The following is a 243,793-nucleotide window of genomic DNA, read 5'->3' as shown; positions in this document are numbered from 1 at the left end:
TGAGACAAGGTTAGGCCTTGGGGAACAGGATGAATGGGGGCATCTGACATCCAAGGAATGCATTGCCCGCTGCTGCTGCTGCTGTGGTCTCATTGGAGGCCAGATCTGACGCTTCTTCAGCAGCCACCCCAGTGCCTCCTCTGAAGCAGGATCTTGACAGATAGGAGGTGCTGGTGGTTTCTTTCCACCCCTAGGAAGGAAATGGCTGGGGCTGCTCTCGGTGGTCTCCTGGGTTGTACGCACGATTCAGAGCAAACCCCTTCCCCCTCCATGGTGGCCTCTAGTTCCCACTTCAATCACCAGGGAAGCTTGATTTGACTCTCCGCTTTGTTCACATTGCAGATCTTCACTCACACCTTTTTCCCTGGCAGGGGCGAACCATTTTGTGGTACACCTCAAGTGCCAACATGTATTGGGCAAACCCAACCTTAAAAAGGTAATGGGACCCCTGACCGTTATGTGGTGAGCATGGCTAAGCTGCTTCTGGTGAAACCAGAGCAGCGCACAGAAATGCCATTTACCTTCCCGCCAGAGCGGTACCTATTTATCTACTTGCACTGGCATGCTTTCAAACTGCTGGGTTGGCAGGAGCTGGGACCGAGCAATGGGAGCTCACCCCGTCGCGGGGATTCGAACCGCAGACCTTCTGATCAGCAACCCCTAGGCTCAGTGGTTTAGACCACAGCGCCACCCGCATCCCATTAAACCCAACCTTACTGCTATGTAAAACACCATTTTTAGAGTGAGTCCTGCACAACTGCTCACAGAGAACAAACTAAATCGTAGGGAGAGGAATGGACAAGCCCAGTGATGCTCTTGGGCCTTGTCAGAATGAAGCCATGCATCTTCGTAACAGGTCTAAGTTTTGGAGAAACTTCTTAACTCTCCCATCAGCTCGTCACAAGCTGAGAAGCTCCATTCAGAGCAACCACCACGTCCCTGGAGTTTCTGCACGTTCACAAGTCATGCAACGAAGACCTCGATCTGCAGAGAAACAACTGAGATTCTTCACCATGACCCTAGTTCCTTAAGAGGAACTGAAGTCCCTATGATGGCTTCCCCAAACAAATCAAGGGTTGATTTACACATGCTCAGGAAGAGAAGTTAAACCTTGAATTATCCGACGTTCCAGCCCTCCAGCCTCTTTCACTAGGAATTTACAGCTGAACAGATGTGTTTTTATATTGGATACTGGTGCGATAGAATGGCTCTGTGCTTGTATTATAACATCTCTTTTTCCTTGACTACAGTTGATCATGTTACAACACCAGCAGGAATCCATCTGTTCTGATGTGATCGTTTTGCCTTTTGGAGAACCAGTCCTGGGTGTACGTTTCCCTTTTTCTGACACTCTGCTCTGCCCATAGCTGCATGCATCCTGTGTGCAAATCTAATTGTACTTCAATAGTATTTACCTCTGCTTCCCATCTTCTCAGTCTGCGACTATTGTAGTAAAATAGCCTCTTTATGGAGTTGCTTTCAGGAGTGTCTAATGCATTTCTTCACCTCCTTGGTATTAGATATTTTCTTCCCCCTGCCTATTTTTAGCTGACAGAATTTTCAAGATTCGCAATGATGAAGAACACTTTAAAGCCAGAATGTGAGTGGGTTGTCTTTCCAAGGAGGTGCGGACACTTCCTTCAGTTCTGCAGTAATAAAAGCTGACTTTGGTGATCAGCCTACCTTGGCCACATATATACACCATATGTTTACAGCGTATTTAAAGAGTGTTCCCCTCCAAAAGAATATTGGGAACTGTAGTTTGATAAGGGTGCTGAGAATAGTAGCTCTGTGAAGAGTAAACTACAATTCCTAGGATTCTTTTTTTTGGGGGGGGGAGTGATTTAAATGTGCACACGCAGCCCAAATACAAAACGGGTAAGTTTGCTAATGTTATCTCATGTTGTTTGATTTATTCTATATTATTACTATTTTGCATAATTTATTCTGGTGTTGCTAGGCACAGAAAATGGCAAGAAGCTATGCAGACAATGGAACCCCAGCTAATAATAGTAACAACAACAACAACAAATTTATTTATACCCTGCCCATCTGGCTGGGTTTCCCCAGCCACTCTGGGCAGCTTCCAACAGAATATTAAAAACACGATAAAACATCATACATTAAAAACTTCCCTAAACAATTGCAACTCTTATCTGGCTAGCCCTAGCTTCTGAGATTGCAGAAGGCATTGCCCACCCATTGTCAATTTTCATTTTACAGAAAAAACGGCTAGGCAGCAGCTTTTAACAAGCAAACAAAACCAAAGGTGACATTCTCAGTAAGTTAAATCGTACATCTAGCGGCATACTCTGTGCTTCTATTCTTTAAAAGTTTTATTTAACTACCCCTCCCCTCCTCTCCCTTCTAATCCAAACCAACTTATTATTGTACAAATAAAACTTCTACAGCGAAACAGATTTTTCTTACCACAGAATGTACGGTATAATGGGGGTGCACACCTATTGCAAACCTGTGAGCTAGAATCTAAGATTTCCTAGCAGATATGTGTATAAATGGAAGAAGGGAGAGAAATACCCAGAGAAAGCTTACTTGGTTATCAAAAAAAGAAAAGAAAAAAAGAATCACGCACATATTTACTTCAAACTTTGCTGATAGTCCGTCTCTATTAATAACACTTATCTGATGCTAGCCAATACACCCTACTCATTGTTTCCCTATGTGATTATCACAATGGAGAGGCCTTAATGAGGCTCTTATATGACAACAAATGCATAGAATCTCCCCTGGGGATCATTCTACAACCTGATTAGGTTTTCAAACTGCTCCCATTTCTTAGCCTCCTTTCTGTGTGAATTCAAATGGGTGCCAAGATTTCCAGCTTTTAAAATGTTTGTGACGAGAAGCTATATGTCCCCATCTGTTGCTGAAGTGGGGAAGGGAGGTATTTAAATTTTCTAAACCCTTCACTTCTGAAGCATTCCGACTATGGAAGCCTGGGTTTTATTCTCAAAACCTTACAGTGTTGCCCTTACAGAAAGGAATATAGTAATAGCCTTAGAGAGAAATAAACACCAGGCAGGGCTAGTTCCTGAGGAAAAGCAAGTCTGGCAAAGGGCCCTGAGAGCGTTGGCATTCTCTGAAGACCATGTTGTTGTTGTTGTTGTCGTTTAGTTGAGTCCGACTCTTCGTGACCCCATGGACCAGAGCACGCCAGGCACTTCTGTTTTCCACTGCCTCCCGCAGTTTGGTCAGACTCATGCTGCTAGCTTCGGGAACACTGTCCAACCATCTTGTCCTCTGTCATCCCCTTCTCCTTGTGCCCTCAATCTTTCCCAGCATCAGGGTCTTTTCCAGGGAGTCTTCTCTTCTCATGAGGTGGCCAAAGTATTGGAGTCTCAGCTTCAGGATCTGTCCTTCCAGTGAGCACTCAGGGCTGATTTCCTTAAGAATGGATAGGTTTGAAGACCATAGAATGGATAGGTTTGAAGACCATAGACAACACTAAAGGATTCACTTTGCACGACCTTCCTCTTCCATATTAAGAGGAGGTAAAGGTAAAGGGACCCCTGACCGTTAAGTCCAGTCGCAGATGACTCTGGGGTTGCGACACTCATCTCGCTTTACTGGCCGAGGGAGCCGGCGTTTGTCTGCAGACAGCTTCCAGGTCATGTGGCCAGCATGACTAAGCCACTTCTGGCGAAACCAGAGCAGCGCACAGAAATTCCATTTACCTTCCCACCAGAGCGGTACCTATTTAACTACTTGCACTTTGACATGCTTTTGAACTGCTAGGTTGGCAGGAGCTAGGACAGAGCAACACGAGCTCACTCTGTTGTGCAAGCCCTAGGCCCTGTGGTTTAGACCACAGTGCCACCCGTGTCCCACATTAAGAGGAAAGGGCTACAATTTGATGGGGGAAGACATGCATATATCAAACCCTCCAAGTGTCCCTATTTTCCAGGGAAAGTCCCAGATTTACAGAAGTCATCTCTGTTTCTGATTCGATCCCGAAATGCCCCACTTTTCCTATTTTATTGGAGAAATGTTGGAGGGGATGGAGCTATCTGACCCCTGGGGCCAAGGAAATAACTATACACCCTTTAGAAGACATCTGTGTAAGGGAGTTTTAAAATGTTTAATGTTTTATTATGTTTTTATATGTGGTTAGAGCTGCTGCTGCAGCAGCCCAGTCAAATGAGCAGAGCAGAGTATAAATAGCAAGCTTGTGGCGCTGTGGGTTATACCACAGAACCTAGGACTTGCCAATCAGAAGGTCGGTGGTTTGAATCCCCACAACGGGGTGAGCTTCCATTGCTCGGTCCCTGCTCCTGCCAACCTAGTAGTTCAAAAGCACGTCAAAGTGCAAGTAGATAAATAGGAACTGCTCCGGCGGGAAGGTAAACGGTGTTTCCGTGCGCTGCTCTGGTTCACCAGAAGCGGCTTAGTGACCCGGAAGCTGTATGCCGGCTCCCTTGGCCAATAAAGCGAGATGAGCGCCGCAACCCCAGAGTCAGTCACGACTGGACTTAACTGTCAGGGGTCCTTCACCTTTATCTTTAAGGAATAGGATGTCTCTATTTTCTGTGGAAAAATATATGTTGCATGCAAGTTCCCCCCCCCTGGGGCAACTTCAGTTAAGTATCAGGTGGTAGAAGTTGCTGGGAAAGATCCTGAGACTGTTGCCAATAGATACGATCGCTCTGGGTAGATGACTTTAGGCTGTGTACCCACTATACAATGGTACCTTGGTACTCAAACGGCTTGGCTTCCGAACAAATCAGCTCCAGAATGCCGCAAACCCGGAAGGAAGTGTTCTGGTTTTTGAATGTTTTTTGGAAGCCGAATGTCTGACGCGGCTTCCGCTTGAGTGCAGGAAGCTCCTGCAGCCAATCAGAAGCCGTGCCTTGGTTTTTGAACCGTTTTGGAAGTTGAATGGACTCCCAGAACGGATTAAGTTCAAGAACCAAGGTACCACTGTATCTTCTGAAGCACATTCCTCCCCCCCCCCAAAGAATTCTGGGCACTGTAGTTCATTAAGGGAAGTGTAACTCTGTGAGGCATAAAAACTATACTGCCCAGAATTCTTTGAGGGAAAAGAATGTGTTTTAAAGGCAGGTTCCAAATGTGTGTGTATGTATTTATGTGTTGTTGTTGTTAAGATTTGTTACCTGTCCTTCACCATGTGGTCCCAGAGCAGGTTACAACAATGGAAAAATACCATATTAAAATCGGCTTGAAAGGAATTGCCATTAAGAGAGTGGCTGGGCAAAGAGGTGTGTCTTCGGCATCCGAGGAAAGCTACAACTGTGGAGAGGGCATTCCGCTGTTTCCACAGCTTATTGCAGGTATGTATGGACGTATGATATATGTGTTTGTATGTGTGTGTGTGTGTAAACTATATGAACATATATATATATATGGGTGGGGAGGTTTCCTATTAGCTTTCTGAGTATAGTTCTCCATGTGGCAATACCTGGACTTGACAAAAGAGTGTTAATAGCCCTGTGATGTGTTGCCATGGGAACAAGAAGGCTAGGTGATGGCTGGAGATGACTCATCCAGATCTCCCAGTCCGTTCCCTCTGGGCCAGAGGGAGGGACAATGTTCCTGCGTGCAAAGCTTGCAGCTTGAGGCAGACTATGGACAGGTGCAGGGAGCAAAGCTGTGGGATCTGTGGACATCTTATGTCACTAGAGATCCGAAGTGGGAGCAGAGGACTGGCTTTTCAGTTGGGAGTGTTTAAGGTGTGTCTCCAGCTCTGTTCATGCTGCATGTGTGTGTCACGGTGGGAATTTACTCCCTGCTGATTCATATTAGGCAAGCACCCTCATTGTACTGTTTCAGATGCTCCTTAAAAAGCTGCTGCTTCTTTTTGCAAGCCTATCAAGACACATAATCCAGCTAGGTGCACTTTTATTATTTGATAATGGATGGTATTATTTCTTACGGATACTGCTTGTAAAGGGACCCCTGACCATTAGATCCAGTCGTGACTGAGGTTGCGGCGCTCATCTCGCTTTATTGGCTGAGGGAGCTGGCATACAGCTTCCGGGTCATGTGGCCAGCATGACTAAGCCGCTTCTGGTGAACCAGAGCAGCGCACGGAAACGCCGTTTACCTTCCCGCTGGAGCGGTACCTATTTATCTACTTGCACTTTGATGTGCTTTCGAATTGCTAGGTTGGCAGGAGCTGGGACCGAGCAACGGGAGCTCAACCCGTCGACCTTCTGATCGGCAAGTCCTAGGCTCTGTGGTTTAACCCACAGCGCCACCTTACAAATGTATAAATTTTAAAATAACATTGAATAATAGAGGTGGAAGATACCACAAGTAGGGTTGCCATCTTGTTTTTGGGGGGCCAAAGTGGTTCAGCTATTTTTAAGGAAATTCAACCCCCCCCTCAAAAAACCCACCACCCACTTCCAACATGGGTTGCCATATGATCAGGTTCCAGGACATTTATACCGATTTTCAGAAATTCCGCCTGGACACTGTTTCCGATGGATTAACCCTGGATATGTCCAGGAAATCCCAGACATATGGCTGCCCCAACCACAAGTGCCATCTAGTCCAACCACCTGCAATGCAGGAATCTCAGGGTTAGGCTAAATAACCCTTGGAACCCCTTCCAACCTGACAAATTCTATGAGCATAAAGGCAGTGGTTCTTACACTTTCTTTTTTGCTGGGCCTCACTTTTAGAATAAAAATTTGCTCGCCCCATACCATTTTTTTATTAATAAGAAGTACATTGGAAACAAAAAATAAAAACTTAGCAGGGCTGGATTTATAACGTAGAACACAACTACTTTATAATATGCTCACGGGACACCCAGAAGGTATAAAACAAAGCAGTTTTCCTAAAAATCTCCCCCAAAATATAATTACAAATGAGCCTCTTACATATGCATGTACCGTAATCACTTGGTGCCCTTGCTCTCTTATTGAAAAGACACCTAGCCACATTCTGCAAATAATAATAAAAAATTTCATGCTACACTACAGTGAAATATTTAAATGCTCCTTTGATTGTCCTTCAATCTTCCCGCCACACTTGCCACCCTCTCCTGCCGCACCACGGCGTTAAAGGAAAGGGCCCCGATCCTGCGTGGCTCCCGGAGCGTATCCTAAAGCGACCCAGAGAGAGAGAGAGAGAGAGAGAGAGAGAGGTGGTGGGTGGAGCCCGACGCGGCTTCTTGGGCAAGGAAGTGGCCGCGGCTCCTGCCCAAGGGGGGAACCGGGGCTGGATCCGTCCCGCTCATGGCGGCCACGTCGCTTGCGCGCTGCTGCACCAGCAGCAGCAGGACGATCCCCTGCAAGCCCCCGGGGCAGCGGGGCAGAAGGCCGCTGAGCCACGGCCAGGCGGACGGGGAAGGAGGTCTCCCCGACGGCGGCGGTTGCTCCGCGGCCCAGCGCTCCGGGGAAGCTGGCACCTGCGAGGGCAGGGAAGGGTTAACTGAAGCGGAGAAGAGGGTGGTGGCTCTCCACGAGGAGGCATGCGCGGTGAGTCCGCTTCGCTTTTGCCTCGCCTTGGCGCAGCCGCCTTGGGGCTCCGGGTTTTTGCGGCGGCTGCTGCTCTGCAAACCGGGGCAAGTGCCAGACTTGAGAGTTGTCTTTTTCTGTTAGCAAAGGTGTGGTCTTTTTCGGTGCTAGGGACGCTTCGGAACTGGCAAGGGCATCCGTTTAGCAAGCCCAGATTGCCACGCCTTGCTCTTGCTGCGTGTTTTGTCACTTTAGCTATTGTTTGGCCAGTACTGTATTTGTAAGCACTTTTGTTGTTTAGTCGTGTCCGACTCTTCGTGACCCCATGGATCAGAGCACGCCAGGCACTCCTGTCTTCCACTGCCTCCCACAGTTTGATCAAACTCATGCTGGTAGCTTCGAGAACACTGTCCAACCATCTCGTCTCTGTCGTCCCCTTCTCCTTGTGCCCTCCATCTTTACCAACACCAGGGTCTTTTCCAGGGAGTCTTCTCTTCTCATGAGGTGGCCAAAGTATTGGAGCCTCAGCTTCACGATCTGTCCTTCCAGTGAGCACTCAGGGCTGATTTCCTTAGGAATGGAGAGGTTTGATCTTCTTGCAGTCCATGGGACTCTCAAGAGTCTCCTCCAGCACCATAATTCAAAAGCATCAATTCTTCCGCGATCAGCCTTCTCTATGGTCCAGCTCTCACTTCTGTACATCACTACTGGGAAAACCATGGCTTTGACTATATGGACCTTTGTTGGCAAGCTGATGTCTCTGCTTTTTAAGATGCTGTCTAGGTTTGTCATTGCTTTTCTCCCAAGAAGCAGGCGTCTTTTAATTTCGTGGCTGCTGTCACCATCTGCAGTGATCATGGAGCCCAATAAAGTAAAATCACTCACTGCCTCCATTTCTTCCCCTTCTATTTGCCAGGAGGTGATGGGACCAGTGGCCATGATCTTCGTTTTTTTTATGTTGAGCTTCAAACCATATTTTGCACTCTCCTCTTTCACCCTCATTTAAAGGTTCTTTAATTCCTCCTCACTTTCTGCCATCAATGTTGTGTCATCTGCATATCTGAGGTATATAATTGTAAGCATCACACCCTCTTATTTTCACCCACGAACACTGTTGTTATTAGCTATTATAGATAAATAGAACCTGCATGGAGAGAGGCAGTATACCAGGCCTGTTGCTTTTTGCACCCTGCTTGCAAGTGCTGAGACACCTGGCTAAAACAGAATGCTAGGCTGGTTAGCCCTGGGTCTGATTCACCAAGGAAACCTGTATGTTTTTAACTGGGGTGGGGAGTGGGTGGCAGGGATGTGTAATGGTTGCAGAATTTGGCTTTTTGAAAAGGAACTCTGCTTTATTTATTTCTTTAATACAAGATTCTAGAACTTACAGTTATGACGGAAGATACTTTAGCATGTGTGTAGTTGCAGAAGCCAGAAATGTGACTAAGGTTTTGAGGGCCATGGATGGGTGAGCCTGTAATCATTCCATACCTCTTTTCACAATGAGCAGAGGCAGAATAAATCATACAAAATAAACAGCCATGCACAAATATACTTGATCTGCATAATTTATGCAGGTCACACCATTCAGCTTCGTGTGCAAAATTTGGGTTACATAGCAAATGTCTATAGTCTCAGTTATGAACAGAGGAATAATTTTAGGACAAGGATGCTCTCCTTGGAATATGTGCAGGCACCATGAGCTGGGGAAATTCACATCCTGAGCTCATTCTTCGCCATCACTACCTGAAATACACCCAGCACTTCCCTGTGTTTGCATATTGCAGAGTAAAAATAAAATAAAAATGGTGCACAAACTGCACCAGGTTTGTCTGCCACCACAGGCCTTCTCACTGGGGTACCCCAGAGTTCCCCACAACTGGAAAACAACTCATCTGCAGAACATTCCTATTCTCTGAGCCCAGAGAGCTGTGACTTTGCTTTACACCTCTCTTCCGAGGCACAAATCCCTTCACATCCATTTACAATTGGCAATGCTGCGTCCAAGCTAGAAAGGCGTCTGTCACTTGGACAAAAATTAGCTGGCTTTCCTTTTACCAATCTGAAATGCTTTGAAAAGCAGGCAAATGCGCTGGGCTGGCTCAAGACGGTTAGCTGCTCCAAGAGAGATTCCTTTTTGCTATCCCATCTTACACTAAGACACTGCTGTCTGCAAATCATAGTGAAACGAAGGGATTTCTGCGGAGGGCAGATGAATGTTGCCAACCGTCTGACACACATGTGCGAAGCCATCTTCCAAAAGTGAAGCGGGATGCCCTGGCTCTACACAAACTCGCTCACACACACCCTGCAATGTTCCCTTGCCTCTTCCGCTCCTCACATCCCTCCTCCTCTCCATCACTATACTGGGAGTCTCTGGAGTGATGCCATGGGCTGTACCTGCTATTGTTTTTTAGGGCTCTCCCAGACAACCTGCCTATTGAGCACTCATCCTGATTTGTTTGCAGGGAGAATAGAGGCCAGTGCGTTTCACCATCGCTCTCGTTATCACAAAAAAATCTGAACTTTTGGCAGAAGCAAGTTTGTTAACACGAGACCTCCCAATTCAGCTATAATTGCACAACCTGCATTTGCCTGTATGTGACTGGAACCCCACTGCAAAATGGTGACAGTCCGGAAGCGCCCTAAAAGTTGGCTGTCGGGCTGGCCATGCAGACTCAGAAAAAGAATAAAGCTGGAAGAATGGGTAGGGTGAAGTGCGTCATAAATAAACAAAGAAACATCTGACTGCACTAAAGACGGCATCCCATTGTTCTGCTGGCTTGCTTGGCTTCCCCCACGACCCCTACTCCAATAACAATGGGTGTTCCGTGTGCATTTGTCAAGTGGTAATCACGGGAACAAGGGATGCGGGTGGCGCTGTGGGTTAAACCACAAAACCTAGGACTTGCTGATTAGAAGGTTGGCGGTTTGAATCCCCGCGATGGGGTGAGCTCCCGTTGCTTGGTTCCTGCTCCTGCCAACCTAGCAGTTCGAAAGCACGTCAAAGTGCAAGTAGATAAATAGGTACCGCTCCAGCGGGAAGGTAAATGGCGTTTCCGTGCACTGCTCTGGTTTGCCAGAAGCGGCTTAGTCATGCTGGCCACATGACCCGGAAGCTGTACTCCGGCTCCCTCGGCCAGTAAAGCGAGATGAGCGCCCCAACCCCAGAGTTGGCCACGACTGGACCTAATGGTCAGGAGTCCCTTTATCCTTTGCCTTTAATCACGGGAACAAGAAGTAAGGTCTGCTGTTCTCTCTTTGTGTTTTAAATAGGCTGGGAAGCATAACTACATAGATCCAGTCACTGGCTACCTAGTGTTCACCAAAGTGGCCCATTTGCAGAGAGGACACTGCTGTGGTACTTCCTGCAGACACGTGAGTATTAAACCTTGTTGACTCCCATGAGGAAGGCGCTCCATCAACAAATCAGTCAGTTTTAAAATGAATTTAAGTGGTAAATGACACACCTGTTCCCTTAAAAGGATACATATGAAGGCCTCTCTGGGGAAGGCAGTTGAATTGCCAGGGACAGAAGGAAGTTGCAGTTGTTTTTGTCCCCTCAAAAAATGTACACATTGTTTGTATATATGATCCTGCACATGTTCACTCTGTTAATTCGGTGGATTTAACTTCCTCATAAACCAGTGTGGCTAAGAAGGGTGTTTTATCTGTTTCTGCTGGTGTCAAGAAACAAACCTGAACACGTTCTAGGCAGCCAGTGATTAGGTTTGCAAACACAGCTAACCTTGAAGACGACCTCCAAATTCCTACAGATGCTTCTGGAGAGATGTGCTTGGGTGAACAGAAATAGCTATGGTGAACCGATCGGGCATACTGTAGATTTAAGATGTAGCCGTGCTCTTTGTATAGCCTCTGATCTTTATGACCTTGGTTTTTGAGTTGCTGTTAAAAAATGTTTTTTTTACAGAAGAGAAATAAAATAGGAGATCTAATCAGTTTAAGTGCCAGCAACTGCCTTGAATACCTTACTAAGTAGCGTCAATGCCCCTTTTCGGCTTCTTTAAAAAAATAAAAATCCTTAACACACTAGCAAGTTTATTGCTTCCACATTTGACAGTAACAGATCATAATAACTTGGTCTGAATCCGCCCCCCCCACCTTGAACCCACCACTTGGGTGTAATGCCCACTAAAATCAATAGGTCCCACCCCAAGTAAAACATTCAGCACTAGGATATGTAAAACATTTTCAGAGGGGGCATTTATCATCCCGACGGTCCTTCTCAAACTGTTTATTACTGCTTTAACTTTTCCATGTGAATTTCATTATAGCAAATGTCAGAGCTGCTTCCAGACACTTACCCAGAAATGTTGTTCTGGAAAGGAGGGGTAACAACGGAGTAGCTTATGGGATGTCATAAGTCAATGGCTCCACTTTCCCTGCACCCAAATTTCAGTCCTCAGCACACCAGTTTTTTATAAATTATTTTTTTGTTGCCTGCACAGTCAACACAAGTCCTCTTGAACAGAGTTCAAACAATAAAATATATCATTAAAAATATTAAAACATTTAAATCCATTCATTTATCCACACTGGCCTGTCATCTCGTTAAGGAAATCTTAATTACCTCCATATGAGTTATTTATTTTAAAATAAATTATTTGATATACATTTATTTTCTTCATATTAAAAAAATCATATTGAAAAAGACCATATTGAGTGAAAAGGAGGGGGGAATCGCATCTTACAGCTTCAATGTCAGCTAATCAATTTTAGCACATTGTCAAAATGTCCATTGACGCTCGCTTCTCAGTTCTATATCTGTTCCAATATTGGATAAATAGTGTCCAATTCCTTTGAAATGTGTCTTCTGAGTTACTTCTTCCCTCCCATTTTATTCATCACCATCTTATTCCAAATTTTCCCCTTCCATAATTTGAGAGACGGCAGATGGGCTGTTCTATAGGTTACTGCTAATAATTAATCAGTTCAGCTTACATATTAATAAATCAATATTTCTGCAGAAAAAGGCCTGCCTTCCAGCAGAGTATACATGGAAGAGTTGTGATAGGCCCCATTGTGGAAGAGGCATTCTCTTCTGTGTGAGGAAAGGAGAAAGCTATGTTATAAAATGATGCAGACCACCTGAGGTTTGTTTAAGTCAGGGATGGCCAACTTGTATCCTGACAATTGGCTAGATAAAGGTTGGGGTCCAACATCTGCAGAGTCACAGGTTTCCCACCCCAGGTTTAAGCACTTGTCTACAAAATATTTTAACTTTCACCATTCAGGCTCCTGCATAATTCACCAGAAGCATCTTTTTAATCCCCGAAAAGGGTTGCAATGAATTAATGCGACTGATGAACCCTCTAAGCATTGCAACTCTACACCTGGTGGGTTGCAGAGAAATAAAAAGCAACTGGCATCCTGTCCAACCATAGATCAGTACTGCAGAGTAACCAACATTGGCCTGAGCAATTATAGTACACAGTTCATTGACACAAAAAAAAAAACAGTTCAGTGCATCTACCATAATTTAACATTGATTGTTTATATATTTTGTATTGCGGTTTTAATTTTGTTTTAGTGCTGTAATTTTATTGTTAGCAACCCTGGACTCTCAACAAAGGGGGGTGAGGTATAACAATATTATTATTATTATTATTATTAACTGTTCAGAAGAAAGTAAACACCTCCAGCCTCCAGCCTTTTTCCAGTCTTATTCAGTCATCTGAAAGTGATTAAATACCTCGCTGCATCTATAGTGTATGGGACCTGTGTCACTCTCTTCACATTGCTCTCCAAAACACTCTTGAATTGTGAGTTTTAATGCTGCAGTCCTGTGCACGCTTCCCTGGGAGTAAGCCTCATTGAACACAGTTGGATTTATTTCCAAATTCCAAGTAGGATCTGGCTACAAAAGATTCTGGCTTTCACTTTGTGTTTTGTGACTAGAGAAATCTAGTCTCCCCATCTTATGTGAGGTTTCAGGAAGTGAGATCTCTTGACTTCAATGAGATCTCTTTTCCTCCACTTTGGTAAGCATACAGGATTGCATGCAGAGTCGGGAGAGGAGCGGTTGACTCAGATACTGTATAATGAGTAGGGACATATCTAGCAAGGAGGTTTCTTGGACAATAATTAGGACCATTTGTTTGGGGAGAGGGCAAGGAAAAGGGGGATGCATGGCTCAATTCCTCCTCCTCCTTTCCTCTTGCTCGCTCTCTTTTCAAGTCCCGAGGCCACAAATGATTTATAGGACATCATTAATTTTGTCTTTAAGCACGGGCAATGTTGAGGCCTCATCAAGAATGACTTATTCCATCTCTCTCTCTCTTTCTCCAGTGTCCATATGGTCAGATGAATGTTAAAGATCCTTCCAAAAAGAAGCGGTTCAATTCCTTTTTCTACGCTTGACGATCGAAGCCTTTTGCATCATACCATGAAGGGGAGGGGGAGTCAGCCATCACTCCCATTTCTTCCTTCTTTTCTGCCCCCTACAGCTTCCATATTTTGCATAATGCCGTTCCTTTGACCTCTGCTGTTCTGCATCCTGAATATTTTCCAGTTGCAATAAAATAAAAACCCCATGTGTGCTCCAGTGGCGCTGAGCCATTGACAAGGCTTTCCCTCTCTCTGGTGTTATAAGGGGCTGGCTGGGAAGAGATGGTTGCTTTGCCTTCCAGAGTTATCAGGCTGGAGAAGAGAAACCAGCCACTCTCAGGCTAGCTTTGTTTCGCTTGGTGGTGCTGAGCTACTCTTTGAGAAACATTTAAAGGCGACTTTAAAAGACAGGTTCTCTTCTAGCACAAGGCCGAAAGAAAGTCTCCAAACTGATCCATAACACTATCATTGGATTAGCATCTTTGTCCTGAATGATCTAGCTATATTTGCTCTGCAAATGTGTGTTTGTTTGGCTGCAAGCTCAACAAGATATTCTTAAGCAACTGCAGGCTTGTTTGGACGTGTAAGCGGTGGAAGCTGGTGCCCATTAGGACTCGTAGGGCAGAAGCAGGGGGGAGGTCAACAGCAGGGGGAGCCAGAGCCAATGATAGGCAGAGTCATTCTGATTTTGTTCTCATTCTTCTCCCTGCTGTGTTAAGAGGAGGAGACTGAGACTAAGAAGGAGGGGTTGACAGTCAGTGTCACCCCATAGACTGGTTGTAAGTAAAATAGGAAGCAGGTGGAGGCAGAGCTTGGTGAGACACTGCGCTTGCACTAATAGACCAGCTCCCCTGCATGTATATATCACCTGATTTTGTTACACCAGATTATTCTACACTTGATGAACGGCAACTGGATATGACACAGTTGGGAAAAATTGGCATCAAGGTGAGAAAGAGGTGGTGCCTACTCCCATATGAAAGTCATCAGCAGATCTTGCATCTTCCAAGAGAGAAAGAGAGAGCATGTCTAGGTGACCCACCCATTCCTGCCTAGCTGCTGAATGTATGAATTCTACTGAAAAGCATCTTGTCTGAAGTGATAGGAAAGTTCTGCCTGTCAAGTTGGATCACTGCCTGCTCATTTGCACATGCATGGGCAGGGAACTATTTTGCTCCTTGAGGGGCAAATTCCCTGGGTCCTGGGGCCACCTACCACCTGCAGGCAGAGGCTAAACCTACTGACACATCCTGGACACGACATTCACACATGTTAAAGGTAAAGGTAAAGGACCCCTGACAGTTAAGTCCAGTCATGAACGACTCTGAGGTTGTGGCGCTCATCTCGCTATACTGGCCGAGGGAGCCAATGTTTGTCCGCAGACAGTTTTTCCGGGTCATGTGGGCAGCATGACTAAGCCACTTCTGGCGAACCAGAGCAGCGCACGGAAATGCCGTTTACCTTCCCGCCAGAGCGGTACCTATTTATCTACTTGCACTTTGAGGTGCTTTCGAACTGCTAGGTTGGCAGGAGCAGGGACCGAGCGACAGGAGCTCACCCCGTCGCGGGGATTCGAACCGCCGACCTTCAGATCAGCAAGTCCTAGGCTCTGTGATTTAACCCACAGCGCCACCCGTGTCCCTTAACTCACACATGTTAGGGTCAACGAATTTGTGCACCAAGGGAAAGACAGAAGGCTTAATGTGCAAAACGGACAGGAAGACTGTAAAGGAGTGTGTTTGGCATTTACCTCCACTTGCAAGCTTTGCTAAGAAAAAGACCCCCCTCCCCGCTTCCTCAGCTATGTTGAAAGGAACCACAGCAAGCTTGCAAAACAGGAAGACTCCGCAGGTTTCCTCTCTGCATGTTGAGAAAAGGGTTCCCCTTTCTCAGTGCACAGGCAGGATGCCAGGTGAACTGGTACTGCAGGAAGAGAGTGACTTTTGCCTACATAGCCAGCTTGGTCCTGCCCTCTCAGCAGTGGCACTTCCTCTCACCTGCAAGTGGCAGAGACTGCCACAATTACCACAAAAGCCATGTAACAGTTGGTGAGGGCAAGTGGAATCGATGCAGAGGAAGAAAGTGTGTGGCCCGTGCAGGGTGGGGGCAGAGTGAGAGACACGGCTGGCCAGATTTAGGCCACAGACTCCCCATCCCTGCTCTTTTGATGCTGCACTGATGAACACACACACACACACAAGCCAGTCTTCAGCTGACGTTCTTGGATTTAAGCCCAAGCCATTCCACTGTTGAGACCTGTCTTAATGCTTCAGTCAATCAGCTCAACTGCCTCAGGATTGGGATGCCTGGCTGGAAATGTTCAACACACACTTGTGTGGCTTGGACGCTTCGTGGAAGTCAGTAAGGCTGGCTTCCAAATCACTCTTTTCATGAGCAGGATGTATGTTGCAACATGGGTGGTGTCAGAGTAGGAGCAGGGTGCAAGTGCCTCCCCCACAAACTAGGAGTTCATTCCCACCCACCTATTATTATTATTAGTTTGCTAGACTTTAAAGGTAAAGGTAAATGTACCCCTGCCCGTACGGGCCAGTCTTGACAGACTCTAGGGTTGTGCGCTCATCTCACTCTAGAGGCCGGGAGCCAGCGCTGTCCGCAGACACTTCTGGGTCACGTGGCCAGCGTGACGAAGCTGCTCTGGCGAACCAGCACCAGAACAGCACATGGAACGCCGTTTACCTTCCCGCTATAAAGCAGTACCTATTTATCTGCTTGCACTTAAGGGTGCTTTCGAACTGCTAGGTGGGCAGGAGCTGGGACTGAACGACGGGAGCTCACCCCGCCGCGGGGATTCGAACCGCCGACCATACGATCGGCAAGAAAATGGAAAAGGGGGGAACCACCAAAGAGGAATTCAAACAAATAGCCAGCACGTGTAGACACAAAGTCAGAAAAGCTAAAGCACAGAATGAACTCAGGCTTGCTAGAGAGGTTAAAAGCAACAAAAAAGGCTTTTATGGGTATGTTCGTAGCAAAAGGAAGAACAAAGAAACAGTGGGGTCACTCAGAGGAGAAGATGGTGAAATGCAAACAGGGGACACAGAAAGGGCTGAACTCCTCAATGCCTTCTTTGCCTCAGTCTTCTCCGATAAAGAAAATAATGCCCGATCTGAAGAATTTGGAGCAAATGATTCAGCAGAGGAAACACAGCCCAGAATAACTAAGGAGATAGTACAAGAATACTTGGCTAGTTTAGATGTATTCAAGTCTCCAGGGCCAGATGAACTGCATCCAAGAGTATTAAAAGAACTGGCAGATGTGATCTCAGAACCACTGGCAGTCATCTTTGAGAATTCCTGGAGAACAGGCGAAGTCCCGGCAGACTGGAGGAGGGCAAATGTTGTCCCTATTTTCAAAAAGGGGGAAAGAGAGGACCCAAATAATTACCGCCCAGTCAGTCTGACATCAATACCAGGGAAGATTCTGGAGCAGATCATTAAGCAAACAGTCTGTGAGCACCTAGAAAGGAATGCTGTGATCACCAATAGTCAGCATGGATTTCTGAAAAATAAGTCATGCCAGACTAACCTGATCTCGTTTTTTGACAGAATTACAAGCCTGGTAGATGAAGGGAACGCAGTGGATGTAGCCTACCTTGATTTCAGCAAGGCATTTGACAAGGTGCCCCATGATATTCTTGTAAAGAAGCTGGTAAAATGCGGTCTTGACTATGCTACCACTCAGTGGATTTGTAACTGGCTGACTGACTGAACCCAAAGGGTGCTCATCAAGGGTTCCTCTTCATCCTGGAGAAGAGTGACTAGTGGGGTGCCACAGGGTTCTGTCTTGGGCCCGGTCTTATTCAACATCTTTATCAACGACTTGGATGATGGACTCAAGGGCATCCTGATCAAATTTGCAGATGACACCAAACTGGGAGGGGTGGCTAACACCCCAGAGGACAGGATCACACTTCAAAACGACCTTGACAGATTAGAGAACTGGGCAAAAACAAACAAGATGAATTTTAACAGGGAGAAATGTAAAGTATTGCACTTGGGCAAAAAAAAATGAGAGGCACAAATACAAGATGGGTGACACCTGGCTTGAGAGCAGTACATGTGAAAAGGATCTAGGAGTCTTGGTTGACCACAAACTTGACATGAGCCAACAGTGTGACGCGGCAGCTAAAAAAGCCAATGCAATTCTGGGCTGCATCAATAGGAGTATAGCATCTAGATCAAGGGAAGTAATAGTGCCACTGTATTCTGCTCTGGTCAGACCTCACCTGGAGTACTGTGTCCAGTTCTGGGCATCACATTTCAAGAAGGACACTGACAAACTGGAACGTGTCCAGAGGAGGGCAACCAAAATGGTCAAAGGCCTGGAAACGATGCCTTATGAGGAACGGCTAAGGGAGCTGGGCATGTTTATCCTGGAGAAGAGGAGGTTAAGGGGTGATATGATAGCCATGTTCAAATATATAAAAGGATGTCACATAGAGGAGGGAGAAAGGTTGTTTTCTGATGCTCCAGAGAAGCGGACACGGAGCAATGGATCCAAACTACAAGAAAGAAGATTCCACCTAAACATTAGGAAGAACTTCCTGACAGTAAGAGCTGTTCGACAGTGGAATTTGCTGCCAAGGAGTGTGGTGGAGTCTCCTTCTTTGGAGGTCTTTAAGCAGAGGCTTGACAACCATATGTCAGGAGTGCTCTGATAGTGTTTCCTGCTTGGCAGGGGGTTGGACTCGATGGCCCTTGTGGTCTCTTCCAACTCTATGATTCTATGAAGTCCTAGGCGCTGAGGTTTTACCCACAGCGCCACCCGCGTCCCTAAGGCTAGACTTTGGTCATTAACAAATACTTTTTTTTTTGTTTCAGAGAGCTTAACATCATCATCATCATCATCATCATCATCATTATATCCCACCCATCTATCTGAGTTGCCCCAGCCACTCTGGGCAGAATACAACACACATCACTTTTTGCCCTTTCTGTGTACCCCCAGATTTTTCCCCTTAGTGCTGCCACTGTGAAATGTGGCTTCAATAAATTATGGATCCAATTGCCGGTATCTCTTATAGACCTTGGAAAAGACAGTGGTTGATGAATATACAAACCGGGATTCATTAATTTTTTTAAAAAAAGTTGAGATCTATAATTTCTAACACACACACATAAAAATAGAAATAAACTCCATGGTTGTACACACCTTCCCTCCTTATTCAAAGAAAAGTGAGACAATAGTTCATTGTGAGCTGCTGTTGCACCCAAAATGGAAGGGGTGGTTACTGCTTCCACCTTCCTGTAAAATGTCTTATCTTCCTGAATTATTTTTGAATTGATTATGGCTGCAATCAAACTCACACATGCCATACAAAGCAGGGCACATTTTGCAATATCAGACTTCTTGCCTCCACAGCTCAAGAGGGAAGAGGCTGGGAGGGGGGAGATGTGTGACCTTTGATGCATTTCAGCTTTTGTTGTGCTTATTCGTTTGAACCTGATTAACAAACATAGCACAATCAGGTGAAATCCTGCAGTGGTAGAATGGACTGTGCCACTTCAGGATAGGGGGGCAGCGGTGTCCCTCTTGCATGCTCCCCCCCCCTTACACAACAACCTCCCTACAGCTTACATGCCCTTCCCAATTACAGAGTATATCTACTTCCCTTCCTGCAAGTAGGAACTAGTTAACTTGCTGCAACATTAAAAAACGTGATGTTCCCATTACAGTCATACCTCGGGTTACAGACGCTTCAAGTTGTGTTTTTTCGGGTTACAGACCGCCGAAACCCGGAAGTACCGTAACGGGTTACTTCTGGGTTTTGGCGGTCGTGCATGCGCAGAAGCGCTAAATCGCAACCTGTGTGTGCGCAGACGCGCCGCTGCGAGTTGCGGACACTGCGGGTTGCGAACGTGCATCCCGCACGGATCATGTTCGCAACCCGAGCGTCCACTGTATTAAGTCTATTCTGCCATCTCTGAATTCTACCATCTCTCTGCATATGTATCCCGTTGAAAATGCAAAGGGAGGCTTTGGGGAAAATAAATCCGCCTCTTCGGAGGCCCAAGGCCGCCCAGTGAGCTTCACTGGCTAGAGGGGATGTGATCCCTGATTTCCCAGGTCCTAGTCCAGCACTCTTCCCACAGCAGCACACTGGGTCTCTGATGAACTACAACTCCCAGCTGCCCCCACCAGCTTGGCTAATGGTCAGAGATTGTCAGGGATGATGGGAACAACTGGCGGGCCACAGATTCTCCACCTCTGGTTTAGAATCTCCAATAATAATAATAATAATAATAATAATAATAATAATTTATACCCCGCCCATCTGGCTGAGTTTCCCCAGCCACTCTGGGTGGCTTCCAATCAAGTGTTAAAAACAATACAGCATTAAATATTAAAAACTTCCCTAAACAGGGCTGCCTTCAGATGTCTTTTAAAAAGAAGATAGCTGTTTATTTCCTTCACATCTGAAGGGAGAGCATTCCACAGGGCGGGCACCACTACCGAGAAGGCCCTCTGTCTAGTTCCCTGTAACCTCACTTCTCGCAATGAGGGAACCGCCAGAAGGCCCTCGACGCTGGATCTCAGTGTCCGGGCTGAACGATGGGGGTGGAGAAGCTCCTTCAGGTATACTGGACCGAGGCCGTTTAGGGCTTTAAAGGTCAGCACCAACACTTTGAATTGTGCTCGGAAACGTACTGGGAGCCAATGCAGATCTCTCAGAACCGGTGCTATGTGGTCCCGGCGGCCAATCCCAGTCACCAGTCTAGCTGCCGCATTCTGGATTAATTGCAGTTTCCGAGTCACCTTCAAAGGTAGCCCCACGTAGAGTGCATTGCAGTAGTCCAAGCGGGAGATAACCAGAGCATGCACCACTCTGGCAAGACAGTCCATGGGCAGTTAGGGTCTCAGCCTGCGTACCAGGTGGAGCTGGTAGACAGCCGCCCTGGGCACAGAATTAACCTGCGCCTCCATGGACAGCTGTGAGTCCAAAATGACTCCCAGGCTGCACACCTGGTCCTTCAGGGGCACAGTCACCCCATTCAGGACCAGAGAGTCCCCCACAGCATGGGACTCTTAATCTCAAGGTTGTGGGTTCAAGCCTCATGTTGAGCAAAAGATTCCTGCATTGCAGGGGACTGGGCCCTTCCAGCTCTATGATTCTATGAATACCAGTCGCTGGGAATCACAGGTGGCCTGGGGGGAAGAGTGCTGTTGGGCTCAGGTCCTGCTTGCAAGTTTCCCACCGACCTTTGGCTGGCCACTGGGAGAACAAGATGGTGGACTACATGGGGCCTGTAACACACCTTGCCCGGTTCCCCTTGGAACTGAACGCCAGGGGGCGCACTTCCGAGGTTTTCAAATTTATTTTTTTAGTCGCGTTTAGTTAATTCTTCGGCGATCAGCCTTCTTTATGAGAGCTGGGCCATAAAGAAGGCTGATATCGGAAGAATTGATGCTTTTGAATTATGGTGCTGGAGGAGACTCTTGAGAGTCCCATGGACTGCAAGAAGACCAAACCTACCCATTCTGAAGGAAATCAGCCCTGAGTGCTCACTGGAAGGACAGATCGTGAAGCTGAGGCTCCAATACTTTGGCCACCTCATGAGAAGAGAAGACTCCCTGGAAAAGACCCTGATGTTGAGAAAGATTGAGGGCACAAGGAGAAGGAGACGACAGAGGACGAGATGGTTGGACAGTGTTCTCGAAGCTACCAGCATGAGTTTGACCAAACTGCGGGAGGCAGTGGAAGACAGGAGTGCCTGGCGTGCTCTGGTCCATGGGGTCACGAAGAGTCAGACAGGACTAAACGACTAAACAACAACAACAGGTTGGAGGTGCATCCGAGAAGCGCGCGCCATTGCAGCCTGCGGGAGTTATCTCTTCGGTAAGGAGGCGTCATCCTCAGTCAGCACTTTTCTCTCCAGAGAAAACTTTACTTCTTATTGCATCCCGCCCCGCCCCTTTCCTCCAGGGAGCTCAAGGTGGTTACATAGCTCCCGCTCCTCTTCCGCATGACCCTCGCCATCACTCGGTTAGGTAGGTCAGGCTAAGAGCTGGTGGCTGGCTCAAGATCATCCCCTGAACTTCACGGCCACTTGCGGATTTGAACTCCGCGCTCTAGTCCAGCGCTCTAACCACTGGGCAACACTGGCTCTCTTTGAGCAACCCCACCAGAAGCAAGTCACTGCATTCAGTGAAGATTTTCGACGGGTTAATAGATACTTAAAATGCACTGCTTACTCACGATCCAGCTTAGTATAACAGCAGCAACGTCTCCCCCTCCCGGATTCCAGCCCAGGAAATCTCCCGTCCTTGGATGGATCCCCTGCACGAGTCTTACTGAGGTCACTTCCTCAGCTTCCAGGGACAAACAAGGAGGAGCAGTCCATTACTGAGGCCGGCCGCCGCAGGTGGCATTGGCGGCAGGCCGCGTTTCCTTTCTCCCTTCTGAGCAATTAATTAAACCGAGGAAAAGAAGAAGAAATACATAGCGAAAGCCTTTTACGCGTGTCTACTCTGAAGTAAGGGAAGTGCTATATAGGATTGCAGCAGGCTTCAGTTGCCTTTAATAGGAAATCCCAGCCCTTGCTAAATTCTTCCTACGTTGATGATGATGCCGTCCATCTGACTGGGTTGCCCCAGCCATTCTGGGCGGCTCCCAACAAAAAACAGTAAAAGCACAATACAACACCACGCACTAAATACTTCCCTGAACTGGGTTGCCTTCAGATGAAGGGGAAAGATGAGCTTCGGATCGGAGCCTTGCTCGCTGCATCTGTTCCCACGGAGAGCAACTTATCTTGCTCGGCCTCTCCGCAATCCCAGGGCGCTATGAGCGGCGTCTGACATCTAGGAAATGGAGAATTCAATAAAAAAGTGGCTTGCCCAAGGCTGCCTTGGAAATCGGTGTCATTTTGAAAGAAGGAAATGCAGCGCGGGTTCATTGCAAGAAGCAACTCCGAAGTGTTAAAGTGACCTGACTGTGTTAATGGGTGGTTCGATAAAAACGAGCATTTCGCCATACCTAATGGTTTTAGCCATTCTTCCTACTGTCTGGCAGGACGTTAAAGAGCCCCGATCCACACATACAGGTCTCAACGTTTGGTGACTGTTCGCTAAACAAGCGTGTAAACGCTCTCTGTGGGAAAGGACGCATTTTAGATTGTGCGTAATAATCAGGAAGCTTTTCTGTAGTTTTCCGGACTGGTGCTGCAAGCATCCCGTGCATGTGTGAATGCACCTTTCCTGATCTTGCCACATGGTTGTGTGGGCACTGCGGTAAGTTTGATGATAGTTCTATCCACCTTTAGGTCAAAGGAAAGACGTTTCTGTGGGGAGGGAGGGTTCAGAATTGCTTTGCGCAAGCAAAGGATCCAGCAAGTTCAGCTCCTCCAGATCACCGCAAAGGGTTCCGTTTCCTGCCAGACCTGGACTGCCATCTTCACATAGGAATTGATACCGTGAGACTGACTTCGGAGCAAACCCCGCTTCAATTTGGCTATGTGGTTTAGACGGTTTGCTTAGAAAGCAGGGAGGGGGCGTTTTTCTTAGCCCAGGGGGCCGCATTGCTTTCGGGAGGCCACATGCCAATCAATGGTGGGTGGGGCCAGAAGCAACAAGTGGGCGGAGCAAGGAAGGGGTCATTCCCCATTGCAAGCGGCCAGAAGTCGGAGTTAGCTCCGTCCACACGGAAAAACGTTTCTCCATCACCTGCAAAATGCATGATGACAGTTCAAGGAGACTTTAGAGCCAGGCAGAAGCGCCCCAGGAGGATCAAGAGCAGGGTCCGTGGCATAAGAAGGGCGCTTAGCCTGGGAAGCAGGTTGAGGGCCACATCTAGTGCATTGAAGGGCCGCGTTCTCTCTGGCTCCGAGGTTCCTTTTCTGTAAGCCCCGCAGGAGGCAGACGCTCCCATGGACCTGCACATCGCACGGATGCAGCGTAGTCCTGTTGCTGTTTACTCAAAAGTAAGACCCACTTCCCTAGTAAAGCGAGCACAGAAGGAGCTGTCTTGTAGCTGGGTGGCTGCTACACACACCTTTCCCCTTCATGTCAAAATGAGTTCAAAGGGAACTTTTAGGGAAGGAACGCAAGGTTGCCCAGTCCCGCGCAAGCAAGCTCCACCGATGCCCGTGTGGGACTCGATGCTAGGAAACGGTGTGCATGGCGTTTCCAGAAACGGAGCCCCTCCAACCTGCCGCAGCAGTGAGTCTCGAGACACCCTAAACATCAGCAGATTTAGCATGGCGTCAGGTTTGCAGCCCGTGGCACCCAATTTCTGACGCCGTCCACAGTCGGGAGAGCAACTCTCTTCGTTTCCCATTATATTCTCCTTGCGCAAAACCATCTGCCAGCCTTTCCTCAAAGAGCTGCTTGAAGCTAGACGCAGCGCTTCGATCAGCGCCTGCTGCCCTGGTCACCTGCTCGCCTCCTTGCCTTGCAGGTGGGCAGCTGCGGCCTCTGTCGTAGCTTTGCATAGACTGCGCCCCCGGGCGAGTGAAATGAACGAAACAATTTGCAAGGGTTTGGAACAGTGAGAGAGCCGGCGTACGGAAGTCCTTCTCCCTCCCTCCCTAACCCTCACATTGCCTGGAGAATGCAAACGGGGAAGGGCTCTAACTCAGTGGCAGAGCGTCTGCTTTGCATTAAGAGGGTCCCATGATCAATTCCCGGCATCTCCAAGTAGCAGGGGCGCCATCTTGCCCTCAGGATTGTGGGTGCCCGCTGCCGCACATGGAAGTGCAACATCACACGGACACATCTGCGCCTAGTGCGTGTGATGTCATGCAGCCAACAGCCAGCGAGGCACCCTTCTATGCGGTGAGGGACTCGGACTTGGAGGCACAGAGACTCTGCTTCCCCTCCCCAGCCCCACCACCCAGAAAAAAATGCCTCCCTCGCTGGCTGCGAAGGACAGAGCTGAACTGCTTCTCTCCCTGCTGGCTTTTGTCATTGACTTTGTGGGTGCCTGGCCCCCACAATTATATTATTGTGGCTGCCCAAGCACCCACAGCTCCCTGAAATTGGCTCCTATGCTAAGTAGGACTGAGAAAAAGAGGCCCCAACACAAAACTGGGCCTCTTTGGTGGTGGCGCCGCGGCCGCTCAAGCTTTGGAACGGCCCTTCCTGCAGAGACTCCGCACGTTTCCTTTTTTAGACGGCTGTTGAAGCCTCTTTGAAAGCAAGATTTGAATGTTGGCTATTCCGCAGCTTGTAGAGACTGTCCCGCTTTTCACTGAGACAGGACATCTCGTGATGGTGCCGCTGTCCCGCCCCCCCCCTTCTAAATAGCTTGTTTTACTGTTCTTCCCAATGCTTCAATTATTGGGGGCGCGTAGCGGGAAGGGCGAGTGGGAAAGGTCGAGGAGCCCCTAATGAAATCCACAAGCCCCGCTCCTCCGTGGCTGTCTTCAATTTTAGCCAAATCATTGCCTTTCCCCAAACAGTAGCGAAGGGTGGGGTGGGGTGAAAGGGGGCACTACAAGAAGTAAGAACGAGTAATCCGAGAACTGGTCTTATCTTGTTAACCTTTAGATTGTGTAGGATTTGTTTTAACGTCAGGCGCTTTGGAGAAGGATGTAGATGTAGATGCCTTTTGTATTTTTCTGCATGCTGAAAAGCCTCCCTGCTCTCTTCGAAAACAAAACAGAGCAATGAGGATTCGGCCCATAAGGTTCTGCCCTCTTTCTCTCCCGGTTCTTCTTATTCTCTACCTCCGCGCCCCGCTTTAACTTTAAGGAACCTCTGACGCCAGAAGAAAACCCGGAGCATCTGGTTATCCCACAAACAGAAGGCAGGGTGGGGTGGGGGGGGATAGAGAGAGAGAGAGAGACTCCAAGCGCTATAACCTCCGGCAGGTCCACTGCAAGGCTTCTCCCCACTACTAAAAAAACCTCAGAAGATTATTATTATTATTATTTAAAAGACCACGTGAGTAACACACTGCATCCACCACGCTATTAGGCAAGATGAAGTGGCAGACTTAAGGTGGTTCCGTTTGGGGAAGGACCACTTCAGATTGCTGGTGAGGGGGGCGGAATCGGATTTGAGAAGAAATCCACCCCCCCCCTACAAAGGACTCTGCGCGGAGCACATTAGTACACAATGGAGAAGAGGTTAAGGAAGTTGGTTTTTTAGGGGGGTTGTGTAAACATCGGAGGCTATGTCCACAATACCGCGCCCGATGCACACACCTGAAGTGGTACAGTCCACAATCCAAGCACCTCGTTCTGCCTAATGCGTCGAATTTATCGTGCGTAAAGAGATGGAGCCGAGGGGGGTACCGTACTCTTTAGCTGCTCTGAGGCGTATAGGACGGCGCTTAGTAGGGCGGGGGAGACCCCTGCTCGGAGGTTTGCTACTTGTCTTTGGAGCGTAAATGGAGACCTCGGGGGCTACTCGAAGCTCTTATTCCAGCAGTAGGGAAAACACTTTGTGAGGTGCTTTTAAAGCCAAACCAACTTAGTTCCTCCAACTAAAGTGGGACCACGCTTGTCTCGCCACATCCCACCCCCCATTCCCTTTGGAAAGGTGGCCATATGCCACTCTCTTCTGTGCCTCGGCACAAAGACTTTCCCCTCTCTCACAAACACATATACACGCCACTCGCTGAAATCGATGAGTCTTAGAAGGGCGAGATCTTGCCCAGTATTTTTGACAACTGGAAAGTGACGGTGGTTCGGTGGCTCGGTGGCACGATTTATTTAGTGTCTAAAATACAGGATGTTTTATTTTTTTATTTTTGGAGAAAGAGAAAAATAAACAAGAAGTTTACGTGCTGTGAAGAAGTTTATGCGCTGTCTCGCCCACTCGCGTGAGACAGATTTCTTTCCCACTCAACTCTGATTAAATATATTCACGTTCTGTGTTGTTGTTGTTGTTGTTTAAAAGCCATTCCTCCCAGATATGAACAAAGTTGATCATCCCATCATCATCAGTCGATGAAGGAGCTGATCACAGAGAATTATGAGGTGGAACTGAACTGAGAAAGGTTGCACAAGAGATAAAAGCAGACGAGAGAAGAGCGACCGCGGTTTCTCATTATTGATCAGCGATCAGTTCCCGCCTCCCTCCTGTTGTGGATAGAAACCGCGATTTTTATGGTGGTTGATCGTAAACATGTAACTTTGGGAATTAATTTTTATTCCACTCCTAGTTCCTGTTTTTAACTGAATGGCATCGAAATTCCAAGTATAAGGCGTTCTTAGAGTTGGGCTGCAAATACCCAGCTGCAGGAGCAAAGGAGCTCATTCCTAAGGGCCAAGGTCCCTTCGCCCCCCCCCGCCCTAAAATATTTGATCCCCCCCCCAAGTTGATGGGCATTGCCATTCAAATATTTTACTCAAGTTGACATTCCTGTGCAAGAGGAAGATGTGCTTAGCTAGACAATCGACTAGGAACTTCACCTGCGGAGGCAGCTCGGTTGAAATGGGCGCCATCAGCCGAGCAAAACCACTAACCTCATTCCTTTCTGGGCGAAGGGGCGGGGGCTTGCGCAGGAGACTTTCCCCCGCGTCGATTGCGTCCTTGCCCTTTTCAACTCTGGGAATAAAGTCTGTGCAGTGATTCTCCCCAAGTCTTTACAAGGTGATTTCCAACCCTCGCCTTGTCTCCCCTGTTTCTTTGGCCTCGGTGGATCGCAATTTCAGGAGCATTGCTGTCATACTAAGGAAGGAAGGAAGGAAAGAGCAGCAAGAGTGAATCCCGTCCCTACAAGCACCTGATTCTTTATTTAATTGAGTTAAGATGGGGCCCGTGCTTCTGCAATCCTCCCTGCTTTCCTTAGAATAATCCTGTGTGTTTCAAGTTCCTTTTTAGCTGGCCAAGCCAGGTCTTCTCTCCGCATCCGCGGATCAGATCAGATCACATCAAGTTGACGATTGAGAGAGAGAGAGAGAGATAGAGAAGAGAGAGGAGTTATCTTTAATGGGAAGGCATCAGACATCCCGTAGGCTAGCAACAGTGGTCTTTCCCCCCCTTTAAATATATATATATATATATATATATATATATATATATGTATATGTATATGTATTTCGATATACACAAACACACAGAGCGCGCACTTTCAGACCAGAAGAGGAGCGCGCAGGAATCGAGGCTGAGGCGCTCTTGTAAATCTATCCACCTAGACCTCAATCCTGGCAAAGCGAAGGAAGGTTGCATTGTGCGCCAAACAGCGTCTCCCCCCCTCCTTCATGCGTCTATTGGGGAGCGGGGGGGTGGGGGTGGGGTGGGGAGGAGACGTTTGGCAGCTCCCTTCATCCCTCGTTTCCAATCACGCTCTTGGCTCCCTCGTTTTTCTTTACCGCAAGGTCTCCCTCACCTGATCACTGATGGAGTGCTAAGCAGGCAGACCTCGCAGCTTTGCGAATACTGGCAGGTAGGGTCCGAGTTCATTATTATTATTATTAATTTATTTATTATTATTGCTTTTCATTTGCTGGGAAGGGGAATTTCTATCTATTAGTATTACTACTAGCCGCATTTCTACATGGGGTTATAGAACCCCTCAAAAGCAAGGCGCTGTGGTAAGATGCCAGAGGTTAGACATTTGCGCCGGTTCTCCATAGAGGTGCGGTGGAGATTGGGATTGGGGGCAGGGGACGGGAAGAGAGAGAAAGGAAAGAGAAAGAGCGGAACTCTCATTCCCCACCCCCACCCCCCAATTAGCTTGTTTATTTTAATTAACGCAGGAATCCTTTGCGAGAAGACCAACCTCCTCCTCTTGGTTACATCACCGCGTCTCTCCCTTCCGTTCCTCCATCCCCAAACCCATCCCCCTTTCTTACCCCTTAAGGAGGAACCACTTTGGGGGCCCCCAAATAAACACCCCTTTCTAGAGCTCTTCAGGTAAGACGCTGCCTTGAACGTTTGCTACGGATCTCAGGGTTGTTGCTGCTAATAACGATGATGATGGCGATAAAAATAAGAACAATAACTTTTATAACAGCAACCTGCATTTCCTCAGGTGTGTTCCCATTGGAGGCTTGGAGACGTGTTTTGAGTGGGTGTGTGGGTGCCTTATCTGGACAGGAACCGGTCGGTTGTGGAGCTTAGAAGTCAAGCTGGCAGGTTCGAGGGCTGCTTCAAGGGAAGAAGGGGTTTCTTTGAGTCGGGGGGTTTTGCATCTGGGCTCGCCAGAAATAAAACCAGCCCTCCTTTGGCAATGTGAATTTTTACGCGCTCTCCGTGCGCCTTTTCCCTACCTCGGTTCGCCTCGCCTCGCCGGCAAACTGGCTTAAGTCGCAGGCGGGCGAGGTATACAAGGCGAGCTTCCATTATTAGCTCCAGAAGCCCTTCTCTTGAAACCCCCTTCGCGTTAGAGACCCGGCCGCCGCCTCCCCCCCTTTTACGCTTCTCTTTCTCTAGCTGGGGGCTGGAGACCTGCAATCCGGCGCCAGGGGCTTTTCTGTCCGCTTCTTTAAAAGCTCCTCGTTTCTTTGCTCCAAATCATCCTTTTTTCCCTTTCAGTTTAATCGGGTAGGAGAAAACTTTTATTTCTCTTTCTCATCTGAATATGGGCATCCTTGGAAGGTTTCTTTTGCTTCTTGCCCGTTGGTCCCGGCACAAATGAGTAATAGTTAAAAAAAAAAAAAAGATGAGGGAACCTCATTAACAGCAAAAAAGTGGTTCTTGAGACAGCCGGAGGAAACAGACAGGGGAAGGCAGGCGAGCTGACGCTTGGTACCTCTGGAACCTGAAATTGAAAAAACAACATCCCTGAAACGGAGTCCCCAATAAAGACTAATAAAAAGGGGAGACTTATCTTGGAGGGACTTTTGCCTCGTTTGACATTTTGATTCCGGTCCTGCGCTTGATGTGCGTGTGAGATTTAGGAGGCGATTACCAAAACAATTCTGCTCCTTCTGGGCGCTTCCTTTGTTTTTCCAAAATATAGAAAAACGCGCTCTTCAATACAATGGGCTTTGAACGAGGCTCGCTTAAGCAAGTCCCACTGATGTCAAGGAAAGGATCTGAGCACGTGCTTCGTTGAATCCAAGGAAGCCCTGAAATTTTGGCAGCCTTGTGCTCACTAGGTGCCTGTAAGATGCATCTTCAGTGGAGCTCACTCCCATGGAAGTGTGCCTAGGCTTGCACCCTTAACCATAATATTATTGGTCCCTTCAGCCTATACATCTATGATTAAGAGTGCAATCCTTTGCCAACTCAGATGAGAGTAAGCCCCACTGAAGACACCTTGGGACCTTTTGCTTTCTCAATGCCCTCATCACACTCTGGAGCCAACCTGGAGACAGTTATGTTTCATCGCCAGCCAGCTCTGGAGGCCCCGAACAGGGATTATAACGTTCCAAGCATAGCTAGATCTATCGTTAGCTCCCTCTGGCAGAGGAGAAGATCAGGAAGCGGTGTCTTTTGAAAGGCTGGGGGACGTCTGAGATCCAAGATTCCCCTGAAAGGAGGAATCTGTTGGTGACTTTTGGTCCACAGTCACTCACACGATGAAGAGTGACTCGCCTTGTCCCTTTACGCAATGATGTGGATAGAATCAGTCACCCTTCTGAGTCTCTCTCTCTCTCTCTCTCTCTCTCTCTCTCTCTCACACACACACACACACACACACACTTTCAGGTCCCCACTGCTCTATTAAAACGAAGCCAGGCCACTTTCTGTTCAGAGGGAGCCAGTGCGTAGAGCAAAATGATTAGCCGCCTCCGCTTTCGGGTTTCCTTATCCTTCCTCTGTCTAATTATTTGTTGGTCAGTTATTAATCCGCACGTGGATACTTTGTCCTAGAGCGAAAGACAAGCCCCCTTCACGCTGTAATAGGCTTTAGACCCTCGCCTGTGGCAGAACAGGGGCCGGACGGAGGGTTCCAGTGGCTCCCCTCCCCATCTCCTCTCTTCTCTTGATAATCGCTTGGATTTCTATTTTATTTCTTTAAACCCTCTCGCCGGAGCGTGTTCCTCGCCTGTGCCAAAGCCCGGCTGCTTCGCAGGCTCGCCGCCAACGGTTTTGTTGCAGAGGCTGGGGGAGCCGTTTACCGGGGGATTAGCCCGAGCCGAACAAATCGCCCCCATCCATCCTCCACGCGCCTTGAAGCGCGGAGTGCAAAATCTGGAGCTTTGTGTTTCACTACACCCCCGTATTCCGCTCCCTCCCCCCCAAAAAACCCTTCTCCTCCTACGATAATGGACAAGCATGGTGGCCGTGTGAAAACGACGCTTGTCACTATCTACCATTTAACGCTCCGACAAGGAGCGCCGATTATCTGTTATATTCAGATTCCGTTGTAAGAACAGGCTTGGTTCCCTCCCCTTTGGCGCTTCATCTATACGAAACGATAATTATGATAACAAATGCAACAACGATAGGAATCCACTCTATTTGTTATTAATTATGATGGTGGCAATAATTATGATAATAAATAAATCCGCGTTTATACAGAGCGTCCGGGAGCTTCTGCGCCCAGTGGCTCCACAATGCTTGACACCCCCCAAAAAATGTTTTTCCTAATTTGGGGCGTCTACAAGCTCTGTTTCCCTGCAGGCCCAAACAGGGAAGGGCCTTCTCTTCCGAACCCAAAGTATATGCCAACAAACAGGCAACCCTCCTTTAGCCGCTGGCTTTCACCTTGCGCGTCCTCTAGGATTTCCCGAGCGCGGTTGTATCTCTCCGTCTCTCCCACCAGCAACTTGTCTCCTCCTGCCCCCAATTGCTCACATACCCGGGGGGTATTTTGCCAGCTCTTCCTCCGAGACGCCTCCTTCGCCCCCTCCAGCCTTCCTGCAAGCGGCAGCCCTTTCCAGCTTCTCGAGGAAAAAAAGGGAGATCTGGTAAAAAGAAATTGAAGGAGATTCACCTTGACTGCTGAAAGAAAGGCCTTCGGAAACTCGCCGGCTCTTCGCAGGAAACTCCTCAACATCCTTTCTCCGGGGGAAGACCCGGGAGGTGCTGCTGTCCAACACAACACGCCTTATGGCGAGAATCCTTTTTGCCTTTGACCTGTGAGGAAATTCCCATTAAAGTCGGTGTGGGGTTCGTTTTTGGGCAGAGAAGCATAGGATCGGGTTGCGCCCTTGCGCAAGAGCAGCAGCAGTGTTTGGGGGTGCTTCCGAGGACGGTGGGTTTTGGATGAGTGTGTTTAGATAAGGTGGGGACACTCAGGTCTCCTTGGCTGAGTTCTTGCAGAAAAGGAAACACGTTGTTGTCATTTCTGTAGGTGTTTATTCGCCCCACCCCCTTGCAACAACACCGCGAGGTAGTTTTTGTGTGAAGGATCAGGCACCGAAGGGAGTCGTCTCAAAACTATCAAAACTTGACCCAGAGCAACTTTAGGGTTGCTTTTCATGAATGAAGTGTGCGTGCCCAACTCTAGAGAAAAGGAGGCGGGGTTTTGGTTACGTTATTATTTCGCTTCCCCTCCCGTCTAAATTCAGGACACGATCCAGCCAAAGTGAAGCTCTGTCAAGATCCTCATTGGTTTCAAGGGGAGAACTCTCCCTGGGCTTTTCAATTTTCAGTTTTGCGCCTTAAGATTGGAAGCACCTAGCGGCTGCAGCGTCTCGGAAGGACCCAGCGTTTTTCGTTCTGCTCCTGCCGCCGTTCCGGCTTTACCTTCAAGAACAAGCAAAGGAGTCTGGAGGGGGAAGGGAAGGGAAGCAAGCAACTTCCCAAGTGCTCTCGCTTTTGATTCCAGACCCAGGAAGCAAAAGAGCTTCAGCCCGGAAATGGTTTTTTCTGGGGTTCTTCTGACCCGCTTCCAGAAGAGAAGAGGGAGCCTTCAAATCCTTTCCAGAGCGCTCACCTGGAGAAATCACCTTTCTAGAGATCACTTTTTCCATCGGAACCTCCAGTTCCAAGACAGAAAGATGAAAAGGCGAAAGCAAAGATAGGCAGACAGGCAGTATAGTTAGACCGTCATCATTTGGGAACCAGGAAATCAACTGCGCGTTTATGGTTTAAACTGTAGGTACCCGTCCCGGTCTGCAACCTTAGTGTTGCACCCTAAACATGTTCACTTAAAGGCAACCCTGTAAGTGTGCTTGGAGACCTAAGAAGAGTCCTGCTCGACATCGCGCCAGCGACCACCCAAAGCCAGCAGCCTGCTCTCACAATGGCAATCTAGATGCCTCTGGGAAGCCCGCAAGCTGGACCTGGTTGAGCCCTCGGCGCCCTGACTTCGAGCGCAGCAGAACTTCGAGTCGCCGACCCTTATGCGCAGAAGCAGCCTAGGAGTCTCTCTCTCTCTGGAGAGAATGCAAAGTATGGTTCGTGTCACTAGAGGAGGGTCGCTGAAGAAGGCGGCGAGGACGAGGCCTAGCCCAGCTCCCCAGTGAGGAACATGGCTTTAGGTCCCGGCCCGTTATTGGAGCCCAGCATCCTGTCTCCAACTGCGCTCGGCCAAGTGTCTCTTCGCGTTCAAGAAGCGCGAGAGAGACGGCGGCCTGTTCCACTTTGCTGTTGCCCCTAGCTGCCTTTAATTTTAGCAAATAATAACAAATAAATAAATAAATAAATAAATAAGGGTGAAGATAATATATACAGTATATGTAAAAACCATTTATCCCACCAATGGGCATCATGTGATTGAATCATTCGGTATCCTGTCCTGACTCTGTGAAAGTGGCTCTCCTAGTGAGAGTCAAACTTGCCTTCTTGCTTGTCAGTTGCCAGTATTAACCCGCCCTTCCATTACATCAAATGGAAATGAATTTCACGGTTGCTGTTGTTTTTAGTGCATATCGCCTTTCAGCTGGAGTGCCAAAGGCGCTTGACAGTAAAACCTTACGGAGCTTTAGAACGAAGCTCCTTTTGACTCCACAGCTCCGACCTCTTAAATATCCACATACCCTCTTTTGACCCTGGATCTGTAAAGGTGTTTAAAACAACGAGAACAAGTGTGGTTTTTATCACCTACTAAACGGTTTTAGACCTGGCGGTTCAGGTAACATCCAAACGACAGAGCGATCCGCACTTTTCCTGCCAACAAAATCTGATCCGTCCAGTCAACGAGCAAATCCTAAACTGCCCCTCTTTTTCACTCCTAGCCTCACATTCCTGGAGATCAGCTTAACCCTATCCGTGTCTGCTCAGAACGCAGCTCCAGGCTCCAGCTCCAGGCTGCAATCCTGTACGCGCTTCCCGGGGAGCCAGCCCCATCTAATGCAGTGGGGCTTTTTCAGAAAACGCGCTTGAGGTTGCGCGCTTAGGCTGCAATCCTACGCCCACGGAAGAGCCTGTTCATGGCGTTCAAGTGGACATGTTTCTCAAGAGACGTGCCTGACTACCACTGAGAGCGGAGGCCGCAGCCACACTTATACTTGGGTCCGGAGAGGCTTGACCCACAGTGGGACTTCCGAGGGATTCACCGGAACGAGCTCATAGGGCTGCAGGTTCTGCTCCATTCAAAGCCATCGCAGTTCTCCTCTAGGATTCCAGAGGGGCGGCATTGCGCCCAAGGAAAGGCTTTCCACTGCAACCTTTTCCGGCCATCCAATCTCATTCTCCCCCCCCCCCCTCTCTGTGTAGGTCCTGCCACAAACAAGCTTGATCCGTGAAAAGTCCTAGGTCTGTCCTTTCTCTCTCTCTTTCTCTCTCTCTCTGTTCCTCCACCGGTTTCTGCGTCTTAGATTCCCCTTTCAATGGGAGATTTCTCTCCTAATTGCATTACTTACAGTAAATAGACAGCCCTGCTGTTCTGGGCTGTGGCGTGCCAACAGAAAGAGAGGAATTCTTTGTGTGTGTTTCAAAAAATTATAATCCAAGCTTATTTCACTTGATTGGCTTTCTCTTCTCGGTTCGAATGTGTTTTCTGAGTTGCTTTATGCCTTTCGACCGGCTGATGCAGAGGGAGAGACCTATCCAGACGCAAAGGGCGCCCTTTTCCATCCCACCCTCGCGCCCCACGACTAAAGAACCACTAACAAACAGTACGGGGAAGGAAGGTTATCTCTTCCAGCCGTGTAAGGTCCGTGGCTTGGAAGGGAAGTGTTTGGGGGGAAGGCAGTGGAGGCTAGTGATGCCATTTCAGGAGTCACACTAGACTCTGCGGCGGGTATTTCTGAAGGGAGACTTGCTTCAGGGGAGGTCAGGAAACAGCCGGTCGGGGCAGCGGTGTGAAAAGTCAACAGGGAGGCGAAAAAGGGAAACCAAAGAGAGGAGAGAGAGGAAAGAGGAGATGAGGATTCCTGTGTTGGCCCCAAACCTATAGGATTCTCTCAAGGTGGAAAGGTCCAGCACCTGCCATGGACCAAGCTGTGTCCGGAGGGCGGAAACAGCTGGCTTCCCAGGTGCGCTTTCCTTTCTGCCTGGAGAAGAGCGCTGTGGGACTGGAAGCTTGCGCCCCACAGCTGAGCAACTCCGCTGATCCAACGAAGGGGGTTTTCTCGATCACATGATAATGGCTGAAAGCCATTAAAGAGTTGAATCCTCAACTACTAAACCCCACCCCATTAGGGAGTTCCCTAAACCTGCTATTCCTTACTTCAAATATGTTCTCAAATTGAGGTTAATGTCTTTCTAGGTTCAGTTGTTCCCTTACTCTAACATTATACCACGGTCCCCTGCCTTTTTTATCTTAGGAGGTCTGGAATTAGATCAAACCCATACTTTTAAACACTAAAACGGTAAGAAACAGAGAAGTTTCTTCTTTCGGGTCTGCCTACGAGAGATGAAAAGGGCTCCTCCAGAAAAGGCATCTCCCAGTACGCGCAAAGTCCCGCTTCCCGATCCCCAACCTGCGAGATTTCTTAAATCTGCTCCCTCGGTTCTTTCGCGTGGAATTGGGGGCCATGGAAGCGATCACGGGCTCCCTCCGGAGTAACCGGCTTGCCACTCTTGGGGGCGCGATCCCGCTCAACGGAAGCATCTGGGAGATTGCTAACCGCGTCAAAATGTGCGCAGTGCGATCCTGTGGACCTTGGCCAGGAAGTCGGTCAGTGAATTGATCTTAAAATCCTCCCTCCCTCCCAAGAAGGCGCGCGCAGGATGGCAGCCACGTGCTTCCCCGGCTTGCTCAGCTCAAGGTGGGACTTGGGGATTTGCTTAAGGTGGACAAGATGGTGCCTCTTTCTTTCTTTCCGGCGAAGTCCCTCCAAAGCCCAGATTCATTCAAAGAAATCCGCCTTATTTCTCTCTCACTTACACACACACACACTTTCCCATTGTTAAAATGCGTTTTGAACTTGAGTACTGAACGCCGGATGGGGATTTGAGGAAGGGAGATGGACTGGGGGAGGAGGGGGTGGGGGTGAGGGTGGGAGGATCAGGAATACAATCTGGGCCCACACAAGCCAGCCCCCTAAAAAAAAAAGGCCCCCTCCCTCCTCGTGGTTGCAGGGGGGGTCTGGCTCTCCCCCTCCCTAGGAATATTTGTCACCGCTCTTGCCCATCTCTGTGGGGGCTGAGAGGAGTTTGACAGCTCTTTGTTGTCTGTATAAGAAGGGAGTTTGCGGGGAGGGAGGGAGAGTTGGGGGGGGGAGCTGGTGGCAGCTCGCGGGCGAGAACTCCTCCTCCTGAATTATCCAAAATGGGTTGGCTTTCGCCTCCAACAAATTGGACGGAGCCGCAGAGAGCAGCAGTCCCAAATCCGACCTAGAGGCAAGTGGGAACTTTTCAAGCAACCAGGGATCGCTGCTTGGAGAAATAACCGACCCCCCCTTCCCCTGCACCCCCCTTACAAACCCTTCTTTGGTTTTAATTTGTGTATTTATTTGATTTTTATAAGTATATTAATCTCCCCTTTTGGGGCCCATAATAGCTTTTGCTCACGTCCCCCTCCTACAAAAAAACAAAAAACTCCCGTTTTTCTAGTTCAGGAAGCTGCAAGACAAGTCTCCGCTTCGTGGGTTTTTGCTTCGTCTCTGCTCTGCCCAATCCCTCCTTTCCCCCTTTTATTTCTTCTTCTTCACACTTTTTTCTCTCCTTCCTCCCTTTTTTGGGGGTCCGGCGTCGTTTCCCTCCTTGCCCGCCCAGGAAGGCGCCTTCTCCTTGCGCCACGAGGCGGGGGGCAGCCCCGCAAGAGACCCTCCTCCTCCTCCTCCTCCTCCTGCTGCTGCTCGCCGTCCGTCCGTCCGTCCCGCCTCGCCTGCCTTCCGGGCCCGGAGCCGCGACGCTGCTTCTCCGCGGGCTGTCTCGCCTCTTCTGCCGCCGCCGCCGCCTCCGCCTCCCGGCGCTTCGGATGCTCTAGCCCAAGACTCTGGGGCCTGTATATGGAAATAGTGGGGTGTCGAGCCGAAGGAACCGCTTGCCCCTTCCGCTCCCCAGCCATGCTTTTCCACGGCATCTCCGGAGGCCACATCCAAGGCATCATGGAGGAGATGGAGAGGAGGTCCAAGACCGAGTCGCGCCTGGCCAAAGGCGCGCAGATGAACGGCCGGGAAGCGGTAAGGAGTCATAGGCGCGGGGCATAGGGGGTGTCGGGGGAAGACGCGGGTCGCCAGCCTGAGGGACGGGAAGAGAATGGAAGAGGCAGAGCGGGAGGAAAAATTAAAGTGTAGCTAGAAGAATCAATCAACCCAAATATTGCAGGGGCATCGGAGCCTCATGTTCCCATTCCCGACAGTTTCTCCTCTCAAAGTCAGCTTTCTGCTTGTTTACATCCAAGCCGAGCTTGCCCAGATCGCGGGCTTCCCTGAACTCTGAGAAAGTTGCCGTTTTAAAAAGAGCATTTCTCCACTTTGAAATTCGGGAGGATTTTTATTCGGCGGTTTGAATAGCCACATTTCACCATCTATATATTGCAGCAAAAGCCTACGAATATTGTGAAATCAGCTTGAGTTTTCATTCCAAGTAAGGTCAAGGAAGAGTTCAGTCCTGTTCGTCGTGGTTTTGTTTGTTTGTTTTTGTTTCGTTTTTTTTTTAAAAAAAATGTGATGCAAATAAAAACGAAAGCGGGATCCAATCAAAAAGTCTAGCCCGTCTGAATTAAGTAAAAATATAGAAATTTACTGGAGAAGACGCTCCCCTAGAGTTGAGTGGGACTTACTTCCAAGTAAAGAATCTCGGGGGTCGAACAAATTTGTTATGGATCATTGCAGGTTGCGGTTAAAACCATATATTTATCACACGCATGCATGCATGCACTTATATATACAGTCCAGTATACGCTTAGCAGCCGGGTCCTAATAAAACGCATTTATTCCGAAGCAAGTCCAGGGGCATTTGCCTTTTGTTATGTTATGGATTAAATCTGATTGCAACAGGGCTGGAAGTAATGTTTAATATCGCCGTGTCTAGCAAGAAGCGGAGGCAGTAATTTGCGCGCTGCCGTAATTTCTACACCTTGGCGGAGTTTAACTCCCATCCGCATAACCAACATCTTAGTACTAGTATAAACGAATTTCCTTTGACTTTTTTTCCCCAAAAAAGATTCGGACAAGATTTCCTCCCAAACAAACTGCAAAGGCCCATTTAAAGTCCAACATAACTATCAACACACAGTGTTTGTGGAGAGGGTGAAGAGACCCGACTTAAAACGAAATATTCTCTTTCTAAACTCTTCGAATGCTGGGAAGGAATTCTATTCGGCTAATATATAGATTCCCTTCGCTTTTCATCCCTAACGGCGCAGCTCGGGCGGGGAGGTGGGGAGTACAGCACCCAAACAGAACAGAAATTGGTAGTGATATTAAGTTTAGAGAAAGGGCTGGTTCTCTCCGCCGCCGCCCACCCCCCCCCCAGCTTCCGGAAATGGTAGTAAAAATGTCTCATAATTTTCACCGGAATTGCATTGAGGAGCATGAAGTAAATCCAGAGCTGCACGCAGGCTAAGCCGCTTCCTTTCAGATGGTTTAATTCCCCGAGAACTCTCTGTGTGCGAGAGAGATGAAGGAAGTTTCCTTTTGCTCCTAAATCTCAGAGCTTCCGTTGAGCACCCACAATGAACCGAAGGAAAGGCCTGCAGAAAACTCAGCCTCGCCTCTTTGAACTGGCTTCTGGGTCCTCTCCCCATCCCCCACCAAGTTCATTAAGGAATTGGAGCAGGCTGGGGTGGGGGGGAGGCTCTGCTTGGCATTTCAAGCGCTTCCCTCCTCCCAGGGCTTTTTGGGGGGTGGGGTAGGCAGATGATTTCCCCTTCTTCTCTTTTTGGGATTCAACGGTATTCGTATTTTTAATCAGCCGGAGGCTTAGTGGCGTCTCCCAAAGAATCCTTTCTCTGCACTCCTCTGATTTTCTTTTTCTCTTTCTTTCAAAAGATAAACTTTTGGAGAAAACAAAAGCAACACACAAACCCCCTGCATCCATTCAGATTTTCGTAAGATGTCGTCGGCTTGGGAGAGCTTCTCCCGCCTTCCTGACTGATCGCATTTTGGATGCAAAAATCCAGGCGATTATATATTTATATATTATATATTTTTATATATATTATATAGAAGTGGGAGATGGGTGGGAAACGACCTTTTAGCAGGGCATTTCGTCTTTATTTGGCATTTCCACCACTCTGAAGAATTTGATCTTTCTTTCCAAACTTCTGCAATCCGGTCCAACTCAGAGATGTTAGGCCCGGTGTGATAAAAGGGATTTTCTTTCCAGTAAACATGGTTTGGATGGAGCTTTTAAAATCCTACTTTTAAACTGGAGCCAGACTTCCTCCGGGAAGCCGCCCTTCAGCTCCCCCCCCTTTTTTTTGGTAATGAAGTCTTACAGACCAAGTATTTTTTAAGGCTTCGCTTCTGATTATTTGCAAGAGAACGGAGCTGCTTTCGGTTTGCCGCCTTCAGGTCTTGCTTGGGAAGAAGCTTCTTTGTAGGAGGCAAAAAAATAAAAATAAAATAAAATAAAAACAAAAATGAGGGAAATAAAAAGATCCTGGCGGTGGGCACTACAACGGGGGGGGGGGGGAGTTAAACTCGGTATCTTTGGAGCACAGAAAATCTCAGAAGTAAAACCTTGCATTGCAATCCGCTCCCTAAGTCCAGATCTTCCGCGGTAAAAGAGCGGCTTCTTCGCATTTCTAAGGCCGTCCGGCTGAAAGTCCCAAGTCTGGGTCCTTGGAAAGCGCAGAAAGTCTGGGAAAACGCGACGCAAAACCCACCCAAACCGCCTTGTAGTCGGAAATGAGGCCATGGCTAAGCTATAGGAAGGCTTTGGGTGCTGGAGACGGCGAAACCCCTGCAGATTCTCCTGGCAAAAGTTATTTAGGGGTTGCCCCCCTTGAGACCCACTGCGTATGGCCTTAATGGGGGTTTGTGGAGATCCTGGGTGGGTCTGATCCCGCAGCCCCGCTTTGTTCCCATCCCTCCCGGAGTTGTTGTTGAGTGTGGCTCTCCTTCCGCAGAATATGCCCCCGCTGAGCCCGGAGAAGCCTGCCTTGTGCGCCGGCTGCGGAGGGAAGATCTCCGACAGATACTACCTGCTGGCGGTGGACAAGCAGTGGCACCTGCGGTGTCTTAAGTGCTGTGAATGTAAACTGGCGCTGGAGTCCGAGCTCACCTGCTTCGCCAAGGACGGCAGCATTTACTGCAAGGAGGATTATTACAGGTAAAGCACCCCAGGGAGGGGGGAAGAAGGGACCCCGTTTGGGGAGCCACGTGGCCCTCTGGGACTGCAAAAGGCCGCCCCCCACTCCTCCCGACCAGAAAAGGTGCCTCCACAATCCTGGCTCAATTGGATTTTCCTGGGAGAAATCAACCAGGAGCCGAGGAGCACTTCACACGTGCATGATTTCCACTTGGGTCGCCTTCGCAAAGATACGGGTTTATCAGTCTGCGCTGGCTCAACTGCTTACACACTGGGGTTCAACTGCTCCGCTGAAAATGACTTTCACGTGTGAATGGTGGAAACCCCCCCCCCCCCAATGTGGGAAGCTCAGCAAGAGCTTTCATGTCCTCCCCGATTGTTGTGGTTTTCGAGGGCGTCGCTTCAGGCGTTTAGCTGCTGGGGTGGAGAAATCAAAGTGACGCACGTGATGCCCGCGTGTAGCACTGAGCGTGTGTGTGCGAAATGTTGCGGCGCGAAACGAACAAACATCGGGTCATATAAAAGTCCTGCTCTAGATTTCAGAACGTGCATCAATTGGGTGGGTGTGAAAGAAAGCGCGGGTGGCAGCGCTTGGTCTGCTAGGGGACCATTCACACGTGCAAAATAATCGCCCCTCGAGTTGCGCACGTGTAAATACGCCCTCAAAGGCCTCGGCTTGAGTGCAAAGGAGAGCCTAGAAGAGGGCTGGGAGAGTGCAAATTCAGCTATCACCCCCCTCGCCCCAATAACTCCTTGCTAGTAGAGGAAGGGCAGCCTTAGCTCTCTCACTTCCGCATGGGACGCTGGCAGAGAAAGTGCCTCCTCTTCCAGAGCAATGGGATACAATTCAAAGCAGCGGGAGGGACGCTTGAAAAACGGTCCTAGGCCTAGGTGGGCTATATCCTTCCCAAAACATTCCTGCCAAAAACACCCCTCCAACACACACACACTAAGCTGTGTGTTCATCCGAGTTTGCTTCCAAACCTGAATCGGGTCGCCGTTTTGCAGCTCAAGAAGCCAAGTCTCCTTGCGTTGAATTTCAGTGAGATTTGCTGGGCTGCAAACCCTAACCCTGCTTGCTTGGAAGGAAGCCCCATCGCACGATTCAACCGTTAGGATCGCGCTGCTAGTCCCTGTTGAGCAGCAAGGCTACTGCCCTCATTAAACCGGCTGTGTCATATACTGCGGGCCTTGAAACCAGCGGCGCGGGCCACACTGCTGGTCCGGAGGAGACGCTCTCCTGAGCCCGCAGCAGGCGGGCGGCAGCTTGGCCTGGCCTGGCTTGGCTCTCCATCCTGCAGCTCCGCCAGCCCCTCGCTGTTGAACCGGATCCGGCCCTCCCGCTGGGCTGCCTGGCCGCGCGCTCTTGTTAGCGCTGAGCTGCCCTCAGACAAGCCTTGTTTGTGTGTGACCCCCCCCCCTTGCTTAAAGAGACGCATCCGGATTTCGCCAGGTCCCTCCCAGCCTTTCCGAGTGAATTATAACACTCCTGTTTACACCCCGGCCCGAAGCTAGAACAATTGCCCATTGATTTCCAACCAAGAGAAACGGACTCCAAGAGACGTGCGCCTGGAAGCAGAGGTGCAATCCGGAGTCAGTGCCACTGACCGACTTCGAAGGGATGGGGCATAGGGTTGCAGTTAATGAAATCTTCCAAAAATTATGGGAAAGGGTATTGTTTACTTGCCCCCTCCCCCCTTCTCCCTTTCCTTTCCTTTGGACAGCTTTTGAGAAACCTAGGAAACCTAAACTTAAAGACGATGTCCCACTGTATTCTCAGCTTTATTTCGCAGCCTTTCCGCAAAAGGAATCTGCTAAAAGGCTCAGATGATCCTGATAGAGCCAAAATAAATATCCGTGCCTAGAGTCACACCAGCTTCCCGGCTCCACAGAGCTCTTCCCCGGAGAGCATGATCAGTGTATACCGGTGCAATGTGTGAAACTCTTCCTCTCTCGGGATGGAATGAGCAAAGTTAGCCTATTTCGGAGCAGGGCAGGAGGAAGCGTGTTCCTCCGCCCTTGGGGACAGAAAGCCTTCGTTTGGAGGTCCTGCGGTTGTCAACTCGGAGCCGGCTCCCTGCTCTCTACCTCCCTCTTCCAGTCGAAAAGGGACGAAACGGATCCAGGGGGGTTGATAGCGAAATGTCCCGGAGCATCAGATTTGGGTTTCGAGAGCTATGGAGATTTGTCAGGAGGAACTTCCAGTATATCTAGATTCAGAGCTTTTTTAGGTTTCCCACTTAGAAGTCTCATCTTAATTGAACCTGTCAGCTTAAACCGTCGTAAAGAGAACGTCTGAATGCGTGCAAAGTGCTGTTGCCACTAAAAAGGCAAGCATGGAACTATCAAATCTGAGGTTTGAATCCCAGAGACTCCTCGACCCCCTCCCAGCAACGTGTATGAGTTGACTCCTTGCCTGATGGGGGGCGTCATAATATTTGGTTCTGTGGGCTGTCTCCCTCTTTTATTAAGAAAACGGAGATATGGGCTGACGTGCTAAGTAAACCTCAAAAGTTTAGTCGATCAACTGGTTAGATGAATCGTTGAAACGCTTGAAAGATGCATGCCTATATACATTGGTGTAAGGGTTTCCAATAACAAAAATATTCATATATAGTACTGTATTATATATTTTTTCATTCTCGGGTGATGCCTGCAGCACCCACACTGGCACACTTCGTTCCCTCCCCTTCAGTTTATTCCTTTCCAATGCATGCCGATTTGAAAGTGTGATCAATCGAGGGACGGTCCTTTTAATCGGGTGACAACCGTAGGAACCAGCACGTGTGCCAAGGGCATAAAGCATATTTGCTCCTTAAAAATGCGGGGGCGGGGGAGGATCCCGCCATTTTTGCCATCTGGATAGTCTCGCTACAATCGCTCGGAGGAATGGGGAACTCAGGCAGGCACATGAGATAACGGGGGAGACAGGTGGGGACCCCGGAGCATGTTAAGAGAGCTTGCTGTGACGGTTTGGGGGCAGGATCCGGCCCAAAGGAATGGCTTAGAAGTCCGGTTAATTCCAAAGGAGAGATTTAACCTCTCCAGGCCCCTGTGGAACTGAACTGTGGCCTTATTCTGCACCCCTCTCCCTCCTCTACCTGTGGACGAAGAAGGAAAGACTGTTGGGTTCAATGGGGCGTAATCGCAGGTAACGGGGCGCCCCGGGAGGAGCAGGAGAACCGGAAAAATCACCCTCCCCTTGAGCTAGATCATAACCACTCTACTGTGTGTGTTTTTTCAATTTAACTTTCCTTCTGTCTTCAAAAACAAAAAACACTGATTTATCGTCTCTCTCTCCTTCCATATTTGAAATGGGGCAGCTGAAGTCTCGTTTCTCTGTCTGATTTTTTTTTAAAGTCCTTGCTACTCCGGATTTAGAAGAGGGCCAGGCCACTCTTGCAAAAGCTTAAAAAAATAAATAAAAAATAAACGAAAAACGAAACCCTTGCCATCCGTTGCCCAACCAAGACCCCCGTTTCTCCTTCGCCACGACTTCGCCAGCCCTTGACGCGTGTAGCCCATGCAGACGACCACGTCGGTTGGTTTCTTGTGAAAACTACGCGCATCTTCCCCTCTCGGCCTCCTGAGCGTTCGCAGGCCGCTTGACGCGACACCAGGTCCGCAAGCGTGGTCGGGTGGATGGGCTCGGCGTGCCCGCTGGCCCCTCCTGCCGCCCGCTGGCTCTAACGCTGTGCGCTCTTCCCTTCAGAAGGTTCTCCGTGCAGCGCTGTGCCCGCTGCCACCTGGGCATCTCGGCCTCGGAGATGGTGATGCGCGCCCGGGACTCGGTGTACCACCTGAGCTGCTTCACCTGCACCACGTGCAACAAGACGCTGACGACGGGCGACCACTTCGGCATGAAGGACAACGTGGTCTACTGCCGGGCGCACTTCGAGAGCCTGCTGCAGGGCACCGATCCTGCCTCCTACCCGCCTCCGCAGCTGAGCTACACCGAGCTGGCGGCCAAGGGAGGAGGCCTGGCGCTGCCTTACTTTAACGGCACCGGCACGGTCCAGAAAGGCCGGCCCAGGAAGAGGAAGAGCCCGGCCTTGGGCGTGGACCTCGTCAGTTACAATTCAGGTGGGTGGCGACCCCGCAACTAGCCTCCGGGGCTACCGGGGGGGAAGGGAGGGGTCAGCCTTCTTCGAGGAACCAGTCGCCTCACTGGGTTGGGCGTGGGCCTCAAACTCGCCCTACACGCCTATAAAGGCCGATTCACACGTGACACGCCGCCGACACGGGGAGGCTGGCAAACTCGCTCGATTTCCCACGGGTTTCTGCCTCTCTGAAACCCTCCTGGGAAGTGCTTAGTTCCAGAGAAGAAAGGCGGGGAAGGGGTGGCATCTTAAAGGTTAGCAAACTGGCTTGCATGAGCTTTTTGTGGGCTAGAGAGAATCAGATGCAGTGTAGGTACTGTAAAATATTCGATGTAAAGAGGGTACGTCCCATTCAACTCCATGGGACTTAGTTCTTCTGACGCAACGTGTGCTCCATTGAATTCCCTCCCGCCCTTGGCATTTATTTTCAGATTTAGGTTAAGGATTCCGCACAGAGAAAAAAAAATCCCATGAAGCTCACTGACCTAAGGAGGGGAAACTACCGGGATCTTTCTTATTTTCTCTAGAACGCTCTTTTTTTGCTCCTAGAGGACCGAGTTATGACCTACCGTACTTTGACTTTAAAGATAGGACACAAATACCTTTTGATTTAATTTAACTCGACTTCACTGAGACACGAGAGTTTAGTTTGAATCAGAACAGAAGCAGCTTGCTTTCCATAGAGGAAAGCTGGGGGGCTAATTTTTAGTGGTTCCGAATGTCCAAAGTACTCCGCATATTACTTCGTTGTAATCCTTGAACCAGCCCTGTAAGGTAGGCCACTATTATGATCCCCAGGTGACAGATAAAAGCGAAGGAGAGGGGGATTTCCTTGAAGCCCCTTAAAGTTTGTGTGGCAGAGGAGAGATCGGGGCTGGGGAATCGGATATGTTTCTTACGACGGGATCCTCTGAATCTCTGTTCAGAAGCAGGTTCACCAGTGTTAAACGGGCTTTACTCTGGGCTAAATGCGCATGGCGCGCCTCGCTGAACTCAACGGGACCGACCCAGGAGAAGACGCGCGTAAATTTACGCACTAGGCTACAGCAACGAAAAGTCCATTTCTCAGCCATTTCCCTTCTCATGGCTGGCTGAGAATTAGGCGGCCCGATCAATTATACTTGCTGAAATATCAGCCATATCATATTACTGGGTGTTGTTTGGGAGGGAAACAACCCTCGCAATCCGCCTGAAACGCAAGTGAGAATTATTTTCTGGTGATAGTGTGACCATCATCAGGACGCACAGCCCAACCCCATTTTCTGCCGGGTCTAGTCCCGTTTCTAAGAGCCTAGAGTCCTTCCAGGTTTCAGGATATATTGGCCTCAATTCGAAACCTAGACGGCTGCCCGTGGGATGCGTAAAAGGGAGCGCAAGCCCCCGCAGACTGTGCCGCGACCTCCAATTTAGCCGTGAAATCGCCCCCTCGGAGGAGGTCCCTGAGCATGAAATTTGTGGTTTGCTCGAATAGAGGCGCTCCGCGTTGCTTTGTCCCTGGCTGGATGGTGAATGCGCGCAACTAAAGCTAAACACAAAGCTGGATGTATGTTTGAGAGAATCTGAGCTCACAGAAAAAAAATTGAAATTGGGTGGGTGGGGGAGAGTTGACCCTGTTGAATCTGGACCATTCTCAGGGAAAAGAAAGTCAGGGCCCGGGGTTTCTGTTTTGCAATACGGATTAACCTGAAATGATGCGCTCCGCTCTCCTAACGAACATGGGAATCTGCCTCATTCTGCCATCTATTGTCCACTAAGACTGGCAGCTGCTCCCCCAGGGCTTCAGATGGAGGGCATTCCCAGCCCTGCCTGGAGATGCCGAGGCCTGAACCCGGGACCTCCTGCCTGCAAAGCAGACAGATGCTGTGCCAGTGCGCTCCTGCTCCAATCCGCGCTAAGCGAGTTTTGCTTGCTTGTCTACTGGAAAGCGCCTTGCTCCGGATTTCACTCTCCCGCGCTAGCTGGAGGCACGAAGCCTCTCCTTCTTTCCTCGCCCCCCCCCCACCTTTGGCAAGGAAGAGCGAGGCAATTTCGTGTCCTCTGATGCGGAGGGAGGGGGGGAGCTAGAAGAGGAGGAAGCCGAGTTTTAATTGTTGGCTGTTAATTGGAGATGACACTGGAATCTCTGGCAGCGGAGCCGCTTCTAGGCTAGGCGAGATGTAGGAAGGCGAAGCGAGAGCGCGCGCTGAGGCGCCTCTCCTCTCCAAGGGGGCTGGGCAGAAGGAGTGGGGGGGGGGAGAGACTGAAGGAAGGGCTGGGGGGCTGGGCAAGGCACTGGGAAAGGCACTGGGATTGCTTTCAGTGCGTTATGCGTATTCATCCCACCCCAAACTAACAGAACTCCAGCCAATATATGGAATATAGATTTCAAACAATGCATGCACACAATCTTGGAACGGGCAGAAATCGTGGGGTTGGGCTGCAATCCTGTTGCCCCTCACCTTAAACCATATCCCTCAACCCTCCATTTTCTAGCTTTTACTCTGAAAAATTATTAAGTTTCTTGCATTTGTAGAACCGGAGACAGGAGGCAAACGGTACGGGTCTTCCCACTGAAAACGTAGACTGCTCCTTAATTTCAAGGTTTTACTTTGCCCGCTCGGGGAAAAAAAATAAATCCTGCAACTGCCCAGCTCCGAACGACCCCAAAACATATTTGCCAGACAGAGAATCCTAGCTATCTTTTGAACAGGAGTGGGCCACGATCCAGCAGAAATGGAAACATTTTTTTAAAGCCCCAGTACGGAGGAGCTTTCCGTTGCAATCTTGTGCCTGGGTCTACTTTCCAGTAGAACACAGTGACATTTTCCTTTCGAGTAAATCCGCTGCCGAACAGCGCAATCCTATGCGCGTCTATTCAGAAAAAAGAATCATACATTACTCTCAGGTAAAAAAGTACGTAGGACTTCAGAAGCCATCAAAGTGATTCGACCAGGTTGGATTGTACCATTTTCCTCCCACACCAGAATCACGACCCCCTGTTGTTTGAAAATAGTTGATTTCAGTGAAGGCTTAAGTTCCTGCCTTGGGCAACTTTCGTTAAAGGCTTGGGAGCATCGGATTCGTTGCGATCATTCCTTTTCGCTTCAGAGCGTCTCTCTCTCTCTCTCTCTCTCTCTCTCTCTCTCTCTCCCTCCCTCCTTTTTCAAGGAACAAAGCAACCCTCCCTAGAAAATCGCTCTTAAAACAGAGCACTTTTTTTCCAGAAGGAGACAAAAGAAAAAGTGTTCAGTGTTTTCTGGAAAGTCATGTTAGTTTGGAGATAGAGAGCGAGAGGCAGAGCAGACAGATGGAAAAGACTATACCAAGACGGCGTGCGCTAGTTTAAGGGCTTCCAACTTCTCCCCAAATGAAAATCGGCCCGCATTCGTTTGGATGTCGTGTGTAGGAGAATTTCCCTGTGGATCATGTCCACAACCGGTTAAATATAATAAACTGGATAGGGAGAGGGTGGAGGAAAGAGGAGTCAAGTTGGCGTTGTTCATCTTTTGATGCTTACTCTAATTTGGCTGGAAAAGTGAAAGGCAAAACCCCAAACCACTGGAGTGGGTTGTCCTCAAATTAGACAACCTGCCTCTTTGTGCTATTTATTGCAGAGCAGATCTGTGTCTCCAAAGGGAGGCAGAAGGGACTAGCCTAGAATGTTACTGAGTTAATTTCAGAGAATTAAACTTTAATCGTGAACACACATGATATCTGCAGAAATAAGGGCCGTTTACATTAATTACAGACAGGATTGTGGTCTGAAGGTCCCATGGTTTTCAACAGGAGAATGAAGCACCTGCTTACATCTTTGCCCAAATATATGAATGTTTTCTCTTTTTTTAAGTGCTTAACGTTGGTTAGATCGCGTGCAAAATGAATACAGAGCACTTTCTTATTTCAGGATGTATAAATAAGCAAGTGCTCCAATCATACAGAAATGATAAGCTAAATCTCAGCTTTCTACTCTGTTTCTGATCAGAGTTACTAGGAAGTAAGAATCGCAAGAGTGCATTCAGAGAGTCAAGGCTGTCATCCTTCTCCCTTAGTTTTGTTGTTGTCTTCACTAGGCCTGTAATAATAGAGGAACTGGTTTATTTAGCATAGGTGTGGAGAAGCTTTGTGTCCCCCCCCCCCATGTTAATGAACTACAATTCCCATCAGCCCTAGCAAGCATGCCTAATGGCCAGGAATGATAGGAGGTGTAGTCCAGTAATATTTGGAGAGCTAAAGATTCCCCATACCTGATTTAGCTGGAGGAAAGCACCTGGCAACAGCCTACTTCATTAGATGTGAAGGTACTGCCTATGAAATCGCAAGTCAGATAAGCCACTTAGCAGCACAATCCTATGCATGCCTACCCAGAAGTAAGTCTCATTGAGTTCGGTAGAGCCTACTCCCAGGTAAATGGGTACAGGATTGGCACCTAGGTCATCTTTGCACAATGCCACCTCTCATTTTCCCCACACCTATAATGCAAAGGTAAATCTGACCAAAGTAGGTACCATGTTTAGAAACAGCTACCTTCTGCTTTCTGTTCCCCATTAACAAGATTCTAAAGGACACACAAATAGGGGAAATGAGGTTCCAATGTGCTGTTAGGGGAGTGTGTGTGTGTGTGTGTGTGTGAGAGAGAGAGAGAGAGAGAGAGAGAGAGAGAACCATCTACTTGCCTGTAATGGGCCACTTTGGATTTCCACCCATCCCAAATGCATCCCTGATCTCTAATTCCTAGTGATGTAAGCTCCCAGGTAAAATTGCAAGATCCAGGTGGAATTCTGTGTATGCATCTTTGGGTGTAATGGCGAAACCCTGGAAGGAAGTTCCACCGAGCTCTATAAAACTTGTTCCCAGTTGTGTGTATGACTGCAGCTGAAGTCACACTGAATAAAACAGGACATGCTTTTTGGAAAATGTGCATAGGTTTGCATTGTTACTTAGAACTACAAGCTGACTGCAATGCACATGTGGTCCAGTTTCCCATATTATGTTATCATTTGGCTAATTACTGGGATGAGGGGCCTCTCCTAGTTTGAAGGTTCCCTCCTGCAGTGGGAAGATCTCCTGTTCATGGGCAAAGCCCAGCTGTCGGGCAGCAATGTTAGGGTGCTTTGTTATCCTGGACCACTTTCAAAACATACGGCACATTTTATTAATCACCTGTGCTGCCTTTGCAGTTTTCAAGCAAAACCACAACAGTGACCACTGGCTATGATGTACATTTGATTTTCCAAATGGCTTTCTCTTCTGCTTTCTCTCCTCTTGAATTAATAATGTTGATAAGTGGCACAATGTAAGCCAAGAGGCATTCTTGCAGCCTAATCTTTGACCTGTTTACTCGGAAAAGCCTACTGAGTTCAGCAGGACTTCTTCCCAATTGAAGAAGCACATATCAGGCCACAGCCTGATGCTATGGATGTTGAGTTAGACTTAGTTCTAGGTCTGTGTCCAGCCTTTCCATTACTTTGAATGTGCCCTTTGGCACTTCAGGTCAAGGAGCTGATTCCTTCACATGGTCCAGATGGGCTCTTGTCATGCTTGTTTTCAGATTCCTGTCCTCCCCAATTCACCTTTGCATTTTGGGTTGTTATATATGCAGCGTGTGAAAATGGCATGACAGTTACAGTGGTACCTCGGGTTACATACGCTTCAGGTTACATATGCTTCAGGTTACAGACTCCGCTAACCCAGAAATATTACCTTGGGTTAAGAACTTTGCTTCAGGATGAGAACAGGAATCGTGCAGCAGTGGCGCAGTGGCAGCAGGAGGCCCCATTAGCTAAAGTGGTGCTTCAGGTTAAGAACAGTTTCAGGTTAAGAACGGACCTCCGGAACGAATTAAGTACTTAACCCGAGGTACCACTGTAATGTTATGATATTGTATAATTGAACCAGTGCCTTTATGGCTACGTCCCAACGGACGGTTGTGGATCAGCCCTCACTGAACACGTTCCTTTTGAGTGAAACTTGTGCAGGATAGGTTCAGAAATATTCAGATCTAGGGCACCAAATCCTTTCACATGGCAATAACAGCCTAAACCCTCTTCTTCCCGTGATCAGTGGCTCCCTGCATGATGGATTAAGGGGTTTAACAGAACAGAACAGAAAGGAGACAACTGAAAGGCAGACTGGGATTGGCTTATTTCTTTATTATTATTATTATTATTTTTAAAAGGCCTTGCTGAGCAGAATTTATGTGGCCGTTGACCTCGACTCTCCCACCCCTTTCGGGTGTTGTAGCTAAAACAGAAGTAGTAACATTTTCCACCAATAAAAAGATTGCTGTCTCCTCCGAAATTCTAACTCCCAACATACTGGGATTTGTCAAAAGAATGTAGCAGTGACCTCTGGTGGCTTCTGCAGGGAGAAGCCTTTCTCAGAGAGAGGAGGCAGAATATTTATTTTTAAAAATGTAGGGGTTTTTTTTTGTGTGTGTGTGTGTGTGTGTGTAGGAGCTGTCTGTTGCTGCTGCATTGGCCTTAAATGTGAGAGACAGCGAAGAAAAGATGGCATATTTTAATAGGCCAACTTTCTCTTGTTTGCCAAGCTGCCTTATATTCAGAGCAACATTCAGAAACTGACTGGATTTGAGGCTGTTGTGTGTGTTCAGACTTTGAGGGGTTTGCGTGCTTTTCATGTGTTGTGTAGAAGGAGGATTTTTGCCAGGTATGCTGCCCACCCTCCACTCTCAACTATAGTGGTGAGGCAAAGTGACCTACCCAGGTCAATTATAAAATAATCGGAGAAAGTTCTGTTTCCCTTAATGAGCTAGATGCCAACTGTTCCTTTCCTAGGAAATGTGGCTTGATTCAGATCCAGCTTTAAAATGTACATTTGTAAAAGTTCTCTCCAGATCAGACCAATAACTCTGGCCCACTAGTTCATTTTATCCAATTCTCAGTGGCAGCTGTGTTACCTCCAGTGGCGTAGCGTGGGGGGTGCAGGGGGGGCCGGCCGCACCGGCCGCAACGTCTGGGGGGGCGCGCTCGCACTTGCAGCTCTCTGCCCCTACCGGGTTAGGGGGCGCAAATTACTTGCCTTGCCCCGGGTGCTGACAACCCACGCTACGCCACTGGTTACCTCTGGTTCTAGGATGTGAATTTTTTTTTTTTAAAGAACATTTTTATGATATAACAAGGACAACAACCAATGTCCTTCCTGAGGCACTCCTTTAGGATGTGAATATTTGAATTATTTATTTTTAAAGAAGAGAAGTGTGAGTTGAGGAGGCAGAGGGAAAAGCTAGCAAAAGGCTCTGTCCCATTTGAGACGGTACACTTTCCTACAATCTTTGGGAACGGTGCCTATAATTCCCTGACAACACTTCTGCCATGTTTTGTTAGTTCCCCATCTAGATGTCATGATTTACCACCTGGCTGCTTTGTGAATAAGAGATCTCCCTGGCCTAGAGCCTGTGAGCTGGAGTGCTGTTTTTATACAGCATCAACTTGCATGATGGTTCAGGTTCCAAGAGCATTTCCACCCATGACGTGAGGTTTGTCAAGTGCAGTGGTCTGTTCATGTGTCTTTTAAACCGCGGATTGATGTGAAACTGCTTAAGGTGTGGAGAAAAAATATTTTTACTTGCCACATATCAAATTTTTGTTGTAAAGGGGCAGCCGGATTTAAAAGCTGCCAATCCTACATGATGTGACTATAATCCGTACATAAATATGAAGTCACAGGGATAAAGCCTAACCTACAGCTAGAATATCCATTGGGGTTTTAAGAAGGGTCCTTTTTCTGCTTTTAATCCCACACAAACAGCCTTCGTATGCAAACTATGAATAACAAGCACAAGAATAGCTCTAGGGTGCTTCCTTGTATGAAAGCATCACATGTGAAAACATGGTTGGGGTATTACAGTCCTGTGTAAGCATGCCTACTTGGCTGGGAGTAAATCCCATTGAACTCAGACAAGCTCTCATCTAACATATCGGGCTGCATAGCTGCAGCCCTGTGATCACTTATTCATCATGCTAACAAAACTATTAGCCTGCACATCTGCTTACCTGGAAGTAAGCCCCATTGAAGCCAATATGATTTAATTTCTGGGTAGGTATGGCTTAGGTTCGCGTAGCTGATCTCTTTTCTCATGAAAATAAGTTTTCAAAGTAGGGTGGCTAGATGAAAAAGGAAACTGGGCTCCTACCCCTTTGATGGTTGTGGGGCAGAAGTAATTCCCATTGGTGCATCTTGATTGACAGGCTGCACCTACTGAAATTCCTTCTGCTACAAAGACAGAAAAAAAGGTTTCTATTTCATCTAGTCATCTTAGTTAAATATATATATATTGGTGTGCGCGCACACCATATAATATGTAAGTTAAAACAATTAACATGCCAGCTAAAAAATGAACAGCAAAGCTGATTGTTTATGAATGTTTTCACCTGGTTTTGGGAGGAATCAAGTAAGGAAGTAGCAGCTTGGTTGATTTTTCCTAGGTAGGGAATTGCAGGAGGCTGAAAAGGCTTTAAGTAAGGCGGCGTGATGCCAAAGATGCCAGGATTCCTGAACCTTTAATAGTTGTATGGAAGAGGGGATTCCAGTGGGATAGCTTGTCATGCAAAAGCCACACCTGCTGATGTCACCTCTGCAGGACAATAACAGGTCTGTCTCACCTGGCCTTTGTTCACCAATGGCTTTCACATCTGGGGGGAAAACAGAGAATAACAGAGCAAACTTTAGCCCACCCCATTTTATTGTCCTGATCTGAGCAGCTTTGGAGGTCATATTCACTGGGCTCAACCCTCCATGTTAATACTGAGCTCATTCTCTAAGTGCAGGCTATTTCGTAGTCAAAAACAGCCACAGCCACACATGAGAGGGAAGTTATCAGCATGCTTGAGAGAATCCTAATGTTTGTAAAAGTAGAACAAAGGTTTTTTGGTGGGGGGAACCCTAAGTGTGCAAGCGTAGACCAGCACATTATGATAATGCTGAGCTACCGGGGGGGGGGGGGGGGAGGGAACAAAATGGAGTGTCCCGAAATAAAGCCAGATTGGAAGCCTGAATAGTAACACTCTGCACTGCAATAATTTGTTGCAGGTCTCACTTGTGGGCCTTAATTCTGAGTAAACACACACGCAATCAGGTGGCAAACATTGTAGATGGAGTTATTTTTAAATTAGGGTTTTCTCCATTTTCTGCTTTAGTTCTATGTTTTTTAAAAAGAGGACCTTTTTAAAAAGGTATGTGAAAAGAGGACCTGCAGTCCAGTTTGCAGGCATGCCTGCATGAATGTACGGAAATGTGTATAGGATTGTAGACTCCTGAATATAATTTTTTAGGACCGCAGTCCAAGTGAGCTGGTTTGTTCTAAAAAGGGATACCAAGTGGTTTAAAATAGATTTAATATAGGGAGGGGGAAGTTGAAAGCCATTCAACAAAACTGGAAAAGATTCTACTCATCATGATACCTGGATTTAATAAACTCATACTGCTGTCATCCCAACCTTTTCTTTTTAAAAAAGGAATGCAACACGTTGATCCGAGGAGCAAAATATTATAATTATGAGGGGGAGGGAAGTGTGTGCACGCACACGTGTGAAGGCAGGACTATGGGCTCGTCCATACTTCCTCTTGTGCCATGCCTGGAAAGCATGGGTCAGAGTGGTTTTCCTCTTGACCAGCTCCCTTCCGAAGGGAAAATCTGCTTCTTAGCGATAGGTCAGAACAAATGGCAATGGGAGGGGACACGATTGAGGGGCTCTGATTAAGTGCTAAAGAGTGGTTTCCCCAGGGTGGGGGGAAGCAGCAGGACAAGAGGAAGTGTGGGTAAGTCCTATATAGTTTCATGAAGTTTGATCCTAAATGCTTTGCTCAGAGAATGTGTCTGCTTAGGACAGCAGCCTCAGATTATGTCCACCTTGTGCTTCCAAGGAAGGGTTGGGATGAATGAAAAACATATTACACGGAGGTGACTTTAAATTGCTCCCTGCAGTGCCAGTCTCTGTTGTGCAAGGCAGAGTTCAAATTCTATAGCAAGGAAGGATTGCCAACTTTTCTGCCAGCCCCTTTGCTTTTGACATCAACCATAGCTTCAACGGCAAACATAGCAAATGATGATGCTGATCTCCGTTCTACAAAAAGGCTCCAGCTGCTGATTTTTGCAGCTTATAACAGCTGTTAAAGGCACAAGAGCAGGTCTGGCCAACCCCCCACTCCTCTAGTGTGCGTGGTCAGTAGGAAAATTAAATTGAATAGTGAACGTCTTCAGGGGCAAGGAGAAAGTCACTCTGCCTTCTTTGTCACACTCTGCCTGCAAAAATCAATGCATTCAGCTAGGCTTAACTATGCAATAGATTGTGATCTTGCACTATAGTAATATTTTATTGTACACTTGTGCAGTCAATGTTAGTTATTTCTGTGACATAGCAAGTGGGGGGCATGTTGTGGGAACCTTAAGCATAAATGTAAGGCCTTTGCCATATTATGTGATGTGTATTATATGTAGTGTTTTTACTTGGAGACTATTTGTGACAATATATTGTCCAGAGCTGACAAATATCACAAAGGCAAGTGCCTATCAGAATTTCTCCAAAGTCCAGGCAATTTCCTTTTCCTGACAAGGTGTTACAAAGGCATTGCTTTAGAAGTCTCCTTTTAATTGAGAGTGCAGTAACTTCGTAGCTGAAACCTGAGAAGATTGTGCAAATGCCAAAAAAAAAAGGTAAAGGGACCCCTGACCATTAGGTCCAGTCGTGGCCGACTCTGGGGTTGCGGCGCTCATCTCGCTTTATTGGCCGAGGGAGCTGGTGTACAGCTTTCAGGTCATGTGGCCAGCATGACTAAGCCGCTTCTGGTGAACCGGAGCAGCGCACGGAAACGCCGTTTACCTTCCCGCCAGAGCGGTACCTATTTATCTACTTGCACTTTGATGTGCCTTTGAACTGCTAGGTTGGCAGGAGCAGGGACTGAGCAACGGGAGCTCACCCCGTCGCGGGGATTCGAACTGCCGACCTTCTGATCGGCAAGTCCTAGGCTCTGTGGTTTAACCCACAACGCTACCCACGTCCCTTTGCCAAAAGAATATATGGCACCAAAAGCTGCAGAAGAACTTGAGAGAGAGACTATAGTTAAGTGACCTGCAGAAGGTCTCAGGTGGAACCACTACATCTTCATTAGGCGGGACAAAAGTTGCAGGGATCTGCCTGAGACTATAGAGCCAATGTCCGTAAGAGTAGACATTAGTGGTCTAGATATACAAACAGTCTGAGCTGGTATCAAGCATCTAATCCTGATGCAAAGTAGCAAAAGATGGCAGTGGAATATGTGGTGTGGCAGAGAGACCTCCCTAACGCATGATCAACAGGCTGTTTGTTACAAATGTTACAGGCCAAAGAACCTGTGGTCCTCCAGATGTTGTTGGACTTCAGATCTCATCATCCATGACTGGCAGACTTCCTGGCTCTGGATGGTGGGAGATGGAGTCTAGAAGGATCTGGAACAGGTCCCTCATCCCTGCCTACAGGGCTTCAAGAAAGCAAATGCATGACATTTCTGTTTGTAGAATTACAGAATGTTTTGTAGATGGGGAAGCGGGAGAACGGCACCTTGTTTTCTCATATTCTAGGGGAGGCTGGCTCAATATGTGGCCCTCCTCAATCAAATGCAGCACACCAGCTGCATCATGTGGTTCGACATCTCCTCTGTCCTTGCAGTCCTTCGCAGGAGGAAAAAGAGCAGGTTGTTTGAGCCTGCAGGGGACACATGGCTGGATATTGATGGATTGGCGCTAGAACTTGGGGTGCCAGATTTAAATCTAGAGAACATCCGTAGCTCAGTGGCAGAGCCTCTGCTTTGGAGCCAGAAGGTTCCAGGTTCAACCCCCAATAGCAATTCCAGGTAGGACTGGGAATGTGCCCATTGGAAACCCAGGAGAGCTGCGGCCAGTCAGTGTAGGCAATACTGAGCTAGATGGCTCAGTGCTTTGACACGGTAGAAGGCAGCTTCCCAATGTTCCTATTGGTCAACTCTTCTGGTTGGCCACAGCTTCTTTTCTTGCCCATTCCCTACCCAGCCTTGTTTTCTTCCCCCTTCACAGACTTCCAGGTGTGCCACACAGCAAGCAGGAGGGGGAGATGCATGTCAGAGCCTCCTTGCCTGCCACATTGGGATTTCAAAAGATATGTGAATGTCTCTAGCTCTGAATTTGAACCCGGGATCCCTTTACCAAATGCTCTGCTCTTCTAGGCTGAAAAGGAAATATACGGAGGACAAGGTGTTGTTCTTAAAATAGTTTTGGAAGGGAACCGATAGGGTGAAGGCCAACTTTCCTCAACCTGGTGCCCTCCAGATGTTTGGGACTCCAACTTCCTTTAGCCCCAGTGAGGGATGCTGGTGACGATGATGAAAATGTGAGTTTGAGTCCAACAACAGAAGGCCGCAGGCATCCCTAGCCCAATTGCAGAACATGCAACCTGGTGCTGTGTCTTCTCATCACAGTTCTGCTATTGCTGCTTCTCTGGAGAGGAGAAAGCTCCTGGGTTAGAATAAGGGAACTCTAGAGTTCGAAGGGACCCAAAGGGTCGTCGAATCCAACCCCCTGCAAGTCCTTCTCTGGTACATTTCTTCTCCTGGCCAGGGCATCTCTATTTAAAGTAGTGTTGCCTCCAAAGAAAGGGGTAGGTAGGGGAGACCACTGCCTCTGCCTGTCTTGGGAAGAGAACAGATGCCATCTTCTAAGCGGTGGGATTTGGATAGGAACAATCTGGAAACAGGATTCCCGGAAGGGAACTTGCTCCCAAATAATACAAAAGGCTTCTCCGTTCCAGACAGTGCCATTGCGGATGCTTAATCTGGCCCATTCAGTGCCAATCAGAGATGCTTTCGAATGAAAGGCATCCACCAAGCAGCCAACTCAGGGTGTGTCTGTGCAAGAGGGAGCTCTAACCTGGCATCAGCCACAGTCCTGTCTTGGAAACACGGCAGGCAAGAGAACCAAGCAGGATAAGAGCCCTTGTAGCCAGCTAGGTTCTTTTTAATTTTTTGTGAAGACTTAAACAATTCTTGCCTGCCCACCGCCCCTGGAAACCAACATGGAAATGCAGAAAACTGAGTGGAAGTATAAGAAATGGAGAGGAGCTGAAATGGGCAGATTTTCCCCATCCCTGCCAATACTCCTGGTTTTCTATTCTCCCCTCCAACATTCAAGCAGCAATCCATGGGCAATGAGCAGGCTGAGTCTGCACTGGGCTGTTCCCCCCACCTACTCCCCCAAGTGTCTTTTAAAAAACAATGTTGTACTTCTGAAACCTGGGGTTTTTTCTTGAGTCTGCTGATAACCACCCTCTTGTCTTGAGAATGGAGGGTGCCCTTTTGGCTATCCAATGAGTTTGCTATTAGTCCATAGTAAAGGTAAAGGGACCCCTGACCATTAGGTCCAGTCGCGAACGACTCTGGGGTTGCAGCGCTCATCTCGCTTTATTGGCCGAGGGAGCCGGCGTACAGCTTCCGGGTCATGTGGCCAGCATGACTAAGCCGCTTCTGGCGAACCAGAGCAGTGCACGGAAACACCGTTTACCTTCCCGCCGACGCGGTACCTATTTATCTACTTGCATTTTGACGTGCTTTCGAACTGTTAGGTTGGCAGGAGATTAGTCCATAGTATTTGCAATATTTTTACGCTGCCATTTGACCATATGATTCCCAAGGTGTCTTACAGCTCATCAAATTAAAATGAAATATTTTCAGCAACCTACACTTGAAACATCTGAACTGAAAATAGTGTTTTTTTAAAATGTATTCCTCATCCCTTGGTGAATCTGTAGAGAGAAATGCTCTAGTTTCATCTCTAGGATGTGCAACATAGAGGAAGGGACAGACAGGTAGTGGAAATGGGTTGAGATTATACTCCTTTTCATAGAATCATAGAATTGTAGAGTTAGAAGGGACCACAGGGGTCATCTAGTCCAACCCCCTGCAACACAGGATTCTTCTGCGCAATGTGGGGCTTGGTCACACAATCCTGAGATTAAGAGTCTCATGCTCTACTGACTGAGCATGACTGGAACTCTACAAACAAATTAAGTGGGGCGATAGTGTCACATTAGCTCTGACCTCAACTATTTTGTCTATGGAAAGCCCCAAACATGCTAAGAATAAGTCACACAACCATCTGGTGAAATGAGAGGAACTGGTTTAGAACGGATAGTCGATTTTCATTCTGCACAAAACCAGCCACTGCATCATGAAACCTAAAACAATATTCTCAAAAGGGTTAGGTCTTTGGGAAAAACAGTCTATCGCAGTCCATTGTTTCATGGGTCTTTAGTTGCTACAGACATTGTAGCTTATCTTGCACCGCTAAAAAATGAATAAAATGAGCTGGTAACCTACAAAATTAGCCATCTTCTAACACCCTGATCCTATTATGTGGAAAGATTCCCTGTAGAGATCAACAGGACTTGATATCATGCAATGCATTTAGGAAGGAGTGGGGGAAGCAGATTTGTTTTAACTATTTAGCATGAAAAATTAGATCACTTTTCAGGATCTGTTCAATGTGGGAACAGCAAGAGAGACTTCAATGGTCCTGCTTATGTCACAGAGCAAACAATGCGAATTAAGTTTAATTGAAATGATTGGCTCTAAAGGAATTTAATTAGTCCATGTTTAAAGCATGTGTGAGTGTGTGTGTATCATCTGATTTGCACACAGAGAGACACCTTGGACTGCTTCCCAACAGTTGGCTGGATTTATTCACAAAGCTTAAGCCAACCCCCAACCCCTGAGAAAAAGCTGGAAAAGCATACATTATACTCTGCACATTACATCAGTCCATGGAGACTTAGATTTTACAGTTTATATATTAAAAAGAGGCAAAAGCATCTCACATCTGCATTTACCCTCTCCTTCCAAAAGGAAAAAAAAAATAACCTGCAGCATTTTAAAGCTGCTTTTCTCAGCGCCACTGTGAAAGGCTGGCTCAAGTGCCCCATGCATTCAAATAATCCCTGAGACCAGGAAAAAATTGTTAAAGAAAATACAGAAGAGCCAGAGCTTTTAAAGCAGCTTTCACTACATGAAGAGGCAAGGCATTTTTTTAATTGTAAAAATCTAAACTTGAAACTGTTTGCTTCTTCAGCAGTACAGTGGGAAAGTTTATATATATATATATATATATATATATATATATATATATATCTGAAGGATGTTTAAGAAAAGGAACCAAGTGGGCAGAATCAGGTTTGGTATCTGTAAGCAACTGAGGAAAGCTGACCTTTGTTGCACCTTCACACAGAAGGTGGTTCACAGAGAGAAAGCAAGCTGGAATATAGTGATCCCCAGTACAAAGTTTAAGAACCATTATGTTACATTAAAGTTGACAATGCTATCTCTTTGCAGTCAGTTTTTCCATGGTTTCTAATTAATATATGTATCAGTTTGGGGCTGCAGTTCATGCACACTTACCCAGGAGTTAAGTCTCACCGAACTCAGTTGAGCCTACGTCTGGGCGTGCATGCACAGATTTGTGCTGTTAGTGCACAACCAAATTTCTCAGACGCCCTGAGTTCATCCACTTTGCTTGTCCCATGCCTAGAAAGCTGAACGGTTTTCTGTTCCCCCTGCTGCTATTCCTGGGGAAGCCTGCTCTTTGCCGCTGAATCAGAGCCAACGTCAACCTGTGGGAAACCCTATTGGCGTTTGCTCCAATTCATCAGTAAGGAGTGGGCTTCCCGGGGAAAGCAGCAGAACAAGAGGAAGTGTGAAGGAGCTTCCTGTGACACTGGTTATTCTTCTTCCTGTTTTATCAGTGCTGGAAACTGAAGCAGGAGCTTCCACACTGGACTTTTTCTCTAGTACTACCACCTATTCATTTGTGAATCCAAACTGTAGGTGCTTTGAGATGGGGACTTAATACTGTAAATGGATTGATGATATTGCAAGTTTCCCTTGGGAAGTGTAAATCTGGATTAAAATGAGAAGAAGAAAAAACAGGCTGGTAATTTTTAATGACAATAATTTTCCGTGGACCTTGCAAAAAAGGAAATAAAGGTGCATGCATGAGGAGCACCCATTCCCCATTCCAGCCCTGGAGATGTTTCTTACGCAAATCACATACGCTGCCATGGAGTTCCGCCCCTTCCTCAAAGAGTGAGTCATAGCTGCGAAAGTGCCTAATCCTAGGCAATAGACAGAGCTGTACAAACTTTTCATGTTGGTGACACACTTTTTAGACATGCATCATTTCGCGACACGGGAATTCAGTTTTGCTAGCAAACCGGAGGTTAAACTAACCCCTTTCCAGCCCCGGGAGGAGCATGGGGAATGTTCGCGCGACACACTTACACACTGCAGCCGACACACTAACGTGTCGCGACACACAGTTTGGAAAGCTCTGCACTAGACTATCAGGGATGGGTGCATGAGAGCATACAGTGAGAGAGAATCCATGCATGTGTGTGTGTAGGATTGACCCATCAGGCCAATTGCTGTCGGGAAAAGGACGGGCAAGGGATGGGCAAGGGTGAATGAGGCTTGTGGGTATATGTGGACCTTGTGGCAGACATTTGTGTTCCATATGTGGCAGGGAGGAGCCACCAATCAGAAGGTTACTTCTGTGCAGGTGCTACATACTGTGGCTGCGTATGAACCAGACTTGGGAAAGACTCTTATGCCTGAAACCCTGAATAACCTTTCCTCCGTTGGTGTAGGTAATACTGTGCTAATGATCTGACTTGGTGTGATCTAGTTTCCTAAGTGTTGTGGTGGCAGGCATGAGGCAACAACTCATGTCTGTTTCTTACCCCACACAGGACTTTCAATGCCACAGCTGTGTGTGAATTGCTTACAGGGTTAATTCCACCCTAGAATCCTATACTATACAAAACAACTCTTCATCACTTCATAATCTGACCTGGTTTAGTATGCATGTAGGCCAGGCTTACAGAACTGGGATCTGTCAAACTGAGTATGATTACTGGTCTCTCCCCAAAAAAAATCTCTGGAAGGCAGTGAAACAAAAAGATGTGCCCAGCTCCTGATAGGCTGCCCTTAATGGCAGCCAGTCTGCACTTGATATCCAGGCTTGTAATTTGCACAGGCCTGGTATACAGCATCATTACACAGTGCAGAATTCCTATTGCCACCATGTCAGTATAGGTTTAGGATGCAACTTGCGTGGTAATCTGAGATGCAGGCTGTTTTACTTAGAATGCACACATGCCGGGAGTCACAGCTCATCGCGTGTACACGAAACCGACCAACCACATTTTTAATCCTAAAGACATAGAATTGTAGAGTTGGCCACAAGGGTCATCTAGTCCAAGCCCATGCAATGCAGGAATCTTTTGAACCCACAATGCTGAGATTAAGAGTCTCACGTTGTACCAACTAACTATCCCAGGATGTGGGAGTCTATATGCCAGTTTCTTGAAGCTGCTGCTCAAACTTGCTGGTAATGTTTGTGTGTGTGAGGGATGGGGAACCCTTCCTGAAGGTCACATTCCCTCATCTGCCACATTTGAGAGGAGGCACATGCCAGCGGGCGTGCAGCCAAAGGCAAACGTGGGCCGAGCAATGGGGGCAACACTGGCAGGGCTACATTCCAGCCGCACGCAAATCACAGGTTTCTGTGCACGCTCCCCTCATGTGCAGCTCCTCTGTCCTCCACTCAGACAAGCAAGATGCATTATCAGAGTTGCAGTGCAAAAGCTCTTGTGTAAGCATCCATCCAGGGAATGCTTGTCAGATTGCAATGCTTGTAGTCCTACGTATGGCAGGTGCAGGTGGGAGGAAGATCCAGTCCAGGCTTTTGCTCTAGTTCTGGGAGGCAAGGAATCATAGAATCATAGTTGGAAGGGACCACGAGGATCATCTAGTCTAAACCCCTGCAATGTGGGAATCCTTTGCCCAACGTGGAGCTCAAACTCACAGCCATGAGATTAAGAGTCTCATGCATGGAAGAGGAGAAACTGGGTGCTTGTTGACACCTCCTTCATTTCCGAGGCCAAGGGGAGGAGAATTTAAGAGAACTAAAGGGAGAGACAGGGCAGAGGTCATGTTTAAGCCTCTGTGCTGGTGCTGGAGTAACCCTATTATTATTATTATTATTATTATGTATTTACTATTATTATTTGAATAGGACATCCCTATTTTAATCAGAGAAATGTTGGGCAAACTTCTGGGGAGCGGTGGTGGTTGTGGGGAGGTTAACTGCTCCCGTCACTTTTGGCCTCCTCCTTCTCTGGTGCAAATTGCCCCCTCCTGTGCCAGGTAGAGAAGTGGGTCTCAGGATGTCAGCAGCACATGAGAGGGCTGTGCAGCGTTCAGTTCTTGCCACAGTTGGCCGATTTCTGTGAGTGAATTTTTCCTCCCTTTTGCTGTTCAAAATGTTGAGCGAGATTTTAAACAATTCCTTGGGAACACGCTGCAAAGCTCTTCCTTGCCCCCGGGGAAGAGGCTTCCCTTAAATAATAATGCAAAAGGAGTGAAACCTGGCAGGCTTGTTCTCAAAACACCGGCTCCCTTAACAGATGTGGAAGCAGTGAACATAATAAATGTTTAAAACAGGAAAAGGCCAAGGTGGACCCTTTGGCACTTCCGCCTAAACAGCACTTCTCCCCCTGCACCCACAAGTGATTTCGCTTACTATTCTGGGGTTTAATGTGAAATGAAATGGGAGAATTGTGGACTGTACCACTTCTGTCTCAGCATTTTGCTGGTGGAGCCTCTCTCTCTCCCTGGCCACTATCACACCACACATTTAAAGCACCATGATGCCACTTTAAACAGCCATGGCTTCGCTCAAGGAATTCTGGGAGATGTAGTTTGTTAAGGGTGCTGAGAGTTGTTAGGAGACCCGTTTCCTCAGAGTTGCAATTCCCAGAATTCCCTGAGAACAGATACTGTCTGATAAATCACTCTGTGAATTGCAGTTCTGTGTGGGGAATAGGGGTCTATAGCTCCCAGAATTCTTCGGGGGAAGCCATGACTGTTTAAAGTGGTATCGTGGTGATTTAAATGCAAGGTACGAAACATGGGCGTAGCCAGGATTTATTTTAGGGGGACAGGCTTTATGTTGGGGGGGGGGCAGAACTGAGTTATCTGTGATGCAGTTGGTCAGTTTTGTTAAGTATTTTTATATGTTTACTTGATTTGGGAGAGGCAGCTGCCCCCCTGCACTCCCCTAGCTATGTCCATGGAATGAAAATGGCCGTGTCATATTTCTTAACGCTTCCCCATGTTAAGAATAAAACAAAACGCTTCCCTGCATATTGTAAGCTAATGCATCAGGGAGAGGTCTATGTCAGACCATCCACATGTCCCTATTTTCTAGAGACAGTCACAGATTTACAGAAGCTGTCCTGGTTTCTGATTTGATCCTGGAGTGTCCCACTTTTCCTTAGGAAGTTCCTATTTTCACCAGAGAAATCTTGGAGGGTATGGATGTAGGCGACCCCTGAGCCAAGGAGATGAATAACTATACAACCTTTAGAAGACATCTGAAAGCAGCCCTGTATAGGGAAGTTTTTTTAATGTTTAACATTTCATTTTGTTTTTATATATGTTGGAAGCCGCCCAGAGTGGCTGGGGCAACACAGTCAGATGGGTGGGGTATTAATAATAATAATAATAATAATAATAATAATAAAAAATAGGATGTCCCTATTTTCATTGGAGAAATGTTGCAGGGTATGCTATATTAAATCTTTCTCTCGAATACATTAGTATATTACATTCAGGCACCACCTTTATTCCTATTTTAATCCTGCAAGAGCATTCAAAAATGCACTTCCCCTTACCTGTTGTCTGAAGTGTGGTAGTCCAATACTGTACCACCTTATCTGGTGTGACATATAGGTGTGCTCTTTGCAGAGGGTAGTAATATGACTGCATTCAGGCAATGTAACACACCACAGTATTATATGGGCCTGGTAAACATCTAATCCCATACTTAGGGGAAATATATTTGCCGTCTCTTCTCCCTTATTTTCTAAAAAAGGTTTAGGAACATAGGAAGCTGCCTTATATTGAGTCTGACAATTGGCCCATGTACGTCATTATTGTCTACACTGACTGACAGCAGCTGTCCAGAGTTTCAGGCAAGGGTCTTTTCCCAGCCCTACCTGCAAGTGCCAGAGCTTGAACCTGGGACCTTCTGCATGCAAAACAGAGGCTCTCCCAGTGAGCTATGGCCCTTCCCCTCCATGACACCTGCTTGCTTGAGATGTTCATGTAGGATCTCCACCCAACTCTTTGGGCGTTTTCTGTGGCTTCTCCAAACAGGTTGCAATGAGAACGAGGCAGACCACCTGGACAGAGACCAGCAGCCTTATCCCCCATCTCAGAAGACCAAGCGCATGCGCACTTCTTTCAAGCACCACCAGCTCCGCACCATGAAGTCCTACTTTGCTATTAACCACAACCCAGATGCCAAGGACCTCAAGCAGCTTGCCCAGAAGACGGGCCTAACTAAGAGAGTTCTGCAGGTAAGAGCCTTTCATTACAAAACGTCCCCCCTCCACTTCAAAATAGCACATCCCTTACTTCCAATGCCTTCCATCGCCCTTGTGCTAGGCTTCATTGAGTTGTGTCCCTCCAAAGATACAGAGGGTTCAGGGCTAAACATGTATAACTTCAGATCCAAATGCACTGAGGGAATGCTCAAGGGAAGCATGATGCTACCCTGCAGGGCCAACACCTCCCAGCGCAGAAGGAGCACCCAGCCCTCAGAAGAGCAGATCTTCTGCTCTCATCAGGGTAGGACCTTCATGTAGCGTCCTTCTTAACCGAAACAAGAACTAGTAGGCTTGTTGAAGGCAAATGAAAGTTACAATCCTTGGGCATCCAGTCAAGCCATTGAGTGCAAACTTTTGTTTCCCCCTGTAGTAATTTTTCATTATGGAAGTTCCCCATTTTTTTTGGTCCGTTAGGGGGCCTCCCTATTAAACAGAATGGAGGGCTGCTATGCATGATCAGCAGCCCCATGTGACACATCTGTTGCTGGATTGTACCATTTTAGAATGTGGGCAGGGGATAGATTTCCGCAGTGTCCTTCCAGAAAAAAATAACTTGTCTCCACATATAGAGCTAGCATGTCAGGGAGGAGGTGCTAGCTTGGTCTTCTCCCTTACATGCCAATTTTCACTCTGCTTGGGGCGCATTCAAACATTTGACTCTGCTACTCCTGAAGCCCATAGTAGTGTAATCCAGCAAGAGATAAATCTCACAGGTTTGCTGATTATGTAGGGGGGGGGAAATCCACCTTTAACCTGACTTTTCCCACAAACTGAGCATTTCTTAGGAATGTTTCCCATTAATCAACTTTGGGTTATTCTTGGGAATATGATAGATCTGAGGTCTGTCTACTGAGTTACTCAGTGAAAATAAATGATCACCATGCAAGAATGATAATTAGACTCATGGCGGCTTTCCCCCATTTGTATAAAATAAATTAATCATACCTTTAAATTGCCCATAGTTTATCGTATGTTGTAAGCCAGCTTCGTAGAAACCATCAACCACCACCACCACCACCACCAATGAATGGAAGATATTTAAATAAAATTAAGCAAAGTATATGCAAAGTAGTGTCTGAGCAAAAGCAGTAACTCACCTGATAGTGAAACAGAATACAAAGAGTGTAAGAAAAGTAGTTCATTATTGGGAGATAGTTTCTTTCTCTTTGCATTTCTTCTTCATGTTTTAAAATGTCTGTGTAAGTTAACCACCCCAAATGCAACTTTTAGGGCTGTGTCCAAAAAAGTTAACCAGTTAGCACAAGGACTTCCGCTTGCACAAAATAAATTCCCTTCCCTGTACCCCACTCCTCTGTTCTGAGGGTTCTTCAGACCCCCCAGAAATAATTTGGGAGAGTTGGGGGGGGGGTAGGAGAGGAGGCAAAGCACCATTGTGCAGGTGGAAGTCCTTGCACTGATGGGACCACTTTGGTGGATAAAACACTGAGGGCTGGATTCAACTAAATAGTTGCATGAATGTGAACCCGCGCAATGAGTTCTAGAGAACCCCCAGAACAGTTTGTGGGGGGTTTGGGGTGGGAGGAGAGGGGAGTTCCATCTGGCAAGTAGGAATGCTTGGGATGACAGGAGAATCACCATAATGTGACACTGAATTCCACCCTAAGAATTGTGTTTGGGGTAGCAAACCCAGATACTGTAGCAGAGATGAGAAAAGAGCTAAGTTACATACCCATCAAAGCAATGATCTTCTAGCATGAATAGTTGAGCAGAACTTCTCAGGTCAGTTTCCAGAAGTGCTTCACTGTATCCTGGAGAAAGACATGGATTAGTAGCTATAGATTTTGGCTTAGCATTCTAAACAGAACAAATCTAAGCCAAAAAATAATGACTCCAATTATGATGTGGATCGGTGGTTTTCCAGCTGTGTCCCAGGGAAGCTGGGACTTCGTAGGAACATATCAGAGGTTCCTTAGGGAGAAGGTCAGTAATGGCAAGCAAGCTTTTCTGAAAGATTGCTTGCCTGCCTCTATCAAACTCTCTCTGCAATGCACAGTTGCAGGAAAGTATTGTGTGTTGGTGTGTTTTGAGGGACATTTTTACGATGTAAAAATGATACAGGCGGCCTGAGCTTTTAGCTAAGCTTAAAAGTGGGTGGATGAGTGGGTGTGGATTATAGATTTCATCAAGGCCCTCCCCCCATGTAGTCTGAGCACTGCCCTCTCAGTTCAGACGAAGCAACGAAGGCGCCACAGCCGCCTCGGTAGTGCTGTGCCTGAAGTGATCATGCCCTAGGATCACCCACAACATACAGGGCCTGAAGGCATTTCCCATAAGACAAGTTGGTATCAAAAGAGTTAACTGATGGGTGGAAAGCCTGGAAGAGAGGATTTGCCAATAATAATTATAAAAGGGCCACCGAAACACCCCTTAAAATGCATTAAGCTGCTACGAAAGAGAGAGAAACGGAGAGATTCCTGCAATGCAGGGGGTTGGACTTAGATGACCCTCGGGGTCCCTTCCAACCCTACAATTCTATGATTTCTATGAAAACCATCAAAATCAAAAGGCAAACATTGGTAAAGAAATCAACTGGGATTGGTTTGCAGGTTTGGTTCCAAAACGCACGAGCCAAATTCAGAAGGAACCTTTTGCGGCAGGAGAATGGGGGTGTTGATAAAGCTGATGGCACGTCGCTTCCGGCCCCGCCCTCAGCAGACAGCGGCGCTCTCACTCCACCCGGCACTGCGACCACTTTAACAGACCTGACCAATCCCACTATCACTGTAGTGTCATCAGTGACCTCTAACTTGGACAGCCACGATTCCGGAAGCCCCTCACAAACTACCTTAACAAACCTTTTCTAACATTTGACTTTTAAAAAAGAGAAATATTCTTACTTTCTTCTTCTTCTTCTTCTTCTTTCTCCATTATTATTATAATTATATTATTAATAATATTATTTGCAAGACTTTTTATTTTTTGAAAGAAAAACAAACCCACAAAATGTTTGGGGAAAACCAGCTTGGTCAGTAGCATCTGCAGCCACTTGGTAAATGAGTTTGCAGTAACAGACTTCTGTTCTACAACTACGTATTCTTTGTCTCTAAATTGTCTTTGGAATTTTTTTTTAAACCACTGCCTAATTAAAGGGAAACTATTGAATCATTCTATTAAGTGCCTCTTAAAATTGTATGTTCCTTATTTCCAGTTTTTTTTTTTTATGGGGGTGGGTGAATGGTTACCATGGAAGTCAGAAAATTGTGTTATTTTAAAAAAAGGCATGGATTGTTATCCTCAAGCTTATTCTTAAAGAACATATAAACATGTCAGAAATTCTTGTCGGTCAAATAAGGTTGAGGTGTTTTGATGCCTGAGAAAGAAAGTCTGGCAGTAAAGGTCAGCAAATTCAGCACCCCCAAATCTGCCACCTGAGGCAGTTGTTCCCTTCTGCCACATAACAGGGCTAGGCCTCCCATTGACATCAGCTGAACATAATTCTATGTAAATGAGGATAGGTCACACCCTCCATTTAAAGCACATGCCTTTCCCCCAGAGAATCCTGGAGACTGTAATTCATTAAAGGTGCTGGGAACTGTAGCTCTGTGAGAGGTAAATTGCAGTTCCCAGGTTTCTTGCTGTGGTGGGGAACCGTGACTGTTACAGTAGTATAAATGTGCTTTCAATGTATGGTATGCACACGGTCCAACTTGCAGCCTTAAAAGCTGCCTCTGAATTGGAGATAGGAAACCTGTGGCCCTCCAGATGTTGTTTGGACTGCAGCTAGGTCTGATGGGAGTTGGAGTTCCAACTCATTTACAAAAGTGCAGACAGGTAGCTCCTGCGATTAAAATAGATGTCAGGAGTATATACCTCTTAACAGTTTGCAAGTCACAATGACATGTGTGACTGCTGAGCTTATGTCAGATATTCTCCTCTTTCCTCTTTGGTCCATGGTGGCTCACTTTTCCAACTCATTTGCCAGTTGTACCAGAGTGGTGGTGTGTGCTGACTTGCCAGCCTGGCAGGCAGCTGACTGATGGTGCTGTCCAAAGAGAGCCCCCAAAGGCGGAAGGGGAAAGTAGCTACTGCATAGGATGTGAACTGGGGTGCAGACAGATGACTAGGTACTAGAGAGTCAATACTCAGAGAGTTCTTTCACCCTGAGGTCATCTCCATATTACTTGGAATAATGATTCCTTCCACCCCGCCTCAGGTATAGGGGTATGGTAAGAGATCTGCGTCTGCCTTTCCCCTCAACCATGGGGATATCAAGAATCTTGGAGGTAGGGCTGATTTGCAAGTAAAAATGGGTCTCAGCCCTTCAAATACCACCATCTGCACCTTGACTTGTAGATGGTCTGGTGCTTTTAATATCCTGAGGTCAGTATGATCTCACTCTGGCCTAGTCTTCTGTGGCCAGTCAGTTTTTTTTAGTATAAAACACTGTGGCCATTTTCAATCAACACCAGTATATCACCACTGAAAGATTGTATGGGAACAACTTTAGGTTTTAGGTTCCTAATCTTCATTTTGTAGCAGAGGCAACTTAAGTGATGCCCTCCAGAGATTAATGGGACAACATCAGACACCATCAGTTGATGGGAGTTGGGGTCCAAAAGCATCTATAGGTCACCAATGCTGGCTATTATTTTATGATCAGGACATTTAAATTTTGTTCCTTTTTATTTTCTATGCAGACAAAACCCTTGTAAGATTTTTGTTAATGCATAACAGTAGGGTTTTTTTTGTTGTTTTTTTGTTTAATTGAAGTTTGCACAGTTATTATCAGGCCTAATGTAGGTGAGTTAGGAAATCAGATGGGGAAAGTGTGTCCTGGGTAGGGTGGAGTATAACTCCAAGAAACTACAAAATCAAGTCTTCACATATTAGCAGTCACTGGTGGGAAGTCCTACAGACTTTCTTAGATGGATGGTTGGGTCCAGCTCAGGTCACTAGCTAGTGACTTGAAGGCCAGATCCAACTTCCTTCTACCACATTTTCATCAAGAATTTGTAGAAAGTTTCCCCAGAGTTTCCCTAGAAGGAAGTGACAATTTGTTTTCAGAAGTTGTGTCTGTGTGAGAAAGACTCCACAGTTCAATTATACAACTCTTTGGTATGTTTAGAACCCCAGCTGAGTTTACGCACTCCATAGCTGTGAAGTTCCTACTGCTTAGACAGCACCAACTTGACTTTCTTCTAACATACCCATTTTAGATGCAACCCCCCTGATTCTATGCACATTTGGGAATAATCCTAATTCAGATGAGTGGGTTTTACTTCGGAGCCACATGAGCAAACTCCTAGGGGGCAGTGTGTGTGTGTCTTCGCCCCCCCTAAAATATTTGAGGGGGCCACGCCCCCCAATTGATGGGCCATTCAAATGGTGTGTGTGCACTGTGGCATGTGATCAATTATTCTGGGCGGGGCTAACCTCCCCCTCCTCCCCAATATTTTATTCAAGTTGGCACCCCTGTTCGGAGCAAACAAATATCCAATCAATATTTCATTTATTTAGAATGGAACAAGTATTTGGCGCACTCCACACAAAACTAAACACTTTGGGTCCCATTGATTTCAGCAAGAGAGTTAAATCTGTCTCCCTTAGAACTACTAGAAGTCTTCATTAGGTTTAGCTTTGGCTGGATCACTCCTAAAGTGTTTAAAATTGGAGGGCCAGTGAATAGAGCTTGCATCATCTGGGTAGTTTGAGGACAATATTTCTTCATAGCAAGCCTGGGTATTATAAAAAGGGCTATAGTCCTCTATATGCTTGCTTTGGGCTAGTTCCATTGAAATGAATTAGATTGCTCTGGGTTAAGAGGCTTGGGGATGGCGGCTAAACAATTGAAGATTGAAACGTTTCTGAGCTGGGGTTTTTCTCCTGCTGCTGAAATCCAGCATACATGAAACACTTTAAAGTCCTAATGGGACTGGGTGGAACATACCTGAGATCAGGGAGGAGGTGCTGTTGGTTTTTCTTTTACAAAATCACAAACACAATTCTGGCTCGAGTGTTCCTACCCACTATTAAGGTAACAGATGGAAATAAGCAAAATATAATTTCTTAAGACGTTTAAAAGCTGATTCCAGTATCTTGTATTCATTGCTGTTTTGAGCATCCTTCTGATTTTTTTCCCATGAGATGGTGTCTGTCTGCCACGTTAATGTATTAACTTCAAAAGGCACAAACCAGCAAATGTAAGACTGCAGCTGTATGCTTGCCTAGAAGTCAGCCCACTTGAACTTAGTGGAGCTTACTTCCAAGTAAACATGCACCAGACCTGGTTAAACAAGGCCCATTAAAATCAACAGAACTTCTGCTAGCTGTTACCAAGTTCTGTTCTGTGGCTTCTAAAGGAGCGAGAATCAAGGCAAACTTTTGCTAAACGATGCCCTCTACAAATCGTCAGTTCATATCTCTATCTATGCGTGTGTATACTTGTATTTATATAATAAACACACTACCATGTACATTGATAGACACACTGGCTACATATCCAAGCATGGTGAACCCATTTAAATTAAAGGGCTCTGTGCTAAATCTAGCGTTTCCCCTTAAAAAATAATGTAGAAGAAGAGAAAATGCATTGGGGTGGTGGGAACCCCTAGGGATTTAAAGCTGGCAATCATTGAAGCTGCCAAACTCAGAAGCCTTGTGGATGCATTGCTAATTGGAAATACCTTTCCTAGTTTACATTTGCAAGTGTTTGTTTTTATTTTATTTTTTTAATTTAAGCTAAAAGTCTGAATGGTCTGGGCAGTGGTGAATGTTCATTTGTATCCTTTATTCCAGTAACCCCCTAATTAGACACGGGAGACACTCCAGAACCAAACCAAAATCCGCCAAGAAGATATTGCTTTGGGTGGATTGTTAAGATTAACTTTTGCACAAGTACTTTGGATTTTACCCCTTCCTCCTCCTCCTCCTCCGAACCTCCCTTCAGTAGAAACTCCTTTTTCATTTTAAATTTTATTTTTTGGTATTAAAAAAAAGGAATTCTTTTTGTTGTTTTCTACTAATGCGTGGATACATACTGACACTTCACTGCCCACATTAAAGTGCATTATTGTAACTTTTGCTCAGGGTTTTTAGAAAATTAGCACAGAAAAGTAGCTTATTTTTTAAAAAAAACAATGGAAGAGATGTTAACACTGTAACAGAGGAAAATGTGTCTTTGTCGTTATATATTTAGCAAGTGTGGTCATCATCTTCTAGAACGCTTAAGGCTTGCTGACCTGAAGCGTGTTTAGATGGAAGTAAGTTCAAATGACTTGAGTGGAATTTACTTCCAAGTTGATACATTTAGGATTGAGGTGCCAACCTTGGACGTTTCCTGTTTCTCTTACCTTATGGGCATTTACCACTAACCAGACCAAACAACCTTGGAGAGGCTGAGATCTTTATTAATACACTTTTACAGGTACAAAAAAAAAAATATTGATACTTATAAATTTTGTTCTTTGACAGAACAACTATATGGTACTATAGATCTACTTTATTAAGTAGACTAATTATAACTCAGTTCTACAATGTGCCTTATGCGATAACTTGGGAGTAAGCTTGTGGGGGAAAAAATCAGGATATATATGTGTTGTTTGTTAAATTAACTGTTTTAAGCCCTTTTGACACCTCACTAGTTTTGTACTGTTTTACCTCTTATTTCTGAAACTCTTTTTATGGTGTATATCCTGGTAGAGGGGACAAACATGTCATAGAAAGCAGTTGTGCACTCTTTCGGATATAGTTGATAAATTCAATAATCTTATATATTGAGCTTCGTGTTTCTAGTACAGTTAAGTGGTCTAGCAAAATTGTCCATGTTTCTTTGTTTTATTGAGAAATGCATTGTATAGAAACTATTTCCCCTAAATATTTATGGACCAAACAATTGTGATATATCCTATTAAATTTGTGTGAATAAACCATTTTGAATTGAAGGAGTTTTATTTACCATCAATTTTTGTCTTCATCTTTTTTTTTTAATGGAGTCTTACCCATGGCAGTGTGTTGTGTTGCTTTTACTGTATGTGTGAGTGTGTGATGGTGGACACAGTAATCTTAGTGCTATATTAAAACAGGATTTATTTTTAAGTTTTTGCTTCCTAGTACATATCCATGATGAAATTTCAGAGGCTTTATTTTTTATTTAAAAAAGAAAAGTAATGCCCCACTGATTTGATATTATAACCCTGTCTTAGGCTGCAATGCTAAACACAATGGCTTTGATGCAATGAACATTAGTTGTGCTTAAATCCAATTGAAATGAATTGGATAAAGTAGTTGCAACTAGCCTATGTCAAGTCCCATTGAAAGCAAATGCAACTAACTTCAAGTGGATTGGGTCAGTTGCTTGGAAGTTTATGTTTCATTGAAAATCAGTGGGACCTACTTCTAAGCTATTGTGGGGTACAATCCAAAATGTTAGTGAAAATGAAGCATTATTGAAATCAATGGATGCCATTGCATTTAGTGGGACTTAGGCTGCGTTCCTATACCCACTTACTTGGCAGTAAGCCCCACTAAACTCAGTGGGGCTTACTTTTGAGTTAATGTGTATAGGATTATGTTGTAAATCACAAGCAACTCGTACTGGATTGTGGCCTTTTGTGTTTAGGGTCAGGTTGACCATGTTCTTTTAAAAGTAAAATATATATATAAACCAAACCCCCAACCCCAGGCACTTTAGAAGCGGAAGTAATTGCATGAAAAATATAACAAATAATGATGATGAAATGCATCACAATTTAGTTGCTAGGTATATTGAGCACAATCTAAAAGTACAGACCCCTAAAAGCCAGGTTGCTCTGTAGTTTAATAAATTGTCACTATGATTTCTTTCAGGGAGAACAAATCTTGGGGCATTACAGCCAAACATCCCGACGTTTGAAAATTCCCTAAAGTATTAAAAGAAGGGGAAAGTTTGATCGGATATCCACTGCAGTGAAGACAAAGACAATATTAGGTTATGATAAACCATACATTTAAAATTTATTGAGCCAAAAATAATTTTTTTAAAAATAGACTCAATGTCATTTCCTGAATGTTAACACAACATATGTTATTTGACGGTGTCTAACTAAAAACCTGAAGGCTGTGTATGGCATCAGAGCAACCTGGCAGTACCACCCAGTCCAATATGAGAAGATTCTTCCTTTCTTAAAAAACAAACAAACACAATATTTAAAAGAACTCACAATTGTCAAGCAAAAATACCTGTAAAATAAAATCCAAAAATTGAAATTCATTCATCTTGCTTGCCAATGTGTATTAGTCATATATGTTCAATGACATTTTGTAAATTCAGAGAAGAAAATTCTCACCAATTCAAGACAATAGGGATCAAGATTAGTATTCTGTTTTCTGACTTAAAAATAAATAAAATTAAAGCAATCTGCATGCACTTTTTCATCTGTCACCTAGAGTGTACTTTTTCTGTATGATGCATTTCGCTTTGATGTTTCTTGTACAGTAGTTTCATTAATAAATATTTTACTTGATGCAAACCTAGTTAACACAGACATAACTGTTGGAATTAATTTAATTTAACAAAAATGGTGCAACAGTACATTTCCCTCCCACCAAAACAAAGGGTGTGGGAACCATTTTAGATAGCAAACGAAGGACGTTGCACAATGTAAAATGACTTCCTTGGAATTTTTTCCTGCTTTTCATTTTCTTCTCCCATTTTCTTCTTCACAACTGACAATATCCATCATGAATTATGGGCATGATCCAGCCAACTTTCAGCTTGCATTTCTGCCATTGAAATCTATGGGACTGTAGAATGATTAATTTGGCTGGATTGTTCTCCAATGGCTTAAAAAAAACATTTGATATAGTGGTGTAATTCTTTCTCCCAAATTTTGGAGCCAGCGAGATTTTCTAGCAGCCAGAGAGAGTTGTGGATGAGGAATACACCCTTGTTCCTTGCCAGTATTTAAGGTGGCAATGGCTAATGGATTTTTACCCTCCTGCTACATTATTTTATCCATCATTTTAGGAAGGCTAACATAATACAGCATATAACACCATTAAAGGTGTTAACCTAACGATCCCTAATAAGTTTACATGTTCACTATGCAATGAGGAAATTCACTTCACAATTTTTAAAATAATAATAATAGAAGACTTGATCTGTGCGCCATCCAACCCATAGCTGAATTTCAGCTATGAAGGTTAAAATGCTATTACTACTTCAGAAACGAAGGCCTTGAAATTGTTCAAAGGCAACCTCTCTTGCAAAAGATTTTTGGATAACTATATTCCTCTTAAGCTGTACATCCAAAGCATATGTTAATTTGTTTAACAGGCTTGCCAAAAAAGAAGAAGGAAAAAATAATCCCTTTTCATTCAAATGAAATTTTATTATATACAAATGAACCCTATGTAAACAATGTAACTTTTATGAATATGAACTGACATTAAAATATTTCGCTTATGTGTGTATGCTCAGCATTTTGAATGTTTTCCTAAGCTGCTTTGGTTTTCTGAAAGCCGGGGGGAAATTAAGAAAGAAAACTACGCCATTCCGAACAACATAATACCAAATTTACAAAGAAATTACTTCAGTAATGTTCTGAACACCAGAAATAAGGTTGTGGCTTTTATAATAACAGTTCTCAGTTACCAGTGAACACTGTGGACCAACTTTAAAAAAATGCTTTCTGTTGAAAATGTGACTACTGTACTGTGATCTCAATCCAGATTAGTAGGGTGAAAAACATAGGTATATCACACAATGTTTGGATTATTTTAGGCTGCAGTCCTATACTCACATTTCCCAGGAGTGAGTGATCCACTGAATTTTTGAGAAGGCGTACATGGGACTGCCCTTTAAAAAAGAAACTCTGGATGTTATCTTGAGTGAATACAGATTGTAAGCTCCTTTGGGGCAGGGACCTTCCTTATATTAATGTGTACGATTATATGAACAATCCTGCACCAATTGTGCGCTTTCACACACCCCACATAATGGAGAAGAAAGCCTGGCCGCACTTGTGTTTCCTACATATTCAAAAGAATCGAGCGAGATGTGAAATTCAGAGGCAGGAAGGGAGCACCATCCTTTAAAGACCTTTAATCTTTCAAAGCAAAATGCAAGGGGAATGCCACAAAGGGAATGAGGAACTTTAAATTTCTGTCCACCTTGACTCCACACACCCCTTTTTTAAAAAGCTACACAAATACTCCCATGGTTTCCTCAAAGCAGTGGAGCTTGTGAGGGGATTTCTTGTTGAGAAAATCAATGGTGTTTAAACCTACCTGGCTTTTAAAAACATAATCCGTCAGTGTCCGCCTTCCCCACAACACGTAGTCGGAGTTGAAGGGTATACTCTCAATTCACGGATAGGCTATGTGGGGTGAGGCCTACTAGGTTGGTTTGGGGTCGATTCCAGGTCTGAGGGGGACTTAGGCCAACTGAATCCTGGTAGACCTCTTCCTTGGTCTGTGAGACCCTTCAGACTTATCTGGTAGCATCCCAAGGTCTCTGAGTATTGTCAACAGCTGAATTTCCCACAATGCCCCAGAGCAAAGCTATGCCAGCTGCATTGTGGGAAACAGACTTGGCAGCTTGGCCCAGCAAGCCAATGCTGCTCTGAATGCTGGGTTGGATTATTATTATTATTTTAAAAATGGGGCTCCAGGGGGGTCCACTCAGCAGTGGGCCCTGACGGCTGCCCAAAGCTGCCAGGATACGTCCCAGAATCCTTTGCAAAACACGAGGAATCTGCTGTAGCTCAGCACACGGGTGGTCATGGCAAAAGTTCCTTCGGAAACGAGACACCTGAAAACGCCCGCCCTAAAGGATGGAAGCAAACTCACGAAATGTGGATGGAAACAGAACGCATCGCAATCTCCCTCCCTGACCTTTCTGCACACTTGACACTCATAGCGTCGCGTGTCACAAAACGCCACAGTAGCAGGAGGCTCAAACAGCAGTTTGAGGGCTGAGAAGATGTGATATCTCTGAAATAGAAGCTATTTTTTTAAGGAAAGTTAGCTCGGTTGCTGGCTCTAGACTTGCAAGGAGCAGAGTTCTGCTTGTGCTGGAGGAAGGGAGCAGCTTTGGGGGTTTATTTTATTTCTTTTTCTTTTGGGGGGGGTCTGTTCCTCCACCGCCCTGTGGCCTCACAACAGCTGCTTCAAAGGGCTGGGGGACCCTCTCTGGCACAGTGGGGGGCAGTGGCTCTGTGGCCTGCAGGGGGAATCTGAAAAAAATGGGCTCCCCTCTTCTTCCAGTGGGGAGCTTCGGCTAGATTCCTCTAGAAAAAGAAGGAGCCCTTCCATTTGCCAAGTGGCAAGTCTGGAGCTAAGTGACGATTACATCAATTCAAAATGACCACCTGGGTCACTGAACACGCCATACCATTTGTATTATTACTTAGTGTATCACCTAAAATGATGGAGGGCGGCATGGAAATTTTAACAACAACATCCAACTAGTTTCCCTCTCATTTCTGTTTTCCACCTGTCAAGGAATCTGTCTTTCATCTCAGGATGGAGACAAATACCAGCTGGAATATATATATATATATATATATATATATATATATATATTAGTGGCACTTTAATTTTCAGTTCCTTCTCTAATAATCCCTGGCATGGAATTTGCCTTTTTCATGGCCCGGCATAAGCTGGGTTGACATCTTATGAGTATGTATGTGATATTAAACCTTTTTTTTTTTTTGCTCCAACAAGTGTCACTTTATACTGGTTTACATTGGATTTGCCATTTCCCCACTCATTCTCTCATTATGGTTGGCCTGAGAAAGGTATTGCTCTACCTTTTAGAATGTTTCTTACTGGCCAGAATACCTACCTTTGCTTTTTGTTCTCCTTTTACTCATGCTGATTCCTGGTGTGTAAACCTCTATTGAGTTGAGTAGAACTAATTGGGAATTCTATATACTAATTTGGAAGAATTTGAAATCTACCCTGTTGCATTAAGGCCTGCCTAAATGTTATGCCCGAAAGCAGGCTTGCAGAGATCATGCAGTACAGTAGCTATGAAAATCTCAGTCCAAACATAAATTCACCAGGTAGCACTCATTCCCCATTTGTAAGCAGAAATTAAAACTACCACTGCTGCCTATTGTAGAAAGGTGCTTCCTGAACCAAAAACCTAACTCCTGAGGCCTCCTGCTCTCTCTCACACACAGAGTTTTACAGAATCTGTTTTCTGCAGTGTGCTCATGATACAGTTAAATCACATGATTTCCTGGGAACAGTAGTTTCTTAAAGGTGCTGGGAATTGTTGCTCTGAAAGAGGTAAACGACAGTGCCCAGAATTCTTTTGGGAGGGGAAGTCATGTGTTTTAAATACATGGTGTGTGTCCTATCATATGCTAGCACTGTCCCTAATTCACATGGGGAATCTGCGCTTTCTGGTATCTGGAATCTGTGCTCCAGTATTGACCCTCCTTTGTTTTCTAAGAAGTTGAGGGTGAGTTTCAAAAATATTGAGATGCACTACAGTTCTACAGGCGTCTTTCCACCCCCATTCTAGTGTGCATGCATTAGATAAGGATCTCACAATCAAATACACACGCATACACGCAGAAATGCCAGTTTATGGATTACCTTTCACCCAGCCGCAGATTCCTGTCCCAGGTACTGAAGGTTGCTGAATGTGTTTGAAATGAAGCTGTTCTGTAACCACCAGATGAATTGTGAGTGTAAGCTGGCTGGTCTTTTTACTTGCACATCTGCTTTGGGAGTCTGCGCAGGGCAGGCTTTTGCTCAGTAAGTTAATACCGGCAGAGAAGAGGTGGTCTTCACGACAGAGAGCGGAGGAGGATTGCTCAGGCAGCTATCAGTGGAATGCTGAAAACTCAAGATAAGGAACAGTGGAGTATTTCTGCTAAATGAAATTTTGGAGGATTTGCAGCACACTCGCGTTTATGGAAAAGGTAAGATTTGAAGAAGCAAAGACAATGAAGGGATTTTCTGAAATAAGACATATTATGAAAGGCTGAAAGGGAATAATCTTTCATCATCATCATTGTCGATTTATTAACAGCCTTCTAAACACCTGTTTCAATGTACACTAAAGATAATTGAAAACAGTTAAAACACAAAAACAGCCAAGGCAAAACCATACAAAACAGGCCCTCGTGGAAAATACCCATTTATCCAGCTTGGAAAACCTGACAGGAAAAAATGCCTTCAGTTGTTTTCATAAAATGCAGCTAGTGGGCACCTGCTGACAGGAGTGCTATTCCATAGATCAGGGGCAGCCACAGTGAAGGCCCTGCTCTGAGTTACTGCAAGGTGGGTTTCTGAGATCTTTGAAACCTGCAGGCGATACTCTCCCACAGACTGCAGCTATCTACTGGATGTGTAAGAGATAAGGTAGTCTCTCACTTAACCTAGTCCAGAGCTGTATAGAGAGCCTTATATGTTAGTATCGACACCCTGAACTTAGCCCGGTAGCAGATTCGCAGCCAGTGCAAATCCTGAAAACAGAGTGTTTGCACACAGAGCACATTGCAGGAACACAACTTGTGAGGTTTCTAATCTATGGGCAACCGGGGTCAAACAATCCCAAGCCAGGAATGGTGGTAGTTGTCTGTTCTCACAGAATTCTGCATCTCCAGTGAAAGAGTTGGATCCAGGAACATGCCTGGATATACAGTTTCCAAAAAAGAGAGAGGAAGAAATCAATAGGGCTCAGGAGGTTGAAGTAATATGTGAAAATTATACGATGACAGCTGTTATGTTGGCTATGATGGGATGCATCCTAACTGTAAGAAGAAGTTAGACAGTGGAATACATACCCTCCACCATTTCTCTGATGAAAATAGGGAAGTCCTGTTCCATAACAACAACAACAACAACAGCCCCAGCCACTCTAGGCTGCTTCCAACATATATAAAAACATAATAAAACATAAAAAAACTTCCCTAAACAGAGCTGCCTTCAGATGTCTTCTAAAGGTTGTATAGTTACTTACCGTATCTCCTTGGCTCGGAGGTCGCATGACTCCATACCCTCCAAGATTTCTCTGATGAAAATAGAGACATCCTAAGGAAAAGTGGGACATTCCTGGATCAAACCAGAAACCAGGATGGCTTTTGTAAATCCAGGACTGTCCCTGGAAAATAGGGACACTGGAGGGTCTGTGGAATATGGTAGGCAGGTAAGTTTTAGCTTTGCACCTTCAATAATCCGAAGAAAATGAAGTGCAAATAAGCAAGTTTGCCCTGTGTTCATGGTTCTCTGTATTGGTTCTCTGCATTGAGACTGGGCTGAAGTTAACATCCGCAGCAGGTGGAGATGCATGGGCCCCAAAATAAGAGCTTACAAAGAACCTTGCTGGATCTGGCTAAAGATCCAGAATTCTGTTCTCACAGTGACCTGCAAGCAGGAGAGGAGTGCAACCCTGTGTGAGGATGCTCAGTGCTTTGCACTGTAGCACAAAACCAGGAAACACATACAGGTAGTTTCTAGGCATTCTCCCCTCATGCCGCTACAATTGTCTGAGGAAGAAAAGTGAGGACACGTTCACTAGCCCTGCCCCTCAGTTGGAGGCTCATTGGCCATGAGCGCCCTCTGGCTTGGGTGGAAGACCTAGGAGAAAGGTCTGGCCAGGAGGGAGCCAGCTCTCATAAATAGGCTCCCTGTGGGATTTAGGATCGTGATTGTACTAGGGTTGCAATATGTCCGGAATTTCTTGTGTTCTGAATTTTACTTCTAGAAATATGGCAACCCTAGATTGCACAAACTCACAACTTTTCATGTTTAAAGCTACCATATCAACTCGGTCGTGAATGTGGGTTTTCCCCCCAAACAACATGCCCAGATATATATGCACATATATATATTAAAATTCATTGTTATTTCATTAGAATTGACTGGGTAACATCTTCTACATATGTAATTTATGTTTCAAAAAAGAGGTGGATTTTTAAAAAAATCAAAAACCTTCACTTTCTATTCATACACGTGGAGCAAGACAGGTAAAAAAGGGGGGGAGGGTTTACTAATTTGCAATAAATAAGTTTTTTTCTGGACCACAGTCAGTAAATAATGATAATCTGAAAACAACAATTATAATTATCAACATGATTTCCTAAGAACTCAGTGAATAACTTATTTACATTATGAACATATAGTGGATTTACAGCAGTTTAAATGCGTTATTTCCCCACCAAAGAATTTGTGCTGAGAAATCTTTGCCACTGTTCCCAAACAAGCCATTGTTTTCATACAGGAAGTCTAAGGATTCCCTGGAGTCAAGGGATGAACTAGTACATGGGTCACCAACCTATAGCCCAGGGGACTTGTTTATTGGGCCCATGGCGACCCCCGCCACCTGCTCTTACCGGTGCGGCATGGGGACCCACTTCCAGGTTGGAGGAGCACCGGAAATAGCTTGTGTGCATGCGCACAGGCCTCCTCCTACCCGGATGTGCACCAGAAATAGCATGTGTGTGTGCGTACAGGGGCGCGGTCCCCTGTCCGCCGCACAATCGTCGCTGGAGACACCTGCCCAAGGCAAGGAAAGCTTGGAGACCCCTGAACTAGTATTATGAACTTAGCTTAGGCCACCCAGCCTACAGGCAGAAAATGGAATAGCACAGTCCAAAATTGGCCAATATGATTGGTTAGCAATGTTGAAGCCTCTAGCTTGGTCAGACATGATATACAGGAGTCTAGCCTTGTGTCCTTGCCTGGTTCCACATGCTGCACTTCAGCAAGCATCCAGCCCTTAACTCTCCCTGCACCCATCAGTATTTTTGCTCCCATAGCCTACCAAATCATTGACTTCCAGTACAGACACCCACAGCCCCAGCCTGATTTTGACAAGCGGGACATGCTGGCACATCCAAAATGGCAAAATTGTGAGTAAGATGTCCTCCCTCCGAACCGCTGAGCTCGCATCGTTCACGAACGTTAAAACTGACTTCGGAAATCTTCCAGCTCCACATACAGAGCAGGAATCGTATGATTGCTATTTCCTGGTACAGCTCCCGTGCCAGATAACTTACTCAGCTATAGAGCATTGATGAGCAATTATAGGCTTTTCGCTTGACGCAGCCTTCTCCAAACACATAACCTTATATACATATTTCCCAGGCTTGCCATCAGATACTCAGAACACACTCATTCTAATTGAAGTCATTCAAACGGAAATAAAACCTCCATACACAGTGTAATAGAAGTTGTAATTTTAACGTTAGACATTTCCTTTTTGCTTTACAGGAAAGCAGTGCTAAAAAGCTTAGATGTTTTGAACAAAAACACTTGCATTTGTATAGGGTTACATTTCTTTCTTTTTTTCTTTTTTACAACAGAATAGAAAGTATGCATGCCGGAAATATTTGTCTGCTGCTTTTTCTTTATTTCATGTCTGATGCACCACACCTATCGCGGGCCCTTGAACTCATTCTTACATTGGCAAGGGAGCATTTGTCAGCACTGGTTAAAATGACCACTCAACTCTTGAAAAAGCAGAGTTAAGGTGCATTCAGGAGGACAGTCTTTCCCGAATTACTCCATATGCCCATTTTTTGGCAGTGCTGCTTTGCTTATTTGCCAGCCATTCTTGTGCCTTCCTGCGAAGTTGGAAGGCGAAGTTGGACTTTGAGTTATGGGCAGGGAAGGGGGACTTTATTTGCTTTGTGTTTTAATGCAAACATATGTAATCCACCCTTCCCAAATCAATACAGGAACCAAAACATAGCTATCCTTCTTTAGTGAGTTCAGGCTGGGCTGCACTGGCACACATGACTGCATCCTTCAGCATACTCCTCAAGTGTCCTGATTTTCCCAGGACATCCCAGACTTACAGAAGCCATCCTGGCTTCTGATTGGATCCCAAGCTGGTGCTTGCAGGGACTTATACGAGACCAGCTGACTTGTACGAGAGCATGGCACCAAAAGACGCGTCTATGATGTATCCCAGATGAACAAGTCACAGAGAAAGATGAAACGAACACAGGGCTGCTATCAGATTTGGGGATTACTCCCTCTTGGGTGTCAGACTTGGGTAAAATTCAACATCGAACCCAATGTGACTTCCAGGAAGCCACCAGGTAAGTCCAGTTGCTGTAGTGACAGGAAGGAACAGAGCAAAGCAGTGCTGAAGTTACAGGACAAAGGGTAGGGGAGACCTTCCTGCCATCCACAACAATCACATGCCCGTTCTCCTCTGGTTGTTTGGTGGTGCCAACTAAACACCCCCTCCCCTATTCTTTTCTTGTTTGTTTCAGCTGGACAATTTTAGGAAGGAAAACCCTCAAGTGTCTTTCTCATTAACAGTCAAGATTCTAAAAGATATAGACAGAAGGGATTGGCAACAGAGAGACAGCACACGATCACCTCCAATATTTCCTTACGTATTTGCAGACACAGCTAGCTCAATGCAGTCTCTGGAAGCTGAGGCTTGGGTACTGTGCTCCACGATGGGAGGGCACTATTTGCTGCTTCACCTCAGGTAAGAAAACAACATGCGGCTACTCCTGCTTCCCAAGCCGTTTTAGCCAGACCATGGCTCTCTCATAGCCTTCTAAACATTGCACCTCAGGGAGTCATCACAAAAAAATGGGGCAGTTCACACCCCTTGTCCTCTTTTAATTCAAGCACAGGAGCTCAGGGTTCCTAGACATTGAATATATATTCCTGGGGAAACTCAGGCCTGGGAGGCTATATGTGTCCTTGCAGCCCTCTCTCTGGCTCTTGAAAGTCCTCCCAGGCCACTCCCCCTCTCTCCAGGCCACTCCCCCACACACCCTAGGCAACACCCTCTTTGATTATTTTTGCCTTGAACTCTGATAACGCCTGCACAGAGGATAGAGAGGGGTGTGTGTGAGAGAGTCTGTGTAGAAATTCGCCCACTTTTGCTTCTGCCCACCACAGGCATGTGGCCCTCAGAAGGTTGCCTAGAAAGAGAATATGGCCCTTGAGTTGGCAAAGTCTGTAGGAGGAGGATGGTGCATCTTGCAATGCCAAAGTGCTGGGTTCAAGAAGGAAAAACAAGCATGACCACAGACCAATTTCTTTAGATCAGGAACTTTGCGATCACTATATCAAACACAGCAGTTTAAGGGTCTTCTCCTTCAGCATAACAGCTTTGAATGAAACTTTCACACAATCAAGCTTAAAGAGAAACAGAGCAGTCCTCTTTGGGTGCGTCACCTGACCATGCATAGGTGTGCGTCACCTGACCATGCAGGAGGCCAAGGGTTTGCATCTGAGGACTTCCGACAACATTCCTGTGTGTAGCAGCCCTCCTCTCATGACCCTGAAGGCTGGAAGTGAGTGGTGGAGCCAGCATACCCAAGGACACCGAAGTGTGGTTGGTGTGGATATTTTTTTACTATTACCTGGTCAGGCTGAATTCTTTATGTGGTGGATGCAGAGGAATTGTGGGGGGAACCACCAAGGGAGGAAGGCTCAGAGCCCAGGGAGTGGTGGTAGGATGATCTTCAGAGGGAGAAGAGAGAGAAGATGGAAGATGAGGTGTCAAAAATTGAAGAGCTAACAGGGTTTAGTGAGCTGGGAGAGTCTGTGGCAGAGAATCAGAATCCAGAATCAGAGGCACAAGCCAGTTCTGCAGAATGCCCAAAAAGTATAGAATTCTGACAAAAGAGACACAAAACTTTTGATTCCTGAGTAGGCAGGGAGGGAGGCCAAGAGGCAGAGATGAGCCAGGCTGGTGAAGAGTCATGGGTGTCTCCCCCTGCTGCTGCGACAAACTCCCCTGTCCCCCTTGTCTCCCAGAACCAGAAGAGGCATGAAAAGGGCGGAGCAGTGATAGGCTGCACGCAGACGCAGTATCTGATTGCTTGGGGAAAGCCCTGGTGAGAAGGAAACTTATCGACAGCTGTCAGGAGGAGGGGACTTTCATGGGGACCTATTGGAGATGAGCCACTGTGCTCATTAGGCCTGACACTCAGCCACGTTCTGCGAATACGTTCTTTTGCTAATAGTTAACTCCAGCTCTGAATGTGTGATTTACTGCTGGATCGCTCTTTGACAGGTGGGCTCGTATGGGGACATAGGAAGCTGCTTTATACTGAGTCAAACTAGTATAGCTCAGATTTGTCCACACTGACTGAAGAAGAAGAAGAAGAAGAGTTTGGATTTGATATCCCGCTTTTCACTCCCTTTAAGGAGTCTCAAAGCAGCTAGCATTCTCCTTTCTCTTCCTCCCCCACAACAAACACTCTGTGAGGTGAGTGGGGCTGAGAGACTTCAAAGAAGTGTGACTAGCCCAAGGTCACCCTTGGAGGTGCATGTGGAGGAGCGGAGACGCGAACCCGGTCCCCCAGATTACGAAACTACCGCTCTTAACCACTATACCACAATGGCTCTCACCACTGACTGGTGGTGACTCTCCAAGTTTTCAAGCAGGAGGCACTCCCAGTCCCACCTGGGGTTACTGGGGATTGAACATGCTACTTCTGCATGCAAAGCTATGGTCCTTTCTCCAAAGTAAACCAGCTTTAATTCTATCATAAAAGTTACCTGAGTGCTCCATTCCCCCCAGAATAAATCTCTCCCTCCCTCCCCACACACCCATTCAGGAAAGGCTTTGATGTGTTTGTTGCTTATAGCATTCTTTGCTATGCTAACATTTTCTTTGTTGCCTGCTCAAAGCATGTTTTCTCTCAAAGACAAATGACATGTTGTTTTCTAAATGTCAAGCCAGTCCATAAGATAGCTGAGCCTCACAATATTGTACTGAGTTGCTGGGGTGTGTGTGTGTGTGTTAAGCTGTACGCCTGAGTCCCTTCTAATTCCTGGACCTAGCAAGGATTCATTTGTTGGAATAGCCAGGCCAGCTTCTTGGTAATGGCCCCCTAAGTATGGGTTGTTAGCATGACAAAGGAAATGGCTCTGCGCTAGGGGGCAATGCGTGGGCCTCCCTCCCTCAACTGACTGGTACTTAGAAGGAGCTGGGCTAGAAGCAGGCTGCAGGGAGAAGCCTGAGAGGGAGAGAAATGCTTGATTTCTGCTTGAATCCAAGGCTGAGGCCATAGGAGAAGCAAGTCCTTATGCTGTGAGCCCCTCCATCATAGGCTCAGGTTGTAGATATGTGTAAATATAACATACATCACAAAGACACCACAGTTTCATTCCGAGGAAACCAAACCCTGGGTAAGTGCCTGGAACCCCTGGAATCTTGCACCACTCTGAAATTGTGGTGGTGTGCAAGAATATGTTAGAAGCTTTTAAAAAGAAATGGGACTGTCATGGTGGATAAAAGGAGTAAAGCATTTTTTTTTTCCTGTAAGGGAGCGTCCCTGGAAATGACACAAATGAGAGATATCACAATATGCGTAGCCAGGAGCTATATAGCTGAGTCAGCTTTATAGTTGTGGTATGAATAAGAAATTACGCCAGAATATCTGCTCTGGAGACAGTAAAATGTGATGGTTTGTTCTGTTCTTGAGATGTTGTGCCAGTAATTTTTTTCATACATCAAATTTGTAAAGTAAGCAGGAATGTTATATGCATCTTAACAGGTGCTGCCTAACACGTATCCGTCACCACAAGGTTGATGACAACACTGCAACAGCTATTGCTAAGAAATGTACAGGTAACATGCCATGGGAAATGCCAAGAGTCAAAGAGCAAGAGATCATTCTATGATTTGGGCCTTCAAGAGGAATGGTTTACACCAGTGGTAGTGAATGTGGTGCCCTCCATATGTTTCTGAAGTACAGTTCCCACCATCCCTGGCTCATGAGTTCACAAGGGTATAAATATTTCCTAGGCCTTGATTTCTGCAGTTGGCATAATTTGGTGGAATACTCTGTGGAACAGAAATCCCACCTTGGCTAAGCTGCTGCTTCTTCTTCTTCTTCTTCTTCTTCTTCTTCTTCTTCTTCTTCTTCTTCTTCTTCTTCTCTCAGGCTAGGATGAACAACAACAATAAAACACCCTGTCAAGTGAGTTCTGAGTTTTACTTACTCCCATACAAGGGTGCCAACTTGAATAAAATATGGGGGGGGGGGAAGGTAAGCCCCTACCCAGCATAATCAATCGCATAACACGGTCAAATATTTTATTGAGAGGGGCAAAGACTCCTTGGCCCCTGGGAATTGACTCCTATGCTCCCATACTGGTAACTGGCCAGAGTGACCAGACTGATACAAGAATGGCTAACTGGTAAGCCTGTCTGTCAAAAGCTCACCATTCCCACTGAGCCATGAATGGAAAAAGCTGGTGAAGTTAAATATTTAAGCTTAGGCCCATCTGCCCCTGTGTCTACAGACAAGAAGAGACCAGTAGCATTTCTCGAGGGAAGCAATGTGGTAGGTACCATCTATTCATGGGAATGAATGACAATAACATTTCAAAGGACAAACAATCCCTGTTTCTTACATGCCCCCTCAGTAGGATAGCACCTAGACTAGGGTGTAAAATATCTGCTGTCTGGTGATTGTCAGTTCATTCTGGATATAAAGTGTGGTTAGAATAATGCCTCTGTTGGTACACATGCCAGTAGCCGCATCGTTGCTCTCCTGTTCAACCTCAGAGCTGACATATGTCAGAGGAACAGCTACTGTTCTGTCTCTGACTAATAGGAAAGTGGTTCCTGGGGGAGCAGTTAAAGACAAAACCAAACCCTGTAAGGCCAATAATAGTCTTGTTCACAGAAATCTTATCTTTTCGGATCCCATTAACATTTTGTCACATCTCCCCACATGATCACAACACAAGCCCCACCTCCTGACCCCTCCTGACCCAAAGCATCTTTCCTTGTCTGCAAAGGCTTTTCTGTGGGATTGTGCCTCCCAACTCCCATGCCCAGAAAACTGCATGACTGAGATCCATGATCTACCTACAAGATATGTCGCTTCTGGGAGTGTCAAGTTCTTGGAGCACACAAAGTGTATTGCATTGTACTATGGAAAATACAAAACCTTTCTACAAGGAGTGTAGAATGAACTCCAGAATCTAGCCTTCAGAAAGTCTCATTTGAATAACAGCAAGCTTCTATCCCTTATTGGCCGGAAAAAATAGGCTTGAAAGATCCCCAGCTGAAATCTCAAAAGCTGGTGGCGTGTATGTCAAGATGTCAAGAGGTTATCCATGTGGCCTCAGTAAAATGTATAGCTCTTTCTCCTCTTCCTCGCTACGAAAACCAGAACCAATTGTGCAAGGTAACAAAATACCTGGGGCAGTCTCATATTTTGAGCTAGAACTGAGAAAGGTTTGGTTTACTCTCTGTGCCGAATCCAAAAACCTAATGGGGGAGTGCTGATGCTATGAGTCTTTCCACGTTATGCTTTGCCTCTCTATATGTCTTATACCCCACTGTCTCCAGCAACCTCCACTCCAAGGAAGCCAAACCTGAGGCACACACTGGCACCCCTGAAATCTTACTGCTTGGAGATTGTGGTGTGTGCAGAAATAATCGATAAAAATTGTTCAGTATAAGGGATCTTTGAAAATGTAGCTTTAATACAAAGGGTTTGGGAATTCAGGTTGAGAAGATCTGTATTTTTTTTAAAAATAAAATCCTTGTATTAATTATAACAGCCCTATGAAGTACCGTATTTTTCGCTCTATAAGATGCACCAGACCACAAGACGCACCTAGTTTTTGGAGGAGGAAAACAAGAAAAAAAATATTCTGAATCCCAGAAGCCAGAACAGCAAGAGGGATCGCTGCGCAGCGAAAGCAGCAATCCCTCTTGCTATTCTGGCTTCTGGGATAGCTGCGCAGCCTGCATTTGCTCCATAAGACGCACACACATTTCCCCTTACTTTTTAGGAGGGGAAAAGTGAGTCTTATAGAACAAAAAATATGGTAAATCACAAATATCCAGACTTGATTGCTAACATTTTGGTGTAAAAATGAAGTAATGCTGTCAGTTTCCTGAAGACTTTTCTTCTGGAGAAAAAGCAGGGAAATTTAAAATAAAAATAATTGGACATTTGACCTGTTTTTTAACAAGCAACATACCGTACTTCCCACACCAAACTATTGTTGTTGTTGTTAAAAATATTAACGATTTCTTAGTTTACAAAAATAGGTGCACTGTCTCTTTTTTCAAGTTGTGTTTTCTACAGATCAGTTTCATTTGTTGTGAGACATTAGTGTTGCATACAATGTTAGGTTGGGAATAAAAGAGGGGGGAAGAGGGGGAGGTTAGGGTGGGGTGGTAATGGTACATCAAACTATTATTAGCATTTTTATTTTTTTATTTTGCATTCTCCGTTTAAATCTCTCTTACCTTGAGACTTTACTGTATTCCTAAGGGGTCTGATGTATTTCTGAAGCACCAAAGCTCAGGGTTTGAGCCCATGCAGGAGGTCCCAGGCTCACCCCTTACCATCTCCTGGAAGGTTTGCTTGAGGACCACATCCCTTGAGGACCACATCCAGTCAGTGTAGACAAAATTGCTTCAGATGGACCAACGGTCTGACTTGGTATAAGACAGCCTTCTATAAATAACTACATTTCACATTGTTACAGCTTCATCCTAAGCATAAGGGTGATTTCTGAACCCTTTCTGTGAGGGTATGCCGCTCTCAATTTTCATATTATCTCCTGATGAAATAACAAGTGACTCTTTGCACTGAGCAAAAATAACCAAGAAGAGGGATCAGTCAAGACATTAACTGCCTCTCTGGATTTTTTTTTTAAAAAAACTAAACTAAACTGGAACAACAATTATTGCTAATAATAATTAGATGTAGGAAATATGTTGCTTGTCAAAATAACAGGTCAAATCTCCAATTACCCTTTTAAAAAAATCCACTGCTGGTTCTTAAGAAGAAGCCTTCTGAAAACTGACAATGTTACTTCATTTTTACACCAAAATCTTAACAGCCGAATGTGGATATTAATTATTTAGTTCATAGGGCTGTTGTGGGGATTAATATAAGGATTCTATAGAAACAATTAAAAGTATTGCCTTTTAAAGAATTCTTTCAAATATAATTAGCAGTAATGTCGTATAGGGCCAAGGTATGCTTTTGATGACTAGTCTCATGTAGGCAAGCTTCTATCCTGTCATCTAATAAATTTGATAGAATCAAAACTTTGCTGTCGACATGCCTTGCCTGTCTCTCTTCCCCTCTTTGCCTGTCTTTGAGCTTCTGTTTTCTCTGCTGTCCCTTCTTATTTCTTAAGACACTTCTTAGCTGCCGGTTAGATGTTAGTGCCAAGTGACATGCACAGCCTTAAAAACAAATAATTTATTCTGAAGGTTGGCCATTCTGTCGCATGTTGTGTTGGGCGGATGCTGAATTGGAGATGTTCTTTCCCGTGACGTCGCCACCGTTCAGTTATCTATTTAGAACGGGAATACAAATGATGCTTAGCCTCTTCTTAAAGCGTCCATTCCTCCTCCTGCTCCTTAGACAAAAATGGAGAAACTTTTGTGTTGTAGCTTCTGCTTGCTCATTATCCAGGGGTGGTGTTTGGGGCCATAAATGGCACTTTCATCTTTCTCCTGACAGCCGCATCTGAAGTAAGCAAGAGATCTAACTGGTCTCCTGCTAGCTGCCATTCCCACTCATGTTTCTATGGAGAGAGATGTCAGCCCGGGTAAAGCTGGTTCCTGAGCAGTGCAGGAGTCCATAAAAAAGGTTAAGAAAGACACACACCCCAAATGCCTCCGCTGGTGGGCAGGTTCCTCCTTTGTTCTTTTTCTATCCAAAGGAGAGCTTTCTGGGTGTTTTGATTATGAAAGGTACGTGCTGTGCTGGAAAGCTGAGTCGATCTCAAGCAACATCTTGAAAAGGAAGATGAGCAGAAAGCTGGTAAGTTTGCTTTTGTGCCCCTTTGCTTTGGTGGGGGCGGGTCTCCCAGGACCATACTACACGTAGCTTTGCCTTTAACTGCAGAATAGTTGGGGTTTTTGTTTTTTTGTTATTGTACAAATGGCCAGCAAAGAAGCAGACTCTCCAAGTGTCCCTATTTTCCAGGGACAGTCCCAGATTTATGTACAGAAGCTGTCCCAGTTTCTGATTTGATCCTGGAACGTCCCACTTTTCTTTAGGATGTTCCTAATTTAATCAGAGAATTGTTGGGGAGTGAAATATACTCGGAGTCCTGCAGTGATTTCATGCTCTTTATTGCAGCTTGTAAAACAGTGATTAAATTTCCCCCCCAAACCTCAGGTTTTCTTTACATTATTTACACAATGAGTCCCGTCTGATTGGCTGATTCTGCTTCCCTCCTGGAGCCTGATTGGTCTTCTCCTGCAAGCCAATCAGCTGTTGCATTCTAGGATCTTACCAGCCTAATAGGCTGATAAACTTCCTCCTGGAGCCTGATTGGTCTTCTCCTGCAAGCCAATCAGTTGTTGCATTCTAGGATCCTACCTGCCTATTGTTCTAGGATCCAAGCTTAGTACATAACAGGCAGTATGGAGTTATGTGACCCCCGAGCCAAGGAGATAAGTAACTATACAATCTTCCTATAATTAAGGGCTCAGCTAGGCAAATCTTCAGAATTATTATTATTATTTTATTTATTCATTCTTATTTTAAAAATTTGTATACAAATTTGTATTTATTGAAACTGTATACTTCACCTGATGATCACAGAGCAATTCGCAACATAAAGACACCACATGAGAACACAAAATATATAATAAAACAAGTACAAAACACACCAATAACTCATCACCCACAAAAGCCATAGAATGTCCAGTCAGCCAAAGGCCTGGCTAAAGATGTTTTTGTCTGTTGCCTAAAGATATGTAACAAAGACTTCTGGCAAGCCTCCCTAGGAAGAACATTCCACAAAAGGGGAGCCACTGCAGAAAAGGCCCATTCTCGTGTTGCCACCCTCTGGGCCTCCTGTGCAGTGGGCACATGAAGAATGGCCTCAGAGGATGATCACAGGGTCTGGGTCAGTTCATATGGGGAGAGGTAGTCCATTAGTGCTGGGAAAACTCAGGAGGCATCCTAACTCAGTAACTATACCCAACTGTTTGGTCAAAGGCTGTGGGGTTTTTTTTAACTAGCCTTCTCAGAGTCTACTAGCCTGCATTTGTATCCTGCCTGTAAAGTAGCAGGTTTCCTCATCTCTATGGGCTTCCCTGGAAAACAGAAGTTACTCCCCTCTTCAAATAGAAAATACAGAGCATGTGCTTCTCCAGCGCCTATATTATAGAGACATCCGTATTAGCCTCATCTTCCCACTACTCCATAAGTACCCAGGACGCACAGGACAATTCTATACCTCCCTGCAACTTTCATACACCAACCATGCTACAACATACAATGTTGCCAGGTTCTGCATAGCAGCGTTCAAAATTCATCGGTTGATGACCTGCGCCACAAAATAGATTTAATGAATACTCATATCAGAGTGCTTTGTAAATTTCTTTGTAAATTGATAGTCATAACCTTTTATATACTAACCTTTTATGCTCTTCCTTATTCGTTTAATGCTCTTAACCCTTCTTTTAGATTATTTTAGCTTCTTTTAGTTTCTTATAGTCTTTAACATATACCTTCTGTTTTAATAACATTAGATTTCCAAAATGTTTTATAGATTTTAAATGATTGTACCTCACCCTATTTATGCTGGTCTATAATAAAGATTTGATTGATACTCCCCTCTCAGTAGCTAGTAATTTTGTTTGTTTGCTCTGCACACAAGTAACCTTTGTGGGCTTTTTTCTAAGGCTGAAGCGAAGTCAGCTCTAATAGTGTTCATTGCTTAAAACCAAGCAGCTCTTGCCCCGGCTTACCCCCAGGAGTAGGGCACACATGCCACCCCGGGCACCCGAGCAGCTAGATACGCTGCTGTGGGTCCCCTTGGGTATGTAAGTTCAATGCATTTGGTAAGGAAAGTTTCAGGGAGGGAAAGGAACCTGATGCAGGCAGGGCTGATGAATTCTCTTCCCACAGCAGCGGTTTCAGCTTGCAGCCACCTGAGTTGTTCTGCTTACCTTGGACAACGCAGGTAAGATATGGGAATGTTTCACTGTAGGAGCTCCCTCCCTCCCTGGTTAGCTGGTTTTAGGAGGAAGCCTGACATGCCATATGAAATATACTCGGAGTCGAGTGTGGATTTCATGCTCTTTATTCAGCTCATAGTAGTGAGGAATGAAAGTTCCCCCAAAATATCTGCTTTATATACATTATTTACACAATGGGCTGCACGTGATGGGCTAATTCCGGGATTCTCCTGTAGGCCAATCAGGTTGCGGATTCACTTCCACCTGGAGCTGGATTGGGTGGCTCCTGCGGACCAATCATGCTGCTGCATTGTTCTAGGACCAATCAGACTGCTGCATTCTGAATCCTATTGTTCTAGGACCAACCAGACTGCTGCATTTTGGATCCTATTCAACTCAGTACATAACACCATAATACTAGAATGTGGGGTTGCCCAGTAAGTAGGAAGGACCTCTGCCTGAAACCTCAGCTGCCAGTCACAGTAAAGGTAAAGGTAAAAAAAGAGCAAAGGACCCCCTGACGGTTAAGTCTGGCTTCTGTCCTGGTATCCCGTTGTGCCAGAAGTGGTATAGTCCTGCTGGCCACATGACCCGGAAAGCTGTCTGTGAACAAACGCTGGCTCCCTCAGCCTAAAGCGAGATGAGCTTTTGACTGGACTTAACCATCCAGGGTCTTTTACCTTTACCTACATTAATAATAATATTTCATCCTGTGAGTGATTAGTGGTTAAAAGTGATACACAGCCTAAGTCAGATTTGCAATTCTGATCTCATTGTTTTCCGTTATTAGGCACCGTTAGAGCTTAACCAACAAATGATACATTCTATTTGCATTTGGCGCAGAAGACTCATTACAAGAAGACACCGTCTCTGTCCCGAGGATTTGATATGCTGCTGGGTTAGTTAACCCAAACTCATTGTCATTCACTCTGAAGCAAAGGATATTGTTACCTTACATAGAAGTTTTGCCATCTGATTATTTATTTTATTCCTGGAGTCGCCTTTTAAAAGGTCAGTTCCCATGTGAACAGAGATTTGTGGGGCTTTAAAAATGTCTATAGATTTTACAAACGTGCCTCATGAGTGATAAGAAGCAAATGTGCATAGGTAGTTCTAGTACAAGCCAGCACCAGTCCCCAAAAGCACTTGCACACACAAAGGCCAATTCTTGCCAGCCAGAAACCTCCTAGCGACCTTCCCAGTAAACTCTCAACTCAAAGGTTATTTTCATTACTCTCTCCCAGTGTCATACTGCAAAAACTACATCCTCTGCTTCTACCTAGGCACATATTCCAGAAGCTTGGAGTAGCCTTCTGCAATCAAAACCAGTAATTCAGACTTAACAGCCCATTAGGTGACAGGCTATATGCAAAAACCTAGCTGCAGATGGCCATTTAATATAACCAAAAAGCAGGGGCATTGCTAAGTACTTAAGGGAGATGGGACTAGGCATGGGGGATAAATTCAGCTCAGATTGCATTTAAAGGCAAAACTACCTAATAGCAAGGGACGCCGATGGTGCTGTAGGTTAAACCACAGAGCCTAGGACTTGCCGATCAGAAGGTCGGCAGTTCGAATCCCCACAACCAGGTGAGCTCCCGTTGCTCGGTCCCTGCTCCTGCCAACCTAGCAGTTCGAAAGCACGTCAAAGTGCAAGTAGATAAATAGGTACTGCTCCGGCGGGAAGGTGTTTCCGTGCGCTGCTCTGGATCACCAGAAGCGGCTTAGTCATGCTGGCCACAGCCCGGAAGCTGTACGCCGGCTCCCTCGGCCAATAAAGCGAGATGAACGCCGCAACCCCAGAGTTGTCCGCGACTGGACCTAATGGTCAGGGGTCCCTTTACCTTTTACCTAATTGCAATTTCCAAATTTCATGCTAAGAAATGAAACACAGATTTCCTTCAAAATCTGCTCTTCTCTGAATGCAATGTCTCCAGTCAAGAGAAACACCAAAATTGTCAGTGTCTCCCATCCCTATTTGAGGCGCAGGCCCCCCAGGCCTTTCTCTCTGGCCCTTGAGACTCTCTCCAGGCCAAATCCCCTCCCCAGTCACACCCCGCTCTTCCCAGGCCATGCCGCAGCTTACCAGCTCTGCTTTGCATCTTGATATGTTGGTTTCGCCTGGCTGGAATGTGTCCTCTGAAAATGCCTCTTGCTTGCCTGGATGAAAGATAAAGAGGGGTGTGTGAAGGAACTAGCCTATGGTATAAAGGTAAAATTTACATACATGGCTCTGGCCAGTTTTGCCTGTGGCCCTGCCCATCACTAGTACATCACTCCTGGAAGGTTGGCCAGAAGGCGATGTGGCCCTTACACTGAACAAGGTTCGACCTCCTTCCCCCTTTTATAGTATCCATGAGCTTGTTTACCCAGCCCAATGATTCTCATTGTATAGTGAAGGAGCATCCTGTCTCTGCTCCATATGGAGGTTGCATAAAAGTGGCCTCTCGTTTGTAAGAGAGACGTTGTTTGGAGTATTTCTCTGAGAAGGGTCACAATGTATAGATGGATATTCTTTCAGATGCTTTGAATGCTATAGTATCAGCATTGTCCGAACAATTGTCTGAGGGGAAAACATTATGTCAACCGGGCCTGTGCCATATGTTATAGAACTGTAGAATGGGAAGGGACCACAAGGGTCATCTAGTCCAATACAACCTTGAGATTAAGAGTCTTGTGCTCTACCGACTGAGCTATCCCAGCATTTTATGTTATGTTATGCACAGTGGCTTTTCTTGGTAAAATATGAGGTATTCATACATTGCTAAAAAGTGCTATAGTGGCAGCCCAAGATGGCTGCCATTAGCAGCAAAAGAAGTGCTGCCTCCTGGTGAGTGCTGTCAGGACTTTTCCCCAGCCGGAACTCGCCAGAACCCAGTGCCGGCACCTCTCAGGTGGGCACCATTGCCGTTATGAGAGAACAAAGGAGGCTTTCATGGTCAGTTCCAGCATCTCTTTTTCTAGAAAAACAGCAGTGAGAGTGTTGGTTTAAGGTGGGAAACGGTATAAACAGGGAAATCTTGGATGCCAAGATCCAAGTTAGGGGCAAGCACTCTTTGATGAGAGAACCCCTAAGAGATATTTAATATCTCAAAATATGTAGGAAACACAGGCTGTTGGGCCTTTAAAATATGCCTTTGTGAGTTCCAAAACTTCCCTCTTCCCCTAGCATAGAAAAAGACCATACGTTTGGTAAGTTAAAAATGGTTTTCAAAGTAGTGAAAGTTCCTAAATTATTGGCATAGGAACTTAAGAGTGGCTTGTGAGAGCCAGGCATCTTCACACACTTAGCTCCTCGGGTAGACTGGGAGAGAACAATAGTTCCTAGTTACCTAGTTCCTCCCAAGGTGAGGGGAAGTGGACATAGCTAAACCTGGTAGAACAGCTTACTCTATGGTATTAACCCCTTCATGTGTTAATTAGACTTAAACATGTTGGTTATATGAGGCTGGTTATTCCACAAAGAGGACTCAAGGGCCTTGGGGAAAGTTTTCTTTGTCAGTGGACCCTGGCAGGTTTACATGTTAAAACAATGAAGAGAGTGGTGATACAGTGACTACTGCAATCGGCGCAATATTATATCACCAAGGCTGTAAACAAACAATAAATGTTCATAAGAATGGCAAAAGTAGTTTTTTCCCCAAATAGGTTTTATCTTAAACAATAGCAAATGCAGTACATGAATAGTTCACTAGGACAGATCCTGAAGCTGAGGCTCCAATACTTTGGCCACCTCATGAGAAGAGAAGAATCCCTGGAAAAGACCCTGATGTTGGGAAAGATTGAGGGCACAAGGAGAAGGGGACGACAGAGGACGAGATGGTTGGACAGTGTTCTTGAAGCTACCAGCATGAGTTTGACCAAACTGCAGGAGGCAGTGGAAGACAGAAGTGCCTGGCGTGCTCTGGTCCATGGGGTCACGAAGAGTTGGACATGACTAAACGACTAAACAGCAACAATATATCAGTGGTTCAGTGCTGGTTGTGGAAATAAAAATGGTGGCTAGAGCCAGCTGCCAAGCACTAAAAAAGCTAGGGAAGGCATTGGCTGTGGGCCCTGTCAGGGTAGTGGATCTGGGCCGCTGATTCTGCCCAAGGATCTCAAGTGCTGATGCCACGACTGTATCCATCCACAATGTTGAGAATATTATTGGACTGGGTAAGTGTCTTAAAAAAGGGACGCGGGTGGCACTGTGGGTAAAACCTCAGCGCCTAGGACTTGCCGATCACATGGTCGGCGGTTCGAATCCCCGCGGTGGGGTGTGCTCCCGTTGCTCGGTCCCAGCGCCTGCCAACCTAGCAGTTCGAAAGCACCCTCGGGTGCAAGTAGATAAATAGGGACCGCTTACTAGGGGGAAGGTAAACGGCGTTCTGTGTGCTGTGCTGGATCGCCAGATGCAGCTTGTCACGCTGGCCACGTGACCCGCAAGTGTCTGCGGACAGCGCTGGCTCCCGGCCTCTAGAGTGAGATGAGCGCACAACCCTAGAGTCTGTCAAGACTGGCCTGTACGGGCAGGGGTACCTTTACCTTTACCTTTTAAGTGTCTAAATCAGCCCTCTGGCAGATCCATTCCATGAAGTACTGAGCAGTTTGGCTGGATGAATGCAATGTGTCCAAGACATTAAACTTTCCAGTCTGGGTGGGCCTCTTTAAGCATAAAGCCTGTTATTTCCAGCACTCCCAGAACACAGAGGTGGATCCCTGTGTTAACTTTTCAGTCAGTTAAAACGCTTTAAAAAAAATTATTGCTGTACAGAGAGAACAATTATTTTCCCTCCTCTACTGTTACCTTATTAAGTATCTGAAAATGGTCAACATATATTGCCCTTTAATCATCTGTTCCATAGGACAGACATACCCAGTGTCTCAAGATTTCATCATATGATTTGCCTCCTCATCTGCTTCGTTGAATATCAAGGTTCCCCTGCCCCCACAAGTTTAGGTCTTTGTAAAGGGAATGAGAGTGGAAAGCGTTGGGCTCTTTCCACAGATTTAGCTGGCCGACAGCAAGATTCCCTGTGATATTTTCAACCACCAGCATTATAGGCAAGGATTTTTATTGTTATGCAAGGAGTTGATCATCTAGTCCAACCGCCTGTGATGCAGAGATATACAGCTGTTCCATGAGGGGATTGAACCTGCAACCTTAGTGCTATCAGCACCATGCTCTAACCAACTGAACTATCCAGGCAGTAAAAAGAGTAAAAGGACAATTTCAGCACTTGAGGAGGGTTCAGACCAGGGCCAAGGAAGAGTGGATATTGCCCAGGGAGAATACCAAGGGCTGAATGGAGAAGCCTGGAGATACATCATTCTTGTTCTAACCTCCAGTGGTGGCTGATGCCCATTAGGACTGGTAGGGCCGGGGCGGAAGGCAGGGAGACCAGCAGTAAGTGCAGCCACACACATCTCCAAGTTTTTGTAAGGAAGAAGGCAGGCAGGTGGGGGCTTGCTGAGCACAGGCTGAGGTTGGTGGGCCAGTGCCCCATTTGCCTTAATGGATGAACTTCCTCTGCTAACCACTACACCACACTTGCTTTGATAGGCAGTGATTTAACGAACGCATTTCTCAAAGCACATGAACAGTTTTCTCACAACACAGAAGTTGGGAATCACTACTTTAGGATAGGGAGGTATAACCAGGGCTTCTTTTTCCAGTTCCAGCATCTCTCAGGTGGGCACCATTGCCATTACAAGAGAACAAGGGAGGCTTGCATGGTGAGTTCCGGCACCTTTTCTTCCAGAAAAATAGCACTGGGTATAACCTATAAGCCACCATCTTTGTCATTGTCCAGATTGCTTCCACCTGCTCTTCTAAGGTTACAGGGTTAAATTAGCTGGCGACTGGAGTCGTTATCAGGTGTACACTTGCATTTTAATGAAGGTTTCCGTCTCACTTATTTGCAGGATTGAAAGAGTGAAAAAGGCAAAGCAAATAGTTGTTGCTGTGTCGCAGGCAGGGTAGCATTAAGTTTTTTTTTTTAACAGAGGGAAAACAGGTAAAGCAGGATTAGAGGCTGGGAAACAAATTAAGAGGCAATAAAAAAAGAGATCGAGGAAAGTTTGAGTTGCCGTGCCGCTCAGCAGAGGTGGGACTGGGAAAAGGGCACGTTGGTTTGGTTTGCAAGGTGTCCTGGAATCCTTTTCCAGGAGGTGTAGACAGAGAGGTCATGCAAGTCGTTAACTGCATGGAAGAAAATGGGAAGCATCATTGTGGAGTACTCACCACTTTTAACTGCTGGAAGGTGTGCCCTGAATCTGTCAGCAAGATTTCAGTCTGTGTTTTTCAGATGAAACAGTACAGCAAAACAGATCAAACTTCACTTATTTTTGTCTGGTCCCCCCCACCCTCATTCCCTGCAGGAAATGACAAGCTCATTTTACATGTGTGGTGTTTTTTTTTAAATTAACATTTCCCCATGCCCCTGTATAATTTAGCTTTCCCTGTTAATTGAAGTTTTCATCTTAGAAAAAACAACCCCACAACTGTTAAATAGGATTATCACCTTTTCATTCTAATATTCTTTCTAAACAGCCTATACATATCCCTGTCTCCTTTATAATATGGTTTTGATCACGTTCAGGATGCAAAATACCCTCTTTTCTTAACCATCCTATGGCCATGTGAAGCCACTCTTAGGCTGAAATCCTGTATAAGCATACTTGGGAGTAAGGCCTGCTGAAGTCAGAAGGGCTTGCTTCTGAGTACACATGTCTAATATTGCACTAGTCTTATTCAGGTATTGGGTTTATGAGTGAAACAACATGTTATGGGCTCTGCCAAGTAGCCCCGCCTCCCAAATGAGGAATGCCTTCTGTTCTCTATGCGTACAGGGCAAGTGTCTGTAGGAATAGGGAATTTCCATATACGAGTCCTTCATGCAGACATTTCTGCTGTACATGCAGACACAGAGGGCAGGGATCTACTCAATGAATGGACTACTCAGCATGGCTCCTTTCCTTGGTTCCATGTTGCTTTTACTCTTATGTATAAATGCCTGAATAGGACCGCCACTTTGGGTGGTGATATCCCAATGGGCAATGCCCCCACGGAACTCTGCCCACCCTTGCTGGGGCCACGACTCCAGTAAGCGAGGCCGCAGGTGGCAAAATGTGTATTTTCACATGCTAAGTGTACAGAAATCAATCAATAGATGCAGTGGCTAATCATGCAGGATCTAGATGTCTTTTCACAGGGGAGCAATTCTGGTGGAGGAATATATTGCATTTCCCCAAATGCTTTCCACAACTTTTTACAGCTGAGAGTCTTTTCTTGTTGGTTGTACTATGTCAACTATGTGGCTGAGAGGGGCCACGGCTGGCTAGCAGCTTTTTCATCATGCCGAGTGATGAAACACCCAACTTTCTGCACCCAACACTAGCAAGTTTAAATTAACTTTGTCCTCTCCCACCACCAGTGTCTTCAGGGGCCAAGTACTCCACAGGGAAGGTGGGGGGAACCTTTGGTCTCCAGAGATTGCTGAACCACAGCACCCATCACCCTTGGAAGTTGTAGTTCAGTGACAAAGGTTCCCCACTCCTGTCATAGGATTACAGGAAGCAGCCTCCTGCCAGGTTAGAAGATTTTTTCCATCTGGAATAGGGTCATTGGTAGCATTTCTCCAGGGGTCTCAGAAAGATACCTTTCCCATCATATGCTACCTGATCTTTTAAACCATACATGCTGCAGTTTGAACCTGGGACCTTCTGTATGGAAAGCATAACGTCTATCACTGAAGCAACATTCCCCCCCTTCACCATGTACTACCACAATGCTTACCCAGCTGCTCCCCTACAAATGCACTTCTTGGCAATGCTGGCCTTAAAAAAAAAATCTTCTGCCAGCCCAGAAGTTCCCATCCAATCCAATTTGCATGCGAATAGCAGCATGTCTCTCCACCTTGCAGAACAGTGGCTTGGATCCCTTGCATAAATGAGACAGAAATTTGCACCAAGCACCTTTGGAGTTTAGGATTAGATCACTTTGGAGGGTATCCTCTGCTATGACACTCTTGCCACAGATGCACTAATGTCGAAGAAAGAGTAACATGCTGATAGCACCAAACTAAAACAGCAGAGGGCACTTGCTGAAACCTAAGGAGCATAAATGTTTTTCTTAAGGGAAGGAGCTCAAGTCTGACAGATAGTTTTCAGAACCGCAATGGCATTTATCACTGCATATCAAGGGTCTAGTTCCCCATTAGCTAACACCAGCTACAACATGTTGTCTATGTCTCTCTCTCACTATGTTTTTTTAATTCAGATTTTGCAGCTCATTGTTGGAGACCCTGAACATAGCTATGGTAAAACTGAAACTTTCTTATTCCAAGGCAATTGACTCAGTTGTGCTGCTGCTCATAAAATGCAACTTTCAAAATCCAGTTATCAAATGTTAGATGATAAAAAATATTTATAACTTACCTTTCCATTAGAATAATGCTCATAACATCTTATTTTCATATGATTAAAACGTTAAAAAACAAAAGGTGACAGCGGATAAATTTCAGAAGCCAGTATGTCATGGAGATGAAAACCAAAAGCAATTCAACAGGTCCTGCTGGCTATTATATCTCCTCTTCATCTCCTCATTTCCAGGCTAAACATACACAGCTCCCTCAACCATTCCTTTTAAGGCTTGGTTCGCTTGATCATCTTGGTTGCCCTCCACTTCACCTGTTCCATCTTGTCAATATCCTTCTTAAATTGTGGTGCCCCAAACAGGACACAATATTCCAGGTATGGTCTGACCAAGACAGTATAGAGTGGTACTATTACTTCCCTTGGTAGGGACACTATACCTCTGTTAATGCAGCCAAGAATAGCATTAGCTTCTTCTTTTTTTGCTACTGCAGCACACTGTTGACCCGTGTTAAGCTGGTGGTCTACAAAGACCCCCTAGATCCCTTTCATATGTATGGCTGCTCCAGTGGAGCAACACTGGAAGGGTGACAGTGATGCCAAGAATTGGGGTGGTGATGCCAAAGGGCATCTTGCTCTGTTGTCCTTTGCAGCCTGAAAATTTCACTGTCTTCGGCCTATACTTTGTTTTTGACATAAACAGTGCTACCTCGGGTTACATATGCTTCAGGTTACATACGCTTCAGGTTACAGACTCCGCTAACCCAGAAATATTACCTCGGGTTAAGAACTTTTGCTTCAGGATAAGAACAGAAATCGTGCAGCGGCAGGTTAAGAACAGACCTCCAGAATGAATTAAGTTCTTAACCCAAGGTACCACTGTACCCCTAAACCTCGCTGACCTTGTGGGTTTCATCCTGCTTTCCTCTATGTTCATTTAGCGATGATTCTGGCAATCAGCATTGTTCTGGTTTGTTCTGGTTTCCTGCTCACTTCCTGAGATCTGCCATTTTAAAAACGATGGGCTCACCACCCTAGAAGTGAAGAAATGCTTAAGTCACTGGAAACGGATGAGAAGCCTGCAGCAAATCCTTGCAAATGCTGGTGTGGCACTCTGTGCTTGCAACTCTTGCTGATCCAATGTAAGCACAATGTGTGGGGAGGGGGTGGGGGAGAAAGAGGGAATATTTCATGTGGCTTTTCAAACGAGAGAGATGTCAGGGTGCTCTTTTCAAAGAGCAAATGAAAACTCTACAGAAGAGAGGTACGGCTCAAATACCTGGACAAGGTCCTTGATTTTTATTTTTTATTTTTACATCAGTTGTTTGATCGCACTGCGGGGCCAGATGAGATGCTGACGCTTGCGTCTCTGCAATGAAAAACATAATGTTAAATTGCCTTGTCTAATCAAGGAGGAGGCAAGGCCTTGCATGTATATTTAATGGCAAACAATCCCACTGAAGGGAAGGTGGATTATTTCCATAGACATATCCTTGCGGAAGGGCCAGCGCTGAGAAGTATTATCCTTAGCTGCCTCTGGCATCAGCAGCTCTGATCTCTCCAGATACCTTGAGAGAGAAGGTTGAATAATAATTACCCAGACCATTAAGGAAACAGCAGTTCCCTGCGAAAATCTTCGCTTTGAGTTTCCAGAATTGTCATCCTTCGTCTTGTTCAGCAACCAAATAAAGAAGGGCAGGATGTCCTCTTGGAACTGTGAACTGCCCTAGAAACTCAGCAACAATAACTTGACACCGTGCATGTCATCGCAACTGGTTATGCATGTCGGCTGTCAACACTGGATTGAACCAAGATGCATCAGTGTTGTTTATTCATTTTCTTGCATCGTTTGTCAAAGAAACGACAGCCAACTTCATTTCTTGCAGTATCATGTACATGCTGCTCCTATTAAGATAACATTGTGTTTACAAAGGGTTAAAGACCCCGCCAATAGAAAACTCCAAGATAGCTCCCCAGAAGCTTTATATTTAAACTGGTAGTCCTATAGAGTGAGAGTCCCTAAGATGGTTGGATGGCACCTTATTTGCATCCTTTTGGCAACTCCGGCAGCCAAGCTGGTGTCAAATGTATCGCTCTGCTTTCCTTTAGACCACGTCTGTGAGGCCGGGTGTGGGGTCTTGTCATATGGGCAGCCCACAGCCTCCATGCCCTGGTTCTGTAATGCCGCTGACTCCGGTGTGGCTCTTCAGGGTGAACAACCTGTTAGCCTGGCATAGGCTGAGCTAATCTTGGACTGCCCATCCTTGGCCACCTGTTTCCCTCATGACTGTCCACAGTGAGAAGTCTAGCTGTAACTCCTCCACCCCAAGGCACACCTTGGCCAAGTCCTTCAGTGTTCATGCAGCGTTCCTGATGTTCAAGTGCATCAAGATCTGGAAAGGAAACAAAGATCGTTGAGTGAGGCTAACATCTGGTTAAGGAAGGGTGTTTTCTCTCATCTGCTTGGACTAGCTTCACTGAGGAACACCATGACTCAAGAGGACAACCATATAGGGCTCCCTGTCCTTCAATCCAGATCTCATCCCAAGGGCGAGATGGGTGGCTCCTGCATGGCAGATACAAACTGCACATATCTCCTTGCAGGTGCCAACCCTACCTTGAAACATAGAGAGAGGCCTTAGGCGGCAGATCATGCTCAGCAGCAGAGCGTTGACTAGATATTGGAGGTCACTGTGGCCTGCCCTGTGCCCCATAAGCTAGTCTGTTGCCTACAGGTGCAGTCGAAGATTCTGTTGAGCTTCTGTGTGTGAAAATTGGTGTGTGTGTGTGTGTGTGTGTGTGTGTGTGTGTATACCATCTTGTTCTTTGCTTAAGGCAACAAAATGTCTCAGGACAGTCCTGCTCCCTGCATTTACATCACTTGTCTTTGGAACTGTGGGAAGAGATGGACATATAAAGCTAGCCGTGCCTCTTTTCTTAACTCTTAAGAAGAAATGAAGAGCCCTGCTGGATCCGGTCAATGACTCATCTAGTCCAGCATCCTGTACCCACAGTGACTGACTAGGTGCCTGTGGGAAACCCAAAAGTATGGCATGAGTATAAAAGCATTCTCCCACTCAGAATTCCTAACATTCTTCTTTTGAATGTGCAGCAAATTAGTTATTGGAATCAAAATATTCCAGAAGATCTCTGCTCTTAAAGGGTAGAGAGTAGGGGTTATGAGGAAAGTGTCCCTCCCTCTCTGACCCCAGTTCATTAAATGTGTACAGAATCCAGTCTTGGGCTAAAAGTGCCGCCATAAATAATAGGTCAAAATAATGCATCGAGCCATTGGAGGTTGACGGCCTTTGGAAAAACAAATCAAGTGCCCTCCAGCCTTTCTGTATTAGATCTGAAAGAGATAATCCTCTTACTGTTCTGCTTCCTTCATTAGAGGAGATTTTTAAATATGAAATTTGAATCCTCTCTTAGCCACAGGAAAAGTGCTTTGCCTACTGACAGCTCACAGTTAATTGCGGCAACAGGGATGAAAGGATAGTGGTTTAATGATATCCCCCCCCCCCCCCGTTTGAAAGTGGCCACAATGGAGTTTGAAAAGAGATTATACGTTTATTTTTTTAAGTTGGAGAGATGTATCTCCAACCTTAATGTTTCCTGACTCATTTCAAGAAATGAAAGCTAAGAGAAGCTCATAGAAGACACAATTCCTAAGGAACCACTTACAAAAATTGGCAGTGTCAAACCGCGGTCATTTTCTTCGTCAGGTCTTGGCTAAGTCGATGGAGAAAGTAACTTATCTCTGCTGTCTATGAGGTGGCAAGGCATTTTGTCAGTTGCAAAATGAGTGCGTTCTCTCTTAGCCACATCTGCTGCTCTGCTCTTTCTATTTATATAGCACCTACAACTAGGTGTTTTACAAATTAAAGAAGGGAGAGAGCCCATGGCTCAGTGGCAGCGCATCTGCTTTCCATGCAAAAGCTCTCAAGTTCTGTCCCTGGCATCTCCAGGTAGGGCTGGGGAAGAGTCCCTGTCTGAAACCCTGGAGCAGGGGTCAACAAACTTTTTCAGCAGGGGGCCGGTCCACTGTCCCTCAAACCTTGTGGGGGGCCAGACTATATTTTTTTTTGGGGGGGGGGAATGAACTAATTCCTATGCCCCACAAATAACCCAGAGATGCATTTTAAATAAAAGCACACATTCTACTCATGTAAAAACACCAGGCAGACCCACAAATAACCCAGAGATGCATTTTAAATAAAAGGACACATTCTACTCATGTAAAAACACATCCGCGGGCCAGATTTAGAAGGCGATTGGGCCGGATCCGGCCCCCGGGCCTTAGTTTGGCTACCCATGCCCTGGAGAGTCACTGCTGGTCACTATAGACCAGTAGGTCCCAACATTTTCCCGACCCATGGACCACATGAACACTGCTGAGGGTCTTGAGGGACCATGTAATTATTTTTCTACCCATTGTAACCACTGTAAATCTGCTGCGCTAGATACAGTGTGATTTTTGATTGTATTTTTAATTGTATTGCTGGTTTTCATTGTATTTTTATTGCTGCCCCCTCCAGTTATGCTACTGCTATCTCCCAGTCTAACCTACCTCACAGACTTGCTGTTAGTATAAAATGAAGGTAATGGGGGAGATAACCATGTATGCTGGCCTAAGATATAACAGAAAGGTGGAACATAAATAAAATGTGGATAATATAGCAATACTATGTCATTTAGTTAATGTTGCTGTTGTTAAAATTTATACCCCACCTTTCCACAAATGATAGATTAAAACAGTGGGTTTTTTTGTGGGGGTTCTCAAGGGTATGCAGTAGTGGCACCTCCCCCCCCCAATTTTATTTATTAAATTTATATACCATCCCAAGATCTAAGGGCAGTTCACAGAATAAAATCCAAGATAAAACACAAGTAAATAATTAAACCAAAACAATAACCCGCCTTCCCACTGATACATTTAAAAGGCTGTAAGATATTAATCAGCCAAAGGCCTGGTTGAAGAGGACTGTTTTCACCCGGCACCTGAAAATATGTAATGAAGGGTCAGGCGAACCTCCATGGGGAAAGCATTCCACAAACAGGGAGCCATTACAGAAAAGGCCCTGTCTCATGTTGCCACCCTCTGGACCTCACGTGGAAGAGGCACACGAAGAAGGGCTTCATATGATAAAGGGACAGTTTATCATGATGGGAAGAGGCAGTTCTAGAAGAAAAGCACTGGTTAAAAGTGTGGCACTTACCGTAACAACCTCATGGTGAGCACCAGCACCATTTTTCCCTAGAAGGAAAGCACTGGATAAAATAATTAAGTGAAAGTTCCAGTACAGATACAGCCTGGAAGACAGCTCTACTGGAGGAGGGCTTCAGTAAGTGCTGAAAAGGCAAGAGATATGGCACCCGTCTAATATTAGTTCATAGTAAGTACCTGAACACAACCTCAACTTGCTAGCTGAGCAACTAGGATTTCATTTTCCTGCTAATAAGCTAATTCTACAAGTAGAACCTATAGGAAAATGTCCCCGTCTGGAGTGCTCTTCTTCAACCATGCCTCTTCTTGCATATTCTGACCCTGCCCTGCAACAGTCAGCTAGAATTCCTTGACTGCTCAGTCAGCATTGGGCTGTTTGGGGATTCCTCCCCCTTTCAAATATTAAAAAAAACAAAACTTTTCCAAACTTTGGGGTTTCCACAAGCCTGTTGATACTTCCTTCCCATGCGTGAGATTTGCTGTTTTGGCTATATAAGCAACAACGCTCACTCACCTCTGAACATGATTAAGAGTGAAGGGGGCAAAATAAATTTTCATACTTCCCCCTCACCAACACACACATTGTTCCAGTTATTCCTCACAACCTGAATGCTTGAAAAGACTAAAGTTAACGTTACAGAAACAGAGATGGATGCTGCAAATAAACTTGGTGGTTTTTAATCGTGACCATCTTTCAACAGGAGGATATAAAACCTGCATCATGTCAGTGCTCCAGAGTGAGATCCAACAGTTACTTCTGCCACTTGAAAAGTTTAAAAAACTCCTTGTTGCGTTTTTATATACAGCATCGTTTGTTGGATTTGGTTCTAATGATCCAGTTCTTCCAGGCAATTTCTTTAACAACATTACAGTGCGGAAAGAGCAAGCGTTAAAGAGGTTCTGCTGTGACAGACATTTGAAAGAATGTTTCCATCCTGGCTACATTTCTAAGTGTCTATACATGGAGGCTTGAAATCAATAAAACTGGCTTCTGCATAAATTATTTCAACTGGGCTGTCTGTGTTAGAATCCTCAAAGACCGCGGTTGCCACAAATCCTTACGCTTAACTTCTCAGGGAGAAAGTATGCCATGCATTAAATGCACGGGACCGTTTCCTCCTTTAAGAATAGCAACAGTGGCGGTATAAGCCATATTCCAAGTAGATCCATTGAAATCAGCGGCCCCTGGTGAGGATAGACAGTTTTCTATTTTGCCTTTTCATCTGGAAGTTCCCTAGACAGCTCAAAATAAAATAAAATAGAATATAGTACATCAGAATAAAAATGATTCACAGTAGCCTTCTTTAACATTAGGCTCTAGCAGGCTGTGACTGCAATGATAATTATTGTCTTTGATGATGTGGCTTTGGAGCCAATCCAATATGGCTGAAGGAGTGTAGAAAGTGTTGTTCTTAAGTGCTGCTGCCATCTACAGAAAGTTTCTCCTACAACTGGTTTCCCTTCCACCCCCTATTGCCATGTTGTGTTGTGATAGCAATGGCCGCATGGTTTAATAGTCCAAAGACAGCAAGAGGATGGAGTTATTGGAGGAAAACCGAGTAGCGGTCTAACCAACAATCGATGGCATTTCAAGTGGCCGTCAATTAATAAATTCACTCTGTGACACTGTTAAACCAAGGCAATGTTCCTTCATGTGCTTTAAAAAAAATATGCAAACAATAGCCGGTAAACCAGCATGCCTAATTGAACATGGCAATCATATTTCTAATTGAATATTACTGTATAATTAGCAATGCCCCTTCAGGAATCAAGGGCAGCAGGTTGAATGAAGAGGAGGGAGGAGGTAAGCAGATATGGAGGAAGACAGCCAAAGCAGAAAACTGAGGTGTACAAGTAAGGACTAGGACCACCTTGACGTTTCAACCCAGACTGGCGCAATTGAGACTGGTGAACAGTTTGCTGTAATCACAATGAGTTTTAGAACATCCCAAGCTGATACGCATCAGCCATGGAAATGGAGAGCCCACACTCTGGCAGCAGTTCTCTGGGGTTTCAGACAGGAGGCTTTCTCCCTACCAGGAGATGCTGGGAAATCAAAGCTGGAAGGGCCACTAAGCTATGGCCTTTCTTCAAAGATATCCCCCAATATATTGCATGCATGCTGCACACCAGGGTAGCTTGAGCAGCAAATGAAAAATGGCAATTGGCTGCTGTCCCTGCAAAATCCAGAAGATGCTTTGAATGGGGAATTTTACTTGCAATAGGACACAAGGTCACAATTCAGTATTCTGGCTGCGATAGCAAATGCTGGTCAAAGGTTTATGGTCACAACTTCTGCCAAGGTGCTGTCACCTGCTGTTGGAGAAGTGAAGTTGCATTCATACACTTTCACCTCCCCTTTCCACCCTTGCCCACCAGTGGCATAGCAGTGTCGGCAGTGCCCAGATCAAGGCAAGGATTTTGCTCCCTAACCTCCTTGTGGGCATCGCATGGGAGGCAACAACTCCTCACAGAGATTGCCTGCTGGTTGCCGTGTTCACCCTCTCAGCTCAGTGAGCTCCCGGTGGGATCGGCAGCTGGCGCACCTTGGCAGGCTTGACAGCTTCCCAGCTGCGCCAGAGCCACAACATGGACACATGCTGGTAGGGAGGCGCCGGGAAAGGACTGGAAAGTCCATGCTCTGGTTGGCAGGAGGGACAGGCGTCCTTTCACCAGCTGTGAGGAGGAGGTGGCACTGCAGTCCCAAAAGCCTTGCCTGGGTGCGGATCACCTCCCCACAGCTCCAAAAGGTGGCAGCCACGCAGCCTCGGCAAGGGAGCCTGTTGCGGGGGCACCAGGTTGTGCCCCCTCAGAATTCTGCTCCTGGGCCACTGCTGCTCACAGGACCATTGCTCAGTCTAGTTTAGTATTGTCTACACTGACCAGCAGGAGTTTCTAGGATGGGGCAGCTCCCAGCCCTGCTTGAGGATTGAACCTGGGACTTTTTGCATGCAAAGCAGTTCCTCTGCCACTAAGCTGTAGTCTTTTCCACAGGGAAGTCCTGTGTCTGAATGTGCTCTGTGTTCCTTCACAGCAGCAGTGCTCCATTTGTTCAAGCCACAAGGAGTGCTGAACCAGCTGCACACAGACAAACTGTGGGATTCCTGGGCTAGGCAAACAGGAATCCTGTTATTTTGGAAACCCACACGCTTGTAACGGCAACACCTTCCTTCACATTTGTGCCTGAATTAAAAAGAAAAGCTTCTCCTGAACTTTGATTTACGACAACATCTTAGAAACCAAACACAAGAAACACGCCTGTGTTTTGCAAAAATAATTCTGCTGAATTTTGCTGTTGTGCTTACATTGTGTTCTGTGCTATAGAAAATGATCTCTCTCCCCCCCTTATGTAAATCCTGCAGGGATGTCTTATCATCTCTGCATTTTGCACTGCTTTTCGTATGCCTGTCAACAGAACATTAAAAAATCATTAAAAACATCCAGACGTTGCACAGTAAAAGCCCTGACAGTGCATTCTTTTTTTCTCTCTCTTCTTTCCCGCATCCAATTCACAATCAATGAGTGGCTGCCAACCCCGATGAAATCTGAAAATCAATCAGTTCTATTGCAAAGTAGTTAGTAAGGTTTAGCACTGCAATGTTTTGCACTCTGGACAACAATGTGGCGTTGGACTACATGGCTATGTTCGCACTCCCACTTATGGTAAACTCACTGGGTTTATAGTGCTGGGTTTTTAATTTTTGTTCACACAATGTTATCCAAAATGCATATGCATCCTGTACGTTGTTATACGATACTACTGTTTCATGCATTGTATCTCAAACCAGCTTCACACCAGCTGAAGTCCTCTAGCCATTCCTAATTCACCCCCAGCCAAGGTGCATCCTCTAAACTAGCATGCTGACTTCATGTGCAGCAGAGGATGCTATCCCATCCACAGTGTTGATTCAGCTTCTGGTCTGGTTGGCCTCTGAACATGAAATGTGGGAGAGGGACACCATCTCGTACTTGACCTCAGGCAGCAAAAGCTCTGGGGCTGGCCCTGCATGTCTCTCTCTGTACACGGTTTTCATGTACCTCCCATGCAGGACATCCATAGCACTGGATCAGCTCCAAATCACACTAATTATCCAGTCAATTCTGCAGCAGAGAATTTCATTGTGAAATGCAAATGTCAGCCTCATTAATAATCAGTATTAGCTGTCAGAAGAAGAACAAGCTTTGAGGGAATGTTAATTTTTGTTTAGGCAGACGCATACAAATGTTTGGTTCTTAATGAACTTTCTCCAGTTCTTGTTTGGATTGCATTCTTCTGGAACAGAAGCAGAACAGGCAACTGAAATTGTGGAAGACATGTGTGGTGCTGAGGCTTGTAGCTGAAAGGGTTAAGCTCTTGGCCTTATATAGAAAGGATGTCACTGTATTTGGGAAGTTAGAGCCAGACCTGTCTCAATTCACTCTGTTAATAATACAAGACTTTCCATATACAAGGCAGGAGGTTCTGGAAGAAGTTAAGTCTCTCAGATGCTCAGATGCCTCAAAGGAAGACAAAAAGGGTGTGTGTTGCGGGGTCTCTCTCTCTCTCTCTCTAGCAAAGGTGAGGAACTTAAGGCCTGGGAGCCAGATACGTTTCTCCAGGCCTGCCCATCAGACACTAAATCAGTAAAAATCAATACAAATCGGAGGTTCTGCTCCCGAAACAAAAGTCTGTCCCCCCTTACAAAAATCCTGGCTACGCCCATGACAGCCACAGCACTTACTGGCTCTGCACTGCATCTTCCATGAGTGATTTTGCCTAGTTAGAATGAATCCTTGTGCTCTAATAATGCTTCTTGCTTGTCTGGATGAAGGATAGAGAGGGATGTGTGTGTGGCGAAATTAGCCTACTGTACAAAGGTAAAAGTTACATTCATTGCTCCACCCACTTTTGCTGCTGGCATAGCCCCCCCCCCCATTTCCCTAGATGGAAATGTGACACTTGGCTTGCAAAAGGTTCCCCATCCGTGTTTTAAGTCACACAAAGCAATCAGGTCCACTGGCCACCGAGGGTTATATGGGAATGTTGCAGTGATCCACCCATGAAAACAATAAATAAATAAACATCCCATGCCTGCTATGGCACTCATAGTTTTGCAGAAATAGTGTTCGCAAACCAATCAAAGTCACATTGCATAACACTAGATGGAAACAGTGTAACTTTTAAAGAATCCAAAGCATTTACACACCTCCCTACACAAAACATAAAATGACCCTCTCTTTGTGCTTGAAAATATTACAAAGTAGGGAAGCTTTCTGATCGGAACAAAAAGCAGCCCTGTCGGGAGAGGGTAGTGGAGCCAGAGGCAAAAGGGGTTGGAACAAGGGATGTAAATATTGCATCTGTATCACAGACTAGTTTCCACACACTCTCTATCCCCCACCCATCCAAGCAAACAAGTATTATCAGACTCTAAGTAAAAATACCCAGGAGGCATAGTGGGGCCAGTGAGGGTTTGTGTATTAAATATATAACATTTAATATGCATAAAATGTAATGTTTATAGACACTGAAGTTGAATAACTTGTGTAAAGGTTTGCATTTGTAAAGCAGAGAAGTTTGTATTAAGCAGGAGGTTTCACTCTGGCAAATGAGGCAGAAAAGGTTGAAGATTTTCCATTTCAGTCTTCAGGCTAATTGATGGTTCATAGCTGGATACCCAAGCCACAATTTCTTTTCAGGAAAGTGAAACCTGAGAACAAATTGTTTTCTCAGTGATAAAGCCAGCAGTAGCAGTAGTAGAAGAAGCTAAGCTTGATGATGATCAAGCCAGATACTTGCATAGGGAAGTTATTGAACTGTTTTAAGGACTTAAAATAGATGGGAACACATTGCTTGCTTGGTTAAGAGCAATGTGCTACCTTGTATCTTGCAATGTTCATTTGTAACTATTTTAAGACTGTTCTTCAATGTTTTGTAACTCATTCCCGTGGTGGAGAGCAAATTCATTTCTACTCTGCACATGGTCCAGATTTGCAATAACTCTAACAGTGTGGACTGGGTAGAGTTATGCGGTCCAAGAAGAGGGGCCTGGAGGACTATATTTGGCCCACAGACCGGAGCTTCCACACACCCTACTATACCAAGTTAACTGGAAGTAAGTCTCAATGAACTCACTGGGACATTTCTGAGTACCCTAGTAGCATTTTAAAGGCTCAGTTTTATTTAGAAGCAACACAACTTTTCATATGTTTATTAAAATAGTTTGGTTAATTCCCAAGTTCAGGAAGGCTCGGTGCCAACAGCCTGCCATTGATTCTGAGCATGTTTTCAAGTAAAAGCTTATACTGTGGGAGGTGGCGGGGGGAGGGAGCGCTATGCACCTTTGAAGTTTTCCCTGATAACATGCATTGTGAACATATCTTTAAAAGAGGTAATAAAAGTGTGTCCTTACTTTGGCCTTTTAATTAACCAGTAATAGGAAGGCTTCACTGTTTTACAAGGCAGTAACGTGGCTCTCCAGTGCATTATACTACTAGACGGCATTCTGACAACCAGTCTCTCTCCTGTCCCATCCCACCAACTGCTGAAAGCAAAAGGTGCTTCTAGTTTGCTTTTCAAAGTCAGTCTGTGTGCCAAAATGAAGACTGGGGGAGCGGGGGAAGAGATGGGTGCCCAAAGGAAACAAAGCGAGACAAATGTTTGCAATTAGAAATTATGAGGCTTGTAAGGCTTAATTTGTTCCTGTAAAAAGGCAGTTGCCTTTTCACCAACACACAGCCTTATAATGAGGAAAGCATGGAAACATGTCCTAAGCTGCCTGCTTTTTGGAGAGCATCAGCTCAGTTGGCAGTGGCTGGGGATTCCTCACTGCAATTTGGAGCGTCAGTGGTAATTTCCAGCTGTTGCTTGTTGAAGCAGGACTGGACTGGAATAGGGTGGGGGGGAGGGAGGGAGAGAGAGAGGGAGAGAATATAAGCAGCAAGTACAGTGAATACCATGGGATGTGGGTGGCGCTGTGGGTTAAACCACAGAGCCTAGGACTTGCCGATCAGAAGGTCGGTGGTTCGAATCCCCACAATGGGGTGAGCTCCTGTTGCTCGGTCCCGGCTCCTGCCCACCTAGCAGTTCAAAAGCACGTCAAAGTGCAAGTAGATAAATAGGTACCGCTTCGGAGGGAAGGTAAACGGCATTTCCGTGCGCTGCTCTGGTTCGCCAGAAGCGGCTTAGTCATGCTGGCCACATGACCCGGAAGCTGTACGCCGGCTCCCTCGGCCAATAAAGCGAGATGAGCGCCGCAACCCCAGAGTCAGCCACGACTGGACCTAATGGTCAGGGGTCCCTTTATCTTTATCTTTACCTTTACAGTGAATACCAGCCAGTCCTTTGCTTCTACCTCCAGAAATGGCTTCAGAAGGTGGTAAAGTTAGGCTTCAAGATCAGCAATGTTAGGCTTCAAGATCAGCAAAGGGTCCATTGTCCTGACAGCATATGCTCACACTGCCCCTGTTTATCAGGATAGTTATTTTCTAGCGCCTACCCCTGGCTAATCACAGTCCTTACTTTGTGCTTTGAGAATGGCTTGTTAAACATTTGTTAATGTGAGTCGCCTGAGGTGTCATTTCCCAGGGTCTCTGGAAACAGCAGCTTGCACTCTGCATTGTGACTTAGCTTTCATGTGCATCCATTGATGGGCCCCAACTCTGTAGTTGTTTTGATGAGAGGCATTTGAGCTTCACCAATAATTGGATGTTTGTATGTTTTTAACATGCCAATGCGTAATTTTTTAATTATTGTGTTTGTGCTCTGTTTGTGAATCACTTTGGGACGTTTTGCAGTGGGAAGCAATACATTTAATAAACCCAAACCAACCTCCTCCAACTTTTCATCCTGAGTTTTTGTTAGACTACAGCTCTCATTATCCCTGACCATTGGTCATGATGACTTGGGGATATGTGGGTTGTAGTTCAACAATATCTGAGGACCTCAGGTTGTGGAATACTGATCTATACGAAAAGACATTTGCTGGAGGACAGTTTATTGGACATGAAATTCATACAGCACAACATGGGAAGAATAAAACCTTCAGCAATGCTTAACAGTTGTGAGGCAATTGAAAGCCAAGACAATAAAAATAAATAAAAAAAGCCCTGATCTTACAGTGCAATCCTATACATTTAACTCAATGTGGCTTGCTCCCAGGTGACCGGATACAGGATTGCAGCCCTAACTAAGCACACCCACTTAAAAGTAAGTTACATAGATTTTGGTAGTGCTTGTATCCAAAAAGTCTATTTTAAACTGCACTCATGGCACCCATTTCAAAGGAATGATTCCAACTGATTCCAGCCAGTGTGGAATACAGGCAACTTCCATTTTGTGCACATTCAATGCATGTGTGACTGCATACACAAATGCCATAATTGGCACTGGAAGAGGACAGAACGGGACAGGCGTACCCATGTGATGACGTGGAACGTAACCCTCACATAAGTGGGGAGAAGGGGTTGCCTCTGTCAGACTAGGACATGGGAGACCAGGGCTCAAATCCTATCTTTGCCATGAAATTCATTGGGTGACTTGGGCCAGTCACTGCCTCTCAGCATAACCTATCTCACATGGTTGTTGTGAGAATTAAATGAGGAGGCAGACAACCATATGTATGCAAACTGGAGCTCCTTGGAGGAAAAGATGGGACTTAAATGGAATTAAAAATAAATTCCCACTGAGAACAAAGTAACTTTATGGAACAGAATGGAGCTTATTTTGTAGCAAATGTGCTCTTTCTGCTTTAGCCCACTATTTTTCTAAATCTTTGGTACCCAAGTTACAAAATGAGGTTTATAGGTGAGGTTTAGCAAAAAGCCATCTCTTGGCACTTGTCTTGAGAGAGGCCACATTGCTCTGCCCAACCCCAACTTAATTTTACAGAAATTGCTCCAGGCTGTGAACAGTACACAAGCTAATCAAAGCCCACAGAAGTGAGCTGCCTTCTGGCATGAAATTAGGAAACATTTTCAGACACCCATTTCATTTTTTAAAAAGGAAAAAAAGGGTAATCACTATTGTTGTTACCATTTTCAGTGGAAAATGTGTTGTGCGAAGCCCATGAGAAGATTGCCTTTGGGTTTGGGCTGGCTACATGCAAAGTAACTTCACTAAAGTGAGTCATCCATTGAATTATTCCAGTCAAGCAGAATAAATAAAAGGTGCTTTCAGGGAACTGATTTATGCTTAGAAGTAGCAGAAGCTGAAGCTGCAAAGGGGTGATTGCATCTCGTAGTAGGGCAAGCTTGAGCTCTCTGCAAAGGCCTCTTAAAAAAAAAATTACTAGTAAATACAGCTTGCCTTGCTCAAGCAGCCGCCTTCTTCTTTTTTTGTCCTGCAAGTCTTTTCTTCCCCAGCCAGGCGGGTTGTTACAGTGGACAAGGGGGGAAGTTGCATGTGCCTGTGGCATTTTGGGATTGAATCAGACATACGCAAACTCGGCCCTCCAGATGTTTTGAGACTACAATTCCCATCATCCCTGACCACTGGTCCTGCTAGGTAGGGATGATGGGAGCTGGAGTCCCAAAGCATCTGGAGGTCCGAGTTTGCCTATGCCAGGATTAAATGAATCTTTGATTGTTGGTGCTTTAAATCGCTTCTCTATGAATCCCTGGACTGAAGTGTGTGAAGAGGGAATGGAACTCCCTCAGGCCATCATTTTCTCCCTTGTGGGTCTTGGGGTGCTTCCAGACACCTGCTGTTTTGCAGGTGGGTTTCAGTGCTAATTCAGGTTGCACAACTGAAGTGGATATGGAACACCTGTGTATCAAACCTGCTTCCATTAAAAAATGGATGTTTTGCAGTTAAGGAAAGTGACAACAAAGTATGGGATGACAACTGCTTGACATGACATTGCATAACCTCCTCACCAACAAACCAGGACGGATGCTCAATGAACAGCCAGTGTCATATAAACTGCCTGTGAAATTTGTCCAAACAAATCAGAATGGACCCTCAACAGACAGGTCATCTGGCAGCAACCTTGGACAATATATCCATCAAATTATGGATTTCTATTTCTATCATGGCAAAACAGAATATTAACACAATGCCGTATTTCTTAGAAACAGCTCAACAGAAATCAAGCTGCATCCATGAAAAATGAATCCACCAATGCATGTTGGTAAACAGTGTTTTAGATGTGTCTTTTATATGATTGGCAGTGGAAATCAGAACTCGACTTGATTTCCAGTATGACTTGAGGTGCCAGTACAGAAAGGGCGCTAAGATGGAACTCCCTAGCCCAGATGGAACATGGAAGAAGATCTGTATCACTGATCGTAAGGGGCAGAAGGCAGCAGATGATTTAATATTGGAGAAGGCACTTTATGTTCCACTTGCACTTCTTCAGGGCAAGAGGAACTTCTGCCAGCATGTCACCACTGGTATTTGCTAGCCATTTGAAAATGAGAATTTGGCAAACCATTTTTTTCCAGAGGGATAAAGAGTCTGCAGACAAGACTTGAGAAACAGTCAAAGTTGTAGGTCATTTTGTTCCATGGGTTGTGGATATATAATTGTTTGCTGCTAGGCAATTAGTATTTCAGCACAGAACGAGAAATCTGGTTTTCATAGGTGAAAGACAAATGACGAGGGCCAAGCTGATTTGCTGCTAGTTGAATTCTTGCAAAGAACCCTGGAACGGTGGATGATAACCTAATCCATCGGTACCGCTTCTTGCATGCCTATTTAGGATCACTCAACACAGATTAATTATGCCTTAACTATTTAAACATCCTGGTTATGTATTCTCCTGTTGTAAATACAACATACAGCAGTTGAGTACAGGGAGTGCAGGGAAGAAAGGAGGCCAAACAGGACAGAAGTTAGCTCATCCCTGTTCCAGGTACCAGTTTTTAGGTTGAGTGGTTTGCACAAGTCCTTTCCCCAACACAGCATCTGTGCCAGTGGTGGCTAGTGCCCATTGTTGCTGATAGGGAGAAGGCAGTGAGAGCAACAGTAAGTGGAGCTAGAGCCAATGAGAGGCGGAGTCAAGTAATTCTAGCTTTGCCCCCATCCATTTCCCTGCAGAGCTCTACAAGGGCAACATTGAGACTAAGGAAGAAGCTGACAGCCAGGGCAACCTCCTGGGCTTGCAAGTAAGGAGGTAAGGAGGCGGAGGATCGCTGAGGACAGAATGAAGTTGGCAGAGCACTTTGCCCTAATGGACCAGCCTCCACTGAACCGTGCTAAAACCCAATAATACCATGCTAGGAGAGCTTTGAGAAAATAGCCTCAAAAACTACTTCCTCCTCAGAACATAACTTGATTTTGCTTCCTCAAAATCAGAAGTTATAGGAGATTCCCATCCATCCCAAGCCATTTATTTCCTGTATTTTGAATATGCAAGAAATATGGAACCCAGAAATAATTATTAGAAAGAAGTTACATTTTGCAACTAATGCAACATTTGGCCTAGTATACAGATTTGTTAGAGTCTATGTATTATGTAGTATACAGATTTGTTAGAGTCTATGTATTGAAGGTGTTCAATCTTTGAACTTCTAAAGATTGTGGCAAATTTCATAATTAGCATATAATTGTGTTACATCTCTTCTAAGTTGAATAATTATTTTAATGACTGAAGTTAACAGTATGCCACCTAATTTCTCAGTATGATTGCAAATAAGTACTGTTAAACTCCATGCCATATCCTATATTTTAAATTTACGGGCGTGAATCTTAATTTTGCCTGTAGATCTTCTATGCTGCTTGTCAGAAGTGTACACTTCAGCGTCCTGTTCTCTTGATTGCTTAATTTTAACAGCTACATTATGACAGTCTCATTGTTCTTTACAGGGAATAAAATAATCACACATTTGGCTCATGATTTGAGTTGGCTTATTATGCACCAAAAATAATCTTTTTTTTTTTAAAAAGAAATGTTTCTGAAAACACGCAACATAATCACATTGAAATTGATGGACTTTTTTTTGCTGATTTTTAAGGAGGATATCAACCTTTATTTCCAACCATTTATTTAACAGCTGGTGATAAACCTGAATGTTTATCACATGGTGACCACAGCATTAGGTGATGGGTTGGATGTGTGAAGGAGCCACCATAGACCCAACAACACCAGCAGTACTTTCCCAAAATCTCACACCATCTCTGGCACCGCCTGTATTAGACTGAGAAATGGTTTTCTTTTTTCCTTCTGAAAATTTTGCTTCTTTTGCCCTTACTACTTCTTAAAGTCCACATTGGGCCTCAGCCAGAATGCACTTTCCTCTCGCAATCACTTTGTGTGTTACTTTTTGAAAGATATGAATGCATTTAGAGAAGTGACATCTAAGACTGCAGTTAAACCAAAGTGTATAATGGAAGGCAGGGGTAGGGAACCTTTGGCGGTCCAGATGTTCTTAGAATCCAGCTTCCATCAGCCCTAGCCAGCATGGTCAATGATCAGTGATGATGGGAGCTGGTCCAACAACACAAGAGGATCCAATTCATCTCATGCCTGATCTAAGGACTGTTTTATATATGCATATTTATTGTTTATAATTTAATGGTTTGGCATCAAGTGAAACTAGTATGTAGGAACAAGTCAAGACATAGAAGGAAACCATTGTTAGAGGATAGCTTCAAAGTGTACAGGAATAAACCGAGGCCTGTGTTTCCTATGCTTGGTTCCTATGCACCTATAAGGTTTTCTCCATTTTGGTGGAAGTCATTGCAGAACAGACACTAACAACTGTATCACCTCACCTCACTTTATCGCCTCTGCTTACTTCAACATAATGCCTTTCAATGGACTGTGAACAATTCAGTGGCAATCCGTCAATTGTGGAGTAATTAGATATCAAGTGATGCATATGACCCTATAAAATCAGAAGAAAAGGAATTAGAATATCAGGGTTTTGGTTTCCTGAGCTTCCATGTGTATATCTTTGCTCTGCAGTAGACCAAAACGGCAAAGAAAAGGATTCAATCTTAGAGCTCAGATCCTAGGTTTTCATATAGCTTCAGACATGAATGTAGGTGAAAAGTATGGGCTGCTACCCACATTACTTTATCTGGCATGGAGATTGATCCACCACACCGAAAGGGAATTTTCTTGCACATTGCATATACTTCATGCTTATACAATAATGATTATTTATTTTTTTGTATATGTTACAGGTTCATTTCTGTGCAAACACTTTGTGGGAACTGTGCCAACTGGTGATATGTCTGCGTCTCTTGCTAGTGATCCAGGTTAGTCTCCTCTGTAACTTTTCCACAGGAAATCTGTTTGTGAAATTGCAACTTTGTGTGAACAGACCTGCACTTGAGGGCTAATATCTGAATATGCATTCCATAAATACACACTTTTCTTTATATCCCAGACAAGGGATATAATTTAATTCATGCAAATATGAATTCTGAGACCCACTCCCAAAGTAATATAAATGAAAGGGGGGTTTATTTCCTCTTTCTCCCTCCTGAACTCAAATACCCTAAAAGTTGTAAGGAGTTGAGAATGAAGTCTTAACCTGCAAAATAAAACTAAAAAATCCACATTGTGTGAATATGCAGTATAAGTATCTAGTTCCTCTATGGAGCAATTTATCCCAACCTTATGGAGGACTTTTTTAAATAAAGTTTTGCAATTCTAACATAGTATGTCAGACATGAAATAATCATTACGTATTTATTTTAGACACTGATCTTTGCCAGATTTTTGGCCAGGAAGCTTTATCTTCAGATAAAGATTTTACTGGTATTGTTTATTATTTCAGTTCCTGCTCATGCTTTTCCTTCAGATTTTGCAGTTTTTAGGACACGTTCCAGCAAGGTGGGGGTGTGGAGTGTGGGACCAGAGAGGATCTGTCAAAAGGGAACATTCATATTTTAACGCAACATTAACATTTTGGTAATTAACATGGCAGTTAATGCTTTTAGCAGATGTAACAACATTAGACTTGTAAATTTTAATTAAAGTTAATGGTTCACGATAGCTGTAGGGATCAGGCATCCTCTCTGGATACTGGAAACATGTCTAATGTGATTAGAAATACTAATTGAAGAAAAAAGGGCTGCAAGAGTAATGACTGTTTTTCTTTATAATCTTGCTTCATCATTACAAACCTTCAGCAGTCTCTTAAAAAAAGCTTCAGTGGAGGTAAAGAAACAACCCCAGAGTCAAATATTCTCCTTGAAGATTTTTAAAAGGGGGTCAATGGAAAATCCAGAGAGTTATTGTGCACACAGAGCATTAAATAAAATAATGTATTAAAAAATTAATTTGTATAACCCTTTTCTTTGATTAACCTCACGAGATCAAAATCCCAAGAAATACTGTGAACATATCTGGTTACATTTCACACTTTTGTGTTTAATTAGGAAATAAGAGTGTTAGTATTTCCCTCAGAGGCCCTAAATGGCCGCTCACCAATCCAATGGTGGGCAATGTTTGTGGCCCAGCATGGGGCTCCCCATCCTACTGCAGCCATGCCCCTTCCTTCTTGGCCGTTGCCATGCCTCTTGGCCGTTGCAATGGCTTCTGGGTTCCCGCCAAACCAAGAATTCAAATTCAGCCTATCCATGGCGGTTAGGAGGGCAGGGCATTCCCCACGATTCCTCTCCAGGGCAATCTACCTGCAAAGCAAGGTAAGTGAAAATGCTAATGTGGGAATAGTTTATACTCATGTCCACCTACAAACCATGAAATCTGATAATCTGGATGTGGCTTTGCATACCCAGTGCTGGACTCAGAAGTCATAAATTTTGGTCATAGAAGTGAATTGAGGGTACAAATGCTGTGAGAATTTAAAATTATTACCGTTATGGGGTATAACACATCAAATGTCGAAAGCCATTTTTTTGTCATGACACTACACCATCTCTAATCTCATGGGCAAAATATGATTTTCGCATCTGTATTTCTAATTTCAACATTGGGAAGGGTTGTGTATGATTGGGAGAGTGTGTGCTTTGCATGCAACAGGTCCCAAGTTCAAATGGGGAATGGAGAGAGCCGAAACTGGCAGATTTGTTCATCCGTACACCTTTATGCATCTGCTTCTGCCATTCATGAAAAGCAGGCATGGAGAGTGAGAAAAAAAAAAGTAGAGGCCAAGAAGTAGGAAAGTGACAAGAGGAGAGGACTAACTAGATGGTTCACCCCTGGTGCTGTAGCATGAAGGTTGACATCCAACTGAAATTGGCAAGAGCTACCTCTAAGTAAATGTGGTGAGAACTGCATTGAAGACAACAAGGAGGGAGCCAGTCTAGCTTTTCCAGGGAGGGAGTTCCAGAGTCTGGGAACAGCCACCAAGGAGGCCCTTTTCCGTGTCCCCATAAAGTGTGCCTGTGAGGGTAGCAGGACTGAAAAAGGGCTTCCCCATAAGATCTCAAAACCCAGGCAGGTTTATATGAGGGAATATAGTCTTTAAGACAGCTTAGATCTAAGCAACACAGGATAGTTCCAGAGCCAGAGTGATACAGGAAGAGTAAATGATATGTGGGGCATTATCCAAAATACATACTGTCATGGAACTCTTGATACACCGGCCAGACTTTCTCCTTCCCCAGGACTGCCAAATAAAAATGAAGTCACATGTACAAGCTCTCTCCAAGTTTTCCCTAGTTCTAGCTTGAAATTGGTTGAAATATACAGAACATTACTTCTGTGCACTTCAGGAGAAACCAATCTCTTTTCCAAATCACCTCTGGAATACATATTATAAGTGCTGTTTATCTGCCATGTGAAGGGGTAAAACAGCCACCATATTCTGAGGTGAGCCACCATAGAAGGGGCTTTCCAAGCTCCAAGGTTCTAAAGGTAAAGGTAAAAGGACCCCTGACTATTAGGTCCAGTCATGACCGACTCTGGGGTTGCGGCGCTCATCTCGCTTTATTGGCCGAGGGAGCCGGCGTACAGCTTCTGGGTCATGTGGCCAGCATGACTAAGCTGCTTCTGGCGAACCAGAGCAGCGCACGGAAATGTTGTTTACCTTCCCACTGGAGCGGTACCTATTTATCTACTTGCACTTTGATGTGCTTTCGAACTGCTAAAGGTCCTAAAAACCAATGGTTAAATCAGTTCAGTAGGTGAACATCTTCTTTCATATAATAATTATTTTTCTGACAGGCAGGATTTTGGAAGGACAGGGATGCATGTTCCATCCACAACACTTGTTTCCTTCTTCTCCAGTGCTGCTAAACTTTTGGCAATGTTATCAATTTTATCCTTAACATTGACCTAATTAATAAGTCATACCTGGCTTTTGCTTTCTCTCTTTCCACTCCTTTTACAGAGTCTAATGATATTTTCATAGTGATTTACACGTTCAAAGAACGGCAATGTCAAGAACTCAACTCATTAGCGACTCAGCCACAGGAATTTTAAAGAAATGAATTATGAACAAAACAAGTGGCATGTCTCAAATGCTCAAAGCAATGTGAACAGGGAAACATTTGTGAGTACTCTGCTGACTGAAATAATGTATGGGTGACAATTTTGGTGGGGGAAAATTATTTACCTGATCCCTGGAAATTGTGATCTGCTCACTGAGAGAACAGAGAAGTTACAGAGAACTGAACCTGTGTTTAAAGGGGAGCAGAATCACAAAGAAAGAGGAATCACCAAGGGAAGCCTTGGTAGCCATATCCTATGGGACTACTCCAGCTATTATGGCATAAATCACCTGGATTGTATCAGTCCTGGTAAAGTGGCATCCGATTCTAGATAAATGCAGCAGAGTCGTCAGCTCTGACACTTCTGTATTTCTCCTTCTTGATACAAACAGAAAACCCACAGAGCTATTGCAGGGGATGTAAGTCTTGCAGCTGCAGTGCTTTCAAATTCTATCCCAATTCTCAAACCTTTATTGTCATCTAGACAATATTCCAGTAAAGTTCAGAACAATAAAATAACTCGGCAAAATCTGCATCTAGCGATTAAAATAATGTATAACATTCATTAATCCTCATTTTGTTGCAGAAACCTGGTTACTATCTCCATCCTATCCCCACCCTGAGCAAAAATAAGGAAGGCTACCTTACATTCATCTGAATGCCACTCCGTTAACAACCAACTGATTAATGAACTTAGATCAAATCGTCTGATACAAGGGGCAGTGCAAAAGAACATGCATGACTGATTCTATATGACTCTGTCTACAGGTGCATAGTCTCTCTGCAAGTGGTATTTTCTGGAATCTCCCCTGTAGCATTGCCGAAGGTAGCACATTCAGTCTTGCGAGCATGTATGACCTGTGTTGATTTGGGTTGGTCAAATGAGAGAGATAAGTTGCCATTGGCTGTCCACATTGCACCATCCCCAGACTTGCACAGATGCTATTTCTAGACTTGCCATACGTCAGGAAAATTCCTGACAGGTCCTGGTTTTCAGGTGTAAAAATGGCATCGGGGGGAACCCTAGCTATTTTTGATTTGGCTACTAAGTTATTGAAATTCATTGTCTAACAATCTGCATTTAATTATCTCAAATGCAGGATTTTGTGATAAGCAGTACAAGGAGTTTAGTGAGATACCTATATGTTTAATTTTGTTCACAATCCTTCTTAGCCATCCTGATATTCAGCTAACATGGCCACAGCAAGACTATTAGGTTCTGATCTATAATGCAGATACAACCAAAACGTAAACATTCACAGCCATACTTTTGTTACTAAAAGTCTTTGGTTTCTTTCTAGACATAGGGCAGCATAACCGACACAATTTGGTACACCATCCCCACCTCAAAGGAAAGCTTCAGTCTTTCAGTAGCCTGGTTGAAGGCATTTATCCAAACTGGCACCATATAATAGTTGTGTGCTTAATCCAACACTGAACATCCAAATTCTATCCTTTACTTAAAAGGTGCACAGATCATGAATATATCACTGGAGATTTTGGAAACCGTGCTGATAGGGAAAGGAGTGTTGTCCTTATAGTAGAGAATTCTCCCTTCTGCCATGTATGAGGGCTTGAAAGGTCTTAAAAGTAGTTGCGAAGCCATGTGGTCAAAGCAACCACCGCGTATATCAGCTGAGCTGAAAGACTCCACTCTCCATTTACTCTGGTTACTGTTTGTACTGGTTTCTTTATTTCATGTTTGTTGTGTAACAATAAGTGTCTACAAAATATTTATACAAAAACAAATTGAGATCATGACCTTTGGAGGAACTCTGAGGTTCACTCAAATAAAACTTCTAGATTGTACAGAAGGCACTGTTTTCAGCCTGTCTCCTGGTGTGTTCCCCAACCTCTTGTTACACCATGCAGAATATGGTAGCTTTCACACAATAATTAAACTATGAGCAGTTAGAAAATGATGCTCTAAGACGCAACATGGGTTTCTCAAAAATAAGACATGCCGGTCGAATCTCGGTTCTTCTTCTTTTTTTTCCATGTTACAAGCTTGGTGGGTCAGGGGAATGCTGTAGACATAGTGTATCTTGATTTCAGCAAGGCTTTTGACAAATTCCCCCATTAAATGCTTGCAGAAAAGCTGTGAGCTGGATGAGGTAACTGTTAGGTGGGTTGTAGTTGGATGACTGTCCAAAGCCAAAGAGTGCTCACTAATGGTTCCTTGTCATCCTGGAAAAAGTGGGAAGTGGGGTTCTGTCCTTGGCCCATTGTTTATAAACGACTTGGATGCAGGAATATAGGGGATGCTCATCAAATTTGCAGATGACACCAAAGTGGGAGGGGTAGTTAATGCCGCAGAAGACAGAAGCATGATTCAATATGACCTTAGCAGATTGGAAAAGTGGGCCCAAACTAACAAAATGAATTTCAGTAGGAACAAATGGAAGGATCTACATATAGGCAGAAAGAGCCAGCTGAACAAATATAAGATGGGGAAAACCTGGCTTGCCAGTAGTACGTGTGAAAAGGATCTAGGTGAGTTTGGCATGTTTAGTCTGGAAAAGAGGAGACTGAGAGGAGATATGATAGCTATCTTTCGATATCTAGGGGCTGTTACATGGAAGATGGAGCAAGCTTGTTTTCTCTTGCTTTAGAGGAGGGTAGTATCTGAACCAACGGATTCAAGTTACAGGAAAGGAGATTACCACTAAACATCAGGAACGTTCTGATGGTAAGAGCTGTTTCACAGTTGGACAGACTCCCTTGGAAGGCAGTGGACTCTCCTTCACTGGAGGTGTTTAAGCAGAGGTTTAATGGCCATCTGTCATAGATGCTTTAGTTGAGATTCCTGCACTGCAGGGGGCTGAACTAGACAACCCTCAGGGTCCCTTCCAACTCTACAGTTTGGTGATTTTATTTGTAACTTTTTCAAAGCATTTATATCTTCAGCTGTAAAAGCTCCCAGAGTGGCTTAAAGGTAAAGGTACCCCTGCCCGTACGGGCCAGTCGTGTCCGACTCTAGGGTTGTGCGCCCATCTCACTTAAGAGGCCGGGGGTCAGCGCTGTCCGGAGACCCTACCGGGTCACGTGGCCAGAGTGACAAAGCTGCTCTGGCGAGCCAGCACCAGCGCAGCACACGGAAACGCCGTTTACCTTCCCGCTATAAAGTGGTACCTATTTATCTACTTGCACTTAAGAGTGCTTTCGAACTGCTAGGTGGGCAGGAGCTGGGACCGAATGACGGGAGCTCACCCCACCGCGGGGATTCGAACCGCCGACCATACGATCGGCAAGTCCTAGGCACTGAGGTTTTACCCACAGCGCCACCCGCGTCCCCAGAGTGGCTTACCACTCGATAAAAATAACATTTTGGGTGAAGGCTGCAGAACATATCCACACCATATGTTTAAAGTGCTCTTAAAAGGTAAAGGTAAAGGGACCCCTGACTGTTAGGTTCAGTCACGGATGACTCTGGGATTGCGGCACTCATCTCGCTTTACTGGCCAAAGGAGCCGGCGTACAGCTTCTGGGTGATGTGGCCAGCATGACTAAGCCGCTTCTGGCCAACCAGAGCAGCACACAGAAATGCTGTTTACCTTCCCGCCGGAGCGGTACCACCCACCTTCTGAGAATTCAGAAGAATTCTGGGAACAGTCATTTGTTAAGGGTGCTGAGAGTTGTTGAGATGCTTCACAGAACTACAATTCCTGGTAGCCTTAACAAACTACAGTCTGATAACTGCTGATGCTGGCTGGGGCTGCTTTGGAGTACAACATCTGGAGGGCCACAAGCACCACAGCCCTGGATGTTGTTGTAATCTTATGTGTATCTGCATGTAGTGTCTAATTTGTCCTTGGTAAAAAAACTGAGCTTTCCATGCTATATAGCAGTTAATAATGAGCTGAATGTTTTGAAGAGGGATAGTGAGCATGTGACTCTTAATCTCAGGATCATGAGCTGGAGCCCCATGTTGGGCAAAAGATTCTTGCATTGAAGGGAGTTGGACTAGATGACTCATGATCCCTTCCAACTCTACACTTCTGTGGTTCTATGACACAAGGTGGGGCTCATCAGTTCCATTATTGGGCTGTTTTGCTATACTATATTCTATAAATTAGGTTTCTGTATGGAAATATCATTTGGATTTTACCCACTGGAGCAGAGGATTAATGGAGGCATAATATACATAAATATGGCATAGTTAAATGGTTTCTCATATGACTTACCAGCCCAACTGTAAATAAAGCAACACTTACTTCAGAAGCAGCCTTGTTAAGTGAATAAAGTATATAGTTTTGTTTAACGTCATAGGCAAGTACCGTACATGTTGTTGTGGATTTGGCTAAGCTTTCCAGTGCTGTGTTTTCTCATAAAATGCAAATACCTTAGTCAGAGAAACATGCCAGGCCTTGGATAGTTAAGTTGTGACATTTAAAACCTCAGTTCTACCTTTGTTAAAAGCCCCTTTGATATGGAAACATCTTACAGTTCCTGATTTTCTAAGATGGGATTGTATGTTTAAATGGGCACTGTCAGATACAGAAACTGATGCATTTATTTTAAAAAACTAAATTGTAACCATAGAGATAAGTTAAATGTCAATGTACACTGGTTTTGTTCAGTTTCCTTTCAAGCAGGTAATTGTTTGCAACCCAAGGACTGAGACTATCAATCATTGTGCAGTTCAGAACATGACACGATTATCTCGCTTTCAGAAAGATGCAAAAGAGGCATATTTTAAAAGGGTGAATAAAGTCTGCTATTAAAGTTCACTTTTCGTGTTTGTGATTTTAAATAATAATTGAGAAATGCAGTCAAAGTCTGGGGAAATGGGTCAATTTAACCAATATATAAATTCATCTTAAGTTTTGGGTATGTTTTTTTTAATTATTAAGTGGCAAAAGATTCACCATAAGAATCTTAAAAAGATTCCATAGTTAGGCAATTGGAATCATAGCTGCTATAATAAATGTAATGGGAAGAGCTTCATCTATATTTCTATCTGTCATGCAGCTGTTAAAAGCACAGGAGCTATCTCTACCTAGTCTTTTGCCAACCACTCTCCAAGGCTATCTTAGACCACTGGGTTGTCCTGGAGGTTTTTCTATCATGTAAGATTGTGCTGAACTGATTGTCTTATCTCAAGGTGATGATCACTCTTAGCCAACCAAATATAATGATTTAATGTGAAAATTCCTGCTGATTGATGATCTTTGACAGATAAATTTTCCTCAGTGAGTAGACATCCTTACAAATCCCACAATACATAGATGTTTTAGTGAACAGTGCCATTTTCAAAATTCTGCATCTCATTAAATATTGTACTTAGAAGTATGAACCTTATGTCAAATTTTATAATTTCAAGATCAAGGGCGTATGCAAATCTTTACTAAAGTGTCTTTTTAAAATGTCTTCTCTGTGTATCTGGATCTGCATATGAAAGGTAGGAAAAAGTAAGATTTCATATCTATGTCTACTGGTTAATTATAATTTATATGAAAGCGATGATAACATAAAAAAACCCAACCACCACCCTTTCAATTTAAACGAAAAAAGAAGGCACTCAAAAACTGGCAAACACAAAAGCATGGAAATTGTAAGGTAAGACACCCACATTGATTTCCACATCAAGCAGAGGCAAAAGTCAGCAGTGGGCTCAAACTCAGGTGCCTGGCAGCAGGGTCCGATGGAGATACTGCTTGGTCTGAGCCATGCTGCTCTGAAGTGTCACTGACAGAGGAATCTGAAGGCAGCGAGCTGACCTGGTGGCAGGGGATGGGCTACCAGGGGGCAGCTAGTGCATCTCACTGAAGGACACCCAAAATCAGGATCTAGTACTGAGAATATAGGTAAAGGTAAAGGGACCCCTGACAATTAAGTCCAGTCGCGAATAACTCTGGGGTTGCAGTGCTCATCTCGCTTTACAGGCCAAGGGAGCTGGCATTTGTCCGCTTCCACAGACAGTTTTTCTGGGTCATGTGGCTAGCATGACTAAGCCACTTCTGGCGAAATCAGAGCAGTGCACAGAAATGCCGTTTACCTTCCCGCTGGAGCAGTACCTATTTATCTACTTGCACTGCTGCTTTTGAACTGCTGGGTTGGCAGGAGCTGGGAACGAACAACGAGCGCTCACCCCGTCGCGGGGATTCGAACCGCTGACCTTTCAGTCAGCAAGCCCAAGCAGCACAGTGGTTTAACCCACGTCAAATTCCTATACAATGCAGCATGGACTGGTGGTATGGGGTGCAGAACCCTTTCAATGCTTTTGTTCCTGAAACTGATTCTCTTTAGCCATTATTCACCCAATAGGGTTTAATTCTAGCCATGCAGTCCCATTGCAGAAAATTAATTATGGATAAGTAGATTCAATCTGCCACTCCTTCCCTGCATTTTAGATCATCTCATCCTCTGCTAAGCAGAAATCCTCTGCATTCCAGTACACAGGTTACGCTGCCATAAATGTATACCTTGCTCTTATTTTTTATACTCAAAGATTTGAATGGTCTCTTATCTAGGCAGCTTGCAGGACATACTTAACACAGCAGTAGCAGTAAAATTCCACCATATATGCCTCTAAATCATTTCCTAGCCCACTTTCTAATGGTAATGGCATATCATATTGAAACGTAAGGTGCTATTTGTTATTATCCTAATGCATTGCCCCCTCCAAAACAGAAAGATTCACATTTAAGAACAGGGTCAAGGTTTCACATTGCTAGTCACATCATGGAAGTTACATGGTTAGCCATGTGGAGGGAATATGCACTGACTGCACTGCTCCTCCAGCATGCCTGCCATCTATTCAGCAGAGCAAAACTGGTATTGAGTCCTTAGGGATTAAACTGTTTGCATCCAAGACTTTGAATGTAATGTCATAATAAGTTCTAGCAAGCGCAGGCATTGAGAAACCAAAACAAATTTATGAGGAAATTCCTTTCCCTTAGGTTTCATAAATTTCCACTACTGTCATTATTCCATCACTGTCCAATACAATGGGCACAGAGTTCTAAGTAACTGCCATTATCTGAGAAGAATGCCTTGTTCAAGACCTCATCACTACAAAATTATGACAAAAGCATGTCGTTGTCAATGCTGTTTCGTTTAAACGATTTGACCCACTGCAGGTTGAGGGTGATATCGAACTAAGTCCTACTTGGAACAGACCCTTTGAAATCAATTTAATATCACACTGACTTACTTACTAGTTCCAATATTTTCTGTTCCCAGTCCAGAGAAACATTAGATGCACCTAAGTCCTATTGAAATCAATTAGCTTAGAGGTTTAGGAGCACTAGCTGGCGAACCGATATTCTGGTCGTCTTCCAGTAATTACTGCCTGTAGTTTGTATAGCTACTTCTACTTTTCTTGCTGGTTTACTTAACTGCCCTCCACAAGACCTATATAATTATTGTATTTCCAAAACAATATCTTTTAAATACTGCAGCGGTACCTATTTATCTACTCGCGCTGGTATGCTTTCAAACTGCTAGGTTGTCAGGAGCTAGGACAGAACAAAGGGAACTCACCCCGTTGCATGGTCTTGGAACTGCTGACCTTCTGATTCGCAAGCCCAAAGAGGCTAGGTGGTTTAGACCACCGTGCTTCCCGTTCCCCTTGCTACTCAAATATATGAAGGAAAAACCCAAAGAATATTCTTCAAACTTTTTATCTCCCTTCTTTGGTTATTTCCAAATGAAACTAACTGCACAAACCTTAGCATATTTACTTGGAAGTAAATCCTACTGTGTTCAATAGAGCTTACTCCCTTTTCGGTGTTTTTAAGATTGCTGTCCACATTGATGAACCAATGGTGGCCCATTTTTCATGATTCTTGGTAGCTGATCAGCTGTTGTGGGATCTTTATAAACTGTAGTGGAAGCATGATGAGACTCTACATGTGGGTCTATCATTCTTTGTACCAGTGGCATTCAGATTTTAAAGTACACTTTAATTTTGTGATTTAGTTGAGGAAGCAGCTCTCTAAAATATTGCTGTGGAACCTCATTCTAAAGCCAGAACCATAGTGCTTTTCAACATGTTCAAGTCCATTTATTTTGGCCAACTGTACCCAATTACCTAAATGCTATATTAAACAGAACGTTTGCTGAATTATTGATGATTCTGGTAACTCTAGAGAAGAGAGACCAACTGACTTACTAATTTCCTCAGGGCCTTTGTTAGAAATATCATTGCTTATACTGCATAAATAGCTGATCTAAAAATGAAAGAGGTTGCCGAGGGGGCCAGAAGGGATATTTTCATGAGAGAAAGTGAAGAAATAAACCTCATTTAAATACTGAAAGGTATTCATTCATCTCTCTACAAACTTGCTTAAATAAAATTGCAGTGATGCTTCCCAGATCTGTAAGATGCTTTGTTGTGGGGAATATATTTCTCTTACTGAACTGAAATATTATTATTTTTGCTTGCTAAATTGAAAATGCAGTAGCAACAGTTCTCATTTTCATAGTACTACTTCCTTTTATTCATTAGCTCCTGTAGTCGGATTTAAGAAAGAGAAATGTGCATTACTTGTCAATGGAATTAATGTTTCATTATGAATTAAAAGTTGGTTGTTGGACAATTTGCTTCTGAGGCCCATTCTTCCATAAGCAAGCTGTGACAAGTTTTCTCCAGATATGGCCTTCAATCACATGCCTTCTACTGGTAAGTTAACTGCTTCATAGATATGCAGAGGTACAATAAACTGTAGTGGTTTGAATGTGGACTAGGACCTGGGAGAACAGGGAACAGGGTTCAAATTCCCACTCAGCTATCTAGTTCACTGGGTGACCTTGGGCCAGTCATGGCTGCTCAGCTTAACCTGAGTGTTGTTATATGGATAAAATGGGAAGGGAATGAACCATGTATGCCGTCTTGAGCTCTCTGGAGGAAAGCGGGGATAAAAATATAATAAATAAATAAATAATGTTACCACCAGGGAGACATGTTTTACAGGTGGGTATGCTTATCCACTGTATACATTTGTACATTCTTGCTTTTGTGTTAACTTGGAAGCTGCATTTCAGCATATTTATTTTGTGTTCATTATGTCACAAGGTCATTTCACACCATATGGTATAGGTATGGTATATACACTGAAAGCATAGGTCCCCAGACGATGTTGGGACTACAATTCCTATCATCTCTGGCCATTGACCAAAATGACTGAGCCTGATAGTTGTTGTTCAACAACATTTGAGAACCGAAGGCTGAAAAAAATGGTGCAACAGAGTTGAAGGAACTGTATTTGTCTGTTCCATTTTATACATGTGATTGAGACTTTGACTCACTGCCACATACAAAAACCTTAACAGGCATATATTCACTTCATATATTATAGTTGTGTAGTTGCACACTCTCAATCTGTTATGACTTCAATCCTATGTATAATTAGACTAATTTAAGCCTAGTGATTTCAATAGGTTTAGACACAAACTTATATATGGACTTATAAAACTATGTGAAGGCAGCTCCACTTTATTATTGAGGGCACAATAACGTAAGACCGGTCTTTCCTGCAGTATGTGAGAGACAGACCTGCTTGTCTAAATATTTGTATACTGTGCTGCATTCAGCTGGCTCTCTGCTGACTGCACTTTTAAAAACCCAGCTGTGCTGCTACAGGAATCACCAGTGGCATAGCCAAAGCAAATGTATCTGCAGTTTAAACTGCTGGGAAGGATGTGCAGAACTAGTCCAATGAAGGGAAACTGTAAAACTGAATACACCCCAGATCTGAAATAAGAGTTGGCTGAACTTTTTCAATCCTCCAACTGCCTGAAACTTGGGTCCCCAGCTGTTGTTGGACTACAACTCCCATCGTCCCTAGCTATCAGGACCTGTGGGAACAACAGATGAGGACCCAAGTTTGAGAAACACTGCAGGGCAAGGTTTCCCAAACTTGGGTCTCCAGCTGTTTTTGCACTACAACTCCCATCATCCCCAATTGCTCATCCTGCTTAGCTAGGGATGGTGGGAGTTGTAGTCCAAAAACAACTGGAGACCCAAGTTTGGGAAACCTTGCTGTAAGGTGCAATCTGCCTCTGAAGCCAGGAAACTGGGGAGACAGAACCCACTGCTGCGGAGATGGGGCATTTGGGGATACAGTGGTACCTCGGGTTAAATACTTAATTGGTTCCAGAGGTCCGTTCTTAACCTGAAACTGTTCTTAACCTGAAGTACCACTTTAGCTAAAGGGGCGTCCTGCTGCTGCCACACTGCTGGAGCACGATTTCTGTTCTCACCCTGAAGCAAAGTTCTTAACCCGAGGTACTATTTCTGGGTTAGTGGAGTCTGTAACCTGAAGCGTATGTAACCTGAAGCATATGTAACCCGAGGTACCCCTGTATTTCTAGCGGGGGGAAGCATCCTTTGCAAAGTGCACACATTCAAAGAGGGACAATCACGTGTGTATTGACTGGGGTAGGGGTGATGGTTAAGGAGAAGCAAGCTGCCTGCTCTAAATGTCATGATCCAGGGATGCCAACTTGAATAAAATAATGGGGGGGGGAGCCCTTCCCAGCATAATCGATCATATGACGTGGTGCACGCACACCACTGGAATGGCAACTTTTTGGGGGGGAATACGTTATTGGGGTGGCTCTAGACACTCCCCCTCGGCCCCTAAGAGTCGGTTCCTAGGTCATGAACCGAACCAGTCTATCGGGAGGAGGGAGTCCTTACTGAGGCAGGATGACGCGTGAAGCCCATAACGTGTGTATGTGTGTGCCTGCGACAGAGAAAAGAAACGTCGTGGAGCCGTTTTCCCGCGCTATTTCCCTTCCTTTCTCGCGCCCCCAACTTTTTTGTAAGGCGAAGTCACGGTTACCTTTTTGCCTCCTTTTTCTGGCGGCGGCCAGGACGGGCTCTCCGCGCGTGTGTAGTAACCGCGCGCGCGGGGAGCCGGCGACGGCCAGCTGGTCAGCCTGCCGGGCGACGGGCCGGCCGGCGGCTGGGAAGGAGGCAGGGCCGGTAGGCGGTGCGCCCGGCCCCGCCTTCTTGTCCTCGGGGATGCCGGGATGTTTACAGCCTTGACAGCGGCGGCACCAGGAGACGGAAGAGCGAGAGAGGGAGCGAGGAGGAGGAGGGGGGAAAAAAGAGGGAGGCTGAGGGCTGCGCTCCTTCTCCACACAAAACCCTCACCCTCCCCTCCCACGTATTGCCGCGTCCCTGCCTGAGGGAGATTTAAAAAATAACTGAAACCGACGCCTGCCCAGCCTTCTGAGGTAACCGAAAGTACCGAGTCGAGGGGGGGGGTGGCGGAGGGGCGGGCGCGCGCGCGCTTGGTGGGTGGAGGAGGCTGCTGCTACTGCTGAGGGAGAAATGACGCCGCGCGAGGAAACGGCTGAGGAGAAGTTCGCAGGCCCCGCTCGGTAAACGGCCCCCGCCCTCAAAAAGAACCCCATCAACCCTCTTCTCTTTTTCTTTTTGGCCTCGGCGCCCGCGCGCTCGCTCCGCCACAGATACTTCGTTCGGGACCTGCTCGTGAGCGCGGCCCTCCCACCGGGCGATCTCCATTGGCTGCTTCGTACGGCGTACCCGCCTCTCATTGGTCGCCGTCACTGCCGTTTCCTTCCCTCCCCCCCCACCCCCACCGCTTCACGCGCTAGTTGTAAGTAAGACGAGGGTGTGCTTGTGTGGAGATGCGGGGTGGGGGGGGGGGAGAGGAAGCGACTGCGCTTGCGTGCTTTGGAGAAAAGCGTTCTCTGTAAAAGGGAAGGCGGTCTTCTTCTGAGTTGGCCCCTGTCCTAATGCCCTTCCTTCATAGGGGCTCCCCTCCTTTTTGGGGGGGGGGAAGTTGTCAACCTTAGTCACCTCCTCGCCTCCCCCCACCCCGCTCCGTCTTTGGCCCTTGCATAAGTAAATAGGCGCGTATTGAAACCTTGGTAGAAGGCCATCTGCACTGAATTTGTATAAGAACTTGCGCCAAAACTATTTTTGCTTGGGGGGTTTGCGTCTGTTTGCCCTATAATGGCAGGCTGGGGTTTGTTAGCAGTGCCAAGGGATTGGTGGGACAACAGCAGACTTCCAAGTGTGGCGTGTGGAGGCGCCCCCACAGTGAAGCACCGAGCAAGGTTCAAAACCCATGATTTCTTCCTCAGGCAACCTAAGGACTTCTGATGCTGGTGGTGATGCTTGTAGTCCAGAAGGCAGGGTTGGGGTGAGGGCACGGTTCGCAAAAGACACCAGCAGCCCTTTCCCTGCTGTCGTATCTTTTTCTTTGGTGCAAATTCATATTTATTTATTTTTTGCGTGACTCCAAAGTGCATTGGCATGTTGTTGTTTAGTCGTTTAGTCGTGTCCGACTCTTCGTGACCCCATGGACCAGAGCACGCCAGGCACTCCTGTCTTCCACTGCCTCCCGCAGTTTGGTCAAACTCATGCTGGTAGCTTCGAGAACACCATCCAACCATTTTGTCCTCTGTCGTCCCCTTCTCCTTGTGCCCTCCATCTTTCCCAACATCAGGGTCTTTTCCAGGGAGTCTTCTCATGAGGTGGCCAAAGTATTGGAGCCTCAGCTTCAGGATCTGTCCTTCCAGTGAGCACTCAGGGCTGATTTCCTTAAGAATGGATAGGTTTGATCTTCTTGCAGTCCATGGGACTCTCAAGAGTCTCCTCCAGCACCACAGTTCAAAAGCATCAATTCTTCGGCGATCAGCCTTCTTTATGGTCCAGCTCTCACTTCCATACATCACTACTGGGAAAACCATAGCTTTAACTATACAGACCTTTGTTGGCAAGGTGATGTCTCTGCTTTTTAAGATGCATAAGGAAGCAGTTTCTCCCCTCTGCCTCCCAGGTAGCCCTGTAATCCAAATTGGGATGCGCTGACTTATGGGCTTGTACTCCGTTATACACTGGATGTACACTGGGATAGCTCAGTCGGTAGAGCATGGGATTCTTAATCTCAGGATTGTGGGTTGTCCCATGTTGCGCAAAACATTCTTGCGTTGAGGGGGTTGGACTAGATGACCCTCGTGGTCCCTTCCAACTCTACAGTTCTTTGATTATAATATCTCCACCCTTCCCTTCAGTTTCCCAGCTGGGCTTGAGGGTATAAGTATTGGTGGTGGCATTGTGCCGTTGCTAAATGTCTGTGGTAGCATTTAAAACCCTTTTAATGTAAACCTCCAGCAATGTTACGCTGGTTAGCGGTTACACTGCAGCAAGAGACTTTACTGATCTTACAGTTTAGCCCTAACTGCCTGGTCTGAAGTAAGCCCAGTTGAATTCAGTGGTGTTATACTTCCAGTTAAGTGAGGTTAGGATTACAACATTCAATAAGCTTAGACTATGCTGTAAAGTACAGTCTTAAATATACCCATCCTGTGTTGTTTGTGCATGTATAAAGCAGTGAATTATTTATCTGGAGGAAAATCATACTTCTCATCTTCCTGTTTGCAAATTATTGCTATGTTTCAGTTACTGATAAAGAGCTGAATTTGCCCTATTACTGGATGCATAGCTTCCAACTCTATATCTCGTTGCACAGAACACGAGTTTTCTTGCTTTAGCATCAGCTGAATAACTTTGCCATTTATAAACAAGGTATTGACGTTCTGAAATGTCGAGGAGCCAGAGCTGCATAAGATGCTGAAAATTATACAGACCTGTGGTATTTAAATACAGATGTGCCTGTTTCCCCAATACCAAAGGAAACAAAGAAGTAATTCCAAGTGTTTTCTACAGTCTTTTGTGGCAGTAGCTTTCTGCCAGTATAAGCCAAAAGCCCTCTGAGATGCGTGCTTATAAAGTAGATTGCCTGTTGCTTAGTACGGAAGGGTGAGTCATCTCTGAGATGCTTCCATGGAAGTCAAGTACACATGATGAAGTTCTTTCATGACCTTGGTACCTCGGTTCAAGATCTCATGGAAATGACTTGTTAATTGTGTTTACTCTAGTTTATTTAGAGTAGCTTTTTCATCATGTACATTGTAACTCACCAAAGCTGTAAACAGTCCATCAATCGTGTTTTCAGTCTCAGGTGGCTTGTTGAACTGCTGGTGGTTACAGACAGCGAATTGGCTGCAGTCAATTTTAGCGCATAACAAACATGATGTAAATTAATGGAAAGTTGAGGACAGGAAATTGTGACACTATAAGTGGTTGTGTAGGCAGACCCTTAAATTCATTTTAAGCAAGCATCTTTGCTTCTTTAAGCAAGATCATCTTTGGTGGCTGAACACTCTTGATTGTGCAGGATACTAAAGGGCCTGGACTCTGTAGCATTTTAAGAAAGATGGTTGTCTGTTAACTTCACTAACAGTTGAGGTACAAGGTGAGATTTCTTACACCTCTTTCCTCACCATTCCCTTTCTTTCCATTCCCTTACTACCACTTTTAAAGGTAGTGTATTTAAAAACGATTGGCTCTTACTTTCTTCATTTTTTTGGATTCTGTTCCTGGTGAATAGATGTTCCAGTGACAGCACATCTCTCATTTTCTGGTGAGAGATGAGCCTTCCAGAAGTTCCCATTTAGCTGAAGAAGGCAGAGAGGAAAACCAGAAATATCAACAATGTGTTATGATGTAAGTGTGGGAACTCAGGAATAAAAAAAAAACAAAACTAAGGATTTATAACTGGTACTGAAAAAACTTACAGCTTGAAGCTATGCTGCTACTAAGCTCAGTGAGGCTAACTCTTGAGTAAATTGCATAGGATTGTAATCTTGCACTCAGTGGGGTTTTTAAGTAAGCATACACAGAGTTGAATTGTCCACTAGGTAAACTACTGAAAAGTAATTAATAGTTTACTTAATTTACTACAAATTATGTTCAACTATGTTTTATTTGGGACACGGGTGACGCTGTGGGTTAAACCACAGAGCCTAGGACTTGCCGATCAGAAGGTCGGCAGTTCGAATCCCTGCAACAGGGTGAGCTCCCGTTGCTCGGTCCCTGCTCCTGCCAACCTAGCAGTTCGAAAGCACGTCAAAGTGCAAGTAGATAAATAGGTACCGCTCCAGCGGGAAGGTAAACGGCGTTTCCGTGCACTGCTCTGGTTCGCCAGAAGTGGCTTAGTCATACTGGCCACATGACCAGAAGCTGTATGCCGGCTCCCTCGGCCAATAAAGCGAGATGAGCGCTGCAACCCCAGAGTCGGTCACCACAGGACCTAATGGTCAGGGGTTGCTTTTTACCTTTATGTTTTATTTAAGGTGGACCCATTGAAATTAATAGATCAAACTTATGCATGTTCATTAATTTCAGTGGGTCTATTCTGAGTATAACTTGGCTGACTACCACCCAAAGATATTTAGGATCATTGTACAACAATATTAGAGGCCTGTGTTCCAGCAGAGATGTTATGAGTTAGCCATGCCTAAGGCTGCAGTCCTGTACACACTTACCTAGGGGCAAGTCTCGTTGAATACAGTGGAGCTTAGTTCTCAGTAGGCACGATTAGGATTGCCACTCTTTTATATCCAGAGGTTTTGGCACACCTAATTCTGCATTGGGGTACAGCCTTAATTGTACCAGGGATACAGATTGTGCAATATTGGATGCAATCATGTGTGCATTCTTATAGATGTTATCTTCAATTATAGCTTGGTTTATTTGAATTTACAACCAAAAAGGGGAAAACCTTTCAAAGTAACAGACTAATGGAACACTAAAAATTGCCGTGTAGCCCTAAGGGTTTCTCCAATATCCTTAAAATGTTAAATTCCTTATAATGATTTATGTGTTGCCAGCTTTCTTTGTGTGACAATAGTGCTGTTTTTCATCCAATTATAAAATTCTTATACCGCAGACTTTTTTTTGACATGATAAATATATTTCATTGTGTCTCTGTTTCAAAGAAACAAAGGAAAATATTGAAGCCCAAGTCCATTAATCATCTTTAATCAGCCCATCATTTATTGCCTTTTCAGAAATGAAAAGTATTTTCCTCACTATGATGATAATACTGTATTGAGTCTCTAGTTGTCTTAGTGCGAATAGTGGAACGTCGACTATGAATGCGACACTTACTTCATTTATTTGGTACTAATGGGAATTAGTTTTCCAGTGAACAAGTGTATTTGATAATTTTCAGGATGCCTTAAGGCCTTTGAAACTTTGGAACTCTTAGAATTGGTAGCCTTTTGTTTATAGTCGTAACATTATCACAGTGCATATATTAATAGTATCTTACTGGTGCTCCAAGACACTTTTGATTGATTGCCATTTAGATGCTGAAGATTTAAATTATTTTCCCCAGTCTTCCAAGCCTCCCTCCCACCCCCAGGTTTGTTGTATGTTCCAGTTGGATGCTCCAGAAAGTTTTGATGCATGGCAGGAGTACTGTTCAGTGTTCTTTTAGTTCAGCTAATGAGTTTCCTACCTACTGCTACTTGTGTTGTTTCTTTTCCACCCCAAGGTCATTTATTCCCCATAATATCTGTACTGTTGGTGAGGAAATGAATAGGTTTTCTTTGCATTAAACTTTCTATTACATTATAACCCTCAGTAACTAAAGCAGACTGAAAGTTTTATTTCCTGTAGAAGTTAGAAAATAAACAATAGCTGAAGGACCCTAATGTTTACTGTTTGTATTAACACATAAGATGTTGGGGAACAAATAGATTTAAATAGGCTGGGCAACTTGTGACCCTGCCCTCAGACCTGAACACGGCACACTACTCATGCATTGCGGACTGCCAGATGCCTGCCAGCCCCCTATTTTGTAGTCTCAGACAGACAGCAAAAATGGGTTTATCAAGCCCCTGGTGGGGCATCACATATGGCAGGTGGGTAGCATTTAGCTTTGTTGCCACATTGTGTGTGCCTGAATGAAAAAGTCTCTAGGGCTGCAAAGTCTGGAATACACTCAAATATAAAATATTGCTGTGTACTCATTTGAAACGGTTGACTGCTAAATCAACAGTAAGCTAGATTTTAGAAGACTGGAAGGTCTCTGACGTAATCCTAACCATAAAATGCAACAGTTCTAGAGGTAGAATAAATAGACTTCACTAATGTAATGCAGTTTTGGCATTTCTGTCACTGTTTTAACCACAGATATTATCGCACCCACCCTTTGCTGTCTTCCTTTTTTTTAGCAACTGGGAAATAAGAGTTCAGTACCTTGCAGCAGTCCTTTTGGATTACTTTTTTACTTGAAGCCAATATTTTTTAGGGTAGAGACTAATTTTTTGCTAAGTATTCTTGTAATGCTGAATTTACAAGCACACTTTCACCATAGGAAGGTTACTTGACAGAGACGAGTTTCTCAGAGACTGAAACTTGAAGGTATGAATATGAACTAGTTGTGTAATTTCTGTTTCTATAGGCATATAGACTCTTGACTAAAACCCCTTTAGCTTAAGCCAGGAGATAAGGGGCTTACAAATTCACTTGTGCAGCAAAAGGCATGGAAATTGTGTTAAGCTGCCTGTCTTAACTTCTATGTTTCATAATCAGTAAAGACATTCTACAGTCTTGTGTTTGTTTACAACTTGGCTTTTATACACCAAAACTTTCCATTGGTTCCCCCCCCCCCCGTCCAAGACCTCTTTCTCTGTAGATTGGGGCCAACTAAGAAGATGAGTTCAATGCTATGTTGCTAATGTATAAAAAGGCACATGCTCTTAAATAATAAACATTTAAGTCTGACAGTTTAAGAACTAAGATGGACCCTTACAGTGTGCTTTCATTTGGATTATAGAGAACAGCATATATCAGTTGTTAAAGGTTGTATATTAGGGAAGTACAGTGGTGCCTCGCAAGACGAAATTAATTCGTTCCGCGAGTTTTTTCGTCTAGCGAATTTTTCGTCTTGCGAAGCACGAAATCCCATAGGAATGCATTGAAATCCAATTAATGCGTTCCTATGGTCAAAAAAAGTCCAAACAAAGCCAAATTTGGTACAACAAGAGTTTATTAAGTGCTCTTTAAAGTCAGACACACTGTAAAGAGCATTTCAAAAATCGAAGGAACAATAAATTAAGTTTCTAAACATGACAGGAAAAACATTTAAAAATCAACAAAGTGTACATTACATTTTCTAAGACTCTGGGGGACCACTCGAAGAAGGTTCCTCTTCCACTCTTTGCTTCTTGCTTAAGAACCTGTCCATGGTCTGCTGCTTCATCCGCCTTTTCAGCACCTCCCTGAAAGACGACATGACCCTCGTATCAAAAGTGTTCGCAAGGTCACGTGTCACGTGCTTGTTAGGGTGGTTCCGCTCTGCAAAAGCCTGCACATCCTTCCACTTCAGGCAAATGTCCCTCAGTTCTTTGGAGGTCTGTCACACGCATTCCACCGTCGTGCATCTGGATGATCTCCTTCTTCATTTCCAGTGTCACCTTCTCCTTCTTCCTCTCGCCGGCCTCTGCAGCAGCAGTCTTCTTGGGTCCCATGGCAGCACAGCTCCTAGCTTCGTAAACTCAGGGGGGAAAAAAATCAGTGATTCACACCCAAAAAATTCAAAAGCACCCAGCCACCCACCACACAGGAATTCAAACCCAGAACCAAGTCCTTGAATTCCAAGCACCCAACCCAAAATCCAAAAACCCCCAAAAAAGTTTTAAAAGTTTAACTTACGAAATGGCTGCAAATCACCAAAGTCTTCAAAATCCTCAAATGGCTGCAAAAGAAGTTTTGGAAAAGCTTTAAAAATCACCAAAGTCTTCAAAAACCTCAACTGTTCCCCCAGCCACCCACCCACCACACAGAAATTGCAAACCCCTCCCCAACTGTTGCAAACCCCTCCCCAACTGTTGCAAACCCCTCCCCAACTGTTCCCCCAGCCACCCACCACACAGAAATTCAAACTCAGAATTTTTTTTTTAAAAAAACAACATGGCCCAATGGTCACAGAAAATAAAAAAAATTCAAAAAAACCCACACAAGCTCCCAGATTCTTGCAGACCCCTCCTCAACTGTCCCCCCAGCCACCCACCACACAGAAATTCAAACTCAGAATTTTTTTTTAAAAAAACAACAACATGGCCCAATGGTCACAGAAAATCATAAAAATTCAAAAAAAAAACCCACACAAGCTCCCAGATTCTTGCAAACCCCTCCTCAACTGTTCCCCCAGCCACCCACCAAACAGAAATTCAAACACAGATTTTTTTAAAAAAAAAACAGCAGAGTGCCCCAATGGTCACAGAAAATCATAAAAATTCAAAAAAACCCACACAAGCTCCCAGATTCTTGCAAACCCCTCCTCAACTGTTCCCCCAGCCACCCACCAAACAGAAATTCAAACCCAGATTTAAAAACAAAACAAAACAGCAGAGTGCCCCAATGGTCACAAAAAATCATAAAAATGCAGAAAAAAACCACACAAGCTCCCAGATTCTTGCAAACCTCTCCCCAACACCAAGTCCTTGAATTCCAAACACCCCAACCCAAAATCCAAAAACCCCCAAAAAAGTTTTAAAAGTTTAACTTACCAAACGGCTGCAAAAGAAGTTTTGGAAAAGCTTCAAAAATCAGCAAAGTCCTCAAAAACCTCAGAAAAGGCTACCACACTGCGTGCAATGTGTTGCTCCTCGAAGTCAAGTCGCAACTGCACCTCTTCAAGCAATGCACCCTGGGTATTAACGGTTTTACGAAAAAGGAAACAAACTTGCAAGATGTTTTCGTCTTGCGAAGCAAGCCCATAGGGAAATTCGTCTTGCGAAGCAGCTCAAAAAACGGAAAACCCTTTCGTCTAGCGAGTTTTCCGTCTTGCGAGGCATTCGTCTTGCGGGGCACCACTGTAGTGTTGAGAGGTGGAAGATGTAGAGGACACAAGACTAGGGTTGGACAGGCAGTGGGGCAGCTCTTTGCCTTATGTACTTCTTTATGTTATATTAACAGTGTGGTTTAACAAAAGTAAAACAAGTAAAATGGGTTGGGTCCAACGTTAATTATCTTTAAAGTAGACTGACTGAAATCAATGGGCATGGCTAACTTAAGTCTGTAAATTTCAGTGCATCTACTGTATCCAACCAAGTTCTGCTCAGTATAAATACAAAAATAACAATAAGCCAAATGCTACAAAATCCTAGAAGTAGATTATAACTGCAGGAATAAAACTGTATCCAAAAAGCTTAGCAAACTGTAGGTATCAGATGAACATCTTTGGAGAGGGTGTTCCCCAATTGGGACTCTGGTAGCCAGCGACCTCATCTCGGATGGTGATGGCACTTGCAGAAGACCATCCAGTTAATAAATGGGTCATAATATATGAATAGGAGCATAGGGAGAGAGGCAAGCCTTCATATTCTTGCAAGTCTTCAATTGAATATTTATTTTAACATTTGTCCTAGGGTACAGGTCAAACTAACAGATCTGCTGAGTCATGTATTGCTCTCTTGTTCCCTTCCTTAAATATAGGATTGTAGATTTGTTATTTTGTAAGTCATCAGCATCTTCCCTTGCACATAATTGATTTACCTATAATTTTTGTTAACGGACCTCCTGTTTCATATGCTAGCTGCTTTAATATCCTGAGATGTAGATTTAATAACCTTCCAGGTTTCCAAAATCAAGCTGAGCTTGAGAACAGGCCCCGCTGAATACAGTGGGGCTTTCCTCGGAGTAAACACCCACTGATTTGGGCTTGTAGGATCCCCCCCCCCAAAAAAATTATGTTTTGCTTCAGACAGTCTTTTGAAGTATCAGTGCTCATCATTACCTTTCCCCAAAAGGTCCATGGCTCTTTTTAACCTGGGATGCCTTTAATCATAATATTTAGCATTTATATCATGTGATTAGACTGTTCAAAGCACTTCCTTTACAATTTCTTGTTGTAATTCTTCCAACAGCTTTGTAAGTTAAGACAGTATTGGTATTCCCATATTGCAAATGAGAGATTGAGGCTGAATGTGTGTGTAGCTTGTCTAAAGCTACCCAGGAAACTCATGGCAGAGATGAGATTCAAAGTGGGGATTTCTTGATTCATAGCATAGTCTCTTAGCTACTACTGTACACCAGCATTTAGCAATCTAGATAATTAAACAAGGAGGAGTAAGTAGCTGCTGCTGGGGAGGTATTGAGACTATGTGCAAGGAAGCAGGTAAAAATCATCTTGATGAACTCCCTCCTGCAATTATTGTTTGCCTTAAGAGGGAAACTTCCATTGGCACCAACAGTGAGTAAAGAACGTAGGTTGAGTCCCCTAAGTTTACTCTGTAACAGTGAAAGTGCTTGTATAAGTTTTTAAAAATTGTTGAGATGGTGTTTACATTAATTAAGTCATTTTTTTCCAGTCTTGCCACTAATGTAAAATGCAACTGTGTTCTGCACAAGGAAGCCTTGACCCACAATGATGTAAGAGTAAATAAATGATTGTTTTGAGTTATGGCTTAGAAACTAAATTGAAATCTGCAAAAACCGTCTCACTTTTGGAGCCTTAAATTTAGCTTAGCTAAAGGTGTTTTTAAAAATAAATTACTTTGACATCATTTTTTTTTTTTTAGAGTGTTACGATAATCTAATTAAAAGAAGTATCACATTGTGGTTGCATGAAGGAGCAGGTCCTGCTATATGTCAGCTTCACATATTAGTAATATCCTAAATTCCTGGTTAGCCATTAATTTCTTTTGTCTGAAGCCATATTTTGAATTGTACAAAATCTGAAGGACTGGCGACATTGAAGTTGTTAAAGGCTGTCTAACAGAATAATGTAGGTGTTCAAATCACAGTTATCTAAATTATAAGCTAAAGACTTTAGTGGGTTGTTTTTTTTAAAAGCCAAGATAACTTTGCCCATGCATTCTATGTTCACAAGGACATATCCTTCAAGATACTCAAATAGATGTGGGGAAAGCACCGTTAAACATGTTTGCAATATTCTTATTTCGTCTATCACATCACATGTTCTGATGTTTGGGTCTGGCAGTGAAAACTGACCCAATTAAATCCTATAAACCACATGTTCAAAGGTATTCTTTTTAAAAACTATTAGTTCATAAGTTCTGGGACATGAATACTGGTGCTGAAAACACTAGGTTCCCACTAGAACTGAGTGTTTAAATTCATTTACTATCCTACACTCCTGCAGTTTTGTACTAAAATTAATTAATAAAGCTGATGCAAAGCAATCATAGACCTTGTTCACACTACACAGTAAGCTAAACTACTTACTTAGTCAGTGAGATTGTGTGGGCTTTTGGAGAGGAGCTCACACTTAGTTCTTCTCTGGTCCTTTTTACTGCATTGCACTAAGCCATAGTTCCTTCTTGGTTATGGCTTGTGGTTAGTACCGAGAGAGGTTAACCAGGGGTCCTGGTTCAGACTGAACAACATGCTATGCCAAACCTTGGCTTAGTTTAGCATGGCATAGCAGTAAATAGGACTGAGGAGTAGAAAAGTGGCTACAAACTCTTCTCTGGGAGCCTACACATTTGTGTGATCTCACTAAACCATAGTTTGACTTACTGTGTTATGTGAACTGACTTATAGAATTTTATGTTAGCGCACTATTGGAGGAGGAAACTGATGGCCAGTAAGTTGTTCAGTCTAATCTCCTGTCAGTAGGGAAGAGAGAGAAGGAACTAATCACTTGGGTGCTGGAAGAATAGGATTACATAGTTCTAAAAGGCACAAGTGAGTCAAGGCACATAATGCAGAACATTTCAAACCATTTATTATTATTTATTGTAACCTGTTAATTGTTTTTATAAAAGTAAATTAAAGTGACTTATAGTAAATAAATACACACACACACACACACACACACACACATTAAAATCAGCATGAAACAATACAAAGAAAAATCCAAAAGGCAACCCTATTTGTAAAAGACAAAATTCAGACAGCTCATGCACTGAATGAGGCCGCAGGTAATTAAAAGCCAAAGGTCTGCAAAAAAGAAGCGTTTTTGCACGGCAAAATATGTAGTGACGCCACGTAAGCCTCCCTGGGATGAACATCCCACAAGTGAGGAGCCACCACTGAAAAAGCTGTTCTTGGGTTGCTACTTTCCAGACCTCCTGTAGAGGAGGCTCATGGAGAAGTGCCTCAGATGACAATTGCAGGGTCTGGGTCAATTCATGTGGTGAGTGGCAGACCTTGAGGTATTGGGGTCCTGAGCCACCTAAGGCTTTATAGGTATAAAGCAATGCTTTGAATTGGGCCTGGAAACTATTAGCCAATGCAGTTGGACCATGTGCTACAGATTTTCTTGTTGATTTTGAAAACTGAGGACATGCATTAAAATTGGTAAATGAAACTAGTGTAGAGTAGCACTAAATACCATACTTTTCCGTGTATAAGATGAGGCCCCATTTTTTAAGTTTGAAAACGTGGGTCATCTTATACATGAAATATAGCAATTAAAAATATAAATAAATAAATGCAGTGGTACCTCGGGTTAAGTACTTAATTCGTTCCGGAGGTCCGTTCTTAACCTGAAACTGTTCTTAACCTGAAGCACCACTTTAGCCATTGGGGCCTCCTGCTGCCGCCGCGCCACCAGAGCACGATTTCTGTTCTCATCCTGAAGCAAAGTTCTTAACCTGAAGCACTATTTCTGGGTTAGCGGAGTCTGTAACCTGAAGCGTATGTAACCCGAGGTACCACTATATGGTACTTGCCGCCATACATGCTCTGACGGTTGCAGCTCCTCGCAGTGGTGAGCCACGGGGTCTCCGTAGTCTGCTTGCCTCCTCCCACTGAGCCCGCCTTACAGCTGGCAGGGAGGCTGAAGGCGGTCCGTTTGTGCACCGCAGAGTCTGCGGCCGGCTAAGCGCGAGCGTCGCTGCCGCTCCAGTTGGCTGCGGCGATCGAAGTAATATTACCCCTTCACGCCTTTCCTGTCATAGAAACCTCGTGCCTTGCGCCCCTCCTGGGTAACGGCGCCTCCCCCCGAAAGCTCAACAACTCTGGGGCTCCCCCCCAAAAAAGTTCAGCAATTGTCTGGCTCTGCCTGCAAGGGAACAGCTTATAGACGGCTTGTTAGAGGCGCGTGGCTGTCATCGTTGGTCCGGCGGGCGAACAATTTTCATCAACAATTCAGGTCAATCTTCCCCCATTTTCTTAATTTGGAGTCCCCAAAAATAGGGGTTGTGCTATACATGGGGGCGTCCAATACACGGAAAAATACGGTAACTACAGATGAGCAGATCTTTTCCATAGCCAAATGACCTTTAGGAATTGATTGGTTAATTATTTAATTTCTATACTGCTTAACATATTAAAAACCTAGCTAGTTGAGCAGGGTATAAATAATAAAATTATAATAATTATTATTAAAAATATAAGATGTGTACAGAAAACTGAAGCAACAGCAGACAATTTAAACAAAATATTACAAAAATACACAGTTACATGTAACAGTGTTTCATTAATACAAAATTAAGCGCGCGCGCACACACACACACACATATATCCTACTTTTCCCCATTTTTAGTTTTTTTTTTTAAAATTAAAGTTAAAACCCACACATATAACATGGAGTTGACTTTCTCTGCTTCTCCTCAAAGTAATAGAAACCTTGGAAGAACCCTACTAGATGCCCTTTTGGTTCACTACAAACATTTCAATCTCACAGTGACTAACCAGGACACTGAGTGCAATAGTATTCTGTTACTCATGGTCCCCAACAACTTGTATCCAGAGGCATATTGCTCCAGTACTATATAGCCATTGATAGCTCTGTGAATAACTCCATGAATTTGTCCTTGCAAGTGAGAGAGGGAGAAGGGACGATAATCAGAAGCAGAAAAGTCATATGTTTTGAGGGAGGAGCCATTAATACCGAAAAGTGTTTCTACTTGATGTTGCCATTAGCAATTAAATGCAATGTTGGGATTGCTTATGAGGTTTGGAGGGGAAGGCAGTGGTCACCTGCCTGAGGCACTAAAGTGAGGAGCTTTTGAGGAAAGGAGGACCGACTTCTGCTTTAGGGAAGGAAGAGCTAACCGCCTCCCTAGGAAAATCCCCAAGCTACATGTGCAGCAAGCCAGGCCCCCTGGCTATTTTGATTAAGTGAAATGGAGCAGCAAGGAAGGAACCCGAGCTCAGAAATAAAACATTCAGGAGGATAAGCCCCTGTTCCTAGCTCCATATTAGAAAATCAGAATGTTTAAGCAATATTTTCTAGCAGAGCTCAACTTGAAAAACATGTTCACAGTGTAAGCTCAGATGTAGGATAAATATAGAGAATCTCTTTGAGAAGTTGACTTGAGATTTCCCCCCTTCTCAAATTCCAAGTGAATATTATTATGGAATAAGCAGACTGCATTCACGAGTTGCAGCCTGGCATTCTCCAAATTAAAGCAAGGATCGTAATCTTGCATCTTATGCTACTTTTAAGTACGTACTAGTTGTGGGTATCTGGACTTAATTACATGTACATATTAGCTGTAGGGATCTGGTTTTATAGTGATGTTTGATTGCAGCCCTTGGGTACAAGAGGAGTTGCCCAACTCCACAGTAGGGAACTTGGAAGGAGTGGGAAAACATCCCTTTGTATCACTGTATCAGAAAAGGCAGCCAAATTCCTCTGTGCTGAGGGCCACATCGTAAATATATCATGAATCAAAAGGCGGCTGCAGCTAGTTTGCATATCTTATTTGCAGATAATTAATGTGATTTGCATAACTGATTTCATGTGCGTGCCAAACTACAATTAGTAGACAACATACATTTTATTTTTCTGCACGTAGATGTCCTTGGGCCAGTCCTTGAGATTACCTTGTTATATGGTTTGGAAAATCAGCTGAGTTGAAAAAGGTAAAGAATCTTATCCCCTTATGTTACTTGCCTCCAACACTATTTGTAATTCTGTTTTTTTTAAATTATTCCTGCATTCATGAGGGCTAGAAAACTCAGCCTAGACTCAGCACTTGGTTGCATACCATTGCACTTTCTTTGGTTTTAAGTGGGATTTAAGCTAATGCACATTTATGTTGGTTACAAGTTTTATGCTACTGAATTCAGGGATTTGACTTCGATTAGTTTTAAAGGCTCTAGATTGAATTTTATTTATTTATTATTTTTTTAGGTTTTGGATACAGACTAGAGACACATATGTTTTGTACTTAGGCAGAAATCCTATCTACACTTACAGTACCTCATTGAGCTCAGTACCTTAGCTGAGATCCCTGCATTGCAGGGTGTTGGACTAGATGATCCTTGGGTCCCTTCCAACTCTATGATTCTATTATCGCTGCTCTAGTCTATGAGTAGAATATACTGAATTGTACTGAGTGTCTACTGTGCTTAAAAAGTTTGGGAATGGTGGAAGAGTTGGTGTGAAAATAGCTAATAGAAAAATTCCATTTTTAATTTAAAAAAATGCAGAGAGGAATCTAATGTAAAATGAAACTTGTGTCAATGTGCAACCGTCCATGTGCTGTTCAACACTGAGATAAATCATTCTACCTGAGGCGAAAAGGTGATAGGCATATATCAATGAGAACCACTTGCAGAGCATCATTAACTACTTCAGCTGCTTCCACTGCAGAATCATAGAATTGTAGAGTTGGAAGGAACCATGAGTCATCTAGTCCAACCCCTGAAGAGAGAAGCCAGTCTTTAAACCATACTTTTCTCTTCAGCAGTGGAATACTATTGCAGAAAAAATAATAATGAAGCCCTAGCACTGTGAATAATTCTTCACTGTGTATTTGATTTAATTCTCTATGTGACCAAAAATGTGCTTTAGTGTATGTTAAATAGCTTGCATATATGTGTGGCATAATATTTTAATATCACTGGAATAATGATAGTTGGCTACTTGGTATTTTGCATCTTCCCCGCCCAGACAAAAAAAACCTCTACAGGCTCTATCTGTTTAGAAAGGAGACCATACTTCCAGAAGTGTGCATTTCATATCTTTGACACCTCTGAATGACATAAAATCATTGTTCTGTTTGCTTGCTTTTGGCTTGTGAACCGAACAATGTTTATTTCTTGAAATGTACCTGACAGGAAAGGGCAGAACATGAAATGCATGTAGGAGAAATGGTTGAATCTTGAGATTAAATCAAAAAACACTCCCCTTAAAACAAAAGTTTTCAGAACTGAAAAGATACTCTCCCTTAATACCAGTTACTTCCATTGCAGTGAATGGTGCTACGCCACTTGGTATTATTATCACTTGCATTTATAACCTTCCTTTCTTCCAAGCAGCTCAAGACAGCATGTATTGCTCTTCCCCTGTCCTTTTTATCCTCACAACAACCCTGTGGGGTAGATCAAGGTGAGAGAGACTGCAATAGGCTCAAGATGACCCAGTCATATCTGGTCCAGCAATTTTGGGGGTGGGGATTAATAGTGCCATGGCTCCAATGCTTCTGTATTCCGTAAGATGCCTGTCAGGCCTGACAAGCATTGTGAAACTTTGTTTTTCTTTTTACAAAAAGGCAGACATTGTTGCCACTGATTTTCTGCTATTGTTTACTCTCATCATCTGTTTCTCTCCACTGGCTGTGGTGATGGGGGCTATTTTTCTGAGTCCCCTCCCCCCACCCCACAACAATGCCATGGAAAGATGAGAAAAATGATGAAGTAGTTGTAATGCCTGAAAATGCAGCTGCCTGGGACCTGGTTTGAAAACTGCTCAGGGGCTCCGCTAGTCTCGATTTGCTGTAATTTCCTTCAATAAATATTTGTTTCCCACTGGCTGTCTACCACAAGTAGAAACAGGATGTTTTTATTTGTGCAACTCAAGGGCTAAGAAAATATTAGGAAGGTTGGGTATGTGGACTTTATTTCATGTACGCATCTTATTACTATATTTTGAGATCAGAACAACATTTTCCCCAGGTTACAGTGGCTGGGTTGGGTACTTGCTCTGACATCAGATCTGGGGGACCGTCATATCCTGATCAAGCATTTTTTGTGTCTTGGGCTGCTGACCAGGGTGTCACTTATATTTGTACAAAAGGTCAATTGAGAAGCTAAGCTTGTGTCTTGTAGCCTGCAGTGGTACAGGAAGAAACAGATGCACACTAGCTGCACCTTTCAATATTTTTAGTACATGAAAGAAAATATAAAAATTATCACTGCAGCTAAGAGTTTACTAGATTTGGTCCAAATAATCATATCCTTCTTCAAAATGCACTGACGGTATTTTTCTCACTAAACATCCTTTCAGTGGAGTTATTAACTTGGTTCTGAACAAGTGGTCATCCCCATGGCAATGGACATAGGAAGGACAGGACAGATCTCTGCCACTGCTCTTCTTGCTACCACCTCACAGGGTGGGGAGCTCGCTGTGAAGATCTAAACATTGAAGGCCTATAGTCTGCTGTGGAAGTGTCAATGAGCATCAATTGGCTAGAGCTCTGAGAGCAGCTCACCCAGCCCTACAACACTTTGCTCCTCTTTTCTATCTCGGCAATGTCCTAATTTGCATGGAATCAACCACAGTGAAATCCAACATCAACAGACAAGGAAACACCCAATCTGGGAGCTTCAGGCAGAAGCATCCCTCCTCCTTAGCTGAGCAAAATACAACATCCAGCAGTTTTCAACAGCTGCTGTCAAAGTTTGGCCAATGCCAAGTGGACCTATTTGCCTTAGACTGGAAACATCATCTCCAGTCATCAGTGGAGGCATGGGATGCCCTGCTCTCCGCATGGCCACCAGGTCTTCTCTACTCCTTCTCTCCCCATCATTCTGAGGGTCAGAAAATCAGAGAAGAGAAAGCAAGAGTTCTGCTCATTACACTGTTCTGGCTTCAGCACCCTTGGTTCCCTCAAATACTCCACCTGGCAGTCTCCCCTCCGTGACACTTTACAGAACAGAGCTCCTCTTTCAGAGCCTGATTCTTCATCCAGCTCTCAAGTGGCTCCAGCTGACTGTTTAGAGTTTGAACTGCAATGCCTAACCAAGCTGGACTTACCTGCAGACCTCATTGATACGCTTCTACACTCCAAGAGGCCCCCACCCCCTGCTTATATCAATCCACCTAGATACCATTTTGATTCTTGTGTGTGTCCACAAGTCACTCCTACAAGAAACCAGAAGTTTCCACCATCCTTTCCTCCATCCTGTCATGACCATCCGCTGCCCGCCTCTCTTCCCATTTGCTCTTGAAAACGATTCCTTAGAGAGGCAACTCTAAAGTGTCCCCTGACCAGCCACATATTCCCATTCTAGGACCTCCACAAGGTGTTTTAGAGAAGCTTCCCTTCTTGGGGGGAAGGTCTCCCTCAAACTTCCATCCTTCAAGCTTGCCTCATTAGTGGCCATCACTTCAGCTTGCAGATTTTCAGAATTGCACTCCAAGAGCACTCTTGAACCTTTCACAAAGAGAGCATTGTCATCTGTACCGACCCAGCCTTCCTTCCTAAAGTCGCTGCTATCTTCCACTTGCAGCAAGAACTTGAGAGAGGAGAAAATAGTTGGCATTCCCTGGACATTTGCAGAACCTTAAAAGTCTACATTGGTCAAACCAAAGAGCTCAGGCGGACCGAATCCCTCTTCATGTCAATCCACCCCCATTTATGCACCATTGTTTGCTGGATTGTGCCCAGTGTGACTTTTTTGTTGTAACGTAAGATACCGTATTTTTTGCTCTATAAGACTCACATTTTCCCTCCTAAAAAGTAAGGGGAAATGTGTGTGCGTCTTATGGAGTGAATGCAGGCTGCGCAGCTATCACAGAAGCCAGAACAGCAAGAGGGATTGCTGCTTTCGCTGCGCAGCGATCCCTCTTGCTGTTCTGGCTTCTGAGATTCAGATTTTTTCCCCCTTGTTTTCCTCCTCCAAAAACTAGGTGCGTCTCATGGTCTGGTGCGTCTTATAGAGCGAAAAACACGGTACTTTCATCAGTGACACTAAACTTATTCATCAGGATAATGGTATTGGGGGTTATTGCGGTTTTTTATTATGTATTTTGTGATTTATATTCTGCTTTTATCCTGTGAACCACCTTGAGACCTGTGTGTATAGGGCAGTATATAAATTCAATAAATAATGTAAAATAAATATACTTAGCATGATTTTGAAAATTTTTTAGAAGAGGGAGTTATAATCTCTTTAGTCTTACAGAAGCTATTTAATAACAATTTGTAGTATACATCAAGAGATGACCTCTTTGTTGTGACACTGCTAAATTGCCACCTGTGTTTAACTTTGTAGTGCTTTTTTGAATAATAGAGACTTTTTTTTAAAAAAAAAGCCACTTACCTTGTGCATATCTGGAATAAAATTCCAGACATGTATTTGAATGACTAGTCTTGTTATGTCAGTGTTGAATCCACCCCTGCCCCCAAGCAGGCTGTGTAGATAGGTGGGTTTCTTTCCTTGTTTGACATCTGAGCTTCTCAAAATGCTTCCAGATGTAGCTGATTGGGCCTCTGAATCAGAACTGCTCACTGTTTCACACGGTAGCTCTAAATTCAAGGAAGAGGAAGCACCTCTGTTTCTTTGAGGCCTGCCCTCTTGCAGTACCTGGTTTTGTCTTACTATTGCTATTGAGAATGGAACATAGATACGTTTATAGCAGAAGATGGGCAGAAAGCTGCTAGGTGTTTCTTCTAATGGCATTTATTAAAAGTGATACCTGAGAAGGTCTGGGTCTGGGCACTCCCTGGATAGGAGACCACCCGAGTGCTTCATGCGTGCTGATTTGAATTACATCTTTTAACAAAGATAGGCTACAAAATAAATGAGTGGTACCTGCAACAAAATGTTGCAGCGTGGCCCGCTTAGGTTCAGGATTTTCTGTTTCCCTTTCCACCAAGTTTTCCGAGTCCCCTACCATCCACAACAGTGATCCAGTCTTTTGTAACAATGAGGCATATTCAATGCCCATTAAGCTTTTTTTGGGGTGGGTGGGTGTGTCCCCCTTTGGGTTCTTTCCCAAAGTTTCTTTGTACTTACACAAATATATGAGCTCCCCCAAGCCTGGTGACGCCTCCCTCTTATGCATAGATGGTGTTGTTTTCACTGCATAAGGAATGACTCTCTGAACATTGAGATCACTATTAGTATGTGTATTATATGATAAATAAGTGTTTGCTGGCCCCGTGGGCCCAAAGGAAGAGAACACAACCATTGAACTGATACTAAATCGTAAGCAGTCTGTAACACATTCATCCCCAGTGCTTTTAAATTTCCTATAACTTTCCTGGGGTAAGAATGAGGTTTGGAAACAAATACAATTCTGCTTGTCCCAAATTATGTTGAGACATTCAAGTCACTTTGAGAACCCATTCCCCAGTGTAAGCACAGTAATTGTGCAGCCTTAATTTTGGTTGCATGCAAATATGTTAAAAAACCCCTGAAGTCTCTTTTTAAGAGTGCTGCTTAATGTTTTAGGTTGGGCTAATGCCTCCAGACTGTTCATGTTCTCTGCATGGTTTGCACTGTGCAGCTTTAAAGAAAATGACACCCCCCTCCAAAGAATTTATAACCTAACAAATGGATTAAAATCAGTAGTTAGGGGCCTTTCGGGGACTAGCCTTGGTTGCATATGTTTGTTCCCTTGTTCCGATACTCTAGCTTTGACCTGCAACCCGAATGTTGAGAATATGTGGATTAGATAGGTGGCATTGCATTCTGGGAATCTCCCAACTTCCCCAAGTGAAACCTGGACATGGCTTCCTCAGTGGTAAGATCAGTAAAACTTGCAAGACCCCCTGAAAGATATTGGTTCTCTCAACACTGATCTTTTCCTGCAGTGTGCAGCTACAGAAGGGTGTTGGATGTGTTCTGTGCTGCAATACTAGTTATTACAATTGAAAATACATAGGGTTATATCTGAGTTCTGCAAAGAAATTGATGGACCTAAGTTGGTAATGTACACTCAGCAGAACTAAGATTAGGTGCAACATATGGGATAATAGCCTTTGTGCCTGTAAGTCTTTAGTATCAGGGCAAACGGCCTCTAGGGGTGCAGTTTTCACCAGAATCCTGAATTTCTCTCTCCCCAATATGAGGTCCTGATCTGGATCTGCTGCATCGTCTAGTGGTTGCTACCTGCAAGTTTTTTTTTTTTTGTTTTTTTTTTGGGGGGGGGGAGAGAAAGATAGAGATATGCATTTGTATGTTTCCAGTGTTACGTCAAGTGTGATCCTTGTGTCAGTGGTTGGCGGTACGGTGTAACAAGTTGCTCCATCTTAACGAGTCAAAAATGAAAAGGGTTTTCTGGCTGAAGAAAGCCTGAAAATCAACAGGTTACCTAAAACAAATGTAAAACAGAAGTAATAAAATGTGTTCTGTGATTTGCTAGTGGCAAGTTGTAAATACAAAGCATCGTCCTCAAACCTGCGAAAACAATGAAGGAATTAACAACACGCACGCCTTATTTGTTGTATTTATTTTGCTAAAATGTAAGTCTGCCATACTACACAGCATAGCTGCTTTGTACAGGTGTTACTCTAATATGTATGATAATGGGAAGGTAGAGGAGTTAACAGATAGTTGTTTAGTTCAAATATTAGTCTACCTCTTTATAGCAGAAAATTGAAATCAACTCCATCTATTAAATGCTAAGAATACAGCTAAATGGTGAGAATTGATTTTGTTGCCTTCTGTGCCTATACAAGTTCTTTCTTTCTATTTTATATTGTATCTAAACCAGAAATTTAAAAGAACTGTATCTGTAAATGTGTAATTAGCTGAGATATTAATGGGCTTTCTTGCTGAGCGTGGACTTTTGCTCCTCCTTTCACATGAACAAGCAAGGAAGCAAACCAACCAACCAACCAACAAACAAACAAACCAGGAAGTCTTTCATAGCTTGCGGTTTCATCTGGGAAACTATGGTTAACAGCTTTGGAATAAGCTGAGCTAGTAAGCAAACTTCAACACTTGGTGTGCATGAAAGCAACAGGTGCATACATGTTTCAGCTTAAATTGAGATGAATTGTCCAAACTCACTATAGTCTTCAGCTATGTTATTAGTGGCAGACATATAATATTGTAAGATTCATGTTGGAGTTGACATGGGGTTATCTTATTTTATGCTAGCAGTAATATTGTGTGGTAGGTCAGGCCAAGAGAAATTTGCTGGAGGACTCCCAGGTAGCATCATGGCTAAGCAAAGATTTGAACCCAGGTGCCCCCAAAGTCTAGCACTTGTTCTGCTGTGCTACACTGGTGTCATTCTTTCCTGATTAAGATTTTTTAAAAGAGAAATGTGAGATTATTACTGCAAGCTTACATAATAAGGTATCAGATCCAATTAGTGATATCCACATCATAGTTTAAGACACTTGTGGCCTTAAATTCCTCTGCAGACTGCTTGGGCATTTAAATTTTGTGTTGTTTTTTCAGACTTGCCTAGACAGAGATCTAATTTTTCCAATGTAGTATTACTGCACTAAGACTTCTTTGTATTTTTGAGCCTTACGTTCAAAAACTTGTTGGGATCTTGCAAGGAGTTGCCAACATTGACCTCATCATGCATCCTAAATAACAGTGTGTTTGCCAAGCGTTGTGGAAAAAAATGTCGCTGCCAGCAATATTTTGGTCTTATCGCCACTTTCAGTTTTTTCTGTGTTTTAGGTGTTCTACTAAATCTTTGGTGTTCCTGTCAGTTAGGAATTAAAGGGTACAATAATGTTTAAGAGATTCTTGGTAAAACCCTCCCCATTTATAAAGTAATCAGAGGGTATACACAGAATGTCCTTTGAAAGATTGTGACTTCTAGGCTTTTGAATAAGTGGGCAGAATTATTTTTTAAAGTGTTGGTTGTGCCAAGTCTGAAGCCAATGTTTGCCCTTACCTATTCCTTCTTATTTAGCAGGCACTGAGGAAGTGAATCAGTATGTATGAATGGGATGCAGTAATTTCCAAAAAGTCTAAAATAGGAGCATTGGAAACTATAGCTTGACCTTCAAGAACACTTTCCATTTTGATTCCTTGCCCCCTACTCCTTGAATGCCCTCTGTATCTGTAGCAGAACCTGTTTAGATTGCAGGAAGTTCTAGGGTCACTTCTAAGGTGTGGTCTCCCAGTACATGTGGGATTTTAGCCGGGCTTGTTGGACTCACCATTGACCTACATGACTGACAGGGTAAACCATGTGTTCGAAAACCTATCTGATAGTGTTTTGCATGCGTAGTGATCTTTAAGAAAGTTACTCTGTCACGATGTTCTAATTGAATGATCGTCTGATAAGTTTCCAGAGAACCTGTGGGGTTTCTCAGCACGCAGTTTGAAAACTAGTCTGAAAGTTGATTATTATTTTTTTAAGAGGAGGGAAATATTTAAAGGGGAGCTTTTGTTATTTGAATTAAAAACTGTTACATGACAGCCAGGACAAAGATAATGCATAACGAAGCTGGATTGTATGGATGGTAAATTCAGCTTCTGTACCAGCTATTATCTTAAAGATGTGTGCTATTCAATTCATTGTAAAAATGCTAGCGACATTTATTTTTGAGATGCAAAGTAGATGGGAAAAGCATTTGCTATGGAGCAGTTTTATTGCCACTATTCAACAAAGGGCAAAGACCTATAAGAACAGTTCTGTAGAAAAGCTTTGCTTCTGGTTTAAGAGTTAAAAGGGCAAAATATTGATGTTTCCCTTATTCTGAACGATTTCCACAGCTTAAAAACTCCTGGAAAGAGAAAAAGCATAAAACTGACATTTAAAGAAGTAAGATGATTTACACTATGTCCAAAACTTTGGGTTAGGAAACAGTTTTAATTTATTTATTTTTTAAGTAACTTGTCTGTTAAAAAGTGTTTTCCTTTTGATGCTGTTTCCCAGTTGGATAGACTCCTTCAGCGTTTCTAGGTTAAAAATATTTGCATTTTTGGTTTTGTTTTAATAAGGATCTGTAGAGAAGCTTTTTTGTTCTTTGTAGCTAGCTGGTTTTTTATATCGATCAGAATGCTTTCACATTTGATTCTGATCTCAGACCTACATGAATAGAAGCAGCGATGTTGAGAGAAAATGACAGGCTACAAAATGTAGTCAATTTTCTTTCTTTTAAATGAGTCCTAATCTTCTCTTACACTCTGCTCCTGGGAAATGCACATTTGACAAAAAGGATTTTTAAAGGGAATTTTGGTTTTTGATTTTGTTTTTTTTATTATTAAAAAAAGATAGTAAATGAGTAATATATATATATATGGGGGGAATTATTTTATCTGTGACTGTCTTTTCCATTGGTTTACAGCTGGTGAGTTGGGTTGCAGCCTCAGCTAAGTGGGTCACAGCAGAAGCACTACTGCTATACAGTTGTATGTTATATACAGTTATATGGTTTTAAAAAAGAAAGAAAGGAAAGAAATGGGTCCCCAAATTAATGTTAGGGCTAAAGGTGGGTTGTGGGTCTGAAAAGATTGGAAATCACTTGTCAGGCAAGTGTTGATTTCATTGATTCATGAGCATTCATGTGTGAACTTGCCCTCAGAAGGTTGACCACTTAAAGCAGAGCTTTCCAAACTGTGTGTCGCGACATGTTAGAGTGTCGGCTGCAATGTGTTGGTGTGTATCGCACAAACGCTCCCCACGCTTCTCCTGGGGCTAGAAAGGGGTTAGTTTAACCTCCAGTTTGCTAGTAAAACTGAATTACTGTGTTGCGCAATGATGCAAAACTGAATTACTGTGTCGCGAAATGATGCATGTCTAAAAAGCGTGTCACCAACATGAAAAGTTGGTAAAGCTCTGACTTAAAGAGTATTTTCATGTCACATAATGGACTTGAATGTATGAGGACATAATAGGCCACCCCTTAGTTTAACTCCTTAATCCTCATCTTTCCCTACATGAACCATGCAAATGTAACTTCAGGGGCACACATTTCCCCCCTGCTTACATATTTCTGTGGTCTGACACTGTAACAACAAAAACAACTTGTTAGTCGCTTGTCACCCAAAGGTTTCCAAGCAACTTACCTCAAAGAAAAATATACAATATATAATAGCAGAGGGGGAAGGGGGGGATTCATATAACACATTAATATTTCAAAAAACATAACATCAGTGGAAAAACAACAACAACAAAACATACCAGCCATATAAATAGATGGTAAAGTCCTTTGTCCTGCTCTGTAAATTCCTGTGTAAGCTAATGATGCTATGGAAATAAAACAAAAGAGGAAGGTTATATTCAAAAATATTTCATTGTGTCGTATTTTTATAAAGGTCATTCATATTTTTGTACAGGTCACTTGAAAGTGTTGTGATTTGAAACAATGGATGAGCAATCTCAAGGCATGCCAGGCCCTCCTGTTCCTCAATTTCAGCCACAGGTAGGACATTGCATTAGTTGCTCAGACTAGGTAGGAAGGGGTACATTAATTCAGAATTTAAAAGCCCGGAGAACTTACTCTGACTTACATTTTGCCGATGTTATTCTGTTCATTTCCATTACATACTGTAGCCCTAGAATGGTGCTATGGATTTTTTTTCTTTCCTTTTTTTTTTTACTGTTGCAACTTGGACTCCAGTTTGTTTGTTTGTTTGTAACTATACTATGTTTAAGGTGAATCACAAATCAGTTCTTGTAGAAACACTAACGCAATAAGCACTAGTCTAGCTTCAACAACAATAGAAAAACCTTTTTCAAAACTACATTTCTCCTCTTTACCCTGAAGGTAAGCTGGATTTTGAAAAGCCCTGTGGTGGCAGTTGTTGTAAAGGTAAAGGTAAAGGGACCCCTGACCATTAGGTCCAGTCATGACCGACTCTGGGGTTGTGGCGCTCATCTCGCTTTATTGGCCGAGGGAGCCGACGTTTGTCCGCAGACAGCTTCCGGGTCATGTGGCCAGCATGACTAAGCCACTTCTGGTGAACCAGAGCAGCACACAGAAACGCCGTTTACCTTCCCTACCTATTTATCTACTTGCACTTTGATGTGCTTTTGAACTGCTAGGTTGGCAGGAGCAGGGACTGAGCAACGGGAGCTCACCCCGTCGCGGGGATTCGAACCGCCAACCTTCTGATTGGCAAGTCCTAGGCTCTGTGGTTTAACCCACAGCGCCACCCACGTCCCCACCCAGTTGTTGAGGGACGACCAATTTATCTCAGATGGAAGTCATGAAGCTAGAGCTCCTCTCTATGATGCTCTATCTTGTCCCCTCAGGGCAATATGGTTCTTGGGTAACCCTTTGGTGGTGACTGAGATTGGTAGAGAGGCCACCAGTAGGAGCTTTAGGAGTTAGCTGGTGGACAGCTCTGTAAGAACATCCCTTAAAATTTGAAGCGCAGATGTGCCAGTACAACTCAAATTTCTGTATCATATAATCTTTTTGTGTAGCTCCATGGGAATGCTAATATCAAATAGTGACCTGAGAGAGAATGCAGTTTGCTAAATCATAATTGCGTCAGTGCAAATTATGTATTCAGAAGTAAACGAAGAAACAGTAGCAGAACAAAGTTTCTTCATGGATTTCGAAAAGCATACCAAGAATGAGTTTGTGTAACCCTGTTTTTCAGCGGAGTGTCGGGACAGCAGCGAAAAACAGTCTAATTAAAAGGATGAAATGTTTTTCTGATACATAACAAGTTTTAAGTTACAAACGGGGAGTGGGAAAGTTGTTAACATTCACAGATTTCAGCACAGCTGTTGCTTTGGAATTTGAGCCTATTTACACCTCAGGTGGTAGTCATGTTCCGCTGCTATACACCAGTGGTTTGTCGCCCATACACTAAAAAGTGTGATGGGGAGTTGTATGCTTTCAAAGATGATGTGCACTTTTTTTTGGCCAGTCATGACTGTCTGATGTACGTCCACACACTGTGTTTGTATGTGCGCATCTTCACTTTGAGGATACCAAAATACCAGTTGAAGGTACTGTCATAACCAGGATTTCTAAACACCCTTGTTTCTAGACCTGGTTACAAGGGAACCCACCCAGGCTAGCATTAACCATAATTCACATTGGTGTAGGTGTCCAATCCTGAAATAATTTGAACACTGAAATTAATAGCTTTGTGAGTAGGTGAATGCTTTTAGTTTTGAACTGTTTTAGAAGTTTTAACTGCATTATTTTTGCATTGACATGTTGCTGCCCTGGGCTCCTTTGATGGAAGGTGAGGGATATATGTTTAATAAACAACAAAATAAAATAAATAAATAATCCAAAGCATGTTCCTGTGACTGCCTTCTGATTTGCAAACTGCGGTTTGCAAGGAGCCAGCACTGGGTCTGCCCAGAACATGGGAGAGAATGGTTAGGGCCCCGATAATCTAGCTCAATAGATGGATTATGTTATGCCAAAAGCAACACCCCAGCTGAGATGTAGAAGTTGTTGCCACTCCTTTTCTTTTTAATGTGCTGGTCTAAGATGCAGTGTGATCTTTACCAAAATGTATGTAATATGTTCTCTGACCAACTGATGCTCCCATTATGCATGAGTTTATTGCTTTCCCAAATTGCATAGTGGCTGGGAGGGAGGCCCGGGTGATAGTTGGGAGATGTGCAGCTATGTTCCTTCTCATGTCAGGTCTCCACGTCTAAATTGTATGACAAGACAAGGGAGCAGATGAGACAAGCTGTCAGTCAGCCACACTGCCCTTTGAAGAAAGGCCATTGGGGCTGGGGAGGCAGGGGGGGAGGTGCTGCAAATGGGCTGTGAAGTTTACATACACTGCCCACTGTTAAACAGATTACCTCTAATGAAGTGTCTAATGCTCAGGCCATATCAGTCTAATCCTTGGTGGCAGTTCATCCCTCAACTGCCAAAAAAACACCGCCCTCTGGCCCGCTCTCGCCACTCTGGCCGCCAAACACAGGGAGGTGCCCAGTCTTAATAAAGCCAGACAGTGTGTGATCTGACATGCAAATGTAGGTCATTGCATATGTAAATGTGTGATTACAAACCTGCATGCCAAAACACATTAGTGAGACTTTGCTCTCAGCATGCGGTTGTCACACTGCCTTAGTAGTTCACGCTAATGTTTGTCAAGTTACTGCGCAGACAGAGGATGCAATTCCTAATTCAAATTTTGAAATATATGCTGGTTAAACAACCACAAAACCCCGTAGCTTAATGAAGCCACTTCCTGGTTCTCTGCAACGTGAACATTTGAATAATAAGAGAGAACTCCACCAAGTTTCTCTGTTTTTACTCTAAATGCTGCAGATAACCTCATTAAATCTGCATAGGCTTCACTTTGAATATACATAGCTGAATTGCTGCAATACCATCACTATCGAAGCAGCAACGTATTTGGATGTAGGTGCTTCTAAGGAACAATAATTTATTTTTGATTGTGTAACTGAGCATCGGGGAGGCAAAAGCCCTAGAATCATTTCTAACACCCGCTGCAGTTCAAAGAAGACTAATTGAGTACTTACAGCATTTAGAATTGCTGCTGTTTTTGCTTTTAAATTGAAATGCAAGGGCACAAAATGACAAAATTGTTGCCGTCCTTCATTTTGTTACTGTTTTTGTTTGGATGCTGCATGTCACAAAAGTATGCAAAACTTTGAAATATAAAATGCTTGGGATACAGAACAGAGAACAACCTGGAGTATCACTGTCTCTCGGTTTTCTTTCTTAACAATCTTTGCTGTCTCCTCCAAAAACAGGAGAAGCCAGTTACAGGTATATATTCTACATCAAATGGAGCATATCCAACTTCAGAATACAAACAGTTAAATATAATCAAGAACTGTGGATCTTAGAACTCTGCATTTCTGCATCAATTTCCAGATCTCTAAAGCAATCTGTTAACGGTTGCTCAGTTTCCATATCTCAGTAGTAGATAAAGCATTGGTCACAGATAACATTGCAGGTGCATGCCTTCAATGCAGACAGAACTTGCTCTGATTCCAGGCCAGTACTAATCCATCTTCAACTACAATTTTCAGAAGTAATTTGGCCTGGGTTTCCCATCCTTTTCTCCTCATCTGTACTGGACACTAGGAAGTTTTCTCATACCTCTTGGCTAGAATGTCCACTTACGCCTAGGAACTATGTAGACACTGTTAAATTGGCTGACACTCAGAAGCACATACATGATCATGTTTCTCTTGAAAATCCACAACTATACATGTATATTTTAACAATATGAGGACTAGACCTGAATCCTTAAAAGGAATACTTACGATATCAGGTGAAATGGGAACAAACAGTGTTATTGATCACGACTTATCACCCTAGTCTGACTTGTCAGAGGACTTGTCGACAGTAGGGGAAGGACTCTAGGTCTAAGTGCCACTGACAGGAACTCTTATCTGCAATCCTATGCCCACTTACCTGGAGATAGGCCCCACTGAACTCACTGGGATGTATATCTAAGTAAGCATGTATAGGGTTAGATGTAATTTTCATTTATTTTTGTCAATTGCATTTGTGTATAAATATTAATATTCATTTATATTCCTTTTTACAAAAAGTACACAAGGTACCTTTACATAAAACCTAATTAGAATGTGACCCAGAAAGTAAACAATAGAAACAACAGTTTAATATGAAGGCAGATAAAACCATGATTTTAAAAAGCCCCACAAATAAAACTGTCCTCAGTCCTCACCTGGGAACAGTATCAATCTCTCTTGACAGACTGAAAAGGCCTTCTTCTGAGTGCACCTACCTAATCTTGAAGCTATTGGTTAGGAACATTTTGGGAGGATTGGAACCTAAAACCATTTAAGGGTTTGAAGTTCAAAGTCAGGACCTTGGGTTGAGTCTAGAAGAAAACTGCCAACCAGTGACAGTGCAGTGTTGACACACAGACACTTGGTGATGTGGTGGAGCTAGGAAAGGGTTAGTTCTCAGTTTTCAAACCCAGTAACTTAGAATCCATTCCAAACTGGATGCATACTGACTTTCCAGGGTTAGGAACCTAGGCAGTTCCAAAGCAAACATAAGGAAACTCAGAACAAATACACCCATATAGTTTTTCGAACACTGTGACTGAGTACTGCTTATTTCTGCCAGTGCACACATACTTGCCTTTTTAAAGCCTCTGTACTTTGTGCAGCCAATCTCACATTCATGTTCTTAAAGCTAATGGTATAAGCACATGGCTGTTGGGAGGGGGGAAAGTATGATTGCACATACTCCTCCAGTATGTAAAGTATACCTTATGTTTTCTTGTATCCTTGACTGCAGAAAGCCTTACGACCCGACATGGGCTACAATACTTTAGCAAACTTCCGAATAGAAAAGAAGATTGGCCGTGGACAGTTTAGTGAAGTTTACAGAGCCACATGTTTGTTGGACGGTGTGCCAGTAGCTTTAAAAAAAGTGCAGGTAAGGATGTCTTGAGCAATGCAATGAGAAACTTGGCTACTGCTTTTGGTAAGGTTGCTTAATGTTGTTTTATATATAAGTCAATAGGTAACCATTGTTTTAGAACCTTTGTGGGGTTTTTTACTTTATTTTTGCATTTTTCATTTCACAAACCATAACAAAAAAGAAACAAAATACAGACATCATATCCCCTTTGACTTCTCTGCCCCCCTTTTGTGGATCCTTATATTTTCATTTTCATTCTGCCTCTTATCACTAAGTCCACTGCTGATTCTAAAACAATTGGAGTTAGCATTGTTTTAGAACCTTGCTAATTGTTGAAATACCATTTTATAAAAACAATAATCATAATTGTTTATTTTTATACTACTTTTCCACAGTACACTATGCTCGAAGCAGATCACAACATCAAAATGATTACACAAGTCATAACAAAATATAAATAATCACATAAGAAATTGGCTACTCTCATATTAATAAAAGTACAATAAAATTGTACAATTCACTGATAACAATTCTTAATAAGATCTATCAATAAAAATACAAGAACATAACTTAAGCATCTGCAAAACTAAATTTTGACTCCGAGCAACAGCAACAACCCCCACTCTGATGCTCTCTAGGTAGCAGCAACTTTCATAGCTGGAGTCATTCTGTGTCCTGTGCTCTCAGGCCAGGTGAAGATGGTCCAAACTGAGAACAGGGACCAGTTCACACAGGACTTTTATCCACCATCCACTACCCAGAGATCTACCCAGGCAGCAAAGTCTCTTACTTCCAAGTGCTGCCTTTGGCTGATGGTACCTGTACCTAACATTCACCAGCCACAACTTTTGTGGCAGTTCTTGCCTTGAAGAAGCCTAGCATCAGCATGTGGCACCTGCAGGCAACTGTGGTATCAGGATTCTGTCAGGGCTTATTGCTGCACTGACACCTGTCCTGAGGCTGCTGAGGCACCATTTAAATTTTCCACAATGGCCCCCGGGTCACCCCAGGGCATTGTGGGAAATATAAATGGTGACTCTAGGCTGCCTAGCATGGATTGCTGCACTGCGGCTGCTGTCTTCACCAGATATCCTTCAAAGATATCCTTCGAAACCTGCAGCCAAGTCCTGAGTAGGAATAGGTGGCTATGATGCTATGCAATGGGTAAATGGAAGAAAGATCTAACATTTTTGTAACAGACATAGGATTCAAAATATCTTGGCTCTCTGATTATTGTGCAATGAACTTTAGACATCAAAAAATGTTTCAGACTTGAGCCTTTAAAAAAAAATAGGATGACAAGGCTGGCTGTACTGCTTCTGCTGCTGCCACCTAAGGATTTATGAATGCTTTTCTAACCCTGAATACAATAGCACCACCTCTGTCCTCTTCATGTGGCATTGTGAAGCTGTAAGTTTAAGGTGCCAGGTTTTAAGGGCTGTGCATGTGTTCCCTTCCCTTCCCTGCCTCTAACTGCAGTCTCTGTGTGCTGTTTTTAAAAGAATGAGCTTCATTCCAGAGCAGAAGATTTTGAACTGCTAGCTTGTATTAGCGAAATGCATTAAAAAGAAGTACAAATGTTAAAGAGATGCATTCAAAAGAGATGTGCAACGTTTTTTTAAAAGTAAAGCCAGTCCATTGACTCTTGTCAGAAACCCTACTGTGCCAAATGTTAGTACCAAGGCCATTAAAACATAACAGGCTCTTCTTTGCAGAGTATTATCTATGCACAGTCTACAGTATGGGACCTTCTTGAACAGATTTCCCTAGTCTGATTGCCCCCAGATGGTTAGAACTGCAATCCCCACTATTGGCCATGCTAGCTGTGGTTGATGTAAGTTGTACTGCAGGACACCTGAAGTTTACTAGGTTGGGCAAGGCTGTTCTAGAGCAATAAGTTTCTTCACTTGAATGGGAGACATTGACCTTACTTGAGCGTAAGAAGGGCTAGCAAGCCCCTTCCTGCTCTCTCCAAACTTGCCGTGAGTGCAGCAATGAAAGGGATCTCTCTTGTCTGTGTTGTTGCAAGGTCTCATTGCAAGGTTTTCCTTGTTAGATTGGATTGTTTTCCTTAATGTTGTTAAAGTATTGCAAGTATTGCTTCATTTTTTTCTGTGGGTTATTTATCTCTCCCAAGTCCTATGCACTGTGTTACAATGAGTAACTTTTGAAAAGTGCCTTCACAACAGTGGAAAGTCCCGACTCGTTATCTGTATTAGTGAGTCATTTCCTAGTCCTTCTGCTGTCCTGTGCAAATCCACCCTGTTACAAGGCACCCGGGGCTAGCTTGTGATGCTTGCTCCCACACTGCCGTATATCTTAATGAAATTTGGGTGGAGTGGCTCTTGCACCCCATCCTAAATACTTTACAGGGCCAATTATGATTAGGATTAAATGCTGTCTTTTATTTAACAACGACATTTCAAAATTTACATTGCATTATATTACTTGCTAGCATGCTTTCTGCCTGGAAGTCCGTGGGGCATTAAAGTAATTCGGATTCCTAAACATTTTTTGGCCATGTTAATGTTTCAAAGCGTCCATCTTTAAAAAAGTTACCTAGCAGAATATAAGCTCTTTTATTATATGGAAATGCCAGAGGGTGCGAGGGTCAGCAGAGAAGGAAGCAGGATAGTGTTAAATTGCAGCGTAAATGTCAAAAGAAGTGTATCTAAATGAAGACTGTAGTTTGTGTGTGTGTTTGTTACTGTACTATTTTTAAACTTGAGAATTTAATAGGTTTTTGAATTGCCCAGCAACAGTAACTATTTTGTTGTTGTTGTTATTTTAAGAATGCATGCAATTATGGAACTTCTGGCTAGCCTGGTCTACATGGGAGTTAGGGTGAAATGTTTTGCTAGAATTCTTTCCAGAAGCTCCATTGCATTTTGTGCCCTAAGTAGTTCCATGCATTTCCCCTTTCATTTCAACTCTTAATACCTTGTGTTAGAAGATCATAAAAGGATTCTTTTTATCTGGCACATGGATTAATTATTCATTGTGCGTTGTCAGCGAATTGCTTCTTCAGGATTAAATTAGAACTAATTAATCTTAAGGAAGAAAGTTCTATTTTATGCTATAAAAAAACTATGGCCATTTTACTTTCCTGGTTGGTAATCATTTTATTGCTTTTGCATTTGTAGGGAATTCTATTTGTTTGTTTTGCCAAAGCTCTTTATGGTTCTGCAGGTTGTGGTTTATTAAATACGCTATATTGAAAACATTTAGTTCTACGATTCAAAAGAGACTACTTTTTCAAAGATCGGAGTGCTGTTCATACATTCTGAATAAAAAAGTCTATTTGCTCTCTGAGATCAAACACCAATGGTCTTAAGAGCAGTATTACATTTTGCAGGGGAAAAAGCTTGTAGCTGGAGTGTTTCAAAAGAAGCATCCTTTTGAATTAACTGACTTATTTTATAGACTTCAAAAGTCTAGTTGTTGGACTGAGAGAAATAAATGCCGAATAAATTCAGAAATGAGAATTTAATGGGGGGAGACTTTCTATTTTAAGAGGGCTAGTCCATCTTTCTGCTCCCTTCTGCTTGGTTCTTCATCTTAATCCCATTACTGCTCCCAGCTTTAGCACCACCTCTAAGGATCATCACCCCATCTGCAACATGTAAACGGCCACCTCACCATGCTGATTTTTTGCCTTTGGCTTAAGGCTCCATGAAAAAACAAAAACAAAACTTGAACCCATCTTCGCATTCCCTGTTTGCTTCTCCCTCTCAGGCTTTTTGGTGTCCTCTTCAGCAACTTTCTATCCTCCTTTAATATATCTCTTCTATTTCTATCCCATTGCCACAATTTCTTCACATTTTCCAGATAGAATGCTGTGCTGCGTTTGCCAGTTAACTGCTGGTGCAGTAGATAGATGCACATGAATTCAATGGATTAGGTCTGACTTGATGGCTGGCTGTGTAATGAACAAGTCCCAAAACTTGAAGATGTGTCTGGGTTCCTTGGATGTGCTAGACTGGAGCATGGCTGGGAAACCTGTGGCCCTCCAGATGTTTCTGGATTACAGCTCCCTTCAGCCCCAGAGAACATGACCAGTAATGACTGGCAAACATGTTCCTGGTTTAAGAAAGATCTTTTGTTTCTCTTTTTATAAGTTCTGTGTGTAGCAGCGGGGTATGTGGGGAGGATTTGGGAAGTTCTGAAAGCCTTCTTCGCATTGGGCTGTAGCTCCTAAGAGGTTTGTTTGGTGCCAGTGTTGATGTCATTTTGGTGCAGGATGAAGAGCAGGATTTTTAGCTTTTTAAACATTTTACAAAGTTTAGACCATGTTTAGCTTTACAGTCTACAAAAGATTTAAATATTCCAATCCAGAAAACTGCACTTGTCATTCAGATTCCCTACATTCTGCAGACCCATACCTAATCTCCTCCATGCCTCATACCTAAATGGAAAACCATACCCTTTTCCAGTCTAGCAAGATGTCCACATTCCTCAGGCTTTACCCTGGTCTCACACTGAAAATACTTCTTTTGTGCAAATCAATTCATTCCTCTGTATAAGCCAGGCTTCCTCAACCTCAGCCCTCCAGATGTTTTTGGCCTACAACTCCCATGATTCCTAGCTAGCAGGACCACTGTTCAGGGATGATGGGAATTGTAGTCTCAAAACATCTGGAGGGCCGAGGTTGAGGGAGCCTGGTATAAGCCTTCCTCTTTTGTGAGGAAAATCTTTGTCTGTTTTTCTATCCAGGAAAAATACTAGATTTCCCTCCCTAAATCATATTTTTTAAAAAATGAAAATAAATGAAAAACACTTTTTTAAAAGTCCCATGTAGCTATGGAAGATTTCTGAAACCCTTTCACCCCAAGTTTTTTTTTTAAATGAACCTTTGGGGGCTCTAACACTTTGTAGTTAGAGTGGGAAATTGATTTCAAGGTTCTTTTAGAAGTATTTGTTGGTAAGCTTTAAGCATCGTGTAGTATATGCAAGTACATGGACTTCTGAACAGAATAGTAAGATTGCCTTAATTTTTTGTTAGGTGTTTTCAAATCATTTAATAGTTTATTGGACAGTTGTTTTCAGCTAATAAAAATGACAAAGATTGGGTATTAGCTTAGTCATTACAAATGTCCTTGAAATGATTTAGTCTTAGAGTTTTGTTGGATGCAGAGGCTATGATATTTGCAGTTTTTTCCTGCAATGTACAGGTAACAAAGAAATGTTAAACTTGTAATTCATCAGTGTTTGTATATTGATAACACATTGTCTTGAGAAATGTAAAATGTAAAAACATCCTTGTTGTTCCCTCTTGTTAGTACATGGCTATTTGGTCATGTCTGGATGATATCAGCTTAATCAACTGAGATATGAACGACCCTTGTACCCTGGATATAGCCTTTTGGCTTCTTCGTTTGGGTAAGCAAGCAAACAAGCCAGGAAATATTCAGTTAACTATTGTTAACCTTACTTTCCCAAATTGTCTATAATAGAAAATGAATTTGGAACATGTCAGAATGTGAAACCATGGTTTGAATCTGGCTGATATCCTGGGATTGTTCCAAAGCCATTAACCATGGTTTCCCAATTTGGATGCAGTGGGAAATTGTAGGTAACCGAATATTTCCTGCCTTGTTTGATTCATGTGAAAGAAGGAGTGATGTGGCTGCATGTGGACTGCAAAGAGGTTTGTTCATATGCTATCTTATTAAGTCATGACATACATATCATGACTTAATAAGATAGCATATGAAAAACCTCTTTGTCTGCAGCTTTAGGGAGACATTAAGTGTGCACGTTAAGTGGAATATACAGTGGTACCTCGGGTTACATACGCTTCAGGTTACAGGCGCTTCAGGTTACAGACTCCGCTAACCCAGAAATATTACCTTGGGTTAAGAACTGCTTCAGGATGAGAACAGAAATTGTGCAGTGGCGGCGCAGCGGGAGGCCCCATTAGCTAAAGTGGTGCTTCAGGTTAAGAACAGTTTCAGGTTAAGAACAGACCTCAAGAATGAATTAAGTTCTTAACCCGAGGTACCACTGTACAAGTTTGTTTTAAGGGTACTAATGATTACAAAACATCTTGTGGAAGAAAAAATCAGGTATTGAGTAGTACAACTTCCAGTTTAAGGCTATTTAATGTCACCACCCCACCAATATTATTGTCTTCCTTTGAGGGAAAAGTAAATTGTTCTGTATAAATAGACAACGAATATCTTCCATTAGCATGGAAGTTCCTTTGCTTCTAGTTGTTGATTAGCCAACGAGAATGGATGTATTTGTCATAAATTTGCTAGGCTGCTATAGTTGGGGATTGTTCAGGGGAAATGGGGAACCCGACCTTATTAATACTGTGTTAATGGGCTCTTCCATAGTAAAACACAAACAAAGACCAACTCTTAAATAGTACTCTGGGCTTCTGGAATTCTCCCTAAGGCAATCAATTTAATCAGTACCAGGTGCTGTGTGTTGCTTGGACAAACTTGAAAGAATATCCTTTATAAAATAACTTCTTATTCCCCCCCCACACACTATGCAAACATTTTAGTACTGTTCCTTCTCCTGCACTTAAGACTATATAACCATTTCTTACTGGGGAAAGATTTGGTAAAGATCATGTCCATCACAAAACTTAAATCTAACAAGAAAAAACGATTGCAAGAGAAGTGTGGACTTGACTTTGGAATGGATCAGTCTCACATAGTATCTTTAGGCCACGGGGACATAATTTCAGATTCTCTTGAAAAAATAGTGTTACACAACAATGTATGTAAGCTGTGGTAAACAGCATCCCTTGATGACTCTGTTTTGGGGTAATTTTCCGTTTTCTGCTTTATAGTAGCAACACCCCCCCCCCCATTTTAGATATCAAATTGTTTTATGTGCCCTATGGGAACATAGTTGCTCACTTTGGTAATGGTGTGTTGTTCAAAACATTAAATTTGTCACAGTGTAGTTACAGTTCAGTGAAGCTTTTATTTGTGTAGTACAGCTTGTCCACACACAGAGAGGGGGATTTTCACTTTTCCCTCTGAAACAGCAACTCCACTCCTCTGTACTGAAAACTTCTTTTGAATCCCCTATGAACTTATAGGGACCCCTGACCATTACGTCCAGTCGTGAATGACTCTGGGGTTGCAGCGTTCATCTCGCTTTACTGGCCGAGGGAGCCGGTGTTTGTCCGCAGACAGTTTTTCCGGGTCATGTGGCCAGCATGACTAAGCCGCTTCTGGCGAACTTAAAATGAACTATATTCTGTAACTTGAGAGGAGAGGAGATAAAAGCCCTACTGAATTGGTGAGTTAGCTTTACGCTTCTCTGAATTGTGGCCATAGTCTCTTCAACACTCGTTACCAAGTACAGTGGTGCCTCGCAAGACGAAATTAATCCGTTCCGCGAGTGTCTTCGTCTAGCGGTTTTTTCGTCTTGCGAAGCAACCCTATTAGCGGCTTAGCGGATTAGCTGCTAAAAGGCTATTAGCAGCTTAGTGGCTTAGAAAAAGGGGGGGGGGGAGCGAAAAAAAATCTCAAGACTCGCAAGACTTTTTCGTCTAGCGAAGCAAGCCCATAGGGAAATTCGTCCTGCGAAGCAACTAAAAAACGGAAAACCCTTTCGTCTAGCAGGTTTTCCGTCTTGTGAGGCATTCGTCTTGCGGGGCACCACTGTAATAGTATCTTCATGACACCATCAAGCTCTCTTCAGAACTATTCACTTTTCAGAAACAAATGTTTCCTTGTGGTGATATTTCATAAAGGGGGCTATGTTCTCCTGCTGGCTCCAACAAATTGCATGTACTAATTGGAGCTTGAGTGATGTTGACTGCGGGCACAATCCAGAGCTGTTGAAATCATTGGAGGAAAGTATACAGTGGGTTGCATCCAGTACAATTGCTTTGTGGACAGAAGGAGAGTTTTGCTCATGGAAGGGCCCTGCGAGTGCTAGCCATGAGTAACAGTCTGAGACAGGACCCAGAAGCTGTTGGACAAGTTAAAAGTCAGGACTGAAGAGCAAGTCTAGAAGAGCACAAATGAAGAGCAAGCATACAGGAAAATGCCAGAGCTTAGGAAGACCGTGTTGCTCAATCAAGGCTCAGCAGGAACAGGAAGCCCTGTTTGTTTGTACCTGCCCAGAAAGATCCAACGGCGTATCTCGGAGGGTGGAGTCATTCTACCATGTGTAATTTAGTGGTTCACCACATAGATGAGTGTCACACAGATCCAGCAGCTCCTGACAATAATTGTTGAAGTTGTGGTGGTGGTTGTTAATTAAATTTGTATACCACCCTTCATGTGAAGATCTCAGAGCATAAAACTCTTTTAGTTCACGGAACAACTGTATTGGGTTGACATAAATGCCTTCAGCACACCTCCTTTCCATCATTCTAGGCAACTAGAGTAATGCATAAAACTATTGCATAATATGGTAGCATGTTTGTGCAAAGTGTGGCTCTCTGTTACCAACCAGCAGTTGTGTGCAGAGCTATTTTATCACAAGAGTGCAGTATCCATTAGTGCAATTCAAGCTTCTAACCCAATAATGACCTCCTCAGTAATCTTGTGAATTAGCCAATAACCCAGTAAAACAAGCGCTCGGCTGCTTAAATACTTGCAGCTGGACAAATCATTATATGTGTCGTCCAAATAATTTCTGCTGTTTCTCTAACAAGGCTCTTATGAACTTCAGAAGCCATTGCCATAGCATTTGAGGTAGGAGACTTAAGTTACAAATGTTGACACAAAGGATACTTTGCTGTCATTCTTACATAAGATATAGGATGCAATATGCGCAACATAAGATCTAGGTGTTAAAACAAAGCACTTTAAGATGACAATCGGTGAGTCAGTATTCCTGAAACATTGTAAAATATTGTATATTAACGCTGCACATTTTAAGGTAAATTTCCATAGCTGCCCAGTTTTACTTAGTCAACTCGCTTAATTTTTTAGGCTGTACTCCTACATACTCCTGCCAACCTAGCAGTTTGAAAGCACGTCAAAGTGCAAGCAGATAAATAGGTACTGCTCTGGCGGGAAGGTAAACAGTGTTTCCGTGCGCTGCTCTGGTTCGCCAGAAGCCTCTTAGTCATGCTGGCCACATGACCCGGAAGCTGTACGCCGGCTCCCTCGGCCAATAAAGCGAGATGAGCGCCGCAACCCCAGAGTCGGTCACGACTGGACCTAATGGTCAGGGGTCCCTTTACCTTTAAACCTTGTTGGAAACAGTGGGGCTGACTTTTGAGAATTTCACTGTTAGTTAATCTACTATTTATTTGCTTTTCTCCCTTATGTAGGTCCTTTCTTCCTAATTTATTCCTGGGTTTGGGATCAAACTATACATTTCACTTCAGGGGTTTTTTTATTAGAATAATTGAGACCTGCCATGTCTCTTTTTAACAAAAAAACAATTGGAGGGTGTTGGTGCCATTTGGGATCATGGTGCAGGGTTGAGGTAACCCATGCCATTTTCCTGCAATAAAATAAAATAAAATAAAAATCCCTGATGGGTGCTGTTTTCTGCAAATAGATGCTTTTGTTGCTGAGTTTAACATTGGGGACATTTAGACATTGTTGCTTACCTCTTAACCTGTCCAGAGTGTCCAGGAAGGGAAGGGGTCTACAATAACGTAACTTGTCCCCTTCAGTGTGATACAGCAGGGATCAGATGTTGGTGTCTCACAATGATGAGTGGTGGGGACAGGGCAAATAGGAACCTGAAGTACCTGGTGGGTCGAGGTTTTTGTCTGGTAAGTTTTAAAAAAACATGAACATGCCTGCTGTGTTTTCTCAAAGGCAATCAGATTCTTGGAAGCTAATCACATGTGCCAAGTCTTGGGATTTTAATGCCAAGGTGATCTAAGCAAGAGAATGTGTTTTTCATTCTGGCTCTGAGACTTATAGCAGCTGAGGGCTGCAACATTTCTCTTTTGCCAGGCATGTTCTAAACCCCAAGTCGTAAACTTTTGCTTCTGTGTTTTCCATCAACACCAGCTTGCTTTTCAATATTTAGTCAAAACTGACTATACAGTGCTAGACCTTCCTTCCCCACTCTATTAGTCAGATGCTATTTTTTTCGTCATAACATTCCATTCATGTGACTTATCTTGCTATCGTTCTGCTTTGCCACTCAGTCTCCTTCCTGAATCATAACTTGCAGCACAGAGAGTTTGCTTTCTATCATCTCAGCATTTGCAATGCACAGAGGTGTGAGAATCCTGGGGTGTGTTCCTGCTAAAGTGCGTCTTTCCGCTTCTCTTAGCAGTTTGGCTGGTTAAAATATATTTGTCCTGTGAGATTACGCAGCATCCTGATTCCTTGGTTAACATCTGTTGCCAAAGCTGTTTGTTTTTGCTTTCCCTGACCGTGTGTATTCAACATAGTTAGGGCATTTGTTTGGAGGACAAAAATGGGGACAACTAAAATTACCTTGCTTCTGTAAGAGAACTTCCCCAAATGAGCACAGATTTTGGAAGAAAGTCATAATGGGAAAATGATTGACAGGACCACTGTCCTTGCTACCTTAATTCTAGTGAGGGCTTCTAAGTGATGATGGAAAAGTACATTGCTGGTTGGGGGTTGCAAAGCTTCTCAGTGCTCTTGTTTTATACTTCAGAGGCAGCCTTTCATTTGTTTGTTTATTTGCTTTCACAATATGTGGACACTTCAAATTGCAGCAAAAAAAGCACACCTGCAATTTTCAATCTCATCAGACATCCACATATCACCATGTATCTGACGACACCCATCAATCACACTGAAAAACCTTGCCGAAGAAACACTGCTTTGTTTGCCAGGAAGACCCACTGAACATGAACATGTTGCCTAAGAGCAGATTTCCAGGGGGCATATGCAACTCTCTTGTGGTGCTGACCTTTAGGGGTTTCTCTCTAGGTCCTGACTCCCTGCAAAGCAGCTGTCGTCACTTAGACATTAGGGGTCCTCTTAAATGAGATAGCATGTACAGAAATGCAGCTCCAGATCTAGACTTGTATAACTATCTTGATTATCATCATCACGCCAGATGCGCTTAAAAAATGAATGTCACAGTTCATTTTATGCCAATGTTTCTGAAATGTCAGATAGCTGAAACACGCTTTTTCTCTGAATTAAAATTCAAGGCACACTTTTTGTATTCCCAAAGGTTTACATTTAGCGTGTGTAAATTATATTAAAAAAGTATCCACCCATGGTGCAGCCTAGTTTCTGTATGAGTCGCTGATCTGGGCGTGCCATGTGATTGGAAGGAGACGAGTTTAGAGCAATTGGCTTGTGCAGAAGCACAACAGAAAGCCTCCCCTGAGAACGTGTCGTTCTGCTGCTGCTTCTCTACATGAACAGTGGTTGAATGATGCAATCACACATCCACCATGGAGATGCTGTAGAATTATCCACTCCCCCAGTGTAGGCTGTTTAGAAGAGGCAAAGCTAGAGCAGCATAGCATTCAGAGATGCAGCAGGGGGCCTCTTCCGTGTTTATGTACAGTGGTACCTCAGGTTACAGACGCTTCAGGTTACAGACTCTTCTAACCCTTAGGTTAAGAACTTTGCTTCAGGATGAGAATAGAAATTGTGGCGTGGTGGCAGCGGGAGGTCCCATTAGCTAAAGTGGTACCTCAGGTTAAGAACAGTTTCTTTTTTTAAATAATTTTTTTATTAACAATTTCAACATATATGTATATATATAGAGAGAGAGAGAACAGTTTCAGGTTAAGAACGGACCTCCAGAACGGATTAAGTTCTTAACCCGAGGTACCACTGTACTCTTGTGAATTGGTACTGCTCACAGCAGGTATTAATTATTTAATTTAATGCATATCTCATGTCACATAGTTTGGGGATTTCTCATTTATGCAACAGATTACTTTTAGGGCACAAAATGAAAGCAAACATTGATGATATATATCCTGTGAATTATTTCTTTTTTCCTTTTTTTAAACAAGATATTTGATTTAATGGATGCCAAAGCCCGTGCTGATTGCATCAAAGAAATAGATCTTCTTAAGGTAAATATGTACAATGACTTTCTTTTTTTACTTGAATGAAGGTGAAATTTAGCATTTATTTGTTCATATTTTTATTATTCCCAAGTCTAAAGATTTGGGAGAAGGCGTACCTAAAATGTGTTCACTATGGATTTGGGATGAGACAGGGGCAGGTGTGTATTTTAAATGCAGCTGCAGCAAAACTTACATATCCTCAGCTGATTTTTGAGGCAATAGAGTTGCATTTCGACTCTCCATAGCTAATAACCAGAGCGGAACTTACTTGATATGTTTATTTACTTCTCTCTGTGTGACATTGTGGTTTGTATCTCACTGCCCTTCAGGGCAGCTTACAGACAACAGCAACAACAGCAACAAGGTTCATAATAAATAACAAATGAAAGCTAAAATGATAGGACCCTATTCTAGCTTTAGCCTCATTAATCCCCCCCCCCCAAAAAAAACTGCTACAAAATATATAAGATTACTGTTTCATGAAACAGGTGGCAGGTCAACTGCTGTTTTTTTTAAAAAAAATAAATTGCACCATAATCTCAAATATGTGCTGAAAGTAGAAAAGAACCTAAGGAACAAGTTAAAAATAGAACTGGCCTAATGAATTTCTTAGGAGTTCCATAATGAGCATCCCATTACTGAAAAGATATCCTTCACTTCATCCCAGCTGCCCTCACTTCAGTCAAAGATGGAACTTGGGATCAGAATTTGTCCGCTGATCTTCGCGATTGTTTACTTGGAAAAAAGGCTCTCTTGAGCATATACTGTATTTATGCCTTGTGCATAAGAATTTAGGATGCTGCCCAGACTATTTGACCATCTAGCTCAGTACTGTTCATTCTGACTGTTGCTCCACGGCCTTGGGCAGAAAGAGGGCTTTTCTAAGACCGCCCCCTGGCAATCCTTTTAGGTTGGACCTGCTATATGTAAAGTTTTTTCTCAGCCACTGAGCTACTACCTCTCCCCTGCAATATATGTATAGAACACATAATGTGCATACACATGCACATTACAGTGATCCAGTGCTTTTGTATTCCTTTTATGCATGTCAGTCTCCCATCCATATCGCATTGCATTGTAAGCTGCCTTTTTAAAGTTTAAAGTGGGAACCAAGAGCTGCCCTAGTTGTTACCGAGAGCTTATCCTTGTAGGATTTTCCCTTTGAACTGCTGGCCTCCACTCCCCACCTTCCGCCACCTTACCAAGTTATATCAGAAACAGCTGTTTTTGAATGAGGGTTGTTATGTAGGTGGGGGTGAAGACTTGCCATACAAGAATCCTTAGTTCTCGAAAGCAGACTGCAGTGTGATCCAGAGAAGATGCACTTTGTAAAACAAGGACAAAAGCCTTGTCTGTGCACACACAAACTTTTTTGTTCCTCTGAATACTGATTATGAATGATGCAGAGAGACATATAAATAAGGTGAGTTACAGTTTACAGGAGGGGCTTTCCTTTGGAGTGAGTGTGGCTCTTCTTTTCCTGTTTGTTGCCAACCAGAAAGATGCTCAAATTCCCAGGTTTCAGGTTTTTGGGGCTTTAAAAAGAAAGTTTCTGGTCTTTGTGATTGCAGAAAGTGACACATGTTGTTTCTTGACGACTATTATTGTGCTTACTCTCTGCTTTAAAAATATAACAAACCTTACCTGTGATTTTAAAGGTTACTTAGGTGTCTGCACCTAACTTCCCACCCTGCCGCTCCTCCTCTGCCCCAGCCGTAGCTCTTTGTTCTGTACTAGCAACTGCTCCTTTATATTTTTAGGAGTGCCTTGTCAGTTAGAACATGGGTATTTTTGGTAGGAGATGCCTCATTGCACATATAGAAAATTCCATGCACCTTACTGACAACGTTGTGGAGGACCTTGCTATGTCTATGGAAGATATGGTATTGGAGAGGTTCTCTGTGATGTCCGCTCTGTGGTTGAGCAGATGATGGATTTGAGTACAAAAACCACCCTTGGTCAGATATGCACCTAGGAAGTAGTAGCCTAGGCTACCTGTGTGGGCAGACTGAGCCCCATGTGATTCTGCGTGGCAGGAACAAAAAACATAATAGGAAGCTTTGCTGTAAGAGAGTAGGGACTAGAAAAAGCTCATAGCTACATTGCATTCATTTTTTCACCTCTTGATAATCATGCCTTGAAATAACTTTTCAGTTCAGTTTCATGATCATTGTACATATCAAGAGATATGTAGCTATATGCTTTGAATACAAAATAGATTTTTTTAAACTTTTGAGGCAAAATTTAAGACAGTGTGATAAGTTTTTTACATTCTTCAACGTGTACTCTATGTGGATTGTTATTATTACTTTTCGTCAACACTGTTCTTGACCTGGCCATAAGTCTGCCAAAAGTTTGCTTTGCTGAGTTTTTCTTGTCTGTCTGGAGGCATTCAGCTTTAAAAACCTCAATAATTTTCTGAGAAAGAGCAAAATATTGCAAATATATCCATTTAAAATAATCCAATGGAGGCATTTGGAAATTAGTGGTACCTTTATTAATCCTGTGAGTGGAGTGTGGAATGCAAAACCTCTTCTGGTTCCAAATTCTACTTTAGTTTTGTTTTACAATGTTCATTGGTTGAGAAGCTAATGAAGTTTTTTTTTGTTTTATCATGGACAATTGAAAGTTGAAGAGATGTTTTTTCTTCTTTTTTAAATGGCATGTTCTTTGGCTTTCTTGCATAAGTCATCTGATAGCTTTGTGTGCCCCATTCCTAACTAATTAAGGGGCTTTCTTTTCCACCCCCCCCCCCAAAAAAAAACATAGACATGCTGTAGTAGCTGCTGTATTGTTTCCAGGCTTAGTTCAAGGTGCTGGTATCCTCTTTGTTAAGTTTGATTTTTAGACTTGGTTCAGGGTTTTTTGTTATCTAAAAATAATGCATGCAAATAATGAATACATGAATGTTGTTTTCTTTTAGTACAGAAAGGGGTGTTCTCCCCCCGCCCCTGTGTATATAGGATTAAATGGCGGAAACCAATAGTTGAGGCTATACGTACTGTAGACTGAAGTATCTGTTTCTTTTTCTAGCAATTGAATCATCCAAATGTAATCAAATACTATGCATCATTTATTGAAGACAATGAACTAAATATTGTACTGGAATTAGCAGATGCTGGAGACCTATCTAGAATGATCAAGGTAGGCGTTTTTCTTAACAGAGAGTTTTCTTTCTTTCTTAATATATTCATTGTTTGAAATAAATAGAAATCATATTTTATTTTTCATATTTTGTTTTGATTCTCATTACTCTGGTTTTATTTCTGGATTCTCAGGTACCCTAAATTATAAGTGATTGCCACAAATCCTACTCCAGGTTTCAATTCTGTAAATCCTTTCCAAGCTATCGAAGTGTCCATATTTATATCTCACTATCAACGTTTGCTGCTAATCTTAAAATGCTATGCATGATTGATTGCAAGGAAACATAGATGGGGAGGAGATCGTCATTAGACTCCAAATCTGGCATTGTGCCAACCATAATATTTAATGTTGGCATTTCTGTTTATAAATTCTCCCCTTTGAGATTTTTACCATAATAATTCAGCTGTAAAACCAGATTGTATGTTTAAAATGTTGGTACTGACCATCCAAACATGTAGGAACATGTTTCTTTCTGAAGTTGTGAAAACAAAGCAAATCAATCAAAAGCCCTTGGAGCCTATGAAGACTGCTTCCATAACGCTTGATTTTTGCCAACAGGAATGAACCCACAAGTCACTGCAGCGATAATATGGAAAGAGCTTAGACCAGTGACTTCTCAAAAATCAGGCAGTAGGCTGCTATGCTCTTAGTTGCAATGCTGGCTGGGTAACTTGGCACCAAACTGAAAGTGCTATGATAGAAGTACAAGCTTGTGAAGAATATTTGCAGCAGTCCCTCCACAATGCACCATTTGAGATGTTCTGTCCATCCATCCATCCATCCATTCATTTGAGTATTTCTAAACCACAACTTATTAAAAAAAATGGCCTCCAAATAATTTTTTTTAAAAAACCATAAAATTACAAAATCATAAAAAAAAACACTGAAATGCTTGGCTAAACAGAAATGTTTCCAACAGGCAGTGGAATGATAGAATTGTGAGTGCCTGTGCGAATTCAGTGGGAGCAGTGTTCCAAAATATTGGTGCCCCTGTACTAAAAGCCTTAATTTTTGTAGAAGCTAAATGAATAGAAAATAAACCAAATAGAAACTAAACTACAAATCACCATTTGTACGCACTAAACTAAATAACCATGGCACAGCCAAGAGGGCTTCTGTTTGTTCCACTTCTCCTGTTTAGGGGATGAAGAATCTGCACCCATGTTCGTTTCTAGGGCTTTGTTCCCTAACCTGACCCTAGGAAAACCCTGGGGAAAGTTATGAGTCATTTTTTAAATTGACCTAATTGGGGTATATTTGCTCAGATAATAAAATACAGGAACGGTCAACCTGTTGGGACTTGTTGAACACATTTGCAAACCAGCGAAACTGTGTATATGTAAATACACACACCCAGAACCAAGCTCGCACTACAACCTATTCTATTGGCCGCAACAGAATGCTTCTTTCAAACAGTGGGAAGGGACTCTGAAGGAAAGCCTGCACAGGCCCATGTGTGACCCTTTGTCAAAGTGCTTTTTACGAATGTTTAAACAGTGAACACTCTTGGCATATTTCTATGGAATTCGAGGTTGTTTCCACAAGCTACATTCATTTCTTCATTCACCATAAAGCAACAAGGGTTTTCTGAGAGATCTTTGGAACCCTGAGTCATATTCTGATATCCTAATTATGCACAAGATCATGCTTAACCTATTCCAGTGGAACAGATATAAAGGTCTCAGGTGGTATCAGAGGTCTGCTTACCACAACCTATTTGGCTTTGTAGGAAAACAAACCCCAACCCAGTTTTGCCACCCTTCTTCTTCCTGTAATGTTTAGGGAAAGGAATGGGAACTATTTGGCTGTGCTGGAGTGAACATGACTGTTCTGTGCACTGAACTTTGAACAAGACCATGAGCATTTTAGGCTGGGAAGGAAGTTAGGAAGACCAATTGATTGCCATTTTCCATTACTGTTAATAGACTTTCCAACAAGCCCAATTATAATTTTAGCACACTAAAAACTAGTACATTTGCCAATTGTAGTAACACACTGGAAAGATTTCAACAGCCAGCTGTTCAAAATTTTGAGATTAGTTCTTAGATTAAACGTATTCAAGTTCACAGTTGGGTTAATTGTATTATATTATGTATGGGGGAAAGTGTGAAGCTAGCTTATCTTATTTCTTTATTTATTATTAATTTATATGGGCAGCATTTAAAACAACAAAGCTGAAAAGCCAAAACAACTTCATTGTAGTTGAGGGGTTTTTGTTTTTTGTTTGTTTCTTAACTTGCACTCAGCTAAATGAATTACTCTAAGAGCTGCATTTAAGATACTTAAGCTTGGATAGATCATTCCATTCTATTTTTATATATTCATTTCTTGTCAAATAATCAGTTCCCTCCCCAATACAAGTCCTTTGTTCTCCAGACTAGATTATTGTTGTTTTGCACTGCATTGTAAGTGTCTCAGGTTTTTTGGATACAAAAAGTGTGCTTTTTAATTAGTCCTCACCCTCAGCCTTCAAAATACTATTTTTGTGACTCTTAGAAGGAATATTAACTTTGCTTTACAGCATAGAGTTGAAACTGCATCTTTGTGCTTTGAAGAATATTCCTTGCCAAGATGACATTTTTAAGCCAAGAGGGTGAAAAATGTGGTGCTACAAAGATTGACAATGTCCTGTTAATATTTATAACCAAATTGTATATATTTTGCTTATGAATTAATAATTCTGTAGGTTTACACTTGCTACAATATGAAGGTTTTGTTTTCTCTTCTGTATATTCCAATTTGACATAACATTTAATATGAGGCCTCTCTCTTTCTTTTCCCTTTCTGTGACAGACTTCATTATGGCCTATTGATGCCTTTATTTTACCTAGGACTGTCAAACCTGTCCATTTAACTCCTTTCATTCTAGCACTTGAAATCCGGTGATACATTTGGCGGATATTTAGTCAAGGCAGCATTTTCCCTTTAACAGAAATACAAATATATCCTTTTTAGCACTGAAAACCATTTTATACACACAGAGATTCATGGAAGGCCAGGCATAGCTTACAACAGTGGCATTAACCCAGTACTTGTTCAGAGAGACCAGTTCTGGTTTATAATTAGTTTTTTGTTATTAAAGAAACCACAGTTTTAAATCTGTGATTATTGAAGTCATAATTTAATCTACTTGCGAATCCAGTTTATGCATTTTCTTCTGATTTTACCCTAGAGATGTCCAAAATTGCCTGCAATGCAATTTGGCTGTGTGGCTATTTCTTACCTATCTTTTTCTTGAGAGTAGTTTATGATGTCCTCTTAACGTAGGCATCATGTTTAATGTAGTGAACTCGGATTGCTGTTTGAAGTTAATGACAGCCTATCAGGCTATGATTAAATATGTATAAGGTGTCACACTATACTCATATTTTCATAGTTCTTGTAGTGGGATCAGCATGAGTTTATTTTAGGTATATAAAGATTGAGGGAAGGAGGGAAGTACAATGAATGCATCCCCAGCTCTCTCTTTTTTAAATGAGAACACAATAGAAAAATAAGAACATTTCTCTCACTGTGTATATGTGTGTGTGTGTGTGTGTGTGTGCTGTTTTTTATACGGGCAGTGAGAAACACAGTAATTAGGAGTCAGGCGCAAGATCTTGGAATCCAATAAGGATAATAGTGGCTACTGACTCTCTTTTCATTAGACAGTACAGATGAATCTTCAGCACAGTGTTGTGCTATTGAGTGCTTTACCCTAATGAGCAAAAAAGAATCTGATGTCTAAAAGTTTAAATGGGTAACTCATTATGATGGTGCCACCATATTGACAGTCCTGTGAATAAGGTCATTCATGCAGGTTGGTGGTTTCCCAACTTCCTACTCTCAGAGACCCCTTTCCACATCATTTAAAATTTATTTTGTATCTCATTTTCTATTCCATCTTCCTATACATTTGTGTGTGTGAACGAACTACCTAGGCATCGCAGTGGATATAAGATTCTACGTTTGAGAATGCACATTCAGTTCACTAGGACTGTCCACCAGGCCTGTTGAGTATAAATGACCATCACCCCAAATAAAACAAAAAGTGTTCTAGAGCGCAACTGACAAGGCTGCACAGTCCTGACTTTGCTGACACCATACTTCTCCCCTCACTGTTCTGGTAAGCAACAGCAGTGTTGCTGCTGGAAAGCTATGGCTGCAGCTCCATTCTACTGGATGAGATGCTCCTGCTGTCATCCAGGATTTAATCCCAAATTGTGCTGTTGACCTGCATCAATGAGATGGGTGAATGACTTGGATTTTCCAAGCTTGTCTGCTTGGGTTCTTGTTGCAGTGCTGACCCAGACTTGATGGTTAGAAAGGAGGTGGTCACTGTGCTATCCCATCTCCCTCTTCAGCTTCCTGTCTGATCAAATTCAGTTTCGAGTATTTGCACTTGATATTAGGCACTTAGTTTGAAATTCCATTATTGCATATATAATCCTGCTGCCTAACAATCTCCTTGCTGGGATTGGTCTTGTTTTTGGTTTTGAGGAGCCACAGAACAATGGTTTGGGGAGACTTCAACACACATGCTTAGACTGCCATATCTTTTATGGGCCAGGATTTTTGCTGCAGTCATTCCAAAATGCTCCTAACTCAACAAGTGCAGCAGGTTATATAATTTCTCAACCAGAAAGGATGATTGCTACTAGATTCCTGAGAGTCCTTTCTGTTAGCATGCTTCTCATTCCTGTTCAATCACATTCTAGAATTCAGAAATTACCTGTTATGTAGACATGATTATTTTTAAGCACTCTGTACCACTGTATATAACTGTCTTGGCTCTTTTGTACATCAAGTACTTGGAGATGATGAATTGGTTGGGATGATCGCCAGATGTATGTAGAGGGAAAGCTGAATCAAGTGTGACCAAACACAGTTTAGAGCTCACTTTATAGTTTACCGTATTTTTTGCTCTATAAGACTCACTTTTTCCCTCCTAAAAAGTAAGGGGAAATGTGTGTGCATCTTATGGAACGAATGCAGGCTGCACAGCTATCCCAGAAGCCAGAACAGCAAGAGGGATTGCTGCTTTCACTGCACAGCGATCCCTCTTGCTGTTCTGGCTTCTGAGATTCAGAATATTTTTTTTCTTGTTTTCCTCCTCCAAAAACTAGGTGCGTCTTGTGGTCTGGTGCGTCTTATAGAGCTAAAAATACGGTATATTGTGGCGGTAACAGCAGCTAAGAAGGAATGCTTTCCTAGTATCACCGTATCTGCACAATACTGGCTGGAGGAACAATTTTGAGCGGCTAAAGGAGTCCTTTAGATGGATCTCTAGGTTATATTGGAGAATGCTCAAGTGCCCACTGTGAACATTTGCAAACCACTTCAAAACTTTGAGACCATAATTATAGCATGTAAAGAAAAATAACTCTTTTCTCTCTAGAGTGAGGACCAGGCAGGCTTGAAGCTACAGAAGGCATGATAATGTTTGAGCCTGGTGTGAAAACTAAGAAGAACAGGGATGTGATTTATACCCTAATTTGTTCATATAAATTCATGTTGCTGTGTGAATGGCACTGTACTGGGGTGAGAGTCTTGACTAATAACTTGAAAAGTAGTCCTGCTACATTGTATTATGGCTACATTGTCAGGGTGAGAGTCCATTCTATTCTATTCTGTTTATTTAAATGATTTATATACCGTCCTCCAGCAATACTTTCAGGATGACCAGCAAAAACAAGATAAATACAAAAGCAAATTATAATTGATTACGACATGGTTTAAATAGAAATACAAAGAAAATAATGGAAAATTTAACAATTCCTGGTGCACAAAAGGTACTAGGATTAGCACAAGCTTAACTTCAATGAGGAAGTAATTCCATAAGAGTGTGTCATAGCTGGGAAGACTCTCTCTAGAAACCAGCCACCTTTCCTCAGCTGGTGGGGACACCAGGACAACTAGACAGCCTCAATTGTGGTCTTTAAGGCAGCCTTCCCAATCTGGTTCCATTCAGATGTTTGCTAGGGAAGTGTGTGGAGAACACCGAGAATTGGATTAGAATAGAGGGCAGTCTGTTTCCACATTCACATACCGTTTATTGGGTTCCCTGAAGGTTAGTTAATGCATTAGTGAAACAAAAGGAAAGAAACGGCTCTTTCCCTTGCCTATTCTTAAATACAGTCGTACTTTGGTTGTCGAATGCCTTGGGACTTGGATGCTTTGGCTCCTGAATGGCGCAAACCCAGACGTGTGTGTTCTGGTTTGCGAACGTTTTTCAGAAGCCGAACATCCGACATGGCTTCTGCGGCTTCCAATTGAGTGCAGGAAGCTCCTGCAGCCAATTGGAATCTGCGCCTTGGTTTCTGAACCGTTTCAGGAGTCAAACGGACTCCCGGAAAGGATTAAGTTTGACAACCAAGGTACGACTGTATGAGAGCAGCCAGCCAAATCTACACTTTCACCATTTTTTCTTGTTAAACACTGAAGTTTATTTTTAAAAACTTTCTTTAAAAATTTAATTTTTCTTTGAGACTTCCGCATATGCTAGAGTAAAGACATTTGCTACTACTGTGAACTGAAAAATGCTTTTGATATGTACCATATACTGATTATCCAAACATTGAGATGGTACATTACAGGTGCCATTATGTCACCTTTCTCCTCTGAGCTTTTCTTATTAGTTTTTAAAGGCTGTTTTTTAAAAAAACAAAACAAAAAACCCAATATTTTTCAACAGTACACCAGGCAACACTAGCTGGATTAATTATAGAACAAAGTCTCGAGTTAATATATTTTTTATTAAGCATCTTCCTAAAGGAAATATAAAGCAGTGCTTTGAACTGACTATACCTATGTTTGCTGTTAAAAGTTTTGAAGCTACCTGTGGTACCTATTTTGTGTCATTTTTTTACTCTTTGTAATTTCAGGCTTTCATTCTTATATACATATACATACATAGAATATATATATAGATATATTCTATCATTCTTGATGCAAACTCTCTGACACCAAGTGCTGACAAGCCCTACTAATATCTATGAGTATATATATATATATATATATATATATATGGGGCGTGTGCTTTTTGTAACTCATTATTTTTTTCCAGTTTCTAAGAATCAGCAGCACTGCTGCAGTAGCAGGTTGGAGCTGTCATGACAGCAGTTGGACAGGAACTGCAACCCTGCAAGCACTCCTGTCTGGAAACTGCTTCAATTGTTTTCACTTGCTGTAGCAGTGTTGCTGGTTGCCCGGTAATGTAATACCTTTGTTCCCACCTAGGGATGCTTGGAAAGTTCAGTCTTTTCTAATGCCTACACTGTGAACTGCTCTGTTTCTTGATAAATGGGATACAGTCTGTGTCCTCTGGCAAAAGTGGAACACATCTAAATCTGATCTGGATCATGAATGTATCCATGCTCTGCATTACTCTGCCCTCTTAAATGTGGTTGGGACACAAACTGCAGTCTCTTGCATTTTTATCTTTTAGTTCTGCTACAAGACTTAAATGTAACTATTCCATTTGTTTGCTAGCCTTTGAAACCCCTCTTTTCTAATCTGATGAAGGTTCTAGCCTACAAAGGCTCATACTAAACTGCTGCCTTTAGGATACCCCAAAACTCTTTGTTGTTTTCTTTTTCCATAAAAACTTATTTAAATGTTTTGGAAATCATCATAACCTTACTTAAATATTTTTTTTCTGTGGAAGGTAAGCTTGCCTTGTTCTTTTAGCTCTTATTAGACTCTCAAGACTCTTTAGTCCCTCCCTGTAACTTTCCTTATATGCCCATGTAGGTTTCATGAGAGGCAAGTGAATTCCAAATACATGGTTGGTCTACTCATGGGATATTATATTTTGCAGCAATGCTAGGGATATATCAAGATAGATAGCTAACTACCGTATTTTTTGCTCTATAAGATGCACTTTTTCCCTCCTAAAAAGTAAGGGGAAATGTGTGGAGCGAATGCAGGCTGCGCGGCTAAGCCAGAAGACAGAACAGCGAGAAGTCATTTCAGAAGTCGAACGGACTTCCAGAACAGATTCCGTTCGACTTCTGAGGTATGACTGTATACCATATAATTCTATGCCATAGCACTAGAGCTATGCATTCAAAAGGTCCTGGATTTAGGCCCTGACATCTCTTGGTAGGACTGAGAAAGTCCTTGAAACACCTACCTTCTTCCAGGCAAGTGTCTTCACCATGTACCTTGAGACACCTGGTCTTTGGAAGGACCAAGCCCTCCAGGTAAGCTCTGGAGCAGATACATTTCTCCACTTGGTTCTGCATTGGGGCAAAAAAAATTAAACCCCAGTGTTAGCATACCACACCACACCAAATCTCAGAAAATTTGATTTCATTAGTGCACATAACACTTTTGAGAACATTTTGAGACAAGTAAAGTATAGAACATACAGGAACAGCTGGCATTATACAATGAGTTTTGTCAGAAATTTGTCTAAAAATACATTGTTAAAAGTCTTTTCAGGGTTCATTTTAAAAACAATAAAATGTGCTTTCTATGCATATACTTGAAGTTGTGTATTTGTTTCTAAATGAAAAGAAACCCGGTATCTATCTATTTATCTTGTTGACATCAAACAGTCCTCTGATATACAAATCCCAGCTATGGGGAGAATAGATACAGAGTTTGTTTTGGATTCAGTCCAGGTCTGAGGAAAGCAGCATTTAAAGAGCTTGCATTCAAACATTGCATCATTTCAGTTTTTGAAAATATTTTGAGGAAATTAAAAGTGTGTGTGTCTCAGCATACAGTCATACCTCGGGTTAGAGACGCTTCAGGTTGAGTGTTTTTGGGTTGTGTACTGCGCCAAACCTGGAAGTATCGGAATGGGTTACTTCCGGGTTTCGGCGCATGCGCAGAAGCTGCTGCCTTGGTTTCTCTCTCCTCCTGAAATCGTGCCCTGTGTTTAATGTTACGGGCAACTCTATCTTGGGGAAGGGAAGCCTCCTTCCTTTGCTTTTCTTCTTCATCATCTTCTTCAGGGGTGGGCTCCTTCTCTGCCCCCCCCCCAACAAGGTCCCATGGGCTTGTAAAGCAAGCCAGACCATTTAGCACCGACCCTATTCATTCCAGCAGCTGGCCATCACCCACTCAAGCCCTGCGAAAAATATCATCACCATTATTATTATTAGTACTACTACTACTACTACTGCCCTCCACCCATATCAGGGCGGCACACAGCCTGAAACTACGGTCCTAAGCACATTCTAAAAAATAGAACAAAGGCAAACCAAACCAGGCCAACAACCCTCCTTCTTCCTTATTTGTGAAACAAGCCTGTTAATTGCCTATCCAACAACAACCAAAAGCCACTGAAGGTTTTTGAGATCAATGCAAGCTAAAAAGCATTGCAGGGGGTTGGGCTAGATGACCCACAGGGTCCCTTCCAATTCTACATTTTTCTGAAAAACACACGCACAACCCAACTATGGTCCCTCTGAAGTCCTCGCCCCAAGCAACTGTGTGTGAGACTTGCTCCCCAGAAAGCGTGCCTTGTCTTGCTACCTGTGGTTTTTGGTCTCTCGTAAGCTCCCTCCCCCTAATTTTTCATACTCCTTTCTCTCTAATCTCCAATATTACATTTTCCCCTGGTTGAGACTTAAAACAGAAAGCCCTAATTCCCAACTGTGTTTCTTGCTGCAGTCCTACTATCTACTCAGAAGTAAGGTCCTATTAGATTCAGCAGGGCTTACTCTCAGGTAAGTGCAGTTGGGGCTGCAGCCTTTGTGACCCAAGTTTTGGGTCCTTTTTAGGTTCAGGATGTCACACCCCCACAATATTTGAAAACATCAGCTTAAACACAAATTGGCCGGGAACTTCATTGTCTGTATCTTTATTAATTTATTTAAAGAACAACAAAATGGTGATTGCTTTAACTTTTTGATATGCGGTGATTTGAATCATGAGGGTGAATTAGAAGAACTGTTGAGTCTTGACTGAGTCTTGCTTTGGGATTGAGGACTTCATTAGATTTTCTTCTGCCTTTTCATTTTATTTTGTTCTAAGGGCTTGTTGGAGATAATGTGTAAGTGTGGTGTCAGTTCTCAAAAAAAGGTCGAGAACTCTGGGGAACAGGGGCAGTGCCGGAAGGGAGGAGAGGGAGAGAACTTGTGCTGATGAAACATTTGCCATGTTTAATGAAACATTTAATAAAATGTTGAATAAAATTAATAAAAATGTTCAGAAATTAAATAAATAAATATTTTCTCTTTGAAATTTGCTTGTAGGCGGTGGGTTATTGCTTTGTTTTTTTATTATGTGTTTTGTGTTTTTGTACTTTTATGTTGTGAACCACCCCGTGATATTCGGATGAAGGGTGGTAAATAATAATAATAATAATACCGGTAATAATAATAATAATGGTGTTGAATACAACAACCCTCTATTGGTAAATTAGCTACAATTAAGACTTAAACCAGATTCAGTCATAAGTTGACCAAGTTTTCCAACAAATTTCAATTTCTGGTTTCAAATCTGGATTAAGGGGGCAGCCTGTTCCAAGGTTAACTGTGGTTAAGAAGGAACTGAGCAAGAAGAAATTTACACATGAGAGGAGAGGGAGGGAAGTACAATCCTTGTTTGGAGCAGGAGATGACTCCTGGTATTTTAACCTCCGTCAAGATATCCAGTGCTGTTATATCTGCAGAAACCCTTAGAGTAGTGCCTAGTGCAGGCATAGGAAAAGTCGGCCCTCCAGATGTTTTGGGCTACAACTCCCATCATCCCTAGCTAAAAGGACCAGTGGTCAGGGATGATGGGAGTTGTAGTCCCAAAACATTTGGACGGCCGAGTTTGCCTATGCATGGCCTACTGTGCCTTTGGTCCATTTGAGAGGCATAGATCTGGCTTCAAGTTCTTCTTCTGCAATGGACTGCATGTGTGGGAAAGCCATTCTTTTCTACCCTTAAAAATTCAAATAGTTGAATTTTCTCACTACATGGGATAATTGTGAAGGGCAACACAGATAAGAGTGTGAAGCATGTAGTGACCTGGTGTACATGTAACATTCTCAAACTAATAACAGTTTTATTAAACTTAAAGTTCTGTGCCCACGTACTCCATCTTTTTCCTTTCATCCTTTCTTCTCTCATTCACCATAATGCAAAATGTCTGGTACTGGCTAAACCACAATTTCCAGTACATCTGACCTGGGAAATTGGGGTTTAATCTCAGGAGGAGGGAGTACACAAGCACAATCCTTGTTCTTAGTCTAACAAACCATGGTTTATTAGATGGAGCTGATTATGTATTAACAGACAGAGACACAGTGAGTAAGTGGTTCCCAGGCCCCAGAATTGTACTAGACAGGGTTGCACTCCCTCTGAAAGAAGAGGTATGCAGTACAGTGGTACCTCGGGTTAAGTACTTAATTCATTCCGGAGGTCCGTTCTTAACCTGAAACTGTTCTTAACCTGAGGTACCACTTTAGCTAATGGGGCCTCTCGCTGCGGCCACGCCGCCGGAGCACAATTTCTGTTCTCATCCTGAAGCAAAGTTCTTAACCCGAGGTACTATTTCTGGGTTAGCGGAGTCTGTAACCTGAAGCGTCTGTAACCTGAAGCGTCTGTAACCTGAGGTGCCACTGTATAAGGGTACAGTGGTGCCTCGCAAGACGAAATTAATCCGTTCCGCGAGTTTTTTCGTCTTGCGGTTTTTTTCGTCTTGCGAAGTACGGTGTCGGAAAAGTTTTGGAAAAGCTTCAAAAATCACCAAAGTCTTCAAAAACCTCAAAAAAGGCTACCACACCGCGTGCTATGAGTTGCTCCTCGAAGTCAAGACGCAACTGTATTAACGGTTTTAAGAAAAAGGAAACAAACTTGCAAGACGTTTCCGTCTTGCGAAGCAAGCCTATAGGGAAAATCGTCTTGCGAAGCAACTCAAAAAACCAAAAACCCTTTCGTTTTGCGAGTTTTCCGTCTTGCGAGGCATTCGTCTTGCGAGGTACCATTGTACTGTCTTTGTCCATGAAGACCCAGGTAGCCTAGTCGGCTCCGAACTTTCTGGGACAGGGTTAGCTTGGCCACTGTGCCATATGTGTGAGGGGCTTCTCTCGCTTCTCTATTCTCTGGTGCAGAATACTGGACTTGGTGGTGATGAATATTTCTCTTAATCTGGCACATATCGCATCAGTGCTGAGGGATCTGCACTGGCAGCCTCTTGGCCAACAAGCCAGTTTTAAAGTTCTGCTACTTACATAAAGGTAAAGGGTAAAGGGACCCTTGACCATTAGGTCTAGTCGTGACCAACTTGGGGGTTGCAGCTCTCATCTCACTTTATTGGCCGAGGGAACCAGCATACAGCTTCCGGGTCATGTGGCCAGCATGACTAAGCCGCTTCTGGCAAACCAGACCAGCGCACGGTAACGCCGTTTTCCTTCCCGCCGGAGCGGTACCTATTTATCTACTTGCACTTTGACGTGCTTTCGAACTGCTAGGTGGGCAGGAGCAGGGACAGAGCAACGGGAGCTCACCCCGTCGTGGGGATTTGAACCACTGACCTTCTGATTGGCAAGCCCTAGGCTCTGTGGTTTAACCCACAGCGCCACCCACGTCCCGCTACTTACATACAAAGCCCTAAATAACCCTGGATCAGGTTACCTGAAATACCTCCTCCTTCACTTGTCCAGGAAGGGGACTATGATCATCTAATCAGTTTCAGCATGGCCTGATGAGCATTGGCTTGTGATAACACGGAAGCAGCTTTCCCCACTGTTAGGGTCAGAGCTGGTGAAATATGAGAGGCTGTTGGCATTCTGCTAGCTCCTGAAGGCACACCTGTTTAGGCAAGCCCTCCCCTGAACTGAACTTCTGATTTTATTATTTTAACTTTAAGAAAAAAACTGTTTTAATTGCCATGTCTTTAATTGTTTATTTAATTGTATGTGTCAATTACGGATGTTTTGATGCTGTGATGTGTTTTCATTATGAATTGATGTTATTGATTTTATAGCTGTAAACTTCCTTCGAAGCCATTTTGGCATAAAAGTGGTATGTAATGTAATAAATAATAAAATGGGGCCAGCGAATTGAAGGAACCGCACTAGTAGCCTCTGAACAGCAGCACATTTCTGAATGAATTCGTGATTTCTGGATTTTAAATAAATGGTGACTATATGGCTTCTTCGCCTTTGCATGAAACCTTATCTGGAATTGAGAGCTGATTAAAATATTAAGGGAAATTATATGGTCTCTCTCTCCCCCCACCCCCGTGAACATGCTTCAGAATGAATGTGGTGATAAAACGTTAAGACTGCAGGTAAAAGGCTAGAGCATCAGGCCTCATACTACACCTCTTGTGTTTTGCAACATATTTTGTTTTTACACAGGGAAGCATTTGAAAATATAACCTCCCACTTAATGCTAAAATATCAGTACCTTGTGCTGTTTTTTTTAATGTTTCAATTTGTTCACGGTTCCAAATAAATCAATACTACCGCCAGGTAAATGTGTTTAGGCTCAGAGTGCCACACTCTGCAGATTCTGCTATTCAGTGAGTGCATGTTTAACTGATTTGGGGGCAATGGAGGTGGGGGTGCAGCTTCAATACCTTGGCAACGAGGTTTTGTTACCTAAAGGACATATGTTGCCATTGTAGTTAGCATTACATTTGTTTAAAATATTGGTTGACTCAGCACACAGCTGTTAATTTTCTTTTAAAGCCATTTTCTTTATCCCACTTGACCTTGTCCTGTCAAGGAAGAGGAAGATGTCATATAAATAGGATAGATCAGTGGCAGACTTATGGGTGGCAGTTTTCTTCTCAGCTTGAACATAGCTCTGACAGCCGCCTTACACCTGCCACGCTTGCAGGTCTTTAGAGTTGGCAGTGTAATAGTATCCTAAGCCAACAATAAAAGAAAAACATGCAGTTGTTTTCCTGTCCTGGCATTACAGTTACGGAAATAAATCACACACACACACCCCTGCCATTTTATTTGGTCAAATAACTGTTTCTAGACAGACCTAGAAACCCTGCATGGTCCTTGGAGGAAGAGAAAGTTTTAAACAAATAATAGAAAATACTGTAATAAATTCATTGGGAAGCAGTTTGTGCATGAGTTTAATAGTACAAACACGAGAACAAAGTTTCTGTGGTATAGTATTGTAGTCTGAAATGTGTTCCAATGAGCTGGTTCAGGCACCATGATAGGCATGAACTGCAGTATGCCTCAGGGTCTCCTTCAATGCCATGCTGGAGGTGGAGCGTACAGTGGCTCTCTGCAGCTTATTCCGGTCGTGATAAACCATGGTTTACTGTGCTGCCAAAACTGGTCTAATGTAAAATCATATTCTAAAAGGGATAGGGGGCAGCCATTATCATCAAAAGCTCTACCTTCCAGCCCTGAAGCTGTAGGTTAAATTCAAATTCGAGGGAGTTCTCAATCAGACCGTGACCTGCCAAACTTTCCTTAGGGTGCAAGCTGGGTTTATTCGTATCTACTTATATTAAGTGTGTGGTGGTGTATCCAGTGGGGATTTTTGTTTCATCGGTTAAACATGACCCTTTGGTGGCTAGCAATATTTTGTTTAAAATCCTATCCTTCTAATAATTTTTAACCAAATTATTGCTTTACGACGTTGGGCTACTCACAAATCTGCTTTGGCAGTAGTTAATTTTATTGTTCTTATTTTTTAAAGCATTTCAAGAAGCAGAAGAGACTGATTCCTGAAAGGACAGTTTGGAAGTACTTTGTTCAGCTATGCAGTGCCTTGGAGCACATGCATTCACGACGCGTCATGCATCGAGGTAACTTAATTGCATTTAATCAAGCTAATGTCATTCCAGTGTAGAGGTTGAAAGAAAAATATATTTCCAGTGTATGTGATTTTGTGTGAGTGTGCATATTACTGCAATGGCTTTTTACAAATTGCTTTTCCTCTTCGGGATAGGTAACTTGATAAATATTGCTCAGTGCAGAGAGTAATAATCTTGGGTCCCTCCTTTAGCGAGAACACATTAAAACATATTTGTGCTGGTACACTGGAGTGATGACTATATTATGGGTTAAAATGAACAACTTACAATTCATATGCATGCTATGTATATGCTGCAGATTCTTAAAAATCATTTATTTTTGAAGACTTACTCTGCATCTTTGGATTATGCGCCTCTCAAAATAATTCAGGTAATAATAATAAAAACCAAACACATACACACACACTAGCGGCCCTTATCCCTCTGGCTGATGGATAGGGTCAGTGTGCGCTTCCCTTTGGCTCTGCGCTTGGAGGGTAATTGGCAGTAGGGAGCAGAATGTTTTCCTGGCAGGGAAGGGGTAGTATGCTCTCTGCATCTGCTTCCTTGTCTGGCTGATGGATGGGAGCAGACTGCCACAGACTGGGAGGCAGGAAGTGCAACTGGTCAGGGCTACTTAGTGCCCTGGGAGGTGGCAAAAACAGAGTGTGCTTTTCTTCTCTCTGGTTCTCTGGTTCCAGGACAACAGTCTCTAAGTTTGTCAAACTTCTTAGATACACAGGACGATGTCCATAACTAGTTATATCAGGAGTATACACAACTGAAATCAGTAAATGTAGCTCCTGTTGATTTCAGTGGTTCTACTCTGAGTATGAATAACATGGCCTAGCACCCATATACTTTTAATAAGACGTGCTTAAAAGATGTTGTTAACCTGGGGGAGCTAAAAACACACACACAACTTCCCTTTAAGTATAGGAGACTGGCCTACCACAAAACTCCAAGGGGGAGGTATGACTATTTCCTTGCCAAAAAACAACTGGGAAACTACTTTTCTCCTTATCTGTATCAACCTTCAGAGACATGGGAGAGCATTTGAGAGACTGACTTATAGCACTATGATCATTAGTGCTCATTGAAATCTCATTGCATTCAAGGAAATCAGAGGATCATGGTTAGTTGTGGGAAATTGTTTCCTGTACAATTTGACACCTCTTAAGATAATGTAACCAAATTTTGCATGACAGTTCCTGAGTCCTAAGAGCAGGTTTTTCTATGTTACTTCCTCTTGAAATCAGTGAGGCTTAAATTTAAAGCTCCTGTTTAAAACTTAGCTTTAAAACATTTACATTTTGATCTCAAGTATGTTGAGGTTGATGCTGCTCATTTAAATGGATGATTAAACCATCTATGGCTTTTAAACTGTGGAGGTGGGGTAACGTTAGGCTGGCCTCAACTAGAGCCAGGGCTTTTTCGGCTGTGGCTCCGATCTGGTGGAACACTCTGTCACAAGAGACCAGGGCCCTGCGGGACTTGACATCTTTCCGCAGGGCCTGCAAGACAGAGCTGTTCCACCAGGCCTTTGGCCAGGGCACAGCCTGACTCCCTCCCTCGGCAATCTTCGCGGAGCTCTGGCCCAATAGTTGCCAGTGGCTTGAATTAATTAATTTTATAACGAATGATTTTAGACTGTTGTTTATGCTGTACTTTTGTACTGTTTTATTGTTGTTAGCCGCCCTGAGCCCGGCTTCGGCTGGGGAGGGCGGGATATAAATAAAAATTTATTATTATTATTATTATTATTATGTATTTTTTGTGTTTTTATGTTGTAAGCTGCCTGTGAGCTTTGGATAAATGATGGTATAGAAATTTAATAAATTATAATGAAATAATAAAAATAGCTAATAATAAAAAAATAAATTTAGCCTATGGGGGTTGAGTATGCATAATTGGTATTTTTAAATATTTTAAAGCAATACATATATGTTTAACCTTAAGCAAAATTAGATGAGCACTCACACGCAAGTCATGGATATTCTACTGTTACCTGTTGAAATATTTTTCTTTCTACAGATATCAAGCCAGCAAATGTATTCATTACAGCTACAGGAGTAGTAAAACTTGGTGATCTTGGATTGGGAAGGTTTTTCAGCTCTAAAACCACGGCTGCTCATTCTTTAGGTCAGAGAGATTTCCTTGATTGTAAAATGATGTATGTTCACCCCAGTAAATGGCCCTCCCTGCCCCACATGAATTACTGGAAAGGTCAGCAAGAGGAAGTGGCCCTGCAGAGGATGACACTCATTTCAGGGACTGAAATCCTGGACCTTGTCAGTCAAGTGAGGCATTCCCATGGAATCATAGTAGTTGATGATGATGTGGTGGTTTTTGAGGTTTCTTGCAGCCACTGTGTAAACAGTTCCCATATGGAAGAGGTGGCTCATAACAATCCCGGGCCACAGCACCCTACAACTTTTGCATTGAGGACTCGGGTGGGCCCCAAGAGGGACTCTCCTATTTTATTTTAGATTGCATAGTAGCAATCTTTCGTTTTGTACAGTGTTCCCTCTTTTGCTTCCCTTTAGAGTGGTGGACTTCTCGGGGTGACAGACCTGCGGTGGATTCCTCTTGATCATAGAGCAGAGAGTTTATGTCGGATGCATTTTACAATTTACCTCTAATTGGCATTGGCACATTGCAAAAGTCCAGCAGAAAAAGATAATAAGAACGGGCATTCAGAGCTATGTTCAAGATCCGACTAGTACAACAAATGCTCTTGAAAAAGCTCACAGGCAGGGCTAGATAGTGAAAACTCTCCCCACTACTTAATTGCCCATACCTGGTAATCAGAAGCATATTCTCCTCCAGATGCAAATATTTCATTTCTAGTTAACAACTATTGATAGACCTTTCCCCATTGGATGTTTTGAAGAGCCTTTTAAAGGGAGTTTATGCTAGTAGCCTTCACAAGATCCATTCTTGTGGCAATGAACTCCATGGTTAATTATGCAGTGGATGGAGAAAGGTTTGCTTTTACTTTTACCATGGCATCACCCGGGTTTGGTATATGGCCTTCCCACACCCTCTGGTATTCAAAGAAGAGTGACAGAAAGCACATTTGAAAAAACCTAAGTTGTCTTTTTTGTTAAACTTGCCTCAGTAGGACGTATCAGCTCTTCCCCGCTCCCACCCCATTTATTGTGTGAAGTCAGAAGGTTCTTATTTAAATGCTTCAGTTTGTATTATAGTTAAAGTGTTAGAATAGGCTAAACTCTGCAGAATTCAAGCATTTGTTCTTCTTTCCCCCTGTCATCAATCTTTCACACTCATCTCAACCCCCTAATGTAACAGCAGGTTTCTGAGAACTACTGGTTAAAGGAACTTTTGCTTTTGGTAAACTACAAACCTCCAAGCCTTAGTGCTTGCAGCTGCCCCCTGTAGAGTCTGCAAATTCTTTCTCCACCAATTCCTCACCCTGTAAGCAGCAGATATGTAGCCTGTTACAAGCCAGATCTGCTATTAGTATTGTTATTGTGAAGCAAATCGTGTCATTGGAGGTTGTACCATAAACACAGCAACAACTGTGACTTTATCAGCAGATCAGTGTTGGGTAGTCTTTTCCAGCTCAAATCACTATCAAGAAAGTTAATTTTAAGAATGCTGCAGTTTTATCATGCTAAATTGCAGTGTCATTTAAATTTCTCAGTTTCTTTTTGACACAGCATCAGAACCTCCTGGAATATGAAAGCCCATAAAATGGCCCAGGGGCCTGTCTACACATTACAGTCTTTTTACACTGCTGCGCGTGGCAGCTCTTGCCACTTTGTGAAGTGTTTGGATCAGCAAACAGATAAAGCTGGTTTTTTTTTCATCACACCAGATCATCCTGCTAAATTCTTTTAGCGTTTTGGGACAAGCAGCCCTGGAACACAAGTGAGCGGCTTTCCGTATATGAGCGGCTTGCCATGTGGAAATGCAGGGTGGCTTAAAAGGAGATCTACACCCATGCCCTGAAATGTAAACTAGCCCTACGTGCCAATATTGTTTTAGGATACAGTCCTATATATGCTTACTGGGGAGTAAACCCCATTGAACTTAATGCGACTTACTTTTGAGAGGGCATGCATAGAATGGTACTGTTCATACATTTTTAGGAAATATGTAAACAAACTTTTAAGGGGCCAAGAACCATGACTTCATTAGTTAGTTATTCTTGGCGTTTTAGAACATTTATCCATAACCTATGAAACCTTTGACTTTCTAATCCACTTTTGAGCTGTGCTGTTCTACTCTTGTCTTAAGGCTCATCCACACTTCTGCTTGTCCCATGCCTAGAAAGTGGTTTTCTGACTGTCCCGTTCTTTCTAGGCACATGTCCTGCCACTTTCCCTTGGAAAATCCAGTTGTCACTCCTTTCCCTTACCATTCCTGTCAATACTTCAGATACTCTTATAGTGCAATCCTATGTGTGTCTACTCAGAAGTAGGATCCACTGTGTTCAATGGGGCATACTCCCTTGTAAATGTGTTTGATTGCAGCCCCTATTATTATTATTATTATTGAAATGCCCCATACTTGAATGATAGAAAGCAGAGGAATTGAAAAATACTTCTGTTGTTCCAGCAGGGATAGGATACTGAAAAACAGCTTTTTAAAACAGCTTATCATAGAAGTCGACTCTATAAAATAGGGCTAAGGTTGCCTGAAATGAGATTAAATTCATTTACAATATCCCTCTGTATTGTCTCTTTGTATATTTGTTAATAATTGTGCAATTATATTTTTTTTCAACCAAAATATTGGAATGTATATTGCTTGAAAGCATTGTGATGAAGTTTTAAGTGTTCATTTTTTAAAAATATATTTCCATATTGGTTGCAGTGGGAACACCTTATTACATGTCTCCAGAGAGAATCCATGAAAATGGGTACAACTTCAAATCGGACATTTGGTCTCTAGGATGTCTCTTGTATGAGGTAATACTTTTTTAACTTGTACACCTTACTTATTGGTGAGTGATGTTTTCAAAAGTCTTTCTGTATCTGTCTTAAGATCCCGCTATTCATTTTTACGTCTATTAACCACTTGGCAATAAAGTAGTATTAAGCAAAAGTGTAGAAGCTTAACCTTTTACTGCTGAGCATGATAAAATTTACATACATTCCTCAATCCTGAATGAATCTGTTGCAGAATTTTGCCATAAATTTCAGCTCAGAATGGTTCACCTCCTGAATTAGAAATGATCTATTCTTGGCACTGCATCCTTAGACTTGCACACATTCCATAGCATAGCTAGCTGTGAACAGAAACCTGCCCACCATATCCACACTAAGGTTGTAGTAGAACTGACACTGATTATACCAGCCTACCTTTTTAAATCAGTGTAAAAAAATTCTGCTAAAAACTGAACCTTTAAAATATTGCATTCTCAAAAGTTGCTGATCATTTCTGGTTAAGATTGGTGGGTGCAATGGGTAACAGGGGTTCCTGTACCTTTTAAGAGTTGCATAAGGAGCTGTCAAAATGTTTGCAGTTATTAAAGCCACAAAATTACTGTCAGATTAATTGATATATCTGGTAAGCATACCTCCTAAAAGATAAGCAGGAAAATAACACTATGAGCAGGTATTCATTCAATCATTCACTCATGCACATGATAATTACGGTGCCAACCTGTCCTGTGGCTTAATACTAATTATACAGGAATCAACAAGATAACCAAGTTGAACCAAATCCTTCAGGACATGCACAGCTGCTCCTAAGGTTCTCCCACTGTGCTTTACAACTTCTACCCAAATGCTCTCCAGAGAGGCCCTCCCAGCTCAAAAGCATCCAGGTGAAGTAACAAACCACCTGCCTCCATGATTCAGCAGAACTCACTAAAGCTATCCATCAGGAGAAACACCTGCTAATGCAGAATTGGGATTTTGTGAATTGTCTCTTTATATCCATGGCAAACATTATTGTTTTCTTTGTAACCAACTCAGTGCCCCTTCTAACCATATAAACAATGGCTACCTCAAGTACCTTTTGAGATTTGAATTTTTCATCCTGGGGCTTGGGTGTTTTCACATTAAAAAACAAACAGTATTAGGCCCCTGCTCTTCATGGGGAACCACTTAATACTGATTCAGCAGCACCCATAGAGAACCTAGTGGATGCTCAAAGAAATGGCATCCTCTGTGCAACTTACTGGCAGCTTACTCTGGTGTGATTCTTTTAGTAGAAAAAATGTTAAGAAAACATATTGTGCACTCACATATTTTTGATTTTAATTTCTGATCCAGAATGTGCCTCAATTTTTGAAATGGAAAGCTGTATGATTTGGTTTGGAATTCAAAAGTCTTTTTTGGCTGTGTAGAATGGAATTTAATGTAGATTTTAAAATATTTATCAAAATAATGTATTCTAATCAAATAAAAGCCTCATGGAAGAATTCCTTTAGACATTTATGTGGATCAGGATAGGGATTTTGTGAACCCCTGTTTTCTCTTATGCTTCCTGTTATAAAATTGTGACCTTTAATGAAATTAACAGCTGCATTTTGTATTGACAGTACTTTCATTGCTTTTTTCATTTATCATTGCAGTGTGTTGATTGTTTTGTTTTGTATTGCTGCAGATAGTTAGGATATAATTAGTGAGGTCATGTTATGAAGGATGGCAATAGGTTGATAATAAGCTTCAGGTTTTAGTGAAATCACTCCTCAGATTTACTGATTTAGCAAGAGGATCCTTGCTACGTAGGAGAGTAAATACAAATGTTGTGCTGGTATACAAACAGGTGCAAATGTTAAGATCCATGATTATAGGATCTGTTCCTTCTTCTCTTAAAAATTAATCCACAGTCCAATTTTATTTGGCTATCAACAGATTTTACTCACTTGAAATTCATTCAGCTGTTGATCTCGTTGAATGGAATCATCCAGTGCTTCCAATTATTTGTAATAAGGATCCTATTTGTAATAATTATTTGTAATAAGAATGGCTAACCCACAAAACAGTTAATCGAGAGCAGTTTAATTTTAGACCGTTTACGTCTATTGCCATCAATGGGACTGATAAAGTATGAGTATTTCAGTTCAATAATTCTCTGAAATTGATTGTTTTTTTACCTGTCTAACATAAAATGCCCTTTAAAATGTTTTAATTACTTCCATGTTTGGTGCATTTGTTCATGTTTATCTTCAGATTAAAGATAGGGAAACTGTTCATGAAATCTCCATAAAGGTCCAAGTGACTATGTTTCACTAGTTAATTTGTGGCAGTTGATTGGATTTTCAGCTAAACCTAATGTTTGGTTTATTTTCTGTTTCTGGCTGCTGTATGGCGGATCACTTACAGTTTAATAACAATTACTGACTTTCCTTATTATGAAGATTTTTTTCTTCCAAGGTTCATTTTACAACAGGAAAATTATACTTTCAAATATGCCTGAGATATCAAAAAAAATAATAATTAAATAACCACCCCAAAACACACTCTAATCACTGCGGTTTTAATTGATATGCAACAAAGTAGACTTTACTAATTAAAATCAAGATGCCATGCTTTTGCTACATGGACCTTTACATGGAAAAGTAGGTTTTACACATTTCCTTTATTGTTCAGTGCAGCAATTGCATTCTTACAGGGTCGTAGGTTGGTGGCTTACAGCTCCCCCCCAAAAAAAGAGTGGGAGAGAGAGAGAGAGCTCACGTTGCCACCAGCCCTGAAGACAGACAGTGGGCTTTCGTCCCTCAGACACCCCCAGAATACTAATCAGGAAAGTCAGACCCTGGAGGTCAGGGAGCAAGTCAATCATTCTAGCGATCGTCTCAGTGTGGAGGATCAAATTAGCCTGAAAAATTCAGCTGCTGGGAGGAGAGGGCGAGCAGCTGTCAGGGGCAGCAGCGAGATGCACTAATGAACCAGATGAATAGTGCAAAAGCTTGAAAATAAAAACAGGACAGTTGACATTTTTCATCTGTCAAAGCAGGAGATGCATGAAAATATAGTATTCCTGTTTTAACTCCTTAGGGGACATTCAGCTTTTCTTTCTTTCTTTCCCCCCCTTTTTTAACACTCTGCAGCATTCAAACAAGAGTACTTTTTAATGAACACCTAGCGTACCAACACACAGGATCTCTGCATTTATTTTGAATTTCCTGCATTTCGTGCAGGTTCTGCTGTTGGAATTCCTGGCTTTGTTTTTTTTTGTCGCGCATAAAGGGGGCAAAAAACGCTGCATGAATTACCTTGTTTCAAGATTTAATATTATGGGGCCGGTACAGTTTGCAAACCGCTTTTCTTGAGAGCCTTAATCCCTTTGCTCTTAGGGGTTTTAAAAAGAGAATGCAATATTTATGGTATCCAATTAGTGCACGCACAGCTGTAATGGATTTTGAGATCCTTGCTGTAAAATCCTTGCCTTCATGTCCATTTTGGAAGATTCCTTCCCAAAGTCTCCTTTATCAATAATGCCGCGGCTAATATTTTGCAGCTTTCTTTTGGTTGCGAAGGAGTTAAATGTTCTATCTGGAAGACCACAAGACAGATGAGAGCCATTTTCAGCTTGTCCTGTCCCTGCTGAAGCTCACTGAGTAGCACAGCATGGACTAGCGTGTTTCACACACACTCTGCCTGTCTGGGGAATGTACACATTGTCCTTCCAAAATCAAACTTATTAGCACATGTAGAAAAGGGTGACTGACTTTGGGGCAGCATCGCACTCCAAGCAGTGCTCACACCGCTGCGGTTCAGAGATTTAAAGCGTTTGGAAGGCAGTACGAACATTTTTTTTTTTAATAATAAAAAAATCCCTGTAAAGTTAGCAATCCCACCACAGTATCTGTTTGCCTTTGTAAAGTCGGGCTATCTTCAAATAAACATTAGGTGCACTAATGATATTTAAAGTTCTTACTTTAAAGGTTCCTTGCCAAAAGATAATGGTAAATTTCTTAAGTGTACATGAAACCAGAATTATGCCTGCAACATAGCATGCTTGTGAGGATTTGTTTTCATATTAAATCAAGTGTTGATGCATGTATCAACTTGCATTTCTGCTTCCAGCATATGTGTTTGGAGTTTGGTATGCACAGAGGACAGAAGCTGCAGTTCTGCACCAAATTTCATTCTGCTGAAACCAGTTTTGAATAAAAATTGCTTTCTTACCTTAAATTTAGAAATTACATTTTAAAGAACTAAGCAGATAGTGAAATGGCAAATTCAAAAAAGCCAAATGGTAACAAAGGGAGTAGTATACGCATAAAAAGCAAAAGGGTTAAAGTTTCTGAAACCAGCCAAAAGATTAGACTCAGGATAGATTTTAGCATTATCCTCACAATCACCAGAGACTGTATCCTTTGGGTAATGGCCATAGTTCAGTAGGAAGGCATCTACTTTGCATGCAAATGGTCTCAGATTAAGCCCTTAGCATAACCAGGTAGGGATGGGTAAGTCTGTTGTCTGAAGTTCTGAAGGGCTGCTACCTGTCAGTGCAGACAACATTCAGTTAGATAGACCAGCAGCCTGATGTAGTATAAGGCAGCATCCTTCCCAGATTGATGAGTTGTCCAGGGTCTACAAAAACAATTGGGAGTTCAAGCAAAACATGGATGACTCAACTTATTTCAGTGTGGTCTTACTCACCCATGGTGGTGTCCTCTGTAAACTGGAACTTGCACAAAGTTCCCAAAAAGAAGGTGGGCTCCAAATGGAAATAAATAGTTTACAAAAGTACTTTGCAGTACTTTGCAGACTACGCAGCAATATTTCATTCTTTAAAGCATAGGGGATCATCTAGGAGGAATATGGTCATGATCCAAAGAACAATTTAGCTGTACTCATGGGGGTTACAGTGGGATCCCCCAGTGGGATTCTAAACATTTTTCAGCCATCATGCCATATCACAAATTGGTTTTGAGAACCCTATCTGTTTCAGAATTAGTTTTCCATTTTCCATGGTGGTGGTGGTGGGTGGGTAGGGAGGGCAGTGTGCTATTTGAAAAATGCAAGCCTAGAGCAGAACTTGTTGTACAGTTCTTTTAGATTCTGATCAGAATTCTCATTTTAAAATTAGATCTTTATTTGTTTGGTGAGTCCTACAAAGTCAGTATTGGTGAATAATAATCTGGTTTCAGAAAGACATGTCAGTTAAATATATAAACAGACTGTAACATTACAGAAACCAGCTTCACTTGCGTTAGGCACACACCCTTCAAAAAACAATTGAGAAACAAATATAATGAAGTTAAGGGCAGTGAAGATCACAAGAAGTTGACGTAACATGTTTTCCATTTAAAAATTAAACAGGGCCTTTCGAAACAAAAAGTAGTTCCTTGAAAATATACTTATTTCTCCTAACCACACACACAAATTAAAAATTAAAAATCACAAAAAAATCCAAGATACATTTTATTTTGTTTCAATTCCACACAGATGGCTGCACTGCAGAGTCCATTCTATGGTGACAAAATGAACCTGTATTCCTTATGTAAAAAGATTGAACAATGTGACTATCCACCTCTTCCATCAGATCACTACTCAGAAGAGGTAAGTAGCACCACTCTCTGTGGTATATTTGAAGTTAGAGGTATGAGTACTTGATGAATATTGAATAGTGCCTTTAAAAAAAAAAGTTTCCAGTTTATACTGGGATCTGGGTATGTTCTTGCACAAGCTTAGCTTATGCATGAGAACATCTTCATGACCTTCTTGTTTGTATTGTGGGCTCAACAGTGTGCCAGTTTTTTTTCCTTGATCCCTGAATATGCTTCCTCAAGAGAATGGTGTGCTTTCAACATTGTGGCAGGTTTGAAGCTGAAATTTTCACATGCAGAAGAGTCGAAGGAGATGGCTGTAAGGCAATACATAATACTTTAGAGTGGTCCTGTCTCCTCCTTCTAATACAAGAGATTAAAATTTGAATGATGCTGTGTAGGAGAAACCACTCACAGTGGATGCAGAAAACCCAAAACCTTAATACCATCTGCTTCGGTTTGCTACAAATGAACAGCAGGATTTTCTTTTATTCACCTGTATGGGAGCATTGGTATTATCTTGTGCTAGCAAGTGTCTTCTGAATTCATCTTCTTTTGGTGTTTTCATGAGAACTAATCACCCTTCTGATAACTTCATGGAGGAATGAGACTCCCCACCAGTTCACCTGCCAACATAGATGTGATCCAAAGGTAATTAGGCATTCTCATGTCATAGCCATGTTTCCCCTGAACCCCATAAAGAATGCTTGTATTCAATATTGTTGGAATAATACCTGCACAGGCTTAGTCCCCATCCATGGATTACCCTAAAGCCATATGGATTACCATAAGGCATAATGTGAGTTTCTCATTCCTGACCAAAACTTTCCTGTCAAGGAAAGTCAAGGAGCTTAATCTCAGAGCTCAGGTCCCTTTACCAAGAGAAGGTGCTGGACATGGAATGGGAACCCTGTATATCCCTTCCATTCTCTATGGCAGAATGTGCATATGTCTTTGTATACCTGTAGAAAACACAGGGTTCCAGTCTGCGATACAGAGGCTTCTCTGCATTCTCAGGAGAGGACCATGCACTGAGAGTCAAGGATTAAGGCCTGTTCCCATAGTGGTGAACTTGTGCTACTGATAATTCATTTTGATTTAGATGGTGAGGATTGCAAAATACTGATTAGCAGCAAAAGCATATGTAAAACACATTCTTGCTAACTAATGCAAGAAGACACAGGAAGAACATACGTTTCTTCAGTATATGAAAAAGTGTGTGTATGCTTGTGTGTGCGTAATTCTTTTATCTTGTAATGAAATATTCTCAAAGTTTGAACTAGGTAAGATAATAGCAGCTGCAAGCCAACAAAGAGGCTACAGTAACTTATTCTAGTTCAATGTACATGAATTAAAGATTATGTTGAAATGCACATAAATGTCCTCTCTGAAATATGTTTTGTAAGTATTAAAGCTTTGCGCTGCTTACAGAATGGGGAGTAACTTGTAATTCAAAACCTTGAATCCTCTTGCTTTCAAGATTTCGATTATTAATAAAAGATTGCAGTCCAGGAATTTTTGGTCTTTTAAACATTCTTTGTCATATATAGGGTGACAATTTGTATTTTTATTATAGTGACAATTGGAACACAGAGCGGTTTGTTTTGTTTTGTTTTTAGAAAGATGATTAGAATTACTTTTTGAGGTGGAGATTTACCACCCATTAATTTGCGAAACCTTTCCTTAATGTAGTCTTCCCAATTAACTCTTTTTTTCCAGTGGCCATTTTTAATTATTACGTTTTTGTGGAATATAAATATGGCACTTCGTATAGGCAACTTCAGAACCGGAGGCCTAGAAATACAGTAGGGTGTGAACAATAATGCAAAATGATAGCAAGAATGTCAGGGGCCGTTCTTTGTTGTGTCATTCATGCTGTCTTCCTTTTTCCACGAAGCGCATGAATATTTCACGTATCTGCATCCTCATCCTCTATTCTTCTTGACTAATTTTCAGACTGTCTGAATTTGCATTTCACATGGTAGCTGATTAGGAGATGCCGAGTGCAGCAGTGAAGCCTCAGCAGGCGGTTGCCATGGTGACCTTCAGCAGGATTTTAATGATGATGCCACTAGTGGTTCGTTGAAGTCGGCCTGCCTGGAGGGCTACTTCACTGCAGCTAAGTGTGAAGTTGGATATATGGATTCTCAGCCAAGGGGCAAATATCAAAGTCCGGCTCTGATAGAAGGTCTTGGTACTGGGAAAGAGAAATAAGATTCCACCCTTTTTTTATTAACTTAGTTTGCATAGTTCCAGGTTAGGAAGGGGTGGGTGGAATCACACACACACACAAAAAAAAAACAACAACAACCATGTTGTATATTTCCCCCATGCACAAAGAGGGAGATTTACATTAACACCCATTAAAAAAAAATCATTTATCCATCCAACAGCACTAAAGAGAGCAAATTGTGCTGTTCCATTAATAAATAATTTCTTAAGAAAAGAAGTGTCCTTCGGAGCAGAAGGAGTTGCTTTGAACCCGTTGTCCCTTAAAAATCATGTGTGGTATAAAACATTTTTTTATGAAATATATTTTAAGATTTTTCCCTCTGCCTCTAATAATATAGTTTTAATTGTGAAAGTCTTGTTTAGAACTGCAGAGGAGGAACTAGGCTAAAGTGTGTCTGCCAGACTGCAGCAGCAGCATCCTAAAGACTTCTCGAAAATTTAGACTTCAAACCCGTTATCCAGGTTGAAAAGTGCTCTTGGTTGAGCTGCTGAGTTCAGGGTTCACTGAACAACGAAATCCGCTTGAATTTTTTATGCGAATAAATTTTATGAAGGAATAAAATTACTTTGCATCAGCTTCTGTCTGCTTTCATAGAAGAACATTTAAAAAAGAAATAAACCCTTTAACCACAGAATAGTACTCTTAAGATCAGTTTCTAAAACAGATATACTTTTTTTCTTTCTTTTTGGCAGTGAAATCATCAGTTGCTTTTGTTTTTTCTGGGTTCTGGATCTGATGTGTGTGCTTGTGTTAATACAAACCCATTTGGTCTACTAGCACCCTTCTTCACATGCCATGACAGTGCGCACTGTTTGCAAACTCAGTTGTGGCAATGTTACCTCCTTCCTTCTCTGAACTCCTTCCTGCCAAAAGTTCGGCTGGTTCCTTAAACCCATCATGCTGACAACTACTTTTTATTTTATTTTATTTTATTTTTGAGTGGTTGGAATGCTCCTAGGCTTTCCATAACACCACAGCTGCTGAATCAAAAGGATGGAGAGGTCTCATTTCAGTATATTGAAGCTTATCCAATTGCCACAAAGGTTTCAAAATCTGCAAATTGCTTTTTGATTTTGTTCGTTCTTTGCTTTCAGTGAATTTATTTGGTGGGGGTGGGACATATTTGGGGGAAAACCCAGTCTTTTCTTACAAATCTGAGCACTAATTTGAAACATCCCTTTTCTACAATCCTAGTAAGACATATTCCAAAGCTAGCTTTGACTGCAACAAATAAATATATAGATACAATGAAAAAACCCTACCCTAGATACTAATGAGAATTCCACTTGCAGAAGAGTCTGCCAGGGTTGCTTTTGGGACCCTTTCCTTTTTATTTTCTCTATCAATGATGATGTGGAAGAATTTGATGGCAGTGAGATTGTTTTACCCAAAGTTTACAGTTCTCTTTTATGTTGTGCTATTCTTATTTTATCCGTTACATTGACCACGTAGCTTTCGCAATGTGGACCTCGGCAGGAGCGTTTAAGTTACTTCAGACAGTGGTTCCTAATTAGCTAATTACTGAGAACCCCTATTTTTCAAAAGCCAAGCCATGAACCCCCTACTTTTGAAAAAAATTGATAGCTATGTTAGTTACAGTAGTTTATTCTGTGATCCGCCCTGAGACGGTATATAAATTTAATTAATTAATAATAAAATAGTAATACCTCTGCAAAGCAGTTTTTGGAACAAAATGTGGGGTAGCCCCTAGTAAGCAAAAGATTTTAGGTATACTAAAAACAGACTTGGGTTGAGCGATATCTGGTTTTCAACATTGTGATATATCGGCAGCTGAACATCATGATATTCTGATATATCACAGTGTCTGAAATTGGAGACTGGGGATGAGGGAAGGAGCAGTGACGGAGATCAGGTGGGTGCGGGGGAAGAGAGGAAGGGGAGTCATCTCCACCCCATGGTTTGAGTGGGGGGGGGTGCATCAAGCCGCCGTCAGCAGGGCAGCCAGTGAAGATGCAAGTCCACTGTGGCTGTTGCGGCTTTCCTGCTGACTGAGAAAATCTGCTCCGCCTCAGTGCCAGGGGAAGGTAGTGCCCGGTATCTTGAAATGAGGGTGATCAGCTGCCCTGTTTTCCCTCAGCATGAGGGAAGGCAACTTAGATCATCATGCGATATCGGCGGTGCCTTGAAATTGCTCTCCCTCGCATGAGGAGCAATATATTTATTGCTAAAGGTAAAGGGACCCCTAACCGTTAGGTCCAGTTGCGGGCGACTCTGGAGTTGCAGCACTCATCTCGCTTTACTGGCCGAGGGAGCCGGTGTTTTGTCCACAGACATCTTCTGGGTCATGTGGCCAGCAGGACTAAGCAGCTTCTGGCGAACCAGAGCAGTGCACAGAAATGCTGTTTACCTTCCTGCCGGAGCAGTACCTATTTATCTACTTGCACTTTGATGTACAGTGGTGCCCCGCAAGACGAATGCCTCGCAAGACGAAAAACTCGCTAGACGAAAGGGTTTTGCGTTTTTTTGAGTCGTTCCGCAAGACGAATTTCCCTATGGGCTTGCTTCGCAAGACGAAACGTCTTGCGAGTTCTTGTGAGTTTGTTTCCTTTTTCTTAAAGCCGCTAAGCCGCTAATAGCCGCTAAGCCGCTAATAGCCGTGCTTCACAAGACGAAGAGACTCGCGGAACGGATTAATTTCGTCTTGCGAGGCACCACTGTACTTTCAAACTGCTAGGTTGGCAGAAGCAGGGACTGAAAAACGGGAGCTCACCCTGTTGCGGGGATTCGAACCGCCAACCTTCTGATCGGATTTCAAAACCAATTTTGCCAATATATTGAAAAACCGCACAGTGCTAAAACAGACCATAAAACCTTTGATATTACCATGCAAAAATGACAAAAAATTAGCTTGGAGGGAGGGAAAGGATGGGGCTGCGGACCCCCTGAATGCGTTCCACGGATACCCAGGGGTCGCCAGACCCCCTAATTGGGAAACATTGCCTTAGGACATTGTTGGAGTTCTGCAAAACAGAGCACTTGGTTGTTAATGCACAGAAGATAAAAGCTGGTTCTCTCATACATGCATTGATGACAAGTGATGACCTGTACGTGTGAATGAGCAATTGCAAATTAACTGCCTCACAGTGGACTTTTGTTTCATTCATTTATACATTTCATTGGAGACCTTCACATGCTCAGCTAAGTGTTGCACAATCAAATGACAGATGGCAAATCTAGTAATTTACCTGCCAACCAGTCAATTGCTAATGATGCTCATGTGTGTCCCTAGAGCAGGGTCCCAAAATGAAACAGACCTACATTTTCCCTCACCACTGTGTGGAACAAGCATTGCTAGTTATCAAAAGCCAAGAGACACCTGTGTGCTTAACAAAAGTACTCTGCATGTTCAGCCTTCCCCTCCCCTTCCATAAAGGAGAAGGAACACGCAGAGCAGGCATTTGTGTGATTAGGCATCCAACTCTGCTCAGGTGAGGTTTAGCTGCATATTGGAGAAACTCCAAGGGGCGGGAGGTGATCTTGCTTGAGCACACAAAACCCGTTAAATCAGACTAAAGGTTTATCTAGTCCAGATTCCTGTTTTCCATAGTGGCCAACCAGCTTATTTATGGTGGATACAAATCCTTTCAAGGAGAGACTTGCAGAAAACCTTTAAAGCTACAATAAATACAGTTAATGTACTATATCAGCTCTTCAAACACTATAAAACACATCAGGATAGAACCAGCAGAAATCATCCATAAAAGGTATTGAGGGCATAATGGAGCTCCCAAGAGAGAGAGATATCCCCAACATCACTCCCCCCCAACCAAATAACAACATTAAGATGGAAGCAACATTAAGATGGAAGTCCACAAGCAACATCCCTTTCCAGATATTGCAGACCAAGAACTGGTACCATACTGGCTATCAGCACATTTTGTGGTAATGCGTTCCATAAATCATTCGCTCTTTAAGGATGCACTTCCTTTCATCCCTTCTGAACGTCCCCCTATTCGATTTCATTAGATGGCACAGAGTTTTAATATTGTAAGAGAGAGGAAAAAAACTTTTACTTCTATGTATGTTTCCTAAACCATGCATGTCATTCTGTCATGCCTTCCCCATTACTTTCCTTTTTTCCCTAACCTAAAAAGGCCCAGACATTGTACCATTTCCTTGAAGGGAAGATGCTTCAGCCCACTCATGTTATTGGTTAAGCATCTCTAGACCTTTTCCAGCTCTGCAGTGTTGCTTTTAGAGATGTGGCAACCAGAACTGTGCACACTATTGTGCAGCAGAAGTATGGCCGTTCCACAGATTTGCATTGGGCTATTGCACTACTGGTAGTTTCCCAGTTGCTTTCTCAATTACTTCTGGCATTGAATTTGCTTTTTTGGCATTGGCTCAGTCTTCAATTCAAAACTTTTTTTCCCTTATGAAGTATGTAGCCAAACACCTGTTAGCTTCAGATCAAGACATTTATCCTATCAAAAACCAAATGATCAGAGCCTTGTAACATTAGCTGCCGTTCTTATGCTTGTACTGGTGAGAATATGAGTAGACAAACTTTCTTATGCCCAGCAATATTCTGTTTTTGTATTGGTTCAAAGTTCAGTGGGCTTCTAATGAAGATACATACACCGTCATGTGAAAGACAACAATCCCATGACTGCAATCACGGAGCAGGAATTCTAACACCCCCCCCCCCAAAACAACTGGATGGGCATGGTTTTCTTAAGAACTTTTGAATTACTATTCTGAATGTCAGGTTGGTTCTTTTCCAGGCAAAGTCTCTAATTTTACTCAGAATCACAATATCATAACTCACAAATCCCTACAGAAGTTGCTCCCCTCCCCATCCTGAGTGGACATAATAGTCTCTCTCTCTCTCTCTCTCTCTCTGTGTGTGTGTGTGTGTGTGTGTAGTACATCTTAGTGATAAAACATATATGTTACGTGCAGAATGTCCTGTAGGTTCCATTCTGTCATGAATGGCAATGTATTCAGTCTTAGACCTTAGAGCGCCACTGTCACTTGGAATAGAAAGTTTGGGGCTAGATGGCCAATTGTCTAACCTGACATGAGGCAGCTTCGTATATTAGTATGCTTAAAAGTTGTGGAGGTGTGTGTGTCAGGGACTGGGCAGATGAGGAATGGTGGAGACCACCTCCCCAGCCTGACCCTTCCAGAGAAGAAGACATTACAACGGGGGTTTGAGGGAGGTCACAGCTCAGAGGAAGATGAGGGGAAATGTTGGGAAATAATGGGAGAGGAGGAGGAGGCTGGCTGCCATGTTACCACTAGAAAGCATTCCAGACCCACCATCTCCCAGAACCTGGCGAGCCTTAAAAGTAGGAGAGCAAAGAGCTCAAAGACAGATGGCCCTAAGCGGCAACCGTCAAGGGGGTGGTGCTGTTGACAAAAGAGGAAGTGGGAGAGAAGGGCCATGGAGATTTACTTGGGACAACACCATTATTCCAAAAGGTTCTACAGTGGTACCTTGGGTTAAGTACTTAATTCGTTCCGGAGGTCCGTTCTTAACCTGAAGCACCACTATAGCTAATGGGGCCTCCTGCTGCCGCTGCGCAGCTGGAGCACGATTTCTGTTCTCATCCTGAAGCAAAGTTCTTAACCTGAGGTACTATTTCTGGGTTAGCGGAGTCTGTAATCTGAAGCGTATGTAACCTGAAGCGTATGTAACCCAAGGTACCACTGTATTCCCAAGCCTCTCTCTGTAAATATTGAATAAAAAGCAGGTGGTAAGGACTTTTCTTATCCGTTTCTGGCAACCTGCCATGGGGTTGGTTCCTCTGCTGCCTGACAAGGGGAAGGTGAAACCAGACCCTTAGTAGCATCTTTTTAAGGAGTAATACGTTAGGTGAATACCTTCTGCTTAGGAATAAGCAATGTTTCTTTCTGCTTTAAATCCAAGTTCTCCGCCATCACAGGCGTTTCCAAACACTGGCTTGCCTGTGTCAGCCTTTTTTTTTTTGGTCCCTTTTTATGACTTGAGGGACACTGAGTCCCCCCCACCCTTGGAGTCTGACAAACCTGTTAAAGTAAAAAGAAATGTGTCCCGCTGCTCCCCACTACCAGGCTAAGCTCCAGGCAAAATACTGTCATTGTGCTAAGTTCACAGAGGAGGTTAAGGAGAATAAGCCGAGCCGAAGGAGACTGCTGCTCAGAGATGCAACAGGAGCCTTCCCAGTCTTAGGTACTGTCCCAGTCTGCCTTTCGTAGAGCATGCTGGTCATCCCATACCAGACTAGAATATATTGCTGTCCTGACATCTCGGCTCAGCCTAATTCACATTAGCATCCCCCAGGTCAGCTGAATGCAATGGATGCTACTAGCTCCATATTAAATAGGGAACCTTCCTGACTTTATGGAAATGGATATTCCTGACAATAGGCAAAGGCATTGCAATCCCGTATTCAGCAAGAAGTCATTGTCTTTCCACACACCTTAGAAAAGAACATTCTGTTTTTTTGTGCTTTTAGGGAAGATGTTTCATGGAAGTAATGTGCATTCGGGCAATAGGATGGGAGCCGTTTTTTTCAGCTTTGACAAATACTTCAGAGTTCATACTTAGAAAGATTTAAGGGGAGTCTGCCTCGATCACTTTCTCTCCTGTAGAGCTCATGGCATCTACCCAAAGTCTCAGTTTCTTCTGCAGTTTAGATGCCAGGTTTGGAGCTTCATCCCCAGCCCAAGTCCGTGTTTAAGATATTCAAAATAGGAGTAAGCAGCGGCTTATTTTTTTCCCTTTCCATGCTTCTTCAGCATAAACCAGCCATCTTGATCAGCAGGAAATAAATACATTCATATACATACATACATACATACATACAGCTTCCCCTTGCAGACTTAGGATATCTAGATTATAGGAAACATTCCTGATATGCATTAATAATTAATAATTATGAATAAATAATTTTACACTTTACCTTTTTTAAAAAAAGGAACTCCTGACACTTTTCAATTTGTCCTACAACATTAATTTTACACATATATATTTCCTCTTCTGCATAGCAGCCTACAAGCAGCAGCCCATCAGTAGATAAAATACCTGTGGCATGCGTGAAATACTACAAAGTTCTTTCAGGATCTGCCCAAAAGGGTTCTCTTTGCGGAGCTGAAACCTTCGTTTCTCAGAAATCTCTTGCCTGCCTGCCATGTAAGCAGTCTGCAAAGCGTTCAGCCATTGACTGCCTCTTGGCTAAGCGTACTAATACACTGCTCTTGTCGGCTGCAATATATTATCAACCCCTTGCATCTTCCTGTGGCAGATCATGTAGCTTTCCTATTGCATCTTGGGTCATCTCCTTCTGGATTTGTGAACTTTGAAGTTAAGCCTCACTTAAACTGAACGCGCACTCTTAATAACAAAGAACATGCATCCCCATAGGACTATTCCTTTATTTTGCAACTCTACATTGAAAATGGAAAGTGGGGCGGGGGGCGGGGGAATTGATTTCATAGAAGTCTGGAGTCCCATTTTAATATATCTGAAATTAAAGTTTTCCCCATGCTAGGCACAAGGTAAAAGAAAAAAAAGAGACTAAGAATGCAATCCTATTCATGCATTGAGTTCAGTGAGACTTACTTGAAGGTAAGTGTGCATAGGATTGCAGCTTCCTTTTCAATGATTTCCATGGTGAGATTAATGTAGAAGTGAATTTGAAGTATCCTACACACATTGACCTTGCAGCAGTACCTTGTGTTTAGTACGTCTTAGTCGGCAACTCTGTACCAACTTACCTGGGAGTAAGCCAGTAACCATGTATAGTATATTAAAAACCATGGGCGCAATTCATCCCCATGCAGGTAGTGGAATCAGATTTATCTGTGTGGGACTGTATTGGTTGTTCAGTATATGTTGCTCATAAAGGAATCCCTCGCTGAGTCCTTCACATGACATGACCAGGTTACATAAGAATCTTGCCAGATGAACTGAAGGGAATATTCAGCTCATAACCACAAAGGGCCACAAAGCTTCAAGGCCTTTGAAGGGTCTTTTCCAACTTGTTTATTCTAAGGCAACAAGTTAGAGTAAATGAGTGGCTCTAACACCTATAACTCAATGAATACCAATGATTATAGTAATGTATACTTTAAACTGGGTTGCCAGGGAGGCTAACCTGTGGCCCTTCAGTGTAATTAGACTACAGCTTCCATGGTTTCTAGTCATTGGCTATGTGGGCTCGGACTGCTGGGAGTTGTTGTCCATCAATATCTGGAGGGTCACAGGGTAGCCACCCCTGTTATATGCATTTTGTTGGCATCTGTCTGTCTCGAGAGACAATGGAGTATAGGAGTGAAGTCAAATCATTGTGTTAGCAACACTGAAGCTTGGGCAGTGTGCTTGGAGGTTCTGGGTGTTGGCTATTTGCAGTTTAGTTGTGCTGCAGAAAGCTTGCTGGGGAGACCACGCATTACAAGGAACTCAAAAATAACTTTAACAAGGTTTTAATAACAAAAACAAAAACTCCCTTTACACTAAATATATCAACAAGCATGACCCAACCACCAACCCATCCCCCACAGTTCTGAGAGAGCTAGGTGCTGCTCTTTATATACTATACCCAATTGTTGACACAGCTTAAATAACACAACTTAGCAGCACCTGCTATACTGTTTCACAGCTGTAAAACTGGGTCACATTATTTGCTCTGGCCCTTAAAGACATACACATCTTGTGGAACAATAATGAACCTTCAAATTTAAAGAGACCATTCAACATTGGGCTGCCCAGACAACAAGACACCCCTCTCAGCCTTGCCAATGTGGTCCAAAAGAAAAAGCAATACATTTGGCACCAGCTTGGCTGCAGAAGTTGCTGGAAAGAAGTGTACAAGGCACCATGCAGTCGTCTTAGGGACTCGCTTCCAGATTTGTTAGGCTTTACTCCTTAGCCTGTTCTTCTCCCAAAGATGTCCCACAGGGTGGCAGAGGTTTAGGATCAGAGTTTTCCTTTTCCTAGATGGGCCACCTTCTCAGGTTAATGAGCCCCACCTCTACCTCTCACTTCCCTCTGTAGCACGTGTAGAAACCGCTGCCTTGACCATTGGACTCACTATTGGTCTCATCTGCTCACCACCAGAGCTTGTATTCACATGTAGGGGAAAGCCCCTAACTCTGAGGGTTTGAGACGCAACAGCTACCCTCACCTGGTTTACCTGGCCAATCAAAGCTGTTTCCCAGGGTGTGGCTACTTGTCACATGCTGACAGCTTATAGGAGCCACATGTTAGAACTGAGTGCAAAGGTGGACAAACTACCCCAGAAGGAGCATGACCAGTGGTACTACCCTTCCCCTACACCCCTGCGTATGCATTAGTGCCACACTATTGTAGTTTTCCAGTACTCCTAATTGAAGTTTGGAGGAGGGAGAGAAGGATGGCCCTAATAACTTTGTCACACAGTGCTTTTTTTCTTTTCTTTTTTTGTTACTCATGTCCATAATATTCTTTTTCCCCCCTAGCTGCGACAATTAGTTAATATGTGCATCAACCCAGATCCAGAGAAGCGACCGGACATCACCTATGTTTATGATGTAGCAAAACGTATGCATGCACATACCGCCACCAGCTAAGAGACTTGGCAGCTTATGAAGAGAAAAGAAAAAACAACAAACCCACCGGAATCATTCAAGTATTGTTGTGCAAAACCTCTTCCACCTTTTCTCCCATTTGTCTGCGTCACCTAAAGTTTAGTTACATGCAATGAGAATGTTTAGCAGTTTTGTCACAGAGTTAATAACCTAAAACGAAGTATTTTTTTTTAAAAAAAAAGTTTTAATGGAAAACATGGAACAGTTCTAAACATGACAGAATAAGAAAATCGGCAATCCTTTCTGACTTCTGAAAGCTGCAATTTCACACATATTTCTACATAAAGAGCAATGATTTTACATGGAAATAATATTTTGTTCTACATATCAGAGTTGCGGTTTTGCATATGAGCACAACAGTGGACTCCTTAAAGGAATACTGTTGAAACTGCTCCTCAGTTGTTTTCAGTAATGTGTGGAAGTGATGAATCAGCACAAATTGGTGAATTTATTGTTCATTAGTGAATATATTGTTCTTTTCCCTAGAGGCAATTAATTAATGAATGGGATTTTATTTTATTTTTTAAAAAAGGAATTTTGCAGTTTACGGTTTTCCTCATCAAGATAAATGTAGATAGAAACCATTTTATTTGCTGTTGAGCTTTGATGCAGCCGCTGAATGTGAAAAAGAATTGGTTTTATTTTATTTTTCCTCAGAAATTGTCCAACACTGAAAAAAGAATAAATCTGGTCAGCTGTTGTTGTTTTTAAAATCCTTGTACAGTACCTTAACCCCAGCTCCTAAAACTTGATATCATGTATTTGTATTATGCTGTGCCTTGCTGCTCCAAGCCTCTGGGCGAACAGAAAAGAGTGGTGTATTTGTACAGGGCCTAGGATTCTGAAAGCATCACTGCCACAATCTGTAGGTCTCAAGATGGCGCTCCACAAAATTAAGCATTTGCAAATCCCTTTTCATTCAGTGGTGGATTTCCAAGCACGTCATATCAGTGACGAAGTGCCTAATCTGGGCTGAATTTATCCAGATAATCTTTCATGCTATATATTGACTTAGTTTTAAAGGCTAGTTCAGCCTTCCCCAGGCTGTTGCCTGCCTAATGTTTTGGAGGACAAGTCCCATCAGCCAACAAGGTAATCCAGGCTGAGACAGATGAAAGGTGTAGTCCAAAATATGCAGATATTACCAGACTGGGGAGGGCTGGGCTAGTTTACACCCAGCAACAATCAGTATAAGGTACATATTATATAAAATGGCCAAATGCTTGGAATGTCCTAAGTATGGCATCTTCTCCTTGTGCTGATGCTCCCAGGGTGAATCAGAGGACTCTTTTCTTTTCCTTTTTACACCACGGCAAACCAGCAACAGGAATGGGTTTTGGCTGCCTAGAGTCAAAGCTTCAAAGGAATAGGCAATCTGTGTGGCAGCCAGTCATTGATATGAATTGTCCGTTACAATGCAGACATCTGCTTCCTAAATAATTTATGTGTCTTAGAAGGGTATTTTGTTCCTCGAAAACGTTCATTTGAGATTTTAAAAAGAGAGTTTTCTTCTTTTCTTTCTTTTTTTGCATTAGCTTATATTCCAAAGCGAAATTCATAATTAATTGAATAAACATTCATGGCCCTGAATGGGGTATTTGTTGTGGAGTGTGGAAGCATTATGTTGTAGCTACAAGTGTTGTTTTACATAGTCCTTTAAAATCCTGACCAGATAGCCTGCAAATCTATGACGTGTCAAAGTGGGTTGCTTAACAGTTACAGGAGTTGACAGGTAGAATTTTAATCCCACTGTGACACATTTATCTCTGAGAACAAGCAAGAAGCCATACAGTATTTTTTGTGTGCACATCAAACCAACAAATTTTACGAATTCACCATGCAGCCATGTGCAGTTAGGCTCATCAGCAGAAAACTATGTATAATAAAGAAAAAATGTAAATGCAACCTGCACTCCTCAGGAGGCAATGCCTAACAGTGAAGCCAGGCATGGCATTTTGGAGAATCTGATATGTGGCAGTCGCCTGACACGGAGCAGAGCCAAAGGCAGGTTTGGCTTCCATAATCAAAACTGCTGCCTTCCACCGTGGGGAGACATGGGTGCAGTGAGTAAGTGGCAACAGTAGCAAGCAGCCACACCACACCATGGCCAGATCTCCTGACTCCTGACCACAAAGCAAAATGGAAAGCTTTACTAAGTCCCTTCATGGGTTCCTGTGCACAGTTGGTGAGGTGCATTTGGCTTGGTGGACACCATTTAGGCAGGCCTAATCCAGAGCTTTTTTAATTGTTCGTCTTCATGCCATTTGAACGTCCACAGCAATAGTGGGATCCACTGTGCACCCAGTCTCCTAGATCGGGGTCCTAACACAACAAGGGTTGGCATGGAGCCATGACTGAGCTAGTTGAAATGATGTCCTGTTGCCTTAACCTACACAATTCAGAAGGTGAATGCAATATGAACACTTCCGTTAGGATGATCCGTAATACTTTTCTTTTTTCACCCTGAATAAGGCTAAAAATAGGTTTGCTAAAAAGAGCATGGGACAAGATAGTAATCTCTCGATCCTCGTTGCCAAGTGCTACTATGCAAAAGTATTCCAGCCTTTCATTGTCTGTTTCACCCCATCTCCCTCCACCTACTTTTAGGTCATTTTAAAGGTCCGATGGAGAAGGACTGCTATGTTTAACATAGTAATATGATTTTCATCAGGTGTTTTGCATGTTTAGTTGGATGTTGCACTGAATTCTGTAGGTCTTACTCCCAAGTAAGTGGCACAAATTGCAGCTTTGTAAATTTCACATGTGTACCTTTATTACAAAACACATGCTTTTGGGAAGCCAAAACCTGCTTCTAGAAGAAAATAGTGTTGGCAATAATTATGAAGCTTGCTAAGCTAATATGCCTACAGAATAAAGGTGTTTAAAAAATAATAACAATAAAAGAAATACTTCCAGTGTTGATAATGTAAGATGCATTCTGTCGAAGGACCAATTAAGTTGATTTCAGAAGCCAGCAAAAAGAACGTTTCTGGTGAGATGCTTGGTAAGCTTATGTCATATTAAGAAGGTCGGGCTGGGCACCGATGCCATTCAGGCACTCTACAATGGCAAAACGATTTGCTACGCCACACAAATTCAATGTAATGAAGATAGCTCTGCCAATAGATCACTTGAGCAGCCTGTTCATAATCTCTTCTGCTTGCCAGGGCTTCTAGGACTTGGAAGCAACCAAAGGGTAAATATGAGAATCCCGCTTAACAAGTTGCAGTAAAAGCTAGGGAAGAAAAAGACCTATTCCTAAGTCCCTAGAAGCGGCATGCCTTCTCTTGCACTGTTCTGGTAACACTGGAAGGATGACATTATATATTTCAGGTTGGCAAGGTGGAAACTTCCCATGTTGGTATCGCCAGCCACAAGCAGAAGCATGTCTTCCTTTAAATGGTACTGGAGCAGTCAAAACTGATGAACAAGCTACAGTTCACACTTTGGTTTTCCCTCCATCTGTGCAATATCTCATCTTGCTCTCATTAGCTCCCTTCATAGTTGATAGTGGAAAGGAGATGAAGTTATGTGACTTCGCTTCTACAAAACCTGGTGCTTGTTAATGTGTGTAGAAGATAGTGGCAGGGTGGATGGATGGCTTGGCAGTCTGCCGAATCATCTTACCCTGTTTGCCTGGTTCCTTGCCAGGTATCAGAAAGTGGAAGGGTTGAGGAAAAGAGTAGAAAGAAAGCTAGCCGCAGTCAGTATAGGTTCAGGTGCAGCAGAGGTGGAATTATTTTCACTGGAACTTCATTCTATCCAAGCTCAATTCTAATCAAAGGCCAGTCTACGCTTCCTGATAAGAGTAAAATAGAACTTACTCAGTGTCACCTAGGGCTAATCTTTCTGACAGTGTATACTTATATATAACAAGTTAATAAATGCCTTAACTTTATCTTCAGCACTCATGGAAAATAGACATTTGTGTAGATGACTCTTTTGAAATGAATGTATTAATCAATAACCAAAACATGTATAATTTTCTGCTGCCTTATACTCAGTTGTACTGTAATATTCCAAATAATATTTGTTGTGCTTTCTGCACCCACTCTCTGCACAAGGAATTGTACTCTTTGTTTGGAAATCTATGTTGTACAATATCTTAATATAAAAAGGCTACACAAATTAAATAAATTGGAAAGTGAAACAACTTTGATGTCCTTTTTTTGCCCTTCAAGGTTTATTTACAAGAATGTGCAAGGTGATGTGTTTACTGAAAATGTTATTGGGAACTGAATTTGACTTAAGATGGCAGATCCAAGCAACATAAATATTTGAGTACTCGGAACCATCTTCTGTAACCCCCTTAAAATGACCGCTAATTCCAAAAACAACAGTTCTTTTCAAACATTTGCAGACAGGTAAGTGCTCCGTGGGCTCAAAGGATGCTTGCAAAGGAGGATGTTCATAGGTCCGTCCCACCCAGCTTTCCCTCCAGTGCAGTCTGTCAGACATCTTTGCAAGTTTCCCAATGGAACAATGTCTTTGCACATTGCAGATGTGCAGCAAAACATACATACAGCAGGGGTACAGCCTGCCACTGAAGCCTGTGAATACTGAACATGTGTTTGAAAAAAAACTACAGTGGTACCTCGGGTTAAGTACTTAATTCGTTCCAGAGGTCCGTTCTTAACCTGAAATTGTTCTTAACCTGAAGCACCACTTTAGCTAATGGGGCCTCCTGCTGCTGCCGCGCTGCCAGAGCACGATTTCTGTTCTTATCCTGAAGCAAAGTTCTTAACCTGAAGCACTATTTCTGGGTTAGCGGAGTCTGTAACCTGAAGCGTATGTAACCCGAGGTACCACTGTACATGCAGGGATTGCAGAACAGCATCTATAGAGGCCACAGCAACTTCTCTGCCATTTGCAACGTGGCTTCTGGACAAGTTCCTCACCACCACCTGCATAATTAAACTTGTGTGCACTTGTGTCTTCTTGGCATAAGGTGGGAGTGTAGTCTGAGGTAATCCTTCATAGTTGTGTTTTTTAAGTTACATCTGAAAAAACTGGGTCAAAAGTGATCCTGTGTTTTGCATCAACGTTCCATTTGTAAATGGCCAGGTCTCAAGTTACAAGGAGACATATCTTTTATGAATTAAAGGTAAAGGAACCCCTGACCATTAGGTCCAGTCGTGGCCGACTCTGGGGTTGCGGTGCTCATCTCGCTTTATTGGCCGAGGGAGCCGGCGTACAGCTTCTGGGTCATGTGGCCAGCATGACTAAGCCGCTTCTGGTGAACCAGAGCAGTACACGGAAACGCCGTTTACCTTCCCGCCATAGCGGTACCTGTTTATCTATTTGCACTTTGACGTGCCTTCGAACTGCTAGGTGGGCAGGAGCAGGGACCAAGCAACAGGAGCTCACCCCGTCGCGGGGATTCGAACTGCCAACCTTCTGATTGGCAAGTCCTAGGCTCTGTGGTTTAACCCACAGTGCCACCCGCGTCCTTTTTTATGAATTACAGCGTTTCAAATAGATACACAAACATCCACAACCGCAATTCATTGTCTTCTTCAGAAAAGGCGCTGTATTGAATGCTGCTAATAAAACTCCACTCCGTGAGATGCTACTGTGCTGTAATGGTCACTACATCAACCTACTCAAAGCCCAGGAGGTGAAGATGGGAGTGATTCAGACCACCAGTTTCCTTGCCATGATATTTTGTAGTATGTGATGGGATCAGAAAGAGAAGGTAGCACTACCCTCTGACAAATTAGATTGGAGGTCCACCTAGCTCAGTACTCTGCCTCCAGCAGTGATCAACCAGATAAGTCAGGGAAGGTCATGAGCAGAGCAAAATAGAAATATCCACCCTGTGCATGCATGAAAGTGGTGATGAAGCTGAGTGTCTATTCGAAAATGTGTTAACCGTGGCCCTATTATAGTTGACACAATGGCTCCACAAGGATGCTACCTTGACAGCTGCAAAAAAAAACAACCCCAAAAAAGCACCATATCTTTTTTTTTTGTTTTCCAAGGAAAGTGCATTTTCTCTTTCTCAGCTATTTTTTTGTTTTTGTGTTCACAGCTCCGCGTGCACTTTTTTCCCTGGCATCCCACTATTTCCCATCTTTCAGCACAGCTGCCAGTTTCCCTTGGATGACTGTCTTGGTGAACACAACCAATCCATCCTCTTCCCATTCGCAGTCTTGTCACCCTTTGACAACATGCTATCTTTTTCTTCCTTTGAGGAACTGTAGTCCTGGCATGGTCTTTCATTCTTTGCTCTTCTAGAGTAAAACACCAAGTTTTTCGTTTCTTTGTTTTTTTACCCCCCCCTCCCCGCTTCCATTCCAGCATCATGTTGATATTACTTTTAGTAGTTTTCTTCCTCTTGCCTCTTTTCCTTTCATTTTCTTCATTTCTAGATATATTCCAAGAATGCATGCAGCATGACATTTTCGGTACCTTTAAGACGAAGAGGATAACTGGTTGATCTTTTAAGAACCATCCTGATCTGCCCAGCACCGGAGACTGAAAGATGGGAGACCATGCACCTAAGACTTGTACACCTCCTTCCGGCAACTCCTGCAGCCAAGCTTGTGCCAAACGTATTACTCAGCTTTCCTTTGGACCACATCAGCAAGGCCAAGAGGGGGGATCGTCAGGGCAGCCCAGGACCTCCAAGCACACTGCCCAGGCTTGCGTCCCAGAGAGACCACTTTCGTGCTGCTCATGCGGCAGTTTGACTTCACCCCCAGAGGCACACTCCACTGTCTCAAGACAGATGGATGCCAACAACAAGAACTCAGCAGCCCTGTATCCTTTTCCCTTTCAGAGGGCACAGCCTTGTGTAGCCATCAGAGATCTCTGAGAATTTCCTTTCACACATAGGAAGCTACCTCATACAGTCTAGCTCAACAGAGAAGCTGAGGATTCATCCAGGACCACTTCTGCAAGAAAAACCGATGATCCAGTACTGAGCTCTTCCCCCAAAGGATTTGTTGTTGTTGTTGTTTAGTCGTGTCCAACTCTTCGTGACCCCATGGACCAGAGCACGCCAGGCCCTCCTGTCTTCCACTGCCTCCCTCAGTTTAGTGAAACTCATGCTGGTAGCTTCGAGAACACTGTCCAACCATCTCATCCTCTGTCGTCCCCTTCTCCTTGTGCCCTCCATCTTTCCCAACATCAGGGTCTTTTCCAGGGAGTCTTCTTGTCTCATGAGGTGGCCTAAGTATTGGAGTCTCAGCTTCACGATCTGTCCTTCCAGTGAGCACTCAGGGCTGATTTCCTTAAGAATGGATAGGTTTGATCTTCTTGCAGTCCATGGGACTCTCAAGAATCTCCTCCAGCACCATAATTCAAAAGCATCAGTTCTTCGGCAATCAGCCTTCTTTATGGTCCAGCTCTTATTTCCATACATCACTACTGGGAAAACCATAGCTTTAACTATACGGATAGCCCCTTTCATATGTGGGGCACAGAGCTGTGTTCTAGAAGAGCTACATAAATAAAACCAACATTAGCTTGTATCTATATGGAGAGAGAAAGGAAGCAAGCCACTGCTCTCTGCACAGCCTCCTATCTTGCTGCTGTATTTCACTGTCCTCCTTATGACCTGAGAATTTCTCCCTAAACTTTCAAGGGCTTGACAGCCGGCCGTCTTAGGCACACAATACAATATGTTCATAAATCTCTTTGGTGGGGGGCGGGGGGGGGAGAATGAAGCAATTATTTGGGCTTGCAGGCTGTTTCTATTGGTATCGGTGTTAAGTTGCAGCTGTTAGCAGGCCTGTGACACCAGTTCAGGCTTCATTAAATAGAGCCCTGCTGATAGAGGCTATTGATCCGACAGCTAGCACAGGTGTACTACACCACAATATGTCCTCCCCCCGCCCACCCTTTACTCCTCTCTTGGGATAACCAATCGGAAGAATTGACCCACTTGCCTGGAGTGTCGAGAAACCGACGTGCAGTTTGATTTCAATTGTCAGTCTGACCGCTAACCCTGTAAATCAAGTCCCAACCATGGGAGGGTTGCGGCGGTTTCAGCTCTTTGTTACATATGCCTAAATCCTAAGACGGGTCTAATTAATGGGATTCGTCTTTGCGTCTGTGTGCCTGTTAATGTCCTATCTGGTGCCACCTCCTCGCCATAGGAATAAGAAAGGTTCCAATTCTACCCCCAGAATGACTTGACCTAAAGGGATAAATTGGATAGGGAGGTTTTCCTTTAAAAATTAAGGTGGCTTTTTAAATATAAAAAATATACATTACTAATTAAAATTTAGAGATACATGCACTTTGATTTTAAAGAAAAGTGGTTATTTTTAAAGAAAAGCACCTATTATTTTTACATGTCTGCCTTGCTGGACAATACTGAAGTCTTCTCTACAGCACAGTCTGATACAAACCTACTCAGAAGTAAGCCCATTGAGCCTTATATGGGTTTACTACTCAGTAAATGGGTATATTCTGCGGCATCCATTTTCCATCTCCAGCCAACCAATGGCCTACAAAGCTCACAAGCTGATGTCCAGGTGTTTGACATTCCCTGTTTGTCCTCAAAATGCAAATAGGGCTTCTGTTTAGGTATCAATAGCTATTGATAGATTCTCTCCCCCCCTTTTTTTTTAGTTTTCCCCAAGCCCTTTTCTGAAAGCTAAGTAAGGCTGGTTCAGATGCTGTTCCATGCAGAATGTCCTTCCTGTCTGGTAGGTACTGTATGTAAGAAATAGTAATGGTGCAAATTCAGATTTGGAATGGAGAAATCCATGCCCCATTTCAAACCGCAGGCACTGGACTTGCCTTGCCCCAGCCTCTCTGCTCATCCTCCTGCCTTCATGCAAATTTACCCTTCCCATGGGATGGGAAATATAGACTGAAGGGGAGCTTCCTTGCAGAGTCAGGCTTGCCGAGAGCCTGATATTTTTGATCATCATTTCCTGCTAGGAGCCATTCTCTGTACTCAGATAATTCAGATTCTGCATCAGTTCTGTAACCTGTATGGCTCACACAAATTTACTTTATATCCCCACCCGCTCCCAACATATTTACAGAATTTATTCTGGCTTTGCTACACATGAGGAGTTGAGAACTACGTAGGGGACTGAAGACCTGTCCCTCAAAATACTGGTTTTGGGATGTTTCACCAGATATTGCTAACATTAAAATATATCTTCATTAATCCTATGGGCTAGGAACTTGTTGCTGGGAGGGGGTGCACAAAAATCTGATACATGCATACATACATAAAAATGCATGCTCTTTGAGTTCTTTCCAGCACTCAGGTCGGCAGATTTCTACATCTCTTCCCCAGTCATGCTGCTTTGCTTTGTGGCTTATCTGATCAATATGTGATCTATTTAATGCAGGGTGGGGGGAAACTGTGACCCTCCAGGTGTTGCTGAACCCTAAGCACGTTTCTAGAAGATGGTTTCATTTGAAAGTACAGTGGTACCTCGGGTTAAGTACTTAATTCGTTCCAGAGGTCCATTCTTAACCTGAAACTGTTCTTAACCTGAAGAACCACTTTAGCTAATGGGGCATCCTGCTGCTGCCGCGCTGCCAGAGCACGATTTCTGTTCTCATCCTGAAGCAAAGTTCTTAACCTGAAGCACTATTTCTGGGTTAGCAGAGTCTGTAACCTGAAGCGTATGTAACCCGAGGTACCACTGTACATGCAGGGATTGCAGAACAGCATCTACAGAGGCCACAGCAACTCCTCTGCTTGTAACCCGAGGTACCACTGTAGGCTGCTCAGATATCAACAGGGTTGTGGTTGTTATCATCATCATCATCATCATCATCAGATTCCCCGCCCCCCAAAAATGGAAATTCCAAATGAATGAATGAATCTAATGTAGTATAGTGATCAGAAGTGAGAGCTGGACCATAAAGAAGGCTGATCGCCAAAGAATTGATGCTTTTGAATTATGGTGCTGGAGGAGACTCGTGAGAGTCCCATGGACTGCAAGAAGATCAAACCTATCCATTCTTAAGGAAATCAGCCCTGAGTGCTCACTGGAAGGACAGATCCTGAAGCTGAGGCTCCAATACTTTGGCCACCTTATGAGAAGAGAAGACTCCCTGGAAAAGACCCTGATGTTGGGAAAGATGGAGGGCACAAGGAGAAGGGGACGACAGAGGACGAGATGGTTGGATAGTGTTCTTGAAGCTACCAGCATGAGTTTGACCAAACTGCGGGAGGCAGTGGAAGACAGGAGTGCCTGGCGTGCTCTGGTCCATGGGGTCACGAAGAGTTGGACACGACTAAATGACTAAACAACAACAACAACATAGTGGTCAGAGTGTAAGACTAGGAATTGGGAGACCAGAATTCGAATCCCCGTGCAGCAAAGAAGTTCACAGGGTAACCTTGGGCCAGCTGCAGTCTCTCGGTCTGCAAAATGAGAGGGGCAGGTAGGGAGATCTGTGTACTGTACTTACTCCACCTTAAGCTGCTTTGAGGAAAGGTGAGATATGGATGAAATAAATAAAGAAATAAAGCGATGCATGGGGCATGGGCTAGCATTTTGATGCCAGAAATGTTGTGTGGACATTGCATGTTCAAGGAGTTCGGTGGGGTGGAGTCCCTCCCACAATAAAAGCCTGTCTGGAATCCCTCCAACTTGCATCGGCTCCAGTCCGGAGGGCCTGTGGTCAGAGATGATGGGAGTTGTGATCCAAAAATATCCAGAGTGCTACATGTTCCCCATCTCTGGCCTAATTTAACTGCCTCCTTGATACCCTTAAAGTGCAATTCAACCACTGATTTAAAATAATTCCAGCGGTATGTGCTTAAATCCTTAATGCCCTACACCATAGAAATGTAATCAGTTTAAAATGCTTAGGCTGTTCAAGAGGGCAATAAATTAATTCCATTTTCCAGAGGTCGTGATTATTGTCTTTTATATTCACTGTTATTTAATGTCCTACCGAAGCCACAATACAATATTTCATTCCCGGCACTTAATCCATGAGAGAGTCCTTGGAGATCTATTATTCCTTTAAAGTAATTTATGTGAATGCCAGGATGCCTGTCCCTTGTAGAAAGCATAGTGGGGACTTTCTCTTTTTGCTCTGCTACAGGACATAAAGAGGAAATACACAACTGTGTCTTCTTTTAAAGTGCCCTTAAGTTAATTGTTCTTAGAAGAACGGCAGGGAGAGAAAGAAAAGAGTTTGGCCCTGTCTGCTCTATGCATTCTATGGCTTCCCTCAAAGAATCTCAACCGTTTTAAGGATACTAGAGGGCTTCTCCCAGAAAGTCTCAGTCTTCCCATCTGCAGCATGGGAGTAATCCCGATTTCTCTTGCAGAACTATTGCAAGGGTTACTGAAAACCCTTGAGAAGGTTGCTGAACATGTACAACAGCGTATCTTAGGCAGCAAGCCCAAATACACTTACAAGGGTGTAACCTTACTTCTGAGTAAATATGCACAGGCTTGTGCTGTTAGTTTGGAGGTTTGTCTAGGTTTGTTCATGTTCCTTTTTCGTTGCGGTTCTTGACTAACGTTTTGTGAGCCGCCTTAGGGGATCCTTTGGGGCTGAAAGGTGGGATATAAACATTTTAATTAATAAATAAAGCTGCTAAATGCCAAGTATTCTCACACCTCCTGCCATTTTTTTTTTTTTTTAAATTTTACAGCAACAACTCTTCCCTCCTTCTTTGCCCTCAGGATATTTTTGAGCTGCTGAAGGAAATCTGATCATTTTCATAAGCAGCCAACTACCCTTTGTTTTTGTTTTTTGGGTTTTTGGAAAAAAGGCTTCTTTATTCTCCATTATAAGGAACAAAATAGCCTCCAGAATCCATACCAGATGACGCTTCACCTTCTTTGTAAAGGAAAGACATGGAAGCCTTTCCAGAAAGACTGTTACTAACTCCATGTATGCCCCATTTGTACTGAACATTTGAAACAAGTTGCGGGAACCGTAGATTATTATGGGTGCTGAGGGTCAATGGGGGATGCCCTTTTCCTTCACAGAGCTACAATTGCCAGAATTCCCTGGGAAGACAGACTGATTGTTAAACCACTCTCAGAACCCTTAGCAAACTACAGTTCCCAGAATTCTTTGGGGGAAAGCTATGTCTCTTTATGACTATTTAAAGTGGTGTGATACCACCCTTATGTATACGCAGCGCTGGATTTAGGGCAGTGCGAGCGATTCTCCCACACATGGCGCCAAACCGAGAGGGTGCAAAATAATAACGATAGTGCTAAAACCTATATTTATACGGGTACCTACTGAGAATAAAACATGTCTCTTCTATATTGGTTTCTTCAACCATAGCAGGCACAGTAACTTTCTGTTTGACTTTACCCATGAATTTGCACTCTTCCATTGTCTCCCGAAACAGATGGATACCAACAACCTACTGAGAAGATCTAAAAAATAAAACAAAGCAATTGCGTGTTCAGACCCAGAGACCTCCCTTCTAAATAAAGACACACTTGACTCAAATTTTAGTTTTGTTTTTTGGCAGAATTTAGGCCACAACTTTGTTGATTACAGAAAAGTGAGTGGTTGCATAGGCTCTGGTTTGACTAGCTCCCTACACCCTTGCAGGTAGCGCTGACCTAGAGCTCTATCATAGGTCAGCCAAGGGTGAACACCTGAGGAAGGTGAAAAGTGTGGGAGCAGACTCTATTCATGCCCCAGATGCTCCCCTGGACTCAGGCACGGGCACAACCCCTTTTCGGGGGTTGGCCAAACCAAGTTGAGTCCCTGGATTCCTTTAACAGAATACCCTTCACATAGGGATGGCGAGACCGTTCTCCCACCCCTATCACATGAACCAGTGCCTATCCGCAACCTTACAAGTTGTGACGAATTGCTACGCGGCAGGCGAAACCCAAATGGCAACAGTCAATCAGCCAAGTGGGGAAAATTCCTGCCTTGTCCCTGTCCCAACTACAGACGACACACAACGGCATCGCAAGGTCAAGCACAAAGCCCTAAAAGTAGGGAGAGGTGGGCGGGTGTTCCGATGCACGAGCCAAAAGAGGAAGCTTTGGGTCATGTGCATGGGTTTATATAGGTCCCTCGACCCGTTTAGACTGCAACCCCATTGGCCAGATTGAAACCCAGCAGCGAGGGACCTACCAATCGGGTGTTGTGACTATCCAATGGACCTACCCACAACCAGGAGGTCAGTCTCTAGGTCTCACCGCAACATGTGCGCTCTTTTAGGGAGGACACGATATGTACCCAAAAAGAATTATTGTGAAAATAAATATTTTGGGGTGGCGGCGGCAAATTTTGTCCTCGGTCAGGGTGCCACATTACCAAAGCCCCCCACTGGTATATGGGGCCTTAGAGCTGCACCCACTGATGAGATTTGTGGAACTGCATTTATAGAATGGGTAGCTAAGCTTTCTTGGCTCAACGGTTGCATTCACCTTTGGTCAGTCCTCTGGGGGCCTGCATGCTGACAGCAGGTGTGGGCACCCCTGTGCTTTCCACTCATAAGTCTGATGACCAGGGTGGTGGTGATTTGCATTCCTATAAAGACATTGGGCACTGCTCACCCCAGTCCTGTGTTGACTTTATCCCTGCTTTTGCTGCTACCACCCAAATTAATGTTGTATTGTGAGGGCCAGAGAACATTGTGCCAGAGGGCCGGATCAGACCCCCAAAGAGGGGGTTCAACATCCCTAAATTGTGATATCTTCGTAGATCACCAGATCCATGTGCAGATCTGTTATGTACTGAGCTGAATAGGATCCAAATTGCAGCAGTCTGATTGGCCCTAGAACAATAGGATTCAGAATGCAGCAGTCTGATTGGTCCACAGGAGCCACACAATCCAACTCCAGGTGGAAGTGAATTCACAACCTGATTGGCCTACAAGAGAATCCCGGAATTAGCCAATCACATGGGGCCCACTGTGTAAATAATGTATATAAAGCAGACATTTCGGGGGAACTTCCATTCCTCACTACTATGAGCTGAATAAAGAGCATGAAATCTACACTCAGCTCCGAGTATATTTCAAGATCCATCTGTAGAGTACATCCACTTACAACAGATTTATATTGTTCTTAGACCAATTTTCACTGTCATTTCCACCCAGCTCCAAGAATCACAGGAACGGTGATCCAGTGAGGTTGTGGAACATCTGATTCCCAAACAGCTGCTTCGAAATCTTCACCGAGGTGAGGAATCGACTTACACCCGTTTAAGCTTGTGGCGTATTCTGTCTCCAACATCCGGTGGCTCCTCCAGCAGCCAATGGACTCCATTTACCATCAGCCCCAGCCAGCACAGCCAGTGACAAGGGATGATGGGAGTTGTAGTATGACATCTGAAGGACCACAGATTCTGCATCCATTTACTCCACAATGCACAGAGCCTAAGTTCTGGTTTAAATATGTTCACTAGGTGTTTTTGTTGTTGTTGTTGTTATTAACAAAACAAACCCACGCATCTCCGTGTGTGAATACCCTTACTGGCATCTATGAATGCAGCATAAACCAGCCAAAGCATTAGAACCCTTGCCTAGGTCTTTCTTCACATTTAAACCAGCTCTCCAGCTTGCCAAGTTAAGTGGCACGATCATGTCAGCATCTCTGCTTTGATTTGGGTACCAGCAAATTGAGTCTCGGCACAGGATGCAAGTGGTTCAAATTATTGTTTTTATGTACACCACTTTGAATGGATCAATATGGATTCCCCCCACCCCCCGTCAGACACACACCGCCAATTGGCCATTATGCTATCGAACCACTCATTTGGCTTTTAAGGCCCATTTTCCTCTAATTATATCTATCCTAAATAATTATGTCACTTGCAAATTGTTCACCCTCTGTTTCCACATCATTAATGAGTATATTAAACAACACCATCTGTTCAGATTGTCCTTTTCCTAATTATAACTTTAAGTATACAGGATTAAGGAATCCCCTACATGGCCGGGACTAGTAAAGACTCCCTTAGCACACACTTATTTCCTGTGGCAGCCGACTCCCGGGTTTGAGTTGCCTTGCCAGACTGAAGTGAACTTTTGATTTCCCCAGTCTTGTTTCTATTTAGGAAGGTCTTTGTTTTGTGTTTGTATGGTTTTTTCCCCTTTTTCTTTTTAATGGCTGCAGCAGTAAAACTAAATGGATTACAGATCTAATTTAGACAGCAGTAGTCCCAAGTCCAGACAGCTTTAAGAGGTGAGAATTAACTCGAGTAGGTCCTTAATGAATCTGCAAGATCCAACTTTGATCTAATGACTCTACTTCTTTAGAGCATATAACATTACGAAGTTGCCTAAGCTCAGGATATATAGTTTACTGCACTGATCAAAAGCATCGGCTTCCTTGCTCCCTAGAGCCATCCAGAGCCCATTCCTATTCCTATAAAGGTCAGGGAGCTCAATTCCCAGTATGTGGACTTAGGACAACAGCCTAAATTAAGACTGTTGACATGTTTTGGGTTGGGTTTTTTTTGCGGGGGTGGGTGGGTAGGGGAGTGGGGAAGAAGCAGGTTCCTTTAACTTACAAAACTGCCCAACAGTGAATTGGATTATTATTTCACTCAGCCAAGACCTGCTGGCACTGACTTGACAGTGCTTCTCTAAGGTCTTGTGTGGAAGTCCTTTACCTGGAGATGCCAAGGATTGTAATTGGAACCTTATGTGCTCAAAGAATTTGCTCAGCTTCTGGGTTCATATAAGCTAGAGCTGAGCCAGAAATACTCACTGTTTTGTTATCATTTTCATTGGGTCCAATCCAGCGAAGTCATTGTGCTAGCGGAATGACTTCATCTTGCGCAACGTACCGTATTTTTCGCTCTATAAGACACACTTTTTTCCTCCTAAAAAGTAAAGGAAAATGTCTGTGCGTCTTATGGAGCGAATGTGTGGTTGATCGCTGGCTCTCTTTCTGGCCCCGCCCCCTTGCCCAGGCCTCCATTGTTGAATGTTCTGCAGACGGAGGCTGTTTGTTTCCCCAGCGACATGTGACTAGCTGATTAGAATATCTGTCTGGAAACTGTAGAAATGGCTCCCTTTCCTAAAGAAGCTGCAGAACTGTGAGTTGAACCCCATAAAAACTGGATTTTTTTTTCCTTTGCAAAGTAAGCTCAACAACTTTGAGCTGATCCTCAAAAAAACGGGGCCTTTCCCCTTTGCAAAAGAAGCTGCACAACTGTGAGCTGATCCCCTCCAAAATAGGGCTTTCCCCCTTTCCTCCTTTAAAAGCCAGGTGCGTCTTATGGTTTGGTGCGTCTTATGGAGTGAAAAATACAGTGACTTTCCCTCCCTCTCGTCCATCTGGACATCCCCTGCACACGCACACCCACCCAAAATATACTCAGGAAATTGAAGTCGCATACTGTCACTGACCGGCTGGATGCGGAGAAATGGTGGGAGGGAATCCCCAGCGGAAGAAGGCTCAGAGCCAGGGGACTGGTGGTGGGACGGCAACGAGTGGTCAGAGGGAGAACAAGGAGCAGACTTGGAGAAGGTGTCAGAGGCTGCAGAGGTAACAGAGCTTAGTGAGCAGGAAGAGGCTGTGGCAGAGAGTAGTCCAGACTCAGAGGCAGGAGAGGAGCAGGGTCAGGAGACGGAAATGAGGCAGGTTACTGAAGAATCCAGGGAGTCTCCCCCTCCTGCGGTGGCCAGCTCCCTTCCCACCTGGTCTCCCAGAACTGGGAGAGGTATGAAGAGGGTGGAGCAAAGACAGACAAGGTTGCTCAGGAAGGACCTGGGGAGACATGCTGTGCTCACTAGGTTTGAGCTGTATTGTTTCTTTGACTAAAGAGTTAATTTCACTGATAACCTTGTGAGTTATTGCTGACCTCCCCAACACCCACTCTGACACATACATGGTCCTTGTCTCCATTTTAATCCTGTGAGGCAGGTGAGGCTAAGAGACAGTGTCTGTCACAAGGTCACCCGGCAAGTTTCATGACTGAGTGGGGATTTGGAGCCAAGTTTTTAGTCCTACATGCCAGCCACCATACTGCACTGGTTGTCAAAGAGCCCGGCTCCTAATTTCAATACGAAAGGACTGACAGGTCTTAGAGACACCTCCGTGGCTTAGAATCATGTGCAAGCCAGGTCAGCATGTATGGTGAAGATGTTAAAGAAGAAGAAAAGATGGCGCAACCAGTGGTGGCTGGTGCCCATTGGGACTTGTAGGGCAGGAGGAAGGTAAACCACCTGTAGGGGGCGTGATAGAGCCAATGAGAGAGCTACTATCCCTGTGACTGGTTGTAAGGAATTTGTTGGGCAAATGGTGGCTGGCTGAGAGTCTGGGGGCAGTGCCCTAGTCACCCTAACTGACTAGCCTCTACTGAACACAGCCTTCTAGTATCCTTAAAGACTGCTTCTGTGGGCCTTTTGTACAGATGGAAGTCTCAATTCCCTCTGTTAACCACAACAATTTGTTGTTGTTGTTGTTACAGTTTATATACTGCCCTATACCCAGAGATCTCAGGGCGGTTCACGGAAAAGATAACAACATATGTAATCAGAATAAGAACAACAACACAATAACACCCCCCCCCCCCAAGGAAAGAGCCACATTTTAAAAGTGCATAGGATGTCAAACAGATCAACCCAAGGCCTGGTTATAAAGGAACTTTTTTAAAAAAATAATAATTATTTATTGAGTTGTGCTTTGATTAATTATATAAATTTTCCATTCTTTCTTCAAAATAAATTAACTTATACATAAATATAAACCAAAATAAATCAATACTTCTTCACAAGTGACTTCCCTCCACCTTATTGCGGCTTCTTATTTTAAAAATGAACGTTTTTGCCTGGCACCTAAAGGTGTATAATGAAGGTGCCAGGTGAGCTTCCCTGGGGAGAGCATTCCACAGACAGGGAGCCACTGCAGAGAAGGCCCATTTTCGTGTTGCCACCCTCTGGACCTCTCGAGGAGGAGGCACACGAAGGAGGGCCTCAGGAGATGATCTCAGGGTATGGGTAGGTTCATATGGAAAGAGGCGGTCCTTGAGGTATTGTGGTCCTGAGCCATTTAAGGCTTTATAGGTCAGAACCAGGCACAGCACGGCATGGGGCAACGTGGCATGGGGACTTGCTTCCACGGCGCCGGACATTGCGTCTGCACATGCGCAGATGCCAAAAATTGCATCTGCGCAGACGCAGGCTCCAGAAGCGTGCGCGCAATCCGGCCCATGGAGGAATCTCCACTGGAGTGAACCGGCCCAGGCGAGGTAAACCTTGCCAACCCCTGGTTTAGGCCATACCTTCCAACAATTCTCTGATGAAAATAGGGACGCCTTCTTCCATCATCACCACTCAATTATACCCCACCCATCTGACTGGGTTGCCTCAGCCACTCTGGGAGGCTTCCAACATATATAAAAACATAGTAAAACATTAAAAAAAAATTCCCAATGCAGGGCTGCCTTCAGATGGCTCAGGAGTCGGATAACTCCATACCCTCCAACATTTCTCTGATGTAAATACTTATCCTATGCACAAGAAGATCAAACCTATCCATTCTGAAGGAAATCAGCCCTGAGTGCTCACTGGAAGGACGGATCCTGAAGCTGAGGCTCCAATACTTTGGCCACCTCATGAGAAGAGAAGACTCCCTGGAAAAGACCCTGATGTTGGGGACGGCAGAGGACGAGATGGTTGGACAGTGTTTTCGAAGCTACCAGCATGAGTTTGACCAAACTGCGGGAGGCAGTGGAAAACAGGAGTGCCTGGGGTGCTCTGGTCCATGGAGTCACGAAGAGTCGGACACAACTAAATGACTAAACAACAACAACAAGAGCTAGATTAACCAATGGTCTGACTTGATATAAGACAGTTTCCTTTGTTCCTAACTTGGCAAACAAACAAAAAAATCACACACGCAAAATAGCCGCTGCCCAGTTCCAGCAGCATGTTAACAACCTCCAGACCAGGATAGATGGCTATTTTGAGTCGTTGCCTCCTCCCTCCTGCATGTCTCCATTCAAATTCATTCACCTCCCAATTGAATGCAAAACAAAACAAAACAAACCCCCTGTCCTCTGCACTCCTTCAAAGCAGGGAATAGAACAGGCTTCTGGGATGGGAATCTGCAAATCTCACTGATTCCGGCTAATTAAGAAAGGGCCCCAAAGGCTTACAGGCGTCATGGGGTCGGGGAGACGGAGATCCGTTCTTACCCATACTTAGTGATGACAAACACGTCCTGAGGAGTCAGGAGAAAAGTCTCCAATAACTGGCTTTGACATATTGAGATTCTGCTAATAGCAAACCTTTCTGAGTGCCCTTATCAGGCAACCTCATCCTGGTCGCTGCTCCTACACCACTGTTATTTTACGTTGACACTCCTTTTGAGCTCTTACATGGTTTCGGCTCGGCTACTAGGATCGGAATTCCTGGCACACAGGAGCCTGTTTCCTCCCATGCCTTGCTAATCAGCTCCGGCGCTTTTGGCAAAGGATGCTATTTGAGAGGCTGGGTAGTCCAGTAGGCCCGACAGAAGACTAAAAGCAGAGAATGGGAGCTGGGAGCTCCTGGGCCAGCGGTTTTTATTTCTCCACCCCCCCCCCCCGCTCCTCCCCAATTGATTGCCTTGGATTCTTCTTCCCAACACGTAGGCCGCATTTTTCATCTGTATCCCAGAAGGACTGTTCCGGAGATTCACCTCAGATTCCTCACAGAACAAGTCTTTGATACTGTAATCGCTTTTTTAAAGGGGGAAAAAAGAAAAAAGAAAAAGAAGCTCTCTTTTGATGTCAAGGACGGTGTGGAACCCATTCTTTTGATTAAGAAACACTTATGCAGTTGAAAAAACTCCTAACAATGGATAAAAAGAGCAGAAAATGATTGTCAATTGTGCTTTGCAAGACAAGATCGACGTAAAAGAACAGTGTACTTTATTTCCGCCTGTCAGAAATTATATATCTATATCTATATATATATCTCATCCAGGGCAGTTGATCATGAATGGAAACATTTTTGAGCGCCCCTCCCCCCCAAAAAAACTATTAAAACAGCAGATGCAGGAGCCAAGATCAAGACTACAGCAAGGGGCAAAGGGTGACCCCTGCAATCCTCACATAGGATCCTGATCTGCTTGAGGAACGCAGGTGGAATCTAGACACATATAAAAAATGTTGTGAAAATGCTTTTTTCAAAAACGTTTTGAAAAATATATTGAATTTGCCACAGCTCACCATCGCCATCTACTGTCACATTTGTATAATGCACTTTAAAAACACACAAACGTTTTATTTGCAGCTGTATAAGCTGAGTTCAAAGTCTTGCTGTTTGTTGGGAGTTAAGGTCCACAAGCTTAGGGCAAATCACATGATTAAAGCAAGGTGTGATTTGTCCCTTACTTTTTCCTTGTGTTTTGCAAAGGCAGTTGGAACCCTTCCAGTAGTACTACTCATAGTGTTGCAGGTGCTGGGGTTTTCCCCCCAATACTTTTTTGAAGCAAAAATGCAGCACTATGTACACCACCAGTCACATGCTGCTGTTTTTTGGAGGGTGATTGTGCTTTTCCCCTAACTCCACACCAAAGGTTGAGGACACACTTTTTGATGCATTTCTCCATCACTTTCCAAGCTGCAGAAAGTCAGTGTCTTGTTGAAAAGTGGACTTTTTGCTCTAGGGCAGGGGTCTGCAACCTTTAAGACAAAAAGAGCCACTTGGACCCATTTCCGAAGAAAAAAAAAAATGGGAGCCGCAAAACTCGTCATTATAAAAATAACTTTTTTGTCACTTTTTTTTTATTATTTCTTCGTTTGACCCCTCAGAATTACTCCTCCTCATAGAAATAAACGTTAAATTAACGTTACCTTTTTTTGTGTGTGTGTTCTTCGCTCCCCTTCAAAACAGTGACCAGCGTACATGACCCCTTTCAATGCAGTGACCAGCGTACATGCCCCTTACAATGTAGCGGGCGGGCAGGAAGGTGACGTTGGGACGGTGCGTAACTAACGCACGCTGCGACGTCACAGCCAGTACAGCGCCCGCCACAGTGGGGAGTGTCGGGATGCACAATGCGCCTCCTCCCCTTGCTAGTCTCCGCCCCAGAGCCGCGGCAAAGGTGTAAAAGAGCCACATGCGGCTCCGGAGCCGCGGGTTGCAGACCCCTGCTCTAGGGCAACAGAGCCCTTTAGTTGTGCTCCAGTACATGCTTGGATTCCTTAAATGTATGTAAAATAAGTACATAATTAACAATTTAATGTAAAATGTAACTATTGCCACCAGGCAAAACTCCATATTTTTTGATGGATTTAACTTTGGTTCAGTTGTCTATTCATTGGTGTTTATTGACTTCTCTCACTCTGAGTTTTGATCAATGTTTTTGAATTCAATTCAAGGCAAAGATTTCTGTCAAAGACCTGTGCCTCTATTCTTGCTCTATGTGTTTCCTGGATGCGTGTGCTGTTTTTGTTTTTTTGCAAATTAAATTTGTTTTTAATAAGCTCCAAGTGACAGTTTACAGTTACTGTAGCTGGAGGTTTCATGGGAACAGCACCTTGTGCTTTTCCAAATCTGCAGGGTGCTTGTAAATGTGCAGCAAAGTTCTCTTCTCTTAAATTGCAAACATGTCAGAAATGGGCTTTGCTTGGCGACTGTACGGGGTCGTGTATTCAAAATGCGAATGGGAATCTGAAAGAGGCTTTTAGTATAACGTGGTAGAAGCAACAGTAGTAACAGAAATGTACAGTTGTACCTTGGATCTCGAACACCTTGGCTCCCGAACAAATCAGCTCCTGAACGATCGAAACCCGGAAGTGAGTGTTTAGGTTTTCGAACAATTTTCGGAAGCCGAACGTCCAGCGCAGCTTCCGCAGCTTCCGCAGCTTCTGATTGGCTGCAGGAGCTTCCTGCAGCCAATCAGAAGCCGCACTTTGGTTTCCGAACGTTTTGGAAGTCGAATGGACTTCTGGAACGGATTCCATTTGACTTTCAAGGTACAACTGTGCTTCAAAGGAAATGGACTAGCAATGTATGTACAGTCCCTTTCTAGAACTACAGGGCCTATTTGTTTTTTCAACAGCCTGAGCTGAATTACTGAGTGATCACATGATTTGCTACTAAAGATGCATGTAAAAATGATATTATCTTTTACTAACATGGCACTTTAGGGATATCTATGGGGTATATGGGGTTTTAGGGGAGAGGTAGTACTTCTGGTGGGGGACATGTTGTGCTCCTTCTGGGGTAGTTTGTCCACCTTTGGCCCCCACCCTGCACTCAGCTCTCACCTGCGGCTCCTAAAAGCTGTCTGCATCCCATAGCGGCCACACGCTGGGAATGGCTTCAACTGACTGGCTAAACCAGGTGAAGGTAGCCGATGGATCTCAAACCCTAGGTGAGTTAGGGACTTCTGCATGCGAAGACAGGCTCTGGCATTGGATTGGAGCAGACAAGACCAATAGTGGGTCTGATGGTCAAGAAGGTGGTTCCTGCATGTGCTGCAGAGGGAAGCAAGAGGCAGATGATGATGAAGAAGAGTTTGGATTTGATATCCCTCTTTATCACTACCCTAAGGAGTCTCAAAGCAGCTAACAATCTCCTTTCCCTTCCTCCCCCACAGCAAACACTCTGTGAGGTGAGTGGGGCTGCAGCTCAAGGTCACCCAGCAGCTGCATGTGGAGAAGCGGGGAAGCGAACCTGGTTCACCAGATTACGAGTCCATTGCTCTTAACCACTACACCACGCTGGCTCATCCTCCTGGAAAGGTAGCACATTTAGGAGAAAGGAAATTCTGGTCCTAAAACATCCGCTGGCTTGTGGATATGCTCATCTGTGAGAAAGGCTTCATGGTCAAATCTCAAGGAAAGATCCATACACAGATGTCCTTGCAGGACATCTTCAGGAGAAGAAAAAGCTAAGGAGTAAACCACTATAGAAATCCAGAGTGGAGTCCCTAAGACGGTTGGATGACGCTTTGTATGCCTCCTTCCGGCAACTCCTGCAACCAAAAAAGTAAAGGTAAAGGACCCCTGAGGGTTAAGTCCAGTTGCAAACAACTTTGGGGCTGTGGCGCTGATCTCACTTTACTGACTGAGGGAGCTGACGTTTGTCCGCAGACAGTTTTTCTGGGTCATGTGGCCAGCATGACTAAGCCCCTTCTGGTGAAACCAGAGCAGTGCACGGAAATGCCGTTTACCTTCCCGCCGGGGTGGTACCTATTTATCTACTTGCACTTTGATGTGCTTTCGAACTGCTAGGTTGGCATGAGCTGGGACCGAACAACGGGAGCTCACCCCATCGCGGAGATTTGAACCACTGCCCTTCCGATCGGCAAGCCCAATGCTCAGTGGTTTACACCACAGCACCACCTGCGTCCCATTGCCACTCACGTCACATTTGCTGGTGTCAAATGTATTGCTCTGCTTTCCTTTGGACCACATCAGCGAAGCCAAGAGGGGAGTCTTGTCCTCTGGGCAGCCCAGGACCTCCATACACACTGCCCAGGCTTGTACCCCGGTGAGGTTGGTGCTGCTAAAATGGCAGTTTGACTTCACCCCTGGAGGGACACTCTATTGTCTCTTGAGAAAGACAGATGCCAACCACAACTTTAGGTACACAGAAACCTTCCTTATATCAAGTCCATCTACCTCAGTATTGCCTACACTGACTGGCAGCCACTCTCTGGGCTTTCAGATGGAGATGTCAGGGATTGAATCTGAGACCCTCTGCGTAGGAAGAAGGTGCTCTATCACCGAGCAGCTGGCAAACCGAGATAAATGGATGTCCTACTTTGTTTTCGTCTTGAGACTCAGTGATTGCTAATATTCTTAAGGATGGTTTATTATGCAGCTGGGAGTCATTCGAGGCAGGTTCAAATATGCAGTTTCACTGCTTGACAACTGCAGCAAAAGCCAGGATGGACTGATACGTATGAATGGGCCATCACCTCAGGGAGAGCCCTCATATCAACTCAAGCACCATGTTTTTCAAAGTATGCAAGTTTGCACATTCAGCCTGCAATCCAGTGACATGCAGAGCCTGGGAATGAGGAACAAATCCTTTCATTTCTCCATTCCGCTTTATAAGAAGTTGCAGCTTGACTGAAGGAAATGCCTTAAAAATAAATAAACCAAAAGACTGAAAATATTCCCTTGCTATTTTAGCAGCTGTTCTATGGCCGAGAATACAAATCTGAAATCGCCAACATGTCAGCAACCATTAACACAACCCCATGCATACCCACTCAGAAGTCAGCCCAGTTGATTCAGTGGAACTAGTCTCAGCCCAGTGTGTACACTGCAGCCCCAGAAGCCTTGCTCTGCATGTTCATAGGCCCATAAAATTGTAGAGTCATCTAGTCCAGCTCCCTGCAAGGCCGGAATCTCAACTACATTATACATGACAAGTGGCCATCCAACCTGTGCTTAAAAACCTCCAAGAGTCCACCATCTCCTGAGGGAGATCGTTCCACTGTCAAACAGCTCTTCCCATCAGAAAATTCTTCCTGCGGGTTAGTCAGAGTCCCCTGTCTTTTAACTTGAATGCATTGGTTCGAGTCCGTCCTCCAGAGCAGGAGCAAACAAACGTGCTCCTTCCTCCAGGTAACAGCCCTTTAGATATTTAAAGGTGGCTCTCATATATCCTCTCAGTCTCCTCTTTAATCAGGCTAAACATATCCAATTCCCTCAACCGTTCCTCATAAGGCTTGGCTTCCAGACCCACGATCATCTTGGTTGCCTTCCTCTGCCATGTTCCAGCTTGCCAATATCCACCTTAAATTGTGTTGCCCAGAACTGGACACAGTATTGCAAGTGTGGTCTGACCAAGGCAGGGTCCGGGATCTAAGTCGCCATCTTCTTTGCCTTCCCTGGGAGCTCTTGGGAGGGCAGCTCCTCGTCCAGCCAGTCCCTGACACTTCCCAAGATCTGCATCAACGATGGCATCAAGGCTGGTGCAGATGTGAGGTTGGTAGTGAGCGAACAGGTACACAGAACACGAGGCCACACAGCCTTCCCCACTAGGGTGAGATGAACTGGGTTTTATTTAATGATAATTATTTTTAAATCTAGGGACGCGGGTGGTACTCTGGGTTAAACCACAGAGGCTAGGGCTTGCCGATCAGAAGGTTGGTGGTTCAAATCCCCACGACGGGGTGAGCTCCCATTGTTTGGTCCCAGCTCCTGCCAACCTAGCAGTTCAAAAGCACAAAGTACAAGTAGATAAAAAGGTACCGCTCCAGCAGGAAGGTAAACGGCGTTTCCGTGTGCTGCTCTGGTTCGCCAGAAGCGGCTTCGTCATGCTGGCCACATGACCCGGAAGCTGTCTGCGGACAAACGCCGGCTCCCTCGGCCAATAAAGCAAGATGAGCGCCGCAACCCCAGAGTCGGTCACGACTGGACCTAATGGTCAGGGGTCCCCTTTACCTTTACCTTTACCCCTTACCTATTTTTAAATCTACTTCCCTGTCTGAAATCAGCATATGCAAATTTCACACAAGCCTTCCTCTTTTTACCATCTTTTCGTCGGTGATGCATTTCCACTTTTTTTCGCCGATGCACACCAGATGAATGCTGATCATAATCGAATGTTTATTTCTCACTCTTACAGCTTTTCTGAGGAATGATGTTCTGGCCTGCTTGCATCATGGCTTCGCTAAGTCATGCTGTTGTAATAAATTCCAGCGTGGTGATACATTATAAAAGCCTGGCTGTTAGGAATCCGGCTGTTTAAATATATCACCACTCCAGGTTTTCTTAAGCAAGGCGCACCATGGGTTTTTCAGGGGTGTGTGTGTGTCTATTGTCTTTTCCATTCTTGGGTTGGGAGGAGAGGACGGGAGAGGAAGTATTTCCTTCCGACCCATTCAAACAACTCCAACATTGATCATCAGCTACCCAAAGAGACGAAAGGGAGCTGAGCAGAACTAGATCATGGTCCATGGGGATTTGAAACTAATGAGGGCTGGACCCTGCCAGAAAGCTTCTCCTGCGCTGGAATAAAAACCTCTCTCCTGAAAGCTTGCTGAGAAAATTAGAGATTTTAAGTTAGGGATTGTGTGTGTGTGTGTGTGTGTGTGTGTGGTCATAGCTCAACTGAGCTGGGCCCTTTGAAGGAGACCAATTTGTAGCTCAACGAAAATAACAACCCCACCAACACCAGACCATTAGCGCATCACACTCCCCACCCTTTCTCATTACTGCACCTTGACACATCAACATCCAAACTTTATTTTTGGTCCTCCTTGTGTGCATGTGAGAGATATTTTTGTTCCACCTCCAGCCCATGCGCTGACACAGCTCTCTTCCCCTTCCCTCCGTTGTTTAAGCATGCTGTAAACTTATTCGTCCCCCGAAGGCAAAAGCAGCTATCTGAGCAACACTTTGTCAGCATAATACATTTACAGAATGCATATTTATGAACCTTTGAGCTTTTATTGTTCCAAAGGGCAAATAAAAAACATGAAAAGTAGCAATATAGTGTTTCAAAAGTCCCTCAAGGAAAACAAAAGTAGCTGGAAATAAATCCTGGTGGTTTTGGGGTGGTTTTTTTATTTTTTTTTAGGGGGCAAAAATATTCCTTAGAAAAGAATTAGAACATGCAAACTACTTTGTTTTCCTCGTCCTCTGTCTAGCCCCACTGGAACCCGCAAATCCACATATTAGGAAATGTTAAACTTTTTAATGCATGTGAATTCTGAGGAACATTTGGTTTGAGCCATAATGAGGGCTAGGGAAGGGGAAGTATTTTGGGTTGCACCCAACTAGTGCAATTCCTCTGATGGAAGAAGGTTCTTTGATCTGTTGGTAGTACCTTCTGCCAGCAGAACAGGGATTTTCAGCAATTACTCCTTTTATTGCAGTCCCCATGCGCCCCAGAAATCTATTCTGGATTGCTGGGGACCCTCCAGAAGAGTATGGATGGTGGGGCTGTTAGGCAAGGGGAAATCACCAAAGATAATCTCCTTCCCTGTTCCACTGAAGGAGGGCTCCTTTAGATCAGTTGAGTCTTCTGACAGTGTAGGGACACCAATTGGATGTAGCCTATTATCTTAATTGCGCCATACAGTTGCATCCAACAGAATTGTCCAATTCACACAAGGACCTCTGCTTGTACAACAGAACTTCCACACCTTCCCCTGTGTCTCCACAAAATCTGCTCCAGAACAGAAGGGCAAGTTCCATTGCAAAAGTAGAAGTCCTTGTTCTAATGGGACAATTTCGTTGTACACATCCCCTGTTGGTGGAAGTCGGTTGTTCACCACTCCTCAACTAGGGTGATGTATCAGTAGAAGATGTAGAGCCTCAGCAGAGTCTTTAGAGATCTCCTGCTCCAAGAAGAACAGCTTCTTCAAAGCCCTAAACAGGCCCTGAAGTCGCCCGGAAAGCTCCTGAGCTCTCTCTCCGCCTCCTCCTCCCTTGTTCTCTCTCTTTCCTCGCCTTGTTAATTTCACTTCCCACCTTCTGATCCCCGAAGAGGCTGGTGGAGCGGTGGAGAGGGAACCGGGGCTGCTTCGCTTCTACTCTGACCAAGCTTTTCCCTGCTGGAGAAGTCTCCTTCTCCAAAGGCCCTGCGCTTTCCCGTGTGCCACGCTCGCCACTCCGTTGCCAGACCCAGTTCATGCCTGCGTACATTGCGAAAAGTTGTAAGGAACGCCTTGAATCGCTCGGCTTGACTCGATCATCTAATAATAATAATAATAATAATAATAATAATAATAAGATGAATAAACAGGAGTGGACTGTGTACAAGTGCAGCCCAGACAAGTTACCCCTCAAATCAGTTCAAGCTCCTGACCTAGACCAGGGTGGAAAATCAGAATAGAATAGAATAGAATAGAATAGAATAGAATAGAATAGAATAGAATATGTTATATTCTAAACTCACCATGACAATACATTAAATCATTATAAAGAAACTGCTTTCACGTGTAACTTTCCCTGTGTTTTAAAATGGTTCTGAGTTCCTTAGATATTTTAAAGTATGTTGGTTAGCATTATATCTTATTTGCAATTGTACCTTGTGCTTGTATTTTACTGTGCTTCACCCTGGACACCTTCAGAAGAGGGATCTAGAAATGCAGCAAATAAACAAACGACTCCAGTAACGTTAGAGTGAAAATAAATGATCTGTATCTCTTCTTGTTATCTGTACCATTTCAGATCATAGGTGATGGGAACAAAGGTTTCGATATATATATATATATATTACAGTAGTTGCTGGGTGTTATCTACTGAGATGAATAAACATTCCAGAAATAACATTGAGCCAAAATTTATCCGCCTTAACCTGTATGATGAGCAAAATAAAAGGTATCAACTGGCTTGCATTTGTGTATGTTTTTGAAATTGGAGCTTTTAATTGGAGATGGTTGTTTGCTGTTTACAC

At 43.7% G+C, this 243,793-nt stretch overlaps 3 protein-coding genes and 2 long non-coding RNA genes across 19 annotated transcripts; 3 read left to right on the top strand and 2 right to left on the bottom strand.

The window, feature by feature from the left end:
• Positions 1–7,034: 7,034 nt before the first annotated feature.
• Positions 7,035–14,031, top strand: LOC308479826 (uncharacterized protein C1orf53). The gene is made up of 3 exons (XM_081010802.1): positions 7,035–7,466; positions 10,722–10,823; positions 13,755–14,031. Exons 1-3 carry the CDS (start codon positions 7,224–7,226, stop codon positions 13,824–13,826), a joined length of 417 nt encoding a protein of 138 aa, XP_080866928.1. The 5' UTR covers positions 7,035–7,223; the 3' UTR covers positions 13,827–14,031.
• Positions 14,032–28,160: 14,129 nt separating this feature from the next.
• On the bottom strand, positions 28,161–77,101 carry LOC308479833. 2 transcript variants are annotated; one of them, XR_013987836.1, is made up of 4 exons: positions 75,961–77,101; positions 66,425–66,503; positions 31,456–31,561; positions 28,161–29,466 (listed from the first exon to the last, which is right to left on the bottom strand). It is a non-coding gene; the product is annotated as an uncharacterized lncRNA (long non-coding RNA). The 2 variants fall into 2 exon arrangements; XR_013987837.1 differs by lacking the exon at positions 31,456–31,561 and having other exon boundaries at positions 75,961–76,812.
• LHX9 (LIM homeobox 9) lies at positions 36,705–74,659 on the top strand. Of its 3 annotated transcripts, none has more exons than XM_081010789.1 (5): positions 36,705–37,114; positions 40,009–40,211; positions 43,903–44,273; positions 64,502–64,704; positions 73,540–74,659. In XM_081010789.1, exons 1-5 carry the CDS (start codon positions 36,941–36,943, stop codon positions 73,594–73,596), a joined length of 1,008 nt encoding a protein of 335 aa, XP_080866915.1. In that variant the 5' UTR covers positions 36,705–36,940; the 3' UTR covers positions 73,597–74,659. The 3 variants fall into 3 exon arrangements, with proteins under 3 accessions (XP_080866915.1, XP_080866914.1, XP_080866913.1); XM_081010788.1 differs by lacking the exon at positions 73,540–74,659 and adding an exon at positions 67,302–73,533 and having other exon boundaries at positions 43,906–44,273; XM_081010787.1 differs by lacking the exon at positions 73,540–74,659 and adding an exon at positions 67,302–73,533.
• Positions 77,102–78,686: 1,585 nt separating the features above from the next.
• LOC308479831 lies at positions 78,687–133,415 on the bottom strand. 8 transcript variants are annotated; one of them, XR_013987828.1, is made up of 5 exons: positions 122,781–123,667; positions 118,858–118,970; positions 101,839–103,329; positions 94,665–94,738; positions 78,687–79,321 (listed from the first exon to the last, which is right to left on the bottom strand). It is a non-coding gene; the product is annotated as an uncharacterized lncRNA (long non-coding RNA). The 8 variants fall into 8 exon arrangements; XR_013987826.1 differs by lacking the exons at positions 78,687–79,321; positions 122,781–123,667 and adding exons at positions 120,524–120,729; positions 133,281–133,415 and having other exon boundaries at positions 92,688–94,738; XR_013987830.1 differs by lacking the exon at positions 78,687–79,321 and having other exon boundaries at positions 92,688–94,738; positions 101,839–101,970; positions 102,216–103,329.
• Positions 133,416–133,470: 55 nt separating this feature from the next.
• Positions 133,471–219,712, top strand: NEK7 (NIMA related kinase 7). 5 transcript variants are annotated; one of them, XM_081010798.1, is made up of 11 exons: positions 133,475–133,677; positions 148,042–148,108; positions 158,453–158,538; positions 163,351–163,491; positions 175,376–175,438; positions 178,466–178,576; positions 193,177–193,285; positions 195,308–195,415; positions 198,116–198,210; positions 203,653–203,766; positions 215,431–219,712. In XM_081010798.1, exons 3-11 carry the CDS (start codon positions 158,482–158,484, stop codon positions 215,539–215,541), a joined length of 909 nt encoding a protein of 302 aa, XP_080866924.1. In that variant the 5' UTR covers positions 133,475–133,677; positions 148,042–148,108; positions 158,453–158,481; the 3' UTR covers positions 215,542–219,712. The 5 variants fall into 5 exon arrangements, with proteins under 5 accessions (XP_080866927.1, XP_080866926.1, XP_080866924.1 ...); XM_081010801.1 differs by lacking the exons at positions 148,042–148,108; positions 215,431–219,712 and adding an exon at positions 205,710–209,216 and having other exon boundaries at positions 133,471–133,677; XM_081010797.1 differs by lacking the exon at positions 148,042–148,108 and having other exon boundaries at positions 133,476–133,677.
• The last annotated feature ends 24,081 nt before the right edge of the window (positions 219,713–243,793 follow it).

Source organism: Podarcis pityusensis, assembly GCF_964106645.2.
Source record: "Podarcis pityusensis genome assembly, chromosome: 6".
In the NCBI taxonomy this organism is placed as follows: Eukaryota; Metazoa; Chordata; class Lepidosauria; order Squamata; family Lacertidae; genus Podarcis; species Podarcis pityusensis.
Note: the sequence above shows the minus strand (reverse complement) of the source record. Positions and strands in the feature narration are given on the sequence as shown.

What these genes read in the sequence shown, in the direction of transcription:
- LHX9 (XM_081010787.1), top strand. Translation starts at nt 36,941, where the DNA reads ATGGAAATAGTGGGGTGTCGAGCCGAAGGAACCGCTTGCCCCTTCCGC. An exon ending in TGCAAGGAGGATTATTACAG is followed by an intron (nt 40,212 to 43,902) that starts GTAAAGCACCCC and finishes TCTTCCCTTCAG; the next exon opens with AAGGTTCTCCGTGCAGCGCT. An exon ending in CCTCGTCAGTTACAATTCAG is followed by an intron (nt 44,274 to 64,501) that starts GTGGGTGGCGAC and finishes TTCTCCAAACAG; the next exon opens with GTTGCAATGAGAACGAGGCA.
- LOC308479826 (XM_081010802.1), top strand. Translation starts at nt 7,224, where the DNA reads ATGGCGGCCACGTCGCTTGCGCGCTGCTGCACCAGCAGCAGCAGGACG. An exon ending in TCCACGAGGAGGCATGCGCG is followed by an intron (nt 7,467 to 10,721) that starts GTGAGTCCGCTT and finishes TGTTTTAAATAG; the next exon opens with GCTGGGAAGCATAACTACAT. An exon ending in GTGGTACTTCCTGCAGACAC is followed by an intron (nt 10,824 to 13,754) that starts GTGAGTATTAAA and finishes CTCTTTCTCCAG; the next exon opens with TGTCCATATGGTCAGATGAA.
- NEK7 (XM_081010798.1), top strand. Translation starts at nt 158,482, where the DNA reads ATGGATGAGCAATCTCAAGGCATGCCAGGCCCTCCTGTTCCTCAATTT. An exon ending in TTCCTCAATTTCAGCCACAG is followed by an intron (nt 158,539 to 163,350) that starts GTAGGACATTGC and finishes CCTTGACTGCAG; the next exon opens with AAAGCCTTACGACCCGACAT. An exon ending in ACGACGCGTCATGCATCGAG is followed by an intron (nt 193,286 to 195,307) that starts GTAACTTAATTG and finishes TTCTTTCTACAG; the next exon opens with ATATCAAGCCAGCAAATGTA.